Source organism: Mustela lutreola, chromosome 4, assembly GCF_030435805.1.
Source record: "Mustela lutreola isolate mMusLut2 chromosome 4, mMusLut2.pri, whole genome shotgun sequence".
Classification (NCBI taxonomy): Eukaryota; Metazoa; Chordata; class Mammalia; order Carnivora; family Mustelidae; genus Mustela; species Mustela lutreola.
The window spans coordinates 35,379,366-35,667,723 of record NC_081293.1 but is presented as its reverse complement, the minus strand read 5'-3'; the positions used below and the strand labels follow the sequence as shown (position 1 = coordinate 35,667,723).

The 288,358-nt window shown below is 41.7% G+C and overlaps 2 protein-coding genes and 1 long non-coding RNA gene across 9 annotated transcripts; 1 reads left to right on the top strand and 2 right to left on the bottom strand.

Moving 5' to 3' along the window:
* Window positions 1-81,047: 81,047 nt before the first annotated feature.
* LOC131830289 (uncharacterized) lies at window positions 81,048-93,739 on the bottom strand. Its single transcript, XR_009353100.1, has 3 exons — window positions 93,636-93,739; window positions 93,059-93,189; window positions 81,048-81,353 (listed from the first exon to the last, which is right to left on the bottom strand). It is a non-coding gene; the product is annotated as an uncharacterized LOC131830289 (long non-coding RNA).
* A 47,149-nt stretch (window positions 93,740-140,888) lies between these two features.
* LOC131828663 (ADP-ribose pyrophosphatase, mitochondrial-like) lies at window positions 140,889-151,031 on the bottom strand. Of its 5 annotated transcripts, none has more exons than XR_009352533.1 (5): window positions 148,141-149,064; window positions 143,172-143,237; window positions 142,398-142,572; window positions 141,786-142,057; window positions 140,889-141,139 (listed from the first exon to the last, which is right to left on the bottom strand). XR_009352533.1 is itself a non-coding variant. In XM_059169480.1 (5 exons), the coding sequence occupies exons 2-5, from the start codon at window positions 144,381-144,383 to the stop codon at window positions 141,977-141,979; spliced, it is 333 nt and encodes a 110-aa protein (XP_059025463.1). In that variant the 5' UTR covers window positions 144,384-144,442; window positions 148,141-149,069; the 3' UTR covers window positions 141,325-141,976. The 5 variants fall into 5 exon arrangements, 3 of the variants coding, with proteins under 3 accessions (XP_059025463.1, XP_059025464.1, XP_059025462.1); XM_059169480.1 differs by lacking the exon at window positions 140,889-141,139 and adding an exon at window positions 144,373-144,442 and having other exon boundaries at window positions 141,325-142,057; window positions 148,141-149,069; XM_059169481.1 differs by lacking the exon at window positions 140,889-141,139 and adding an exon at window positions 144,373-144,439 and having other exon boundaries at window positions 141,325-142,057; window positions 148,141-149,069.
* PCGF5 (polycomb group ring finger 5) lies at window positions 150,462-280,486 on the top strand. 3 transcript variants are annotated; one of them, XM_059169477.1, is made up of 10 exons: window positions 150,462-150,594; window positions 200,484-200,772; window positions 217,585-217,681; window positions 232,417-232,472; window positions 232,587-232,646; window positions 235,135-235,283; window positions 258,662-258,760; window positions 261,420-261,509; window positions 268,801-268,860; window positions 274,754-280,486. In XM_059169477.1, exons 2-10 carry the CDS (start codon window positions 200,661-200,663, stop codon window positions 274,799-274,801), a joined length of 771 nt encoding a protein of 256 aa, XP_059025460.1. In that variant the 5' UTR covers window positions 150,462-150,594; window positions 200,484-200,660; the 3' UTR covers window positions 274,802-280,486. The 3 variants fall into 3 exon arrangements, with proteins under 3 accessions (XP_059025460.1, XP_059025461.1, XP_059025459.1); XM_059169476.1 differs by lacking the exon at window positions 150,462-150,594 and adding an exon at window positions 198,273-198,449; XM_059169478.1 differs by lacking the exons at window positions 150,462-150,594; window positions 268,801-268,860 and adding an exon at window positions 198,272-198,449.
* The last annotated feature ends 7,872 nt before the right edge of the window (window positions 280,487-288,358 follow it).

The window sequence follows — 288,358 nt, the reverse complement described above, 5'->3', positions numbered from 1 at the left end:
TACTGTCACCAGAAGTTCAAACCTCTTACTGGGGGGGGGGGGGGGGGGAGGCAAGCAAGTCTACCTGTATAAACTGTATCTGCTCCTCCCCTGTGGAGCTACCTGCTTCTCAAGGGTTCTGGATCCTTGGCTTGATATATCAGGCACATACTAGAGAAACAGTTAGTAGTCTTGAGCCTATTTTTTCTTTGCCCACCAATCCATGACACACTGCAACCCATAAAATACTTAGTGCAAAGTCCATGAAGAGCCCTCCAGAAATGGAAGCTCCTTCCATCCCTCCTTTCCATCCAGGTAAGAATATCCTTTGATTCTATACCTTTCCATCACTTTCCATTATTCAAACACCCTCATTAGGCTGGTCCTTGAAACTTGTGCTTATTAACTTTAAGACATCCATCCATTTTCAATTTAAGACTCTCTTCCCCCAACCTGTTGCTCAGCACAGGCTACTCTGGGATCTCTGGTTGCCTGGAATGGGGCAGGGAGTGCAGTGAGGGGGTGATCGCCTTCTTACCTTCTCCGCACTTGCTTCTCTAGTTTTGGAATGTGGTACAGGGAGATAAAAGACCCTTCAATTGTGGCTGCTCTGGCAACATCTTCCCTGCATCTGGGCTCTTTCTCCATGAACTAGTGGAGTGGTGGGCACAAGGATGCCCTCAACGGGCAGTTATTCGGTCCCAAGGAGCAACCCCAGGTGTGAGCAGCCCCTTGCAAAAATCCATTTCTTCCACCAGCTAGAGACCTCAGGCCCCATTTCTCTGAGGCAAGCTCCTCTGTCCCTTTGACTGTGGTGGCCCCTGGCTATGAGCACAGCTCTGCTCTTTGTCTATGCCTAATCTTACTTGTCCTTTAGAGACTTTGGGAACAAAAACTCATTTTATGTACCTTTAGGAAAATGAGGACTCAAGGGTGATGTCCTTCCTTGCCTCCCCACCGACCTCTGTTCTCTCCCCAGGGCTCAGATCCCCTGGCATGGATCTGCAAGTCAAGAAGCTGAGCAGACATTGGGGTAGGGATCAAAATGACAACCTACCCACCAGAATTTACAAGACAGGTCTCTTGGGCATCTCTACCACAGTTCTAGGGAGGGACTAGTTAGTGGCCTTCTTCCTGAATGAAGGGCAGCTTTCTTTGAAAATGATGGATTTCCTCAAAGACAACCTCCCTCCAGATTCCTGTCCCCTCTTATATCTCTTCTCTCCAGGGCTCTCGGGTGGCCTCTCTTGCACAGATGGTAGGTGGTGGCAGGTGAGAGGGGCTATAGGATTTATAGCTAGAGTGGGGCTTTCTTTGAGTTCTAGAAGTTCTGAGGACTAATTAAGGTATCAGTAGTATATTATATCTGTGCCATAAAGCAAAGGAGCAAGAAAAAGGCCTTCATCAATTCTTTACAATTACCATTACATAAATACAGATTGAGTTGTTACCAAAGAGAGGTCACTGAGTGTCCCCAAAGACTTGTCTCACAGATGAGGGCACTGCCTAAGGCAGCTAGGGAAATTCCTACCAATAAAAGAGATGTGGAAATATCTGTTTCCCACTGATGTCAAGGCCAGAAATGGAAATTGTGGCCTGAAATAACCTTTTCTGGGCCAACCATCATAATGGGACATCTAACCTAAGACTCAGTTTCCTGACCTCTAAAGTTAACGTTGAACTAGCCTACATGTTTTTTTTTTTTTTTTTCCTAGCTCAGATTTTTAAGAGTTAAGATGATGGAATGTGCTGGTGTTGTACAAATAAAAGAGACAAGTTTTTTGTTGTTGTTGTTTGGTTTTTTTGGTTAGATATTTGGAAATCCCCTGTGCAATTTGTGACCATAGATAGAATTCAGATTTATAAACTAAAATAATCTTTTCCTATCTCAAATATCCCCAATTTACTCCCTGGCTTACTGTTATATTTCCTTGTGAGTTAAGTCAGATATATTTTGCCCTGATTAAATAAAAACAAAATCAAGTAACTACTTCAGGCCAGCCAGTAAACTCATAAAATTAGAAAGGCATGGCAAAGATGTCAACTAACATTCATAGCATATGTTAAAGGAGTTTAGTGACAAATGGATAAGGAACAAGCGAGGGTGTCTGTGTTCAGGACAATTAAAATGATCTGAAGACAAGGAGGTGGGTTTGTTGGAAGGACACATGGGGACCTACTGGAACCCAAGGGCAGGTAGGGCAGCAGGCTCCCCAGGGACCGGCTCCTCCTCACCAGCTCTCCAGGCAAGTGGTCTCTTATCTTGGCTTTTTTTCTGCATATCTACTTGCCTCTCACTGAGAAGGAGGTCTGGGCGGGGTTGCCAAATAAATAAAAAAGCCTGCTTCAAAGTGCAAATATCTCCATGAGACATTTTTCTAAGAAAACTGAGTCTTCAGTTTTAGTTATTGTGCGTTTAGTTTTAATGGCCTTCGTTGCTGGGGTGCCCAAGAAACTTAAAGTTTGGGGTGCTTTAGGATCAACTAGTAAGGGGGAAAAAAAGCAATAAAGCACTGGATAACAAGAGAGGGAGAGCTGATTGAAAACCGTCAACTCCCTGAAAGATCTAAGATGAGGCCTCCCATGTCCTTAGTTCGTGATTCTGGAGACAGTTGACCTGTTGACTTATAGATATCATTAAAAAGCCTCTGTTAGAAATAGTGACAGTGTCAGAACCTGTTCTCCACATTAAGATCTGACAAAGAATTACTTTCAATAAGAAAAACTGAACCTTTGTTTATTACTCTAACATCAGACATCTTTGCCCCCCACCCCCTTTTTGGGAAATAATTTCCAGACCTCATAATAATTTGAGCCAAAAGTTAGAGTCAAATCCAGGCTTTGACACTAATTTTTCAGAAACTGTTTTCCTGGAGCCTGAGTTTGATGAATGGCAGTGAATTCCTTCCCTGCTGCCCTCGGTGGCTGAACACTTTGACATCTTAGAAAAGGCTAGAATGGTGGTTCCATCACTTACCAGCTATGTACCCTTGGGAACGCACTTAACCTAAGTATTTCTCATAAAGACTTGAATTGTTAGCTTTCTTGTGATTTGTCATTTTCATTCTATCTTTCTCTCTTCCAAGGCAGCGTCTCTCTCCTACAATCCTTTGTGCTGTCCCCTGTGCCACTGCTGGCAGGGTGCTGAGCTGAGTGCCCACGCTCAATAAATGGTTCATGTTTATCATTTTCTTGATTTTGGCAAAATACTAATAATCATTTATTACATAAGTGGGCAAAACATTGAGTCTGGTTACTTTGGTGGGGGAGCTGCAAATTTACCTGGAAGTTCTCTCTTCTTCTCTCTCACAGCATGGGACTCTAGGAAGCTGTTTGGGAGTAGAAACTGTTGCGGGCAGAGCTGTTGTCTTGATGGACAGCCCAGGCTTTTGGTGACCCAGAGACACAGACAGGGAGCTGCTGCTCATTCGATGCCCCTCTTTCCTAAAACAAATACATAGAGGACATGAAAGAAGCAATACAATTCTTTTCTAGAAGTTTCCATTATTGGCTCAGGGAAGATTCAGTTAATTGAGGCCAGGACTTCTGTGGATTCTCCCTCCTCCTCAGCCATTTCTTCTCTGCCAGTTCTCTCTGGTCTTCCTGGATGGGAGGTGGAGGTTGGAGGAGCATGAGTTTTGTTCCTATCGCTGAAGAGAAGGGGATGCAGTGGAAAAGGGTCAGATGGAAGTGGAGAAAAGGAAAAGTGGGCTTTCTTCATGTTGCCATTAATTTCCTCCTTAATAATCTAAAATCTAAAATCACTCGCTATTTGTGGCCAAAGGACTAGCTTTCTTCTGATAATATCCAGCCTGATGTGGTGTGTGTGAGGAGTTCCTACATCTCCTCTAAATAGAACTTTGGTTCTGTTTCTGGCAAAATAACAAATCTGGCCTTACCAAGCTGAGGGAGTCCTTGTCCCGTCCATATTCTGGGTAACTGCGAAGCTTCTTGGCATTAATTGGCAATGACGAATGCCTGCTATCCCGGATTCCCCTCTTCCTGGGTGGGAGAATGAGAGGCCCAGCCAACCTCACAACAATGAAATACAAGCACTAATGTCAATTTAAGCAGAACCTTCTGAAGGAGTCCAAGGTAGTGCTTGTTCCCTGAAAAATTGCACTGCCTTCTCCATGATTTCTAGAGAAACTGCTGGAGGTACTCTTTCCTATATACTGAGAGTACTGTACACAACCCATTGTAATTTTTTTATTCATTTCTACCACTCTTCACTGTAGGCTGTGAGCCATCTGATAGCAAAGGCTACCCCCACCCCACCAACAACCAAGGGCATGGTCCCTGCCTCCTCCTCCATCACCCCTTGTGCACAACATTTTGTGAGAAGAAAAGAGGAAATCTTCTGCCTCCCATGTAAATATTTAGTAGATTCAACATCTTCCCAAGCTCTGAAAGTTGTGGTCTAATGTCAGCTCATAATTCATGTGTTGAGAAATATACAGACAGGACAAGGTGGATTGGCTTCCAGGCCTAAAGCAGGAAGGCCAGAAATTCTAGATCCATTGACTTGTCCAAAGCTGCATGGAGGGCATTGCATTGCCATACCCAAGAAGGTTCAGGATGGTTGGACAACCGCAGCTCTACGAAGGGAGACAAGGAAGAAAGCACCTGTCATGTGTCTCCAGACAGTGGCCTGTCTGTTCTTGGTTGTGCAGACAGATGATTCAGCTCTCAGAGAATGGAGCTATAAAATATTTGTATCATACATGTGATTCCCCTTGTTCTGATTTCATGCTTGCTAAGCAACTGACAAATTACAAGTTGATCACACATGTATTTATTAATACCCTACTTTGTTCTAGAAAAGACATTAGGGGGCCTACAAAGATGCACATGCTTCAATTTAAAAGATAAATTTGATATAAATGGATAGAGTGGGTTTTTGGTTGGGTCTGTTTCATATCCATTTTACCTGTATTATTTCCCATTCTCTTTGAGGGAACAAGCTGCCTGTTGGGGGGAACTGGCACCATCTCCTCACAGGTTGAAGACTGTGTGTGGCCCACCCTTAGCCAATCTGAGAATTCCATCCACTTGGTCTCAGAGGCTTGGTCAAGTCTTCCATGGAAATCCAATCTTGGGAACTTTGGCAGAATTACAGGGAAAGAGAAGCTCTTCTTCCCCTGGTACTGCTCTCTGTAGGATGCTACAAGCCTGGGGCTGCCACAAACTTGAGGTGGGGAGGCAGGGACCTGAGAAAGGAGGCCACAGACAAGAGAGCAAAGCTGAGGGACGAAGGGTTACTGAGCACGGATGGGGCAATTCCTAGACGCAGCCATGGCTGAGGTTAGACCTCTGGGCTGTGTTTTAATAGTCATAACGTTCTTTTTTCTTTAATTGAGTTTCTCGCCAATCTCAACAGAAGGTCCTAATTAAAATTCAGTCTGTAAGAAAAGTGTAGAGAGGGCAAAGTAAGCATAAAGAAGAAAAAACTGAGACTAGTAGTAAAGTGAGCACCACTCCTGTCCCCTGCCGCAAATGTTTGCTGTGAATTCAGGGCACTTGGTAGCACTAGGCCACAAACTCAACTCAAACCTCATAGCAGTCAACTCAGGGTGAAAGCAGCTCTGTTAATTAATTAGGGGACCCAGAAGATTCAAACTAAGTAAGATGCTCAGGAGAAATATTGCTATTCTTGATTATAAAAATTGAAAGGGATTTCTACCTTGAACTCCTCATTAAAAAAGAGCTGCATAGAACAGTGAATCACACACAACAGACAACAATATTCCTCAAGAAGTACAAAAATGAGTTAATGAATTTCATAGGACTGTTTCTTGTAACATCCTGCAGAGTGGGCCATGACCTCATACCGAGCACAGTTCCATGAGAGCAGCTTTAAAGTGGGGGAAATGGTGCGAGTCCCACACGCAGCCCTCTGCTGGAATGGCTTCATCAGAACCCCACCAGAATGAGCAAGCTGCAAGCTGTACCCCTCAGTGAATGGTTGGGGAGCCATAGACCAGTTAAAAATCTTTGCTTTGAGAAGTTAATCTAAGCCTTTTATTCTATGCTCGTAAGACAGATGAATGGTTGTTTATTAAAGCTGTTTTTACTGAGTCCGCGAACCCATGTCATATGTAAAGTGAGAACGTTCATCTTTCTCCTCTTTCTGAGGATGTGGGCCATGCGAGTGGAGATTCCAACCTCGATTTCCTAGAAGGAATCCCTTTCTCGATGAAAGCAGCCTTCCTACCTGCGATCTGACAAAGACATGCGTTGGGATTTTAGGGACTTGTTTTTTAATCTAATGAATTTCAGCACTGAAGGAGGCACGCTGGAGTTATAAGGCCTTCAGACAGTCCTAGCTTGCTCACAGAAGGTTGTTCTAAACACATGTGAGTTGAATGTGTGATAATTGCACACTGCAAGTATGTCTGTAAAGATTTTCTGTTCCTATTGAGATGGATACGTCCCTAAATTCCTTAATAACACTTTCTCTCTGGATGTAACCTGGGAAGCCAGATTTCTAGCATTTTGTTTGTCGAACCAACTCATTTTATTTACATGGCCATTATCCTTTTAAAAAATGTATGGGCAAGTTCATCCCTAAAAGTCACAAATTTTAATTCACGTCTTTCCTCCATGGACTTGTATTTCTATTCCATTTCTTCCATAGAATTTCATTCTAGTATAACATATTTTCATATTTGAAAGTCCTTTAAGGATGTTTATCTTGAGCAAATATACTTTTGTAAATTAAAATTAATTCTTTTTATTCTTGTGACTATAAAGTTCTTATTGTTAAAATTTTCATCTGGATTCAGAAGCTGCCTCTCTGCTGATATCCTGCCCATAGTATTATTGAAGATCAGTTAGCCTAGAAAGTAGCCTTATTAGACTATTGTATCCTCTGAAGCAACCAGAAAAAATTCTATAACAGCCGATGATGGTCAAAGTCATAGTTTGGCAATTTAATGAAAAATTGGGGGTTAAACAGGTTATGATAAATCAATCCCTTATCCCCCCTCTGAATTTGGAGCTGATAGAGATTTTGACACAGGAGTCTAAAGATGAAAATATCTGTTTTATTAATGACCAGACCACAGGCACACTGGCTCTACTAGGGCAAAGACAGGAACAGTGGCAGGTGTGTGGATCCCCACTCCCCACCTTTCTGAGGCAGAACAAAGTGATCGGTGGGGCGGAGAGCAGATTCTAGGAAATGGACCCTGACCCTTGGGCTGTGAAGTTTTAAAGCTGCATTATTAAAGAATCATCAAGCCTTCCTCTATAGCAGTTATGGTCAGGGCACAACAATGAGCAGAGCATGGCAAAACCTTGACTCCAGCCCTATGCCCTCTGCTCTTGGTTTGTGGCTGGGGAGATGGCTGGCCCCTCCCCCTTGTGTAAGCAGGAAGTAGGAGCCTTGCCTTTGCAGGTGCATAGGCAACCCCCTCCCACAACCCACACCCCCATTCATAATTGGGGAAGTACCGCCTTTCTCCTGGACTCTTTCAGAGGCTGGGTCAAGCCTAGAGGTTAACTTGGATTGGCTGCCTTCAACCTTGAGCTATAATTCACTTCCTTAGAGCTTTGCAGCCAATGTCTTTTCTAGAAGTCTGAGGATAGAGTCAGTCTTGGACAAATTAAGGCATGCCTTTCTGAGCCTCACTCAAAAGAGCTTCCTACTCCTTCTTTCCAAGTTGATCTTACTACCCTAGAGCTATAGGCCTTCCCATGCAGGGGCAGGGTCTGCCTGAATTTACCAGTTGGAGGAGCAGAATGTATGTGTGTCCTGAGGCAGAATGCTACAAAAGAGAAAACCCAGAAAAAACTCAACTTCAGACTTCCTCCCAAATCATCAATCAGCTTTGTCATTCACCTACACTTGGGGTGGAGGAGTGAAGGGTTGAGGAGCCTTCAGAAAAACCCTCCACTGATACTTTTCCCTCCTCAGGAGGGATACACCGGTTTCTTGTCCTTTATGGAAATGCATGGCACCTCTGAATCATGAATGAACTGCACCTACATTCCTGGCAAGAGATAATGATAGTTCTACAACCACATGAATGTATTTGATGCTACTTCAAAAGGGTTAAAATGATAAATTTCCTTTAGACTTATTCTACTACAACTAAAAACAGACTGGATCTAATCTTGTTTTGGGTTTTATTTTCCTTGGTTTTCAAGAGCTAATGCATGCACATGGTTTTAAATTTTACAAACTCAATGGCCTCCCCCCAGTCTATTCCCTAGCCAATCTGAATTCTTTTCTAAAGGCAAACAGTAACACCAGTGTTTTGGTAGATGTCTCATGCATACACGAACAAACACATTTTAAAAAATATGGACACAAACAGTACCAAATTTTACATGCTTTTCTGTAATATGCTTTTTTTTTTTTTTTTAGCTTAATGAAATTTCCTGGGAGGAATGTTCCATATCAGTATGTCAGAGTTCTAGCATTCCTATCTACCTATTTTTCTAGCACATGGATGGTCCACAGTTGACTTAACCAATCCCCCTTATGGTACAAATCAAGATGTTTCTAATCTTTTGCTCCTCTAAACAGTGAATAGCTTTGAGTATGTGTCATTTCTCTTATCTACCTACACAAAGGATAAATTCCCAAATGTGAACTTCTCTAACCATCGTTTCAATAGTTTTCCACACAGGCATAGTTAACCCTAATACTGTTGAGTAGACATTGGAAATGAACAAGATCACTAATCTGACAAGCTAACCAGAAAAGTGGTCATGTATCCCTCTCATAAACCATCATGTCACACTCTGGTATGTGTGCTAAAGGAGGAAAACCATTGAATGAACCCTAAGAAAACAGCGTCCATTTTCAAAGAGCGACACTTTCTGGCGGAGATCTGGCCAGCCCCTCACGCATAACTACCTGGCTAGAAGTGAATTTTCTTTACATAATTCCTTCTATTTTCCTCAGTGTAATTTTCCCATGTTTCTACCCATAATACCTTTTTTATAATGTGACAATTAAAGACCCCAGCAGGTTAGCCAGAGAAAGTGATATTATCTGCATATGACAGGTGAGGAAACAGGAACAAAGGCCATGAGAAGTTGCAGCTCATTTGACCAGTAAGTTAGTGAAAGAGTCTGGATTAAGATCCAGATCAATAACCTAATCTTGTGCTTTCCCCATTAATCTATATTGTCCTTTCTCTCCAGCTCAAAAATAAATGAACTGTTCCTAAATCTTCCAGGTCCAGGAGAGGTCACAGTTTGTGGACAGCCAATGACTGCCTTATTCCTTGGAATTTGTCCTGATGCTCGACAGATGTTGAAGATAAACACAGGGGATTCTTCAGGCACTGAAAATATCTTCAAACAAGGGAGATCCAGGAAGGCTGATGACTTCCAGGCTTGCCTACAGCCTTACGTGGCTCACATGTCAAGATGGGAAGAGGGAAGTCTGAGCTTTAAGACTGCTACTGCTCCCCGGGAAGAGCCAGAGGGCAATGGGTTTTGTACAGTGGGGAACACTTTTTCGTATTGTGGGCACCAAAGCGCTATGAACCCTTTAAAAGGTCTCCCATGAAATGCAACTCTGGGTGGCACAGAACAGGAGAGAGTGCTCCAGCGTTGCACACGGAAGCCGCAGTGGGAAGGACAAGCAACAATCATGCTGCTGAAGAGGGTGACCCTGGCTATGTGCACAGTCAACAAGAAATTTATGCAAAGCCTGGACTGGGAGCCATAGTAGAATTCAAGAATTCTTGAAAGCTAGTACTTCTAGCCTCTATCACTGGGAGAGTCAGTCCTGAGTGCTGTAGCAAAGAACCCTCGAATATCACTGGAGGAACACACTGAAGGTCTGTTTCTCACCCGTGTCACCATCAGGAGGTGGGGGTCTGGGGAAGGGGCAAGGGGTCCTGTGTTCCATGTGGTCACAGAAATGGCATCTGTCACCTCTGCCCAAAGTCCCCTGGCCTGGACTCAGAGGATTCCTATTGCTTGGGAGGCTGGGAAGTGAGTCTTCCTCCACGTTCTGGAGGAAAAAGAAGGGTCTGGGTGAATATACAGGAGTCTCTCTGCTCCATCAAAATAAATAAACAGACTCAGAACCTGAATGGTAAGGGACACAGAAGAGAGCCGCTAGTACATGATGACAGGGACAGTGAAAGGAGAAAAGATCTGAACAGGATCAGATAGAGACCTTTGCCTCTAGAAAGGTCTTTGATACAAAAGGCTGTGGGCCCGGATTCTAGAACTATAATGTCTATTACTAATGGCTTGTGGGGCATAGAAATGTATTAAGATTAACTGTGTAAGAAACTGTACATGATTCTCATTTCATACCTGGAATCAATCATTCCCAGTTGGCCTCTTTTTGCTGTATTTATAAAGCCATGGGTTAAAGAACCCTAGGGGTACTTCTAACATGAGATGTCTGGGCAGAGAGAGTCTTATTGACAGCTGAGGTCAAGATTCTTGGTCTGGGGACACAAGGCATGAAAGGGTTCACCTTGAGACTGGCCACCCTGGACAGGCATGTCCCTGACTGGTGTGCTACACATTTCTCTTACAGCCTGGAAAAAATGAGGGAAAGAGCCAATGTCGACCTCAGGGTCCCTGGCAGGGTTTTTTGGAAACCACACACCATGACAAATCTCAAGGAAGTTAAACAAACAATCCTAACCAAGGCAGCCTTGCTATTTTTAAAAGAGCTGGGGCTTCATTACTTCAAACCCAAATTCCTGTGAGCTTGGCAACCATCCTACTCTAAAATGAACATCCCTTTTCCAGCCATGGTGTTTAAAAACACAGCTAAGCTCTCTCAGTAGAAGGCTAAGCTTTTTCAACCTCAGGAATGTGAGTGTCTACTCTGGAGGGCCCAGGAGGGCTGGTTAAGAGGATGTGTCTGTGTTAGTGGATGTCTAGGTTACTGTAGGTATCTGTGTTACCCCATGTGAGTGTGTGTGTGTGTGTGTATGTGAAATTCAAAGCAAGACAGAGGAAAGCCACTCAAGTAAACCCACGTTTTACCTTCCGGTATGTGAAACTGCAGTTAATTGGCTGAGGAGAAACGGGAACCCACAAGGAACTGACACGAGGACTGTTAAGAAACTCCCAGAAGACTGAACTCTCGCTGGCTGTGTAATCACAAGCACCTGCAAAGCTCTCCCTCACTGAGGAGAGAGCAAGGTGCACCTGCCAGCCAGCATCTGCCTGGAGGAAGGAAAGACAGGGCTTCAACCCCGAGCAGGAAAGTGCCAGCCCCTCTCCTGTGCTCGGCTGTCATGCTCAGTTGCACTGCATGCAGGTCTGCCTGTCAGCGTGTGCTGAATCCTATGGCCCCATTCCAGGTCTTACTATTTGCACTGTGTTCTGGATGACTTGTTGCCCCTACCTGTGTGCACCCAGAAAGGCTCTGGTTTCTATAACAACAGACCCCATCCCCCTGGAGTCTCCACGCTTCGTGCCAATGCCACATGCGGAGCCCGGCCTTCTGCCTGGCCCCTCTAGACGGCCATGCCTGTTCCCTCCCAGACACCAGTACTGAGTGTCAGTAGTTCCCAAAAGTGGAAAGAGGAAATGGAGACTCAGTAAAGAAGTACATAGAAGCAGAGCTCTCGTCAGCCATTCTGATCTGGAAGCAGTCTGGATTCTCCTTCCCTGGGCTTCATCTAGGTTCTTTTAAGCCCGTAGCAAGAACAAGAAATCAGCTATCAGTGGGCTTACTAGGGTATTTTCTCAATAATCTTTTGGAAGAGCAGCGGATGTCAAGATTTTTTTTTAAAATCTAGGAGCTGAAGCATGCTGCATTTACGGCAATGCTACCATTCGGGCAGGAGGGCAGAGAGATGGGTCTTTGTCAAGTTTTCTTTTTTCTTAGAGACCAAATGTCTGGGAGAGAGGATGGGCGAGGCATTGCTCTTTGGGCTTGCTGCAATCTGGAAAGAATAAAGTTTGCACGGTAGAAATGAGAGAGTCTTCAGGATTGTGATTTTGTGTTGTGACTGGATTCACATTTGCAGTCATCCTTGCAACCAGAAGGATCACATGACTAGCGTGTGCTCAGAAGGAGCCAGAATAGAACTGTCTATTCTAATGCAGAAACGGGGATCTCAGGGCTCTGCAGGCTGCCTGAGCAATTGCCCTTTGCCTGTTGTAGGGCCCTGTGTGAGTGTCAATCCTCTAGGTGGCTTCTGGGCTCGTTCCTTCTCAACCAATCGTGGCTGCTAAGAGCAGGTGACCTCACAAACTGTTTAAGCAACTTTTACTGCTGCGAATCATTCTCCTGGGAGCCTCAGAAGCTGGCAAAATAAATCTTTGTGTTCACTCCGTTTGTATTCTGACAGCACAGAAAACCTCTGCTTTGAAAAGGAAAGCTTTTCCTGAGCAAATGCAATGGAGGGAACACATTCCCCGTGTGTGGCTTTGAAGGTGTTAACATAACAATAATTGTTTTCATTTTGATAAGCTCTACAGATTCCAGAGTTCTCTCAAGAGTTCCATTTCATTTGATATTTGCAGTTACCACGTGAAGTAGGCAGGGCTGACCTTGACCGGCATCTCTATCAGAAGCTCGGTGGCATTAAATGGCTTGCCAATGTCACAAGGTGAGTCGTTGACACAAATTGCAATGCAGATGTCCTGACAAGTCAGTAGGCTTTCTCTTCTACCTTCCACTAAACTTCTAAAATAACCCTATGGATTTAAAAAATATATAATCGCCACTTGTATGCAAGCCCCAGAAAATTCCCAGGCTGCTGAAAGGGGTCTATTTTGGTGATGCAAGTGAATATCGAGCTGCTGATTTTGAGCGAAAGCAGCCAATGCAAATAAGCATGATATATTCATATATTCATCCATTTGAAAGAAATCTGATGGCAAGAATTTGCTCTAACAAAGCAGATTCTCGGATGTGCCAGCATCTGTACAAATACGTGTCATTCTCTGCAACCTCCATGCGCAGGGGAGGGCCACAGATTCCCTGAACAGGAAGATGGCACAGAGTCTTAGAGGTCATTTTATCAACCCCATTTTCCAGGGGGAAGAAAGCAGATTCACAGAGCGGTGCCTTGCCCCACATCACACCGTTAAAGGTGTCATACCCCAGAGCTTCAGACACCACAGTCGGTTCAGAGAGAGGCTTCTGAGACTCTGGATGGTTCCAAGTCACGAAAGCAGCACTAAATCAGGCTCTGCGCAGTATTTAAGCAGATGAGCGCAATAAGACCTCTTAGCAGGATTTAGAGCAACAAAAGACTGGAATCAAAGTCTTGCGGCTTGTGTAAGGTTGTTCTTCTGACAGTGGGTCTCTCCAGAGTGCGGGCTCCCTTGGAAGTCACTTTCAACTCGGCTTCGCCCTTGAGCCTCAGCCTGGGAGTGTGAAGCCAGGATTGCTGGCTGCCTGGTGTGGTGTGATGGTGGGGACAAGGTTTGGCTCAGGGCTCCCCTGTGCTTTCCACATCGCCTCAGTTACCGGCCAGGGCCCAGTGTGAGGCCCAGGAAACCACGCCAAAACAAGCCCAAGTGATGGTGCGGAGGGCTATGGTATTTATTCAGGGGCTTTCTCAGAAGGCTTTCCAAATGTTCCATTGGGAGGTTTATTTTCAAACCTCAGTCCAAGACCAAACCACTTACGGTTATGTCAGCCTCTTTGCCCAAGGTGTCTCTGAGCTGCTTTCAGCAGGCCTCTAAAAGAATCCCGGAGGCCTCTAAAAGAATCTCAGAGACTTGGACCGTGCCTCTGAAAGAATGGCCTGACACCAGGGTCACTCAGAAACTTTCCCTTATGTCTTGGAGGGAAGGATGTAAACAGACAAAATTCTGGGAGGGGTTGCCGCCATCGTGGGGCAGATGCTGCGGGCGCTGCTCCGAACCCCCTTGGGTCCAAGGCCCACAGCCTCCTGGCGGCCCCCAGGGCTGTCCGCTGCCAGACCCTGGCTGAGTCCCTCCCCTGAAGTTGCCTTTTGATACAGGTGGTTGCCCCCCTTGAGATTAGAACTCCTTCCTCAGAAAAATCTGCATCTGATGATGTAGGGGCAAAAAGGAATGACCCCTAGCTTCATTCAGGACATCTTTGCAGGGGCCTCCCCAACTCCGATTAGTTGGGGTCTCTGTGCTGCTCCATCAACGTGCAGGTTCGCCCTCTGCCTGGACACCCATCCTGCTCGCCGTTACGATGGTGCCCCCAAGCACCCCCACCAGAGTGCTACATTCGTTAGCAGTGATGGACCTGCTCCAACCCGTCATCCTCATCCCGAGTCCACAGCACACCGCAGGGCTCATCCTTGGTGTTGTGCACTCTGCGAGTTTCAATCGATGTACAATGACACGTGTCCATCATTATAGTAGCATTTGGAGAAGTTTCACTGCCCTAAAGATCCTGTGTTTTGTTTGTGCTACTGCCTATACCCCCTTCCCTGCTCGCTCACTGGCCGCCACTGATCTTTCCATTGTCTCCACAGTGAGCTCCATTCTCATCTTTTTATCCCAATAAATGAGCTATCCAAGGTCATCCTGGGTGAGCTGCGGCCAGTGCGGACGGACCCTGCTACCTGCGGTCTGTAAGGTGGCTTCACGCCACATGCACAAAGATAGGTGCCACCATTGGATGACATTTTGGCAGCCAAAGGGAACTTGTGACTGCCATCGGTAAGCATGACAGCCAAGCATGTGGTCCCTGGGGAAAGCCCTTCACATGGGTCTTTCCTTGCTGCATTTATATTTAGCTCAAATGCCAAACTGCAGTTGTTTTCCTCAGCGACAGGCACCAAACAATAACCAAAAAGAATAAGGAATCGTTGTGACCTTTCTTCCCTGTGGGACGTGTAGTCTGTCCTCAAATTTGGGACTGCACCCTCAACAACCAGCTCTCCCATGCCCGCCCATGAGATGTACACCCATATTTATTGTATCAAAGGAGTTTCAAAAGGAAAGGACTTGAATTCTTGTTCTATGGCTTTTAAACAATGTTTCTATGTTCATTTTTAGTTGAGAAATATTTCAGGGGGTGCCTGGGGTGGCTCAGTCAGTTAAGCATCTGCGTTCCAATCCAGTAGTGATCCCAGAGTGCTGGGATCAAGCCCCGCTTCGGGCTCCTTGCTCAGTGGGGAGTCTGCTTCTCCTTCTCCCTCAGCCCCCCCAGCTCATGCGTGCTCTCTCTCTCAAATAAATTAAATCTTAAAAAAGAAAAGAAAAGAAATATTTCAAACCTATAGAAGGGTGCAGAAAGCAAAATACACAGCTAATCTGCCTACCATCCACATTAAATAGCTGTTAACATTTTCTCATTTTTACTTACACGCCCTCGGAACAAAAGGGAAAAAAAAAACTATAGCGGGCCCCACACCCCTGCTCTTACTCTCTTCTTCCTCCCCCTGCAGAGGCATCTCTGCCTGAAGCTGCTATGTGGGATTCCCATGCCTGCTTCTGTTCTCTCCCTACCATTTGTGTGTCCGAAACATTTACTATCATTTCTGTGCCTTCAGAATTTACTAAAATGTCATCCTATTGTGTATATGATTTTGAGATTGGCTTTTTGTCAGGTACCATCTATTTTAGGTGGTTATTTGAACACAGCGTGGGCCTCGTTCATTCATTTAACAGCAGCCCGGGACACCACGGTGTTTTTGTCTCCCTGTGGATGAAAGTTAGTGGTTTGCTTTTGTGGTTGTTGCGGCGGTGAGCGTGCTCGTGCCCGCGCCTCCATGGGGTGAGCGTGCTCGTGCCCGCGTCTCCGTGCACGTGTATGTGGTTTCTTTAGCATAGGCACTTGGAAGCGGGATTACTAAGTGGCAAGGCGTGGACCTCCTCATGCTCCCGGGTATTGGCTAATTGCTCTCCCAAGTGGCTGTACCGGCTCACATTCCTACCAGATCTGAAAGTCCTGGTTTCCTGCATCCTCACCATCCCTTGTGAAGCTTCCAAAATTTTCCAACAGGATAGGTGCGAAAGGCATTTAGTCGTCTTAATTTACGTTTCCTTGATGACTCATAAGCTTAAACCTTGGTCTCTGTTTACAAGCCAGTTTTATGTGTGTATGTGTGTGAGGGAGGGAACAGGAGGGAAAGAGGAGGAGAGAGAAGGGGAGAGCCCCATGGGAAACAGGAGAGGAGGAAGGGAAGGGGACAGGAGAGGGACCCGGTTCCAATCCTTTGTTCCTCTGAAAAACTGGCTGACCCTTCGCTTATCCATTTGTAACTATGCTGCCTTTACTCTAAAGTATTTCAACTGCAAATACCTTCTGCTAAACTGTATCTAGTTTTTAAAATCATGTTTATGTTACCCTCTGTTATAAACGAGTTTAGGACTCTGACATAGTCAAATTCATCAATCTTAAGATTTGTGGGTATTGGTTCTTTAATAAATCTGCTCATAACTGCATTTGAGATAGTCTCCCATATTGTTTTCTAAAAATTCTAAATTTCTGCTCTTCACATTTAAATTTTTGTCCATCTGGAATTTACTTTTGCTTATGTGGTGAAGTAGAAATCTAATTTTATCTTTTCCAAATAGAAAGCTAAATGTTTCAGCACCTCACAAGGATAGTCCAGCTTTTCCCAGTGTTTGAAATGCCATTTCTGTCAAATACACATTTCCATGTACAAGGAGCTCACTCCCTTGACTCTCCAAACCATCCTGCTGGCCCATTAGCCTGTCCTTGCGCCACGCTGTCCTGTGAACATTATTACAGCTAATGGCAATATTTAGCGGCTGGTGCACTGACTCACCTCATTCTTTGTCCTCACATTTATTCATTTGTTTTCTGGTTTTAATGAGATACAACAGACAAATAACACTTCTAAGTCTAAAGTGTACAATGTGATGATTTGATATATTCATATACTGTGAACAATTAACATAATAATGTTCGTTTACACACCTCAGCAGTTACCATTTGTGTGTGTGTGTTGAAGACATTTAAGATTTCCTCTTAGCAAATTCCAAGTATGCAATAAAGTATTGTTGTCTATAGATTCAAATTTATTCTGACTTTCTTTAGTTCTTACCTTTCCAAAATTTTAGGTTTAGCTAATTGATTGCCTGTGAAAAACACTATCAAATTGATAAAGGAAATGTGTCTAATGGAATAATTTGGTAACTTTTTGCCATTTGTAAAATTGAGTCTTCCCAGTGAGAAATGTGGTACATCTTTCAACCTAGGCCTTCTTGATAAATTATGCATTTATATTATTTAATATAGATTTGTACTTCTACCTGTAAAGATTTTACTTGTTTTTATTAGCTATCTTAGGAGGTTTTCATAACTCTTGCTACAACTGTAAATAGTGTCTTTTTTAAAAATTATATTTTCTAATAATTTGTTGCAGGTGTTCGGAAACCATTTTTAAAAATCAGTTTTAAATGAGGCAACTTGTGTATTTCCTTATTTCTTCTAATAGTTGCTGATTACTTCTCTTCTCTTGGATTTTTAAAAATAGATAATCACAGCATCCATAAATAATGATACTTCCATACTTCAATTTTGAATATTCATTTTATTTCTTTTTCTTGTCATTACTTCATTGGCTAAGACTTACAAAGCAATTTTGAGTAAGGGCTGTTGATATTAGTCATCCTTGCCTTGTTCCTGAACTTCAGTGAAATTAAACTTCAGTGAAATTTTAGAGATGCATTGAGTATGACTTTAACTGTAGATGGATAGTAGACAAATTTTATTGGGTTGTTCTTATTTCTGGTATGCTAAAAGAATTGGTTATAAATGGGTATCAAATTTTATCAAATGAATTTTTTGCATCTTTTAAGGTAATTACATGTTTTTTCTTTATCGTGTATGTGGCAAATTATTTGCAACCCTACTAGATGCAGTGTGCCAATGTTTGTTTCAAAACTTTATGTATTTCTTCATAAATGAAATTCATCCATAGTTTCCTTTTTTGTAATGTCTTTTCCAGTTTTTGTTGTCAAGGTTATATAATGAGTTGTAAAGTTTTCTCCCTTTTTCTTGTTTCTGGAACAGATTGCATAAGATAGGAATTGAATTTCCCTTGAAAGCTGAGAAAAACCTGCCTGTAAATCTCTCTGAGCTGTGCATTCTTTTTGTGAATAGATTTTGAGTTACTGATTAATTATTTTATTTTTAAATTTTTAAAAATATTTTTATTGTTATTTATTTATCTGACAGAGAGAGAGAGAGAGGGAGAAAGCATAAGCAGGGGGAGCGGCAGGCAGAGGGAGAGGGAGAAGCGGACTCCCGCTGAGCAGGAAGCCCAATTTTGGGCTCCATCCCAGGACCCTGGGATCATGACCAGAGCTGAAGGCAGGTACTTAACTGACTGAGCCACCCAGGCGCCCCTGATTAAGTATTTTAAAGGCCATAAATCTATTCAGCTATTTCTTTTTGAACTGCATTTTCTTGGAGTGTTTCCATTTTATCTAAAATTTCAGTATTGCAACAAAGTCATACATAGTCTCATGACTTTGTGAATGTATATTGTATCCATAATTACATCTTTTTCTTTCCCAGTGCAGCTCATTTGTACCATCTTCCTTTTTCTGCTCTTTTGCCTTTCTCTCTCTCTCTCTTTTTTAAAAGATTTATTTACTTATTTGAGAACGAGAGAGAGCAAATGGAAGGAGGAGCAGAGAGGCTTGGGAGGGAGGAAGAATCCTCAAGCAGACTCTCTGCTGAGCACAGAGCCCCTCAAGGGGCTCAATCCCAGGATATGAGATCATGACCTGAGCCAAAATCAAGAGTCAGCAACTTAACCAACTGAGCCACCCAGCTGCCCCTCTTTTGCCTTTGTTAAAATCATTTCAGTTGTCTTCTATTTCATTCATTTTGCCGTTAATCTGTATCTTTTTTCCTTCCCTTTTTCCTTTGTCTTTTCTTGGGCTCTCATTGGTATTTTTTTCTAGCTTCTTTAATTTAGATGCGTTCATTCATCCTCAAAATTTCTTCTTTTTTGGGTGTATGTGCATGTGTGTATGCCTACCCGTCATTTCCTCTCCAAAGCACTGCGTTAGTCACGTCTCACAATTGTGATATGCACTTTTTCCCTCCTCATTCAGCTCTAGATATTTTTAAATTTCCATTATCATTTCTATTTTGACTCATTAATAATTCAGAAATGTTTTTATATTTCCAAAGATATGGTTCCTTTTCTGTAGTTACATTTGTAATTTGCTTCCAATTTAATGGCCTTTTGGAAGGGGCTGTGATCTGTAGGATATTGATTCATGTGTTACTTTTAGATACTTGCTTTGTGGCCAAGTGTGTGGTCATTCAATAATAAGTACAATGCGTACTCGCTAATTGTTAGATACAGGAAATTCTTATATTCAAGTTCTTAAATGTGTTGCTTTAATCATTTGTATGTTTACTAATTATTTGGTTTGCTTAATCTCCTTAATATGGAGCATTGCGTTAAACTAGCTCCTTACGATTGTGAATTTCTTCATTTTTTTGTGATTCTGGTCATTTGTCTTTCATAAATTTTAAGACTACATTCTTAAAAGTTGGCGACTTCAGAATTTTTAAGTCCTTTTGGTGGTTAGTTTCTGGCCTAGCTGTAAGATGATTCTTTCTTTGCTCTACTTCTCCCTCTTAGAACTAAAACACAGCCAGGACTTTTGGCCATCATTGTCCATACCACATCCCTACTGCTCTTGCATTAAGATTTATAACCTTCTTTTGAGACACAGGTTTTCCTAAACTTTTCTGAGATTTGCAACCATCGCAAGATCATCTCTAACCCCTGCTCCTCCTTTCCTGATGTGGACTATGTTGGGGGAGCATTTCCCCTAATTTTATGATTCAACTTTTAGCTGTCTCCTGGTGTTGCTAAAATTGAAGACTGAATTTTATTTTCCATTCCTCTTGTTGCTTTTGGATGCTTTCCAGGCAATCCCAATTTTTACTGCCATCTTCACACTGACATTTTTACATGGTGAAGCCTAAGGTTAATCAACATCTTTACTTGTCTCCTGAACATTACCTTACCCATATCCATTTGATCATTCTTTCTCATACCATGTGCTCTCCTTGTCTACTATTTTAGGTACACCTTGGGATTCTGATCCCAAACAGATCATCATTATATCGTTCTGTGATCAGTGCTCATTTAGATTTGCCCGTGTCTTTCTTTCTCTGTCTCTCCATGAGACTTTTCTTCTTGCTTCTCATGGCTTCTCCCAGAGACGTAGAGCTTCTGGAATTCTTTCCATGGGGGGCTGCGAATTGTAGATTATTTCGATCTTTGCTTGCCTATTGATGTCTCTAGCTTACTTTCACTTTTGAATTTTACTTTAGCTGAGAATAGAATTCTAAAGTGTCCATTATTTTCTCCGAAGGTATTGTTTCATTACCAGTGTCTATTATGCTACTAAGAAATTAGCTGGCAGTTTAAGTAATAATAGCAAAAACCAAAAAATCTGGCTACTTCACAAAGACATGAGGATATAAATGAGAACAACTTGGAGGAAGGCTAAGTCACGATCTTCATTTTTCAACCCCACTTTTCAATTACACATGCTTTGTTTAAATTCGACTATTATATTTTTATTTCCCCTGATGTCAATCAATTATTCCTACAAACTCTTTGAAATCTGTTGCACGTTTACATATTTAACACATATGTTCAACCCATGAAAACTCTTCCTTTGAAAGAGCTGTAAACAGGTCTGAAATTTCTGTTTCCAAATTTTGTTTTTGTTCTTTTTCTGTACATGTGCAGCTATGAGATGTTTTTCTTTTCATAGGTGACACCCTTACATTGTTTTGGTGACAAAAAAAATCACCTAATTATGGGAAATGTCTTGACATCCCTAACAGCTGGAACCACTCTTGCTAGCTGTCTGTGTCACTTCAGGCAAAACACTTCCATTCTCTGCACCCCCCCCCATTCCCCCAGCCCCTGAGGGGCTCCAGCACATTCCTAATCCACCCTGGATGGGGCTGGTAGAAAATCCAGGCCTTTGGGTAGAGTGGTTCCTTAAGTCCAAGTGCTAATCTCCATGGATTTCCAACATAGCATTTTAAAAAAGCAAGGGGAAGAAGCATGTCTAAAATGTGATTCCTTTTGTATGATTTTTTTTAAAAAGATAGATAGTTGGTAGTATAATACAAATAATTCTGAGGCAAGGAGAATCAGTGGTTAATTGCTTACAGTGGTAAACAGTTATGGAAAGAGAAACTAGGGAGTGGAAAACCGCTCTTTCTTTAGCACTTTTTTGAAGTATTTAAATCACGTAACTCAGCAGATATTATATACATAGGTGTATTTTGTATATTTATGAGTATATGTGTATGCTTGAGTATATATACATAATACATATACTGTCTATGTGATATTGAGATCATATATGTAATATATACTATATATTATATATAACAGAAAATTATATATTATATGATAATATATATTACATATAACAGGAGTTCAGAAAACTACTGTTACATGTATAATTTATATAATTATATATAATATACAATGAAAAAATATATATTTGTGTAATTGCATGTGTTTACATACATATATATTAACAGCAGGAATATTCTGAGCAAGAAGACTATACACTACCATTCTTTTTGGCTTATTTTCTTCTTTATACTTTTCTGTTGATAAAACTTAAAGGAAAAAAATGCAGAAAATAAAAGGCCTCAAGTAATCCCTGTGCTAGCTTGCTAGGGTTGCCTTCACAAAATACCCCAAGTTAGGTGTTCAAATGACAGAAATTGAGTGTCTAACACTTCCAGAGGTTCTAAGTGTGACACGGAGGTTGGCTCTGCAGGAAGGGTCTGTTCCGGGCCCCTCTCTTTGGCTTGTGGACAGCTGCCTTCATCTTGGGTTTTTTCACATCATATTCTTTTTTTTTTTTTTTTTTTTTTTTTTTTTTTTTTTTTTGACAGACAGAGATCACAAGGAGGCAGAGAGGCAGGCAGAGAGAGAGGGAGGAGGAAGCAGGCTCCCCACTGAGCAGAGAGCCCGACAAAGGGCTCGATCCCAGGACCCTGGGATCATGACCTGAGCCGAAGGCAGAGACTTTAACCCACTGAGCCACCCAGGCGCCCCTTCACATCATCTTCTTCTAGGTGTGTCTCTGTATCCAAATTTCCCTTTTTAATAGTTCATTAATCACATTGGATTAGGGCCCACCTTAAAATACCTCACTTCACTTGATTACCTCTGTACAGACTATCTCCAGATGAGGTCTTGTTCTGAGGTACTGGAGGTTAGGATTCCAACACATCTTTTTTTGGGAGGGGGCATAATTGAACCATAACTGTACTTAATATGATAGGAATTCACAGAAGTGGAGAAAATAAAGAAAGCCAATGGAGACACTTTCTGCAGGAGGTGACATTAGACTGCATTCTTTTTTTTTTTTTTAAAGATTTTATTTAGTATTTATTGGACAGACAGAGATCACAAGTAGGCAGAGAGGCAGGCAGAGAGAGGGGAGGAAGCAGGCTCCCTGCTGAGCAGAGAGCCCGATGCGGGGCTCGATCCCAGGACCCTGAGATCATGACCTGAGCCGAAGGCAGAGGCCTTAACCCACTGAGCCAAACAGGCGCCCCTAGACCGCATTCTTTTTTTTTTTTTTTTTTTTTTAAAGATTTATTTATTTATTTGACAGAGAGAGAGAGAGAGATCACAAGTAGGCAGAGAGGCAGGCAGAGAGGCAGGCAGAGAGGCAGGCAGAGAGGCAGGCAGAGAGGCAGGCAGAGAGGCAGGCAGAGGGAGGAAGGGAAGCAGGCTCCTCCTGAGCAGAGAGCCCGATGCGGGACTCGATCCCAGGACCCTGAGATCATGACCTGAGCCGAAGGCAGCGGCTTAACCCACTGAGCCACCCAGGCGCCCCAGCCTAGACCGCATTCTTAAAGGATAAATCATCCTCTGTCCTTTGACAGGGAGAAGGAGTGGATTTCACACTCTCCTCCCCTCTTTCGCTGGAACGAGATGGGGAAATGAATGTTGGGAATGAGGATGACAAATGAGCAGGACATTCATGAGGTCCATATGCCTAGAAATAAATGTTCCATTCCATGTGGTGAACGTAAACTGGGATTGTACTGATGAGGCCAGAGTGAGGGAGGAGAGCTAAGTGGAACTCAAGGAAGAACTTGCCAATACCCAGAGTTATCCTCTAACGGAAATGGGCTACTCCACAGGTGAGGGCATGCCTGGGGGAAATTGAGGCAGAAGCTATAGAAGGGTTCTTACAGGTAGGCAGCTGGATTCAACCAATTCCAGTCTTCCTGTGAAGCCCCGCCCAGCATATGTGTGCAGGGAGAAGTTTGTGAGTGGAGTGGGAAGGGGGGAGGGTTATAAATGAGAACATTCCCACTGGGGGAGAAAGGAGACCCCAAACATGAGAAGGAAAGCTCCTTTTGAAAACCTGAATCAGAGACAACAGGGGGGACAGGGGGAGGAGAGGGAGGAGACACTTACTCCAGCGGGGAAGGTCAGACTCGCCAGAGCCACACATCACAGCCAAATTTTCTCAGAGCCACAAAGTCCAGGCCCAAAACATGGGGTCAAGAGTATGAGAATTTTGGCCCAAGATGAATGAATCTGGTTTCCCCAGCTGCCTCCACTCTGGAAATATGTATGTTGAAAGAATGTGAGCACCTGAGACTATTTCTAGTTCCAGCTGCTCTTCGTTATTAATAAAGGTCTAATTGCTAAAACCTTGTGCAGAGGACGTGGGGTTCATTTTCCTGACACATGGAAAGTGTGGTTTGGAGGCCGAGCTGTCAGACCCAAATCACCTCCAGACCCGGCCTATGGCAAGCACGTTTCATCCCCGGGCAGGACTTGGGAAGCTTGGTCGATAGCCTCTTTACAGCTATTTGTATCCAAACGGGGAGCCGCCGTGACAGGTTGGAATTCCTGTCGAAGAAGTGTGGCACCAAGCTTCCTTCCAGCCCATTTCCCAGGTAACAGGGTATGGAGAACGACCCCCACATTGTCATGCCTGCCAATGACGGAGCCCCTTGTCCAGCATTCAGATCAAGTTTATGAGGTGTCCCCCAGCTCTCACCAGGTAGCTCAAGAAAGAAGACCACCACCACATAACTCGGAGGCTCTCTGAGGGCAGGCTTCCTCTGTAAAAGGAGCGGGGGTGAGGGCGCTCGGGGCTGCAGCCCTGTTCTTGGCCTCTCTTCGGGGAGAGACACAAAGAGGCCCCGTGGGGGTGAGGGGAAGCTCCACCCTCCCTTTCCCCACCCACAAATACTGGTTGCTGTATCCCCTCCAAATCTAAACATAATTGACTCACTTTTTGCTTCATGGAAGCGCAATCTGTATTCACAAAAGCTACTCAAATGTTGTCCCAAACATCAAAGATCGAAGTCCATGCATTTGTACTTGAACGCTAGTTCCAATTTTTTAAGGGAATCCCCCTCCCTAAGTTCACTCACTTTTAATTCATCTTTCCGGCTTGTGAGCAGAGTTCCCAGATCAGTCTTCATTCCTTATTGGGCTTTTCATGCACAATATTGGAGTACATTAAATGACCCTTGTGAGAAGTTCCAGGAAACTATGCCTTGCTGACTTATGGGCCTGCCTCCCAGAAACCTGAGTTTTAAGAAACCCTTGATGCTGACAGGCAGTGCAACATAGTGACTAAGTGCCTGGACTCCACAGTCAGACTCCCTGGGCTTCAACACTGGTCCCACCATTTACACTTCATGTGACCTTGGGCAAGTGTCCTTGGTTTTCTTATATGTAAAGTAGGAAAAATGATAGTAATTCTGCAGAGGACAGTTGTGACAAGTAAGTTATCATGTGTAAAGTGCTTTACAATCGATGCCAGCCATTATTACTGCTTCCACAGAAAGAGTGCTGTTGGAGCAAGTTAAGAGTGGGGTCCCAGGAGACCCAATGAAAAAACGCAAGATTTGCACGGATGCTCCTCATAGGGTCATGCTGTGTGCTGTGTCACCCATGTGGAGTGGGCATGACATGGTTCCATAGGAAAACCAAGTACGGTTTGTATTATTGGAGGAGTGGGTGTTTGCTAATGCTCAACACCCTGAAAGAGGCCATTTAGCTTGAGGAGTCCTGGCCTACTTAGCCAGAGGCAGACCAAGGAGGCACAGTAAGCCCAGCAAAGACCCAGTGCAGATGGAGAGAGGCTGTCCCTTGGTGAAGTGGGCAGCAGGAATTTTGCACAATGTTCTTTGGGGGTTCGGCAGAGCTTAAATCTGTGCAGTAGCCAGCAGGGACAGCTAGAATAGTTAGGGATGAAGAATGTGCTTTACAAGCGAGCCTAGGGGAACGGCAGACAATTGGTGTGGTTCCCAGGTCAGGCAGGGGATTAGTTTACAGCCTGGATGATGAAAGAGGATTTAAATATGGTCTGTGCCGAGACATCTGCTTGGAAGAGGCTCTCGTGCTCACCAGAGGGGTGCAGCGCTAAGCCCCTCAGCCCTCATCTGGGCTGTGAGCATGGCTTACTCCCAACCGCCTGTCCTCTCTGGAATCACCTGGGGGGAGCTACCTCGCTCAGCATCATGGCCCTTCCCAGGACAGCCTGATCCAGTGACCAGCCAACACAGAGTTACAAAGGCCTGGGCCTTGTGCCCCAGCTCAGGACAGCCCTGAAGTTATCTTGTCTTCAGAAACTCCCCCCACCCCCCAAAGTCAGCTAAGTCTGCTCGGGATACTGCGCGGAGGCTTAACCCTTCACTCTGTCCAATCCTGCTTCTCGCCATAGATGTGGACCCCAAGAGCAGCCCCTCAGGGTTGCCTCCCATGGTAACCACCACCTCAGAATCTCCTTCCCTGCAGAGCCCTGATTTCCCCCCTCATGACCCACGGATCCCTCTCGTTTCCTAGCCTGTCATTTGGGGCCATGTGACAGGATCCTGGCCAACAGGAAGTAGGCTGAGTGGAGGGGCCCAGGGTCTCCCAGTGCCCTCAGAGGCCACACATGTGAGGGGGCACAGACACCACTTGGAGGAAACTTGCAAGTGTGGCAAATAAGACTTTGTCACATTAGAGCTCTGAGATTTTGGATTTGTTTTTGTGGGTGTATTTCCTTCCCTTTCCTTTTTTTTTTTTTTTTAAGATTTTATTTATTTATTTCACAGAGATTACAAGGAGGCAGAGAGGCAGGCAGAGAGGGGGGGGGAAGAAGGCTCCCTGCTGAGCAGAGAGCCCGATTCGGGGCTCAATCCCAGGACACCTGAGCCGAAGGCAGAGGCCTTAACCCAGGTGCCACTGTATTTGTTTTCTTAACAAATCCTATCTTACCTTGTCTTAGCTAACATATCAGCCCTACTTCTTAAAAACTTTTCTAATTCCAGAGAGAGAAGGAACTACAAGTTAATATCCGAACACACTGTGAAATATTTGTTGCTTGTTTTACGTCTACTTAAGTTAACCCTTAGAGAAGCATAACATAATTAGTCCCACATTGTAGATTTAGCTATTCTCAGTACTAATACTGCTAATGCATCCTTTTGTTGTGTTTATGAATTTTGCATATTCTCAGTGGCAGTATTTCTGGGGAATCCTTTTGTGTGTGTGTATTTCCCAGGGCCCAAGCTAAATAAACCATTTAGGCATTTTGACAAATAAATCTAACCCAAGCGCCTCCAACTGAGGATTGCGGTCAATATTCTGGCGGCCTAAATAGAAAAACCAAGTAAATGTAAATAAATATATGTGCACATACTGATTGATTCTTTTAACCAGATTCTTTTAACTAACTAAGCAGCTAGTATGTGTATCATGGGCTTGGAAGCTTGCTACCTAGTAAAGTCTTCCTAGTCTCAAGGCACTTATTGGTCAGTGGGAGAGGCAGACCTGTGCCCAACTGCCTTTGGGGTTCAGTGCAGTAAGGACGTGTCAGGGCGCACTGGGGGCCAGAGGGAAGGAAGGGATACTCAGCTCTGCCTGTGGAGGGCCAGGGAAGGCAGCAAACACACAGCTGACTCTTAAGCTACAACTTGATTGAAGAACTGGGGTTCATCTGGCCCATGAAGTGAGGTTGGGGAAGGAATTCCAGGCAGAGACCATAGAAACAGTGAGATGTATCTGGGACGCGACCCAGCTAGAGAGTTGACCTGGCAAGTGTGACAGGGCCATGGAAGGCAAGAGATGAGATCAGAAAGAAAGCACAGGCCAGATTCTGGGAGGTCGATATGCAATGCTGTGGGACTTGGCCTTTTCCATTTATTCTTTCTTTTATTGCCAAGTTTGTTTGACCCGCTTAATTGTTGCTGTTCTGGGCTCTCGTGCAGACACAATTTTATTCTGAGGGGTAGGGTTTGTGGAATCATAATCTTCAGGCATCATTAAAACTGATTTCCCATGGTTCATACCAGTAAAAATAAGATCCCAGCAGTACATCAGACAGTGGAATATTATTCAGTGCTAAAAAGAAATGAGCTATCAAACCGGGAAAAGACATGGAGGAAACTTAAATGCATATTACTAAGTGAAAGAAGCCAGTCTGAAAAGACTGCATACCATATGATTCCGACTACATGACATTCTGGAAAAGGCAAAACTATGGAGACAGCAAAAAGATCAGTGGTTGCCAGGGGCTGGATGTGGGGAGGGACAACTAGGATTTTTAGGGCAGTGAAACTACTCCATATGATACTATAATGATGGCTACATTGGTCCAAACTCACAGAAGATACACCGCCCAAAATGGTCCCTAGTGTAAACTGTGGACTTTGGCTGATTATGATGTGTCAGCATAGATTCATCAATTGTAACAAATGTTCTCTCTGGTTAGGAGGGTTAATGATGGGGGGAGACTGTGCATGCGTGGTATCAGGAGGTGTACGGGCAATTTCTGTATCTTCCTCTCAATTTTGCTGTGTACCTAAAACTGCTCTAAGAAATAAACTATATTAATAAAAGAAAAAACCCTCTTCGAAGCACATGTCACAGAGCTATTCTCACCTGGTACCTGTCCTTGGCTCCATGAGGCAGAGTCCACCTCACACCTGCCCCTAGGAAGTTCAGGCCCAGCTGCCAAGTGGCTTTGAGGGGGAAAACACTTCTCTGCCCCTCCCGGTTCAGGCCTGCTTCCCAGACAGGGGGCAGTCCTGCTGCCCTCAAGAGCTACTCTCCTGCCTCTGTAGTAATAGCATCCCCATTCGTTTAGGGTGGCAAAGTGCCCAGGCAAGAGACTTTCTCAGCCCTCAGCCAGCTTTGGAACTGTTCAGGACACTTCAGAAACACTATTTAAAAGAGAATCAGCTGGGAGGCCTTTCCCTAAAACACATATACTCACACACACACGCTTTTTCCTTCCTTTTCCATTTTTCTTCTTTTGAGGATCTGATGTAAATATGATTGCTAGAGCTCCAGCAGCCATCTTGTGACCCTAAGAACAGAAGTTGTTCACTAAGGTAAAGTAAGCAGAAAAATAGAAGGAAGCCTGAGTCCTTGGGGACCAAGGAGCTAGCCTAACAGCTCTGACTGCCAACTTCAAGATTTTATTTCAGAAAGAGAAACAACTGCATATGTGTTTAACCCATCTTCAATTGGGGGTTTAACCTAATCTTGATATAATTGGTTTTTCTTGGGATGATTGACAGGAGAGTTTCTCCTTTCTTAAGGAACGATCCCAACCCCTACCACTAGGGGGTGGCCTTGCCCTATATGCCTCAACCTAACAATTACATATTTAAGAGAATTAGGTCTTAACAATTGCATGTGACAGCTATGGCCCAGTTAGACCTGAGCTGTGCCGGGCTCTGTCCAATTCCTCTAGCATGAGATTTGGATCTCATGTTTTTCCTCTGTTTTCTCTGTCCAGATCCTCGGCTTCTAGAAACAATCCCTAGAACCAAACAGAACAGAGAAGCAAGTCTGACTCAACGGGAATGTAACAATTTTCTACTTCTAAATGGAAAAAGGAACTTCTAGTCCAAACACCATTCAGGTTGGTGATAACTTTACACTTTTCAACAAGGAGTAATGGGTAGATGCTTGCTTTACATTTGTGTAAATATTGTAAATGATTAACCAGCAGCTGGTAGTTCTAATAAGGAAGATTGTAGCCTAAAGGATTATTGAATCTCGACTTCCTGCGAGGTGGAAAACTGCCTGCAGCATTTAAGCGACTCTTTTTCAGTTTACATTCACGGAAGTTTCAAAAATCTCCAGGCAGAGCATTTTAGTCATTAATAATCTGTGAGGAGAGTAATTTATCTAACTCTCACTCTGGCTAAGGGCAAACTGCTTTCTCAAAATGAAAGTACAGTCCTCATGCTATAAAAAACCCGCTCACGACTAACCAACAAGGGACCCTGTGGTGTGAGGGGTGGTTGCAACACCAAAGCCTTCTGACAGGTTCAGATCACATGGCCTTGCTGTCTCAGCACTGTCCTGGTCTAGCTCCAGCTTCACCCCAATACTGTTGGGTGAAGATGTGGGGGATTTCACTGGAGAACTAATAATGCTAAATATCTCCTCTCAATTTCCTTACTGGGCTGCTGTGTTCGGTACAAACAAGCAAAGAAAAAAATGTGTCTGCAGCGTTGAGAAATAGTCTCTTCATTCTCTCCCATCTCCGAGAAGATGTAGAAAGTCTTCATAGGTAATAAGATCAGTGATGGTTGTGCAATCTCAAAGCGGGAAGAAGGACTGAAACTCCCTGCTTCCTCACAGGCACAGAATCAGGTGTCTGCTCCCTTCGGGGATCCCCCAGGGGTTGGGTTGTGCAAAGAAACACACAGGATGCCCTATTACATTAGCAGGCTTGGTGCCATCTTTGGGACACACTCATACTAAAACATTATTCAGGGTTTATCTGAAATTCAAAGTTAATTGAGTGTTCTGGATTTTACCTGGCAATCCTACTTGGCGGGAAAGAATCTGCCCCTGGTGGGAGGCCAGGGGAGAGCAGTAAAAAACGAGCAGATTCTAGAATCTATCAAGGGGACTGCCCCAGGGAATGTCACTGATTACAAACAAAACAGCCACAAACCACTGGGCCCGTGGGCAGGTTTCCCAGAGCAGCTGATGTCCTCTTGTGATGTATGTTTACAAAGTCTCAGATGCCCTCCTGCTCTGGGTATATTGAGAGCTCTGGGTATATTGAGTTGGGGGTGCTGAACACCTGGCGAGCCAACAACCACTGAGGAGGGGGCTTGAGATACCTACTCAAGCTCCTCGCCCCCGAGCTTACGTGTTCTGCACTTTCACATGTAGATCTATGTTGGGCTGGGATACCATGAGGTGTCTCCGTAGAGACAAAGCTGTTGGTTGTTACCAGGATGCCCAGCAACACTATTGTCTCAGAAGGTGACTTGTCCAAACCGTGAGATACGGAAAACGCTTGGTACCTGTTCCTTGAGTTTGCCCACTCTGCGGTGCTCCTTCCCCAGCTCTGTCTGGCATCTATTGTCCCAATGTCTGGCTTACTCAGAACACCCAATCAGAATCCACCTGCTGAAGAAATGTGAAGATAGGTGGGTACCTTCTCCTGTGGGCCCAGCGAGGATGTAGGTGGGCAGTGCTCCATTTTCTGCCTTTTTGGTCTCCACATCACACTTTGCAGACATAAGTACATGACCATATTGAACAGTGAGTCAGTCTCAGAAGGGAATTACAGGCAAGGATCCTTTCCTTCATTCGAATTCCCTTCTGGCATTGAGCCCTGCATCCAGTAAGGCCAAAGGTCTCACCACCTGTAAGTTTGCTGAGTTTCACAAGGAGGTACCTGAAGGCGTTGGTGTCTCTCTCTTGGGTGAGGTCCTCTGCCTGCTTCTCGCCCACTGCTGCTTAGCTATCCCTCAGGTTGTAAGCCCTCCCAAGTACTTGGTTCCTTAGCTCTGGTCTGAATCTTCACCCATCTTCCCTACAAAATCCCATCCTTATCTACAGTAAGAGGTCTCCCTCCCTAGGTTCTTCTTTCCTTCTCATGCAGAATCCCAAGTCCCTTTTTCAGTCTAAAGTTGCAGAGCTGGATGGTCAGAGAGGTCTGTGGCCACCAAATCTGGAAGGAAGGGAGAAAGGAAGGAATGGAGGGAGGAGGGAAGGAAAGAGGGAAGAAAGGGAGGAAAAGAAAAAAAAAATCCCATCATCCTGGGGAGATGTGGATCCCTCTGGTCACAATTCCATCTCATTTCCCAGTATGAGCTCCAGGCATGCCAGCACCTTTAATCATGGTCATGTTAAATTGGGCACATACACTATCTCAGGGATAATATGATCTGAATCCTCATTGAGAGAGACCTGTTTTCGCACTGGCAAGACAACCGAGCCCCATTACTGTGCAGAACAGACTTCCCACTAGGAGCCAAACAGCATGGAGAAAGGAACAAGGCCACCGGTTAACAGATGCTCCTTGAAAGGCCAGGAAGAACTCCAGACTACTGGATTAAATTATTTAGCTTCAACCTGTCTCCTTTGGGAGAAAGGGAATGGAGTGAGTTTGGCTGGCAGTTCTTCCCATTACTCAGACAGCAAATGTTTGCCAGGTCTTAACTGGGGACCTCGTTTTCTTTTTTCTTTAGAGCAGCTTCACGGACTTCAGTCTGCTTGAAATGACGAAGTCGTTGGTATAGCGAGGCTACTGTAAGATTAGAGAGAGATTAGTCACTCAGTGTTAATCTTATTATTTCTACCTCACTTCCTTTTTGATCAGAATTCACGGGGTCTAATTGTCCCACCTTCGGATTTGTCTTTGTTCTTTCTATGATTCTTCATCTCTAACCACTTGGTTTCCATGGTAGACTGGTTCTTGTCATAGATCTGGCTCTCTTGGACTTCCAGATCTTGACATGTACTGTCCTTTCCTGGAATAATCTTATCCCAGCCGCCCCCGCCCCCCATGCTTCTGACTTACTCGGCTCGACTCGGCTCGGCTCACCCTTCCCATCTCAGAGTAAATGATATTTCCCTCTCGAGGCCACCAGATGCCCTTGGCAGCACTTCTCAAACTGGTCTGCCTAAGAATCTGGAGATTTAAAAAGCCTAGAGAGCCTTTTAAAAAGAGAGGTTCCTTCTTCTGTTCTCTGCCCCCTTCACCAAATTCTAACTCAGTAGGTCTGGGATGTGGGTAATTAAACAAGTCCCCAGGTAATTTTGATTCTGCAGGCCACACAGTAGGAACCACTACCCCCAGGCTACATTAAATCTCCCAGCTCTGTGGTTCTGGAGCTTTCTCCATACACGTTATCAAAAGGCATTATCCTTAATATCACCTTAATGTCTCTCTTCCAGGATAGGCTAAAACACAAGAAGGCAGATCTCATCCATATTATTGGTTGCTGCATCCGCATCGATCAGCACCTGTGTCTTGGGGGCTGGTTGCTAGTTTACCTCAGCCCCGGGGTCAGTAGCTTCTTCCTACAATTATTAATAACTAGGTTGCCTCAACGTCCCATTTCCCTCTTCTAGACTGGCTTCCGGCATCTGTGAAACAATTCCCTGCATTAAATCTCCTCTGGTTGCAACACCTAGGATGGTTTCCATGTTCCTGATTATGCTGACCGTTACACATATTGGTTTAAAAAGCATCTCTTCAAATACATATGAGACTTAAACATTCAGAGTCGTGTGAGTTCTCTCCATCACATTATTTTCCCTTTCTCATTAATGTTTCTTGTCATCAGACACTGATTGAACTTCTCATTTGTACCAGAGCCCATGCTTCCACCGTTGGTAAAAAGTAGAAAGAGACAGTGGGAATGGCGATGGGACACTTGAAGTGACTGAGATGGCAGAATGTTAAATGCTGTGGAAACCCCAGGGCAGGGCAGGGGACGCTAACCCCATCCAAGGCTGAGGAAACCGAGGAAGCCCTCCCCAGGCTGTCCTGCATGCACAATATTGTAGAAATACAGAAGAGGTAGAGACCAAGTAGAAGAAATGGAAGGCTTCACGGAAGAAGGGATGTTGCCTTGGATCTGGAAGGATGAACAGGAGCATGTGGGAGATCAGAATCCAGTGTTTCAATGAAAGAGAGTGCTGTGTGCCTCAGCATGGGGACATGGCATTCCTGGTGTGTGCTCAGGGACCTAGGCTACCAGGGAAATGGACTGGTTGGAAATGAGGTCCTTCAGGCCAATTATAAAGGACCTCGGGAGCCTGGTTGACAAGGACACATTTAGGCAACAGAGACCGACTGAAGGGTTTGAAGATGGGTAGAGGTTGATAAAATAGATTCACACTTGAGAACATTATGTCTGGAGAATAGAATTGAAGAGTAGAGACTGGTGGCAGCAGGGAGAGCAGTGACAAAGCTGAGGCAGAGGTTCGGGTGAAAGCTGATGAGAGTGTGTGACCCATGAGAAGCAGGTAGGGGTGGAGAGGAGCGAAGCAGTCCTGGGTCACTGGGCTGCATCCTCAAAACAGTTTCCGGTGAAATGCCAGAAAGCCTCCATTTGTTCCCAAAGGAAGCCTCAGAAATCTGCCTTTATTCATCTTTCTCAAAACTTTGCTGAAGTCTGTTTAACTGCTTTCAAATTCATACCCTAGCCGAGCAGTTTTTTTTTTATCCTACCGAAGTCTTCTGAAAGGCATTCTGGGGAATAGGGAAAGGCTGTAAGGGAGAACGTGAGGACCCAAGCAGAGCGCGGGTCAACAGTCTAAGGACGTAGGGAAACCACATTCCGAAGAGGGAGAGGAAGGAAGCCTGGGGTAGAGAAGAGGAACAGACCTGAGTCTGAGAGAAGACACTGGGGGGACTTTTTTCTTCTTCTGACTGATGAGGGAGAGAGGAAAACTCTGGGAACAAACGATCAGGTGTTACAAAGGCAAACGCCTCTAGGAACCTGGCAGGTGAAATGAGTGAGGCAGGCTTGGCTGAAGAACATGGAGGCACATGGTCCATGCAAAGGGCAAATACCCACGAGCTCCAGCCAATTGTTGTCATGTGGAAATGCAGCGTTGCCAGATCTTGTGATTTGTCAGCAGAAGCCAGAAGTCTAGATATTCCTGTAAAAGTACCCACTATCTTTAATGTGGGCGACTAATTCACATTTTTTCTAAACACCATGCTGGCCAAGTAAAGCACACCATGGCTGCATTGGGCCCTTGGGTGGCCAATTTGTAACCTCTGATCTAGGGGGAATGGCAAGGTTGGTCGTTGAATAAATCCCACCAGCCAAGGCAGATATGCAGCCCATTTCTGCTAGAACATAAACAAGTCATGAGCCAACAGCATTTCAAAAAAAAAAAAAAAAAAACAACTATTAAATCTACTGGCTAATTCTGGAAAGCTGATACAGAAACTGGTCTTGCTTTGGTAAGAAGAATCTTAAGATGCTGAAGTAGAAGGAAGGAAATCCATAATCTCTGACATGGTCTCTAACACACCTTTAAAAAAATCAGAATTTAAGAGAATGACGCTTTGGAGGAGATCATGGTCTAACGTGTCTTTTAGGGCTTTAATGCTAACAATTATTGTTATTTCCATATATATCACAGACAGTATATAAAGAATTCCCATGAATCAGTAATAAGGCAATATCCCAACAGAACATGGATAAAGAATATGCACAGTTCACAGAAAAGGAAGTATTGGTCTTTCAACTGGAAAAAATGCTTTGTTTTACTTTACTTATTCATGTAAGAAATCCAAATTATGACCATGTCTTTGACCTATAGTAGTGGAAAAAGTTAAAAGGAAATTTGGATAACACTTCCATACACTGGTGGTGGAATTATATATTTCACCGTGGCTGCTAAGGAGAGCAGATCAGTGGGATCCATTGAAGTTTAAAAATATGTATACCTCTTGACCCCAACATTTCTAAATACAATAATATTAATTAATTACATGATTTTATTCACACATTTGGGAAAGATATATAAACATATAAATATTCATTATAGCATTATTTATAATAGCAAAAAGTTGAAAACAAACAAAGTGTCCATCAATATGGAAATAATGGACCATGAATGGGACACTGAAGCCCTATGCATACTGAAAGGGACACATCTGCATATTAAGGGAAAGAAGCACAGTTAAGTGTAAATTAGGGCACCTGGGTGGCTTAGTTGGTTAAGCCTCTGCCTTTAGCTCTGGTCATGATTTCAGGGTCCTGGGATCAAGCCCTGCATCGGGCTTTCTGCTGAGCCGGGACCCTGCTTCTCCCTCTGTCTGCTGCTCTGCCCACTTGTGATCTCTCTCTCTGTCAAATAAATAAAATCTTTAAGAAAAAAATTGTAAATCGTATAATAACATTTGGGATTGTGTAAATATGTACTTATATATGTATAAAATGTCTTCAGAAAGTTCAAGAAGTATTTTTTTTAAATTTAATTTTATTTTTTCAATGTCCCAAAGTTCATTTTTAATGCACCACACCCAGTGCTCAATGTAATACATGCCCTCCTTAATACCCACCGCAAGGCTCACCCACCCCCTCACCCCCACTCCCTTCCAAAACCCTTTGTTTGTTTCTCAGAGTCCACAGTCTCTCATGGTTCATCTCCCCTTCTGATTTCCCCTAATTCACTTTTCCTTTCCTTCTCCTAATGTCCCCCATGTTCCTCGTTATGCTCCACAAGTTAGTGATACCATATGATAATTGACTCTCTCTGCTTGACTTATTTTACTTAGCAGAATCTCCTCCAGTCCCGTCCATGTTGATACAAAAGTTGGGTATTCATCCTTTCTGATGGAAGTGTAATACTCCATTGTATGTATGAACCGTATCTTCTTTATCCATTTGTCATTTTAAGGGCATCTTGGCTCTTTCCACAGTTTGGCGATTATGGCCATTGCTGCTATGAACACTGGGGTACAGATGGTCCTTCTTTTCACTGCCTTTGTATCTTTGGGGTAAATACCCAGTAATGCAATAGCAGGGTCATAAGGTAGCTCTATTTTTAATTTCTTAAGGAATCTCCACACTTTTTTCCAAAGTGGCTGTACCAACTTGCATTCCCATCAACAGTATAAGAAGGTTCCCCTTTCTCCACATCCTCTCCAACACTTGAAGACATACAAGTGGCTAACAGACACATGAAAAAATATTCATCATCATTAGCCATCAGAGAAATTCAAATCAAAATCACATTGAGATACCATCCTACACTAGTTAGAATGGCCAAAATTAACAAGACAAGAAGTATCTTGTAAAAAGGGTTGCCTCTGGGGAGAGCACATTGAGTAGGAAGTAGAGATGGAGAGAATGAGCTTTGTGCTATATATTCTTTTGTATATGTTGAATTTTTGTTATATATATATGTATATATATATACACACACAAATAAATATTTAATGCATTATATACAATATAATATAATAATATGAATACTATAATGTATAAGATATATTACCTATTAAAAGCAATTTTTTTCAAAAAGTCTTACTAACTTAAAAAAAAAAATCACTAACACTGTCAATCCTCTCAAAGATTTCTTAATGCTTTTGAATCCCAAGACCAAACTTTGGCTTCAAAGTACTAGCAACCTTACCACATCTTTGGCTATCAAAATAATTGTAGTTATTTTTCTTCTGCTATCTCAGATTCAGATCCAAATCATTAGCTTTTCTATCCAGCATGCTGGTGGAAGTACATCCAAACCCACAAATGTGAAAAAAAAAAATGAGATGTGGAAGTAGGAGTCATCTCTGTAGAAGTTCTGCATAGTTCCCTCACAGGAGTCCGGATGACTCCTAAGCTTTTTTCTGAACCATTTCTCTGAGGGAAATGAAACGATAAGGCAGCCATTTAAGCCACAAGTTGAGCCTGGGTTCTGGTGGACTAGAAGGAGAAAATTCGGTGAACTCTTATGTTTCCACTATGTAGGAGCACAGACTATCTTTCTCAGGCAGACATGGGAACATACAGAGGACTCAGAAATCCCATTAAGTTTCAGAGTCCACTGCCAATAAATTTAATAAAAATGGAAGCAAGGTTATTTTTTTGTTTTACAGCATTCTCAAGAGAGTACAGAAAGAAACTCTTAGAAGAATTCAGATCAGTGAGTAAACCATTAATGATTCTCCACCAAATCCCCGAATATATTTTAAGCACCTACTAAGTGCTAGTTCAGTAGGCTGGGCACCATGGTAAGGCTATGGGGATGGGAAAGGCATTCATAATCTAATTCAGTGCTTCCCAAAGTCTCCTCTGAAAGGAATTCTGGGAAATATTAATATTGTTTCAAGACAAGAAAGATTTTCTCAACAGTTAAGCATCAGCAAATTAGCAAGGAAACAAATCGAAGATAAAATCCAAGTTTCAGCAGTACAGGATTTTTAGATCTTTTAATATATTGATATGCAATGTGAAGTTCTAGAGAGGGGCACAGTATGCAGCTTTCCCCCCAAAAAATTATTTGAATATTACGAGATTTTTGGTTTGAGCAGCTGGAGGAACTAATATTTTTGCAACTTATGTAGGAAAGCAATAGCCCAAATGCAGAGAGAAACATAAATACGTATGTGGAAAGTTAAACAGCAAAATAAAAATTTCATAGCAAAATAAAAGTTTCATAACACAAGCAGGGGTTAAGTGCCCAAAAGTTCAGCATAAATACAATAAATGGCCTCAGATCCAAAAAGGAAAAGGTAATGGTGACTCAGAGTCAGAAAGGCTGTGGGGAACTAAGGAGCTAAACCTCCAAGAAGGGAGATACTGGTCAAGAAAGAGAAGAAGCTGGAAGGGATAGAGCTGTTTGGAGAAGGGAGGAGACCAAGGTGACTAGAGCAGAGGGTTCATTACAGAGGAAAGGGAGAGATGTCCAGGTAGGACTGGACTGGAAAGGGCTTTGACTGACTGGCTAAGTCATCTGAACCTTGTCTTGACCATACGGAGCCTAGAAAAGCCTCTAAGCAGGACACTGGAATGTTCCAGATGATCTTCTAAGGCAATTACCCTGGTGCTCATTTGCAGAGAGAATTGGGGGTGGGGAGAATGGCACAGGAAGGCAAGGAAATGGGGGCCAGAAGCTGACTGTAGAATGAAGATGTGGAGCAGGGTCAGCGCACAGACTACAAAAGGCGTTTTCAACGAGGAAGTGCTAGAACATGAAAATTATATACAAGGGTATCCATGAGCGGCAAGGGGTTTGGAGTCTGGGTGGTGAGAATGGTACCGTTCATGTGGGTAGGACAATTTGGGGGATATCAAGTTACACTGTGCTCCGTGTGAGTTTTTCCTAAACCACCTCCAACCCCCATTGATTGCACAAAAGTAAGTAGGCTTTTCATACTTCTTTGCCTAAAAGACAATTGCCTGAAATGCTGTTACCCCTCCTTTTCGTTTATAAAGCCAAACCTCACAAAAGTTTGGGGATCCTAGAATGATGAGCCATAATAACAGGAACTCCTCCAAGGTCAGGGAGAAGGAGGGCAGCGGCCGTGGATCCCAAGAGTGATGGTCTGACCAATGTATATACCCTGGAAGCCGTGACTGTAATAAAATGAACATATCCCTTAAGCTGTCCTCGTGCTCCTTTGTAAGCCCTTTTACCTCCCTCCCTCCTCTGCCCCCTTTCTGAGGCAACTAACTAACTGATCTGCTTTCAGCCCCTGTTAATTCTTTCCCAGTTTATAGCAGTGTAGGTACATAAATAGAAGAATACCGTAATTTTTTTTTTCATTCGGCATGATTGTATGGCTATCCATCTATGTAGTTGTATCCGTATTCATCCTTCTGCACTGCCAGGTAGTGTTTCGTTATATGGATATACCACCATTTGTTTATCATTTACATGTCAGTGAACTTCTGGGTTAAGATCTGAAAATTCTTTACAAATCCTGCATAGAGGCTGTTTCTCAGACACGTGATTTCCAAATGTTTTCTTCCAGCCTCTGGCTTCTTTTTTCACTTGCCTTAATAATGTCATTCAAGGAACAGTTCTCCATTTTGATGAATCCAACGTATCAATCTCTTTTTTTGTGGACTGTGTTTCTAGTGATGTAAGAAATCCCAGGTCATGGAGATGTGATCCTATGTTTTTTCCTAAAATTTCTACAGTTTTAGGTTTTATATTTAGGTCTATAATCCATTTTTTTAAAAAAATATTTTATTTGAGGGAAATGGGGGGGAAGAGGAAGAGGGACAAGCAGACCACCCCACTGAGCACTGAACATGGAAGCCTGACAGAGGCACTCAATCCTGGGACCCTGAGATCATGATCTGAGCCAAAGTCAGATGCTTAACCAAAGGAGCCACCCAGGCTCCCCCAATCCATTTTTCAAAGTTTATGTTTATATATGGTATAAGCTATAGACTGAAGAGGTATTTTTTTTTAGTCTTTTTTAGTTCTTTTTTAATTTTAATTTTTTTGTATACAAATATCCAACTGTTGTAGCACCATGTGTTGTACCTCTGTCGAACATCAATTACTATATTACGGGCAGGTCTATTTGTGGATTTTCTATTCTGTTTATTATTTGCCTATCTTTATGTCGATACAGCATATCTTGATTCCTGTAACTTTAGAATAAGTTTTGAGATCAGGTGGTATAAGTCCTCCAGCTTAATTCTTTTATTTATTTATTTTTTTAAAGATTTTGTTTATTTGGGAGACAGACAGAGTTGGTGAGAGATAAGGCATAAGCAGAGGAGAGAGGGAGAAGCAGGCTCCCTACTGAGCAGGGAGCCCAACACAGGATCATCCCAGGACTCTGGGATAATGACCTGAGTGGAAGGCAGACACTGACTGAGCCATGCAGGTGTCCCTCTTTTTTTTTTTTTTTTTTTTTTCTTTTTTAAGGTAGTTTGGCAATTCTAAGTTTTTGGCATTTCCCTGTGAATTTTGGAATCAGCTTGTCAGTTTCTACAAAAATAAAAACCAACTATAAATCAACTGGACTGCCTTGAATCTATAGGTATATCTGGAGAGAACGGACAACAATGTTGATTCATCTGGCTCCACATCCAATGTGGAGCATTGTGGAGCCTATTATTTAGGCTCTCTTTAGTGATTTTCAGCAATATTTTGTAGTTTTCAGTGTACATACTTTGAACATCTTTGGTCAGATCTATCATTAAGTATCCCATATTTTTGATGCTATTGTAAATGGTTTTGTTTTGGAATTTCAAAAGTCTAATTGTTCATGTAACATTGTTAAACTCACTTATTAATTCCAGTAGCCTTTGTAATAGAAATTTCTACATACATAGTCATATCATCTATGAATATTTATTTCTTCCTTTATCTAGATGCTGTGTATTTCTTTTTCTTGCTTTACGGCTCTGTCTAGAACCCCCAGTAACAATGTATTCTGGATCTTTCATGTGATAATCAGTCAGATACAAGCACAGAAAAAACACAGGAGAGACTCAGAAAAACAGAAGTTTATTATACTCCCAAGTCCTAGTAACAGAAGGCATGGCTCACCATGCAAGGTCCCTTGAGAAGCCTCAGGTGGTCAGGAGACTGAGAGCAGGAGCAAGGAGGAAGAGGCAAGAGTCTTTATGAGGTTTTCTGTGGGAAAGACAAGGCAGAGGAGGGTGAACAGTTTAGGACTGGCTAGTTTGAACAATTCCAGGAAGTTCTGGGTTATAGGGATGGTCTCTGGTTGCCTGGCACCCGGCCCTGGGATGATTAAGGCAGAGGAAGATTTCTTTCTGGGGAGCTTGGGCCAGATAGAGGAGGTTTGGTTCTAGATTGGCTAGTTTGCATATAAATGCATGCCTTCAGCTGAGCCCTTTGTTATCTCTAAGAATCACCTAGTTCCAGAAGCAGCAGTCCCTCCCTAGCCAGACTCCTTTTTCTTTTACCTTTTAATTTTATTTATTTATTTATTTAATTTATTATTTGACAGAGAGAGCCCAATGAGAGAGGGAACACAAGCAGGGAGAGTGAGAGAGGAAGAAGCAGGCTCCGTTGAGCAGGGAGCCCAATGCAGGGCTAGATCCCAGTATCCCAGGATCCTGACCTCAGCTGAAGACAGACGCCTAACAAGTGAGCCACCCAGGCGCACCTACCTTTTAATTTTAAAGATATGGAAACATTATAGTGTACAGAATATATTATATACATTAGATATATAATGTGCAGAACATATACATTACATTTACATGTTCCATATTATGCATAATTATTATATTTGTATTATTTACATTGTGTGTATTTGTATTATATACAAATTCTGTACACAGAGTACAGGGTTGAACAGACGTGGTGAAGTGGACGTCCTTGCTTTGTTCCTGGTCTTATGGGTTGAGAGCGTCATGTGCTCAGACAGGGAAAGCAAACAGACAGAGCAGCCATTAGACCCAGTGACGGAGAGATGGCTGATGTCCTTGTAGTGCAAGTTCGTGACGGAGAGATGGCTGATGTCCTTGTAGTGCAAGTTCAGTAGAACTGTGAAAACAGAAGCCCACTTCAGATGCTTCCTGAGAAAGCGTGGATTAAGAGGTCTCTGAATATAGATCATTCTAAGGGTTCCGCTGTGAAAAGTAAAGAAATCCATGCAGTGGTTTGAGGGGGGCACCCTGAGGAATAAGTAGGTTTTACTGACAGGAAACACCTAAGGTGTATGTTTAATAGTAACCATTTCTCCATCCTCAAATATTACTATTGTGAAACATTTGTCACAATTCCAAAACTTTATTTTTGGAGAGATGAATCACTGAATTCACTCGCCTAGTGCAAAAATAAAGAAATCCTTATTTAAAATGTAAATGTTAAAAGTAATAAATGTTTTCAGATCCCAAATAGAAGTAGAAAAATTATGATTTTTTTTTCTAAAATTAGGCATTCTAGCAATTGGCTCCTTTTTACTTAACAACTGCTAATGCAAAGGAGGAAGGGAACTGGGCGTTGGGTGTGAAAGTCATGGAGACAGAAGTGTGTGAGATCAGCTCAGCAAATGGCCCAGTGCATGGGGAACTAGGCCCCTCTGAGCCCAACCTTTGGGAGCTTCTGCTGCCATGTTATCTGGTGGTTGGAGGAAGCCTGTCTGCTCGCCGCTTTCTACAGCTCACTGTCCTTCTATCTCTCTAGTATGCCTTGTGCACAAGACATTTGTAATAGAGCCCTAAGAAAATAATGCACAGAAAATGATAGAAATTTGTGTGAGGGATGCCAGTTTGGTTTGGAGCAATCTACTGGACTAAAGGCAAGAAAAATAATCCAGATTAACGGCAGATAGAGTCTTTTCCTATTCCTGTGTTTAAAGTAGAACGATGAGATGATTTAAAAACAGCAGCAACACCACCACCAACAATAAAACTGGAACAGGTGGAGTGGGACAGAGGAGAGAATTAAGAGCTACTCATTTATAAAACCTGCCACTCGGGGTATGGTCCGTGGACCAGCAGCCTCAACTGGTCCCTTGGGGACCAGAAGCAGAATCTCAGGTCCCACCCCAGACCCTCTAACTGCGAATGTGCGCTGCCAGGTAGCCTGTCTGCCCACTAAAGTCTGAGAAAGACTGCTTTCAAAAACATTCGGGAACTGTGGGTTGCTTAGTAGCTTGAGACATTCTTTGGGGTTCAGACAGTTGAGAGGCAAACAAGCCTGCTTGGAAGGAATCATCAGTAGTTTATAAACGAGACATCGGTCAGGGATTCGTCAATACAGATTTGAGAAGGAGTTTTTGAGAGAACAGGGAGCTGGAGGTTAGGGAAACTGAGTAAGAGGCTAAATGTGAGAACCACACATAAGTCCCGTCAGCTTATTCACGCAGGCAGAATCCGTGGCCTGAGGAGATCAAATTTATCTAGGGCTGAAAGACTGAACCCAGAATAAGGAGTTTGGCCTTAGCCACCGCCTGGAAGTTTTCTGGATATTTAAGCAAGGAGAGTTTGAGCAAGGCGGAAGGTTGGAAAAGGAAGCAGCAAGCAGTGGGGAGTGCTTGGCTTGAGCCCAGAGCCAAGTGGTGGACATGCTCTGTACCCAGCTCACGGGGTCTTCCCTTTCATACAAGAACCCCCGTCATAGGGTTGGCGTTACTGGACCGTCCTTAGATGGACTGCCTCTTAAAAAAAAAAAAAAAAAAAAACCAACAAAAAAAAAAACTAGACCAGGGTACAATTTTCAGGAACATAGTCTTCACTGGAAAGTCTTAATCCTCCCAGACTGCAGAAGACAGTTACTCCCTGTAAGTCCAGAGGTGTGGAGAACTTGGCTGGCAGGAGGCTCTTTGGGGACTGGCGATGGAAGCTGGTGGGAGGCACCTCCCTTTGTGACAGATGTGCATGGCAATGGCCCAGGTCATCGTCCAGCCCCTCCCTTCCTGACCCAGCCCCGGTGCCCCCGCAGCTCTAGCTGCCCCTCTAACCAGACACAGCTGGACTCTCTAGACTCCTCGTTCTCAGATGTTCGGGATCATCAGGAGCACGTGCGAACTCGAGTATAAAATGCTAACTCCCGCCCTCCCCTCGCCAAGGCTCTGAGGGCTTCTGGTAGGGGAGGTCTGAGGTAGGATCCAGAAAATGCTTTAGAAACCAATGCCAGAAAGGGGTTCTGCTGCAGATGTTCTCAGACTAGATTTTCAAGAGCATCGCTTAACACCCTCCTGCTGCTGCGCTCTGTCTGTGTTCAGGAGCTTTGCAGATCTGGGTGGGGGTGGCGGCAGGGTTCGGGGACTCAGGCGTGGGTTGGATCCTCTGCCAGGGCCATCCTGCTTCTCCCTCCCCGCTGAGGGTATGCAGGCCAAGCTCTCCTATCTGCCTCCCCCACCCCCCGCTGTCTCAATGACTGGAGGACAGGGCCCCCCACCGTCCGTACCTCTTCCGCCTTACCAGCTCTCCTCTCTAAACGCTCCCAAACACGCTCTCTTTCTGGCGGTCTCCAATTCCACTTTGGAATTCCCTCAATTCCAGCCAGCTTTGACCCTTCTCTTCTAAGGCTTCTCTAGGTCTCCAATTACTTCTTCAAGGGCATATTCAACGGCATCTTTCTACTCCCCACCCCTCCTTGGCCTCCCAGCTGCATCTGCCACTGCCAATCACCCTCTCCTCTGAACTTTCTAGTTCTGCTGGGCTGGCCATTTCAAGGCGACGCCACACTTTGCCTTTCCACCTAATCAATGAGCACCCCCCCCCCCCCCATGTGAACAGATCTCAGGATAGCGCAGGCTTTTGTACTTGTCACTGCTTCCTATGTTTCCTTTAATCTCCTGAGCATTTAGGGGGAGTCTAAAAAAGGAACCTTCTCCGTAATCGGTTGCCTTACTTGAGAATATTCAGACCAAGGCTCCCAGTTAAGACCCACTTCTAATTTTCAGCATCCAGTGCCGCATGAAAATGAAGGTCCCCTTATTTTAAAAGCACGAAGAAATCCTTCCATTCAAGCCATGCATGAGGCCCGGGGCGGGGCGGGGGGGGCTCTTCACAGCCCGGAGCACTATGTAAGAGCATAGGCCGTGCACTCAGGGCTTGGGATGCAGACCGGGCTTCCAGGTGCCCTGGCCTGTTAGCCCAGAGACTACCTGGACCAGATACGCGACTGGGAACTTGGTAATCATTCAGATAAAATCAGAGTGCGTTCCCCAGTCAGCAGCTAGTTTTCCCAGGGAAACCCCCTCCCGCACGTTCCCAGCCGTGCGGGCTGCGGGTCTTGTCACCAGGAGCCGGGAGGGGAACGTGTGAATGACACAGCCGTGTTCTTCAGCCGCAGGAGCAAGAAGCAACAGCTCGACAGTGTAGATCAGAGGCATCCTGCTTGTCACGGGTGCAGTGGCTTATGCGTGGCACTGTGGTCTATGGGAAATTCTGTCCTAAACACGGTGCTCTTGCTTTTTCCCATTTGAGTCCCTAAACCCCAGGCGAAGATAGAAATTGGAATCCCAGAGGCAGCAAGCCCCCTGCTTTCTTTGGGGCGGCGCCAAAAAGAGATAAAGAAAGTGTTGTATTAGGCAGCAGTAAACAGGCAAGGGACAAGCAGGCCTTTAATAAAACAGACCTTTATTGGGGCTAAAATGGCCCCGGGCTGACCCCACCCTAAATCCTGGCAGTGTCCGACGACAGGAATTCAGGGGAACAAAAAACGCTGGCATTGCTGGCTACATCCCGTGCATACAGAACAGAAGGCGTTGCAGAAACCCGCAAGCAGGGAATACATAAATACTATTATCCAGCATTTCAGCCAAAACTTATTTTTCAGTCCAGACGCCTATGCTATGCTGCCTTCTCTGCCTCAAATTTCTGTCCTGTGACTCACAGGGAAGGCCTTGGGGACAATGAAATATCCCAGAGACCTAAAATAGGTCCTTCTCCCTCTCTCCAGCATCAGGCTGAATTTCCTACAGCATTTGTTTTTTTGCCTTTATTAACCAGGCATGAATGATAATATTGCCGGGGCTTAAGCACTCCTCTCTGTCAGTGGTAAATATAAATAATGAGGCACATTCATAGAAAAGCATGCCAGAATTTCATTGATTAACGTCCTGTGCCACAGCCTCTCTTTGAAATTAAAAACACTTTCAATGACACGGCACAGAAAAGACATTGCACGAAAAATATTTCGACGAGGAGGCTGTCATTAAAGCATGCCCGAAATAGAACTGTTTTAACCATCCTCTCTCCTCTCCCCTGCCCCCTCCCCGCCCCGCCCTCGCAGGCTGGGAGGCTGCACGAGGTTCAGTCACCAGCATTATAGAAAGTAGTTTTGTCCATTTGAATTCTAGAAGCTTCAAAAAACATACCTACGGGTCATGCTTAGCCCATGGGTCTCTTCCCGCCACTCCCCGCCCCCGCAAGTGATAATTAAGTGATATGGCCAGATGTAGCATCCAGCTGTTCAGTCATTGATGAGGAGGATTTTTAAACGTCTTAACGATGCGTCAGAATCTGCCCCATTGCCAGTGTCTTCCTTCTGTCCCCGGTCGTCCTCCACACACAGCATTCTCGTTGGTCTCCTTGACTCCAGCTTTGCACCCCGTGTGCCCCGGGCCAGGCAGCGAAGGCAAACCCATCATTGGAAGGCCAGGCTCGCTGCAGGTTTGTTTGGCTTTGCAAGTACAGTGGCTTCTTCTGTTTGGTTTGGAGTTTTCAGTTTTGAATGCCTCTAAATGGAGCCTGTATGCTTGCAGCCTGCACCTCCGTGCCCCGTCTTACCCCTCAGCTAGGCCCTTTGGGCCCCTCCCCTGCAGGCACCCCTTCCTCTCCTCTGAGGCCTTGCTGGTAGCTGGTCCAAGGAATGCAGTCCAAACCCCAGATCTCTGACTCAGGATCCTTGGCCATGTCACCACAGGCGAGCTTCCCATGTCTCTGTCTCCCACCTCTTTGACCTCTGCCAGCCCTGGTCTCCTCTCCTGCCCTCACGGGCCTCTGCCAGAGGCCGGGGCGCACTCCTGCTAACCCCAACCCTCCCTCCACCTCTGACCCCAGACTGCCTGGAAACCTGACTCTTCCCTCAAGACCCAGTAGAAAGGTCACCTCTGTGAAGGCTTTGTTCTTCACAGTCTCCTGTAATAGAAAAGCAAAGACGGTGGCATCAGCCGAACTGAATTCGAATTCCGTTCTTTGACTTCCCATGCATGAGAACTTAGCAATTTTCTGAAGGTCTTTGAAGCTCCATCCACAGATTTGTAACATCAGAATGATTTCTACCACTTTCATAGACTTGTTTTGAGTATGAAAAGAAATCATGTATGCCAAAGGTGCACAGGAACCTGTTATTACCATGTGCTTTTCTACTTTCACAGAACACATTATAGCCTTTTCAACATTTATTTTTTTAATTTTTTTTTAAAAGATTTTATTTATTTGTCAGAGAGTACACACAAGCAGACAGAGGGGCAGGCTCCCTGCCTAGCAAGGAGCCCGATGTGGGACTCGATCCCAGGACCCTGGGATCATGACGTGAGCCAAAGGCAGCGGCTTAACCAACTGAGCCACCCAGGCATCCCCATTTTCAACATTTAATGAAGATATTTGTGCCCATGCCTTTCTCCTACTGAGTCACAGAGCCGGAAACTCATCTGTTATGTCACTGCGTTTCCCACAGTGCCCAGCACTAGACCTTCTACCTTGACGTTCAGTAGGCATGTGCTAAATGTTTGCTTGCTTGAATGATCCATTCTGTTTTCACGAAACTGACAATCATTTGTTTAGCTGATAAGTCATGGGAGAAACGGACCTGAAATATTTTGTCAACTCCTACAGCGTTGAGACTTCCTTCCTCATTTTTAGATTTTTAGCCCAGTGATTTAGGTTTTAATCCCCCAAATTATAATGGCGATTACTGATGACTTCTGTAAATGTCTTTTTAAATTTTTTTTTTTTACTATTTTTATAGTGCTTCCTATAGACCAGGAACAAGTCCAGGAGTTTCACATTTATTCCTTATGTAATTCTTGCAACAAAACTGGGAAGTAGATACAGTTTTTATCCCCATTTTGCAGATGAGGAAACCAAGGTTTGTTGAGGTTAAGGTTAAGTAACTTGACTAAAGTTTTGCAGCTAGCTCGTGGTAAGCCTGCATCCAAACCCAGGAAGCCTGGCCCCAGAGAACAAATCTTTATGACTGCCTAGCACAGCCTCTGACATACTGCCCCCAGATCAGCTGTAAAGCAGGAAGCAAATGGGATCGATCAACTGATTTCTGTTACGCAAACAATATAACCTATTTCAGCTGATGTCTTGATTGACCAGGACTAGGTACCCCTGGTGAACCTGTGTGTGATAAGAAAGGACTGACAGATGCTTTGCCTCCCCCAACCACCCCCAACCCCAAGCCAACCCTGGCAGGTAGCACTGGGTCTCCCTTCCGCCTCTCGTCCAGATCCGAGTATAACTTGTGGGGAAAAGCATTAGTTGATCAAGAGGGGTGCAGCAGCCGGGGGCTGCTCCGGCAGGACCTGCTCCAGCTAGGCAGTCCCTCAGAAGCAGGGGTGGCCGGGAGCAGAGGAAGAGGAGGTCTGCCACAGACTCTTGGCTCAATGAGTGTCAATCAAAAAAGGTGTGGCCTTGAAAATGACTCAGAACTTGGAGCTGAAATTGTCAAATCCCCGAGGATTCACGGGGTCCATGGTAGCAGCCCCAGGCCTGCATGGCTCAGGGCCAGTTTGAGGCTGTTCATTTGCTCGGGGGGCTTCAGACATGTGGCTACTTTTTGCCAGAATCTAGGATCACGGGACACCATTTTCCACACCGTGATCAGTAGCCATGCTTTTCAACAGATTTCCTGGGAATCTTGTTAGAAATGAAGATTCTAATGCAGTGGGGCCAGTGTTCCCTGCGACCCTGCCTTTGTAACAAACTCCTGGGTGGTGCTGATTCTGCAGGTCTACGGACCATGCTCTGAGTTGTAAGGGCCTATACAACACTAGCCTCTTGGGAGAAACTCTTAAGAGATTACGGTTCTTTACAGAGGACTTCTTATGATTATGACCTGTAATGTGCTAAAGCACACTGTAAGTCTTTAGGAAGGATCTATAATATACAGAATTCCCAGACTTTATTTGCCCAAAGAAACTTGTTCGGTAGAAATCTATTAATAGCTCTGTTAATTAAGATTAGTTCCAATTTCTATTAACAGAAAATCCAAAGCAGCAGTGACTTTTTCTCTCCCACATAAAAGATATCTAGATAGTCTGGGGTTGGCATGGCTGTTGGCAAAGTCAGAGACCCAGTTTCCTTCGGTCATGCCGTTCCCTCTGCACAGCTCGTGGCTTTCACATCACAGTCCAAGATGACTATTCCAGGTTCAGCCTCCACATCGCAGAAACACCACCAGGAAGAAGGAAGGGCAAGAGAGGGACACACACACTCTTCTTTCCCGTGACACTTCCAAGAAGCTGCACATACTGTCTACTCCTTCATCTCATTGGCCCGAACTTTATAACAGACAAAAATGCAAGGAAGGCTAGGAAGTGTGGTCTCTATGTTCTTAGCGGCCATATTCATAGCTAAAAATCAAGGGTACCGTTACCAACAAGGAGAGGTGGGAACTGAGGGAATACAAGGTATTTCTATCACAGTCTCTTAAAGAACTAGTAAAAAATAGTTTGGAAAATGATCTTCTGGTCTGAGCCCATCATTTCCCACATCTGGTTGGTGGTGAGTCAGGACAGGCATCTCTATCTCTTGACTCCCATGCCAGGTTCTACTCCATTACGTCCTGGTTCCTCTTCATATAGCATCCTTCCTATCCCTCCTGACAGAGAGGACACCTTAGAGAGTCCCTTTCTTGGCTGCTGGAAGCTACAGCCCTGTTAGGTGCACCTGGCTGATTGGAATGACATGCGCAGCTTCTCCTGAGCTCAGAGAATGCATTAATGTCACAGAAGAGAGGCAAGGACACTGGAGAATGAAACTGTGGGTTGTTATTTTGCCATTGGACGGATTTGCACCAGCAGGCAGAAGACAGCATCACAAGTTGTATTATTCATGCAATTTTACAGTCAACCCATCCTTTGTGAATGCTTCTCTGTGAATTTCTCAATGCTTTCCCCTTCCAGCCTTGCCCTCCTGTGTCTCGACGTTGATCTGCTATGGGAGGCAGTGAGGCTCACTCTCGAACACTGAATCCCTGAGCAAAATCAGTTCTGTTTCAGTGCTCTGATTCCTGCCTAAATGAAAAAGGAATAGAATGGGGGCTGGGGAAAGGTAGATTTCAAACCTACCGCCTGCCTACTGTGTGCCCAGATGCTTATCTAGGTGTCTATATACTTGTCTTACTTAATTAACACTCACTGCAGTTTATGACCCTGAGCAGCAAAGACCAAGCTGGGGGTTAAACCAGGTGTCTATGCCTTGAAAATCCATCTCTTTTTACCAGGACAGAAGATAGGAGCCTTCTACACGTTTACTTTCTTTGTCTCGTGTGCTCCACCCTGACACCCCCTCCCACCACATTCTTTTACACATTGACTTTGTGTTCATCTTTTCCCAGTAATTAGTAAATTACAACCCCCACATCTCAGATTCTTGACATTCATTTGCTGGTTCCCAGTAATTCATTCCATTTGGTATTTGCTTTGAAAACGGCACAGAAGTCCTCGCTAATGCGACACGCACTCCCTCGCCTGAATGAGGCTCTTCACCTCATTTATCACATCGCGTTGCTGGTCCTGAAGGCTGACAGGCAATTCAGGCTTTCTGAATGCAATTCAGGCATTGATTTTAATCTATAAAGCTTTGGCGTCTGGGTCCTGGCTGCCATGGAAATGAAATAGCTTCTTGGATACTTTTCTACATGCTGCTGCTAACTGTTCTGAAATGCGAGGCTCGGAGAAGCATTTGTGTGCTGCTTCGGATGTAAAAATGTCTGGCGTGAATAGCCACTCAACTTTAACCACCATTGTCGACACGGAAGAGGAACCCTGAGCAAGGACACGCACATGCAATGCACTTGCGTTCATGGACCCACACACTGAATTTAATTGATAATGTCGGGCGAAAAGTCCATTTAAAAATACAGACGAAGAGGTGGCCAACACAACTGCTTTTCAAACAGGAAGTCCCTAAGCCTGAGCAGGACCGTGGGTGCCAGGAAGCCAATGAGGAAGCATGGTGTTCAGTGTCTCCTGTGTGATCTGATTTTCTCTCAGGAGGTTGGTGGCAGGAAAGTTACTCTGAGGCACATGCTTTGTCAAGGTGGGGATGGGAAGTGTGGAACTTTGGTGCTTACACGAAGAGTGTGCCAGGAAGCAGTGACATCCCCCCCAATACGCACACGCACACACCCCCCCCCAAGGGGAGTATGACACCATCTCTGTTCCAGTTGGCCACAGAGGCTGGGAAAGGCTGAGGAAGATCGTAACCCACACCTGTAAGGAGGATTTAAATACTCTCCACTTGCATTCTGCTTTCTGCCTCTTCATTCGAAGTTTCTGGCTCTCTGCTTGACTGTTCTCGTGGCATTCATTTCAAAATGCACTTCCTTGCTTTCGCTTTTTAAATTCTGATGGCACTGGCATTAGCAGAGAAGGTGACAAAGCCATTGACATGTTGACATCCAGCCCTAAAGGGACGGAGTTTCATTTTTTAAATAAGAATGTGTCCAAAAGTGAGAGACTTGAGTGAAATTAGAAATGGGAAAGGATGAACCTGCGGCACTTTCTAGTAACAAATGTCAGCTGAATCCACTGTGGGGCTTTAGTTTTCATAAAGGAAGGCTGGGGGGCCATGACTCAGTGTGGAGGGCTGGCTGGAACATGGATATGATTGGGTCCCTAAAATATCCCTCCACACCAAAACTTTGGCGACACAGTAACTCTGCCAGCAGATGCCAGCCCAGCTCTGCCAGCAGATGCCAGCCCAGCTCTCAGGAACAGCTAAGGATGAGCTCAACCACAGCTTCTCAAGATCACTCACCCTTCTCCAGTTATCCAGTTCTGTTTAGAAAGTCATCATGAAAATCCCACCAGCACTAAGAACTACAAGTGTAACATGGGAAATGTTGTCTGTAGGGTTTAGCTTCAACAATGCCAGGACAAGCTGGGAGACAGAGCTGACGTCAGAGGGCATCAGTCTGGTAAATGCATGCTGACTTCTTGCAGCATGCATTCCATGGCTCTGTCTGTAAAGCATCAACACAACTGTGTGATTAAGTCAGTTCGGTCAAGAATCTCTGAGGGCAGTTGCTTAGACCATCAAGACAGACTGGCTAGTCACCACATTTTTACTTTCCCAATGTGATTTGTGAGGCCTTACGTACATGAAGAGTGAGAAGGAGGTAGGAGACATAAACTCTTTTGTTTACCAAAGCCAAGCCAGCCCTTGTAAGACCAACTGGACAGCTACAAGCCCAGGGAGGGTCCTCCACATCCTTGGGTACACCAGACACAAGCTGGGGCTCATGGTGTGTCTCCCTCATCTGCGAACAGCCCTGGCCCATGGGGATGGGGCGCCGGATGTCATGTCTGTGTCCCATGGCTCAGTGGCTTGTGTAGTTGTCAGATCTAGGAGGAATCGGAACCCAAGATGAATGGACCAGCACCACGATCCACTGCCCACAAGGGTGGGTAAAAATGGTAACAGTTTGCTAACAATTAGTTATTGTACTTTAAAAGTCATCAGAAATACAAACTGGCCTGCCTTCCATGGGTGAGCCAGGTTCATTGGAGTATTTCTACAGAATTGGAACTTAAAAGGGGGTCCTCCCTCCTCTGGAGGTAGAAGCCACAGGACTGGACCTTAGCCCAGTGAGCAATCCTATTCTCCACCAAGCCAACGAGGCTGGGCTGCAGTTCAAGGCAGGAATGAGAGACAGACACAGCCCTAGAGATGTTTGGTTCTTGGGCCCAACTGCTCCTTGCCCCTTGCTTTGACAGTTATACGAGGCACTCCCTTATCCCACCAATAAATTCTGTCTGTGCTAACTAGTGTTGGGTTTCTATCACTTGCAGTCATTGTGACACATGGGCAAATTTTCTCATCCTGACCACTGACCTGTCCCACAATTAGATGACTCTTTGTGTGTGTGTGTGTGTGTGTGTGTGTGTGTGTGTGTGTATTTGCCTCCAATCACCCAATCGTCCCCTCTTTGCTCAAGGATCCCTCTGAGTCACAGCCTGTTGTATGTGGCACTTAGGTGTTCAAGATTTCTTCAGGACACCACTCCCTGTGACCCAAAGTTCCTGACATTCCTATCCCCTGCTGCAGGCCATATCTTTGCCTTCTCTCTGTGTGGAATTCTGTGTCTCCTGGCTCAGTACCTTCCCATCCTTTTATTACATTCCCCTGCCTCTTATCCCTTGGGGTTTCTGGCAGATAACGTAGCAATATTGGCCACTCTGCCCCCTCCTTCATCCAGGACTGTGACCGTTCCCTGTCCCCAAGAACTTCAATAATCATTCTTTGTTCCTCCTTCCTCTCTCCTCTGTTAGCATTATAGCCAAACCCTCGGACAATGGGAAATTATCTCTTTTTAAAACCCGAGGAAGCTGGCTTTAAGGCTTCATTTTAGAACATTTGGCCTTGATTTCCATAGACTTTTAAGATCTTATTTCTGAAGATTATACATAGAGGCCCTTCACGTTCTCAGATTTAATACTCCCCATCTCCCCATATGGCAGACATTTTTGGGGAGGGGCAGCAGAGCACCCCAATTTCCTTCCTAATGTTTGTGAAATTAGTGGGAGACAGAAAACTCCTTCTATAGGAGCTGCAAAGGCTGATATTCACTCTTCTAGTTAGAGCCCCAGCCCCCCAAATTAGGCATGGCCCATCAGATGCACACATCTGGGACTGAGAATCAGAAAATAATTAGTCCAAGAAGGGATCATGGATTTTCCGTACTGGTGGTGGCAACCAAGACAACAACATCCAGTCTATGGGGCTGTCTTGGTGCCTCCAGTGGAGTCCAATGCCCAATAGCAGGGCAGCAGTGCCCATGTTGAACAACTTCTGTGGCATTGATCTTGGCTGTGGATGCGCTCCCCAGCTCCCCGGGCTGCCTGTTCATTTTCTCAACATGGTTCTCCAGCCTAGGATTCTGCAATGTCCCCAGTGCCCTTTTGTAGTTAAGTTTCCAAAGCTAGAAACTATTAATGATGAACTTTCAAAGTGTTCATGACAGGCAGAAATTTATTTTTTTTCCCTGCAACACATACGTGAAATATGTAATCTGGGAGACTAACACATATAGAATCTGGTTGATCCACTGATGACTTCCAGCATCCATGACTCAACTCAGCTCTGTTCTCTCATGAAATGGTAGCAGGCAGCTTGTTTCTCTTGGGGGCAGGGGGGCGGGTGGCAAAGGGGAGACGGAGCTGATCAGTTGAAGCTGTGGTAGAAGTAATAAAAGCACAAAGAAAGAAAAGAGATGGTTTCTTCTGAGAAAGTGACTTTATTCATGACATAAGTTCTGTGCGTAAAATAGAGTCCTGGCTCTAACAGGATCACTGCAGTGGTTCTTCTCCTATTGCATGGGGGAAATGATAGTCTTAGAATTCTTATTCTTATATTTGGTTTATTGACTAAACCAGGAAAGTATTGGCAGTGAAAAGAAATGTTGAGACAACAGACATACTGGTCAGCTTTAGGAATAGACAGCTGGATATTCTAGAAGGTCTTTGTCTACCAGGCGCTGAGTTATGTGCGCACAGCACTCCTTCCTTCTTCCTCAACCAGATTCTAGTTCTTTTTCTCAGGTCCAAAGCTGGGAACGGATAGGAGTCAGCAGGCTGGCCACTCGCTTGCACCCCCATATTTATGCATCTGGCGACACAGTCTACATTTCCACAGGTTCTTACAGGGGTGATTTCCATAGCAACGGTAGGAATATAAAAAAGGCACCTGAGCGATGCTTTAAAGATAAGTCCCCCTCTTTAAGAAGCCTTCCCTCTGGGGAGCGACAGCCTATTGCCTCTTAGAGTTTCTTCGCTCCCTGCCACATATGTACATATCTAACTCAGCTCACTGTCTTCTGGCTTAATTAATTACCAACATGTTAGCCTCACTTTTTAGGCCAGGAGATAAAGAAAGATCCTTGCTGGACAGCTGTGGTTTACAAGTGTTTTTTGAACCAAGAAGGAAGGAGGAGGAAAAAAAACTTGCATGATTAAATGCCTACCAGACTCCCAGCATGTTTACTTATTTTGTCTCATTTTCATATTTAACTCACGCAGAACAAGGATACTTCAGCAGTGCAGGCTGAGCCTGTGCAGAGGTGGCAAATTTTATATCCAGCATCTCATTCCTATGTCTCGTCACCAAGAAAGCCAGAGAGGAGAAAGCATGAAGTAATTAGGATCTGCGTCGGGCAGGGGACACAAGTGTCAGAGGGAGAACAGAACGCATGGGGCTCAGGCTGGCTATTCTGTTTCCAAATCCTTCATCTCATTCAATCAGAGGGGTTGGGAAGAGGAAGGACCGATATTGATTCATTTCCTGAGCTGAGAGGGGAAGCCCTTCAAGCAAAGGGTATTAACTATTTGGGGTTTGTTTCCTTGACACTTACCTGCCAGCCTCTTAAGAGTTTTTTCCTTTTTTAATTTAAAGACGTGTGCACAGCATTATCTTTCTAAGCAAAGCCCTAGTAATTTTTCACCCTCCTACAAGAATCTTCATTTTTTTTTTTTTTTGAGACCATGCTACCATTTTTTTTTTTTTTTTTAACTTTTTGCCCTTTTGAGCATGTATGGAAAAGGCTGGTCTCACCTGTATATGAAAATTCAACTCATTCCTTTGTTCATTCATTCATTCATACAGGTATCTGAGTCTCCTCCTTTGTGTCGGTCGTGGTGGCTTTGGGCTAAGGAATGCAAAGGACCATGGGCCCTACCCTCACAGAACTTGTCATCTAATTGAAAGAAAGAAGTCAGTTAATCATACAGTTATGGAATTACAAATTGGGATAAGGGCATTAAAAATAAGGGCACCCAATGGTGATGGAATGCTGGGACATGGCCCCTGTTCCCCGCATTCTACCCTGTTCCCTATATTCTACTGTTAAGGTCTTTCCATTTGGAGGATGGATGAGTTAGCACATTAAGACATCCACCATGAGTAAGTTTGGTCCCATCACTTTCTTCCAAACAGATGCATGAAATCAGTGTCCTGAGGAAATGGGAGGATTTATGGACTCAACAGAGGGTAAAGGAACAATTTGGGAGCATTAGACATTGTTCGGTGGGTGAACCTGACCAGGGAGCTCCAGAAACCCTATTTGTAGCAGAAAGGCACCAGATGTTCAAGAGGGAAGGAGAAGTCCACAAAATGAGAAGCTAAGAGCCCAGAAAACAGACCTGTCCTAAGGAGGCCTTACGCACTACTGTACGTATCTAGAGAAATGATAAATATAAGATACAGGGAATGATCTTAAATTCACTTGTCATTAGTACCTGAGCTATTCAAAGCTAATTTTCAGTGACTGCAGATTAATAATAGACACAGGTGTTTGGCATTCTCTCTGAAACCAAGTGGCATCTTTTTATTAGAGGTTTTCCAGATGGCTGCTTTCAATTCTGCCAAATACACAGATGGGAAGGGTTCCCTTACCTGGACTCAATGTGTATATCCCATCAGTTGTTACTTGTCAAGCGTGGTCTCCTAAGTGAGATAACACAGGCTATAGTTGAGTTAAATGAACATTTTTTATTCCTGGTTGTGACTTAATATCTGCTTATGATTGATTTCTGGTTATGTCCTTAATCCCTCATCTTATTGAATGAGATCAAACAACCTGTACACTCAAAGTCTCTCTCCCTTTTCCTTTTTTTAATCTGAAGCCCAAGCCAGGACTAATTATGAAAAATCAGGTCCAGGCTTTGCTTTCCCCTGGGCTTCCACCTGGCCATGTGAATCCCTCTGGATAAAAACAGCTCTTAAGACAAAAGTTCAGCCAATGCCCAGGGAGAAGTGAAAAGAGTCTCCCCAGGATTAATTCTCATTCTGTCACCCTTTCCACGAGGGTGTCCATCGCCAAGCCTTGAGAAAGGCATGTGAACCCTCAACTAAACCCATGTAAAGTCCTCCTTGAGTTTAGAGTTGGGGAAAGAGATTATGCAAACACTCTTTTTAACTTTCTCTTGGGAGAGTTCATCTAAGGGCTGTTACATTCCATAAAGAACCAATGTGAGTTTCCTCTAGTATTTCTCTTCTCTTAACTCAACAAGATCCTGAAGTTCTGTTGGAGCCTGAATTTCGGTGGGATTTTGCTTCATGTAGGTTGGAACCTTTTATAGGATTTTCAACTTCATTTTAATTTCAGATATGTCAAGGAGCCCTTCCTCTGTGCCTAACATGGAGTGTAGAACTCCATCTTACAACATTTCATCCACCATGTAGCTTGTTGGTAGCCTTTGCAAAATAGAAGTTGAATTAGTCATTGGAGTCTAAGGCAATTGCTCTGCTTTCAGGAAATTTAGAATTGGGTGAGAGATAAAGGCATGCACACATAAAAGATATATGAAATACTGTGGTAAAATGGTATGGGTTTTCAGCTGAAAATTAAGAGCCTAAGTCAAAGTTGTAGTTCTGCCATTTATAGATGGTGATTCAACATTACATCCCAGAACCCCAGTTTCTTCATCTGCAATTGGAAAAGTTGGGCTGAATGATATTAGGTGACTCCCTATAAATTCTACCCAGATGATATTTCAAATCTATCCTCTTGCTTCCATGCCCACTACTACTCCTGTCCACACTACCACCATCTTGTTCCTGTGGCATCGTAAAGGGCCCTGGTTTCCCTGCTTCCAGTCTTGTCTTCTCAGACTTTGTCAGTGCAGCTAGAGTAACTTTTTGAAAATACAAATTATATCTTAACACATGTTCCTCCCCAAAATTCTCCAATGGCTCTGACTGCGCTTAGAATAAAACACAAGCCACATAGCTGTTCTTCCATAGCCTGACCTGTGATTATCTCCCTGACCTTCTTATCTTGTTCTCTCCCCCTTATCCACTATGTGATTACTGCCCTTTTTTTTTTTTTTTTTTTTTGGCCCAAACCATGCCCATAACTACCGTGTTCTTCCATCTAGAAAATCCCCATCCCAATAAACCCATACCTTCTGAGCTTTTTGCAACCAGTCATTCCTTATTGTTTCTTTGTCCCTCCAAGTAGAACCAGGAACCAAGGGGATAAGGAGCAGAAATCAAGATCGGGTTCCAGTCCAATTGAGAAATTAAGTGGAGAGTAAAGACTTCTAGTTTTGGAGGCTAATGGAGGCAGGAGAATAGAAGGGGAAGTAGAGGTTTGGGACATGGTAAAGGAACTCTCCATGGCTTGTTTATAAATCCTTGTCTTTCTTTAGATGCTTTCCCTTATCTGGAATACATAAGCTCCCCACCCCCAACCATAACGTAAGAATGTTATGGCTAAACTGGTTGCTGTATTCAGTGTCTGATTGTATCAGACAATGCCCTATTCTGATTGGTCAGTGCCCAGCTGATCCAAGTGTTAACATTTTGTAATATCATAGCTCTAGTGGTCTTTATGGTGTCCCACTCCCCTTTCTGAACCATCTCCTGCTCAATGCTTGAATTCTACCCTTAGGCAGAGCTTGTCAAAGTTTTCCTTCCAGGGACCCATAAAGGTAGAAATTGCTAGATTAGAGGTGTAGACCAAATTTATTTGAAGACTCTTTATTTTAAGCCTCACAATTCAACAAAATTGGTATTCTGCTTCATAAAATTTGTTTAAAACCTGTTTTTCATATTAAAAGTACTATTAAGATTTGTGGCTTAAAGAACAGACTTGGAAGTCAGAACCCTAAGATTTGGGATCACTGTTCTGCCACTCAGGAGTTGTATGATCTTGAGCAAGTTACCTGACCTCTCTGAGCCTCCATATTCCTCCTATGGTTGCTGAGCACATGGTAAATATTCTATGGATTCTGAGCATCCTGGGGCCTGGAGTCTGTTTTGTCCATCTTCATATTCCCCACAGAGACAAGAAGAGTGCCCTGTCTGTAGAAGTCCCTTTATATGTGTTCATTCCTCTACATCAGACATATGTGTACCTGTGGTTATCCAGTTTTTACCACTAGATGGAGAGCACGTATCCTAGAATTTTTAATCCGTTATTAAGTGAGCGAGCAAACATTTATATGTAATATCTTAAATCAACTTATTTGTTAATGACCGTATCATTAAAACTAGCTCTCAAAAATGCAATTATAAGATAACTTTCAGAACTAATTGTTCTTAAAATAATTAAAAGGCAAAGGCAAGGGAAAAATATGAACTTCAGGATAGCAGTTAACTCTGGGGGTGGCATAAATTGGAATTGGGGTAAGTGGGAGCTCTAAATGTATCTATCTGCTGATTTCTTATTTAAAAATAGATTCCGGGGCACCTGGGTGGCTCAGTGGGTTAAGCCTCTGCCTTCGGCTCAGGTCATGATCTCAGGGTCCTGGGATTGAGCCCCGAATCAGGCTCTCTGCTCAGCAGGGAGCCTGCTTCCCCCCACCCCTCTGCCTGCCTGTCTGCATACTTGTGATCTCTGTCAAATAAATTAAAAAAAAAAAAAAACTTTAAAAATAGATTCCAAGCAAATATGTCCCAGAGCTTAACCTCTGATGAATTCTGGGTGCTGGTGGTGAATGCCTGCATGTATTTCTGTGTTTGAAATTTTTCACAATTGCACTTTTGTAAAGTGGGGGGAAAGACTCGGAGATGAAATATTTGCTTCCTGTTTTTATCTCTATACATGCTGGCTAATGAGCTTTTTAATGTTTTCCCTGGAGAGCTGCACTTTGCTACAGAAGAATACAATATAGCAAAAACCATACCATGTCTCTCCCATTGCCACCTTCCTCCTGAACCTTACATTTTGCCCTGAAGTTAAGTCCTTTAAAGGTCATCACTTCAACTCAGTTGGCTAATTAGTTCTTGTCTCCAAATTGGATTGCTTCCTACTAATTTGAAAGATGTAGAAACACTGTTCCTGTATGTCTGTTCTGGTTACTATTGCTACATAACAAACTACTCCAAACCTTCGTGGCATGAAACACCCATTTTACTAGGCTCGTAGAACTTTGTTCCATGATATCTGGGGCCTCACGTTGGAAGACTTAAACTGGGAGGGGTGACTTGTTAGTTGGAAGTAACGTGCTGGTTGGGGATGGGGTGGAGGGGGTACCTTTGCTCACGTGTCTAGTAGTTGATACTGGCTGGCACCTGACACTTTAGTGGGGCGGCTTGAATGAACCATCTTCTAGATATAAACAAGTCACTATGGTTGGCTCAGATTCCACAGGAAGTGACAGAGATACAGGACTTCAGTGAAAGGGGTATTAAAGAATTTGCAGACATGTGATAAGGCCATCACAATATCTTCTTAATTCTGCTATTACAATGAAGTGAAATTGATAAGCCTGGACCCCACTTCCTCTTTGTCCATTCGATTCATCTACACAGAGGAGCATTCGAGTGTATCCACTAAATTATCTACGGACATGTCTGGTCAAGTTCATGCAGCTCAGGTTTAAACTAAGGGTAATTCATTGCTCTTGAAAGTTGACCAGTTACTTTTTTATGACCAGTATGCATAAAGGTATACATCATAAATAACATTTATAATAAAATTTTTTACCACCAATGAAATATTCTCAAAGGAGAACTTCATTAATTATCTGTTGCTGCACAATGAATGAGTCTAAAACTCAGTAGCTTTTAAACATTTATGATCTCATGGCTTCTGTGGATGAGGAATTTGTGAATGGCTCAGTGGCCCTGGCTCACAGTCTCTCGTTGGGGCTGTAGTTAAGACGTTGGCCAGGGCTATGTCATCTGAAGTCTTAAATGAGGCTGAAGAATCTACTGCCAGCATCGTTCGCTCACATGGCTGTTGGCCAGAGGCCACAGTTGTTTATTGGTTCTTGGAAGGTGACGTCAGTTCCTCAACATATAGGCCTCTTCATAGGACTGCTTTAGTGGTCTCATGACATGACAGCTGGTATATTCAGAGCGAGTGATCCAAGAGAGAGAGCAAGGAGGAAGCCACAGTACCTTTTATGTTCAAATCTTTGTAAGTGACACAAGGTCACACCTGCCACACTCTATTCATCAGAAGTGAGTTACTGTGTCCTGCTCATGCTCAAGGGGAGGAGAGCTAAGTCGTCCCACCTTTTGAAGGGAGGCAGATGAAAGAATTTGTGATTCTATATTAAGACTGCCACAGGGAGTTGGGAGGAGAAGTTTCTCTAACTCTGTCCTGAAGGGCTTGGCCTTGGGACAGCTCCTATTTATGCAACCAACATGGGGAGACCAGTCATTTCTATATGGAAAAGCAGAAATCAACTTCCACTTTGCCATTCAGATGGGAAATAGACTTGAATACTCTCTTCTACTCTGCTCGTATCTTTATAGGACGGGAACTAGGATTCTTTTTTTTCTTTTTCATTTTATCTTATTTTATTTCTTTTCAGTGTTCCAACATTCATTGTTTACACACCACACCCAGTCCTCCATGTAATGTGTGCCCTCCTTAATACCACCACCAAGCTCACCCACCCCCTCACCTCCCTCCCTCCCTCCAAAACCCTCAGTTTGTTTCTGAGTCTACAGTCTTTCATGATTTGTCTCCCCCTCCGATTTCCCCCAACTCACTTCTCTCTATCTCCCCATGTCCTCTGTTATTCCTCATGTTCCACAAGTAAGCAAAACCATATGATAATTGACTCTCTCTGCTTGACTTATTTCACTCAGTATAATCTCTTCCAGTCCCATGCATGTTGATACAAAAGTCAGTGTTCATCCTTTCTGATGGAGGCATAATACTCCATTGTATATATGGACCATATCTTCTTTATCCATTCGTCCATTGAAGGGCATCTTGGTTCTTTCCACAGTTTGGCAACTGTGGCCATTGCTGCTATGAGCACTGAGGTACAGATGGCCATTCTTTTTACTACTTCAGTATCTTTGGGGTAAATACCCAGCTGTGCAATTGCAGGGTCACAGGGAAACTCTATTTTTAATTTCTTGAGGAAACTCCACACTGTTTTCCAAAGTGGCTGCACCAACTTGCATTCCCACCAACAGTGTAAGAGGGTTCCCCTTTCTCCACATCCTCTCCAACACACGTTGTTTATTGTCTTGTTAATTTTGGCCATTCTAACTGGTGTAATGTGGTATCTCAATGTGGTTTTGATTTGAATCTCCCTGATGCCTAATGTGATGAACATTTTTTCACGTGTCTGTTAGCCATTTGTGTCTTCTTTGGAGAAGTGTCTGTTCATGTCTTCTGCCCATTTTTTTTTTTAATATTTTACTTATTTGACACAGAGAGAGATCACAAGTAGGCAGAAAGGCAGGCAGAGGGGGAGGGGGAAGCAGGCTCCCCGCCAAGCGGAGAGCCCAATGCGGGGCTCGATCCCAGGACCCTGAGATCATGACCTGAGCCGAAGGCAGAGGCTTAACCCACTGAGCCACCCAGGCGCCCTGCATTTTTTGATGTGATTATCTGTTTTGTGTGTGTTGAGTTTGAGGAGTTCTTTATAGATCTTGGATATCAGCCTTTTGTAGTGTCATTTGTGAATACCTTCTCCCATTCCACGGGTTGCCTCTTTGTTTTTTTGACTATTTCCTTTGCTGTGCAGAAGCTTTTGATCTTGATGAAGTTCCAAAAGTTCATCTTCCCTTTGGTTTCCTTTGCCTTTGGAGACCTATCTTGAAGGAAGTTGCTGTGGCCGATGTCAAAGAGATTACTGCCCATGTTCTCCTCTAGGATTTTAATAGATTCCTGCCTCACATTGAGTTCTTTTGTCCATTTTGAATTTATCTTCGTGTATGGTGTAAGAGGATAGTCGAGTTTCATTCTTCTACATATAGCTGTCCAATTTTCCCAGCACCATTTATTGAAGAGACTGTCTTTTTTCCACTGTATATTTTTTCCTGATTTGTCGAAGATTATTTGACCATAGAGTTGAGGGTCCATATCTGGACTCTCTGCTCTGTTCCACTGGTCCATGTGTCTGTTTTTGTCCAGTACCATGCTGTCTTAGTGATCACAGCTTCGCAGTAAGCTTGAAATCAGGCGATGTAATGCCCCCGGTTTTGTTTCTCTTTTTCAACATTTCCTTAGCAATGCGGGATCTCTTCTGGTTCCATACAAATTTTAGGATTGTTCTTTTCCAGCTCTTTGAAAAATGCCAGTGGAATTTTGATCAGGATGGCATTGAAAGTATAGATTGCTCTAGGGTATAGACATTTTAACAATGTTTATTCTTCTGATCCATGAACATGGAATGCTTTTACAACTTTTTGTGTCTTTTTCAATTTCTTTCATAAGTGGGAACTAGGATTCTTGCCCATAAAAGCTCGGAGAATGCTTTCATACATGTTGCACTTCATCTTTGCTCACAGCTGTGGTACTCTCATGGAGGTGTGGGCTTTCCACTGCCAGTTCCAACCACCTAATGGACACTAGGGTTGAGCTGGCCACCCAAGTGGCCTGGATAGCTGTGTCTTTCGTTGTACTCCATTATTCTATTACTTATCTTTCAAAACTCTCAATGTGAATGGTTTGGATGATAGATGAGGCCATTCTTCAGGCCAAGGTAGATCATAAGATGCAGAAAAATTGCTGTTTTGAAAGGCAAAACCCAGTAAAATAAAGTGCATTCCTGAGCAACTGTTCCTCATTCTTTTTTTTTTTTCTAAAATTTATTTATCTGACAAATCACAAGTAGGCAGAGATGCAAGAAGAGACGCAGGAAGAGACAGAGGGGGAAGCAGGCTCCCCACCAAGCAGAGAGCCCAATGCGGGGCTCAATCCCAGGACCCTGAGATCATGACCTGAGCCGAAGGCAGAGGCTTTAACCCACTGAGCCACCCAGGCGCCCCTGTTCCTCATTCTTTAATGAGATAGAGCAGAAAAGAGGCAATTGCTCATTTATCTGAGAAAGGGAAACCTAAGTGCCCTTAATTCAGACATCTTAAAGGAAGATCTTCTATGAATCCTAACTTGGGAAATGCCAGTCCTTAGGACAGAATAGCCAGGTCCCTGACAGGAAGGTGAGGGGTAACTCCCTTCAAGGAAAAAGGGTCAAATTATATCTGGTTCTGGATCTAATTCAACTTGACTACTTAGCAGTAAAGATAAATTGAACCCACAGAGAAAACTGAAAATAGCATTTTCCTGGCAAGCCCTTCAATGGACTTAGTGTGTTTAGATTTATGGGCGGGTGAATGACCTTCTCTGCCTTGGTTATTCACATTTTCATTTTTCCAAGACTGATTTTCCATCTGGCCTACCCAAAGCCTGAAGTTGCTGAATCAAGCAGAGCCAACAGGTCTGCCTTGAGCTGGCTGGAACATGCACAGAACTGGGCAAGACAAATAGGTTCCTTTCTGAAAGGTCTATCAAGCAGAAGCCCATGTCTCTTTCCTCCCCGCCTGCCTCAGAGCACAGCCCTGAGAGAGAACGTGCCTAGCTCTTCCAATACCACTGCCCATGGAGCAGGCTTGTGGGAGTGTCTGTCCAAGAAGCTGGCTGTGTGAAGAGGATGGAAGCCATTATTAAGTGCAAGAACATTGTCACATAGACCTGGTTCTCCTCCCAGAGTCCTGGGCTGCCAGGGCAAGAGAAGGCAAGGCAGTCAACTGATTTCTAGCAGCCCAAGGAAACAGGAAAGAGTGCAAGTTACTCCACACCCAAGAAGTGCTCAGGAGCTGTGGAGCACCCACTGGGAATCAGCCTTTTAGTATAACTTCCAGGCGAGTGACAAGCTCTACACCTGACTTAGAAAGGCCACAACTCACATTCAAACTGCTGCCATGTTAATAAAAGGTATTAGCTGGGCTTTGAGCCCCAGGAAGACATGGCCTGTGTCTGCTTTCCCTGTTGCTCTACTGCTGGGGTCTAATGGAGTATCTGACACAGAGTAGGCATTAAACAAATGTTTGTTGATTGAATAACTGAGTGATTGAAAAGTCCCAGGGGCATCTGGGTGGCTCAGTGGGTTAAAGCCTCTGTCTTCAGCTCAGGTCATGATCTCAGGGTCCTGGGATTGAGCCCCACATCCGGCTCTCTGCTCAGCAGGGAACCTGCTTCTCTGGGGCGCCTGGGTGGCTCAGTGGGTTGGGCCTCTGCCTTCGGCTCGGGTCTTGATCTCAGGGTCCTGGGATCGAATCACGCGTCGGGCTCTCTGGTCGGTGGGGGACCTGCTTCCTCCTCTCTCTCTCTCTCTGTCTGTGTCTCTGCCTACTTGTGATCTCTGTCAAATAAATAAAATCTTTTAAAAAAAAGAATGATTTAAAAAAAGTCCTTTGCAATACTTTTTAAAACTGTTTCACTCCAACTTACACAAGTTACATAACTCTCACTCTAAAACTCCCTATAACCGTGATTTAGAATTCAGAAGATTCTTCATGCATAAATAGAAGATTTTCTTCAAAAATTGGACCAAAATTCCATGTCGATGTGAAACTACAAAGCCATCATGAGTTTGTACCAAGAAACTAAAGGAGAGTCATTGCAACTATCAGAGACAGTCCTGGGGTGGCACGTGCCACTTGAACCTCGCTTTTGACATTAATTATTACCTATGGGGGTGGCCTCCACCATTATATCTATGATATGAGAAAGCCACCTGGGAAATTTTTCAGAGACCCAGGATCCAGGATCCAGGAGGAGCCAATACCAAAAACCCCCGCTGCTCTGTGCTAAGTTGGCAGTTCTCTCCCCATTAAACCATACAACATCCAGGCAGAAGAGAGCAACCCCAGCGACCACACAGCTTGCAGCTACCTTAGTTCGGCATTAATAGGAATAAGCTTTTAAAGTTTTATTTCTTTAAATCCCAAGTAAATTTGCAAAGGGAATCATGAGAACGTGGGAGACTCTGGTACGGTAACTAATGCATGGTACCAAGACAAAACAAAAGAAAAAGATCAAAGATCAGTTTCTCTAAGCTGGGTGGCACCTTGGCACCAAATCCTGGGAACAGATGCTGGCTGATTTGAATGAAAAAAGAGCAGAAGTAGCCCAAGATAAGAAATAATTGGCTAAAAGATACAAAGCCACACTTTTGACTGGGGACAATAAAGTTTTCCAAGCAGATGTTAGAATAACTGCCTTTTCAAACACAACTCCAAGGAAAACTAGGAGAAGAGAAGCATTGTTAAATATTTTCTTCCAAAGTTTAAATTAAGACATGATCAGAGAAGAGGAGACCCCTTCCAAAGCCTCAGCAGGATAAATCAATCTAGTGGAGCCCTTTGTGTTCCAGGAGAATGATGTCAGAACCCATCCCAAGAAGAAGAAAGAAATGTTTGCGATAAAGGTCACTTGAGAACTATACAGATAAATGCCATTTGTAATGACTTAAAAAGGCTTCCGGGAAGGAGAGGAGTCAACTCACTGTTTCAGAATCAATGAAAAAGGAAAAACTCTCCTGGATGAAAACTTTCAGGGTCATTTAGACATTCTAGAAAGTCCATGAAACTTTGAAGGGAAAGATCCCAAGAGTAGGATTATGGAAAAATGATGTTAAATTGTTGAACTGTTTAAAGTATATCATGCATTTACATATGCATCAGTCATGAAAAAATCGAGGAAGTCTCTGACAGCGAGCAGAAGGCTGAGACTAACAATCCTTCCACCCTGTTTATTAATTATTGACCCTGAGAGTCTTAGGTTAATCAGATATTCATGGGGCATGGGGAAATCCAGAGGTACAGAAGGAAGAACGCCAGCCATGATTCAGAAGACCTGGATCACATTCCAGCCTCACAGCTGTCTGTCTCAGAACTGCTACACGTTTTAGTGCCTTATCTCCCCATTAGTTAAGGGAAGATAATAAGTGTTTCTTGAAGGGTTGGGGATAAAGGAGTCCCTACATAGAGTGGACCCATAGTAGGGGCTCAGTAGATGGATTTAAATTTGTTGCATTTGAATCAACTCAGTAGCTAATTATTCACACTGTCTTGATCTTCCCCACAGCCCCATGATGAGGGGTGGGATAGGGAGTGTTATCTTCTTAATGTTAATTAGGAAACTGAGGCTCAAGAAGGTTAGGAAACTTGCTCATGGGACAAGCTGGTGAGGAGCCAAGCCAGACAGTCTGGCTCCAACCCCCCCACCCCCACCCTCACCTGACCTAATAGAGGGGAGAGAGAAAGTGATCCAGCTTATATTATCGTCTTCCTTTTTGTTTCTGCTTTGACACAGGGAACAAGATGAGATTTTCCTCTAATGGCACAAGTAGCTACTAACTTCATTCCAATTACCAACGTTAAAGAGGGTGGCCTAACATATAAGAGATAAGATGGTAATTGACAATTTATTGTCCAGGCAGTGTTCTGGGTGCTTTATTACATGGATTCATTCATTTTTCTCAATAAGCTTATGAGGTAGGTGCCTCCATCTTGTCCACTTGATGGAGGCTGTAAGTGAACGTGTGGTAGAGTTTGGCTTCGGACCAGCCACTGGAGCTCTGGGGCCACATTTCACCCCGACAATGGGCAGCCTCTCAACTTCAGGCTTCCTGCAGCAAGCCCACAAGCAATTATCAGCATTGCCCTGGCTAGGGATTGGGGATGGGGGAGCTATTTAGCTTCAGTAAGAACAGTGAATTGAAGTTGGGAAGAAACTAATATTTATTGACAGCTTATAATTTCAGTGAATAAGGACATTTTAAGTTAATAATGTCTTACCTAGGGTTCCAAGTCCTTGGACTTCACCAAAGATAATAGCAGGGGTCTGTGAACTATTTTTATTATTTCAAAATGCCTATTAGTATGTCACCAATCATGGAAAACATAGTCTTTATATATGGTAACAAAGCACAAAAGAAGAAAACTTTGAGAGAAAAATTTCATTTCTAGACTTGAGCAAGGTTTCAAGGATTCCTAATTCCGGAAACTAGTGAATTTTCACCCTATTAGAGTTGAAATCATCCTTGTAGATATCAGGTTTGCTCTAATAGAGGAGACACCCCCATTATCAAAGAGAACTCAACAGGACTCAAAAACTTCAAGAAGTTGCCGACAGACATGAAAGGCAATTTTAGCCATTTACTTGGAATTGCCAGTCACCGTAGGAGCCGAAGAGGCATTTTTCTGCCAACTGGTTGAAGCTTGTGCCAGAATGATCCTGCTGTTTCTTAATTGTCCTAAAAGCTTGTAGCCAGCAATTTCCCTGCCAAGCCTGACCTCACTTTCATGTTTTTATAATATGCAGATCACGAAGTGTCCCATTCAGAGTGGGAAACGAGAAATTACTTCCTTGTCCTTACTTTCTTTGGAACTCACCACCTAATCTGTGTAATGTCTTCCTGTAAAATAATACTTCAGTGGTCAGCTCAAAATCTTGGGTATGATTTAAAAAAAAATTTTTTTTTAGTATCTTTTAACACATGATGAATCTTCACAGCAAACGTATAAGGTAAAGGAGAGGAAAGCAGTGTTATTCCCATTTATGAGTGATAAGTGAACAAAAATATGACTGGACATAAAAACCTATGTGTAATGTATTAAGTTGCAAATTGCAGATGAAATGTACTGTATGCTCTCATTTTTGTAAAAAAAAAAAAAAAAACCGTATAAGCTCTATGTGTGTGCGCACATGTGTATGGGGGCGGTGAGCTGAAAAGCACAGACACTCTAATGTTACCAGTAGTTTCCTCTTACGGTGAGTGTGAGGACAAGGGGCTATAAATGAGAACTGGTCACTTTATAGCTCTGTACCTTTGTGTTGTTTCAGTGTTTTACAGTAACCATCTATTTTTACAAATTCAAAATAATTTTTTAAAAAGAAAAACAGTTTGAAGTAGATAATAAACATTCCACATGATGGACAGTCGTATCTAGTTTGTTCTGTTGAATGCATATTTTCAAAGTGACTTCAACAAGATGTTGGAAAAACCTGTCCAATTTATTGTAGGAAAATAGTTGCCTGGCATCTGAAACTTACGGAAAAGTGGCTTTCTGCTCAATCCTTCTTGGGAACCTTTGCTTCAGAATGGAACGGAGACTGAGTTGGGATGACCAAAGGAGTCCTTTGACCATCTCTTTGGCTCTATGGAATCCATGTCTTCATGACTTATTTAGATTTTTGCAAAAACCTTTGCTGGGGTTCCATAATGAAGGCAATTTGGGGATGGATAGTTTACATGACAAGTCTTTCCATTCCAGTAGGAGTGTGGACTATGGGACTGTGGTTTAGGAGAAAGGGCAAAAATTTGGACTTTGACAGATGCATTCAGATCCTAACTGCTGATTAAGAGCGGTTTAGCCTCAGACAGTCTACGCAATTTCTGTGAAAATCTCCTTCCTCTAATACAAAATAGAATAATGCCAAAGGCAGGAGTTCTATGTAAAGGGCATCACATAATTCCTGGCTCATGGTAGGTGTTCAAGAAATTTTTGGCTCTCTAATAATAAGAAGACTAAGTATAGATGGCCTTTAATCTGTATTGATACTTCGAGTGAACAAATAAGGGTACTCAGAGTGTGGATGCCATTTCGACACACCCTGGGAAGATTTAGCAGGAAGTGGCAGTGATTCTGTCCATGGTCTAATTTCCTGTCTATCCATGACGTTTTCTATCTGGCCAGAGCAATCTATCACACTGTGCAAAAACTATTTGAAATCTGTGTCTTACTGAGGAAAGGCCAACAGTGTCGACTCAACATATGAATAAAAAAACAATGTGCAAAAAGTAAAAACGATCCTTTTGTAAATGTATTTGCAGTTGGGTTGTGATTGTTATTGGAGGTAACTAGCTCTGCCGTCTTCTCCAACATTCTGCATCACACCGAGATGGCAAACCCTGTGAAATTGCTCAGGGCCGTTTCTCTGATGACTAGACTTGGCCCCAGAGGGTGAAAACCAACCAAAGGAAAACCTCTTGGTACTTACCAGATAAGAGACACATGGAAGACTGAGGCATTTCAACATGAAAAATCCAGAGAAATCACCTGGGAAGAAATAAGCCAGGTTGTATCAGTAGCATAATTGGCTGTAGATTCTCCCACCCAACCTCGGAAAGGCACCTTCATATTCAATTCATGTTTGTGAGCAAGATGCCATATTAGGCCGTATGGGCGATTCAAAGATGGATAAACAGGGGCCTTGCCCTCTAAGTACTCATGATATTGTAATAGTGCAGAAGGCAATAACTCACTAGATCATCTGAGATTAAAATGTTCTGAATTTTAGCCTTACCACATAGCTTCCCCGGAGAGCATTCTCTATGATGCTTCTCTCATTAGTGGGCCTGGAGTGCTGTCATGTAGAAGAGAGTGCCAGGTCTTGTGACAAACAATCAAAAAGATACAGAAGAAGACCTTCATGACCCTCTGTGAGACCTCCATCATGGGGCTGCAGCCCTCGTTTGTTTACTTTCCATCTCCCTTCCTACAGCTTGACTGTGGGCAGCCTCCCACTCAGGCCATGGATTTGGAGAGGTGACCTTACAACAAAGTGGGAGCACTGGGACAAATCTCCAGGAAGCCTGGGTCGGGATGAATGAAGCTTTCGTGTCCAGCCCTTCCTAGCCCAGAATTTTTTTTGGTCTGGCTCTCTGAGTCTGAATTTTTCTTCCCAACTCCATTTACTGCTACTTCTCTCCAAAAGCTGAAGACTTTCTCTCAGCTGTCCTTGTTTTGAGGCAGTTATACTGTCTGATCTGCCCTTTCAGGAACCACTCCTAGATCCTAGAAAGGGGGGGATCCTGGGTCCTCCAGGAGCTACCACGTGGATGCTGATGCTTGCTGGTTGGCACACCTCAGAGGTCTCTCCTGAACTGGCTCCTCACAGGCACCTTCTTCATACCTTCTCTTGCTCTTTAGGACTCTCCTTCCTCCTATAATGGCTGCAGGCACCTAAAGCCTGTACTCTGTTTCAGAGCTTTTACCAGACAGTTTAATTGCAATTTATCCATGTAGACTGATAATCAGGTCATTTGTGTTCGAGTGCTGTTTCCATGGCCACGGACAAGTCCCTTCACCTCTCCAAACTTCAGGTGACTGGATGGGGAAAACTCCATTGGCAAAGGTGTGTTCACCAGGCACACATGCACACACACACACGCTCACATACACACGTTTTCAGAATGAGTTATGAAGGTGGTTTAACTTCCAGCTCCACTGTTGACTAGCATGTGTAATCTGGTTAGTTCTTTGAGTCTCAATGTCCTCATCTGTGAGCAGAGAAAACACCTCCCTCAAGAAGTTCCTGAACGAATAAATGGAGTCACATAGGCCAAGCACTTAGGGCTGAGAGTAGCACAGAGGAAGAACTTAGTAAATGTCAGAGCTCACCATGGCTGTTCCCTCACTCCCAGATCTTCTCGTGTTGCAAATGCTCCCCTACTTTCCTCTCCTGCCTTCTTTTCTATCATCTTACCCCAATAATTCTTCAGTCTTCCCCTCTTTTTTTTTTTTTTTTTTTCATTTGCACTGAACGTGGTAGAGGGCTGGGAAGAGGGTGGATCTGTGTCCTTTATGTGTGTCAACTTGCATTAATTAAAGAAAGACAGCGGCTCTACCTCCACTCTTCTAGCCTTGGTGGCCAAAAGTGACAGGATGATTAAGCTCTATAACTGGGTCTGAGGTTAACTGAAACTGTCTAACCATTTAAATCATAACTTCATGTAAAATGTTTTATTGCCATCACACCATACTCTTGCAAGAAAAAGCCAACAGCAACATTAGATGACTTCCTAAAAGTATTTTCTCAAAAGTTTCTTTTCTGTGAAAATGACAGTATAGGAAAAAAAATGTGAGTAGTATAATTTTAATATCCCTTTTCTTTATTTTTTTCTCTAAAATTTATTTTTATTTGGTTTTCCTGGCTATATATTTATTCTAGAAATTAGGAAATTAGAGAAAAATATATGGAGGAAATTAAAGTAATCCACAATTATACCATCCCAAAACAAATACTGTTTGTAATATTTTCCTCTTTGCAAATTCTCTTAAAGTTAAGGACATATTTGCAAATATAGTTTTGTGTCTTGTGAACATTTTATGATGCCCACAAACATGTTTTTTTGAACAAACTTTCAAGATATTCCATTGTATCCAGATTTAACCAATTGCCTATAGTGAGACATTTTGGTTGTTTGCAATTTTGTTGATTTTGTCTGCCCTACACCCCTTCTCCTCTTTCCTCTTCGATTATTAGTGATGCTAAATATTTTTTTATGTTTATTCACCATAAATATTTGGGAATTGTCAGTTCCCGCCATTTTTCTATTAATAGTACTATTCACCATCATTGTCCTCATTCTAGCATTTGGGGCCAAAAATGGCCAAGGCCAGGTTAGTTCAGACTCTTGGATAGAGAAGATAACTGCATAGGAGAACAGATTTTATTTCACTCCCAGCATTTATCTTCCTGATACTGGCATTCCCTAGGAACAGGTGGTATTGAAAAGAGTTGTTCTGTTGCCAAGAAATCTAGTTGAAAGGGAGTTTGCAAGGACATCCAGTCCTGGTGTGGGGCTGAAAGCAAATGGGAAGTTACCAAGTCATAGGCTTTCTCAACACAGCTCTAGAATCAGCTGAGGGGATGAGATCCTAGGAAGAATAATTACTGGGGGGCGGGGAGCTTAGAATCTTCATTATCTCTAAAGAGGAAAATTGATCCCCCCCGGAAGATTTTTTTTCTATATAGTTCCCTTTTTGCCTGATTCTTTACTTCTAGACTCAGCTCAAGTGTACCTGGAAATCTACAGATGGCAAAGATTGGGAAACAGATACTTGTGCTCCAAATTTAGGATTATATACCAGTCAGGACCTTTCCAGGGCCACCTGTCCACCCGGCTCACTGATCACCAGATAGGGCAAGTCAGGGAAAACAAATGTAAGTTGAAGACAAGTAGAAATGTTGGTTCCTCTTCCAAAGATTAAAAAACAAAACAAAACAAAAGAAATAAAACACAGTCATTTCATTGATCACCCAGCAAAGACTGGACTTTACTCCACCATATATCCTGGCCTTGATGCTTGATAACCTCTACAACTTTGGGGCACAAAAACACACTTAGTATCATCCTTGGGAATGTAACATTCTTGAAGTCAGAAATAAAATCTTCAACTTCTTTAGAACTCTCACCACACAGAGCCATCAGACTGGAAGTAACCCAGAAGGTGTATTGCTTTGCTAGATACCAGATTCTTGCAGGGGTGGGTATTATTGCCCAAAGGGGAGAAAGTAGGCTAGAGCAAAGTCAGAGGCTAAGGATACCATAAACATAAGTCAGCTCATACCACTGCCCACCCAACGCCCTCCTCGCATCCCATCTACTTTGAGTCGAGGCCAGCATTCTCATCATGCCCTCCAAGACTCTCCAGGATCTTAACACAATCCCTCCCTTCCCTCTTTCTTCTCTTTTTCTTACTACCATTCACTCTACCCCATGCACAGTAGCATGGAGGGGGTACGATGCTGTTTCCTTTTCCTGGAAGAGCATGGCCTCAGCTTGAAAGTTGGTGGTGTCAGATAACTGTATCCCCAGGAGCTGAACAGCAAGTTCTTTCTTCAAGGGGAATCCAAGTGCTCTATTCCATGGCTGCCATGCTCCCCAAAATAATTTTTCCAGGAGGTTTTCTCCATCACCACCCCCACAACCTGCAACAATGTCTAGCCTGGATGACCCAACCACATGCTCCCACAGCATCCTGCATATTCCCTCTCTGTGCCAGTGCTCGTCCACTTGTCTCTGTCTCCCGCCTGGACAGAGGACAGAGACCATGTTAATTTCATTCACCATTGTATCCCCAACCCTAACCAGAGCTTGGAACATAGAAGACATTCAGCAGATGGCTGTTAAATGAAAATATAAATGAATAAATGATACCAGCTGCTTCCATTCCCTTAACCTGCTACAGCATTAATAAACAAATCTTGAACCTGGTGGATATATGAAAATAAAATATTAGGACTATCCAGCCAGCCTTTCTGTATCGGTTGCTACCTTCTGCTTGCTGATTTATGCTAATGATTACTGCCACATTCACTTTGAATGTGGATGTAAAACTACAGGGTCACTTGAGGGAAATCTCCCAAACTTCCAAACATGGGGATCCTGCTGAAGACACAGAATTTCAAAGGGCTCAGAAGAAACTTGTTAAGTATGTGCACACGCACGTGTGTGTACACACACACACCCACACACTCATCTAGCAGATCACATCCAATGGAATAATTCCATAATGAAATTTTTATCTCAAACTGATTGGCCGCAGACCTCCAGACCCCACAGCTAAGCCAAAGATGATTTGGCATCCTTGTAAAGATCTAAAGGACTCAGAGTTTCCCTCTAGACCAGGGTGTTATTTCCACATTTCCACACCTTGGCTGTGCCGTGGAAATACCTGGTGAGCTTTTATTTATTTTTTAATTAATTAATTTTTTAAATTAACATATAATGTATTATTAGTTTTAGGGGTACAGGTCTGTGAATCATCAGTCTTACACAATTCACAGCAATGCCTGGGCTCAGATCACATACCTGAGACCAGTTACACCAGAATTTCTGAGGGCGAGAACCAGGGAATGATATTTTTCCAAGTGGCCACCATGCTTTCCGTGTGCCCTGGATTCTTTCTTTCCCTGAGCACTTTCTTGGAGCCCTCCTGGGTATCAGGCATCATAGGAGGCACTGTCTTTTCCCTTAATTTGTTTATATAAAATTGTATCTCATCCATTTTGCATAGACTGGCCTGCGCCCTGGAAGGAAACCAATTTTATAAGCCCTCATTATTTATTCTATGCTGTCAGAGGACAGCAAGAACAGGAAAAATTTTTTGTAAACTTGCTTAAGCTATTCCCTTAATACCAAAGAGACTTCTTTAGCTCAACCCTTTATAAGAACATTGGAACTAAAGCCATTCCGCAGATAAACTCTGTCAATTTTAACTTTCACATACAATTTACATTCAAGGGAATAAAAATTATTAATGCTTGGGGTTCCCAGCATCCATTCTCCATCTTTGTTCAGTCAGCCCCTTATGCTCCCCCACTTTCTATGAAGAAAATAGGGAAAATCTGGCTCTTGTGAGAAATGCAATTAGCACAGCTCCCAAACCTCAATCCTCCAGAATTGTGGGACTGGGACGTGACTCACTGGGAGGCACTGTAGAAAAAAGTATGCATGTGTAGAAAAGAGGGGAGACCCAGGGACCTGAGCGGCAGACACACAGCAGAAGAAAGACACTCTAAGGAATTTTGGGGTGCTAAAAATAGAAGAAATAAAGAGATTTTAATGAATTTCTAAGGTCTAAGTTCTAAGGTCCAAGGCTGGCCTGCAAGTTCTCTGAGGCATCGCCTACCCTCCCCTGCCCCTCCTCAGCTTCACTGAGATAGTGAAGTATAAAAACTGAAACTTCTGTACAAGCCATGCCACCAAAGTCCAGGATCCCCTGGGCAGGGCTGCAAAGACTACACATCTGTGTGAGTTACACAGACGCACTCTGCGCGCAGGTGCACACCCCACTCCCTGACGCCCACCGCCTCTTCCTCACTGCTTATGGGGGAGACATATCCGAGTGGCTGCCGAGAATCTCCACTCTGCATCTGAGGGAATCCTCTTCTTTATCTGTCACTCTGCTTCTCCATCTGCTCTTCTCCTTTCAGACTCTCACTGCTCATTTCTGCTTTGCACGCACACTGGCTGTGTCTTGGTATCCACGCCATGGAAACACACAGTTCTCCCAGCGTACCCTGTCGCTGTAAATGCAATCTCCTGGATTCCCATCTTTAAGATCATGGACAAAGCAGACATGTATTTATTTAACACATATTCATGAAGTGTCAGCTGCATGGGATACCTTGCAAAAACGAAACATCTCAGATAACAGTCACACATCCCTGGCTTCAGGGAGCCTACACTTTAGCAAGGAATTTTGTGTACTGCAACAAGCAATAGGTTTCTGGTTTCTTTCTTTCTTTCTTTCTTTCTTTCTTTCTTTCTTTCTTTCTTTTTTTCTTTCTTTCTCTCTTTCTTTCTTTTTTTTAGTATTGTTTTTATTTTTTAATTTTATCTATTTGAGAGAGAAATAGAGAGCACAAGCAGGGAGAGAAGGAGAGAGAATCTCAAGCAGATTCTGAGCTGAGAGCAGAACTTGATCCCACATGAGATCATGATCTGAGATCATGATCTGAGCTGAAACCAAGAGTGGCAAGCTCAACCGACTGAGCTACCCAGGCGCCCCAGAACTGTTTTTAATATAGGGGAAAAAATAAGACTTCCTGAGGAAGTGACATGGACCCTGAGGACGGAAGGAGGACAGGTGACGGGGGAAAGGGCATTCTAGCAAGGGTTAACAGCATGTTGGAGACCTGGTAAGGGCAGTGAAGAAAACTCAAGGAGCTAAAGGAAGTTCAGCATGACTTGAGGGGAGGAGAGTGCTTGAGGGGAGACATGGTGAGAGACAGTAACAGAGGTCAGGCAGCAGAGCCTGGGTCTGGATCTTAGAAGCCATATTAAGAAATCTGAACTGTATTCAGAGCAAAAGAGACCCCTACAGTAGTACTATCCAACAGACTTTTGGCGGCTGGTGGGAATGTTCCATATCGGCTCCGTTCAGCATGGTAGCCACCAGCTCATGTGGCTACTGAGCACGTAATAGGCGGCTGGTTTAACAAAGACACTGAATTTTTTGCTTTAGTGAATTTAAATGGGGCTGCACTGTCTGATACGTGTATCCTATGATGTTATGATGGGATGCTTATGTACATGTCCATTTGCTGACACATGTACGTACACAGACCTACATAAATGGTTTTGTGCTTTCACGTGATTATATGACCTCAGTAATGTGCTTGTGGATACAACCAGACACAACTGACCCTCCCCTATCCTTATAGAAGGACATGAGCAATGAAAATTGAAAATTTTGCATTGTGCGTGAGTCCATAGAGGGAGATTTGAATTGAAATCATGCATGAGTCCGTAGAGGGAGATTTGACCCAGGAAGAATTGGCACGAGAAGGAAATGGGTGGGATGTAAAACAAAGCTATACTTTTTAACTGAAAACAGGAAACAAAGAAAAGAAAATCCAATGAGACCACAGCAATTTGGGAGTCGAAGCTTTGTTTTCTTCTATCTTTTCATCTTTCTGTAAAAGATTTTCAAAAATGACACATATCTTTCGAAGGCACACTGGAACTGTCAGGGTCACCTTGAGAACCAGGAAGAACTCCAAAGAACATAAACAAAAAAGGGGATGGAATTCATCTTTAACCCGGATGACCTATTTGTCTAACTGACCTTCAACCACTAAGAAAATTTTAGGTATTCTGGTTTGCACAAGTATTTATTTTGAATTTATTAAAATTGTAGGAGATGGAATAAATGAAGTCCTAGCTATGAGAATTATTAGCGTACCTAAAAGATTGATCACCTCATGGACCATAATGACTTTTTCCTTGTGGAAAGGGTAACTCAATTCTACACATATGAACTAAACAATAACTCCACCTTCCAGTAAACAGTGTAATTGTTACCACCTAGGAATGTTATGATTTTCTTTCCAGGGCTCATCTTTCCCAGTAAATCTCTTGATGGATACTCTACCCACCCTGGCCTATCAATTCCCTTAGTACGCTGTGTTCCTGATTGCTTCCGAGTCTTTGTGCACACTGTTCCCTCTACGTGAAACATTCTTCCCAATCTCTTGCCAAGTTAGCCCACGCCCATCCTTCAGGTCTTGATTTATACACCACTTCCTTAGGAATGTGGTCGCCAACCCACTCCACCTAACCCATATCAGATCAGTCCTCCCTGTTTTACATTTCCAAAGCCCCTGTTCTTCTCTTTCATAGCACTTCTCTGAGTTTTAATAATTACTTGCATGAAAAAAAAATAATAATTACTTGCATGATTATTGTTTAACTTTATCTTGTCACCTGGATTGTTGGCTCCATGAGGTCAGATAGTGCAATCTACCTTGTTTGTCATTTATCATATCTACAAGATTTAGGACAGGTCCTGGCAGATAGTAGGTGCTCAATAAATATTAAGTGCTCCATAAGTGAATGAATGTATTTAATTTTGTTTCCCCTTTAGGTTTGTTCATCTAATCCCTTCCTTCCATCTTGCTGTATCATAAGCTACCCTATTATGGAGTTCTGTACAATGGAAAACAACTCCAAAGAAACCCTAAGCCAACCCTAGTTGATTAACTCTGGTATTCCTTGTGCAGTTCCCCTTAAGATCTCATAGAGCATCTGGTGTTAAATCATTAAGTCACAGCAGCTATAAACATGTTCAGGCCCAGCATGAACTTGGTCTGACATCCAACCAGTCTTCCGGCTGTCACAGAAATGCCTCCATCCATTTCAGAAATGTGCTTACTACAGAAATACGATGCTCTGTTCGTTATATTTATGAGTTACTGAATTTCCAGGATGCCTTCAATCAATAGAAAATAGACATTATATTCTTACCTGAAGGCAATAGTGATGTGACTCCCTGTGAATCTGGGAGGGAGGGAAATAAGATGGCTCTCAGAAAATTATTTTAATAGACATGTGCTAACCTACCTTAGGGAGAATGGCTTTCAGAACAATGAGGCTTGATTGTGATGAAAATTATGGAAAAATTTAAAATATCCGCTGGCCGAAAGGGGATTAATCAGTGCTGGAGATGTAGAAAGGAAGCAGCAGCAATGAAGGATGTCACAGACGACAGACCTTGAAGAGCTGTGGTCACGTTAGCAGAACCTTTTCTCCCTTGAGAGGGGGTTGAGTGGGCTCTCTGCTTCTATTGTGATTGTCTATTGTCCTTTCTATCCAATGCCTTGTTTTGACCCCATGCGCAGTAAGCTACCTTTGATTATAATTTAGTTTCTCATGTCTGTTTACTGGGAGGTAGGATGTTAATCTTGCCAATACGGCCGTCCCTTTGGGCCTAAAAGTCTGCTTCTCATCAGAAAGACATGCATTGGCACAGGGGTCCTGGGAAGTTGGCTAACCTCAGTCCTCTCCTGAGAGGTGTGCCCCTCCCACCCACCCCTGGGTGGTGCCTAGAAGCAGGTGACAGGGTGTGTCCAGGTGAGGCCAGCCCCAGACTAGAGCACCCACCACCAAGGCTGCCCTGCAAGATCTCTGAGGCATCGCCTAACTTCCCTACTCTCCAGGCAAAATCCCTGCTGTCCGCTATCTCCATCCAAATTTAAAAGGGAGACCCTGTGAAGTAACTTGTCAGTTAAAAGCAGCCACATCCTCCTAGAGGTCCTTTTGAAGATTCCCATGAAGAGACATGAAATTCTAGTCATACCATGGGGATGAAGACTGCTGCCCCACAAAGACAAGGACAGCTGGGAGAAAGGCCAGGAGAAGGAGAATAGAAAGAGAATAAGGGGCTAATGTCCTCATCATACCAGCAAGAGACAAAAGATACTGTATCAGAGAGTTGAATGGGAATCTGGTAGAATATAATGAAGTTAAAGATTTAGCAATAAAAGAAATAAAAATAACAATAGTAACCACATTGTAATAGATACATCGATGAAGAATAAGCTAACAGGAATAAAAGTAACTTCACTGTCCTAGTTAAACACAAAGATGAGGAAAGGAAAAGTGCAAGAGAATCAAATTCAGTTCCACCATAGCAGGGTGCCTGTAGATAATGTAAAGAAAATCATGTTATTTAGAGATCTAGGGATAAACTCACAGAAAACAGAGGTTAAAAATTTCTAAGTGGTTACCTCTGGAAATCTGACTGAGTAAAAAGCATTGTGGCCAAGGAATTTTTTTAAATAAGTCTATATTATTATTATTATTAAATTTTGATTGTGTGCATTTTGAGTCATTCATTCAATATCCCTTTATTAAGTGCTAACCATGTGCAAGGCAGAATCCAGGCCCTGGATATTCGCACTGAACATAATACACAAAAATCCTGCCTTCAGAAATGTAGTAGAGGGAACAGAATAAATAAACACTAAAATATATGGTATGTCACATGATGTTAGCTCAGTTGAGGAAAATAAAGCTCTCATATATCAGGTGAGAGACTTGAACACAGACTTGAAGGAGGTAAGGGAGGGAGCCATGTGGTTTCCTTTGAAGGAAGACTGTTCCAGGCAGAAGGAGTGGCCAGTCCAAAGGTCCTGAGGTGGGAATGCCTAATGAGGTGGGGGAAGAGCAAGAGGCCAATGCAGCTGGAGTGGAGGGAATGAGAAGACATAATTAGAAGAGGTAGAGTGCCGGGATGAAGGGGGACACAGTATAAGGCTTGGTAGCTATACACAGATTTTGGCTTTTACTGGGAGTAAGATGGGAAGCCCATGGAAGGTATTCAAGCAGAAGAGTAACATCTAACAAATTTTTTAAAAATCTGACATTTTTAATAATAAGCTTTTTTGAGATTGTCGGGGAGGACAAGAAGGGAAAAGAAACAATAAAAGTTTTTCAAGTTATAAAGAAAGATAGTAAAAAAATAGACTCCTAAATTATCGTTAAATAAAAGGATGTGTTTTCTTGTTTTAACCTGTGAATATCTGTGAGCTAAAGATCTTTCATGATACAAAGGAAGAACTTCCTATAGTTGCCCTTAGAGGTTCTTTCAACCTGCTTGCTCTCAATGAGAGTCCATCTGCCAACCAACCCCACTGGGTTTCCAGAATTTGGAGACTGGGACAGCTCCTCAGCCATACTGCCCCCGCCCCCTCCTTTGAGGTTGAAGCACAGGTATTTCTGTCTTGTTGCCATATCAGTGGCTCCCAGACCTGGTCGATCACTGGAATCTCATGGAAGAGCTTTTCACAAATATAGACTTCTGGGGTCTCCCCCCTGAAAAGATTCTGAATCTTTTGCCCTGAGGTGGGATCCAAGCAGTGATGGCAAAAGGGCAGTGCACCCTTGACCCCTCCAAGGGCAGGGTGGTGGGAGGTGTACACCCAGGTGCAGGCAATAAGTCTCTAAAAGGCAGTAATGTCTTTTAGAGAATTTAAAGAATGATAATAGAACCAACTAAGAGTCAGTCTGCTTTTTATTATCACCGTGTGCTAACCATTCTAAACATTGTCAGTGATCAAATATTTCTCCAAAATCTAGTTTGTTTGTTTATTTGGTTGGTTGGTTGGTTAGGTTTTTTTGGCCTGAGTTCTAAGCACTTGGTTTAAGATATATATATAGATAGATAGATATAGATATAGATAAATATTTTAATATTTTTAAGAAGATTTCATCTATTTATTTATTTATTTATTGCTGAAACTATGGCTTAAAGATTTCATTTATTTATTTGAGAGAGCAGAGCTAGAACGAGAGAGAGACCATGAGGTGGGGGGAAGGGCAGAGGGAGAGGAAGAAGCAGACTCCCTGCTCAGCAGGGAACACCATGAGGGGCTGGATCCCAACATTCCAGGATCATGATCTGAGCTCAGGCAAATGTTTGACTGAGCCACTCAGGTGCCCCCAGAGAAATTTTCTAATGGTTGAAGTTGGAGGCTTGCTTGGGATTCAATCTGTGTCTTCCACATCCATAGTACTAGATTTTCCAGCATTCTAAATAATTCAGACTAGCCCATGGTAATGGTCTTAGTCAAGATGAAGAAACAGAACTTGAGTTACTTCAAATTTGCCATTCTATGTAATCACCTGGAGTTTTTATTTGTGCATATGGTGTACAAATTATTATGGTGAAATAGAGTATAAATGATGAAGTACAACATATATTTTGGGATGGGCAAATTTTATTTCATACCTGAACTATTGTATTGAATATTTTTTTTTTTTTTTTAGTAGGCTCCATGTCTAATGTGGGGCTTGAACTCACAACCCTGAGATCAAGGGTGAGATGCTGTATGGTCTGAGCCATCCAGGCACCCCTTGAATAATATTTTTAAATTAAAACTTCTTCTTTCAAATTGTTAACTATTTATAAAATAAAAATGAGTCAAGACAATGTTATTTCACATACATTATTTATTATAGCTACATTATGTACAACATATGTCCTACATATATTATTCATAACATGACATCTTATATAGTCACTACTGATTATTGCATAATTACTATTAAAATAATTTTGTCACAAAATGAAGGGGGTGTTACTCTGCTCCAGTTATCAAATGGGCCAGGTCCCTTCCCTGGATCTACAGGTCTATGTTGTAAAAGTTCTCCAGGTCCTTTTGACATGCAGCCAGATGCGGGAATCTCTCTCCGTATCAAATTCGCCACTTGCTCCAACTCTTCTATCTTCTCCGACCTCCTTCCCTCGACCAGCTCTACTCCCGCTTTCCCCATTCGGTCTCCCAAGGGTCCTAGGAGGTGAAATGGTGCTGATTAAAACCTTTTTTTGCTTCTAGACAGCGGTGTGCTGGCAAATACTTAACAACCAGTTCCCTGGGTGATTTATAGCATTTATGGATTTCCATAGTATAGAATACTCCCAACACCAACATGATGTCAACCTGCTTGAGAAGTTCCTGCAAATGTAACCGTCAGTTCTCACAAGCTTGAACAAGTCAGCTGCAGCACACCCCTGCTCCCAGGGGTTCCTGAGACATTCTGCTAGAAGGATAATGGATTCTCATGCAAGAATTCGCTCACTTTTTAAAAGATTTATTTACTTACTTGAGAGAGAGAGTGAGTGAGAGGGGCTGAGGGGAGGGGGAAGAGAGACTCTCAAGCAGACTCTTTGCTGAGCCCAGAGCCCAACACAGGGCTTGATCTCACAACCCATGAGATCATGACCTGAGCCAAAGTCACGGGTCTGGCGCTTTAACTGATGGGACCACCTAGGCCCCCAAGTTCACTCGATTTTAGAAACTAAACTTCAGCTTTCTGGATCATTCCTTAAGTTTGTAAATTTGTTGTTAAAATTTAGAGTATTCTTATATACACTCTCCCACCACGGGTCAGGAATAACGAACTTCCATGTTCCTTCTTTTTTCCACTTTACGATGCACATACCAGCCCCATAGTTAGAAGTTTTTGGATGAAAATATGTCTTTCTAGCAACATGTGTGTGAACACACACCCACAAACTCTTCCTTCTCCCCTTAAGTTTATTGGCAAACATACCGAGAACATACTTGCTTCCCCTATCCAACCAACCTGTTCCCCTGTAAAACTCACCTTAAGTCTGTCTTCATTCTTTCCTCTCAAAAGGAGGTGCCAAGAGATGAGGCAGCTTCCCATCCTGACTTTGAACTGTGAGTCATAGCCAAACAGACCTGGGTTCAAGTCCTACTCATTAGCACTTACACCAGGTGAGACTATCTACCGTCTCTTGAGTCTCAGTGATAGTCACTACCTCATAGGGTCGGTGTGGGATTTAAATGAGATAATACTAGCTAAGCATGTTGCCTGGGCCTACAACATAGTTAGCCTCAGCAAGTTCTATTGTTATTCTAATTACCTCGGTAAGTATTAGTGTGATCACTCTGCTAGACTTTCCAGTTACCATGGAAATGAATAGCCAAGGTGCTGATGTTCACTGAGATACATATCCAGCCGGACTGGAAACAGTTGAAGGATTCTTCACATTACTCAGCCCTTACAGTGATAATTACTTACAGAGCACTGCTCAGAAGCAATCCTAGTATGTAATTTCTTTGCTGTGCTTTGTATAAACAAACTCTCAATACTTAATTCCTTCTTATTACTTAACTGTTCACTTGTTGCACTTTGTTTTCTTAACTATTTTGTGAAAATGCAGGAGTCATGTCTTATTCATCAGGGAGCTCCTTTAAAGCGCTTAGCAGAGTGCCTGGTATGAAGTGGCTGTTCAGTAAATATTTGATTGACTACATTGTTTATAGAAAAGGTTTGCACTGTATTTTTGTTTGTTTGATTTGCTGCTGTAAATCTGTAATATTTTCTTATTCCTGATTCCCAGGGATTAGGGACTATGGACATAGCAAAGCACCACTTCCCTCCCCTCCAAAAGAAATGTACATTATTTATAATAGTACAAAGTATATATGTATATAGATATTTTCAGTTATAAAAATGATGTAAGGAATATCGTTTTATCTTCAGAATGATAGTATTGCATTAAGGATCTTCAGACCTGTTGCAGTTCTCTGTGCCTCTGTCAGAAACTCAGTAGGGCCCTTTGGGAGCTGACCCAGGCTATGTCCATGACCATGCTATGCCCAGGTGTTCAACCCCTGCCTGCCTCGAGACAGATCTTGCCATACTGTTCTTATAGTGGACCCAGGAGGCAGAAAGCCTAAAGAAATCTGGGGACCACAGTACCACCTGTGTGGCTATGACTAGACATAAGAGACAGCACAGACTGAAGGTTTAGTTGTTGGGAACAAAGTGTATCAGTTAGGATTTTATCAGAGAAGTACTATCATGAGCGCTATAGGGGAAGGGATCTATTAAAATATTTAGACTTTATACAATGGTAGTATGTGCTGGACAATTTTATATAAGAGAGAGAAGACAGGAAATGGGGAGAGCAAGGACAGTCCAGAAGACCCAAAATGGAAGCCATGAGGGTAAACTACCTCAACTTTGATAACATGAGTGACCGATGAGCAAAGCCAGCACCCTTCCTCACAGAGCTGCACACATACCTGGCTTAAGCCTCAGAGAGGCTGAAGGAGAAAATCCAGCAGTCAGGGGAGGAGCTAGAAGCTGGGACGCTACCCCGTGCCAAAAAGGGGAACAGCAGACCAGAGGCCACATGAGGGAGCTGCCCCTGTGCCTGGTGTAGAAATGGCTGAAGCCTCGTTTGTCTTCAAATCTCGCCCAGATTTCTCTTGTGGCCAATCCCAATCTCAAATCATATGGAGAAGTAATTTTACTTCTCTAAATAAACACAATAAAAAGACACCACAGATCCCCAGATAACTCAAGGACTGTAATTTCCTTACAGAATTACTGGAAAGGATTGGAGATACTACATACATGTAAATCTCACAGAGTGACAGGCATATAAATTACAATGTTGTTAATGACACTAATAACTTGTTAAAATGTTTATTTATGGTTTCTTTTCCTTATGTTTTCCCTTTTAAGCAGATTAGTATTTTAATATTTTAAACAGCCCTAATATCCCTAATATATATTCTCTTTTTCGTGGTACTAGAATTCCCCTGAGTATAATTTTTCTTTTGCAACCACAGGTGGTCTTAAGAATTAAGTCAGTCAGTGGATTGGTAATACAAATGACGGGAGAACTTCCAGATCACCACCTAAAAGACAAGTTATAGGTCCTGGGCTTCTCTCTTTCCCTTTTCTGTGGGTTGGATTATAGACATGGAGCACACCCTGTTCTGGCCATGAGGATAAGGACCATCCTGGGAACTATTGGAAGGAGAAGATAAAAGGAGCCTACATCCCTACAAGACCATGTGGAGGCGATAAGCCCATGGAAGAGAGAAGCTGCCCAGACTTCTCACCCCATGCTACTATTCAAGTCACCATCACACATTTGTGTCTTGAGTCCATACCCTAACTAAAACACATTTTCTAGCATCTGCACCTTTTTTCCTGAAGACCGAAAGCAGAAATTGCTTGAAATCTCTACCGGTTTTAAGTGCCTAACCTCATTGAATAGATGTTTCCAGGAGATGAAGAGCGACTGAAGAGGGGCTTGAGAACAAGGGGAAAGAATGCTGTCTTTCAGAGAAGGAGACTAAGGTCTCTGGGATTTGTGCACAGTGGGAAGCCTCAGCCCCCTTCTGGACAGAGCCCCAAAGATAGCAGGTATTAGAGAGAAAGAGTGCATGCTGCCCCAGGAAGGCTGGAGCCTTGTTCGCTGGCTTTGGATCTCATCATGGATTATCATGATTGGGGCAACAGAGACTCACATGAGGGACCAGGTCTTAGTAGTAACCAGTCAATTAGCAAAAGGGCTACACTAATGCTCTGCACCAGAAGACCCAAGAACACTTCACCCAATGGCAATCCAGGGGGAACCTCAGTGTAAATGAAGATGTATTTTCCATTAACTTGGCAGGATGGGGACTCTGAGATTGATATAATATTATTTCAAAGAAAATACAGAAATGCAGATGAGTTTGTGGATTCCATTTGATACATCATAATTTTTAAATTATTATCCCAGAGTCACCCCAGATTTTGTGTTTATCCCAGGGCAGGCCCTGCCTCGGCTCAGGGATTAGCTAAGGCTGAGTGACAGAGTGAAAGACTGGGGGAGGCAGGGCAGGAGATACTGTCATGGTCTCAAAGGACTATGGCTCTAGAGCTCAGTAGTCTTTTCCTTAGTTATTGTGCCTTCAGTGCCCACCAGGTTACGAAAACCCTTCTCTTTCCCCAGGTGTCGAGCTTGTTGCAAACAAATAGGGCAGCTTGGGAACGGTGGTTACCCAGAGTGTCCTCTACTTCAAGCTCCTCTTGAAGAAGTGAGCTCCAAGGGATCCACATCACCAGACATATAGGGCTGGTCAGGACCTTCCTTAGAAACTGCATGTCAGGGCGCCTGGGTGGCTCAGTGGGTTGAGGCCTCTGCCTTCAGCTCAGGTCATGATCTCAAGGTCCTGGGATCGAGGTCATTGGGCTCTCTGCGTGGTGGGGAGCTTCTTCCTCCTCTCTCTCTGCCTGCCTCTCTGCCTGCTTGTAATCTCTTCGTCAAATTAATAAATAAATCTAAAAAAAAAAAAAAAAAGAAAGAAAGAAACTGCATGTCAGCCCCTGAAGCCTTAAGCCCATCAGCTCTCTTGTTGACATAAGCAGACACAGAGCTCCATGGGAATGTAGGAAGGAATGTGGAAGGCAAATGATACCGTCAGGTGGACCTCCAGAGAACCCAGAGGGAAGCAGACCACCAGCATCCCACTCTCTTCCTCTCTCCCTCTTCCCTTTCATAGGCATAAGAACCATCCCCAGCTAGGGCAGGGCACAAGAAGGACTCGAAGTGACAAGGATCAGAGCAGCCTGGAGGGAAGGGATCTGTCTCAAGGTAAGACACTGAAATTGCCTAGTGGTCAGTGCCACCTGGAAACCATGGAGATGCTCTGTAAATTACAAAGGGCTGGAGAGTCTCATCATAAGGGCCTGAGCTTTTACGGCCCCAAGGCAGGTGTAACAAACAGCTGGAGAAGACACATAAAGCCGATTCTTGGCAGCCAGGTGCAAAGGACCCAGGAAGCAGGGTGGCCAGCCCAGCTGTCTGTTCTTAAACCCCTCCTTCTCTCCTTTTCTCCCTCTCTCCCTTCTTCTCCTTCTTTCTTCCTTTCTTTCCCATTAATCACTCATTAACTGATCCAAAAACATGTATTTGTGCTCCATCTGTGTGCCAGGAACCCTGCTTAGATGCTCTGGTTACAAAGACAACCAACCTTTAGTCTTTGCCCTAGAAGACTTTGCACATTTTCATAGATTATCATTCATTTATTCATTCGACACACATTTATGAGTTGCTGGGTCAGGAAAAATACAGCCCCCTAGGCCTGGAGCTTACACCATTACACACCCTACACAATGAGCAACTCTTTTCTACCAAGCATGTGGAGAAAATACATGGTTCTTGTCAAGACTGACTATAGACTCATCTACCTCTCCCTTTCTCCATCCCTTTCTCAAGTCCTTTATGCCTGTGTCCACTAATTTTTCTTCCCAAAAAGGGAAGTTGTTGGTGCCTGAAATTCTAAGCTCCCTGATTTCAGACAAGGCCTGGGAGAGTATAAATAAGCATATGAATATTTAGCAAAAATGACTGCTATGTGAAGCTCGAAGCAGTGTTTTCATAATGCAGAGCCTGCTTTAATCACAGCCACAGGGAAAGCATTTGTTGCTGTCTTATCACACAGGAACGATTTTCCCATTGGCGATGGCAGCCCGCCAGCTGGCTGTGGAGCCAGAGCCTTCTTGGTCCTTTGGGTCACAATATCAGTTGGCATGCTCTACCGCCAGGCGCTGACATTTCTATTTTTGTAGGAGGTGCCAGGTCAGGAAGCAAAACTGCAGAATCACAGACTAATTCTTATTTACATTGAACATGAATCTCATTTTGGCTCAGAAGTGTATGAATTTCCAACCCTTAGAGTTGAATACATCAGAGATGGCTTAGAGCTTTGCTGATTGAAGTCGGCTGATAGTCTTTGGATCTTATCATTCCCTTTAAATTCCCAAGGTGGGTGGTAGAATGTCTCTATAAATCTACAGTAACTTGCCATTTCTAAATAAAGCCGCAGCTCAGCTGAGGCACCACTTTCATCCAAGCCCAGCACAGAATGAGCACAACAGAGCAATGGCTTGTATAGAGGAATTGAGTCTTCTGAAAGAAGGCTTTGGAGCCATCCTTAGTTGCCTTCCCAAAGAATGCTGCCAAAGGCTCCTTCTGACCTTTACCTGAGACAATTCATAGCCACTTAAACTCCATGATAACTGTGTCTTGGAAATATTTTAACATCAGACTGGAACATCTGACTCCAGCCAAGACAGAGTAACAGAGAGAATAAGATTTATTCTCCCACATAAAATACACAAAGGACAAAAATATATGAAGTAAGTTTTCAGGACACTGAACATCAGGCAATGAAGGAAGGATTCCTGAGAGCCAGGAAACAGCCAAAATAAGCACCATGATCGGCAACTTCCAGAGACTTCACAGGTTGCAATTTAGGGGCAAGGAAAACACAGGTAGAGGGCGATAGACTCCCTGGATTGAAGGAGGGGGCTGAGAATCTGAGAGACAAGCGCAGCTAGGGTTTGCAGGACAGAATACTGGGGAGACTGGTAGCGGGGGTAGAAAACAACATGCAGAGAGCACTCTGAAAATCTTTAGCAAGAAACCACGAAGTATTCAGCTAATAATCAGTGCGTGCATGTGAAAAAAACTAGATGAGGCTGAGAAAAGAAACACCTCAACAATCACATACACATAGGCATAATACCTGTTCCCACAAGCCAGACTGGAAACTTCATGATTCATGAAATGCTGGGCAAAGTACACAGAAGATTCTTACTTCTGTAGTGGGGAAAAATTAGCCCCTGAGTACTGCTCCAGTCTTGCCCAATAAGTCTTAAAGGCAAGCCAAAAGGACCAAAGTACTTCCAATTGAATCCGAGGCACAAACTATTTCTTAACTGGATTCTAGGAAGGACAAAAAAAAAAAAAACAAAAAAAAAAAAAACAAAAAAAACTTAAGAGTATTTATAGGAATACAAAAATATCACCTAACAAAGTAAATTTTACAGTGTCTGGTATCCAATAAAAAATTACCAAGCATAAAAAGAATCGGGAAAATATAACTCGTAATGAGAATAAACAATCAATTAAAATCAACCTAGAGCTCACACAGGTGTTAGAATTAGCAGAGAAGGACACTAAAATGGCTATTATAACTATAGTCCATATGTTCGAAAAGTTAACTAGAGAAATAGAAGATTTTTTAAAAAGGACTCCAAATTCAAGAGATAAAAACTGCAATGTGAGAGATGGAAAATACCTTGGAAGTGATTAATGGCAGATTAGACATTGCAAAAGAAAAGATTAGTGAATTTGAAGACAGGACAATAGAAACTATTCATTCCCTGCATATTTTCAGACCACAATGCTCTAAAGCTAGAACTCAACCACAAAAGGAAGTTTGAAAAGAACCCAAATACATGGAGACTAAACAGCATCCTTCTAAAGAATGAATGGGTCAACCGGGAAATTAAAGAAGAATTGAAAAAAATCATGGAAATAAATGATAATGAAAATACAACGGTTCAAAATCTGTGGGACACAACAAAGGCAGTCCTAAGAGGAAAATATATAGCGGTACAAGCCTTTCTCAAGAAACAAGAAAGGTCTCAGGTACACAACCTAACCCTACACCTAAAGGAACTGGAGAAAGAACAAGAAACTATTCAAAATGAAGTATAAGACAAAAAAAAAAAGAATCTTAAAAATGAACAGAACTGTGGTCCAATTCAAATAGGTAATATAAATATAATTGGAATCTCCAATAGAGGAGAGGGACAGAAAAAATTTGAAGAAATAATAACCAAAATATTTCAAACTTGATGAAAATTATAAATCCACAAATCCAAGAAGGTCAACAAAGTGTAATCACAAGAAATTTTCTTTTAAAATATACCAAGGATCATCAAAATCAAATTGCTCAGAACCAGTGCAGAGAAAAATCAGTGGAACAAAGAAAGGATGACATCAGATTTCTCAACTGAAACAATGTGTGTGAGAAGATGAGGGAGCGAGGTCTTTAAAATATTGAAAAAACTTTTGATTTAGAATTCTATACCTAGAAAAAAATGTCATAAACAAAGGTAAAATAAAACCTTTTTCAGAAATAGAAAAGCTGAATGAATTCATCACCAGCACACCCACATAACAAGAAAACTTAGGGAAAATTATACCAGATGGAAATATGGATGTACAAAAAGGAGAGCTTCAGAATGAATAATTGTTTAAGTAAAATAATTCATAATGAAGATTTGTTTAAACAAAAAGCATAACAATTTGTGTGTGTGTGTGTGTGTGTGTGTGTACACATGTGTGTAAAATGTATGACGGCTCTACCATAATGTCTGGAAAAGGAGAAATGAAAGTATATTGCTGTAAGGGTCTTATAGAGAAGTGAGGTATGGAAATCTATTGATCTACATGAACTCATAGAACCATCACAGTGATCTTGTGAGAAGGTTCAAGACACTGTTTATGTATGTGTGTGTGTGTGTACACATGCATGTATATATGTTTCACTTGAACTAAGATGCAATTCACATATTTCATAAAAAATAAAAATAATAAAGCAAGTTGGAAGACTTACACTATCAAATATCAAGACATATTCTTAAGTTAAAATAATCAAAGCAGGGGCGCCTGGGTGGCTCAGTGGGTTAAAGCCTCTGCCTTCAGCTCAGGTCATGATCCCAGGGTCCTGGGATCGAGCCCCTCATCGGGCTCTCTGCTCAGCAGGGAGCCTGCTTCCTCCTCTCTCTCTGCATGCCTCTCTGCCTACTTGTGATCTCTGTCTGTTAAGTAAATAAATAAAATCTTTAAAAAATAAAAAAAAAAATAATCAAAGCAGCATGGCACTAACACAAGATTGGGTAAAGCAAAGCAAAACAAAACAAAACAAAACAAAACAAAACAAAAAAACCCATAGTCACATGGTGTAAGATTCTATTTAAGCTCTGATAACAGAAAGCATACAGTCATTTTTCTTCCTACCACATATAATATAAAACAATATGAAGGCCCTAATTTCTAACATATCAGTCATATCAATAATTATGAGTTAAAATCACCCATTAAAAGGAAGGAATATATTCAATCTTGAAACATATTATAAATATTCAAAACTATGGAGATGGGCACACTCTACCCTTCTGACCTAAGTACTTCCCAGAGGCCCACTTCCTAACACCATCGTATCAGGCATTGGGATTTCAACCTATGAACTGGGGCAGGGGGAGGGTGCAAACATTCAGACCACATTTTTTTTTTTTTTAAGTAGGCTCCATACCCCACATGGAGCCCAGTGTGGGGCTTGAACTCATGACCCTGAGATCAAGACCTCAGCTGAGATCAGGAGTCAGACATTTAACTGACTGAGCCACAGGTGCCCCCAGACCATAGTACAATTTAAGGACAAGTCTAGAGTTGAGCAGCAAATTCAAGCCAGCTCCCTGCTACCTTTACAGGATGCCCAAAGACAACATTGGGCTTGAGCCCAGGTCTGTTGAACACCTCAGCCTCCATTCCCTCTCCCAGCCACTGGGTCCATTGGACATATCACAAATACACGCCACACATCCTGATGTTATTCCTCGGTAGACATGACTACTTGGTCATACTACCTTTTCATGGGGGGCCCACACAGATTAACTGCTTCAAGAAAGAGGCAGACTCTTCAAAGAGGTGACCATCCTCATAGTCCTGCCCAGGGTGGACCTCAGTCTGCTTCCACCCTGGGCGCTATTTACCATGGAGCTCAGGGCCTTCATTCAGCAACCCTGCCCCCGAATGTTCCATTTGCACTCAAAATGCCAGGGCTCCAACTGGTGCTCTTCTAAGTTCACTGCCCTTCCAATGTTGTTGGAAAATAGCCAGTGATATGTCTCTATTTTACTTTTTTCCATCCCAGAGAAGTCCCTAAACTTTCCTGCATATAGGAGGAGCCTTCCCCCCACCCCCAAACCCTCCATTAGGTTTCTAGGCTGGTAGGTATTTGTCCTGATCCAAAATCAGCCGGATTTATATTTGAAATTTCCTAAAATGTAGAGAAGAGGAAGAGGAAGGAAAAGGATATTATTGTTGTCGAATGCGTATCCACTGAGAACAGCAGAAGGACCCTTTTTGGTTTTGCCAGAATTAGCATCGCTAGATAAAATGGGAGACTTATATCCTGCCGGTTGCCAGGAGAGCGTGCCAGCTAATTTTAGCCCACTGTGTAAATATAACCAGCACTGGTATGCACTGGCCTTTTGCATCCACAAGGGTCAGGGACGTCCCGCAGCAGCCAGAGAGGGACAGTGCTGCCCCAGGATCGACTGAACTTCCTGGGCCCTGGGGCCCCTGCTCCCCAAGGAGAGGGGGTACTGATTTTCCACTTGGAAACAAGCTCAGTGTCATCCTGACACCCCCTAGGCACAAGGAAAAACCTTACCTGATAGGTTTGCTGTTGGGATCAAATGAATTGAAAGACATCAAGATCATGGCCCCTGCCTGGCACCTGTGTGTGTCCGGGGTGCGGGGGTCGCTCTCCTCATTTCTGCAAGAACTCAAGGGTCTCTCTGTCAGCAGTCACAATGACAAACCCTTCAACTTAGATGTTTCCAGAAACAGTTTCAGGGTGGCTAAAGTAGTGTAAGAGGGATGTATATGTGTTCACTTTCACTATTTTTTTTCTACATGGCCACCGAGATTAAGACAACAACAAAGACAAAATGGTTCTAAAATAGGTAAGATGTGTAAAAATAATCCGAGGGCTGCTTTCAGGGTTCAAGAAAGGAAACACTTCTGGGTTGGTTGTTTTTTTCTTCTTTATCTTGTTTCTGGGTGGGTTTAGTTTGGTTTGACTTGGTTTCATCTGAAAGTCAGTTACAAGAATAAGCCGAGGATGGAGTTATTAGCTGGAGCGGACTGTCCTCCTCCAAAGGGAAGTGAGGGAAGGAAGAATGGCGTGCTCCTTGCCCACAGACCATGTGAACCTGAACGTGAAGAACACCCTGACGGAGCTCATGTAAATGGATGGATGATCACCCAAGTTTTCCTCATTTGTTTAAGAGTGCATCACGTAATTTCTTTTTAGCAACCAGATAATCCTGCTGGCTATGTTTCTGCTCTGGCTAATATTAGTTTGCATTTCCTGAGCCAGCCAAGCCAGTGGGATCAGATAGTGACATGGGGAGGGAGTTGGCTCAGGGTTTTAAAACTGGCAACACAACTGCAGGGCAAGTCATTCTGTATTTAAATGTGGAGCATGGCTACATTGTTTCCTTTTTATACAGAAGAATTTCTTTCAGGTAAACTAATTCTAGTATTTAAAAAAATATACTCCCAGGAATAACCCCTCATTTGTAGTTTCTTTTAAGGGCAAAGATCTCAATGTGCTGGTAGAATCAGTGTGTATGGTTCTTGGCAAACACCTTTCCCAGTATCTTCCTCCTCCCTCCCAGTGACTCTTAGGCATGTTGTGGTCACACTGTGCTCCTGTGTGATAACAGGCTGTGGCAGACAGGGACACAGTTCTACCTGGAACCCCAGGGATTTGTCTTTATGGCTCTCATGGGGAAAGCACAGAAATCAGACCGACTTTGTTTAAAATCCTACTCTAGGACTGGCAAGCTGTGTGACCTAAGGCTAGTGACTTCACCTCTCTGAACCTCCAGGCAGGAACATGGTCCTCGCTTTGCATGCTTGCTTTTAGCTTAATAAATGTTGAACCTCACAACACCTCTGGGAGGTGGGTATTATTATTAGTCATACTTTATGAATGAGAAAACCAAAGCTAGTAAGTAATTCAAAAGTAGCAAGGATAGAAAGTAAGAGAAGACTGTGAGAGAGGAAAGAGGTGGGATCTGTAGAACTTACCCAGTGGCTGGACACTGCCTGCTGGAATCGGGTAGCGCAAGGATTCCTGGCTCATTTGACAGCAGAGTCATGGTGCAAGTCAGCCCCAGAGCGATACTTAAATTCTGTCCTGGGTCTGTTGGGTTGGGGCCCTGTGTGGGATGTATACATGGAGAGACACAGCATGACCCATTCACACCAAATACCTGCCTTCATGTATGAGGCCTCTCTTGAAATTCCTCAATTAGAACCTTCTTTACTTACTTAGAAAGCATTTAATTAATTCCATAAATAATTAGCTCTGCTATAGGGTTCAGGGGCTGCGAACTCAGACTCGACAGCCCAGAGCCGAACTTCTACCTATTACCTCTGCTGACTACACACACGGCGTGGGAGGTCATCAAAGGGCGAGCCCAACTCACAATGTGATCCTGGGAAGGAACAAGAGGACTGCTTTCTGTGCTCCCTAAATACTCCCAGATCACTGAAGTCTTAAGTACAATTCAATTTAGCAACCAATAATTGAACATCTACCATGAGCCAAGCCGTGTGTTAAGCATGGAGACACAGCAATAAACAAGAGACACAATTTTCCCACCTTCACTGGGGTTACTTCTAGCCCGGGAGGCAACAGTTAAACTGAAAATAAGTGTGTCAGGTGCACAGATTTTCTGCTCTGTTCTCTCTTCGAGAAAGGACTTGCTGCCCAGCTACCGGCAGTATGGTTAGCTGAGAGCCTCTAGCACTTAGAACCTCCAGGTCCTCCTCAGGTTTCAAGCTAAGGTCACACTATTCTCATGGTGGCTTCCAGACCATGGCCAACTGGAGCAGTGGTAGCTGAGAGTGTATATTCTCAGGGGTGACCCCCAGCAAGGGTTGCTAGAGTTACCAAATAAAAGCACAGAACACCCTATTAAATTCGTATTTCAGATAAACAGTGACTATTTTTAAAGATAAGTATTCCCCAAATATTGCATGGGATGTGCTAAAGAAAAAATTCCTCACTTATCTGAAATGTAAATTTAACTGAACCCCTGATTACCTTACTCCCTGCCAATCACTGAGCAAGACACTGGTACAAAGGTCTTCCCATTTTCCTGCAGCCTCAGACTGTATTAATAGGTGGTCTTGGCTCCAGAATTCTTGCTGGGTTAGTGAGGTCTTGACATGCCTTGATCCTGGTCCAATGGTTTTCTCTACACAGTCCTGAGCTGGCCCCTTTTCTTTTCATAGGTATTACTCCCAGGTAAATATTTTGCATTTCTAACCCCATTTCGGCATCTAGTTCTCAGAGAACTTACAACTGTTGGTACCAAGAATGATCTGAGAAAGCCAATGGTAAGATCAAGGTTTGGGGACCGTACTGTTCACACCTAGCTGGTTATGAGGGCCCCCCTATTCCTGGTGGCAGATGATTTGAAGGTAGCCTTTGGCATGAGATGGGAATCTACTTGTTAAACGTTTCATCCTGGGTCAGCTGGGAGGGCATGTAGGCAGAGGAGAGTGCACTGATTCAAGCATTTGAAATGTCCTTTGAGGCTCATTGGTATAAAGATCATGGAATTGGGTGATTATCACTAAACTGCAGGACAGGAGGATAGTGAGAAGTTGAGAACAGTTAGCAACTAAAACTAAGTTAAAAGGGAGCCCCTTTTCAGCAGAAAAGCTGAAAGTGAAGCCCAGGATTTAATAGCTACTGAACTTCGAAGACCATTCAGTGCTGCTCAATCAAGGCAGGACTGTTATGTCAAAGTCAGGCCCCAGCTGGTGAAAACTGAGATCATGACACAACACTTGGGATGCTTCAGAACCTTCTGAGCCAATAGGGGTCACTTGCCTCGATCAGTCAAGAGCTAGCACATTGTTTATGCAGGAAAGTGATACAGAGGGCTTTCCCCCAAAAGACAGCAGATGACTTCTCTCTTCCTCTCCTGGACAGCAGGCTACCATTAGGGTTAAGTCATAACTCCACCCAGCCACGGATAGGCTAGGTCGAATAAGGGAAGAAGCCACCATAACCCCGAAGACACAGGAACATGAGATTAGGTGCTTGATCAAGAGGTCTAAAACAGAAGTCTGAATAAGGGAGAGTACTTGGGTCACTCTCTTGAGATACAAGAAACACTCCAAGAAGCAATATGAACTTGCTTTTAGGGTTGCTTCTAGAAGCCTGGAGAAATTGATGACCCATGCTGAAAGTCTGGAATGCCTGTGTGTCATGCCATGGCAGGCATAGGGGAAGAAAGTAAAAGGCTCAGGGAAGTGGGCTTGCAGGAATGGGTGTATTATGTGAGGCCAGAGGGCCCATCAGAAGACACACCATTTACCAAGGCCACTGAAAATGTCATGGTGAGAAGGACATGACTAGCATCGCTAAGTGGTTCAGTGGTGGCTCTCTTCTGGGGCTGACAATAGGAGAGTCTGTCACAGAACTTGGCTCACTGAAGGACCTGGCGATGTTGGGCTCCTCCAAAACAATTAAGGCCAGGTGGTGGTTTTTAAGCACCAGAAGCCAGGTGGTTGTAATTATCATGACAACTGACAAGAACAGAGTGGTGGCCTGGAGGGCTTAACCTATGGAGAGAGCATCCTGGAGATGGTGAATAGAACTCACCATTCCTAGGAACAAAATACTAGGCAGCCAACTAGAGTGCCCATTAACTGTATATATCAAAGGGAAGGAGAATGAATGCAGAAGGCTGAGGATGATTTCACCAATACAAAGTCAGGATAACCTTGTAAAGGGGCCACACCTGAGCCAGTTTTCAGATTCAAAACCTGTTGGCTGACAAGTAGCTAAATCTCTCTAGGAAGAAGGACTCCACACTGCTAGGGCAAGTATACACTAATAATACCCAAGTCCTTCCCCAAGAGGTCTTATTACCATTTACTTGATTGACTATCCATTGGAGAAAGAAATGGTCAGACCTTCCAAAATCTATTGGACACAGGATCTGAATTGTCATTGAAGCCTAAAGACTGAAACACCATCATGGGTCCCTCCCTGTCTGCAGTGGGAAAGCATGAGTATAAGGCAATATATGGACTCCTGGCCAAAATATGGTTTAGAGTGAGTCCACTGGTCCATGCATCCACAGAGTGGTCACTTCTCCTATTCCTAAAAGGTATTATTGGGATTATTATAGTTGACAGTTGATGTAATCCTTACATTGAGTCCTTGGTTTCTGGGAAGCATGGTCATAATGGAGAATGTCAAGTGGAAGTCTCAGAAATTTCTGGTTATGATAAGCAAATCAAAAATGGTATTTCATCTTGAGATTAAAGATTTTGGGATGCAGCAGGGATGGTGGTCTGTATCACATCTCCATTTGATTCCCCAGTCTGCACCCTACAGATGCGAAATGAATCTTAGTCAATGACTATAGACTACTGCAAGTGCAACCAATACTAACCCCGATCACATCTGCTACACCAGATATAGCACCACTGCTGGAGCAGATAAATATGGCCTCAGGTATGTGGTATGTAACCACTGACTTGGAAAATGTGTGTTTTTCATTCTCAGTTTAAAAAGGCCATTAGAAACAGTTCACATTCAAATGGAATGGGCAACATTATACATTTACAGTTTTGCTCCAAGGCAATGTTAACTCTCCTGACTTCTGTAATAATACAGTCCAAAGAGATCTAGACCATCTGTATAATATGAAGAATATCACATTGATATTGATATAATATCATAACCACATTGACCCATTAAGTTGATGACATGATAAGCAAGAGGTGAATATTGCATTGGTAGCCTTGGTAAGACAGATGTGCTTCAGAGGGTGACAGATAAATCCTAGAAGATTCAGGAACCGGACACTTCGGGAAAGCTTTTAGGGATCCCGGATTCACACTATGGTAGACATTCTCTCCAAAGTAAAAGACAAATTTCTGTGTCTTGCATCCCTACTAAAAAACAAGAAAACACAATGCCTGGTAGGCTTCTTCAGAGTCTGGGGCAGCATATTCCATACCTAGAAATCCTGCTCCAGCCCATAGATTGGGCCATCACTGAGTAGGGTCTGGAGCAGAAAAGGGCTCCATAGCAGGTCCAGACTACCTCTGGGTCCAAGCTCAGGTTAGCTGTACCAACAAGCTTAAACAGGTATCTCAGAACTCATGCCACCTGTTATAGCTGAACAGATGCTCCTACCTCAGCTTATAACTATGGCTGTGTAGGTGATCCCATAAGGCCAGCTGAAGGAGGAAGAAAAAGCCTGACTTTTCTGTGTGGATGAGTTGGCTCAGTAAGTGGGTACAAACCAAAAATGGATGGCAACTGCACTACAACCTCACTCGGCAGTAGCCTTGAATGACAATGGAAAGAAAACAGCAAGGCACAAGCTCATCTGCTTTAGGAGAATGAGCCCAAGGTAAGAAGACATATGGATTCATGGGCAGTGGCAAATGACTTGGCTTGGTCACAGAACTGGAAGAAAGAAGGTCAGTAAACTGAACCCAGATGTCTAGAGTAAAGGCAGGTGCACACTCGCTCTGGGGAATGAGTACAAACTCTGAACATCTTCTCATTACAGGTAAATACCCACCAAAGAACATCTACCATAGAAGAGACACTAAACAACCAAACAGACAAAATGACTCAGTCTGTTTCTCTTAGTCAGTTATGCCCTGCTAGCAACCATCCCTGCCCTAGCACGATGGGCACACTAAAAATGTAACCTAAAGCTTAGTGGTTTGAAATATTGAATATTTGAAATATTGAAATATTTGAAATATTGAAATATTTGAAATATTGAAATATTGAAACAACAATATTTATTATCTCATAGTTTCTGTAGATCCAGAATCCAGGCATTGCTTAGTTGGGTCCTCTCGTGGGCTATAATTAAGGTGTCTGTTAGTCAGCAATATGGTTTCATGTCAAGGTTCAACTGGGGAAGGACCTGTTTCTAAGCTTACTCATATGGCTATTGGAAGGATTGAGTCTCTCATAAATTGTGTGACTTCAGGCCTTAGTTCTTTATCACATCGAACTCCCTGTACAGAAGCTAGATTCATCAGAGTGAACCAGGTGGAGGCCAGAGAGAGAATGCCATCAGGATAGAAGTGACAATCATTTATAATCTAATCTCTGAAGGGATGTCCTATCATTTTTGCTGTGTTCTCTTTGTTAGAAGTGATTCAGTAGGTCCAGCTCAAAGACAAGGGCAGGGATTTATACAAGAGTATGAACACCAGAAGACAGGGATCATTCGTAGTCTTCTTAGAAGTATGCCTCTCAAGCTGCCCATGGGGCCAACAGCATAGACCCCCACTTACCAAGGCTCATCTAGGAACTACTGCCTATAAATGTTCAATCTGCCAACAACCAGAAACAAAAGCTGAGCTCCAAGTACACTGTTCCTAGAGGAGACCAGCAAGCTACTTGTTGGCAAGTTGACTACATTGGCCTCTTTTTTCCTGGAAGTGCAAGTGGTTCCATTCCACAGAAATAGATAGGTATTCTAAATGTGGATTTGCCTTTCCTACTCACAGAGCCTCAGCCAGTAGCACTATCCAGGGGCTTACAGAATGCCTGGCCCACTGCATAGACTCCCATACAACATAGTATCCAACCAGGAAACTTACTTTACCCCACAGAAGGTGTGGGAATGGGCCCATGACTGTAGGATTCACTGGTTGTATCACATACCCCACCAGCCAGAAGTTGCCATTCTAATAAGGTATTGGAATTGCCTCCTGAGGGTGCAACTGAAGCACCAGTCAGAGACAACAAGCCCAGGAGAATGGAGTGTCATCCTTCTGAATAGAGTAAAGCACAGATCTTGATATGATACAGCGTTCCAGTTAGGAAGAATACATGACCTGAGGAGCCTGGGAGTAGCTGCAAGAGTGGCCTCACTTAACCATCACTCCTACTGACCCATTGGGAGACTTTATGTTCCACATCCCTGCATCTTGGGCTCTGCAGGATTAAAAATGCTGGTACCCCAGGGGGATACACTCTCACCTAGGGACACCACAAGGGCCCTGTTGAACTATAAGCTATGCCTGCTACATGGGCACTGAGGGCTTGTGTTCAGAGATCATAAGCAGGCAAGAAGAGGAACTCTCCTCTTGTCAGGGGTATGGACTCTGCCCATCCAGAAGGTGGAAGTCCTGCTTTTACCCAGTGGGGGCAGGAGAAACCCAGCTGATAGACCCAGGACATCTCAGGACTCCCTAGACCAATTGTGACCATGAATGGACAAGAGCTGCAGTGCTGGCTTGAGCCAAGGGCTCAAAGTTGAAGTTTCAGTGCTGGGTAGGCTACCTAGACCAGGGAGGATGGCCACTGAGGGCAAGGAGAATCCAGGATGGATCTTGAAAGAAGGAATGGTGAATACCAGGTATAGCCCAAAGACCAGCTGTCACGATGAGGAGCTAGTCTGTCCCACTAACTTCCCTCTTTTAAGTTTCCTCTCAGGAAGAAAGGCCCACCAGAGCCTTGAAAGCTGCCCCTGTTACAGCGTAAGAGATGGGTTGAGGCAGATATGTCTATGTGCCTTTCAGAGCCCTTTTCAAGACAGGACTCCTTGTGTGACTGTGAGGACTGTGGTTAGCTGGCCTCTCTCAGCTGGTAACTTCTTTAGTCTACCTCAGCTTTCCAGTCAAGACCATTCTTTTCTCAAGGCAGCCCTTAGCCAAGAACCAAGCAGACGGCCTAGCCATTTCCATCCAACATAGAACTCCTTTGATGGGGAGTCTTCCCTCCAGAGATCCCTGATGGCTGGCAGAGACTTTGTGAGGTCTGAATCATGATCTGAAAGCCCTTCCTATCCAATCCTCTTTCCTCCCTACAGTCCATATATGTCCCCCCAAAAATATATGTTTGTATCCTGATTCCTGGAATCTGTGAAAATTACCTTATTTGGTGAAAATTACCTTATTTGGAAAAAAAAGGTTTTGCTAATGTGAATAAATTGAGGAATTTTAAGACAAAGAGGAAACCGTTCTGGATGATCCAGATGGAACTTTGGGGGAGCAAAATTTACCACCACCCCAAAATGTATCTCTTCGGCATGTGGATTATTTTAGGCTGGTTTATTTTTAAGAAACAGTAGGCTCCAAAAGACCTTTTGACCTCCCCCCACCCACCCCCAGTTGCCTGAAAGAATGTAGACTGAGGACCTGCTCCAGGAAGGGAGCTGTCACCGTGGACAACTGCAGTATAATACGAACTAGGTGTGGTAGACAGGGAGGAACTTAGCAAAGTCTGTTTGTTAAAATTCCTCTCTGTGTCCTATTGTTTCTGTATGGCTCAGCAAACATTTGTTTACCAAACATTTCCTCTTTTTCATCTTCCTGTGAATGTCTTCCTTCTCTTTGAAGTCTCAGGCCCCTACCCCCTTCTCTTAGCTCTGGATGGCAGATATGCCTCCATTGCCTGACTGCCTGTGGGGCTCAGTTCTCATGGAACTCCCATATGTACAAAATCAGATTTGATTTTTTTCCTGTTCATCTGCCTCATGCCAATTTCTTGGAGCCACCAAGAGAAACTTGAAGGATATAGGAAAATTCACCTTTCCCAACAGCCCCTAAATGTAATCACAGGTATCCTTTTAAGAGTGACACACAGAGGAGAGAGACAGAGATTGCAGAGAACTTAAAGGCAGAGATTGGACTAAGGCAGCTGCAAGCCAAGGATGTCTAGGGCTCCTAGAAGCTAGAAGAAGAAGAAAGAAACAGATTCTCCCCTAGAGCCTTCAGAAGGGAAACCACCCTGCTGACACCTTGATTTTGAATTTCTGGACTCTAAAACCATGAAAGAATACATTTCTGTTGTTCTAAGCCATGAAGTGTGTGGCGATTTGCTATGGCAGCCACAGGAACTCATACACTCCCCTTCTCTGTTCATGGGTGTCACTCCCAGCCTTTTCCTCGCCTGACTGCCATGGAGCTTCTGCTTCCTGGAGAACTTGACCTGCAACAGCATGATAGGACACAGCTGAACTGTGTGATTAGGAAGAGTACACAGGAAGGGTCCTTAGCCCAGTCCTGGGGAAGTGGGAGGCGATGTGAACAGCCAGGGCTTTAGGGAGCAAGTGACAACTCAAGTGGCCTGCAGAATGGGTAGAAGACAGCCAAATAAAGACATGCTAGAGAGAGTGTCACACACCCAAGGAACTAAAAAAATATTCTGCTTGAAAGAAAGGACCAGCGGTATGAGGGAAGAGCAGTGAGGCAAGCAGAGGCCACACCAAACTGGTTGAGAGTGCTTTTAGGTCTTTGTACTTAATTCTAGAAAGATTTTAAAAGACCGTGCCATGATCAACACTTCACTAATAAAGATTAATTCCTTCAGCTTAAAAAGAATTTCCAGAAGGCAACTATTCCTGAGAAAGATACCACAATAAAACCTTCTCATGTATTAATTTCTTTGTGTGAACAGTTGTACTGATCCGATCCTAAGAACATTTCCACTGGGGACATGGGGACATTCTGATGGCCTCAGGCAGCCCTCTCTTCAAAGTCTGATAAGAACAGTCTTTTCTATTCTTTTTCTTTTCACATCCTTTTCTCAATCTTGATATAAAGTGCTATGCAAAGGGAGTTTCAGGCCCCACCTTCCATCCAACCACATGAGCAACCCCCTAATCCCTTGCCAATAAACATTCTAGAGCTGTTTTTGGCCATGGCATTCAGGACAAGAAGGATTTTCCACCCAAAGTCAAAGTGATGCAAAAAAACGGCACAACCATCTGCAGTCTGGGAATCCTCCCCAGGGACTGCCAGCCCTGGGACTGACCGCACTGGACGGTTATCTCACAAGAACAGCTGTGGGATATGACCAGCCCCCTTGAGGGAGAGACATCGGCACCCACTCCAGGAAGGCACAGCCTACACAGGAAATTGTTATCTTACCTCCCTGGGGGAACAAAGAGGAAGCTTCGTTTGATGCAGACATCAAAAACGAGTGGCCTTAGGGCCACATCTGGTGTATTTTCTCGGGTCCTCCACTCCTGTTGCTACCGGTTTGTAACTGAACCAACATTTAACTATTAGAGGGGTTCACGTAATAGCCCAGACTTCTGGGCACCCTGGTTAAAGCAGGATCCAGGCTTCAAACCACTTTCATTCCTGTAGCAGCCAGAATCCAGAGGCGAGGTCGACGGTCACCACCTCCACAAGGGACAAGCCTGCTTCCATTTATATGGTTCCTGCATTCTCCTGAGTCCTGCATTGTCCTGATTTTCTTCTCAACCAGAAGCCAAGTGTTTTTGTTTTTCTAACACAAGTAGAAGAAATACTTCCCTGTAGCCATTGACCCACCAAAAGCAGGAAAATGAATGCTACCTTGAGAGGGCCAGAACTTCTAGACAAGTAGGAAAGACCATACTGTATTTTTCTTCTGACACAAGCCAGTCTCATTCATTTAATTTTTTTTTTTAAAGATTTTATTTATTTATTTGACAGAGAGAAATCACAAGTAGGCAGAGAGGCAGGCAGAGAGAGAGAGAAGAGGAAGCAGAGAGCCCGATGCGGGACTCGATCCCAGAACCCTGAGACCATGACCTGAGCCGGAAGGCAGAGGCTTAACCCACTGAGCCACCCAGGCACCCTCATTCATTTAATTTATATGTCCTGACTTAAATGGGGTTTTTTAATTGAAGTATAGTTAGCATACAATACTAGTTTCAGGTATACAACACACTGATTCCACAATTCTACACATGACTCAAAGCTCACCACAATAAGTATATTTTGATCTATCACCATACAAAGTTGGTACAATATTAGTACTATGTGCCCTAGGCTGTAGCTTTCATCCCGGTGACTTGTTTATTTCACAACTGCAAGTTTGCATCTCTTAATCCCCTTCACCTATTTCCCCTACCCCCACCCACACCACTAGGAGTTTGTTCTCTGTATTTATCAGTCTGTGTCTGTTTTGTCTGTTCTTTTGTTTTGTGAGTTAGATGTGTTTTCAGGGCTCAGCCCCTCACTCTCTGGTCCAGTTCCTCTGTTCCGCCTGCCCCATCCTCTCTCACGCTCCGGAGCTGAGCCTCCTGGCCTTGCTTCCCCCAGTGGCCGAGCTTCTCCGCAGAGCGTGACTGTGACCATGGCCCCCGAAACCACAAGGAAGACAGTTCCTGGGAACCTGGGGAATCCCAAACTTCGGGGAAGAAGCCCCAGGCAGAAATACTGGGGGAACTACAAGGAGAACGTGGCAGAAAGTTTCTGGCTAAAAAAGAGATGGTTTTGTCTCACTCACCCTGTCCCTCTCTTTCCCTAACACGCCCACACACCCAGTGGAAACCAAGCCTCACTGCTGAAGAAGGTACCAAGATCTGAACTGGAGTCTGCATGTAACTACTCTTCTCTTTAGCTGGTCACAGGGGAAATGCCAATCCTTGGGGGAGTTCTGCACTGATGACCTCCTAGGGGGGTGAGGTGTGGTTTCCTCCTCCTCTCTCCAAGAGCCAGCCAGTGGCAGCTGGTTGGGGTGGTGAGGAGCCCCCGGGGCAGCTTCTTTTGCTAATACTCCTGGACAGAGTGTAGGACAGGCTAGAGTCGGGGTAGAACAGGGTGTGGAGGGGGAGCAGATCTCCCTAGATGGGAGGAATATTTTATCACTGAGATGGTTTAGAATTGCCACCATGATCTGATATTTGCTAATTCGGTTTGGTAACAATGCTTTCTGTTCCACTGGATTATTGTAGTTGAAATTCCCTACAGAAAGGCTGCCCCCTTACTGCCCATGGCCCCCTTGAAGTGCCACTGCTGCCTTTAAGCTCCAAGGTCAGCCTCCAGTCACACAGCTAACTTGCTTGTCTTCTCTGACTGAATCCTCCCAACAGCCCTGAAGGGTCTGGTAACCTCCATGCTCCTTTGGGGAATGAGTAACTGGGGTTTAGGGAGGGGAGGTCACTTTCCCAAAATCACATGGAGGAAATGGGGAAGGGCAGATGAATTCAGGTTCACGGACTTCAGTTCCTAGTGCTGCACGGACCTTCCATACCCACTTAGCTTCTTTCTGGTCCGGCTCCCATTCTCCAGAAGCAGGCGTGCTTCTGGGACCGCCAGATACGGTTTCTGTTTCAGCCTCAGCTCACTCACTGGCAGAATACCAGGGCACCTCTTCTCCGACTCAGACTTCTGTTTTCCTTCTCAGTCTCGGAATTCTCCTTCTTTCCATGGGACACTAGAGTGCCCCCGAAAGATTCTCCACTTAATCCAACCTGGCCAGGAGGAAGTTCTCAGATCTTGGGGGTTTGCCCGTCTTCTATGACTAGGATTTAAACAACATGGAAATGCCCGTGTGTGTGTGTGTGTGTGTGTGTGTACATGTGGAGGTGTGGAGTGTCGTGTGTGTGTGTCTGTGTGTACATGTGGAGGTGTGGAGTGTCGTGTGTGTGTGTCTGTGTGTACCTGTGGTGTTATAGAGTGCCGTGTGTGTGTGTGTGTGTGTACATGTGGAGGTGTGGAGCATTGTGGAAATGCATCCTCTTGGGACAGAGCAAGCAGGTAGAGATGCAGGGAGAAACCTAGGAGATACAGACCTGACTTGCCGGCTTTATAAACATTTCTTCCACATAGATTCCTGCCTGGAAAACCATTTCTCAAGTTAGCCTCTGCTTTTCCTGCCTGATACTATTCAAGAACAGTTCCTTTGTTTTGCTACATGAATATTCTGTCAGTGCTCCATCCCGGGATGGTCCCCTCTCCCTTCGCAGGATAAAGAAGCACTCTTCCTCGGTTCTTCACTAGATCCTCTCTCCCTTGCCCCAGACCCATGACCTCGGGACACAGGCCTGGGCACCTCCACTCCATATAGGGAGGATGTCTCCTTGGGCTCCAAGAGTGACAATGTTCTCATGTGAAAGAAGGAGCTGTGATAAAGGTATAAATGAAATGAACGATGCCATTTAAGTACTACAAAATGGTTTTAGAAATGGATTTTAATTTCGTAAGTAATGCATATTCATTGAAGAAGAATTAGAAAATCTATTTATGCAAAAAGATAAAATCTCACCACACATACAAGGAACCTTTGATAATCTCTGATTGCATGTTCTCCAAGGTTTCTCCCATTAATATGATTATTTATGTTACATATGTGTTTTTATAACAAGCACAAAAAGCACCTAGTTTGGGGGCACCTGGGTGGCTCAGTTGGATAAGTGTCTGCCTTTGGCTCAGGTCATGATCTCAGAGTCTTGGGATTGAGTCCCATATCAGGCTCTCTGCTCAGCAGAGAGTCTGCTTCTCCCTCTCACTCTTCCTCTCTCAAATAAACAAATAAAATCTTTAAAAAAAGAAGTACATAGTTTAATAACCTGCTTCTCTAAGGAACTGTCTATTATGGCTTTAGTATAGTTCAGTCATTTTCTAAAATTACAGGTTTCCCTATTATTCTCTCTAACCTTTTATAATCTGATGCATCATTTACCAAACAAGTAACCATCAGGGGCAAGGACTAATTTTTAAAATTATGTTTCTTTGCTGAGGGTGGCTTGTTATGTTCTGGGGGCTGTAAGTGCATTTATTCCTTCCATTAAATTGATTTCATCACTCTCATACAGCTGAGGACACCTGGGCATACAGAGATTCACTTGTTCTCCCAAGGTCACGCAGCTGGGAACCAGCATGTCCGCTGACATCAAAAGCAAGCTCTTTCCAAACTACCCATCCATCAGTAAAACATGACCTGCCTTGGTCCTGGTAGAAGATCATGTAGCAGCACCGATCCCATGATGTAGACTAGAAAAGAAAGCACCCACCGTCACCATGGGGCCCATCCCCAGCATCTGGTTTGAATGTAAGGGAAGCTCCCTTGGAGGGTCAACTGGAATCTTTGGAGATAAGCCTTCTCCAAAGCATAGCAGGGAAACTGAAGCAGCTTCTTCTTTGGAGATAAGTGTTCTCCAAAGCATAGCAGGGAAACTGAGGCAGGCTTATTAAGGGGCAGAACCAGCTTTGTGCTGTTGGTATAGAGATAAGTAGGCTGTTGTTGTCATTAATTGGAACTCTACTGACTGAAGTTGACTATACCAGCCCTAAAACAGGCTCTAGGAGATTCTAGGCAAGCACACTCAGGGTCTAGTTCAACTTCTCCTTTGGAAAAGGATCCCTTCTATTTCTTGCAAAAATTCACGATAAAGCAGGTGAATTTCCCAGTGGTCGCCTGTGAACACTGACTACATTCTGAAAGAGCAGGACAGACAGTTACTCCATATTAGGAATCCTTTTTCCTCAATGAATGAAACCCAAGAACGTATGTGCCCACTTGCGGGTTTTGGTATTTCTGTCATAAAAGTTAGAGGATTAGCACTCTATAACGTTACCCTCTCTTTGCAGGGGAGTCATTACTTGCTAGAACGACAGTCATTCACTTCCTTCAGTGTTACAGTCATAACTCTAAACTATTTTAACATCTTTGAAGAGAATTAATTAGCTCTTCTGTTGATACTTCTAAAGCACTTTAATGCAGGTCTGGTTTTAACTCAGCCTTTAAAAGGATTTCTATGGCAGCCATTTAACAGATAACAGACTTTTCAGGAAATGCCCACTGTTTTGTAGCATTTGAAAGGAATCATGTTTGATGGACATTTGTGCAATTAAGAAATATAATTACTCATTGATAAAAGTGTGCTGTTGATGAGAAATCCTTTAAAAAATGAAAGGTATGTCTTATAATTGATTTTTTTTTCTCAGTCAGAAAATAATGTCATGGCCAATTTCTTTAATTATAAGGAAACTTTAAAGTAAAGGACAGCACTGAGTGCCAGGAAAATCACAAATTATTTCAAATCTCCTGAGTGAAATTCATCATTTCTCCTGATGGCATATTCCTATGTCCAGCAGACATTTTCATTCCAAATCTTCTTCTTAGTTTATCCTTTAATCGGATTTACTGAAAGCCATTGAGTGCCTGCTGGACGCCAGGGTAATTTGGCAATCGTTAATTTTAAATCTTCAAAACCAATTCCATGCAAACGGTAGTAGTAAAGTAGCAAAACACCCCTCACTTTCTAATTGATAAAGTTTAAGGGGAAAAAAAAATAAATGGACATGGTTAAAATCACACAGCTCTAAGGGGCAGAGCTAGAGTTTGAACCCAAGTCTTCAGCCTACAGTCAAGCTGCACCTGCTTCACCGAATGAGGCAGCCATGGGAATGTAACTCGAAGCAGTCACACACACACCTGCCTCTTCTCTCATCCTTGACCCGCAAGGAGAGAATTGCCCGCTTCTGGCCTGCTGCTGGAAGTTGGGTCTGCCATACATATTACTCAATGAGAGCAATTCTGATATCAAGAGCAAGTTTACTGAGCCACCACTGTGTCTTATTTGATTGGAATGAATAATATATGGATATCTGTATTTTTAAAGTTTTCCAAGCCATTTTCGGGTAGGAAGGAAGAGCTGAGAAACAAGCTTAAAATCTAGGAACCCAATTCCATTGGCCTCTCCTCACAAATCTCATTTTCTGCAAACCATCTTCACTTTGCCTTTGCTGCCTTGGGACTCATCCCTCATAATTAACGTGGAGTAGCCCTGCAAGAGACTGCCAGGTCCGGGATAGGACTGTGGCCTGTTTCCTTCCTGTCAAATCCCCTCAATGTCTTCTCACTCATTCAATATTTAGGTAAAAAAAAAAAATCCAATGGCTTTTTCTAAGGCTAAGAGAAGTCTGTAGGAATAGCTGTGGAGACAAAACACGTCAGAGTAATTGAAAGAACATGAGAAGCCAACAGACTTTCTTTAAATCCTTGTGACTTGATTTGGGCTAAGTAATTCACTTTCACAGAATCTATAAGGTAGGGCTAAGCACAGATTCCTCTTAGAGCTGTTGGGAGATCATGTATGGGCCTCAGAGGAAACCGGACCTTCTTTCCACCCTGCCCAGCTGCCATTTCAATTTAAACGAGTGTCACACTCCAAGGAAACAGAACTCAACTCCGAATACCTTGAAAGGCAATTCTGTCTGAATGGAGTTCTCTGTAGAGATGACCAACAGGGCCAGCAAAGTCCGGGCACATCTGCCTCAGCCATGGGCTGGAAAGTCGGACAGTCTGCTTTCAAATCCTGGCTCCCTCATCTCTTAGTTTTGTGTCCTTGGACCAGTTTTTCAAGGTCCTGTCTATGCCTCAGTCTGTTCCTCTGTGAAATGGAAGTAATAGTAGTATTTACCTCACAGGACCAGAAGCTGCAAGAAGTGGAACAGCTGGGGTAGGACAGATCTTTTTGAGACCAGTTGCCTTGCTTCTTAGAAAACTATCTTGAGTGTAGGTAGGCCAGATAGAGCTTCTGGAATTTAGACACAAGTTCCTGGGTCAGTCTCCTTTCTCTTTCCTAACGTCCCGATAACTGCCCTCACCTCAGTCCTAACATCCAGTTCCAATGGTCTTGAACTTCTGGGGGCTCACCTTCTTCCATGGCTGAGGCACTGAATCTCAGGATTAAATGTGTTACTAGATGTGAAGAACAGTGCCCAATGGGGTTCCTGGGTGCCTTAGTCGATTAAGCATCTGATTCTCGGTTTAGATTCAGGTCATAATCTCAGAGCTGTGAGATAGAGCCCTGTATCAGGCTCTGTGTTCAGAGCGGAGTCTGCTGGTCCCTCCCACTCTGCCCCTCCCCCTGCTCACACTTGCATGCTCTCTGTCTCACACACACACATAAATGAAGAAGAAGAAGAAGAAGAAGAAGAAGAAGAAGAAGAAGAAGCCGCCGCATGAGCTTATTTCAAGTTAAATGATTAAAATTAAATAGTTAAGAATTCAGTTCCTCAGGCACATTAGCCATAGTTCAGATATGACTGCATTGCCCAGCACTTCCAAGGAACCTTTCTGACCCAGCAGGAAGTTCTACTGGTTGGCATTGACTCTAGAGAAACAAGCAGGATGTACCTTGGGTCCTCAGAGAACCTCATCTCAACCTTCTGAGTCTCTAGGCCTCCACTGGAGGAGAAGCTGAGCCTTCAAAGCTTCAACACCATTGCAACCGCATGTCAGGACAGAGGTGGGGCTGTTCTCAGGATGGTAGGGAGGAGAAAAAAGACAGATGCAGGCTCGGCATCCAAATTCTACAAGCTCTTAGTCTGCTTAAGATCAAGATCGATTTCCAAGAAACAAGGCAGCACGCCTTGAAAAGACTCATTCTACCTCAGGCAGCCTACCTCTTGGGGCTGAACCTCTTGGGACAGGAACTCTGAGATTATTTCTTGCCCTTTAAAGTGAAGCAGAAATTGGGAGCAATGAACAGGACATTTCAAAGAGGAAAATGTCTGAAATAAGTTATCAGCAAGGTCAAGACAAAAATCAGCTTTCCTCCCTGAATTATCCAGATTGTTGCTTTGATTCTCATGCCAGTGCAGTCTGGGAACGCGGTGCCCACCCTGGCTTGTGACTTCTTCCTGCTGTGGGCTGAGAACCACAGGAGATGGGAAGCGCACAGCCGGCAAGGAAGACGTGGCCACAGATGTGGGTCTAGCAGGTGGCAGGGTCTGCTGAAGGGGATCTCGGTGATCAACGGGCTCTGGAGAGGTACACGAGGCTGCAGAGACCAATTCTCAAAGGCATCTTGCCTTTCCAGGGCCCCCTGCCTCTGGACTTTTCTTTACTACTGCCTCTGGAAGCTTTCCATGTATAAGGCTGACTGAATGAGATTTCTAGCCTTTTTTTATTTTAATTAAAGTCCTCGACTCAAGGAGGATCAAGTCCATGCTCAGTGGGCATAGATGACATGTCTGGGTCCATCTAAGTTGGGATATCAGCTCTCCGAAGTAGTCATGTGTCTGAGGAAGGATGAGGAGGGTATGGACCACCACAACCTCCAAGCAGAGCTGTGAGTGTACAAAGCCCGCCAGCAGCCTCACTGGCAGCTGGCATCTTGGCAAGACTTCTGAAGCCCCCTGCCTCATTTTCCCTCCTCTTTCTGATGCTTTTCTTACTGTCCCACAGTGCCAACCCACATAGACATGTCCTGACACTTGTACAATATGTGAGGCCTCCTTTAGGGGAAAAGGGTAAAAAATTGTGAACACAAATTAGGTAGAAAAGCAAATATTTATTTAGACTTCAAATTCCTAGAATGGTAGAAATTCAGGGCCCTTCCTCTGGGATCTCTTCCGGCAATTTGCCAGAAATGCTTACATACAAATGCTTCCTAATGGCGGCCTGGCTTTTCCTCTTTATCTAGAACATTCTATAATGTCTGCAACAATCAGCACTCACAGGAGCCATACAGGTGAGGGTTTCTGAAGGTCAAGCTTTATTAGCGTCCCAGTAAGTCCACCTCTGAGCATAGTTCACAGGATTGAGGATAGGGTTGTAGGGTGAGGCCAAGTATTACAGTGCTCTACTTTTTCTTTTACAATAAGAAAATGACTCCAGAAAAGTAAAGTTGTTGCCCCACTCTCCCATAGCTTTTAACATTAGGAATAAGAACCAGGTCTCCAACTTCCCAGCCTGTGTTCTGGCCATAAACTGCTTTGTTTGATAAGAGGTAGTGTTGTGAAGTACACAGAGCCTGAGATCCGAGTCAAAGATTTGAGTTACAAATCCCTGACCTGCGTCTTCCCAGCAAGGATACCTTGGGCAGATCACGCAGCTTCTCTGAACCATCGTTTCTTTGTCTCTTGGGCCCGTTGTGTGCAGTAAGTGAAACAATATATTGCAAGTATATAAAACCTGGTAGGTGCTTAATAAATACTGATTGTCACTAGGGCCGTTTCTTGGATGCCGCCTTTCTCCAGGGGCGTGTGTGTTTACAGCAAGAGAATGTGAACTTAGATGATGTAACTGAAATTTCTTAAATTGTCTTTTGCCAAGCCTAAATGAAATGGAGCCTTATATCCTTTTTGCAATTCAAACAACCCAGGTTTGGGTTCCCTGAGTAAAAGCTGGCTATAAAACTAGCTCTAGCCATCTAGGAAAATAAAGTACAGAAGTAATTTACAATTAATATGTTCTCCATTCTGCTCATGATATCTTCATGGCTAGTTTAAGACACTTAAAAATATGAATTCAGACCAATATTTAAAATATGGGGTACTGATTCTATTTCCTATTTTTCCTCATGACAAAAGAGATTTCATGCTGTCATATACACATTCAAGCAGAAAGCCATTTTGCTTTTTCCATTTGTTTTCATTACTTTTTTTCTATATTTGTTCTTTGACACTGTTTGTATTGAAGCCAGGGTTTGCCTTCTTTTCACTTTATCTCTCCATGGCAACAGATAGATTGCAATGCCACACACAAAAATGCAGAATTACAACCTCCCTGCCAGATCAAGCAGAAAGAACTGTATACAGTGTAACCAGTGATGGAAACTCGGGATAGTTAATGAATAAGCCAAATCTTTCTTTTTCAGATAGACTATAAATCACAATTCCTTCTTATATCTTCTCCTTTTCCCTAGAGAAGATCCCAGTAGGCCCTCAGTAAATATTTGTAGGATGAATGACTGATTGACTATCACTAATTCCTTTTCCAAGCATTTGACAGTCATCTGATTAAGGATGTATTTGAGAAATTGTAACCGTAATGATTATAATTTATTGAACGCTTTCCATCTACTGTGCACTACAGAAAATACTTTACGTTCAGGAGCTCATTACGTCATCACCACAGCCCCATGAAGTGGTCATTATCATCTCCTGTTTGCAGATGAAGAACCAGAGGCTCAAAGAGATTAAGTGCCAAGTTCACAGCTAGGAAGTGGAGGAACTGAGATTTACTCCTTTAAATTCTGCCTGACGCTAGAGCTTGGGAGCTTAGCCTCTCTGCTGGCGTGTGTACCCAGAATTTTGCTAAGAGATCAGTGTCAGTTCTATAGATCTATTTTTTCCAAGAGCTACTGCTCCTACCAATATTTTAAAGGGGGTACCTTTATTCATCTTTAATGTGTTCCTTGTGCTTTCTCAGAGATTTCTGACAGTGACTCTATATTATAATTCCAATTTCCTTTAGTGTCTAAGATTTGCTCAATATCAACCTGAACTCATCTGAAAATAGATGCATGTACTCTTTCTTTATAATGTTTGCTACAGACCTTCCAATATCAATCTCACGTTCTTTGCCTAAGATCATTCTCTTCGATGATTCATTCTCCTTAGGAGCCGTATTTGTTCTTCCTTCAGTATTTACTCCAAAGTCCTGTGGGTTTTTCTCTTCCCTCTCATTCAGACCTGCTCTTTCTTTTCCAGTTCTGCAGCTTCTATCAGGTCAAAGCACTTGCACAACATCCCTAAATTACTGCAGCAGTTTCTGAACACTCTCTAAGATCTTCATCCCACCCAGTTCTCTTACTAAGGCATTTGGGATTCTTCTTCTTCTTTTGGAGGAGGGGAGGGTAGAGGGGGGTTCTTCTATTTAAGAACTTACTGCAGCTTTTTGTCTCTTCCAGGACAAGTTCCAAATCCCTTTGCTGTCCTTGAACTAGCGCATTTTCTCATTCTTCCTAAGATCAGACCTAGACTGGCAAATCTGTAGGTCTCTAACACAGGGTTTACGGATTTGTCTCTAAACATTCCCTGCACCACTGTTCCAAATGAAATTTCCTCTCTGCTCCTTTCTGTCAAAAGTTATTTTTTCCTTCCATGATTAGAGACCTAGCTTTTCTCTCACTTCTACCAGTAAGTAGTTTGGGACTGTGGATAAGCCTCTTACAGTTCTCTCTTTTTAGGAAGCTAACCAGAAATGCTCCCCCAAAAGACTGGCTGTCCTGGGCTTCATGCTGCCCTCCCCAGTTAAGGTTTCCTTTTGGCTTAGTGCCGGGGACATTTTCTATCTTAGAGCAAGGCAGCCAAGTGAAATTGTAGGTGAACAAGGACCATGTCCTCCTTTTGCAAGGTGGAAAAATAAGCCACTTCTCAGGCAGACCAAACTTAATAAAAAGTTCAAGTTTAGTAATAATAATAATTAGAAGTTATGGATCTGAAAATAGGTTCTCTTCAAATACCCATATGTAAGTACCCCTTGAAAAATCTTCCCCTTCCCCTATAAATATTGAAGATCACTGGGGCTAGAAGATACTTGAAGTTTTTTCTAATGATGAGTTTCCTTATGATTTGCATCTAAGCTTCTCTCTGGGCATCCTGTGAAGTGCAGATCTCAGAGCCAAATGGTCGATGTTCAGATTCCAGTATGTTCTATCACTTACTACCTGTGTGAGTAACATTACTTATCCATTCCTTGGCTAAACAGAAATAATAGCAGTGTTATTACTCTCTCAGAATAATGTTGTGAATTACTCTCTCAGAGATGTCGTGAAGAACATATGAGGTCGTGCAAGGAAAGCACTTAGAACAATGTCTGGCATGTATATTAAATACTTAATGATATTAACTACTGCTATGCTTGGAGAGACGCCCTAGCAAGAGTTTGAGGAGTCGGTCGGTTGTATCTGTAAGTTGAGGAGGCATCTGCACATAGGGTGGTAATGTAGCTTGTGTGCAATGATGCTTCTAAGGCAATCCTTTCATTCAACAAATGTCACTGTCTTTGCTGGTGGTCCCTTGCCCTACCAGAGCTAACAGCTTGGGAGGGACCGTTAAGTCAATGCATTTTATCATGCAGTTAAGGGGCAAAATGACTGGTCCTCCATATTTGCTCCAGAACGTCAGAAAGAGAGGAGGCCTAAGGAACTGGTGATCCTCCTAACTAGGATTTGATCTGAACAAACGTGAAGGCAGCTGAGCATTTTACCCGTGGCCAGAGCGTCATCGGGGGAAGAAGAGTTATTAAAGGGGGCGAGGCTGGTGAGACACAGTCAAGGCGCCCAGTGAGCCAACATTGAAACTTAATGAGAAGGAGAGAATAGGCTCGAGCCCACATGATGGAAATTGATAGCGATAAATGCAAAGTCCTGTGTTCTTGCCCCAAATGTCAGCTGCACGAGTCGAGGAGTAAGTAATTCTAAACTGACGGTCACTCATAGAAAAATTCAAGAAAAGGGAAAGTAGGGACCAACTGACTGTAAGCTTAATATGGGTAGGAATTTTTCATCTGGACTGAAATTCCTAACCCAGGCTGGGAGGCTATGACAAGATCAGGGAGAGCATTGTTCAGTGTGAGGCTTTTTTGTTGTCCTTGAAGTGATTTTTGAAAAGACTATTAGGAAGTTGACTTTGGTTTTAAAACAATACCATACCTTAAGGTATGTATTTTTAAAAATCTAGTTCTTAAGCTTTTAAGTTAACTTAAAAAACCTATTATTCAATTCTCTTAAATTTAAGTATCATTTTTAAAGGACTTTGAATAATACTTGGCCGTAATTACAAACTTAAAGATCTTAAAACATTTAAACTATGTTTATAAATGTAATATAGGCTGTGATTTTTTTAAAAAAATCTCTTTACTGTCTTAATTAATAGAAGACAAAACTTCCCAAGTACTTAAGTAATTATTGTAAAAATAAATTGTATTTATAAATATGACTCAAATTTTCTTAATTGTTCTGATATTACATATATACCTAGTAAAATTTGCACTTAAAATCATAAGTCTAAGTCATGTCCTCACTTTCGTATTTTAAATTGGTGTAGTGGAGATGCAACATGGGGGATTAAGGGGGTAGGAGAAGAATAAATGAAACAAGATGGGATCAGGAGGGAAACAAACCGTAAGTGACTCTTAATCTCACAAAACAAACTGAGGGTTGCTGGGGGGAGGGGGGTGGGGTTATGGACATTGGGGAGGGTATGTGCTATGGTGAGTGCTGTGAGGTGTGTAAACCTGGCAATTCACAGACTTGTACCCCTGGGGAAAAATATATGTTTATAAAATTTTTTTTTAATTATTAAAAAATAAATGTGTCAATTTATTGATATGAAAATATTCATATCTTGGGTTTTAGTTTCTTAAACATGTTACACAATTGTAAATCTTTCCAAGGTTGGAAGGGGTTTAACCCTTAAGTAAATGTTTTATTATACTACAGAATTTGGGGGATGACCTTCTAATATAATGAGGGAATGGCCTTTTCTGCATGAAATGACAAAAAGGCCAGAGATTTCAGTGGGACACAATCTGAACTTTCTTCCTTGGAAAACTTGATAGAATGTTTTGAGTCCAATTAGTTTTTATGGAAATTACTCCATAACTTCAAAGTGTTTATAGAGTAGAAGAAGGGGAAGAAGAGAGGACAAATAAACTACTTTCCTGGGCTCAAGTTTTATATATTACCTAGTTTTTATTCTTGTCACAGATGCAATTCCTACTCAAACTGATCATTGGCCTGGGTTTTGCATTTCTTTAGTTCTCAAGGGAAGTGGTTTTTTTCCTTCTAACTTTAAAAGCCCTTGTACTTAATGGGAGAGTCCAATTTTTTCCACATATTTGTGACTGATTTCGGATCACACACAACTCTTGTAATTGGTAATAAGATACACAATTAGTTCTGGATATTTCTCCAGGTTTTGCCTTAATTTTTATCCCAAACTGCAAGGCCATGCTGATAGTCCAAATCTACCATATTAGGTGCTAGACAGACTGTGTCAGGTGTCTTCTGTCCAGTGCTGCTCCAGGTGATGTGAAAAATCATGACAACACAATGAACACCTACCAAGGGCAGCCATGTGGACTGGGGACTAGAAACCCAACATGGGGTTAGGGGACTGGACACCCAACATTCATGCAGAAGGAGACACAATGACTATCTGCAAAGGTATGAACAACTCTCTCATGGAAGAAGAAAACTTCTTTCATTTGACCCCTGACATCTCTGGAGAGATGTAACAGAGTGGCAAAGTCAGTTCAGCATAAGGAAGAACTTTCTAACAATGGGGTTTCTCCCAAGGGAATTGATTACCTTGGGAGATAGTTATCCCTTACTTACTCCAAGCATCCAAGTGAACCGGGGTACCCATCTGTCAAAGATGTACTAGAAGAGATTCTAACAATAGTCAAGAGGTTGACTTAAATGATTCATAAACTCTCCTCCACCTTTAAGAATCTCTGATTACAAAAAAAAAAAAAAAAAAAAACCAGAGTCACAAAGCTAGATGGCTCATAAAAGGCATCTAAATGTCAAAAACGTAATGGTGTCATTATATTGCCCACTTACAGCCGCATGGGCATGTCAAACCTCCTGATGCGGAAAGCCTTCCTTTTTCCTGGGACGGAAAACCTTTTGAGTTTTACAGAGATTAGAAATGAGAGGGATCAGGGAAGTGGTGGAGGGAGGAGGTGGGGGGAGGAGTTGCAGCAACAGCTGGAAGAAATTAGAGCCACAATAGAAATCAAAAGGAACAGATACCCTGAGAGAACAGAGAAAACAGTACCACTTTGCAGTTTGGGAGGGGGGAAGTGGTGGAAAGAGCTTTACCTCTAGAGAAAGCCTTTGAAGACATAGGGACACATGTATATGCTCGTGTGTTTGAATGTATGTGTGCATGCAACAGGCAAAAGGAATTTGACCTAAGGCTAAGGTAACTAATTACAGTTTATCAGATATGGGACAAAATAAGGCATTTAGCTACTTCATTATTAGTCATTATACTTTGATAATAACGTTAGCTAACATTTTTGAATGCCTGCTCAGGGACAGGGGTTATACCAGACATTTCCAGTGTTCTTTCCTGTCCCATAGGGGCAACAGGTTTGACATGATAAAGTGATCAGAGAAGACAGGAAAGCCCAAAGGACATTGTACGACGATGTCCCTTGCCCGCTCTTTAGATCATACAATGAAACTTCCAGATTCACTGGTCAGATACCTGGCTTTGAAACTCAACCCCACCATTCTACCAGTTATGAAAAACTTAACTTCTTAATAAACCTCAACGTTCCTAGATGTTAAATGAGGGTAAATGCTATATCCACTATTTCACAGTGTTAAGAACAAGGAAGTGTGTCCAAAATGGAGTCACATATGTAAGCCCCGTGTCACCAAGTCAAGATTTAACTCAGTTTCAGTTTCAGCTCTCCCAGAAATGGAAACCTACACCAGTCAGTCAGGAATCACCTGATCAGCACACGTTAGGTTATCTGCCTCTTAGACCCGGGCCATCCCATAAGGGAAAGTCAACTTACAATCACCTACCTGCTTTTTTTTTTTGCCTGGAATAACTGTTCCATCTCCCTTTCATTTTATACAGCAATTTAGAGCTCCTTTCTAGCTGCTAGATTGGATGCTGCCAGATTCAAATTGATTTGTGCTCAAATAAACTCTTAAAATTTTTAAATATGGCTCAGTTTATCTTTTAACAATGTGAAGAGTTGTCAAAATTAAATGAGGAAATGCATGCAAAGTGATTTCTATAGTACTTGGCACACAGTAAGTACTCAAGAAATGGAAGCTATTCTTCTCTCACAGGGGTAGGCAAACTTTTCCTCTAACGGGCCACACAGCAACTATTTCAGGTTTTGTGGGCCGCGTGGTTTCTGTCACAAGTACTCAACTGTCCAGTGACTTTATGTACAGATGCAGAGATTTGAATAGAATGAAACGTGCCGATATCCCATAACATCCTCTTCTTTTAGTTTCTCAACTATTAAAAATTACAAAAACCATTTTTTGCTCACAGCTTGTGGGCCATCGTTTATGAGCCCCATCCCAGCAATCAGAAAACCTTTGCCTCTATTCCACATTAGCCACGAGCCAGGCCGCTCGGGTCTCAGACTGTGTCCCCAGGAGAGTACCCTTCCCTCTTGAACATCTCATCACTTCTCCTCAACTACGACATGAAAAATATCTTTACTAAGTGCCCCCACTGTGCTAAATGTGGCAAGGGAAGCAGGCTTCCCTTTGGTGCTTTCAACTCCGGTAGAGAGGCAAAGAGTAAACTCTGGGAAGGCTGAGGGCCACTGGCTCCTTGCTTTCCCAACATATCCATCAAACTCTGTCTGCCTCCCTACCAGGGCAACTTCACACTCCATTTCCTTTTTCCTAGTGTCACAGATTCCCTCCCCAACCTGGATCCCATGGCAACTACTCGAAACTGACCTTTCAAGGAAGTGGGACTCATGAAAGGTTTTGTTTTTTTGTTTTTTTGTTTTTTAATATACACAAATCAATATAGGGAAACCCACTGTGTGACTAAGCCCCTTTTGTGAGCTTTTCATTACCACCTTTTTATCAGAACTCTGTTCACCTAGGACCTCTCGAATTATATTTCTGTCCCACTGCAAATTGACAAGAGGACATCAGCAAGTCTTTTTACAATGCACGGAGATGTGCATACAACTTTCCTGGAGAGTCACTTGGCAACATCTATCAAGATATTTAATGTTGCCAATGCTTTTGACTTGGTAATTGACCTTCTAGGAATGTGCCCCAAGGAAATAATCATAGTCATACACGAAAAATTTATGAGCAAGATATTCATTACAGCCTGTGTCCCTCGGACCAAATTCTTGAGAAGAACCAATTACTTGCCATAGTTGGACTTAATAAATAGTAAAACTTCCCCCCACCCTCCCCACCCTTCCTACCCTCCAGGCTCTGCCCTTATGTCAGATGTCTTCCTCTGGTCCAATCAGCTATGACTGAAAGGGTTGAGAGGGGAGCAGGGTCATTTGATAATCAGGGCTGTCCCCTTCAGGGATTATGGATGGGGAGACAATACTTTATTTAAATACGGGAAAATAGCCCCAATATAAAGGCAAGTGAAAAGAATAGACTATAAACTACATACAGTAGATCTTAATTTTTAAAATACAAAATTATTCAAAAAGAAATAGATCCTTACAAAAATGAATTATTCAGGAACCAAGCTATATATATGCATGTAATCAAAACCAATTTGTGAAGAAACTCTTCAAGCTCTTTCTCTTCCCTACCAATGTTCGATATGTGCCCCCTGTGCCACGTGGGACCCATCAGCTTTACAACTGACCCACCAGAGTCTATCACAGAGAGCTCAAGGGACAGTCAGGATTTGTGCCTTCATGTCCTTAAAGCCATGAAGAAAAGTGGTAGCATCGTCAAATTTTTGACATAAGGCTACAAGTAGAAAGTGCAAGGCATAATGCATATTATAATTCCTTCAATTATTTTTTAATCCATCTGTAGATGTATAACACAAACACACATATATACAATTTTGCACACAAACACAGAAAAAAACACTGGAAGGGTGTACACCAGAATGCAAATAGTCATGTATCTCTCCGTGATAGGATTACTACTACTACGGTTCGCTTCCTTCTTCATCTCTTTCGGTGTTCCGTAGATTTTCTGCACTAAAAAGTATCTTTCTTTTATAGTCATAAATAGTAAAATTTTTTTTTAAAGATTCAAAAAACTCTCAAAGGGTAGCAGAATAAGCCGCACCAAAATGTGACTGAAGGAGTTCAGGACCCAAAATATGTCGCTTTGGCACGTTGATTATTTTGAGCTATAGGCACTTGAAAAAAAGCAAAGGTGGGGAGAGGCTTTCTCTGATCTCCCCTTATCTGCCTGAAGACAGATCCTCCAGAAGCAGCTCCCTGGTCATAGGTCCCCCCCTCCGGCTTCATCAATGAACAAAGACTGACTCTTACCATAGGAGAGGAGACTTGTAGTCGATAACCACACCCAGACAAACTGGGTCCCAAACTGTCATCCTGTTCTTCTATCCTTCCAAGAACTTATTCATCTCTCCTTAAAAATCAGCTACTTGGGGCGCCTGGGTGGCTCAGTGGGTTAAGCCTCTGGCTTAACCTTTGGCTCAGGTTGTAATCCCAGGGTCCTTGGATCAAGCCCGGAATCAGGCTCTCTGCTCAGCAGGGAGCCTGCTTCCCCCTCTCTCTGCCTGCCTCTCTGCCTACTGGTGATCTCTGTCTGTCAAATAAATAAATAAAATCTTAAAAAAAAAAAAAAATCAGCTACTCTCTCCTAAGAGGCCTACATATTCCTTTCCATTTCCCTATTAGAGGGTATTTAAGCCTGACTTTAAGCCACCTCCCGGAACGACTTATTTTTGTCTAAGAATCTTCTGTGTTTACATGAGGGATGCATGTTGACAAGCATCTTTGCCTCTTGCTAATCTTTCTTTTATTATAGGAACCTCAGCTAAGAATTCAAAAGGGTGGAGGGAAGATGATTTTTCCTCTGCTATGGTATTCTTTTATGAAAAACAAAAAACAAATTATGACCATGGCAGATACCATTCTGAGCACACCCCTCGCTCCCCCACCCCAGTCTTCTCTCTGTTCTATGTAGGAGTCTCCCTTCAGGGGGTGGATAAAGCCATGATGATTAGTCTAGAGATGTTCTCTGTGCTCATAACTTCCATTTGCTTCTCCAGATCTACCTCCTTCTTTGCTCTGCTCTCTGCTGTGGTAGACGGATCTGTGTGGATCTGTGTGACCCTTTGTCCTCTGGGATCAGTTTGATTTGGAAAATTTCAAGGCAGGCGTTGGTCAGCAAGGAAACCGAAGACTGCAGGGTCTGCCGAAAGCCACGGCTCCGCGGCAGCTGTCAGGCTACCCTCTCTGTTACCCTTCTCTCTGTTAAGTCCTGGTAATTGGTTTATGCCTTTGTCTCTTCAAACCTGGTAGGGATAAGGCTCCCCATTATTACTGCCCCAGAACCTTGCACCCTTCAGTCACATTTCCTAAGGGGTTAAAACCAACCTTTATTGAACTCTCTTTAATTACCCGACTTGAGTGTGCCCTCTGTTTCCTGCTGAGCTGCTAATAAATCCATGCTCCACACATCCTGGACCATAATGCTCACCACCTGTCTGCATTCTTCCCAGTGATTCTCCTGGGTTCTCCCACAGGGAGGTCCTCACCACACTGAGAACTGGATCCTGGAATCGCTCAGGCCTCACTGACTTACTTCCCAATCAGATCCTCTGGGAGGATAAGGCCTCTTGTGGGCTCATGGAAACCATCCTCCTGGACAATCTCTGTTCCTTAGGACTGTCCCAGTATAGGTCCCTGCCCAAGCTGTGGGAACACCCCAGATATCCTACCACTGCCCCTCTTGCCTTTCCGTATCATGCTATATTGTCCATTTTTATTTTTAATCCTCAAATCTAACCTTTGCCAACACATGCACACAGACACACACAAAGAGGCTTTGTATATGGTATTCAGCTATTAGTGAAACTGAAAAGAAATAAAAGAATTATTTATATACTCAGGATACTGCCCTTTGTTAGTTATATGCATTGAAAATGTCTTCTGAAAGTTAGTGACTCATCTTTCTGTGCTTGCCCCCTTAATTTTCCCCCAAATCACCCTGTACACCTCCAATTATATTCAAAATGAATATAAATTTGACCCCAATTTCTTATTCTTGAACCACATTTGTACACCTCCACTCTCTTTCTTGGGAAGAAGTCCTTCCCATCATGCTAGAGACATCCATGTGACCCCACAGACTCCCTGCAGCTCCCCCCAACACGCCCCCCACGATTGACGTTCCTGAACATGCCCAGGAATGTGTATGAATCCTAGTTTTGCTGAGAGGACCCTTAGTTCTCCAAGTTGTGCCACCAGGCATGGGCCAAATAAGCCCCTAGTGGGGCTAGTGAATGGCTCCATGGCAAGGGGATCAGCAGACATTCAAAGGGCAGAGAGCTGCAATGATGGTATAAAAAAGACTGCGGATTAGGTGTCCAAACAAGAATTTGAGGAAGTCACAACCAGTTGGTAGCATCACCCATGCTACTTTGCATTATCCACTCAATTTAAGTGGTCTGGCTTCCCTAAATCACAGAAGAGGGTCACCTCAAGCTGTTTCTTAAGAACAACCCCACAAACACCTTAGAAGCCAGGAACACCAAGGCAAACAGTGGCAACCAACAAAGGCTCCATCAATTATCCTGCCATACCAGTATCCTACTGGACTGAGATATCTCCCTGGTGGCAACGGTGGAAGAGTGGGGTACTGGGAGGCCCTTGGCTGTACGCCAGTGAAATCTAGCTCACCAAGACTGGAGGATGGGGGCCATTGGTACCAATGGTACTCTTTCAACTTTGGATCACTTGTTGCCTTGCGGTGATTCTAATATTATTGTCTTCTATCTCCATTTAGTTCTTGATTCCTAGTTCCCTTGTTGAAGTCATGTGTCCTGTCTGCCAACAACACTCTAGTTCTTACAAGCGCAGGGACCTGGATGTGTATCTCTTTCTATGACCCATGGAACTCAACAGTGCTTGATAAATACCCATCAAATTAAATAATGACTTTTAAACTTTAAACAAGTCCCCTTCTTTCCAAAGGAAGATTCTAATTATATCAGTCTTTCTCCTCCAATAGGTGGTTCCTCCAACCCTGAATATTATTGTTACTAATCTCCAAGTAACCTTCCTTATGTGCCAAGAAAGGTATTTCAGCTATGGAAGTCATGTTTTTAGAGAAGCGGATATTTAATTTTTTATGAAATACTTTGTATCTAATTTCCAGTACTAGGCTGATGAAACAGAGCATTTTCTTGACCTAAGGTGAGACAATGTCTTCAGGGATCAGCCTCTAAGAATGTGGTTCTCAGATGCCATCCACAGATTCTGGTGTCCCTGAGACCCTTGCAGAGGGTCAGCCAAATAAAAACGAATTCCATGATAATACTGAGAAATTGTTTGCCTTTGTTACTGTGCTGGGTGAACGCTGATGGTGCAAAAGTGACAGCAGGTAGAACTGCAGGCACTTTAGCTCTTGAGTGCTGGGTGCCTTCTCCACCACCATGCACTGGCAGTTTAAAAAAAAAACAAAAAAACAAAATCATTTCACTTAAGAATGTCCTTCATGATGTAGTAAAAATTATCAACTTTATTAAGTTTTGACCCTTGGGAACAAATGTTTTTAATATCCTGTGTGACAAAATGAGAACTACTTAAATAATTTCTGCATTGTAAATATGAAAGTTGTCTTGAGGGAAAAAAGCACTCATGCAACCGAATTATGAGCTACACTCATTGTCTTCATGGAACATGTTATTTGAAAGAATGTCTGACAGAAAATGGTCATAGTTTTTGACAAATATTTTCTCCAAAATGAAGAAGTGAGTCCATCACTTTAATGAAATAAAACTGACAGTATTTGTTGCCAATGATAAAATTTTCATCTTCAAACAAAAATTAAGATTTTGGAAAATCTGTATCCCTCCCTGTGAACTGGACAGCTTCTCTCAATGCCTAAAGGCTTTGATGAGTTCCATGGTGATATTAACAAGAGCATTGTTTTATATTGTAAAATGAGACATCAACATTTGGGAGATCTAGGGAATTCAGACAATCGATAATTTCTGATTGAATAATTCATTGTTATACAAATTATGCATGGGTTTAAATTTTTTAAAAAATCAAAGTACAAGGTAAATCAATGGATTTTAGTACAATGGAACGTGAAAAGATAATACAGTTTCAGGTTCCACAATGCAACCAGCCTCTAAGAAACCACCACTGGGTGAGTGTTAGTGTAGTATTAAAAAAGAATATCCACAATTATCTTCAAAAATCTATGGAAATATATTCCTTTTCCAACTCTTTAACTGTGTGAGGCCAGATTTTCCTCATCTACTGCAATTAAAACAGTAATACAGGAGCTTAAATGCAGAAGTAATTATACATTTAAGAGATTTGCAAAAATATAAACACAATTCCATTCTTCTCAATCTTTTAATTTGGAAAATACAGTTACTTAAAACTGTTTTATTTATATTAACATGTAATGGGCTTATTGTAATTTTAAAATGAACTAATAAGTAGTTCTTTGGAATCCTCAGTAAATTTCAATTCTTGTGTCTTGGGACCAAAAGATTTGAGAATTGTTGGTCTAGGATAACTCAACCTAACTAGCATAACTAATAGGGAGGCACATCTTTAAAGTATGAACTGGATTATTTTTTTAAATATTTTATCTATTTGACAGAGAGAGATCACAAGTAGGCAGAAAGACAGGCAGAGAGAGGAGGGGAAGCAGGCTCCCTGCTGAGCAGAGAGCCCGATGTGGGGCTCGATCCCAGAACCCTGAAATCATGACTGGAGCTGAAGGCAGAGGCTTTAAACCACTGAGCCACCCAGGTGCCCCTGAACTGGATTATTTTTTAACCATGTGTCTTACCTGACCCTTGCCTACACTGAGGCTCCTGGCTGGTGTTTATGGTGATGTTTATGGTGCTCACTTGGCATGATTGAAGAAAATCTGTATTTCACTTCTCAGAGGAACTTAGCACTATTTGCAAATTTGGAAGCTTTGCCTTCCCAGGTCATCCATAACAGTGTTGAGTAGGAGAACCTGTTCATCTTTGTTTTCTTTCTCAAAGACAGCTCTCTGCCCTTGACTAAACACTGCCCTCAGTTTCAGAAGATTTCAGCAATATGACTGACCTTGGTGTAGGGTTGATAATAGTCAATATCAACCACATCCATATGTTTTCCTTCTCTGTAGATGTTTGTAACCCCTTAGCAATTCCTAGGGCATCTTTCAGGCATGATTTCTCTTTACAGGACAATTTCCCCAAATAGTTTATGCTTGATTCCGTATTCCTTGATCTTGTAGCTTGGGTGACTTATTCCATGCAGTCCTAGCCGCTCAGAGATGGTTCATATTAAAATGGCATTCCCCAGTCTATGTGATCCTTGAATTTCTGCCTAATTTCTGATATGAATTTGATCTGACAGAAGTTATATGCTTTCCTGTTTCTGTCATTTGTGGAAAGTTTCCCTTCTCCCAAGAAACTCTTTTACCCCCAGGGATTTCGTTTACTGCTCTAGTGAACAACATATGATTTTTCCTCCAACCTCTAATTTGCAAAGTTGGTGACTTTCATTTCTCAAGAAGGTATTTTTAAAGTCTTTGTATTATTTTTTTTAATGAACTACATGTATTTATTTCAACATGGTAATTTAGTTGTATTTCCCTTTTAAAATTAAGCATCTTGATGGATTTTTTCCTTACTTTTCCTCTCCCTCCGGATTCTGAATTCAATCATGTTGTCACCATTATATAACAGTTCACCCACAGCTATTTTCTGTAGCTATTCCTGACCACCACTCAGGATAAAATGCAACATGTTTCTTTCCTTGTGGATTTAAAGGCTAACTTTTTTTTTTTTAATGATTTTATTTATTTATTTGACAGAGAGAAATCACAAACAGGCATAGAGGCAGGCAGAGAGAGAGGAGGAAGCAGGCTCCCCGCTGAGCAGAGAGCCCGATGCGGGGCTCGATCCCAGGACCCTGGGATCATGACCCGAGCCGAAGGCAGCGGCTTAACCCACTGAGCCACCCAGGCGCCCTAAAGGCTAACTTTTTAAAGAAACAATTTGTATTGTCTCAGATTATTTCTATATCTGGTCCTGGTTCAGGAAAACCAGGTCCTGGTACTAAAAAGTACTGCTACAATTTATATAAATGGTTCTTGGGAGGAGGAGGGTAAGTCTGTGGCTATTATCATTTGGTCTAATTTTGTAGCTCTCCTTCTTATTACAAAATGTCAGCTCAGGCTCATCATTCAATTCAATAAACATGAGTTGAGCGCACAATGTAATAAGTGCCTTGGGCATACAAATATGAAAGTCAATATAAAATACTCAATGCACCATGGTTTCTAAGCTCCCAGGAGTCCAGTCTAATGGGGGCGACAGAGGCTGACATGAATAACTCCAAATGTACGAACAAAGAGCTTTGCGAGGGCAGCAGGAACTCCTATGACCATAGCTGCTTTATTGGAGGCAACTGTGCCTTAAGGTTCTCCATCGTCCTCATTGTGTGGTCCTTGTATCTCTGAGCTACACCAGTCTTGGCATCTAGGAGACTTGGGCAATAAGTGAAAGGGCATTTGTACCAACCCACCACAAGAGGTCAAAGCTGACATCTTGTACTTTCCAGTGTATGCAATTCTGGTGGGATCTTCAACTGTGGTCATTCTGCACTGTTTCTTCTAACACGTGCCTGGATCCCCACTCCACCCCAATGTGGGCATGCCTTCCAGTGCCTTTGGTGCTGGGGTCTACTGCCCTTACTACCATCACTGAAGAAAGTTCTAGAAGCTGGGACAATATTTTTACCCATTGTTTGAGGTCTCAGAAAGGCTGATTACAATTATTTTTTTTGGCTCTTAGGATGACCTGTCCCTTTTGCTTGGTCCCCTCGGGATTTGGTGAAAACTCTGCCAAGTGGGGATGGAGGAAGGAGACATGACTTCAGAGTAGCACCATCCATGTATTGAACACTCATATTTTTTTTTCCTCATAGTAAATACTTCACCTTCTGGGGGCATACCAATCTCAAAGGTTGGGAAGCTCTTCAACTCCTCTCTGTTGAGCCAAATGACCCACATACCCTAAAATCTGACTGTCACCTTCAAAGTCCTTTCACCATTTATCCCAGGAATAGAGTCCCCCATACAAATGGGGATCTTGAAGGACTGCCTGGCTATCCCAGCATTTCTGAGCTGAGCATTCAGGTTCACTCCCCCCACCCCCAGCCAATCCTCAATCCTCCTACTAGTGCTTTTCTAGCAACTCTTTTTAATTATCAAAGTAATACATGCTCTTTTTCAAAAATTAAAATAGTACACAAAATATATATAAAGTAAAAAAGGTCCCTGTTGTATCCTTCCCACTAATCGCACTTCTCAGAGATAGGTATCATTCCAAATTTGGTGTCTTTTCTGTTTACACACACACACACACACACACACACACACACACACTTTATTGTTCACATATAGATTTTTTAACAAAATAATATTATGCTATGCATATTGTTTTAAAATTGAATTTTTACCAATAATAATATATTACTCTCTTGCCACATCAATTCATATAATTCTATGTTTTTCTTTTCATGGTATTCATGGTATTCCATAATATGAATATATCATAACTTATATAATCATTTATACCCATGTGTATCAATATTGTTTCCAGTGTTTTGTTTTTCAAACAATACCACAACACCTTGTATGACAATTGTGTGTATGCTCATTTCTTATAGTAATGCCAAAATAATAAAATTTTTAAATTCTTACCCATCATGCTACCCCTCACACAGATGCTTCTCCCTCCTTTATATGTCAACCCTGTCCTGCATCAAGAATTGTTTGTAGCCTTGTAATTCTCTGTCCCTTTGTTTGCTGAAATCTTAACTACAGGGTTTCATTCTATCCCAATTCCTAGCATAAAGCCTAGCATATACTAAGTACCCTATAAGCACTTGAAAAGAAGGAAGGAAGGAAGAAAGGACAAATGCTAAGCACTATAGTATATTCCTTGTTTTATTAGCTGATAGCTACATATCTTCAATATGACTTTTCTGGCGCTCTCCATGTCAGTAGCTGCTTAAAGAGATCTTAGTTTTGAGGTACCTGGGTGGCTGAGTCACTTAAGCATCTGCCTTAGCTCAGGTCATGATCTCAGGGTCCTGGGATTGAGCCCCTCATTGGGCCCAATGCTCAGCAGGGGGCCTGCTTCTCCCTCTCCCTCTGCCTGTTGTTCCTTGTGTTTTCTCCTCTCTCTCTCTCTCTGTCAAAATAAACAAATAAACAAATAAAATCTTAAAAAAAAAAAAAAGAGGACTTCGTTTAGTCTATTTGCCAGACTATGGGTGATAAAAAGTGATTGTAGGAAATTCTTGGTCCTTGACCTTGAAAGTCCTAAAACTGTCCCAGAATCAGAAGACTCAGGATGTGGTAGATTATTTGTGAAGAGGGCCACCAGAATTCCCATCCTTTGCGTTATCCTCTCATGTGTCTTTAGACAGGGCTGTGTAATTTGCTTTGGCCAATGGGATGGGAGCAAATGTGACACAAAGACTTGAAAAGTATTTGCGTATTTGGGTTTATTTTTGCTGTGGCTCTTGAGAACCCTGAAACTAGCATGTGAAAAAGTTACAGTTTGAGGCAGACTTTTAGAGAGTCCAAGACCGTAGGGAGCCAGGACAAGGCTTCTCAACCTGGGCTTCCTAAATCAACCATCCTGCCAAGCACCAGACATGCCTGTTGCTATCTCAGACCATCCAGGCCCAGCCGAGCTGCCATTTGATTGACCTTGGATCAGAAAAACCACCCACAGTTGACATAGAATCGTATAAATAATAAGTGTTTGTGTTTTAAACAACTAAGTGTTGAAGTGGTTTTTATTTTTTTCTTTTATGCAGCAAAAACTAATTGACACAGGAATTTACCAGAAAACAACAGTGTGAGAAACAATAATCTAAATTAATATTATACCTTACCAAAATGCAAAAACTTACATAAAATGCTAGCAAATTATGTACCACATGTGAACATGGTACCATGAACAACATGAGTTCTCTTATAAATATATGGGATTTGCCACTTAAATCATTCTATCAACAGAATAAAGGGAAAATGCTTCTAATTGCCTTAATAGATGTAGAGAAAATGTTCAGTGAAATTCAATAGTGATTTCTAATAAAGCTTTTAACAATTCCTTGATTTCTCTTTCTTCTGCCTCATTGTTAGTGTACAGAAATGCAACTGACTTCTGTGCATTAAGTTTATATCCTGTGACTTTGCTGAATCCCTGTATCAGTTCTAGCAATTTTGGAGTGGAGGTTTTTGGGTTTTCTACATAGAGTATTCTATCATCTGTGAAGAGTGAAAGTTTGACTTCTTTGCCAATTTGGATGCCTTTTATTTCTTTTTGTTGTCTGATTGCTGGTACTAGGACTTTTAGTACTATGTTGAATGGCAGTGATGAGAGTGGGCATCCTTGTCGTGTTCCTGACCTTAGGGGAAAAGCTCTGTTTTTCCCCAGTGAGTATGGTATTTGCTGTGGGTTTCTTGCATATGCTTTTATGATATTGAGGTATGTTCCTTCTATCCCTACATTGCACAGAGTTTAGTGTGTTTTTTTTTTTTTTCACGAAAAGATGCTGTATTTTGTCAAATTCTTTTTCTGCATCTATTGAGAGGATCATATGATGCTAAACTCTAAGAAACAAACTGAGGGTTGCTTGAGGGGAGCAGGGTAGGAGGAAGTATAACTGGGTGATAGGCACTTGATGTGATTTGCACTGGTTGTTTCATGCACCTGATGAATTACTGGATTCTACCTCTGAAACCAGTGAAAAAATACTTCTAGCAAATAGTAATAGAAGGAAACTTGAAGCTTATAATGATTATCTTCTTTTTTAAAAATAATGATTATCTTAAAAACACATCTAAGGGGCACCTAGGTTTCTCAATCAGTTAAACCACTGATTATTTATTTCAACTCAGGTCATGATTGTGAAATCCAGGGACCTGTCTCGGGTTCTGTGCTAAGCATGGAGCCTGCTTAAGTTTCTCTCTCTTCCCTCTGCCCTCCACTCTGTCTTGCATATGCACTCTCTCTCTCTCAAAACAAACAAAAATTTCAAAAACAAAGCAAAAACAAAAAACAAACAAACAAAAAAAACCCCCAACTATACACATCTAATATAGTTAATGACAAAATGTAGAATTTTCCCTTTAAAATGAGGAACAAGATTATGATGTCTGCTATCACTGTTTCTATTTAATAACATTCTGGAAGTCCTCATCAGTGCAATAAAATAAGAAAATAAGATATGAAAGAATTAGAAAAAAAGAAAACAAGTTTTCATTCACAGAAAATATGATTCTATAATACAAAAAATCCAAGAGCATCAAATATAGTACAAGTTTAAGAGATTTAAGCATACTGGCAGGATACAAAACCATTTTATAGAAATTGAGAGGACTTTCCTGCATCACAGTGGTAACTGATTAGAAAATAAAATTTTAAAATACACCCAACAGCATGGTCAAAGCCCAGTCTCCCCCTGCCTGCTTACTCATCCTGGTTGTATTTCCAGGTGATATGGATGGACTAGCTGAAGTTTTCTAAGTTGCAGGAAGGCAGGGACAGTGTGTGTTTTGCCCAACACTGTAACTCTAAAGCCTGGCACATATTAGGTCCTCAATAAACATTTTTGCCTGACCAACCTGATAGAGCAACCAACTATCCTGGTTTGCCCAAGGCTGAAGTTCTCCTGAGGATGTGGAACTCTCAGTGATAAAATCACAACAGTCCTGAGCAACCTGGGACAGCTGGTCACCTTACCCATCAACAAACCCAAAGGGAAAAGAGAATTTGCATGTCCATATATACCGGAAAATTCAGTTTATTCTACCTCTGTTACAGGGGAAAACACCATTCTTCCCTACTGTGTGTCTCTTCCTTATGACTATTCACACAAAGCAATTCACTTTTGGTCACCGAATATGTGATTTTTTTTCCCACACCAACCAAGTCTCTCTCCAATACCAGGTGGATGTCCTACAGTTTAACTCGATTTTGACACATCTACCAGCAGACAACTCAGATCCCACAGATTAAGGGCTCAGTCCCACAGACTGCCCCACCTCCCACCCCCACCCCCACCCCCATCCCCCACTTCAGACTCCAGGCACCAGCCCAGGTGATCACCTTGCTTCTGACCAACTGGCTATAGATTGGGGATTCCAACAACCTCCTCCTTGGGTTTGGTTAATATGCCAGAGTGAATCACAGAACTCAGGAAAAACACTTATGTTTACCAGTTTATTAAAGGATATGATAAAGGATATAGATGGACAGTCAGATGAAGAGATAGTCTAGGAGTGGATTGAGCACAGGAGCTTTGGGGCCCCTGGAGTTAAGGTATGTCGCCCTCCTGTGTATGCATATTCACCCCCCTGGAAGCCTGGAAGCTTCCCAAACCCCATACTATGAGGATCTTATGGAGGCTTCCTCACATAGTCATGGCCAATCATTAACTCCATTTCCAGCCCTTCTCTCCCATTGGGAGGATGAGGGGATGGAGTTGAAAATTCTAGGCTTCTAATCATGGTTTTGTCTTTCTCATGACCAGTCCCCATTCAGGACCCAACCAGCCCACCCAGAGTCACTTCATTGAAAGGAAAGATACTCCTAGTGCTCTTTTCACTTAAGGAATTACACAGGTTTTAGGAGTTCTGTGCCAGAGAGAAATATATATCTTCTATTACTGCACACCATGGTTAACCAAGGAATAAGCTATTGGCTTCAGGGTTAAAAAAGGAAGTGAAAGAATTTTCATTGAGTTTGTTTTGGTAGGTTATTAACCAAATCAAGCTACATTAATGAAACAGTACCTCTCCATGCTAAAAATTATACACCAATATTTTAGAATCTAAGACCAAGTTAAAACAACCAAGAGTTTATAGAACTTATAAGATTCTCCCTACACCATGCCAACACAATCTAACAGCATCCCAAAGTGAGAAGCCATAAAAGAATTTTCTCCATTAAATTGCAAGTAACTGCAATATCTTTTTTCCCAAAAGTAATCTGAAAAATTCAAAAGGCCCTGTTGCTCTGGAAAGGAGATAATAATGAAATAATACTCATCTGATAAAACAACTACTTCTGGTGAGAAATATAATGAGTAATGAATTTGCCTTACATTCAATACTTGACAATTTTTCTAAAATACCCTAAACAACCACACAGATTTCCTATTTCAAATTAATATTCATCACATTCAAAATACAGGGAAGGGGTACAGTGGCACAGATTATTCAATAAGTAAAAAATATCATTTACCAAAATGTTCTGTCATGGTCCATGATTTACCTATCCATAAATAAAAGCTGATTCCCTCAGCACGCCTGTGTAATTTATCACATCCAGTTGAAATCATGGATTCCTGTGTGGCTTCTGTCTTATTCTTTCTCTGTGCCAGAGAGGTCTTCATGATTCTGCCTTTATGACACTTTTTTTTTCCATTTAATTTTTTTATTAATTTATTTATTTTCAGCATAACAGTATTCATTATTTTTGCACCACACCCAGTGCTCTATGCAATCTGTGCCCTCTATAATACCCACCACCTGGTACCCCTCCCACCCACCCCGCCACTTCAAACCCCTCAGATTGTTTTTCAGAGTCCATAGTCTCTCATGATTCACCTCCCCTTCCAATTTCCCCCAACTCCCTTCTCCTCTCTAACTCCCCATGTCCTCCATGCTATTTGTTATGCTCCACAAATAAGTGAAACTATATGATAATTGACTCTCTCTGCTTGACTTATTTCACTCAGCATAATCTCTTCCATTCCCATCCATGTTGCTACTGAAAGACCCGCGGATCCCCTTACCCAAGAATCCAACACTGCCACTGGATGCAATCAGCAAGAGGTTCTTTATTGTTACGCAGGCGCCTGCGGGTGGTCAGCGCGCGCCTGTGGGTGGTCAGCAGCTCCTGCTAGCTGAGCACACCCGGCTGGGGTGGTGCCGGGTTTTTATAGACAGGTACGAACAAGTTTTGGGTGGGGCGCAACTGATTGGTTGACAGTTAGAACTTTTGAAAAAGGCATACGTGGAGTTTGCTGATTGGCTTTGGGGACCCGCAGGCGCGAAGAGAGAGGCGGGAAGGGGGAACAAGCTGATTGGTTCTGAGGGCCCGCGCGTGGGAGGAGAGAGGCAGGGAGGGGGGAACAAGAAGGGGGAAGGTAGGAATGCCATCATGGCGTCTCTATTATTTCTATAAGCCAAGCGGTTACAGAAGGGCAAAAGAGCGATTAATAAGCAATTAATAACCTAATTAATAACCTGGTCTATACCTAAAAGCCAGCGGTTTACAGAAAAGCAAACAAGCGGTTAGTTATCCTATCTATCTTCTAGGGGAGGGGTCTTTCACTACAAACGTTGGGTATTCATCCTTTCTGATGGAGGCATAATACTCCATAGTGTATATGAACCACATTTTCCTTATCCATTCGTCCGTTGAAGGACATCTTTGTTCTTTCCATAGTTTGGCGATCGTGGCCATTGCTGCTATAAACATTGGGGTACAGATGGCCCTTCTTTACACGACATCTATATCTTTGGGGTAAATACCCAGGAGTGCAATTGCAGGGTCATAGGGAAGTTCTATTTTTAATTTCTTGAGGAATCTCCACACTGCTCTCCAAAGAGGCTGCACCAACTTGCATTCCCACCAACAGCGTAGGGTTCCCCTTTCTCCACATCCCCTCCAACACATGTTGTTTCCTGTCTTGTTAATTTTGGCCATTCTAACTGGTGTAAGGTGATATCTCAATGTGGTTTTAATTTGAATCTCCCTGAGGGCTAGTGATGATGAACATTTTTTCATGTGTATGACACTTTTCTAATTCTGTCCAAATTGATCCTAGGTCTAACATAAGGGGAATAGAAATAGAAAAGAGATCAAGCTATGGTACTATCAGATTGATTAGCCAAGCAGTGAGAAAAAAGAGAGGACATACAGAGTACGTACAGTGAAGTCCCAATAAGTTAAGATGCTAATTTTATCCTTAAATAACTCAAGAGGTAGATATTATGAATCCTGTTTGCTTATGAGCAAACTGAGGCTCAGGAAGTTTGAATATACTGAGCAGGTTCATTCAGCTACTGAGCTGCAGGATTCAGATTTAATTCAGATTTAATTCATCTGGGTGGACATACCCGGGTGGCTTGGGTAGTCTATGATAAATGAATCATTTGGACCACATAATTAGAAAGTGAAAATTCCTGGCTTTAACTAATAAGAAATGTAAGAAAACTAACTTTTATGCGTGCGTAATTCTACTTTTAGAATTTATTGTGGACATGATTTTATAATTCCAATTTTGATTAAGCTGAACTAATAAACCACAGAAATAATAAATTTTTCCTGTCCCCCTCCCAAAATAATAAACATCCACTTTGTGGATAAACATGTTCTCTTATTTTAGTTTCAATGTATGCTAGTAGTTTAAGTTGGAATTTTATACTATTTCAAAAGTGCATCTAATTTAAAATATCTCATTTTGGATCAAATTATCTGATACATGAAGCAATGGGTCACCCAGAAAGCCATTATTTCTAAATAATGTTTCTTTCATTAAAGATTTGCTTAGTCTCAAATGCTTAGCTTTATTAAAACTTAACTTTATTCTGTTCAAGTGATATTGTATTCTAGGTTAGATTTAATAATGCTAATCTTATTTATTTTTGGATTATGAGATCTAAAATATGTCATTATAACAAATTAACAATGCAGTTGTATATAGAGAGAAATATAATAGAACAGAAGAGTTTAGAGAAATAGGCAGATATCAGTTTATTTAGGGTCCTATACATCAGATAAAGGAGTTTGGACTTTATTTTCATTCAATAGGAAGCTAATGAAAGATTTTAAGCAGGAGAACAACATGGTTTGATTTATGTGTTAAGAAAAGCACTCTGGCTGTTGTATGAAATTGGATCATAAGAAAGGGCAAGAGTGCAATCTGGAAGGTCACTTGAGAAGTGTGGCCAAACTGTGTTTAGGGGAAAAGACATTGGTAAGTGAGTGGTGGGGAAGCAGAGGAAATAGAAGGGTGATGTTTGGTATCTTATTGGTGGATTGGGTTGGGAATAGGATCCCTAGAGAGAGGAAAGAGCCAAGTGTATCCCCCAGGTTTGAAGACTAAGCTATAGAGGGCAGCATTTTCTGAAACAGAGGATAAGAGAGAAGCAGAGTGCTTCCCTTGTTGCAAGGTCTATATGTGTGCTTGTTTGGGGATAATGTCACTTTTAGAATTTCACCTTCCTTTACTGTTCATATACATTTTGTAATTTTCCAACTGTGGCACATAGACTCCACAGTGGTCCCCTTGATCCCAGTGTCTTGGTGTTCATGCTTTGTGTCACCCCTTCCCCTTGAATACCGATGGGACCTGTGACTTCCTTCTCACTAGGGGAATACAACAAATGTGACAGAATATGCATGAATGCACATATGTGACAACATTATGCAAAACTGTTGCTCCTTTTGCTAGGAAACTCTCCTGTTGGCTGATGGAGAAAAAAGCTATCATGTTGTGGACAGATCAAGAGAGGAGCTAAGAGCCAAGCAACTGAGGGCAGTCTCTGGTTAACAGGCCAGCAACATACTGGGTCCCTTAGTGTGACAACCTGGAACACCTTGAATACTTCCAACAACTACGTAAGCTTAAAAGCAGGTCCTTCCCCAGTCAGGCCTCGGAGAAGACAGCAAGCCCAATCAGTTCATTGATTGTAGCCTTTGAATGCCCTAAAACAGCTAAGCTGTTCTCAGATTCCTGGCCCATAGATACCATGACATAAGAAATGTGTGTTGTTTTAAGCCATGTACTTGAGATAATATAGCTAAGTTAAAAAGATAACTAATAAAGCAATGTTCTTAAACTGTTTTTAAAAGAAATTATAATCATAACAGGATTCAGGTTTCTTCCAGGGAAAACTCTTATTACTGTTTTAGAAAAGTTGTTTTTTATAAATGTATAATATTTATAAATGTGTAAGTCCATATATTCCCTCCAACAACATACATATAAAAGTATTACATCTATCTGTCAATTTAGCACTTATAGAATTTATAAGCTACAAGGAAATTTGGAGAAGTGAGACAACTCACCCAAGTTCCTACAGTCAGTTAGTGACAAATCCGGGAGCAAAATTTGCCACATTGAAATGTGATTTTAGCATTCACAGTACATGCAACCAGGAGGAAAGTCTTGACAATCTTCCATTTTTAAAGTGTATACTATCAAAATCTTACAAGAACTCCCAAAAGACAAAAATTTTCTCACCTAGAAAGTATACTGCCATATGCAAGCTTAGCTTTAAGAAAGTCATCAGAGCTGAATAAAATGGCTTTTATTTGTATTTGACTCCCTATTTCACTCTGAAGCATTTCATGATACATGTTTTTTAGCTTTTATATTTCATTCAGGATCTTATTAAATACGTATGAGCCATAGTAGATGCTGAGAAGGAAAGACAGCCTAGACTCTGCTCTCACAAAGCTGCTGGTTTGAAGTGCCATAGATAAATCTGTCTTGGTTTCATCAAAGACTGTCTTAAAATGTTTTGCTAGATCCCCCGATAAGAAAGCCTTAATGCTGATGCACGCACAGACCCCAGCACTGAGTAAATGTACCTGCTGTTGCTAGACAGAAAGGAAACAGGAGGTACACAGGGACAGTGTGTTCCAAACTTCTAGCAGATGATGGAGCAAACCTCCCCACCCTATTACTGTGCAATTCCCCATAATTTCACTTTAAATAGTTTTTCATCTTATTTGATAATGACCCTGATAAGAAGAAAACCGAAATACTCAGCAATAGGCTGAGAGCAATTGGAATGATTCATCAGAGTGAACAATTGCGCAACCATTGCCAGGGGTAGAAAGTGGCTGAAAGTTGCACCAGTATAAACACGTACTTTTGGACTTCTGCCAGAGGCCCAAGAAATGGCAATAGGTAAACTGCTGGGATGAGCTGGCAAAACCTTGCATCTCTTCTTTTTGGTGGATATTTATTGAGCATCTACTATCAATCAGATACTGTGCCAGATACTGGGAATGTAAAAACTGAATCAAGTACCAGGTTGGACTTCAATAAAAATAAATTGCACTTGAGTTCTGTGACAGAACAATATATACAAGACCACACAGGAACATAAAGGATTAATTCTAGTGTGGGAGTCAGAGGAAGCATCTTGGAGAAGGTACAGTGTTTCTTTACAGGGTGATGAAAATGTTCTAAAAGTGATTGAGATGATGCTTGGACACCTTCTTGAATATAGTAAGAAGCATCAAATTGTATACTTTAAATGGGTGAGCTATATGATATGTAAATTATATCTCAATAAAACCAATACAAGAAAAAAAACACAATAGAGGTAGAATCATGGAGTGCTCAAATGACCTCAATTTTCACATGTCTCAGTGCCCATGCCCTTTGACTTTCCACTTTCCTCAATAAAGAGATAGAGTCATTTCTCCACACATCAAAACTCAGTGGACCTATGACTTACTTTTTCTAATAAACTGCAGGGAAATGGCTCAGGGCCCGTTCTGAGCCAGGGACTCAAGAACTCTTCCATGTTTCCATTTGACATTTGTTCCTCCTCTGCCATTGCCATCAAACATACCTGAATTATCCTGATAGGAGATGAGAGACATTTGGTGTCCAAAAGATTTTCTTTAGTCATCCTGCCTGAGGTCTTCCTAGCTTAACCAAAAGCCAGTCAATTCCCAGACATGAATCCCAGTCATGACCAGAAACAAACAAACAAACAAAAATAGAACCCATTAAGTTTTGGGAGGGAAAGAGGTAACTGATGGAATCGTGTAACATATCATTCAAGAGTCATCTCATGAACTTCAAGAAAGAGGATAAAGAGTGTAGTGAATGAAATTCAATTTCCTGGACACCCTCTCTTACAGAGAAGAAGGAGCGGGAGAGTTAGAATACATACATTCAATTGTGTGTGTGTGTGCATGTGTGTGTGTGTGTGTATAAAAATATAAAAATGCTGGTTAAAAGTAGTACAAAGTGGTTGGAAATTCCACAGTGACATTTTAAAATATACCATGTACTGGGGTACCTAGCTGGCTTACTCAGAGAGCAGGCAACTCTTGATCTCAGGGTCATGAGTTCAAGCCCCACGCTGGGAGTGGAGCCTTCTTTAAAAAAAATATGTCGATAAAATATAGTATATACTATTTTGTATCTAATGGTGGTTAAATTGTAAAACATACCTTAATTTTTTCAGTATAAAAATTTAGCCAAACAACATCACATCCGTGGTATTTGAGCCAAAGATGTATTACTTGACCTATTCACAAGAAAATGTTAGAATAATCCAAATTGTGGGACATTCTAGCGAAACAACTGACCAGCACCTTGAAAAGTATCGAGGTCATAAGGGACAAAAAGAAGGATTTTCTCAGATTTGGAGGAAATAAAGGAGACATGGCAACTAGATGAAATGTGGAATCATTGGATTCTAGAACAGAAAAAGGACATTAGTGGTATGATTAGCAAATTTTGAACAATATCTATAGATTAGTGAATAGTAAAAAAAAAACTATTAAATCAAATGTTTATTTTCAGGTTTCAATAATTGTATAAATAAGTTCTCAACATTTGTTAGATACTGGGTGAAGAACTCTGTGTACTACTTTAGCAACCTTTTTGCAAGTTTAAAATTATTTCAAGATAAAATGCTTTTTAAATAAGAAAGTTAGGTGAAGAATAATGTGATCATAACCCTAACCTTTAAAAAAGTGTGCAATTTGTGTATGATTTGTGGACACGCCAAACACTATTCTAGATGCTGATGGTATAGCAGACAATAAGACAGAAAAAAATCCCTAGACTCACTTGTAAGCAGACAGAAATTTACAAGATAATTTCAGCTGGTGCTGAATACTATGTAGAAAATCAAACAAGGGGCACCTGGGTGGTTCAGTGGGTTAAAGCCTCTGCCTTTGGCTCAGGTCATGATCTCAGGGTCCTGGGATTGAGCCCCACATCGGGCTCTCTGCTCAGCAGGGAGCCTGCTTCCTCCTCTCTCTCTGTGATCTCTGTCTGTCAAATAAATAAATTTTTTTTAAAAAGAAAAGAAAAGAAAGTCAGAGATTGATTGGAAAGGCTACTTGAGATTAAGTGGTGAGGAAAACTCTCTCTGAGGAAATGTTATTTTAATATGATCTGACTGACCTCAGGGGCCCACTTTGTGAAGTTATGGAAGGGACTTTCTAGGCCTGGAAAAGCAAAGCAAAGGCTCTGAGGCAGAAGCAAATAGGAAGTATGACAGGAAAAGAAAGTCTAGACTAGCCCAGGGCAGAATGGAACCAGGTCAGACTGGAGCATAGGGACTATTCAGAATAGGTAGCCCTGGGTAAGCGTTCAGGTACAAAAAGAAACCATTGCATGGTTTTAAGAGAGGTGGAACACACTGTGGCTGACATTCTTTGAAGTGTCTGGTTTTTTGTTGTTGTTGTTTGTTTGTTTGTTTTTTGTTTTCTGGTCAAAATTAACCTATGAGAGGACAAGAGTGGAAGGAGGAGGTCCTGTGAGGATTGTGATTGCGGTAGGTCTAGAGAAGGAGGCATGGTGGCTTGACGAGGGTGGTCAGTGAGGGCAGAAAGCAGGGAGTGGTTTGGGATATATTTGTTGGAAGTGGAGCAAAACTTTGCAGATGGATTGGATGTGGGAAGTGAGGGAAAGCAATGTAGGATAATTCCTTGTTTTCTTGTGCAACTTGTGTAGATTTGGGTACCAGATGACAGGGGATATTGATGGAGGAACAGTTTTCTTGGGAGAAAAAATCAGGAGTTCTTGGGGGGGGAAAATCAAGAATTCCATTCTAGCTATATTTTAATTGAGACATTAGACCTTCATTATTTCAGGGTTTTTTGCAATGATTAATATGTGTGTACATATGTGTGCGTGTGTGTGTATGTGTAAGCAAAAGTATATTGCCTTTTAGGAGCTTACATTTTGAAAAAAAAAGAAAAGTAGGTTGAAGAACATTCAAAATTTGGCCAACCAGGTGCCTCAATTATTCAAATAGACAGGGAGCGTATCTCAACCTGGAGGAGTTACTGAAATGAGACTAATACTTAGGAGAAATGGCTCCATCCTGAAACAAGCGGTTATAGAAGTCACAAAGAAAAGCAATGTATTAAATTTGTTCCTGAGCATGAACAATGCTGGGCATCCACAGGCAAACCTTTTTATAATCATCATCACCCATGTAAATACATCTTTCAAGAGAAGAACAATAGAGACCAGGCATATGGCCTTCAGGTTTAGAAAAGGGAACTTTGACCAAATGTGCATGTGGGAAGCGATATAATAGTAATTTTTTTCTTTATTAAAGGAACACCGCACAGGGAACCTGGGGACTACAGGAGTATAACTGCAGGAGAGACTAGGGTTCAGTGGTCAAGGAGGTAAGCCATGGCACCCCACAGGCCATGCTCTATTCCCACCAACATTGACTGGTTGTACAACTTAGTTCAAGTTCTCTAACTTCTCTGTGCCTCTATTGTTATCTGTAAAGCTGGGATAAGAATATGTGGTATGGGTAGTATGTGTAATGCCCGAGCTCTCCCCTTTCCCAGATTCCCCTTAATGGGTGCTAGGAGTGTTACCAGAAGATGGCCTTCAGCTGTCAGCCCTCTGTGGGGATTGCCCTGGCTGAGGAAATTGTCTCTCCCAAGGTCGCAACTCCTTTCAGGGGCAGCCCACATCGAGTGACTGGTCAACAAGGGGTTTAAAGGCCTGAACTCCCAATTCAGAGCAGCCAGAAGGGCCTTCCAGCTCCAGAGCTCTACGTGGGGTGGCCGATGCCTTCGCTGGGTTTTAACTTCAATGTCTCGTTCTATCCTGTCCGGCTTCCTTCTCCTCCCTTCCCCAGGAGTTCGTCCCAAGACCTGTCCCTAAGAAACATCTTGCAGTGTTAATCTCCCCCTCAGAGACTGCTCCTGAGGGAGCCCAACCTGTGACATAAAAGTACCCTCCTCAAAGTTGGGGGGCTCAGGGGTAGGGAAGGAACAAATGAAACAAGATGGGATCAGGAGGGAGACAAACCAAAGGAGACTCTTAATCTCACAAAACAAACTGAGGGTTGCCGGGGGAGGGGGGTTAGGGAGAGGGTGGTGGGGTTATGGACATTGGGGAGGGTATGGGCTGGGTGAGTGCTGTGAAATGTGTAAGCCTGATGATTCACAGACCTGTACCCCTGGGGCTAATAATACATTATATGTTAATTTTTTTAAAAAATTTTTTTAAAAAGTACCCTCCTCAGAGGGTATCCCTTAGAAATAAATGTCATTACACATAAAGCACTTCACAGAGTATGTGTACATAGAAAGTGAATAGAGCCATTTGCTACTGTTACTGAGGTGTTTTCTTACAAAGTTATCAGCATCTGCAATACTCTTCTCCCCCCAGCCATAAAAGGCACATTGCAGTGGCTTGAGTTTATCTTCCATACATTGTAATAAATACCAATGAAGTTAACAGGTTTGTCTTAGGTGACAAGAAAAGAAAGAAATGTATTTCTGATCTATTTGATTCTTCTGGAATCCCTCATTCTTTATTGTCAGAGGAGCATTTTTGTGTTTGCAAACTGACTTTTAAAACCTTCTCTATTTATATACATATATATTTTATTTTTTAATTGAGAAAAGGCAGAAATGTACTGTATTTTTATTAGGTTGAGATTTACATACATCTTCTGACAAAGACTTCTTTATGACAGAAATTCACATTTATTGAGTCTTCTGAGATGAGAGGAAACACATATCCTGAGCTTAGTCCATTCTGTTCAGAAATAGTTCTTGTAACCAGAGGGCTGGATATTAAGCTCATTTTGTTGCTGCGTCTTATTTTTCTAGCTCATTCATAAGTAAAATAGAGATGAAACTTTTCCCATAAAACTAAAGATCCTAAAAACAAGAATAACCAGAGTGCTTTCATTCTTGAAGGCAATAAATAGAAGTCCACCTGAAGCTCAACTTGAAAAACAAATGTTATCCCAAAAAATCAGGTTCAACATTAGATTAGACCACACTCGAACACATCAGTGGCGGGGCGGGGGGGTGGGGAGTGAAAAAAAAAAAAAAAAAACTATGACTCTTCAAAGAGCAGTAGTTGCATAATGTGATTACCAGCCAAGTATACAACGTATACAACAAATGACTATATTCCTCTTCCAATTGGAAAACCAAAATGGTTTTGATCCTGAATGCCTGTATTTTTCAAATATTATTCCCTGACACAAAGCCTTCACAGGGCGAACAGTTTTGCAAATAATCATCAAAAGAAGTTCCCTCTATCCCCTGTTCAGCACAGGTTCCGGGCTGTTTGTTTCATATAGACCCATGTCCATTTGAAGGCTTTTGGGAGACTCCAAGTCACTATTCATGGCATTGGGGTCCATGCCTTCCCTCCAATGGGCACCTCATTTCTCAACCATGTATTGAATAAATTGGGACTGCCTGGCGTAAAGTTTGAGTTGATCATTGATGTCTACCCATTTCACTTTCTGGGTATCATCACCAGCTTCCAGATGAAGACAGTCAGTTATCTCACCTGTATCATCGTGGTAGTTCACAGCCTCTGTCTCCATTCACGAGTTATCTGTGTTGCGGGGATCATCCATGTAACCTTTATAGACACCAAGTGTTACTGATCGAATAGTTTGTGCAGCTGTTTCTCCAGCTCCGAAGTCTTTGCTCTAGATTTCTATAAGGAGTTCATGGCTTCCTCCCCAAATTCTGTCTTCAGTATGGTACTAATTTTCTCTCCTGGCTCCACCATTTCCCCTGGGATGGTCCATTCTCCACAGTCCTTCCTTTTGATGGCTACAAATTGCAGGACAATCCTCTTAGAAGCAGGATGGATAATTTTCTTCCCCTTGCTATCATTTTTCCACTTAGTTAAGATGGGATCTGCAGCCTAATTGGGACCCCACCACCCTCTGCCCACCAGCACTGGCCAACCTGCGGGATTTCTATGCCTGCCATTCTCCACCTCATACAAACCATTTTGGCTCCTTCTTTCAACATGCCCACCCTCCTCATTGAATTTAGAAGAGAAGTTCCTGTCACCCACCAGAGGGTCTGCCCACATGGACCAGGTCAAGACAGAACTGGCTGTGTACTGGACAGGCTTGTACTCCAGCCACTCAGCCTGCCAGCTTACTTTCTTGTCCGGGACCTGGCTTCCCTCCACTTTGGAACCAGGGTATGGAGAGGTCCTGGTCTTCTTGTGGGGGTTCTCAGCAGCGGCCTTTGAATCTGACATGATGAAGCTTGGAGGAAACCCACCTGAGGAAGGCGGGTTCCAACCAGCGGAGATGTTGGGGCAGCTGCTGGGCCTGCAGGCCACAGAGGCCAAGGTCACGGACAGAGACACCATGGCTAACCACTTTGCCAGGCGTTCCCTGTTGCGCAGCCGGTGGGGGTTTCGGTGGAGCTCAGGGATACAGAACCACGTGTGGAACCAACTGCAAATGGGGGTCACGTGGACGGGGGGGCGTACCCCACCACCCCAGCCATGCAAGCCTTTTCATTTTACACTGAAAGGTTTTGACATATGGAAGGGCTTCCAGATGCCAAGTGCTAGGGTTGAGAACATCGCCCAAACACCTCCAACAAAATTAGCATCCAACGACAGCAAAAGTGCTTTCATGCTTACCGAGGTATTAGCCATTAGGGATAGATTTAGTTCCCTAGGTCCAGAACCACAGTTTTGGAGAGGGAAGAATGAATGTACTGGGGGTGGCAGATGAGGTGGTTGGCAGATGGGTAGAGGGGGAACACAAAATGCCTTGTCTGGGATGATCAAAACCCTAGTGAGTGCAACCTCAGGGGAGGAAGAGAGCTCACTTGGTACACAGAACATGGTCCTTGTGGGAAATCCATGATGCACAAGATATGGGAGATGGTTCAAATCTTGGGTCCACCATCTACTCACCAAATGGCGTGGGCAAATTGCTTCATCTTTCTCTTCAAAGAAGAATTGGCTACAGCATGCCAGGAGCTGTGTTAAGCACAGAAGATTCTATTGAGGTCTGGACCTCATGACCTCTGCTCTTAAAGGATTCCAGTGGTAGAACTAACACTGGAAGGGCAGGGCCCTGGACTCCTTAAGAGCAGAACACAATCCAGTTCAATCCCAGCATCCCCTCCTTCCCTGGGACCTTCTTGGGCTAAGTTACTTAAACTCACTTCAGAATCCTCATGTGTAACATGAAATAATAATATCCATCTCATAGGGTTGTGCTGACAATTAAGTGGGATATTACACGTGAGTCTGTTTGACAGAATTTAGCCCACTGTATGCACTCAGACATGCTACTTGTCATTACTCTAATTATCATTACCTTTTTGACCCTGCACCTTGAAAATAGCAGGACAGTTGCAATAATTATGGGAATTGAGCAGCTCAGATATGAGGTCAGAATTAAACAACCTACGATTTCTCTGTGTAGAGAAATTCAGGCCGAGAAATAATGGCATCTCTATCCTAAAATGATAAATAATGAGCAGAAGAGGCACTAGCTAAGTCATTATATCCAAGAAAACAAACCCTAGGGAAGGATATCTTAACATGAAACAGATAGTTTTAGAACAAATGGAATACTGTATATACTCTAATTGAAACCCAAAGGATATTTAGCATTTCCTACAGGTTGTTCTATGTTACACCAGTCCCATAAGTGATTTGATGGTCAAACATGTTTGGGAAATTCTACATATTTCACCACCCTCCCTTAGAAATTCAGGGTTCACATTACTGTTTGACAGATCCTATGAATTCCGGTAAAAACAAACCGACCAAGCCTAAACTATTTGATTCTGTTTCACTTAGTAATTTTCAGATTACATGACCAGAGAATGCTTTGTTTATGCAATCATTGGTATTATTTTAGGAACACATCTCCTTAACTTCAGAAAAGTTTCAAAATGTGTACATGTGTGTTTGAGGGTAGGTCGCTAACCATTTGAAGTTATCACCCTCACAATGCAAGGCAGCTGTTGAAAAGTCATTCATCACCCTCTTAAAGAAACCTAAGCTAAATGTGCCAGGACTCCAGAAGGCTTGAAACCCAGAAATAACTGGAATTATTGGGAACAAAAAGTAGAAAAGGACTAACAGCATAGAAATGTGATACCTGGCCATCATCAACCATTGTCATCATTATCATTGTCGAAAATTTGCTGTGTGCACTGTGCAAAGAACTGCTAGGAAAGAAAGATGATTATTAAGAGATATAGTCCCAGGTCTATAAGTTGTGTCTTTCTATGCTTGCATTGATTTTCAATTGTGGGATTCTTATTCCTCTGAGTCTCCTGGAGATGTAGTAGGAAAACCACTGATGTGAGAATGTAAACATGTTGGAAGAAGACACTTATAAATTCCTCATATAATTATTTCCAGTCATCATAATATAACTCATAAGAAACAAATGAAGCAGGAGTCTTTCGGCTGGTTCTAGCTTTCCACCACCATGGGCTATGTAACTTTGTACCTGACACTCGGCTTCTCTGAGTCTTAGTATATCATGATGAAAAGAATCAGTTGGCCTCTGTTAGCTGCTAAAGTCCTTCCAGCTTTAACATTTTATGATTCTAGGATCTTTGAAAATCTCATTATTGGAAGGCCAAGATCGATTTTTGCTCTGAATCAAAAAAAAAACAACAACAACAACCAAATAAACAAACAAAAAAAACAAACCAAAACCCCTGCAGATGTTCAAATATAAACAACAAGATGCTCGGGGTGGGGGTTGGGGGCAAGAGACACTTGAGGAAAGCAAGGGAGCAGGGAAGGCCTGGTATGTCCAGTACAACGCAGAAATACAGTGAGCCAAAGATGATTTCACAGAACACCTACCCAGAAAGGGACATTAAAACTAGTAATGAAAGGTTTTGCTTGTTTTTACTATCATCAAAGAGAAGAAAGTTAAATCAGACCATTAGATGATCAAGGTGCAAAAGGTACCCAAAGGGAAAGAAATGAAGTATGATAGTTGAGACCAAAAGAATGATTTGCTGGGAAGCCACTGGGGAAACTCTCTTTTCTAAATTGTCATCCAAAGCAGAAAAACAAACAGCTCTCGACAGAGAATGTTCTGGTCCATGCAGGAGAAAGCCCTGAAGGAATTTTAAGCACAATCAGAGAACAAATCTTTGGTCTACCGCTATGAACTCTTTTTGGGCCAGAGATGGCCTGCGTGATTCCCGTTTTATCAAGAATATTATGGAAGGCAGAGTGGGGATGGAGAGGACCAGGCTGATTACAGGACCCCAGGAGTGCAATAACCCCTAATCATCCTTCTAGCCTCTCTTTGGGAAGCAGAAACAAGTGGTATCCGCAAAATTGGATTACTATAAATTATCCATCTCTTCCTAAAGTGATGTTAAAGCTCAACTTGTTGGTGCCTGGGTGGCTCAGAGGGTTAAAGCCTCTGCTTTTGGTTCAGGTCATGATCTCAGGGTCCTGGGATTGAGTCCCACATCGGGCTCTCTGCTCAACAGGAAGCCTGCTTCCCTTCCTCTCCCTCTGCCTGCCTCTCTGCCTACTTGTGATCTCTGTCTGTCAAATAAATAAATAAAATCTTAAAAAAAAAAAAAAAGCTCAACTTCTGAAAAAAATCAGGAAGGAAAGCAATGAAGAGCTTTTCTCTTCGCTTTAAGGTGATAATACTGATAAATAATAATAATAATAATAAAATAATTACCATTTACTAAGTGCTCTCTGTGTACTGGTCTGTGGCACACTGGTCAATGAGTGATCAAGGTATTGGGTCATTAGTCTGGTTTTGAAGTCAAAGAGAAAAATGGGACAGTGATTAACTTTTTTTAAGATTAAAGAAAACTGCCTTTTAAGAAGTGACTTAGGCAGGATAATTAATGCAGCCATATATAGAATGGGGGCCATCTACAATTTAGCCTAAGAAATCTGAAGTAAAATGTGTAACAATGAGAGTCAAATAAGCTTTATTTATAGGAGAGGTAAGTTTCCGTGTGTGTGGTGTGATGTGAAGGTGTTAGGAAAGTCCAGCTGGCCCCCCAAAAATGGCTTCCTGACCCTCTTAAAATACTTCCTGGATTTACACCATTAAAATAACCCCCTTTGAATGCAGTTTGTATTGTAAAATACACATTTATTTCACATTCAGCTGTTGTAATGCTTTCTGGAGAATTAATGGAGCAGGCCAACAACTAGCTAAGGATGTCAACCGAGGAGACAAAGATTTGGAGAGGAGGAGGAACCCTTTCAAGGACGTGTGTGTGTGTGTGTGTGTGTGTGTGTGTGTGTGTGGCATCGCTCCAGTCAGTTCAGTAGCCGTGGGAGCCTGCTCGACCCCAGATCCTGAGCTAGGTCCCAGAGATGAAAGGGTAAGTCAAGGGGGAGTTCATTGCCTCAAGAAGCTTACAGTCCAGAAAGTGAACTACATGAAACTCATGGGGAGTTCTGAAATGTGGAAACAGAGACTCAGGAAGGAAAGGTGGAGGGGCAAAGAAGAGTCTCTTCCATCACAAGATATTGAAGGCTTGGGCAATGGGTTAAAGGAAGACATCTTTTTGGTCCCAGGGAACTCCCCCAAGGAACCATCCAAACTGAAGCTGGTAGGTTTCCCACTCAGTAGACTACAGGATTTGATTCAATGATTCTTTTTCATTCTTTGAAATTTAGATTAGTCAAATTTGACTATCTCAGAGCTCTTAAGCTAGATTGCTGCCTCCTTCTGCCAGAACTCCACTATCCGCAGTCCATCCTGATTGTACAGTGGGATCGCTGAGGCCGGCGTTAGAGCGGGCAGCAGGGGAGGGAGAGGAACAGCAAGTGGGAGCCTAATGGAGAACTTCTTTAAATGGCAAACCGGAGGAGCACCATGTTTTCAGATGACATTCAACGAGCCCCCTAAGACATAGCTTCTAGGAATGGAGAGAACACTCAATTATAGCCAAAAAGATTTGGGAACAAGTTCTGACTCTGGTAAATACCGGCTAGCAGGATAGCCATGGGAAATCCTAATAATATACACCTCTATTTATGGGAGACTGACTACATGCCAGGCACTGTGCTTTGTGTTTTACCCGTAAAAACACTGAATTCTCATGACGACCCACTGGGGTAGATTCTCTCATTTCCTATTTTATAGAGGAGAAATCTTAAACACAGATAAGTTCAAGGTCATATAATCTCACATGTGTCAAAGCAGGCATTTGAACACAGGTAGTCAAACTCGAATGTCTGCATTTAGCTACTGTCATATTCCAGTTACCTAAGTCTGTTAGGCCTCAAGTCATTCACTTTAAAAATGGACGTGTTGGGCCAGACAATGTCTTGACTTCTTTCTGGCTTTAGAACATTACAATTCTAATTACATGAATTATACTCACACTCAGTATTCTTAAGGTTAATCTGTGTTTCTGAGTAGTCTGTCTTAGAGAACTGAAATGTAAAGGCAAATATCTGAAACCCAGTCTTAGATCCCAGCTGTACCTTTTGTTCAGTCAAACTGGACCATATTAGTCACTGTTCCACCAAAAAGGCCTTTCCTCAATCTCTATTTATTGAATTCTACCCACCTTTTCAAAAGCCAGATAAAATGCCAAGTTAGAGCGCAGATCTATTAGGCTGTTGGGGGTTGAGATTTGGGAGGAATATTTGAGCTAGTGGAAGGAAAAGACGTAGGGTTAGGAAGAGGAAAGGGTGGAGGGAGACACTCACAGATGCAGAAAGCTAAGAGCAGTGATGTTGGTGACCTGCACCAGCAAAGCCTTCCTTCCGACGGGCAATAGTGAAGCCACCAAAGTTATATTCACCGTCGCCCAGCTAGTGGGTAAGGTGAAGATGAAATGACATCCCACATGTTAAATATCTAGCACGATGTCTGGAGGGGACCATAGTTCCAAATTCCATGGCTTACCATAGGAATCTGCTCCTCTCCTTCATGCTGAAGAAGGCTTCATCCTGCCCAGGAAGGAGTAGGACAAACCGAGGTGAGCAGAGACTCCAGGGAGAAAAGAGAAGTTAGGAGGATGTCTACTAGAACAGGAAGAAAAAAATGAGAACTAGAGAATAAGAGAGAAAAAAAAGAAATATAAGGGAATTATAGTAGAAAAGAGGACAGAAGAATAGAAGCAAAAAGTGCAAAAGGGGAACAGAGGGAGGAAGGGAGTTCTGGGGCTTAGAAAGAAAGTTTGTTCTGCTCCTGCAGAATCCCAGAGTCCCAGAGGTAAGCAGATGCCTCGCCCAAGCTTGGAACGCCAGTGGCTTGCCACTGTGCTCTCTATTCCACCTCCTTTTCCTACTCTGCTCTGACCCCTGCCTGCTCTCTGTCGTCTTGTCCACTGGCTTCTGCTTTCTACCACTGGGTGGCCCTGGAGGGTGGGAGGAAGAAACCAGGGGATTCCTCTGATTTGGGAGGGACCTCCGGCAGTCATTGTTACTTCCTTCACGGCTCCAGCTCTCACTGGGCAAGACCTTCTTGGTTCTGGCAGCTTCTTCCCTTTGTCCCCTGAGCCCTAGGGGAGGAGGTGCATCCAGCAGTTGCTAATCTCAGGATTGCCTCACCTTCCTCTGGTGGCACTTCCAGTTCTCTCAGCACCTTTGTACCTAATTCGTAGCAATAAATCATCACTATTGAACTGCCTGGGAATGAAAACGTTCACTTGGATTTACCCTTAGAGTTTAAAGACAGCCTTCCCAGTGGGACTGGAAGCAGTGAATCTAAAGAGAGAAAGAAATCTAGCCATCCCAAGAGTCAGGAAGGGTCTGGGTCTACTTCCACAGGGTTTGACTCAGAGTTGAGGGACTCTTAGCCTAGGAATTATCTGTAAAATGAATGAGTTCATGGCCATTCGTGTCTATTCCTCCATGATTGACCATACTCACTTTAATCACCTTGAGCCTGAGCTTAAGGAACATCTCAGTTTTATTCCCCCAAGGGTTATCAAGTGCCCATTATGAGTAGAGATGGCACATAGCTAAGTGTGGTGGGGAAGAACACAAAGACACAGGCAGAAATGGAGGGCAGTTTCAGTTTTTGGAAGTGTCTGCTTTTTTCTGAGTTTGCAGACTATCAGGAGACCCTCTTGATAGAGACTCTCTTGAGTTTTTTTCAGTACAGACAGAGCTGCAGACACTCAGTGACGGTTTTATTCTTACAGTGTTCATCTCTCCCATCCCCAGGGCCATGTTGAAACCAGGCTCTTGTTTTTAAAGAATCCGCAGACTAGTAGGGGCACAGAGTGGGCACCTGACTGAGCCAGACTGATGCCAACCGCAAGAGGTGGATTCTGCACGGGGTTCGGGGAGACGGCACAGAGATGGTAGGAGACGCTAGACAAGCTGAGCCTACGAGGGTTTGACAAGCTGAGGGACCTTCGGGGTTTTCTGGGGTTTGGGCAGAGAACAGAACAGGATCAAAATCAGTCTTGAAAGAACAGAGGCATCTAAGGTGTTGTCTACAGGTAAGGGTTTTGGGGGTGAGGGTTGGGCAGTGAATGGGAGACAGTGAAGGGGAGACAGCCATGGATCCGAGACTAAGGAATTGGGGTTTGAGGCCAGGGGAGTCATCTGGGATCTTAGGCATCATGCGGCAAGGTCACTTCTGGTATGGCAACCTGAATCCTGCGTGAGGACAGAATACAAGCAGAGAAGCTGGAGGCCGGGAAGAAACCGAGCCCCCAGAGAGAGAGAGCTTGTAGAGGAAGGTTCGGCTTGACCATCGCCGAAGGGGCACATTGAGCTGCGGCTTTCTGTCCATTCAAGGGCAAGCTTCCTCCGTCTGTTGGGGGGTGGGGGGGAGTGCCCCTTTTACGGCTGAATGAGACGAAGTCTCCAGCCTCCGAAGTTTCGAATTTCTCCTTGCCAAGGTCGCGCCACTACAGGTGGGCGATCGCGAGCCTTGGGCCCACGAGTGGCTCTACGGCCGCCCCCGGTGGCCGCTGCTGCTCGTCCCCTCCAGGCCCGGGCGCCGCCGCGGGCCGTGCCGGGCAGGGCGCTCCGGGAGCTGCGCGGCGGCTGCTCGAGGAGGCCTGGCGGGCGGCGGCGAGAGGCTGTGCCCCAGTTTGTGTCCAATCAGGGAGTGCGGGCTGTGCCCCGAGCCGGGCAGCAATGCGTAAACAAACCCACGGCAACTCCTCCGCCCCCTCGGCGCGCTCGCCCCGCGCCCGCCGCCGCCGCCGCCGCCGCCGGCTCCGTCTCCTCGCGCCCGCCCGCCGGGCCGGCCCCCCCCACCCGCCCGCGCCGCTCGCACCCCCGCTGCCCCGCCCCGCCCCCGCCGGCGCGGGCTCCCTCACCTACCGCCCCACGCGCGCGCGCTCGCGCACCACGCGCCCCGCGCGGCCCACCCGGATCGTGGCCTCCGGAGAGCTAGGTAAGGGCGATGCGCGGGGACCCGGGCGCCTCTCCCGCCCGGCGCGGCCCGGGGAAGTTTCTGGCGTCGCCGCTTTCCGCCGGGCCAGGGGTGGGGGCGGAGGGGGAAGGCCCCCGGCGCCGGGAGAGCCTGGCGGGCGGGAGGGGGCCGCCCGGCGCCCGGGGGGTCACAAGTTGCCCACGCTGACATTGGCGCGGGCTGGCGGGCTGCGCGGCGGGGCGGGCGTCGCGCGGAGAGGGGCTGGAGGCGCGGCGGGGCCGGGCGCGGTGCGGGCGAGGGGAGGGCCCCGAGGAACTTTCTCCTCCCCAGAGGGGCTCCTTTCAGCCCCGGCCGCGGCCCCGCCTCGGGAGCAGCCGGCTCCGGGCTGGAGGGAGACCATGAAATGTGTTTGAAGAAGCTGACGCAGTTTGTGACGCTCGCGGCTTCCTGACGGGGACCGGCAGGAGCAGCGCCTTCTGCGAGGAGGGACGAGCCGGGGCGGCGCTCGGGCCCTTCCCCCGCCCTGGAGCCGCGCGCCCCGGCGCCTAGTTCGGGGGCCGCGGGCTTTGGGCGCGAGCATCCAGCCCGGGCCGGGAGACTGGCCCCGGCAGCGCGCGTCGCTTCCGTTTTGATTAGCTCGGGTTATTATATAAGATGTCACGGAGAGGGAAGGGGCGAGCGGGAGGCGCGTTGGCGAGGGTGCGTCGGCCTTCGTCGGGTGGCGGGGAGGGGCGAGAGGCAGGGCCGGGCGGGGACCCACCTGTGCGCCCTCCGCGCCCCCTGCGGGCGCCGCTGGCGCGCGTGCTGGGGGCCGGGGGGCCGGGGGCCGGGAGGGACGGGCGGACGTGTCCGCCGCTCCCCTCCCGGCCCCAGAAACACTTGGGCAGCGGCCGAAGCATGTTGCTGTTTCCTCTCCGCCGCCTGGCCTGGGTCTACACGTTTCTGGCTCCAGGCATTCGTACTTTGAAACATTTGTTTAATATTAAGGAAGCTGCGTGTGCGGCGGTCATAGTACGCCCGGAACGTGTGGCCGTGAGCTCCAGGGCGGTGAATGAATCATCGCCCGCGGACCGGGCGCCGATGATTCATGCGGGGTACACACGCGCGCGTACTCGCGGTGTGCCTCTGACCCAGGGACAGCCGCCCTTCTGCAGCGATGACGCCTGGAGGGGCGGGGGAGAGTTCATGCAAAAGAACGGCGGCTTGTTTTTCCCCTTCTTACACAATTTGGGGGAACTTTGGGGTGTCAGGTACCCCAGATTTCCCGAATCTTGCTTCCCGTTCTTGGAAGGGTTGCAGGATTACACCTGGCTGCATTAATGAGTCGGTGGAGGAGCGCTGATTCGCAGCGATGCTGGGTCTTGTCTCATTCAGAATTTGGTTGGTGTCAAGTGAGGTATTGGGTTCTGAAGCAGTCCTTCTAGTAATCGCCTGTGGTTAAGTACCGCTAAAGTAATTAGCAAAAACTTTAAAAGTTAGTGGATCTTAAAATAAAAACAAGTGGCTCCTAAGCAGGAGACTTAAAGATTTAGGCTTTGGGGTGTGTGTGTGTGTGTGTGTGTGTGTGTGTTTTACGCCAAATCCAAAAAGGAACTTAGTTTGCCATTAATACAGAACTTTTAACCACTGTGACCACACTTAAAGACTAACTTGACTCATTCCCACCTCACTCCACATTTGTAGGATTAAGAGTACAGTTTTCTTATCATTCAGTACTCGGGTCCAATGGCATCTACTCAGAAAAGGCCCTCTTGATCACCTTAAATATCTTTTCACCCCTTACCCCAGGAAGCACACCCAATCCTATTTTATTTTCTCCATGGCCCTTAATCACTATCTGAAATGATTTTATTTTGTCTCAAGTCCTGTCTCTTTGTACTAGAACATAAGCTCCACTGTGGCAAGGATTTTGGCTTGTTTCGCTCCCGTCTTTAACTCTAGCACCTAGAACAGTTCGGGGCTTATATTAGGCATTGAGTATTTGTTAACTCCTGAATGAAGGAATTCTTTTTCCTAATTTCTTGTTAGGGCTATCTTTGACCGTTGAAAGTCAATGCCTTTTGTGAGCAAGGCACTAAGATGGTACAGTTTTGGTATTTTTTTTTCTTCCAGTTTTCTTTTGATTGATTCATTTCCTCCTCTGTGCTCTTTCACAGACAGCACAAGCTGGGTTTGAGCATCACCTCCTAAGATGCTGAGTGTGAGGAAAGCTAAGGCATATAGAGCTTTGTCAAGAGAAAATGTATTACTGTAGAAGACTGTGGGTGATTAAATGGTGCTACTTGCAAAAGAAGTACAGGATATTGAAATGGAATCAACAAAGTCAAGTTCCCACAGTGCTGTATGTTCTCACTCATATTTGAAATACTTATAGTTCTCTGTTCCTCCCTCCCCACTGTTTTCACCAACCTCAACTTTAGCTGACGCTTGGGAAGGTCCATAGTAAGTAGCACTTAATATGAAGTATTAATATAACTAAGTGAGTGCAAGAGACCTTACCTCTGCTTTATTGTTGTTGTTAATGTCAGTAACTCCACAGCAGAGTGGATAGAAGGAGTTACTTAAAAGTATGTTTTAAACATCTTAGAATTAAAGGTATAATCATTCAGTGATATAAGGGAGGAAGATTTCAAATGTAGTGCTGGATGCTACCTGCCTAGAGGGTAAACTTCAGTATATTCTTTTTTTTTTTTTTTAGATTTTATTTATTTATTTGACGCAGAGAGAGATCACAAGTAGGTAGAGAGGCAGCCAGAGAGAGAGAGGAGTTCCCCGCTGAGCAGAGAGCCTGATGCGGGGCTTGATCCCAGGACCCTGCAATCATGAACTGAGCCTAAAGCAGAGGCTTTAACCCACTGAGCCATCCAGGCACCCCTACTTTTTATTATTGTAAAAAATAAACTGTGGAAAGATATTGGTCAGCTTTACTCCTATAGCAATATTTTTAGAACTCAGTACTTCCAAAGTTGAAGAAGGGCGGGCATGCAGCAGTGCCGTTTCCCCCACAGTTGTTGTGATCTATTTTAAAAACATAATCTGATTTCAAGAGTAATCTCAGCAATAATGGAAATTTAAAGCTAACAAGGACCTTGAAACTACTTAGCACGATTCATTCTTTTGTACCCGTCTCTTTGCTGAGAAAACTGAGACACAGTGAGATGACTCGCCAAGGCTGCAGACAGAGCAGGGATTAGGACTGAGTGTCTTGACATCTTGTTGGAAGTCCCTAAATCAGCCAGAGCTCCCATAAGTGGGGGCCGTGTGTTTCCTACTATTAGCCCATTGACTGCCTCTTGCTTGTGAATTCTCAGAGTAAAAATATGTTTTATTCAACTTTGTGCCCACTCATGTACCTTGGACATTAAGGAGCTCAACAAATACTTGCTAAATGTGGTTGGGCAAATTTTGTTTTAAGGACTTTATTTATTTGACAGAGATCACAAGTAGGCAGAGAAGCCGGCAGAAAGAGGAAGCAGGCTCTCTGCTGAGCAGAGAGCCCAATGCAGGGCTCAATCCCAGGGCCCTGAGATCATGACCTGAGCCAAAGGCAGAGGCTTAACCCACTGAGCCACCCAGGTGCCCTTGGGTAAAGGTATTTTAAGTTGAGGAATATACTTAAGAATTGAAAGGGAAAACACACACACACAACAAAAAAAACAGGAAAGGAGCACCTGGGTGGCTCAGTGGGTTAAGCCGCTGCCTTCGTCTCAGGTCATGAACTCGGGGGCCATGGGATCGAGTCCCGCATCGGGCTCTCTGCTCAGCAGGGAGCCTGTTTCCCTCCCTCTCTCTGCCTGCCTCTCTGTCTACTTGTGATCTCTCTCTGTCAAATAAATAAATAAAATCTTTAAAAATAAAAAAGGAAAACATATCTATTTTCCAGGTTGAAGTTTTCTGAAAAGAGTCAGAATGTTGGCAGTAATTAACCTTAGAACATTCGTAGTAATGAAACTACTGTTTAGTTTTCATGCCTCTGGTTTCAAACAAAATGGCTCACAACTATATGTATGTGTGCTTGCTTAGTTGGCATATTTATTCACTGGAGAAGTAGTAGTAGATAGGAGTCAAGACAGCTGGTAGGTCTTGCCTCTGCCACAGTGTCCAATTAGTAAAACCTAGACATGACAGCCAAATAGAATTGGGGCTGGTCTCGGCTCTGCCCCTAACAGTCAGGGCTCTCTGTAGCAAGTTACTTTGCTTATTTGAGCATTCTCTCATCTCTTAGGTGATCCCTTGAAGGATTGTCATGGGGCTGGGATAACATTTGTCCAGTGTCTGGTATAACTGGGCCCATAATGAATGGTAATGGCTACAATTATGACTTCTGATTTATGTGATCCTGGGAGCAGCTTCATCTCTCAAAGCTTTGGTTTTCTCGACTGGAGCATTGGTGGTTGGGATAGGACAAGGGGTTGGGGGAGAATTAAAGGATCTCTAAGATCTGGTCTATCTCTAAACATCTCTGTAGTTTAAGGAATCAGTAAAAAATGCACAATTCTCCTGCAGTGTTAGTCAAAGCAAAATGGTTCATAGATCCATGATCTAATATTCATATATCCTTGAACTAACAGCAGAAGTGGTTTGTTTCTGGGCTTTCCTAACAATTTAGCATAATTAACTTTGATGATATTAAGTACTTTTTCATTCTTTTATGACATATGATGGGTACCGAGTTAACTTGAATACTTCAGCCTCTCATTCATCTTACTATATATAAAGCAGTAGTATAAGGAGTCTACAGGTTAATCAGACATTGACACACTTCAAGAGGCTTGAGAGTCATGTAAAGAGCATAAAACAGGTAACCAAAGGTTGTATTACATGGAAGAACTGTGAGAGATGCACAAAGAAAATGCTTTGTGATTTCAGAGAGGGAAAGCTTAATTAAGACAATTAAGACATCTTGAGCAAGGCCTTAAATGATTAGTAGGACTTCAGCTGGCAGAGCTATGGGAACTAGCCTATACTAAGACTTGAATGAAAGGATGCATGAGTATATCCAGGAATAGAGAGGAATGTGGTTAAGCTGGAGGGTGAGGAACCTGGGGGCAGGATAGTGGGGCAGAAGGCTGCATGGCAAGCTGAGGACCGTACTGTGACGATCCTAAGGAGCCTGGTTCGTAGGCAGTAGATCACCATCAAAGGTATTTTAAGACATGTGTATTGGTGTGTGTGGGGGGGTGGGTAGTGATGTGACGAGAGCTGTGCTTTAAGAAGATTAATCTGAGTCAGAGGAGCCATGGGCAGTCCCAGTTAGGAAGCTATTAAGATGCTCCAGAAGAGACGCAACGGAGAATACAAATTAGGGTGGGAGCTGGTGGGTTGGGTGTGACACCATAGAAGTAAATGGGACAGGGATTGATGACTAATTAGATGAAGGAGTTGAGGGAGAAGTCAAAGATGGAAGCTGAGTGACTTTGGACAGCAATGGCAGGAATTCAACTAGTTAAGAAGAACCATTAGTAAAGGCGCTTGCTAGTAGTGTGTCGTCAGTGTTTGTCTTTAATGGAAGTGATGAGAAGTTTGGATTTGGATGCTTACATTTGTGTGCCTGTGAACCATCCAGATGTATGGGAGCCACTGCAAATAGAGGAAATTTGGGGCATCCTTACGAAGGGATTAAGTTGTGAGAAAGGTTCACAGTGTGGGTGAAAAGATTAAAAGGCTGGGGCAGAGCCTTGGAAAAACCAGTATTTGTGGGCTTGTTAGGATGCTGAGAAGAAAGCAGCAGGAGAAGAAGGAGAAGGCCGGGTAAGGGAAGGTGAGAGAGGAGGGTTGGTGGAGGCTGATAGGGTGGCAGGGCAGACATCAATGACTGGGAAGAGATCAGTAGACATGTCAGAGAGACCATTGTCAGCAGCCTTTGAGGACAGGGTCAGTTGGGCAGTGAAGACAAGTCAGAGACAAGTCAGAGACAAGTGCCTAAGGGGTACCTGAATGGGAAGAAAATGGAGAGAGTATAAACTGTGATTGCACTGTGAAAATCTGAGAGGCCAGTGGCTAAAAACAAAAGCATAAGAAGGGCCTGTGAGTGTTGTGGCTGTCCATGGAAAGGAAGGGCCTAGAAATCAGGAGAGGGTGTGGGAAGGTAACTACTGCACCAGGCCCTCCATGAGTGAGGAGGGTTAGGAACAAGAGAGAGTGGCCATATGTCCTGATGGCCCAGGGCACTCTTGGTTCATACCTGTTACCCCAGTTTATTTATGGGCTAATGTTTGGACAAATATCACAAATATCTGGAAAAAATGATGCCTACTTTTATTCGAAAAGAGGTCCCTTTTTGAGTAACAAATGTTTTGATCACCCAGGTCATGGCACAGGTATTTTATTCATGGAAAAACAGATGTGACACAGAGACAAAAAGACACAGCTCTAGAAAGAGAAGTTGGGAGCTGGGAGGGAGGTGGCTGCATCTGAAATGGATCTATTCCCTTGGGAAACAGGAATAATAATGAAGGAGGCTGGTTGATTGGCTTAAAGAAAGTTGGGGGGTAAGGGGTCAAGTTGGGAAGGGGAAGAGTTTGGAGTAGCTTCACATTGGAGTGCCACAGGGAGCCAGAGGTGGCCAGGCCTGACCAGTGGTGGAAGGAATCTTCCCTTTTTTCCTGACTCTCTTCAGCAGTGCTCAGAAAGTGGGAAGTGGAGGTGGTGTGTGTATCATTGGCACGACCGTTTCCATCTGGGTGGAGTAGGGAGAAGGTGAGATAGTGCTGCTGGGCTGGGAGAGGAGGCAGTAGGCAGGAGAGTGGAATGTGTAGCAGCTGGTTCAGCAGGGAGAGCAGAAAGGGAGAAGTAGGAGAGGATGCTCAGGGGCTGGTGGCAGAGGGCCCAGGGAAGTTTTAGAGTAGCTTGGCATTCTGGAGAGGTCAATTATGAGTGATGATGGAAACTCAAAATGTCGCTGAGCTTGAGAATGGTGAGGTGTCACAGCCATGAGGCAGAAGGGCATTGATCTTCAGGAACTATGAGACCAAGGTATACATTATTATACATTATGTATTCATATATTTGACTAATATATACATATGTATCAAAGTCTGTTTTTTAAAATTCTGGAATACATTTATTAAAGCCTTTCTGAACTTTAGAGTTGGAAAGTACCTTAAAAAATAGGGAAGTTATTCCTTCAATTAAAAGATGGGGAAGCTAAAGTCTTTTAAAGACTTTCTACAAGGATTATGACTTGTGACAGAGTGTGACGTGTGACAGAGCCAGCTCTGGAAGGGGCCAGAATCTCTCAATCTCAGTTTAGTATTTTCCTCTAGAGCCATAGAAGTAATTAAAATATACATGGAACAAGAGTTTAGAAAGCTTCCACTCAGCTTGCCTACTTCCTGATGTTAGAACACTGGTGTTTGTGGGCACAGAAACTCATTGAGGAGAACTGTGGGATCAGGTCTATGTCCTCTGTCTTCTAACCCAAAGGCCGGTGATAGTATCTTTGAAGAGGACCCATGAAAAGCAGTAGCTCTTCCTCATGAATTAAAAAACATGAAATAAAAAACATTCCCCATTGATGCTTATCAACAGATGGCCCAAAACTAGCTTCTTTATTGATGAAGGCTAGATTGGAGGACATAGCTTGGTGTGAAGTTCAAAATGGCCTTTGCACCTCTACCCTCATGTAGACTTTGGAATAACATGGGGGATGGAAGGTTTGAGGTGAAGAGGAAAAATACCCAGGTCTCTGCCTTTCGCAGCCTAGCAAGAGAAAAAGAGAAAGACGCCAAAACTCTCATGTTTAGTGTCTTTCACAGAAAAACTCCATCCATTTGAGAACTGAGAAACTGTTGCCACACACTAACCAAATAAATCGTTTTGCCACTGTAGGGAAGAGTATGGTGTGGGGCAAGAAGACAGGAGTGGACAGGGAATATCCCTCCTTTGGAAGCTTTGTGAGTGGGAACAAGATGTTTTTCTCTTTGAACATATGGTTATTGATCACTCATAGGTTCCTTGTTTGCACTTGAGTTAAAGTAACTTCTGAGGCAGCAGGTGCATTTTTACATTAAGTCGAGGTGTAAGTGAAATGACTAAGAACCGTCCTTCATTAATCAGTTTCACAGCCAGACCTAGTGCATCTCTGCTTCCTTCCTGGAGATCTCAGGAAACTCACAGACATCAGAGCAGGAACCATCAGCATTGATACCCTGTTTGTGAATTCAAACTTTGGAAAAGTGGGAATGTTATTTCTCCTCGTAAAATGTTTAAGGAAGGATGCCTGGGTGGCTTAGTCATTAAGCGTGTGCCTTAAGCTTGAGTCATGATCCTAGAGTCCTGGGATCAAGTCCCACATCAGGCCACCTGCTCAGCGGGGAACCTGCTTCTCCCTCTCCCTCTGTCTGCCTCTCCCCCTGCTTGTGTGCATGTTCTCTCATTCTCTCTCTGACAAATGAATAAATAAAAATCTTTTTAAAAAATCTTCCCTAAAATAATGTTTAAGGAGGGCGCCTGGGTGGCTCAGTGGGTTAAGCCGCTGCCTTCGGCTCAGGTCATGATCTCAGGGTCCTGGGATCGAGTCCTGCATCGGGCTCTCTGCTCAGCAGGGAGCCTGCTTCCTCCTCCTCTGCCTGCCTCTCTTCCTACTTGTGATCTCTCTCTGTCAAATAAGTAAATAAAAATCTTAAAAAAAATGTTTAAGGAGCTTTTATTTGGACATACAGCACTTGGAATTAGTGCTGATTCCATCACTATTAGTAACCTTACTAATTATTAAATTCCTCAGTTTCCTCATCTGACGATGACTGTGAAAACTTGATGAGACTCTGGTTTAGGCAATTAAGATAAATCATGATGACTTTTTCCTCTTTATCTGTATCAATATAATAATTTTAGACAAGTAAGATATTATAACTGTGTTTCATGAAAATGAAATTTTTGACTTTCTATCCACTTTTCTTTTAACTGTTAAAAAGTAATTTTTATTATAAAATATAGCACATATATAACTTTTGAAATGCAAAATATATAGTTCAATGAATTATTAAAAAGTGAACATACTTGTAACTACCAACCAGCTTGAGACGTAGAACAACATAATTTTTTCTCCCTATAGAAATCTTTTTCGTTAGATTCTTGGTTTTCTTTTCAGGGAAGTCATGAGTAGTAACAGGAGGCAATTATAAGTGTTGACACGTCCAAAATATGTGTTCCTTTTGAGTGGAATTAGATTTAAAAATGTAATATTAGTATTTTGCTCTGTTGTTATTTTTTATTTCTGTAACTGAATTTAGTGTTTAGGACAAGTCCTGGGTTTTCAGTCTTAAAGATCAAAGTCTTCAGGTTAAGAGTCTTCAGATTTGTGTCCTTTGGATGGGAGTGAAAAATTGTGATCATTTGGATATGAGAAAAATCCTCATACTTAATTATTTTTAAAACTTTCTGATTAACCCCCTTTGCCTGCCTTTAGAAGCAAAACAGCTAAGATTCCAGTATTGATGATGACTGTGTGTAGGAGTCGTATTATATAGCAGCATGTTATTGAGGCAAATACCTTTCAGTTCAGGCCACCACCTTAGACTAGATTTGGATGGCAAGAAGGAATCAATGATAATAGCTTTATTGCATGAAACACCTATATTTTCTTCATTTAATCATAATCTAATATTCTGAATTCTACTGTCTTCTAAGGCTCAATTAAAGAGTCAATACCAAATGTGGTATCCAGAAAAGGGTTCTCTTGGATACAGTTTTTTTATGATTAAAAAAAGGAAATGATGATAAATATTAAAATAATTGGAGAAGTATCTTAGCTGATCTGGTGTAACTGTGAAAACAGAAAAGCTTTGAGTGTTTTAAAAATTGATAAAGGCTCATCTTTGGGGGCAGTTTCTGTGTTTATAAGATTTGGTTCTGGGGACTCTAGGTTAGACTTTGGTGGGCTGAACGTGTGTTTACAGTCAGTTCCTGCCGAAACCCCCCTGTAGTGATGGTGTGAATGTGAGAAGCGGCAACAGCAGATGGGAGACACTGACACATTTTCAGAGGACGAAAAGCAAACACACGATGGCAGTGGACTTAGTATAGTGGGGAAAGTTGGCTCTTAAGTGCCCTGAAAGGAAGTTGGGAGTAGATCCTGGGAAGAAACAGCTAATTTATCTCCCAGATGGTTCCGGAATGAGAGGCTCTGGAGTGGGGCTGAAAGTAAGGGAGTGATTGCAAGTCTGTGAAAACGACCAGCCCTCAGTTCACTTTCCCCATCTCATACAGCAGGATGAAGCCCTTGCTGGACACTGGATATTTTTTTCTGATGAAGCTGAAGTAAATTAATTAATAGTTTGGATTTAGAGCTACCAGGCAAAAATAAATAAATAAATAAATAATTTTTTAAAAAGGTGAAATGCTCAGTGAAAACAGAGGAATTTAATGAGACCCTGCATACTATACAGTGAGACCCCGTGCTTTTTTTCCTCTGTCTAGTCCTAGGAGAGAGAGGTAATTAACCACCAGGCAGGGTATTGAAGGATTCTTGTTTGCCTATAAAGAACAGTCCTAGAGGGGAAACCTACAGATACTGACCTTGAACGCCCACACTGAAGAAACTGACTTACTACCCATTCTTCTTAAAGTGAATCCACCAGGCAACAACCCTCTTCCCTCGATTCCATGAGTATACAGCTTGCAGTCAGCATTTTAGCACCTTACTCTTGAATACAGATAGACATGAACACTCTTTCTAGTATGACGGAACATAAGGCCAATAGCATGGAATGCCTGCTGGACTAATCCTCTAATCGTGTTTCCTCTCTTCTATCTTTTTGCTTTTATTTCTGCTTTATCATCTGCTCTTTCTTTTTTGGCCATCTTATTTTTAAACTTCTAATATCTGTTTCTTCTTGTTTGTATAGGCTCCTTCTTATTTTATGATTTATAGGTGGGTTTAGGAATATGAAATTTAATATCAAAAGAGATAGCTAGAATTTTTAAAAGTAGTTTGCCTTTAGGAAGTGGGTTTGAGGGGGGACGTTGAGGTAGGACAGACTGCTGCCGTGTTTCCATTTTAAGCATGGTAGTAGTATATGAATTTTAAAGTAATCTGTATGAGTTAGGTTGACAAATAAAATCAGTAAGAAGGAAAAGTCAGGCAGTGCTAGTAAAGTGTATTAGGGAATGATTTACATGTATCCAGAACGTTAAAAATATACATTAAAAATTAAGAAGTGATGTTTTGATGTTAGAATCCTTCCTCACAACTGGGATTCCAGCCCTCCGTCTGTCTCAGAATCACTGGAGGGAGGTTTTTGAAAATGCAAATGACTGCTTCTATCCTAAGATTCTTATTTATTTGGCTTTGGGTGGGCCCCTGGGAATTGGTAATTTTTAAAAGAACCCCATCAGCTTCTGATATATGGCTCAGGGCTAACTCCTAGCTAAATAGTTTGAACACCTTTGCTCCCTCTTAATTGTTTCTTGTATTGTTCCTGTTCTCTCTCTCTTCCCCTCTTTGTCTGTCTCTCTGGGTTTCAGTCTATCTGCTTCTCTGTCTCTCTGTTTCTGCTGCAAATCAGATCTTTACTCTCTAGTCAGTTCAGAACTGATACAGTCTGTATCAGGTCAGAAGAGTAGAAGGGAAGAAAAGGAGACATGGGAGAGGCCATTTGAATGACCATGAATGAGAGTGGCTACACAGGGAGCTAATACTGGTTTCCTTTTGTTTTGTAGAAACTACTTAAATTAATGACCTTATCTTGAATTTCCTTGGGGTAATTTTGGAGCTCAACGTCAAGTAAATTTGAACTAAATTTGTTATTTCTTTACCTGCAGTTATGCCTCTTAGGGCTAAATCCGCTGCACTCTGAGGGTACCCTCAAGTTCTTTTACCTCCCTTAGGTTTTGCCCCTGCTTCTCCCAGCTGTGGTCTACCACATGTTCACCAATAGCAGCATTTCCATTTTGCACTTGAGAGCATGAGCTATTTTCATGGCTTTCTAGTTTTCTGTGAGGGAATTCTTAGAAGGGTGGTTAGCAAGCAAGAAATGGAGGAATGTAAGAATTACATAATTTCCCAAGGGTGGAGGTCTTGTTGCAATGGACCTTTGACTACAGAGAATTTATACATCTAAAAAAAGAAATGTTTGTTATATGGAGGAGAGAAACATTTTAGACTCCGTGGACAGACTTCTTTAAAAAAAAAAAAAATCTGACAAACTTTAGGTTTATAAAAATATCAGTTACAGAGAGTAAATGTTTCCTTTGAACCTTTCCCCAGTCCCATCTCCTGCCTCCGTAGATCCAATGACTTGGGAATCTGGTGCATCTGTGACTTACTTGTAGGCACTTCACATCAAGACATCATGCCCTGTTGTGATGTCATGCCCTGCTGCATACAATGGTAGAACTGACCGCTCACTTTCCATCCGGTGCAGGGAGTGGTTTCTGCTGGTGTCTGAGGGATTACTGCACATTTAGTGCATTTACACAGCTAGCTGAAGTACGATCCCTAAGGTGCGGGGTTGGTTCATCTCATCAGTGAGTCTTACTTGGAGCCTGCCCCCATAGTGCAAGACTCCTCTAGGCCGGGGTTTCTCATGGTTTACTGTGCCCACAGGTCACTGTGGATGGTATTGCACTGCACATTCCAATTCAGTCCATCTCAAGAGGGACCTGAGATTCTGCATTTCTAATAAGCAACCAGGGGTTGCTGCTGGTCTACAGACCACACTTAGAGAAGCAAGGTTCTGGCTAGTGGTTCTCGGCCCTCGTTGCTCATTAGAATCATGTGGGTGCTTCTTGGAGCTATCCTTAGTGATTCTAATTCCACTGGTCTAGGGTAGAGCTCTGACATAATACATACCTGTGTGTGTGTGTGTGTGTACCCCCAGGTGACACTAATGTGCAAATATGGTTGAGAACCACTGTTAGAAGTTCTGCCCACTTTTGCTGTGACTCATGGGTAAAGATCTTCACGGGTGGACTTTGCAGCAATCTGGGAAGCACCTTATATAGCATTTCTGATGTAGATATACTTATTTATGGGTATGGTCCATGGAGAAGAGATTCCTCTTGGATTGCTGGGTTCCTAAAGATGCGATGGGAGTGGCAATTGGTGGGGAACATACCTAGGAAGAGAAAAAGGGTGGCCTTTTCATTAAAATTGTCACCTGAAACCAGAATGAGGTTTGAAGTGACGAACAAATGCAAAATTGGTGTCTCTTCATTCAGGGGAGCCTTCTGTTTTCAATGTCCTTTCAGTAAGAGATTATGGGAAAAGTATGTTATAAACTTTGATGCTTTATATTTTCTCCAGAGAAGTCTATAAATTTGCTTCTTACTATTTCTATGTATATGTTTGTCTATAAATATATGTACTTGCAAAGTTTCTGCATAACCAGAGTTCTAGTATGTATTTATATTTTTCCTTTGCCAATTATTTAGAAAAATTTAGAGTATTTTCTTTGCATTTACTTTTGGGTCTTAACTTGTCCTAAAAAATTTAGTGATAGCATTCTGATGAAGGGACTGTTATTCTTAGGAGCTTCCCATGCTAATGGCAGACTGGTGATTCAGTTTGCTCAAAAATCACAGGTCTTAGCCCAGTTCAGATGTTAATTGCTTTATTGTTATTATAAGGATGATCCTAGTAGCAAATAATGCAATTTTATGTATATTAAAATTATGTGATTACAATTTCTTGGAAACAATAAGGTTTAAAATCAATGGTTTGAAGACAAATATAATCATGCTGCTAAGACATTGGAATTCTCTCCTCCACCTCCCCACCATTCAGTCATAAAATAGGCCTTTGATTTTATTTCCTTAACATTACCTTGTCTACTTCATGACTACTGACTTCAGTCAGATACTCGTTACTTCCCATCCACTTTAACTTTCTCCCTGGACCTCGCTCCCTCCAGACTTGCCCCTTTCAGTTCTTCTGCCAGAATCCTCTCTTATGGAGAGAAATCTGTGGTTCTCCTTTGTCTGAGGATAAAAATCCCAATGTCCAGACTGTCATGTAGAGCCTCCAGCCTGGCCCTCCCCTTCCTCTGCCCTCATCCCCTGTCACTTCTCTGGACGGCAGTGTATTCATTCCTTAGCTGAGCTTGAGAATGGGGGAGTCAATACTGGAGGTGTGAACGAGTGGTCTAGGAGAAGGGGACAGGAGGTGGCATGAGGGCTCCTAGGTGTGGCTGCTGGCGGGGGAGGCTGGATGTAGGGTGAGACCAGGTAGCATATGGCCACAGAATTACAGAAGCAGAGGTGCCCGACTTGCACCTGCATCTGCCGGGTGCCCGACTAAGCCATTCCACTTCTTGTCTCGACCTTTGTACGTGCTGGGTCCTCTGTGGAAAGCACTTCCTCTATCTTCTTTGCCCAGAAAAATCTTTCTCCTCCTTTGAGAAATGCCAGTTGGTCCTTTTCTCCTTTTTCCAGACATTTCTCCCTTCGTTCCCATGATATCTGACCGTCTCCCTCCGTTCTGCCCCCGTTGTTCCATTAACCAGCTGCTGTTACTGCACTTACCACGCCACCTGTTCATCCCTGGGTCTGCTAGATTGTGGATTCAGCAATGGCAGGAACTCGGTCTTTTGGTATTCCAGTTCGCAATACAGAGCCTGACATGTCGTAGACGTATGTAATAAATGCTGGATACATTGACACAGGCTTTCTCTGTGAACTGTTGAGAACCTGCCCCTACTGGACTGGGGGTCATTTTTTTTTAAGTTTATTTATTTATTTCAGAGAGAGAGAGATTGAACACAAGTTGAGGGGAGAGCAGAGGGAGAGGGAGAAGCAAACTCCCTGCTGAACAGTGAGCCTGACGTGGGGCTCAATCCCAGGACCCCGAGATCATGGCTTGAGCTGCAGTCAGATGCTTAGCCGACTGAGCCACCCATCCAGGGGCCCCGGGGCATCATTTTAAGAATGAATTCCACTTAGCAGTATATGACATGAAAAATTTTATTGCTTTAAGTTTTAACTGATCCACCTCTAACAAATATCTGAGTTAATAAGATCTGTCCAAATATACACATATAGGTACATTATGTATATATGTGTGTATACATACTTATCTACATAAAAATGGAAGAAATTAGAGGCCAAAGAGTGTGAATAAATATTAAATAAGACTTCATAGAGGCCTGAACAATACACATGACTGATCTGGTCTCTTTTAGCTGGGCTCCCTTGGCTAGTAGGGAACAGGTTAAAACCACAAGGAACTTATGAATCAGTATTGAACATGTTTGTATTTTCAAGTTATGTTGAAGTTATGAGTATAGAAATATAGTTTTGAAAAGGTTTTTTCAAACCATGTAGAAACATGGAGATTTTAACTGCCAAAATAATTTTGTATAGTTTGCAAATGAATAAAACCACAGAGAAATTAAGGGGTACCTTCTTCCTGACGTAATGGCTTCCCATTTTTCCTTATGAGTTGGGGGAGGAAGTTGAGTTCTGTTGCAATGTTTCATTAAAGGGCTGTGTTGTCAGATGATCTTCCCCACCTCTCTAAGCTTCAGTTTCTCCATGGATAAAATATGAGATTTGGTCTAAATTATTACCAAGGTCATTTTGAATCATCTGTGATTCTGTAAAGTTATGAAACATGGCCTGTAACCATGGTGAGGAAAGTTGATTGGTGATTCCAAAAATAGACTTATTTTCTCCTTCTGCATAACATTGATGCTCTCCCATTGAAAAGTCACTCTGTACATTGCTGTAATAAACAGGTTTCTTGATTTTTTTTTCTTAATGCTGAGTGTTCAAAAGTGAATGAGAGATTATCTAAAGAAATACCAAAGAAGCTCTTGTCTTTTGTTTTAAACATAGATCTGAATTATTGTGCTCTTTTGCATTCCTGTTGTAGGTATTCAGAAAGCAGAAGGTAGTGATTTGGTAAATTAGAAACTATTTCGCATCAGTTCCTGCTGTCTTTTGTGTTTGTATGAGAATCCCATTCAAAATATGTCTTATTTATTCCCTTTAAAATATACTTTCCTTCGTTTTTATGTGTTCTGCTGGCAACAAGTCCTTATCTGTACATACTTACACGTTTTCTCAAGATCCTTAGAAAAGTTATTTTTCTCTATTTATAGATAGATAATCTTGTCAGACATCATTACATTTTCTCCCTGAAGCCTTTTGATTTCTTGATGTTTTGCACGATAAGCCTGTCCTCCAAGCAGGTATGTCCAAAGGGGCCCTCCTGGAATCAGTCTGAAGTTGCAAGGTCTATGGCCATGCCTTGCCCCTTGGGGACTGTCCCCAGTCTGCAGCACTCCACCTGAACCGAGATATCTTGACCTAGTTGGGCCAAATACAATGCTGGTAGGCAGAATCTCCCTGTCTGTGAAAATCTGTGCTGGATCCAGCCCTTTGAAGCAGAGCATCAGCTCATTAAATGAACATTTCAATGCCTAGAGAGATAATAGAAATTGAATTTTCACTCTGTTCTGTAATAATACGTATCCAAAGTATCATATCACTGTCCAGCTGTGTGCGATCAGACAAGTCACTGACCCTCTCTGAGCCTCAGTTTCCTCCTCTGTAAGATTTGGATTTGATTTCTAAAATACCTTTGGCTCCAAAATTCTCTCTTTTTTTTCTTTATAGCATTGTCATCTCTCTAGCTCTAGACTGACTGATGATAATCTGTAGTCTTAAACCCCAGCAAGACTTATTCCTTTCCATAGTGCTTCCTCAAACCAGTAATGTTCATTTTTCTACCCACAGGCATTCGTAGAGATTTTTTAAAGGCATCTATGATTATTTTAGTCCAATTTTTTGGTACAGTTTGAGACCACATGACCTCAACAACTCAGTTGTTTTGCTTGTGTGCCTGGATAATGACATAAAAATAAAGCATGCTTCTTTTTGTAGAAATAACCAACTTTTTTTTTTTTTCCCAGCAAGCATTGCTGTGAGAACTGAGCTGGTTAGGGAGAACTGAGCTAGTTATTGAGAACTAAGCTGGTTAGTGAGAACTAAGCTGGTTAGATACTGTTGACCTCAGCTATGAGGCAACATTAAAAGAGTAGTTATTTGGTATTTACCCATATTCCTTATAATCAATCAAGAATCTTTGTTCTAGAGTATTAAAACCATTAAAACTAAAAACAGTCTGTGGAAGTAGGGTTAGAGAATGTTTTAGGATAGGATAAGTCTATTTATTTATTCAAAAAATAGGGACACCTCAGTGGCTCAGTAAGTTAAAGCCTCTGCTTTCGGCTCAGGTCATGATCCCAGGATCCTGGGATCGAGCCCCATGTCAGGCTTTCTGCTCGGTGGGGGGACCTGCTTCCCATCCCCCTCTCTCTGCCTGCCTCTCTGCCTACTTGTGATCTTTGTCTGTCAAATAAATAAATAAAATCTTAAAAAAAAAAAAAAGCCACCGAGTGCCTACGAGGTAGTCTTTGGATTATCATTGAAGAAAACAAAGATCCTTGACCTTATGGAGTTTATTTTCTAACAAAGGAAGACAGACAATAAGACAATAATCAAAAAGCATACGAAATATTTGTTATATGGTTTGTTATAAAGTGATAAGAGCTATGGAAAACCAAAAGCTGAGCAGGAAAATGGGAATGAAAAGTGGGTGGGGAGTGGAGAGCTGGGTTGTAGTATAAATACCATGGTCAGGAAAGGAGGTGTGGAGGGCAGAATAGCCCCCAAAGGTGTCATGCTATAATTCCTAGAATCTGGAGATGGGTTAAGTTGTATGGCAAAAAGAACTTTTGACCTTTAATTGAAGTTACAGACCTTAAACTATGGAGACTGGACTCTCTTGGCTAAACCAACCTAATCAGAGAGCCCTTGAAAGTAGGGTTATAGTTAGAATCAGAGAGATGTGGCTGAGGTTAAAATCTGAGAGAGACTCAGCCCAGAGTGCTGGAGGGTGGAAGCGTGGAAAGCGTGGGGAGGAAGGAGGGCACCTCCAGGAGCAAAGAGTAGCCTCTGAGGGATAGTCAGTGAGGAAACGGACCTCAGTACTACAGCTGCAAGAAGCGGGATCTGGCCAATAACCTGAATAAGCCTAAGAGTAGATTCATCCTCAGAGCCTTTGTAAAGTAGTGCAGCCCCGCTGACACCTTGATTTTGGCTTTGTGAGACTCTGGGCAGTGGACCCAGCTGAGCCAGGCTCTACCAGAACTTCTTACCTACAGAACTATCAGGTGACAAATAGGTGTTGTTTTAAGCCACTGAATCTGTAGTAATTGCTCATGGCAGCAATAGAAAATTAATACCGGGAATAAGAAAGTTGGCCAGGCTGATAGTTGGGGAAAGAATCTTTCAGGCAGAGAGAACAATGACAGCCAAGTTCTAACATGAGTTCCGCTTGGTATAGTAGAGACCGAGCAGGTGGCAAGTGTAGCTGGAATGAAGAGAGCAAGGCAATAAGTAGTTGGAGCTGAGGTCGGAAAGACAACTGGAGTGGAGGGCGGAGACCATAAAGGGCTTTGGCTATCATTCCAAGTGAGCCACGGAATCATTGCACCATCTTGATCAGAAAAGTGATATGATTTGACTTAATTATTAAGATCATTCTAGCTCCTCTGACGGTAGACTGTAGGGAAGAAGCCAGGAGACCCGCCAAGAAGGCAGTATTAGAAAATTCTGACACAAGATGGTGGTGGCTTAGACCAGTGGTAGTGGAGATGATGAAAAATGGTCAGATTCTAGATATAGATAAAGTCTATTGCTTTGTGACTTAGATGTGAGATCTGAGGGAGAGAAAGTAATCAAAGAGGACTCTGTAATCTGGAACCTGTCAATAGGGAAAGATGAAGATGCTGTCAACTGAGAACTGGAAAGCTGAGGGTGAAGGAGATCTGGGGTGGAGGGAGGAATTAGTGTTCAGTGGTCACAGGACCAAGGATAGGTTGTCTGTTAAACATCCAGTAGAAGATGCATAGTTTGGTAGCAGAATAATGACTTCCAAAGATGTCCACAGCCTAACCCCCAGAATTTATGAATATGTCTCTTTAGGTATCAAGAGGGACTTTGCAAGTGTGATTAAGTTAGGATCTTGAGATGGAGAGACTTTTCTGGATTATCTGGGTAGGTCTTTTTTTCTCTCTGACCTCTTGGTGTTGCAGTAGCAAAGCACACCGACAGTGACCACCAAGAAGGCAAAGGGCAAATGAAGAGAAGTCAGTGTCGTGGAAAGCAAGTGAAGAAAGCATATCAAGGAGGAGATAGTGGTTGCTTATGACAAGTGCCACCGATGGGTTAGTGAGATGAAGAGTGTGGCAGTGCTCACGAAAAGCTGAGCTGCCAAGGAGAGGAGCTGATAAGGATGGTCTGAGGGCATGGGTTGGGTGACTGCTTCAGTCGGAGAATGGTGAGTTCTTTGTGGTGCCTGGGGAGAAGGCACAGAGTGCAGGGTGGGGGAAATGTGGCAGGAATGCGTGGGCATTCTCTTCAGATGCGTCCATTTTCTCAGAGGAATAGGAAGTTGATGAGAATGAGGATCGGGAGGGTGGTTTGGGTGACTTAACAGAAGTGTTATTAATATTCCTAAATCATTGAATATGTCATGTTTTACTAAGTCAAATTTACGTGCTATCCTAGCCTGGGTTCCTCTGAATATCAGAATGTGGATAAGTTTATGGATAATTCATTTATTCTGAGGAGTAATCCCAAAGAACCCAATTTGAGCCTGGGAAGAGTTAACAGGGAAAGAAGGAAACCCAGTTTAAGGTTCATTCAGCAACTTGATCACCACTGTGGGGAGCTGGGACGTGATCTCACAGGGGACTGGCAGCCCAAGAATGTACCTCAGAATTGTCCAGCGGAGAGACAGGGAGAGGGAGGGGTAATTCATTTTCCTGTGCTTGCTCCTGTCCCCTGCGGGTCCGGTGCTTGCCCACCGGGTGTGGAGCCCATCACAGGACCATGCCCGTGTCAGAATGCTCAGCAGGTCCCTATGGATGAGATGAGGGTGCAGCTCAAGTTCCATGAGGGTGGCTTGACGGCATTATCCCCAGGACCACATGGAAGGAGCTAAGACTCTATTCCTTGGGTATATGGTTTCCATCATTCATCTTCTTGTCCACTTTTTCCATGCTGTGTGGCTCATCTTGCCCGGTGAAGCCATCACCTAGATGAGGAGCTGCTGGGGCTTTGGGGTTCACTGGTGGACAAGCTGCAGTCCCTGCCTTCAAGTCTCACAGTTTGTTGAGGAGCTTCCAGGTTCTTTTTATTCAGGTTCTTTTACCCTGTGTGGGAGCCCCACGGAATCCTTTTTAAACAGAAAAATCTCATGATATGATTTCTGTATTAGAAGTGGACAAGGGAGTTGATAGGTAGAATTCAGGCTATCTAATGCTGAGTGACAAGCCACCCTCAAACTTAATGATCTAAAACAACAATCATCTATAATTCTCACGGTTTCTTTGTGGTGGGAACTTAGAATCTGGTTAGCTGTATGGTCTCTCTTCATTCTATTTGGCATCAGGAGGGAAGGCTCAAGGGCTGGGGGCTTGGGGCTGGGGTCGTCTTAAGATTTGCTCTCTTATGTGGTGCCTGGTCTGGGACACTTGGGCTCCTCGAACATGCTCTTCACTCCGTGAGACCTCCCCTTGTGGTCTCTCCAGCAGAGGTGTCAAGGGAGCTAGATTTGTTACTGGCCACTGGGGGCTCTCAAGATGCACGTCCCCAAAGAGAAAGAACCAGAGGAAAGTTTTATCACCTTTTATGACCTAGTCTTATGAGTCCCACTGGATCACATCTGCCTAGTCACAGGCCTGCCCGGATTCAAGAAGAAAGGCCACAGACCCACCTCCGGCTGGAGCAGCACCGTCCTGTAAATAGAGCATGTGGGAGCATGTAAATGAACATGGATGTTGGTGCTGCATTTTAGGAAGTAAAGTCTCACAGGCACTATTATCACCATGACAGCTGGCATTTTGTGGGAGCTAAGGTCTGGGCACTGTGCTAAGTGCTGGAGGTATTCTATTCTTTAACTCCGGATTTGTAAGGTAGCCCCCTTTGTGCAATGAAATAGTGAGACTCAGTGAGGTTAAATGACTGGTATAAGCTCACAAAGAATTTCTAAATTTAGTGATAAAAGGGAAAATAGTTGTAAGGAGTATGTAGGAACCTCACTTCCAGAGGGAAACTTGAACCATGGATCCCTTGAGGGACTCCTCCTTCAGCAGCTCCTGCACGGTTTTCCACCACCCCCAACCCCTCCCCCCGGTATCAGCCTCTTTTCAGTTTGTTCATTAAATTCCAGTGATGTTTTCCTGCACATTTTTTGTGCATGCAAATCATTTCAGTTTTGTTTTGAGTCTACAGATTGATCCCAAAACATAAGTACTATGAAAAGGCACACAAACCGATTTAAAAAAAAAAACATTCTTGGGTCATAAATTACTGGTATGTTGAAAACTTATATATGTAAAAAGGACACATTTTCTTAAACCAGTGAATCTCAAACATTTTTGCAATCCTGACAGGTTGGGAACTCTAATATAACTTGGAAATACTACCCTCCCCACCCAATCTCCCCCCGCCCCTCCCCCCAGCCACTTCTTCTCTCCTGCCTTGAGACAGGCCAACCTGTAGCACCCAGAAAGCCAGTAGCTCTGAAATCCTATTCACTTTAAACCTCATCATTGAACATCTCATAAATACTATGTGTTTAATGAAGGAGTTCCATAAATGTAAAACTTCCCAAACTGCTAATGCTTCTGTCATCTCCTGCACCTAGGCATCCAGTTTTGAGAAATTAGAAACATATTTGGTTTTAGAGCCTTACCTAGGTGCTTAAAAGAGCTAATAAATAATCATTTGTCATTTCGGCCTTACAGGACTAATTTAAACCCACACCTTCCAAGGAAGCAGAAACATTATTCTTTTTGTCTAGATTCACATTGCCATTTAGAAAAGAGTTCTTCACAGACACCTGGGTGGCTTAGCCAGTTAAGTGTCTGACTCTTGATTTTTGGCTCAGGTCTCTGAGTTGTGGGGTTGAGCCCCGCATTGGGCTTTACACTCAGTGGGGAATCTGCTTCAACTTCTCTCTCTCCCTCTCCCCCTCCTCATGCTTGCATTCTCTCTCTCTCTCTCTCTCTCTCTCAAATAAATAAATAAATCTTGAAAGAAAGGAAGAAAGGGAAGAATTTCTCAAGTTCTTCTCAAGATGATCCATTCATTCATCCAGTAAATATTGATTATTAAGCGCCAGACACTGGGTGTGGCCATGGGTAGGCGAGTCTACAACAGTGAATCACAGAGACAAAACTTTTCTGTCCTCATGGAGCTCACATTCTAGTGGGTTGAGACAGCCAATAAATACACAACACATAATCTGTCAGAGAGTGAGAAATGCTGTGGGGAAAAATCAGTCCACAGAAGTGTCAGAGTATATCCCTGTACCTAGTCATGTTTCCATGGTTCCCATCTTCCCCAAGTAGAAGGACTTACAGCAGCCCAGAAAGCCCTGTGTGATGTGGCCTCTCTTCTCCTGACCGCAGCACCTTCTTCGTTCCTGGTCACCTTGGCCTCCTTGCTGCTCTTGGGCATCGCATCATTTCTGTTGGTGGCCTTTCCATGTCTCTGTTCACCACCGCTCTTCCTTCAGAAAACCATAAGACAAACTCATCTCTTTTTGGTCTTTGCTTAGATGTCACCTTCTTGTTAATTTCTTTCCTCGTTTTAAATGTTAGTCACTCTCCAGATACACTGCTTGCAGTGCTGCCTCTCCAGGAGGTCACAGCCCAGCAGAGGAGGTGATGCCACCAGCCAGGCACCATCAGAAGCAGAGCAACATCATGGGCTTCCTCTCCAGAGGCAGGTCTTCCTGTGGTTGGAGAGCTCTCAGACTTTCAGTGTCGTTGGGAGGGCCTTTCAGTAAAGGCCCTGCCTGGGGTCAGCACTGCTGGCTTTCCCGGGCTTCTCCAGTAGCAGCGATCCAACCCTGAGCTTAATTAGCAGGAATTCCCAGGGTGGCACTTGCCTTTGTCATGCGATGGCATCGTACTTCTTAGGGACTGGATGTAGTCTCTTGCAATAGAGGGCCCTCTTGTAGATGGATTCTTTCTCCCCCGTGATTTTTGCCTGGGTGTGTTTGGTATGTTTAGTCTGCTTCTCCTCCTTGGCAAGGCCATTCTTGTTTTGCTTCTCCCTCTCATTACCCACTGTGACTGCCTCTTCGGAGTCCTCTGCTTCGAGTTTCACTGACTTTTATATATTTGTTGTTTCTCTTCAGAAACCAAAACTGCATCTCGTACATGGCTGGCTTATATCTGCCTCGTTCCCATTTTATTAAAAAAAAAAAAAAAAGACAAAAAACCCATTTTTACACCTTGTCTCTACCGCATCTTTACAGCATTAACAAGAACATTCCTGATTCCACAGGCCGTTCAAGAATTTATGACTAAACACCATTTGAAATGTGATTTTTGTCATGGGTTGGGTTTCCTGGGAAGCCAACCCTGAGGTGTAGTTTAGCGTTCAGCATGTTTGTTAGGGGGTGGAAAGGAAGTAGGGGGAAAAAGAAGTTGAATTTTGGTACAGGCCCAGCAATTACCTTGGTCAGACCCCCCCCCCCCCCCCCCGCCAGGTATCTCTGCAGTTATAATGGCTCTTCAGAGTTGTCTTGACTTGTGCTGGAATAGTCAGGCCTTTACCCTCCAGCAGCCCTCAGTCATTGTCTGTTGGCCACCTTGGGAAAGTGTGTGACCTTGAGCAAAAAGAGCCTCTGCATCAGAGGTCATCCCTGTAGAAAACCAACAACAGCCCCAGCAAGTGTGGCAAGAGGGGGGATCTGGGCAGTGCCTCTCAGCGTCTTCCACGTTAACATAGGTGCCGGGCAGCGACAGCTCCAAGCGATGATGCAGTGCTTACGGTACAAAGTAACCTCCATTGTCACTTTTAGTTTGTGATCGAAATTTGTTTTATTTCACTGAAAGCATAGGCTGTTGGATCCTGAAGAGGCCGTAGAGAACCTCTACCCAGCCCTCTTATTCAGTGGATGGAGAAATGGGGTAATAAGGAGAGGAAATTGCAGTTTGGTTTCCCCAGAAACAGACCTTAAGACAAGGATTTGAAGAGTAAATGGTTCATATGAGAGCTTCTCCCACAGAAATATTAGCCAAGAAGTAGGCAAGTGGGACAGGGAAGAGAAGGAAGCCAGCAGAGTTGCATTTGCAAAAGGATTACTTCTGTGGGTTCCTGGAGCTCAGTCCCTGGGGGTACTCAGGAAAACAGTGTACATACTGCAAAGTTGCCCTCTCCAAAGGGCAGAGTAGCTGGCATATTTGCCCAGTGGCTTTCCCCATCCATCCTTGGCTGAGGGCAATTTCTTGGAGGAACTAACTTCTCTGCATTCCCAGCTCACTCAGGGAGGGGCCCAGCCCATTCCCAGAGCCAGAGTAGAAGCCGCAGGTGGTCCAAGAAGGCTGCCTGCCCCATGGAGAGGTGAGCCCAGAAGGACATAGGAGGGAGTGGGAGGCAGAAAGAGCAGGGATCTAGTCCCTCCTTCTGAGAAACAGTCTGATTGGCGGGCCAAGCACACATGCAGGCCTGAAAGAGCACAGAAGTTCACAAGCATATGTAGCAGTTTGTGGGGACGATCCTGTATTCAGACGAGATCGGGCGCATTCAGGGTGGTATGGCCGTAGACCTGTATTCAAAGCTGTGCATTGCACATTGTTAGTGCCCAGGCACTGCTAAAGGGCTGCCTCAGAAGAGGTTTTTTGTTTTGTTTTTCATTTTTAAGAACAATTCTCAATCAAAATTTTTGTTTTGTTTTGTTTTTTAATTTATTTTTTATTTTCAGCATAACAGAATTCATTATTTTTGCACCACACCCAGTGCTCCATGCAATCTGTGCCCTCTATAATACCCACCACCTGGTACCCCGACCTCCCACCCCCCGCCCCTTCAAAACCCTCAGATTGTTTTTCAGAGTCCATAGTCTCTCATGGTTCACCTCCCCTTCCAATTTCCCCCAACTCCCTTCTCAGTCAAAATTTTGAACATGGATTGATGTGGCCTGAGGGGTAGGGTAGCATACCGGTGATGAGTTGGGTGACTTTGGAGAGGGCCATCTGGTTTTTCATCCTGCTTCCATCACTCAGTGGTCATTGGATGGTGGGCACGTGAAGCCTCAGTCTCCTCCTCCTCTTAAAAACGGGGACAGTCATGGAACACATAAGAGTATTGAGAGCACTCATGAAGTACCTGATGTAAAAACACTGAACTGAGAACCTGCCACGTGGAAGGAGTTTGATAAACGTTAGCAGTGGTCGTGATTCTTGTTGCCAGAGAATGGTAAGGTAAAGTCAAGTGGGAAAATGATTAGGGCATGAGATTCCAGAATCTAGAAGAGGAATGCTGTGAACTACAACCTCTGGGATGCTGGGGGATGTGAAGGGGAAGGCTTGATAAAGCCGAAAAGGGCTGCCCACTCAGACCAAGTTCTCGTGGGAGCCTGGGTCCAATCAGAATGAAAGTTTTTGGGGAAACCCAATATGTAAAAAATATAAACAGAGCTGCTCGTTTGAAGGTGGAGTGGGGAAGCAGGGTTCTGTGTTCTCCCCTCCTCCCTCAGCCACCCACAACCCCTGAGGGAATTCTGAGAAACCCCAAAGCTGTGAGAACCAAAAACAATTTCTAAAGAAGGATTTTAAAAAGCTACTGTAACACCTCATTTGTTCTGTATTGAGTTAGTTTTCCAGAAAAAACATTTTTTTAGAAACTCATCTTGGTTGAAATTTTGTTTCAGTGTGTTACTTTTCTGCCTTCTTAACAAGGCTGAATGAAAACCTTTTAATTTGTTCTTGATTATTTTTGATTATAGTAATGAACATTTAGTTACGGTTCTGTGCTTTAATGTGGTGATTTCCAACCTCAGAGGTTCTGAAGAGTTAGGACTGTTGACTTACTTATATTGTGCTTTTTAAATTGTTAGAAGCAGCATGGCTTCAGGGAGGATCTTGGAATTAGGAGCCAGACTATCCAGGTTTGTCCTTCAGTCTGGCATCTTATTAGCATAATGGCCTTGGGCAAGTACTTAACCTCTCTTTGCCTCAGTTTCTTCTTCTATAAATTGGGAACAATCATCCTACTTACCCGATAGGGTTATTGTGAGAATGGATAAATTTTGTTCTTTCGATGCTTTGAATAGTGGCTGCATATAAAAAAGTGTCATATAAGTGCTGTTGTGATAATAACGATGATGATGATTTTATCTGTTTTTATAATTCTTCCATCATCGTCTTTGACGTGGCTTAGTGGTTAAGCCTATGGGCTCTCAAGCTAACCAACATGGACTCCTACCACCACTGTGATCTGGGGAAACTTCACTAGTGCTCTGTGATTCAGTTTATTCATCTGAAGAGTGGGACTAATAATACAAACTAGTTACAGGATTGTTGTGAGGATTAAATAGGATAAAATTTGTAAAGCCCTCCGCACAGTATTTGGAACATTGTGTCATAGTCATCATTATTATTAACTATTAAGGTTCTAGATGAAGGATACCATAACAGTAATGTAATATAGAGCCAGAAGTTTTTACTATATTACTCCTTCAAAGCCTTAGAAGAAGGTTCCTTCTTGCTACTTCATTGGTTTTCAGTGAGTAGAAATTTTTTTATTTTTAAGATTTTACTTATTTGACACAGAGAGAGAGAGAGAGAGAGAGAGCACAAGGAGGGGAACAGCAGAGGGAGAGGAAGTAGCGGGCTCCCTGCTGAGCAAGGAGCCCGATGCGGGGCTCGATTCTGGGACCTCGATATCATGACTGAGCTGAAGGCAGATGCCTAACTGACTGAGCCACCCAAGAGCCCCTAAAGATTGTTAATCTTACTTAAACAATAAACATTTTCAATGTGCTTCTTAACATTGGAGTAAGGAGTGGATGGGCAGAGGGATTAACTGTTGATGCTATGTAATACAGTGTTTATTAACAAATGCTGACTCAGAACTTTTAGATATATTTGTGTGGAAGGAATTAGATATTTTTTTTATTAAAAGGTTGACATGATTAGCATTCATACAAAGGGATACTGTCAAAGGAAGAAAAACAGTAAAGAACTGTGTTGGTAGACATGACTAGAAGCAACACAGGGTAGGCAGCAGATTTTCTGATATATAAGAGAGACCAAACATTTGATAAAAAGCAGGCAAATAGTGATTTTGCAGTCTTGGTTGGGGGAGTGGGGAGCCACCAGTGTACCCCTTGATACTCAACATTTTAAGAGCTAAATTAGATCTGCAGATCATGCCACTATTAAGACTAACCCATTGCACGAGGATTTTGTATAGCCAAAGTTTTACTGCATAAATGTTAAGAAAAGTTAGCCAGTGCTGGAGAATAAGGCACAAGGATGATTGCATGTCCTTGCAGTGTTATGCTGGAGCATGGTCAGACATACCCAGCCAAGGACCACATAATTCTCTAGGGAAATGTTCCTTTCTTTAGCTTACTAGTTGCTATTGATCAAGACCCAGATTTTATAAAGTTAGATGTTAATTGTAGATAAATTGCAAATTACTTGGCTCTGGTGGAAAGATAACCCCAAAGTTTAGAGTTTCAGTGACCTATAGGACACGTTTTATATCTGAACTATTTTTAAGTTTAATGTGTTCTTTCATAGACTATACATACTTCAGTCTTTCCTATTCTCACTGAACCAGATGTATCCTCCTGCTCGTTTTCTCCTTAATGATTTAAATAAATATTGGATATGTGCTTAATTTTTATTTATGTAAGAGTCACATCTTTAACTTCTTCAAAACTATATCCCAAAAAACAACCTACCTGTTAATGGAAATTTCCTTTCTTACTGTTTGCTACTTCCCCTAACATTTTTATTTTTCATTGTAATTTCAAAATTGGGATATATTTTATAGGTCTTTTATTTATTTTTTAAATTAAAGGCATTCTGTGAAAAAACAGAAGCAAGTGTAGGTAGTTAAAATTTTTAAACCTGATTGTTTTAGGCTAAGGCAAATTGTGAACCTAATGGTTGCAGTAAGATCCACATCTCCAAAATGTTTGTAAGCTGACATAACACTTTTACACAGCTTTTGTGTGATTGTACCGCTAGCTGGTCTCTGTGGGAATTGATTGAATTTGTGGGCCATGACATCAAGGATTGTAAAAGTGTTCCCTTTTATGTAATCAGAACTACAAATGAGATAGTGATGAAATTTAGAGAATGTGTTCTTTAATAGTTACTTGGTTTACAAAGAAATGTTTTAGAATTATGAATATGTGTTTAATTTGAATACAGTCCTGCCCACTCTTTACTCCTCATACAATATTCTGACAAGACATATGGTAGGGAAGAGAGGTATTTGTTAGGGATGTCCAATGATCCCAGCATTGGATCATAAATTTAACTTGTCACTTTCAAGGTTGTCGCTTGGATTGTTAAAATTAGGTAATCCTAAGGTTTTCATGAAAAACTGCTTATATTTGTTGTTCCTCCTTTTGTTAGAAGTTTGCTTTCAACTATCTTCGATGCCTTAACTAATATTTGTGTGATAGATATTTAATATTTAATTCTTTTGGAATGGAAGCTCCATGAGGACAGGTTGTGTCTGCTTAATTCATAATTGTGTTCGGGCACCTGTCACAGTACCTGGTATGCAGTAGGCCCTCATCGAAATAATCCAGGGCAAGTGACTATGTGCTTGCCTTCACTCTGTTATAAAACAAGGAACAAAAAAAAAACAAGACAAAACAAAACAAGGAACACATTTAGAACTCGATCACAGATGGATGACTTCAAATGCTGGATGTTGCTAGAGGTTTAGTTCAGGCCTTTCCTCACCAGTAAGAATCGTGGACATCGTGGACACACAGCATATCCTTCAAGTTCTCTTGTCGTCTTCTGTCTCAAACTCATCCATTCTCTGCAGTGGTTGGTTGTTGTTGTTGTGTAATTAGCCAGTTTGGAAATTACCAAAATAGGGAATAAATTGACAGGAAATGATAGAGCCATTTCTATCCAGACAAACCTTTGGTTCTCAGAAGTCTTGGAAGATGATAGACCTGAGAACCCCCCAAATGCTAAGAGAATAAAAGCAATTAGTTGTACATAGCAAAAGATCCCCCACTCCCAATTCATCATTGTTCTGTCCTTTTTCTCTCTCCTCCATCTCTGATTCCTTCCCCCTTTAACTACCTTGGTTCCTTTTTCTGAAAATGAGTACATTGGGTATTGATTTGGTGCTGTGTAGGCCACCAAGTTGAAGAAATATAATGAACTGCCTTTAGTTGGGCACAGTGTCAGAAGTTTTCTAAGTGTTCTAAGTTTTAGCTTTTTTCTCATGAAATGCCAAAAATAGAGATTTTTGTAAAATTCAGAGCATGCATTCAGTGTGTTTAAATTGAATATATATGTAATTGAATATATTATGTATTAAATTTGTAATTTTTTATATAAACACCTCCTTAAAAATTTGTGGGAAAACCAAAGTCTAGGTAATACAGGTTTAGTATTCTCATCCTTCCAGTCCAGTGAGATTAGAACTGTAAATACACTCTTTTTTATTTTTTTTAAGATTTTATTTATTTATTTGTCAGAGAGAGAGAGTATAAGCAGGGAGAATAGCAGGCAGAGGGAGAAGCAGTCTCCCTGCTGAGCAAGGATCCCAATGTGGGACTCCATTCCAGGACCCTGGGATCATGACCTGAGCCAAAGGCAGATGCTTAACTGACTGAGCCACCCAGGCATTCCTATATACTCATTTTTAAGGCAGCAAATCTATTTCTCACTAGAATCACTAAATTGGGCAAAACCTTCATCTCCTTGATTCTCCATGTCCTCCATTCTTGAGCGCAGTTGCTCCCAAATAGTTTGAAAGGATATTTTTAATTTTCTTTTTTCTGAATTTCCAAATTACAAAGAGCACATATCCACCATCCCTCCCCAAATCAGCCCTCACCAACAGTATGTGAATAAAAACATTACCTGTAGTCCCAGATAGCAATATCCCAAGTGACAGTATTATAGCCAAAGTTCATTTACAAACTAATTGTCATGAACCAAACCTAACATACATTTTTTCTTCTAAAATTTTTGTTATAAGTATTGGAAATGATGGGTTTCACGTCTTCTATTTGATGTGCACCCTCTGCCTGCTATGCTCTTTCCTGATTTTCTCCCACAGTTTAGTCCCCCACCTCATTCAGATGTAAGCTCTATGAGAACGGGGTCTTCATCTGCTTCACCTTTCTATTTCCTGTGACAGGAACAGGCTACAGCACATTGTAGAAGAATTATGAGGTGCATTTTCAGAGAATGGGCTTTTAGCCCCAAAAGCACTTTTTTCCTAAAAATCTTTTAAAGAGGAATTTTTTTTCAACCTTCCATTCAATTATATTCAATTTCAGGACCATTTTGGGTGGGGAGAGGCTGCAGTTGATGGTATTCTGTCTTCTTCTAGTAGAAGGCCATGGTATGAGGGCCATTTGCGATAGCATCATTTTTCTATCTTTCACCTTTTTCCCCCTATTTCTAACTTTTTATTTTGACCAATTTGAAATCTACAGATAAGTTGCTGCAAGAGTTCAATGAACATCCGTATACTTTTCACTTAGACTTACCATTTGCTAACATTTTACCATATTTGTTTTATATCTCTATATACGTATATTATTACAGTTCCTCACAGAACTACTTAATGTTTAAGAATAAGTTGCAGGTGTGACTTTTCACCTCTGAATGCTTCAGTTTGTATCACCTAAAAAGGAGATACAGTTGCCATATTCAGGACAGAAACATGGATACAGTAGTACATTTAGTGTACAGACCTGTCTCGGTGATTTTCTTTAGAACAATATACATTTAACAACAGCAAAGAAGTCTTAATCCAGGAAAGAGTCCCCAATCACAGATTACATTTAGTTATGGAGCTTCTCCAACCTTTCTCAGTGTTCTGTGTCTTTCGTGACATTAACATTTTTGAAAAGGACAAGCCATTTGTTTTATAAAATGTCCTTCAATGTGGACTTATTTATAGCTCCTCATAGTTAGAGTCAGGTTGTGCATTTTTGGCAGAAGTGGTATCGTCTCCTCCTAAGTCTATCACCTCAGCAGGTCCATGATGTCAGGTGGTCCCATTACTAATGGCATTAAATTTGATCACATGATTTGGTTAATGTCCAACAGATTTCTCCACTGTAAAGATACCTTTTTCCCTTTGTAATTCAGAAGTAATCTGGGGAGAGATACTGTAAAACTATGTAAAGATCCTACTCCTCAACAAACTTTCACCTAATGGTTTTAGGAACTCTGGAAATTCTTGCCTGAATCCATGACAGCAATGGTGGTTGCAAATTGGTCATCTTCTGACTCTTTCATTTCTCATATATTTGTAAATTGTAAATACCATTGTATATGCCATTGTAAAGAAGGGCTTCCACTTGACCCATTTGTTTATTGCCTTATTACAAATATGGATTCAGGGAGGGGCGTCTGAGTGGCTCAGTCGTTAAGCAGCTGCCTTCCGTTCAGGTCATGATCCTGGGATCCTGGGATCAAGCCCTGCATTGGGCTCTCTGCTTGGTGGGGAGCCTGCTTCTTCCTCTCCCACACCCCCTGCTTGTGTTCCCTCTCTTGCTGTGTCTCTCTCTCCCTCTGTGTGTCAAATAAATAAATAAAATATTTTTTTAAAAAAGAATATCTTCAAAAAAAATCAAATGTGGATTCAGGGTTTCATGGATTCTTTTCTTAAATTCAATGCGTTATATAGTACATTACCATAATTTATTTCAATGTTCAGATTGTCCTAGAATTGGCCTGACTACACTGAGCCCTAGCATCTGGGGAGAAAAATACTTAATCCCAAGAGTAGGAAATATTTTTAGTACATTCACAGTGCTTCTGAAATTTTAATTGCATGCAAATCACCTGGGGCCCCAGATCCTGCATTCCTAACAAGCTCCTGCGTGGTGCTGATGCTGATGGTCTGTGGACAGCAGGTGAAGTAGCAAAGGTGTAGGAGTCTGTAGGCCGATCTGGAAGACTTAAAATACATCTTGCTCTACCTCTATTAGTAGGAAAATTCCCCTTATTAACATGGAAGAGACTACTCATTTAAGAGTGTGTGAGGTCTGCTAGGCATGGGCAGAGAAGAGCTACACCCCAGCTACCCGATTCCCAGAAATCATGATGATGTGGAGCACTGTGTTCCCCTCCTTCATGCTTACTTTTGAATTTCCCTAGAAATCCTGACCTTTCAGGGAGCTGTATTCAGCTCCAACAGGGATCAGGAAAAATTGTGCCACCTGATTGGAGGATGTGTTTCTGTGTTCTCCCTTAGACCCAACTTTATTGATACCGAGGGAAGTTAGGCAGTTTGAGCTCTCCTCCTCAAAAAAGAAATATTGATTGACTGATTGATTGGCTCCACAAAAGTTATGAGTTTCCTGTCATTGGCTTTTGGCCAGTGGATTTGGATTTGGATTTCAGTGGCTTTTGGCCAAATAATTTCCTTTTTCCCTTTTAACATTATTTTTTGACAAATAGTTGTTGGCAATCCGGCCCTCTGCAGTTTGCGACCACTACATTTATAAAAATTCCAGATGTCCATGGAATTTTGTATTGCTTCGTCATCTTGTCCAATCTGTTCACATTTTTATCGGTAATCCTTTTTCCCCTTGTCATGATTTCATTTACCCGTCTTTCATCTGACTTTTCTATTTCCCCTTCCTTCACCCTATTAAGAATGGATACGGGGCGCCTGGGTGGCTCATGATCCCAGGGTCCTGGGATCAAGCAGCACATAGGGCTCTCTGCTTGTCAGGGAACTTGCTTCCCCCTCTTTCTCTGCCTGTCTCTCTGCCTACTTGTGATCTCTCTGTGTCAAATAAATAAATAAAATCTTTTAAAAAAGAATGGATAGGATCTTCCCTATAGACGAAGAGAGCTTTACATCTGAGGGACTCCCTCCGTGGAGGTTGTGGAGGGAGCATCAGAAATCAGAGGACAGCTAGTGTGATGGACTGAGTATTTGGGCTACTCATCAGCATTGAGAAATAAGTGAGTGTGGAACCATGGGCACATACCAACTCATTTAACAAAATCCAAAGGATTTCTAAAATGAAGGTTTTGTTTCTGTTTGTTTTTATGTTTGTTTTAATCTCTGCCATTTGTATCTTCTGCTGTTTCTGGCATTTAAATAGATAACTGATAATAATATTAGACTAAAGTAAAGCTTGGGCAATTTCTGACTTATGAATGATTCACAAGTTCATATGCCCCCATCAGTGCTCTCTGTTAACTCCCAATTCCCTTCAGAAGACCAGCTCCCACTTCTCTGCTAAGGGATGCTGTCTTGCTGTTATTACAAAGAATCTCCCTGCTCCTAGAGCCTCCATCTCTAACAGAAGGTACTGTAGCCCTTGTGATCTTTTTCTTGGTCATGGCACATAATAACATGTTCATTGAATTATGTGGGGTTAGAAGGGATTTTGTTCCCCCCTCTCTGAGTAACGTATGTCACAGAGGGTGTTTAATATGACCACACAATGAAAATATTATGTCTGAAAGCTAACCTGGAAATCTAGTAAGATACATAAGCAAGTAAATACCTTTTATGCTTTGTGTGTTGGAGGATGCAACCTGAAGATTTCTAGTATCAAACTGTATAATTGGCTTAGCCTGGTGATAGATGATTGTCCCTTAGAGGTTCAATGGTTGCTATAGAAGCTCAGGGCCAGAAGAACTGTGCTCTGTGCAGGCCACTACTAGGGTATTTGGGGACTAGGTCATGGCTGGGTGCCAAGGCCCTGTGGAAAGCAAAAAGGCTGTTTCAGTCCCTCAAGTGCTAGACACCTTGTGCCAATTAGACCACACCCGCTTTCTACTGTTTGGCCTCTCTCTTTCCCCACCTGTGAGCTACTCTTAAAAAAAAAAAAAAAAAAAAAAAAAAAAATCACTGAAAATGAGAAACTGTTCAGGTTCTGACACAGATCTCTGTGTATCTTTACAACCTTTTGAAACTGTGTGAATTCTAGTGATGGTAGGAAGTAGGAGAACATTTGCACCTATTCTCTCATTCATTTTAAGATTGAAAAATTCTCAGACAGGTGAGCTGCTTCACACACATACCAAAAAACAAAAACAAAACAAAACAAAAAACAACTCAGCAGGACTGGGGCAGCACCCTCCACAGTGCGCAAAACAGAGTTTAACATATAGGTCCTAGAAGTCCTTATTAAATGATCCAAAGCAAAAAGCAAAATGGCAACGGAGTGCTTTTATTTTCATTTCCCATCTTATCAGCTTTTCAAAACATCATTTTAATTCCAACGAACTTGGATCCCTCGTTATATTTCCAATGCTGTATTTAAACATTGCTTGAATGTCTGTCCCTAGCTGTTTATACACACACATAAGCGTACACCGATTTGCTGTATCTAAACGCAGGAATGCCTGCTCAGTTGATGTGATTAGCTGGAGGAATTGGTTGTTAGGATGAAGAATACCCTGGAGGTTATTATAAATTCTGCCAACATTTACTAAGCATCTGCTAAGACCTGAGCTGGGCCCTATCTGTCCCTGCCTTTAGGTTATCTACCATCTTTCCTGATAGATTACAAAACATAAAGCATGAACACTAATACGAAACCAGCTAAATACCAGGTGCATGGGGCTCCAGCAGTTCTCAGGAAAGAGAGAATCCAGTGAGGTGGAAGGGTTGGAAGAATGGACACTTTGGAAAGATGTGTCATTGCAATTGGCCTTAATGGATGGTGAAAGGAGGGGAAAGAGGAGAACATTCCATTTAGTGGTGAACAATATAAGCAAAGGCAGGTGGTTGGCATTCATAGCATTTTTTGTGGGTCAGTGATAGCTGGGTCCAGTTGTGGTGTTCTAGGTTGGAAAGAGTGGAGTTAAGATGTTAAGCTTGCTTGGTACCAAGTCCCGGAGGCTGTGCTACCACAGAACAAAGTGATCCAGAATGTGCTTGAGCAGCACCTGGACAGTCCTGGAGCCACTCTGCTACATCCCACTCTTGCCTCCATCTGTCCTGAGCTTTGTGCTCCTGGTTGTCCCACAAACTTCGTGCCACTGTTTCCTTACATGTAAAATGAGAATGGTGATTTTATTTATCTCGCAGGGTTGCTGTTGGAGCAAAAGAAATAATAATCACACCAATTGTTTAGCACATTCTGGGTACTTGGTAAGGCTCGTCGCATCATTAATTATTAGCAAGGGAAAGAAAGAGTGGAAACTATACCTTAGAAAGATGACTTTGATTCAAGATAAGCTGATTGAAGCTCCAGGAGGCTTTCTGGAGTTGCCTTTTGCCTGGATGGAGTTGAAGACAGAATTTTAGAGGTGTCTCCACAATCTCCAGCCTCTGTAGGCAGGCATGGGAAAGGGTCCGGGGTGACATGTTGCACAAAGCCATTTTGTTTCCACTACATCTCCCTTTCACAGATTTTAGAAATGATTGTGCTTGATAGTCATTCAGAAATGATCTGGTAGGTGTAATCAGCAGTGTTCCTTAATGGCCACAGAGAACTCAATGTTGGTCAATTAGGGGAAGTGAATTGTTGAGCCAGAAGTAACTGGAAGTTTATTTGCATCTTCTTCTTCTTCTTCTTCTTCTTCTTCTTCTTTTTTGCTTAATATTTTATATTGTGTGCCCAGAGGCTGCTGTGCTGACAGGGATAAGATAGAGAATTGAATCTGAATAAATCAAAATGGAAAATAGCTCTAAATATCCCTACAAGAATTGCAGTGCCTAACTTCGATAACTCATGCATGCTAATTCTGCTTGTTGTACTTACTCTTTGGGTGGACAAGAAAATGGAAAGCAGTTCTCTCCATAAAAACAGGAATTCCATTTCATACCTTTCCTTGAAGTCATTCTTTCTCTTAGCTGTAAGATTTTTAACTGGAAGTAAGTTTAATTCATCTAGTAAGAAGTTTGAATTTTTACTATGCTTCTTTTTATAAAAATGTGAATAAGCTGGACTTCAGTCCTATCTTCATGGTGGAAAGTTGTATGAAAAAAAATTTACAGCATAAGCATTATGCTTCCTGAAGAAACCACATCCTCAAAGGATAATGTTACAAAACATTTACATTTTTGTTTATCATGATAAGTTTTACTTCCTAAGTGTTACTTGTCTATATTTTGACTCTGAATATTATAGATGTTTTCATATATGGTAAGGAGTGTTCTTATATGCAGTTTAAAAAGGGTTTCAAAGGTCAAAGTTTATAAATAGTTCTGGTGTAGCGCTCCAAGTATAATGCCATCATGTACTGAGAGCAATAGTTGTTAATTCTTGGTGATATTTATGCCTTATAAAACATAATAGAAATAATCAGTTTAAAATGAGTGTGACTGGAGTGCCTGGGTATCTCAGTGGGTTAAGTCTCTTCCTTCCGCTTGGGTCATGGTTCGGGGTCCTGGGATTGAGCCCCGCATTGGGTTCAGCAGGGAGCCTGCTTCCCCCTCTCCCTCTGCCTGCCTCTATGCCTACTTGTGATCTCTCTGTCAAATTAAAAAAAAAAAAATCTAAAAAAAAATGAGTGTGACTGTTATGTTTGAAGAAGCACATCTCTCTAGTTCTTCATCTGTGCAGTCTTTAATATATACTGTGCATATGTGTGTGTGTATGTATACGTTTATGTGTGTATGTATCAAGGAGTCCCTGTAACTGTTTGGCCATGTGTAGCACGGAGTAGTTCTATGCCAGGTATTCTAAGTATTACCTTGAATCAGATTCCTTTGAATGGATCCAAAAGAATGTCTAGAATTAAATACATGATAAATTGATTTTAAAATAAATATGTTCTGGCTTATATACTTGGCAATTATATTAATATAAATGGGGATTCACTACCCCTCCCTTTCTATGTAGTTCAGTCAACCCCTGTCTGGCTTTCTTCTTTCCCTAGTTACCCCAGTGTCATCATCCTGACTTTTCTCTTAACTCCTTTCTTCTACCCACTGTATCTACAATTCTCTACCCTTTAGGTCAGTCCATTTAATCCTTTGTGCTGCTTCTCTACCAGCGTGGCTGGTTGCAAATCAGTACCACTAGAAAGATGTTAGCCAATTCCAATACTGCTGGGTTTTTTGGTTTCAGTTTTGGGTTCTTGTGGGAGGGGTTATTTGTTTTTATTATTCTTATGTATGTGCCTGGACAAATTCTCTCTCATTTCCCAGCCATGATCCTAAATTTGATCATTCTCCATAAATTCTTTAACACAGAGGTAGCTGAGCTGTGATTCCCTCTTCTGACAGGAACCTCCCAGGTGGGAATTTCCACTCCCCTACCACAGAGAGTTCTGGTGCTGCTGCTCCAGTCTCTGCCTGGGTCACCATATGGCCATCTTCCCTCTGCATCTGTATCTGCACATGGTAATCTCCCTGCCTTTCTCCTGTTCTTATAAGGACACTAGTCCTATTGGAGTAAGAGCCCAGCTACTCTAGCATGACCTATTGTAACTTCATTATACCTTCAAAGACTTTATTTCTGAATAAAGTCACACGCACAGGTACGGGTTAGAACTTCAACATGTCTTTTTGAGGGACATAGTTTAATCCATAACAGGTATTTGGAATACATCTGTGTAATAATTAACATGTAATACTTAACATGTGTGTTGAGGGTTTGTGTTTCATGTGGCATACATATTATGATGAAGTTAATGACCCAAGGATAGAAGTGTGAAACATTCACGTGGTTGCTGAGTATGGGTATTGTACCACACATGTCAACTTTTAAAAGTTGAATTCTCTTTATTCAGTTTTATTGATGACTAGTTTATTGTTAGATACTTCTAAAGTGATTTAATTTACATAACATAAAGTCTTCATGTAAGCACTCATGCCTGTGCTTATAAATTCGGTTCCTAATTACAGAAATTCTTTCCTTTTCCAGCAGAAATGAGTACTCCACTTAAAACTTCAGACTTTATTGGTAAAAAAATGATTAATTGTTCAGGAAATACTATAAAGGAAACTGATATACTAATTTATAATTATCAAGTTCCAATTAACTTCCTTGTCAGTATTTGTGATAAGCATCATTCTTCTAAAATTTTTAGGAAGTGAAGTACCACTGTAAGTTGTTCAAATCAAGAACAACAATTCTTGACAAAACTTACCTTTTAAAAGCACAAATGAGTACATGTAATTGCCTCTCTTCCTTGGATTTTTCTGCAGTTTTCTTAATTTAGTCAATTAAAATGCCAATATTCAAATGATCTAATATTAAAGCCTCCTCCTTTGTAATTTAGAAGTATAGTAGTGAATGGACCTCAGTTATGATAACTTATGTGAAAAGTACTTCGAAACTCTTTTACCCTTTCCACAGATTCTTCTTGATTTGCCTAGAACAGTCCATCCAGAAAGCTGGAAGGGAAGCATATCATTACAGCCTATCAGCTTCATCATAAGAATAGAAGCATCCCTCCCTCTCCTCAGACTGTCAGGCCAGATCTACTTCCCACAGCTCCAGTATCCTCCTTTTAAATATGTCTTCTCTTGTTGGAGCTGCTGTTCTTTAAAGGAAGCAGGATGGTGAACACTTACCACCTTGCCTTTATGGCCTCTTTCTCAGACCAGGACCAGGCTGCTGAAGCTGACCATGGGGAGACTGGCAGTGACATAGGCACACATTCTAGCAGGACTTCCCAGGTCAGGCCAGCTTGTAGTGCTATCTCAAAGTCTATAAGCAGATAGCTTACCCCTCGAAGCCCTGTTTTTTTCTCTTAGATTAGCACTCTAGAATCCCAGGTAGAATGGGGAAATACTTTCTCTTTAAATGCCACTGGGACTATACAGTGTCTTGAAGTTGGAGGTGAGAGACTAAGTCTGCTCTTCAGCGAACACGAGAGAATGTTTTTATTTAATATTCCTTTCCTCTGTGTTGCCAGACTTTCTCCATTGTGATGTAGGAGAAAGATCAGATTATATTTAGCTTCTAAATAGTGAAAGTTCGTTTCTGTCTGAGTTATTCAATGATGATGATAGTAATGATGATGGTGGTGATGATGACGGTAGTTAAGCCATTCTATCTATTTTATTCATTGCCTGGAAAATAGAAATCATAAAGTTAAGGTGTTACACTAAGACAAGAGCTTATTGGGATTGTAGAAGTTTTCAACATTGGGACACAGGAAAGTTTTTATTGGATATCATCTGTACGTGTTCACAGAGATATGCTCTTGATCAGGAATTGGCAAATAATACCCCAAAGGCCAATCTAGTTTGCCACCTGTTTCTTAAATAAAGTTTTATTGGAACACAGCTATACCCATTTGTTTGTTTATGTGTTGTTTTGGGCAGATTTACCCTATATGGGTAGAATGGAGTTACAACAGAAACCATGTAATCCACAAAGCCTGAGATATTTACCATCTAACCCTTACAGATAAAATTTGCCAGCCCCTGCTCTGGGTAATGCTTCCAAATTGTAAAACCCATAATTGAAGAACTTTAAGGGTCATTAGAGATCATGTATCCCAAGTCTAAAGCAATGTCATAGATGGGTAGACCAAGGCTCATGAATGGTCATGAGCCAATTTGCCAATGGTCTTAATTGTTTGCTGTGATCTTCTTTTCCTTTTTAGAAAAGGAAGCTTTTTCTTCCTTTTTATCATGGCAAAATATACATAAAATAAATTTTACCATGTTAACCATGTTTCAGGTGTGTAGTTCAATGGCATTAAATACATTCATATTGTTGTACAACCATGTCCACCATCTATCTTCAGAACTTTTTCACCAACCTAAACTGAAACTCTATACCCAGTAACCTAACTCTCCACTCCCCCTACCCCTAGTTCTGGCAACTACCATTGTATTTTTTGTCTCTATGAATTTGACTACTGTAGATACTTCATTTGAATAGAATCATACAATGCTTGTCCTTTTGTAACTAGCTTATCCAAAACTTTTTCTTAATTGAAGGAAATGTGTTTTACAGAACCAAGAAAATTCTAGCCTTATCCCTGACTTATTTACCACTTGACTTGGCCCAAAGAAACTGATCAACTTAATATTCTCAGCTCTTAAAATAGCACATTTTATTATCTTTCTCAAAGGAATTCAGTAGTGTCATAGTATTAGTCAGCTATAGTTTTAAAAAAATCTTAAAATTTATAGTAGAATAGTTGCAAATATTAATTTCGCACTTCAGGTATTTGCTTCCAGAATTTTGGTATAAGGGAACACAAATGAATACTCAGAAAGTAACTTTGTGGTCATTGGAATCAGAGTCAAAGATGAGGCATGATCATTCAAGTCTCATGAACCAATGATGGGTAGGCTCAGAGCATACTTCGCTGGTGACTAGTTCAAAATTTGCCAAATTCAGTGTCTCCCTATCCTAGACAATGCTGCCTATGCACAACTCACATCTTGCCCTTTGCTCATCATTCTTTTTCTGTTTGCATAAAGCTACCCAGATGGGATAAAATATAATTGATTATATTTTAGTTTACTATCACATTTCAGTTCTGCCTCCCTAAGACTATCCCTAGGTCACTCATTTGGAATTTTGAGTGTTCATAAAATTCTTTAGATTTCTGTGCATCCTATTTCTTGATTTCACCTTGAGTAATTTAAGTTGTGATTTTCATATTTTACTCATTTGCCTCTTAGAAGTAACCTTACTTTAAAATTCTTATAGGGCAAGAAAGGGCAACTGTCAGGAAAGTTAGGTGACTCAGTGTTGCCTGTACATACATCCTCAAAGCAAGTAGATCATACTAATGCATTTGTTCTAAGTATTTGTTTGTCATTGGGCCTTAAATTATGTCTTTTGTTTTATTGCTGTTTTGTCCAAATAGTGGGGAAGGATATGGATATGAAATTCTCAAGATGAATTCAGTGTTGTTTGCTTACTAAGTGTACTAAGTGCATTGCTGGTATTATCTCCTTAAAATCCCCTTAAGCCCCCCTGAAATACGTACTTTTATTATATCCATTTAGGTTATGAGGAAACTGAGAGACAGAATAGTTCTTTGCCCTATGACATATAGCCAGTAAGAGACTGTGCCCACGGCATTTGGATGGCTCAGTCAGTTAAGTGTCTGCCTTTGGCTCAGGTCATGATCCCAGGGCCTGGGATCAAGTTCCACATGGGGGGTGGGGATGGGAAGGTCCCTGCTTAGTGGGTAGTCTGCTTCTCCCTCTGCCCCTCCCCCTGCTCTTGATCTCTCTCTCTCTCTCATTCTGTCTTTCTCTCTCAAATAAATAAAATCTTAAAAAGAGAGATTGTACCAGAACTTGAACGTTGGCAGTCTTGACTGCAAAGTCAGATTTCATTTATTTGCTTGTTTATCTGTTCATTCATTTATTCCAACAAATATTTAATGAGATCCTGTTATTTTTTTTTTATTTTTTAAAAGATTTTATTTATTTATTTGACAGAGAGGTAGAGAGCATAAGTAAGCAGAGCAGCAGGCAGAGGGAGAGAGAGAAACAGGCTCTCTGCTGAGCAGGGAGCTTGATGAGGGGCTCGATCCCAGGACCCTGGAATCGTGACCTGAGCTGAAGGCAGCCGCTTAACCAACTGAGCCACCTGGGCACCCCAGAGATCCTGTTATGTTTTAGAATTGATTCAAGGGATACAACAGTAATGATAAAAGCCCTGTCTTCATGGAGCTTATGCTGCTAACCACTTTTGTTTTTTAATATATCAAAGATATTATTTTATTATTATAACCACTTTCTATGAACCATTTTGTATTCTCCTTCATCATGTGTTCTAAGATGCTTGGATGCTAGTGCTTTTTTCAGCTTCTCATCAAGAATCTATTAGGAGGTTTTGGTAAGTGGTAGGATCTTTTCCAGTCAGCAAGGATAACCCCTTACAACAGACAGAAGTGAAGAAACCATTGAAGACAAATACTGTTTCTTTCTTCTTGAACTATCACAGACAAGCTATTACACAGCTTCTGAAACTTCTGTGGGGTTTATCACCCTGAAGCCCAAGAATTAAGACTATCTACCTCATAAGTCATGTTGCCCTGCTTTAATTTAGGCCTGTGTTCTCTTAGTTTTCCTGCAAACCTGAACACAAAGTAATCAGTATCTTAGTCATTAAGTGTGAATAGTTGAAGACCATATGAACACACACTAATTTGCTTTTTGTGTTCAAGAGTGTTTTCTTGGTTTGGTTTGGTTTGGTTTTGATCCAAGACAGAATTGTGAAGTTCAAGAGAGAAGGTTGTCTTTGGTGCTTTGCTCTTCTCTTTCAGTTACACTTGCCTTCCTCCTGCTGGTTCCCGGACCTCCCAGCCAGCAAAGTGTTACAGTTAATATCCTGCTAAAGTGTTAAGTCATAACTAAAGCCTCCTGCCCTTCCCTGGCCTCTCTCCCTTCCTTTAGACTAAGAAGTCTACTAATCCTGGTGAGCAAGGAGCTCCTAGCTCCAGAGATGGTTCGTGAGGACTTGACTGTGACCATGCCTAGAGATTTTGCATTTTAATGGAAAACATTACATTTCTGCTACCCCTTCATCTGAGAGGAGTAAATAAAGATTTAACACACACTAATGCAATGTTGAACTAACCCAGTTTATTACACATTTGGGGGGAATTAGTTTTCTTTGTGTGTCTTTGAATTGCTTAGTATGAAATACTTGGGTTTTCCCATCTTTTTAAAAATTGGGTGTGATAAATACTGAGTCCAGAGGAAGGAATACTTGGTGACCATTGCATGCCTTACTTTATGCTGTGTCCTACATTCATGGCCTTGCCTGGAGTGTCTCATTCATCCTGTAAACTCTCTCAGCATCCAGGACCTCTGCTGGGTGGTACAGGATTACCAGGTACTATTCGACTGCTGGGGGTCTACAGGATTGACACTTAAACCTTATATTTTTACAGTCCTTTACAGCTGATAATTTTTTTAAAAACTTACCTCATTTAATCTTCTATATGCTCATTATAATAACACCCAAATATAGAAAGAAAAGACTAGTGATTAAGCTAACATTAATCTCAGTTTTCATAAAAAGAAAATGAAGCCAAGGGAGCTTAAGTGACTTGCCCTGACAGAAAACCAGGTTCTCTTTCTAGGTCCAGTGTCCCTTCCTCTGAACCACAGCTACCTCTAAAATGACGACTTTTTCAAATCATGTGCCTAGTCTCCTCTGGTATTTGAATGTTTATGTCACTAAATTTTTATCTTGCACTTGCCCCATTTGAATTTCATATCTTTTTTTGGTAGGGCTTTTTTCCCTAACTTTTCTATAATCACTCCTAAGTTAGAATCATCTACATTCAAATTTGATGGAATATTCTTAGTTTCTGCATGTCAGTCATTTGTCCACTGGTGATCCTGAAGGATTTAATCTGACCTCCCAAAATAACAGTTGTGGTTTTGTCATGATGTTTTAAAGTATCCACAGCCCTGATGATGGGAGTGATGGGAGTAAATGCAGTGTTTCCTTATAGTCTGTACCTATTTTAGTTACATTCTCTGTTCTTCCAGTATAAATGGAACTTGCTCCGGCCAACTGTTGAAATTGCAGTAAAGAAAATACAGCTAGTTTTTTCTGCCTCTCAAAAGAGGGGGGAAAAAAACAAGTTTTGTTAGTCTGTCTTTTTAGCATAATGTACTTAAGGCACTTTAAAATATTTATTTAGCTAGTTGCACAGTCTTTCATAGACTAATCTTGTCCCTCTACCTAACGCTATTTATCTGTACTTCCTTTTAGGTGTATTGACTTAATTTCTCTCTTTTTTTCTGACATTCCCATTTATTTTTCATATCTGTAGCTTTTAGTATTTTCCCTTGCAGTCTTTATTACTGGCAGAGTCTTGAGCATGTAGGGCTAATTTTTTGACCATCAGTAGCACTCCTTCCTTCAGCTGGAGTTTTTGTCATTTAATACTTTATTAATAAATTTGGTGTATTGCTCTATAATTGTTTCCTGTGGATAAGTCTCTATTCCCTGTTGTGATTTTAATTAGTAGTCCTAGATTGCAGGGATTATGCCTAACATATCTTTGGAAAGATCCCTCCAAGAAGAAGCCAGACAAAGAATACACAGAATACGTCTTAGAGTGCGTGCAAATATTCAGCTTTTCAGCCAGTATTTATTTAAACGCTTACCATTTTGTCATCTGTTCTGCTAGTGAAGCACAATCAAGCCATGGGTCACCTGGGCTTATGCACTAGTAGGAGGTTAACCAGTCAGTTCAAGACAGTGTGATGTGGGACTTGAGAGAGTAAGTTGAGTTGTTATGTATGTATGTGGTATATGTATATCAAAGAAGCTCTTCAAAAACATCAAGGTGTCTGGGAAGGTAGCCTTTGATATTGTCAGATAACTGAAGGATAAACAAGGGTTGACCAGATTTAGCAAGGGAGGGGAGGGGTAAGGAAGTTGGGACAGGATGCGCTTTTGAAAGGAAGAAGACCCATCTTTCTAGCTAGAGGGTAAAAATGTTCTTTAGGGCGAAAGAATAAGTTCAGGGGAAATGCTATAGACATGATGGGGATCTGGAAAGGGCTTATTAAGTGTTTGAGCATCAACCTAAGAACAGAGGTTTTTAAGCTGGGGAACAGCATGATCCAATTTGTAGTTAGAGAGTCCTCTGGTTGTGCTATGAGGAATGGTTGTACAGATAAGAGCTATAGCTAAGAATTCATTGAAGTAATGGAGGGTAGAGATAATAATAATCTCAACCTGGTCAGGTTAAGTGGAAGGATTCAAGAGACATTTAGTAGAGAGAGTCCTTGAGAATTATTGATTACAGGGGAGAGGTGCATTACGAGAAAAAGAGACATGGCTGAGGGTGATTGGAGGAACTTCGGTTCTGTTCCCTTCTCATACCTCCATCACTGATTTTAGGTAGTCATAGATTTTGAGCTGTCATATCCATGGCTATAAAATAAATACATTTGGACCCAGGGGAATGCTTTAAATTTTACTATTTTCTAAAATCTCTGTAAGAAGACTTTTATAGAAGATAATTTTATGTTAGAGATATTCTATATAAAAAGATTAACTAGCATACTGAGGTACATAAAATAATTTACAAAAATGAAGAAGCCATCTCATTTAATATCCCAGGGGAAATGTAAAGTTCTAACCCCATTTTTATACATTATGCTATTAAACATCAGTTCATGGATAATATATTAGCCAAAGACAGAATGCAAACTTTTCAGTATAGAATTATCCCTTCCCAGCCTTAACTGAAATAAAAATCTAGACATAAAATATAAGTAATGAAAATGTTTGTTAAGTATACGGGTAGATCCAAGTAGTTGCTAGAGTTACCAAGAGCCATTTGTGGTTCCCTGGAAGAGTCTGGATCAATGATCAAATGAAACAAGTTTCTGCTTTGGGATTAGGCTTCTTTGGTAGGAACTCACCAGTGGCAGCTTCCTCCTTGAGACCATATAGACAGTTATTTGTCTCTCTCCCTTCACCCACTCTTCTCTCCCTTTGTTCCTTATTTTCTTTCAAGTTAACACGTTTCTTACCCAACCTCTCTTGAAATCCTGGACTTAAGAAGTTCCCTTGAGAAATGTAAATGCTATGGAACTGGTACCTTTGTTTTGGTCTTGGTTTTACCAAAAGCAGGTCTGTGATTATGAACTTGCCACTTTTCAGGATCTTGGTTTCTACATTTGTAAAATGAGAAGGCTGAAGTAGATTCATGATAAGGGGAATCCCAGCTATGATTCTTTTATCTGCCTCCCCACCCCCAGTCCTGCATATCCAATTGCTTCCAGGTCTTTGTTTATTTGAGGGCCCCACTGGTACTCGAGATTTGTTATCAGAGCTGCCCTCTCACATTGAGGCTTCTATGGTTTGTTCCAGCCCCACCGCCAGAACCAGAGGACTGAGAAGTGAGTTACTGGAAAGCATTCCCAGGTGGGGTGGTTGCTGAAGAGGGAAAAGGAGAAACCACTGAACATTTTACTACAGATCCTCCAGGGACACAAGGCACAGATTTCCTTACAAAGGCTGTGTTTCTCTCTCCCACCCCTAAGTCCACTGTCTGCAGTCTGGGTTATGGCAATGCACCCTCTACACCTGTCTTCCGGTCCTACTCTAGCATATTCCTCACTCCTTCCATTTCTAAGGAAAGCCTTCCTAATATCCATCCTCGAACTCATTTCCTCAGGGAATGTTGATTAATCCCACTTACTATCAATCACCAATCACATTTAAGCCCCCCGCCTTGGACCTCTATTAAGTGTTATTCTTTAAAAACATTTTTTTAATGGGTTCAGATGCAAAATAGGAAAATACCAATATATAATAGTATATACAGTAGTGTATTCCATTGCTTGAAACAGGGTGACTTTTCACATATTGATCTGTTTTTTCTCTGAGATGAAAGATCTGAAAGTACCCTTCACCTATAAAGTCATTTAACCAAACTTGTTTTCTGTGCTCATTGTGAGTGCTTGACTTATTGAAGCTGATCCTAGCTTAGAAATTGGCATGTATGCTTTTGCAAAATGGTTCTTACAGGGACTATAAAAATGTGGTCCTTGAAAGCTGTTTGAGAAAATGTATTGCTCCCACTGTGATATTAGCAATGGTATTTTTTAAATGTTATGTTCCCTCTACATAAGATTAACTATAAATTAGATATGTTTTAAAAGATGTCTTTCTCTACTGTTTTGATGTATTCAAATTTGAAATAGATCTTGGAACACCTGTTTGGTTGCTGGACCAATGGTTGTTGGGTTTGTTGGTTTACCACTAGAACCATCTCCACAGTCTATCCCTCTGATAATAAGGATAGTGACTACTTTCAATAGGAGATAAAACAAATACTTTGCATTAATCCTCCACCCCAACCCCAGTACTGTCAGTTCCCCAGCCCCCACCACTCTCACTTATACAGAAGCAGAATGATGTAATTACAACACCTTTTCCTCTAATACATAAATTGAAACCACCCTTTACTGATTTCCTTTGGGATGTTTGTTTTAACTTTTGTTTTACTGGTGGAGACCACACTGATTTGCCTGACACCCTAGGATTACTTGATTGCAGTCTTCTAAGAAGCAAAGAACCAGGTCTAATTTAATGTTTAGCAAAATAGAGGTTGCGGTAGAAATTTGTAAGTTTTTGGAATGCAGTAGAATAGGATTGAATGACGTTAAGGAATCCTTTAATGCATGCCTTTGAATAAATCTTTAGCAGTGAATGGTCTCTTGTAGATCTCAAAGCCACTAGAAAGAGACCTGGGGTGTTTGTTTTTAACCTTGCAAATAGTAATAACTCTTTACCTTTCTTCTGATACTCCCACCCACGAACCCCCCATGCCCCCACCACAACGCTCCTGCTTGCTTACGGTCATCAACAGCCCCCACCCCACAGTAGCAAGTTCATTAGTGATTTTTGCATAAGGTGCAAATCAAGGAATGTCTTCGTCCCCGCTGCGCGCAGGTGGGACTGGCTTGGGGAAGACGCAGCTGAGTAGACACTTTCGCAGGGTGACTCATTGTCAGCACTGACCACTGCTTTTAAACCCACCAGGGAAAATGTACCAGACATTGTTATGATGAAAACAACCGAGAGGGATGGTGAGGAGAAGAACCGAGATAAAATTTGGCCAAGGCCACGTGTCGCACTGAAGCCACGGCAGCAGGGCGAGCGGAGAGGCTAAGGCACCTGCTAGGAGCGCGGGCAGGCGGGCGTGGCCTGCGGGCGTGGCGCCGGGGGCGTGGCCGGGGGCGTGGCCGGCCGGCGGCCCCGGCGGTTGAAAGGGGGTGGAGTTGCCCTTGGAGGCGGCACCGGCCCTGGGCCCCGAGGCCCGCCGCGCCCTATCGGGCCCGAGCCGAGTGGCCCCGCGGAGCCGGCGCGCTCCCGCCTGCAGGGGGAGGGCGGACGGGGCGCGGAGACCGGCCAGGCCGCGGCGGGCGCTGTTTCTCTTTCACTTTCCTTCCCTCTGAGGCCGGCGCGCTGGCGGGCGAGGAGCGGTGGTGGCGGCGGCGGCGGCGGCCGCGGGGTAGGTACCGGGCGGGCTGGAGAGGCGGCCGAGGGGCCCAGGCCGCCCCCGCGCTCCCAGCGCAAGTTTGCGCCCGGGGCGGGAGCGGCATCTCCAGGCACCTGCCGCGGCCGGCCTTGCCTGAAGCCGGGAGAGCCCCTCGGGGCCGGGGATAGGGGTGGCTAGCGGGGCTCCGGGGGCTTCGGAACCGCGTCCTGCCCTCGGGCGCGGAGAGGGCGGCGGGCTGCCGGCGCTCGGCCCCGGGGGAGGCGGCGCGTCCTCCCACGCGTAGCCCCGGCCGGGCCGGAGCAGCGCGTCCTCCCGGCCCGGGCCCGCGCACCTGCCGGGCGGGCGGGTCGGACTAGTGCTCGGACCGCCCAGGGCCGTGGCGCCGGGTCCCGCCGGAGGACGCGGAAAAGTTCCGTGTCGCCCCGTCACTGCAAGTACTTGCTTCCTTTAACTGTCTTGGTGACAGGGCTCTGTGGCTTACTCTCTTCATACCTCCCGAGGTCGGGACTGTTCATTTCCTCTTTCAGAAGACTCTCAGCTCTGGAGCTTCCTGGCAAACCTGTGGAAAAGGCAGGGCCGTTAGTCCTTATGTATAGCGGAGAAGCTGAGACCCGGGCACCGGTATTAAATGCCTTACTGAAGGTCATACAGGGCAAAGGACCAGAACCCAGACCCCCTTGGCTGTTATTTATGCTCCCTTTATGTTACACCCTGGGCATAACTTTCCTGAGCGAGTGGGATGGGACCACGCAGAACCTATTCCATGCACATTCTTAATGGCGATGTGTCCGTGGAATGATGCCTTTTGCCTCCCCGCTTGCTTTATAACTGTGAATTAACAGCTAAGATAGAAGAAAGGTTCCTGTTTATAGGATTAACTTGGGAAATCAATACCTTGTTTTCTCAGAGAACACATTTGTTTGTGAGAAACCTTTTAAACTTTATTTTTTCTTTAACAATCCCATCTACCAGCCAACAAGGCTAAATATTTCTGGGGGGAAAATAATGACTTTTAGCTTTTACTGTGTGCTAGCTTTATGTATATGGTCTCATTTAATCCTCACTACTCTTAGGGAACTGGCACTCTTATTTTTATTTTACAGTTTAAACAAACGGATTTAGAGAGAATAAGTAACGTTGCCTAGGTTATACATTTACTAAATGTGAGTAGTTGCTATCAGAGATTGTGTAGTCTAATAGAGGACCTAAAGAATGAATGTAACTATGAATCAAAAGGAAAATGTTACAAAAAAAGAAGGATTAAACTTGAGAGTACACTGAGGGTAAATTTGGAGAAGGGTTTCAAAGGATGTAGGTAGGATTTAGACAAAATAAGGGAGGGCTTGTTGGGCACAGAGTATATTGCCCATGCAGAATGGACTGTGAGAGAGTGATCCTTTCAGTTTGCCTAAAGAAAAGTGTTGAAGGGTATGCTAACGTCAGCCTGTGGAAGGTCTTATATGGAAAGCTAAGGAATTTAAATGTCTTTCTGTTTGTAAAAAGGAGACATTGGCAGTCTCTGAGAAGAAGACCCAAATGTGATAGAATAAAATAAAGCTGGCAGAATGAAGATGGACTGCAGGTGGAGAAGTAAGCTTAAGTAGGGTGGCTATGGATGGAATAGAAAAGGACATCAACTTGATTTCGCTGACCAGATGTACAAAATGGAAATAGGAAGCATATTGGTAGGGAGGACAGTGACTTCAGTTTTGAATCTTATAACCTGTATTGGTAAGAACTCCTAACAAAGCAGTCAAGCAGATAGTTAAAATGCATTACTGTAGAGGTAAAGATACCAAAACTGGAGTTAACCACCTTGGGTGTCATTTTTTAGAGTTCATAGTGAAGGCTCCAGGATTTGATGTATCTGTTATCCTGAATTAAATCATAGCAGGTTTACAAATTAATGTGATAGTAAGAGACATGTTCTGTTCACCCATTCACCTAATTGGGAGCATGTAACACTTGCCGCTAATATGTTATTAATATAATATGAGGAATTTGACACTTTTTTCTCTTATCTTTTTAAAATTACTGTGGAAACAGATATGGGAAAGCCAGATCACCAAAAGGAGTGATGACCAGCGATCTCATGATAAATCTGGATGTTAGTTCTCATGCCTCAGGACATCCAGTTGGGAACTCCACACCAGCTCCTGGGATCAAACTTCATCCACTTACTACCCCTCTTTGCCTGAACTACTAAAGCCTAGTTAACCACGAATGGCTACCCAAAGGAAACACTTGGTGAAAGATTTCAATCCTTACATCACCTGCTACATCTGTAAAGGGTACCTGATCAAGCCAACTACAGTGACGGAATGCCTCCATACCTGTGAGTAGTCTTTTATGTCCTTTACCCATCAGAAGTTATGGGTTACATTTGTTTTTAATATCTAGATTTTCACTTTCAAAACGATGAGTATTCCAAGAATCATTAACTTTTGAGTTTATTTTCAGGATTAAATTTGTCATTGGGATACCAGTGGCATGAAATTTTTCTTGTATTTTTTTCTTATTATGTAATAGTTGACTTTTATCTAATCTTAATGTTCTAAAAATCATAAACATGTTGTTATTGGTTATAGTTTTTTAAAAATTGAACTATTTTAGGTTTTTGGTTTTTAAAAAAAGTATATCACAGACACTCACTCTGTCTCTCTGAAATAATAAAATCTTTAAGAAAAAATAAACCAAGCCTAAATAGATTTTGGGAAAAAAATATTAAAGTTTATTGAAGGACTTGTTCTGCTCCCAGGTTTTGTTTGGGTATGCGTACTTCAGTTCATTGGCTTTTTTATGTCCCTTTACTGAGGTATGGTTGACATACAAAAAAAAAAAGGTACATATTTAATGTATACAACTTGATGAGTTTAGGGATAAGTATAGACCCATGAAAACATCACCACATCTGTGCCATAAACCTGTCCATTACCCCCAAAAGTTTTCTCCCAGCTCTTATTATTATTATTTTTGTGATATGAACACTTAAAATTTACCCTTTTAGCAAATTTTAAGCATACAACACAGTAATGTTAACTATAGGCTATTCTGTGCAGTGGATCTCTAGGACTTACTCATCTGTTTAACTGACATTCTGTACCCTTTGACCAAAAACCCTGCAACCTCTGCATCACCTGAGATCTTGTTAGAAATGCACATTATCAGGCCCCACTCCAGAATTACTGAATCAGAAACTCTGGGAGTAGGCCCAGCAATCTATGTTCAGTAAGCCCTCTAGGTGATTCTGAAGCATGATCAACTTTGAAAATCTCTGTTCTAATATGATCATATCTGTGGAACTCTTACCAAATTTCTTTGTCACCTAGCCTATCAGTAGAAGACGGTTTGGTGGATCAGTGGTGGTGAGGTCCATGTGTGTGTACTTTGGAAAACCTTTCCAAGTGATGAGGATATATATGGCCTTTGGTTATTACCAGCCTATGCTATTCAATTAACAATTAACTATGAATGGTCTTGAAATACTAATTTACTATTACCCTGTATCATTATTTAACCTGAATATTTGCCAGTTCAATATCATCAAGCAAATATTTATCGAATATGTACTGTGTGCCAGGCACCATCCATTCCAGAACGGATGCAACTGTGAACAAAATAGAGTAAAAAATCTATGCTCTTGTGAAGTTTAATATTCTAGTGGAATTTAACATTCTAGTGTTTATTATGAAACCGATAATAAACATGTGCCATGTTAGATAGTGATGAATGCTATAAAGGGAACAAAGAAGGGCTGTAGGTAGGACAGATGGGGTTATTTTACATAGAGTGTCAGGGCTGACATCTTTGATAAGATGACATTTGAATGCAAACCTGAAGGAACTGACCTCTGTGGATATGTGGGAAGAGCATTCTAGACAAGAGGGAAAAGCCAGTATAAATAAGGCTTTGAGGCAGGGAGGTTTATACAACAGCAGTCACTGCAGGTCCCCTGAAAGATTATAGAGTCTTCAACCAGAGTAAAGAGGTGTGAGACTGGAGCCTGGGAAGAGTGACTGGATCGTGGATGTATTTTGGAGGAGGACCCAGTGGATGTGGCTACTCTAGGACAAGGACTTTCTGTTACACTTCCATGTTTCCTGCTATTCCAAGCATGGTACCAAGACATGGTCCCAGTCTGTTTTGTTTTGTTCCTTCTAATATTTGTGCATTATTTTCGCATTTGGATTTCTCTAGCAAAAACCATCAACTCTGGAAAATGAGAATAAAGCCCAGATTCTCCCAATTTCTGCCTTTCTTACACAGATTTTATATCTGTTTTTCTGAAAGAAAATTTTCTCTGGGGCATAATGAAATCTCAATTTAAATGTCACTTTTGGGGAGGAAAACAAAAGATTTCAGAAGTATAAACAGGTTATAAGCAAGGGCAATGTTTATGTTTACAATAGCAGTTTAAAGTCTAAAGGGGTAAATGAAAGTTTAATTGCACAAGTCATTCTAGCCTGAAAAACTCCTTGGCTGTCATCAAGCCCCTTTACTGAGAGAAAACGTACATAGCTGAAGTGGAATTAAAAAACAGTGGTGAATCATAAATGTGACCTTTATCATCAGCAGGAATACAGAATAGCAGAGTAAATGATGAAGTAAGGTACTCAACCCAGTGTCTGTGGAGACCTGACAATCCTGTAGTACTCATCTTAATGCACTTTCTGGTCCCTCGATTTCTGGGTATTATTTTTGTATTTATGTTGGGGCTTGTAAGCAAAAACTATCCTGTTTGCAAAGTATCCTCTTATTTGTAATGATAAAGAGTACTGCAAAGCAGTGTTCCTCAGTCATTTGTTGGGTCTTTGATTTTACCCAGTTTTCTTATGTATAATGTGGGTCCTATTTAATGATACTGCGATTTGAGAGAGTAGGAAATAGAAAAGTCAGATGGCCAAATGGGAGAGGAGGAAAGTGAGAAATGTTAAGTGATATTATAGTACACCATAATATTTTTAATCTTGATTTAGGCAAATAAAAAGAGTATCTTACTAAAATAACTTTGTACAAATACTATGATTTTGTGAGTCTTTCTCCCATTGAGAAATTCTGGAGCTAACCTTGCCTGGCTTCCCCCTCGATGTAGAAATAAGGGCCAACAGGACCAGCAGGATGACTGACTACAGTAGCCCTTGAAGATGTTAGCTCCACAGCTGCATGGGAAGAAAGAGGAAGGGCCAGTTAGAAGGCTGGGAGAGGCAGAGATGGCAGGGTAGACTGTGTCCCAGGTTCTTGGCAAAGAGTTGCAAAAAAACAAAACAAAACAAAGAACTCTTATAAAAGCCCCAGTATAAGTATGCTCATATCTCACCTGTTAACAACACTTCTCTTCAGCAGGCCAAGGACACTTGATAAAAAGATGAAATTTTAAAACAAGATAGAAATTAAAACAGAAATGAGTCATAGCTTTGAATGGTCACTTGATGCTAGATGAATTAAAATCCACATTAACTATGGTTATAGATCTATTAGATAACTTTAACCCAAATAAAAAAATACCTTAAGGAAATAAACATGTCTACCCAAATAATAGATAATTATTGAATTACTCAAAATAATTAGTTATCAGGCACTTTGCTAGCCACTGGGGCAGAGTGGTAAAAAAGACAAATTCAGAACTTAAAATCTATCAAGAAAAACTCATAAGCCAAGAAGAAATTTCTACATGTGTATTTGGATCTTTTTCTTTTCTGCGTGAGCTCATCTACTGTGGGACTTAAGCTGCATGTGCTGATGTCTCCCAGATCTTTTTTTCTGGCATAGACCTTCCTTCTGAGTTTCAGAATCCTACTCGATATGCACTTGGGTGTCCACCTGGGACTCCTCATTGTCAAAAAATGAATGAATGGGATGCCGACACTGAGTTATCCACCAGGAAAATAAGCTCCACACTTGACTCTGTTTATCCTCCCTAACAAAATGGGGACTGAGTCCTGTCTGGCTTCTTTAATATCTCTCAAATCTGTCCCTTCACTTAAGCCCTCCTGTTACTGTTCTCTCAGACCCTCATTACTTCTCACCAGTCACCACAGCCCACTTCTAACCTGTGTCAATGCCTGACCATTTGAAGTAGCTCCTGTCTTCATCACTCACTCTTCAACCACCCCAGAATTTCCTAGAGATATCCTAGTGCTCTCAGGAGAAATTAAAGCTACTTAGCTATGCCCACCTCTTCCTCCCTTACCACCTACTTCACACACATGTACATACTTGGCTCAGCTGTGTGTTCTCTTGGAATGCACTTAGCCCATATGCCCGGCTGGCTGTTACCCATCCTTTAAAACTCCTCTCCTCCAAGATATGCCACCTACCTGGAACCACAGGCAGATTTGGTATATTCTTGGTACCTGGTACTTGAGTGCTTAATAATGATTAAATGAATAAATAGGTGGCCAATTTGTTGATTATTTTACTGTTTTTCCTTTTAAAGATTCACATGCAGTAATAAGTAGCTTGAAAGGCATGTAGGCAGTGTCAGTTAGGATTTACGAATTTTGAAAAACTGTCTCCTACAGTATAGGTGGAAGCCATGTAGGTCTTTGGGAGAGATGCTGGACTGGAGACCAGAGATTGGCAGTTCTAGAGTAAGGGATGCTCTGTCTCTTGTACCAGGATCCTCAGAAAGTTTTTGAGGTTACTTAGAGTATATTTGCTTGTGGTTGTATAGATTGTTGGCTTAAAATGAAAGACTTTTCACTTAACTTAGAAACAAAGGAGCTTTGTTCCAGGAGCAAAAATGTGAAGAATACAGTGTATTGGTTCTTAACTCTTTTGTGGTTAGAGGACTTCTTAAGAGTTTGATGATTCTTTCCTCGGGGGGGTGGGGGTCATACACATAGAAATCTGTGGTTCGGGAAAGGAAAGCTTTCTTCTTTGTGCCTTTTCAGAGATTATGGTGGTAATCCCTTCACTAGGTACAAATTCTTTGGAAAAACATTGTTGTACTTAGTTTTTAATTTATGCATAGAAGACAGGTTAATTGATAATTAAGCTAGTTGATGTGACAGTTAAGGGACTTGGTGATTTTATGTGATAATTACTAAACATGAAGGAACAATTAATCAGAAGATGATAAAATTTAAGTATGACCAGCCATTTATTGTTTTGGAAAACGTGTTATAAATACGTAAGTATTTTAAGGTATAGAGATCTCTTGATTGTGTAGATATTCAATGTTTAAAACCCTGGGCTACATACACTTGCTATTCAAAGTGCGGGCTCCAGGCTAGTGGCTTCCACCAGCAGAAACATTATCTGGGAACTTGTAAAAAGTGCAAATTCTTGAGCCTTGCCGTATACCTGCTGAATCAAAGTCTCTGCGGGCAAGGCTAGAAATCTGTGTAATAAGAAGCTCTTCAGGTGATTCTGTGGTGTACGAGTTTGAAAAGCACAGCTCATGACCAGACATTTATAATACTAGCATACTTCAGTCAGGCAGTTTATAATCAGACAGTAATTAAATCATACCATAATGAAAATAAATGCTAATAAAAGGTAAACTAATAGCTATTATTTATTGAATATTTGTTGTGTTTGTGGTCATGAGCTTTACATTTATTATCTTATTTAATCTTCCCAAGAACCTTCTAGCTAGGTGGGATTATTTAATCATTCAACACCTACATTGTCCCAGTCATTCTTCTAGCCCGTGGAAACAGGGCAATAAACAAGATCTGCCTAATCTTTGCCCTCCTGGCACTTGTGGTCTAATAGGAGAGGCAGACAATAAGCTGGTAAACAGTGTCATTTCGGATGTTATGTGTATCAAATGCTGAGAAAAAAATAAAACAGAGGAAGGTCTTTCTTGGGAGTTACCATTTGAGCAGAGACCAAAATAAAAGAAAATAGCAAGTTGTGAGAAGGCTTGAAGGAAGAGCATTTCAGATTTTATTCCAGTATTTTTCATAGAGACAGGACACAGAAAGTTTAAGTAACAAAGCTAGTAAATGCTGGAGCTGGATTCTGAATCCTGAACATCTGACTCTGGCATATCTTTATAATTAATTATGACATTTTCCTAATTTTATTTTTTCTTCTTTCTGCTTGGTTTTGTCTTTTGAAATTTCGTCAAGTAAACAAGTGAATTTAAGTATATGTATATATATACATATATATGTGTGTGTGTATATATATATATATATATATATATATATATATAAGCTTTATATGTATATAAAAAGCCTCTTCCTGCTATGTTTGCATGACAGGATACTTGTCTAATGTACCCAATCATGATATGAATTTATTAATTCTGAATGAATAGCCATTATAATGAAGTTACAAATTGAACTTTCCAATAATGTATTCTTTATAAAATTCAATTTTTAGGGCCAAGACTTGTTTTTAGAATAAAAACCAAAGGCCTAATTAGAAATTACATTTAAATTCTCAATAGGTAGCAAATATAATGTTTCAGGAATGTATTAGAAATGAGGTCATTGGTACATTGTTAGATCTTTCAAACAATATTTTGGCAGAAACTAGTCACTCATTCATGAAAGTGATTATAGCATTCATTTTGATGATTCTTTTTAAGTAAGAGTAATTATAGGTCTTAAACAGTCTAGGTGTCATCTGTTATTAACAATAATGCTAAAGAAAAAATTGTATTAAATTTATGGTTCTTTTAGCTTTTGAAACTGCATTAGATAGTAAAGAATGTTGAAACAGTTGAGCAAAATATCATAGTGGACACTCAAAGCCAAAACTAGGGGCTAACAAATTAAAAAATGAAATTGTCTTATATTGGCTTCTGATAATAAATTATATTTAGGTCATAATCATTTGGAACCAATACCACTGATAAGAGTGAGAAAAAATATCTACCCTAAAATATGTAATTATTAAGAGTTAGAAGTCACGGTTAGTGCACAAGTATGTTTAAGAGTCTAGGCACAGGGGCTTCTGGGTGACTCAGTTGATTAAAGCATCCAACTCTTGATTTTGGCTCAGGTCACTATCTCAGGGTCATAAGATCAAGCTATGCACATTGGGCTCCATGCTGAGTGTGGTGTCCACTTAAGATTCTCTCTCCCTCTCCCTTTGCCCCACAAACCGCTGACAGCATTCTCTCTCTATGCCTATATAAATAGTTTGTTAAAAAAAAAAAAAGTCTGACACATGTTTGAATGTAAACAATATGAATAAGTACAATTCAAACATGTAGAAAAGACAAAAGATAATTTCTCTTTGGATACTTTGAAGACTTTTTTATAACTGCTGATGTTTTATAACACTGGTTTTTACCAGACTACTATATTATATCAAAAATTTAAAAACCGATGGACAAATCTTTGTTCTCTCAGAATGCTCAACTACTGAATTTCTTTATTCAGCAGAAAATTATTGTATTTTGGAAAACTAAAAGTTTCAAATTTGTGTTGAATTAACTTTTTTAAATTGTCAGAAAGATTGCTAGTAAACTCAGAGAAAATCTTTTCCCTTACCTAAATTGAAAACGTAGGCTGATCTCTGACTTGACTATAATAGGACACTATAGGCCCTAGAATCCTGCCTCCCTCTATGATTCCTAACCCCATGTCCTTGTTTATTCCATAAATATTTACTGAGCATCTTCTCCTCCAGGTACTATACTAGGCACCCAGGACACATGAGGCAGCACAGAAGGCAATAGTGAAATCATAGTGTATTGTGGAAGGTGCTAAATGCTGTTTAAAAAAAAAAAAAAAAAAAAAAAAAGGAGAGTCAAGCTAGGTAAAGGGAATTGGGCTGTCAGTGAGATGTTACAATTTAAAATAAGCCTATGTTCAGGGTAGACTTCATTTAATGACATTTGAACAGACTGAAGGAGGCGAAGGAGTTAGCTAATCACAGGTCTGAGGGGAGCATATTTCAGGTAGAGAAACAGCAAGAGCAAAGGCTTTAAGGAGGCACGTGCCTGTCAGGCTGCAAAGTGGCCGGGAGTCCACTATGGCTGGACGGCAGGGAACGAAGCAGAATTGGGAAAGCTAATGGGGTGATGTGGGCCCCAGGCCCAGTGCACAGTTCTTGGTGGCCATCTTAAGGATTTTGGCTTTTACTCTGAGAGAAATGAAGACCCAATTCAGCAGGGTTTTGAGTGGAGGAATGACATGATCTGACTTAAATTTAAAAGGATCATTCAGATGACCATTGAAAATGGACCTGTTAGGAATAATTACAATAAGCCAAGCAGGAGGTAGTGATGGCTTATGCAACGTGGTGGTGGTGGTGGGCAAAGTGGTCAGATTCTGGTTCTATTTTGTAGGTAGAGTTGTATTTGCCAATGAACTCATTAAGAAAAAGGAATCAGGGGCCTGGGTGATTCAGTGGGTTAAGCAAGCCTCTGCCTTCAGCTCAGGTTATGATCTCAGGGTTCTGGGATCGAGTCCCACATCGGGCTCTCTGCTCAGCAGGGAGTTTGCTTCCCTTCCTCTCTCTCTGTCTGTCTCTCTGCCTACTTGTGATCTCTCTCTGTCAAATAAATTTTTTAAAAAAAGGAATCAAGGATATCTTCCAAGGTTTTTGGCCTCAGGAATTTGAAGGATAAAAATATCATCAAATCATACAGGAAAAACTGAGGGTGGTAGATCAGGTGGCTATTTTTTGGCAATTGAATGTCAACTATGAGACATCCAGAGATACTGAGTTGGGAGGTGGACACATGCATCTGGAGTTTATGAGCATATGGTTTGTCAACAATGGAAGCACCAAGGGAATGAGTGTAGATTGAGAAGTTGAAAGGCTGACCCTGGGGCTTTAAGAAGGAGAGGAAGAGGCATGAGTTAGGAAGAAAACCGCTTATCCTGTTGAGGAGGAGTCAACTAGATCGGCTGTTGAGTAGGGGGGCACTGAGACTAGACCTCTAGGTTTAACTATATGGGGGTCACAGATAATCAATGGAGTGGTCAGGAGCGAAAGTCTGAATAGGTATGAGAGGATAGAAATTTCTTAATTTCCTGGTTTTGATAATTGTACTATGATTATACAAGTATTTAACCTTAAGGTAAAGAAGGTGAGAAAATTGGAAAGAGCGGTGCTGGGGAATGAGTGAATGAGTGTATTTCACTCTGAAATGGAGTGATAGCTCACAAGGGAAGTAGGGTCAACAGAAGTTTTTTTAGTTTTTGGTTTTTAAGATGGAAACGTATGTTTGAATATTGTTCGGAATCTCAGCAAAAGACTAATGTAAGTGAAAGGGGAGAAGCACTGGAGCAATGTTCTTGGGTCACTGGGAGGGGTCTAGTGCAAAGGCCGAGACTGATAGGCACAGGAATGTTTTAGAGATAGGCAAGAGCAGAGAGCATAGATGCTAGTAAGTAAATAGATGTGGTGGTATGAATTCTCTTTGTTTCAATTTTTTTTTTTCCTTTCACTTTCAGTAAAAAGGAAGTGAGGTGATCAGTGGAAAGTGAGGATGGGGAGGAAATGTTGGGGATTTGAGGAGAGGAGAAGGTATGCAGTATTAGCAAAGAGCCAAATGGACTTGGGAGTTGAGTGTGACTGCCTGGCAGATGCAGCACCCAGTAGTGTCCATGGTCAAGAATTAAGGTGAGAGACCAATCAACATGCTGCTTGTGTTTCTCCCAGTGTTCTGCTGTAATCCTGTAGAAGCAGAGTATGTAGAGAGTTGGATTTGGCCAGGGTGTAATATTTTAAATGAGCCAGGTCTGCTGAACTAAGAGAGAGGCAAAGAGGTGAAGTAGAAAACAGCAGAACTATTCAAGAACATGTGTAAGGAAGTGATTATTTTGATTGATCATGAAATTTCTATTAATAAGGAAGGGGGATGAGGGCAGCCCTGGACTGACGGAGCTACCACCAGACTGTATCTTGACCTTGGAGTCGTACTTGACTCCTTAAACCTGTCTGTGGAAGTGGGATAAGCTTTTCAGCCTTTCTGAACCTTTTGGTCTCCTGGTCTATTTGGTCTCAGATCCCGCTACTATGCTTAAATCCCAAGATTGTATCCTGACCCTGTTCAAAAAATGCTGCTGCCTGTTCCTCTGTCCTGTAGAGACAATAATAAAGCATTCTACTCAATAGAAAGGAATGCTGTTCTTAACGTTCTCCATGAAATTGCAACCCATGTAAGCTTTTAAAAGAAATGTGCCATGTATAACATAAGAGAAAAATGTTCGTTAGTTCCTTATGTAAGTAAAATCAGAAGATACTGTCTCATGGAAGCAAATTACAGCTATTCTGGAAAACTTTTATAAAAATGTCAGTTTCACACATTAAGGATATGTATCAAAAGCAGGAAACTGATGCTTCTTCTCTTTGCAGATGACCACGATTTACTTACAGACTGTTAGCAGATGATAGATAAATATTTCGAAGGCAAACTTTATCAAGTGAGTGCTATCAAGAAGGGTATATAAAGATAGTGATGTGCTCAAGGAACGAAGGAAAAGTATGCTTCTATGTTAACAGATAAAACTAACACATTCAGATGATTTTAACAAAGGAAGTCAGCATTTGATCATTTTCAATAAACAAGGCAAAACGGGGCATGACTAATGAATGACTACACCAAGGACACGAAAGAAAAGAATATTATTATTTTACTATCAGTGATAGCAGAATTAGTGCTCATGAAGAGAAATTTGTGTAGATTACTTTGTGTCATCAAAGCCAGGAAGCTAGCTCTCTGATACAGAAGAGACGTGGGTGGACCATACATCCAAGATAGCAACAACAAATGGTCGTACCTATTGTGAAGAACCCCCTCCACCAAGAATCTGAAAATAAGGGTGTCTGGGTGGCTCAGTCAGTTAAGTATCTGACTCTTGATTTTGGTTCAGGTCATGATCTCAGGGTCATGACATCACACCCCACCCTCTGGACTCCACCTTGAGGAGCCTGCTTAAAATTCTCTCTCTCCCTCTCCCCTACCCCAACTCTCTCTCTCTCTATCTCTCTTCCCTCCCTCTTTTTCTCTGTCCTTCTTTCTCTCTCTCCCCCTCTCTAAAAAAAAAAAAAAGAAGAAAAGAATTCAAAAATAAGGAAGTAGGATAGATAGCCCTTGAATAGTTAAACTATGAAATCAGTAGATGATCAGTCTTCAGAGCAGATATGTGCAAAGTGATCAGGAAAAGACAGAACATGGTAAGGCCTAGACCAGTGGGACTGTGCTGAAATTATATTAAACATAGAAGTCAAGGAAGGAATGTATAATGGAGAAATATTGGTCAATCTTGGGCCCTCCACCCCAGAAAAAAAGTAATATCACATATGTAGAGACCAGCAGTTTCCATTCTGGTGAAGCAGTGTGTCATAAATATCATACTTGAATCGCAAGACTATCTCTAGGGTACACATGGCTGCAGAGGATTAGTACCAATACATGATAGACATTTCAAGTTCCGTTAGGAAGCTCATCTGTTATTTAAGATGGACACATGAAACTAATCATAGTCTGATGCCATTCAGTATATTCAGTTCCTCGGAATCTCCTCCTCCTTATTTTATGCTCATCCAGTGATCTAATATGTAGTGATAGCTCACATGAACTGAATATTTACAAGTTCTCCAACACTCGTTTACACACTTTACATATATTATCTCATTTAATCTTCACAAGAACGCTGTGAGATAGGAGCCTTTGCTATCTCCCTTATACATAGAAAAACACAAGGTAATTTGCCTAATGAGAGAACTGGGATTCAGATCCAGGTAGTCTGCTGCAAGATTATTTTTATCTAGAACAATTTTGTTGTACTACCTCGCTTCTCATGTAAATCTGCATTATGAGGAAAGAGTACATTAATCCCATTTTTTTTTATTACATCTTGTCCCTTGACAGTGATTTCCTAATGATGAATAATAAAGTGACTTCTGACTGAATTCTTGGTCAGGTTTCCGCATTCTTCTTTGGCTGCCTCAGTGAGAGAGCTTTGCAAAGTTAGAATCCTGGTGCTAATCTCCCAGAGATTCAGATTTAACTGGTCTTGGGTGTGGTTCACAAATCCATTTCTTTTTTTTAATCTCACTGGTGATTGCAGTGATTTGAGAATCACTGCTTTTTTAAAAAAAAATTTTTATTGAAGAATAATTGACCTACAATATTGTTTTAGTTTTGGGTATACAACATAGTGATTTAGTGTTCATATATATTACAAAATGGTCACCACAATAAGCCTCGTTACCATCTGTCACCATATAAAGTTGTTACAGTAATATTGACTGTATTCCTTATGCTATACATTACGTCCCATGTCTTATGTATTTTATAACTGGAAGATTGTACCCCTTAATCACCTTCACCTATTTCATTCATTCCCCACCCCCACCCTCTTCCCCTTTGGCAACTATCAGTTCTCTATCTATGAATCTATTTCTGTCTTGTTTGTTCCTTTTTTTTTTTTTCTTTTTAGAGTCCACATATAAATGAAATCATATGGTATTTGTTTTTCTCCAGCTTATTTCACTTATCCTGTAGGGCCATCCATGTTACTGTAAAGGGCAAGATTTCATTCTTATTTTTTATAACTAATACTCTATATATATACCCCAGAAAAAGAACCGCTGCTATAGATGATACAAGGACTCTTTTTGTATTAATTTGTACAACAACCTAGTTCAAATATGAGAAATGGTCAAAGGAAAGATTTGGTCTTAGTAGGCTTTAGGCAGAAGTTGAATGCTGTTTGTGATGGGCTCAATATAAGCATCAGTTAAAAATATGAAATCTTGGGGCGCCTGGGTGGCTCAGTGGGTTAAGCCTTTGCCTTCAGCTCAGGTCATGGTCTCAGGTCCTGTGATCAAGCCCCGCATCAGGCTTTCTGCTCCGCAGGGAGACTGCTTACCCCCTCTCTGCCTGCCTCTCTGCCTACTTGTGATCTCTGTCAAATAAATAAAATCTTAAAAAAAAAAATGAAATCTTAATGAAGGGACCAAGTGTTATGGACATTAAGATGTGTTGCATCAAGGTGTAGATTTTAGGCCTGGAGCTGCACAGCCTGAGGGTGGATATGGTCTGTGGTACACAGCTGGCCAGTTGTGGGCAGCCTGCTCAGGCACTCCAATACTGCATTTCTCATTTGTCAAAGGGGGTGGTCAAAGTCCATCCTAGAATCCATTCAAAGCCTTGAGCGGAGAGCCTGACCCTTGTTAGTGCTCAGTAAATGTTAGCACTTGTTTCTATTCAAGTGTTTTTCCCACCTAGAGAGATCCTTGGCAAGCCCAGATCTCTTGCCGACTCAGGTGTTTTCTGTGGCTACAGCATCTGTTTGTAGAGTAGCTGGTGAGAGTGAAAAACTCTAGTTGGTCTCCATACACAGTCTTAACCACAGGGGGGACTTTCTCAACATCTTTCTTGGACCAAGGGAATTACCCAGCACAGCAGCTGAGCAGTTAGAAAGCTTGGTATTAAATCTTGAAGATATTTTAAAAAATTATTTTCCAGCTAACATGAACAAAATTATAAACTAAGAATCAAAGGTCAGTTTTGTAATGATGGGTTTTTTAAGCCTCTAAGGGAAAGCAAATCCTCCTTTTACTTTTTTCAGTTTCACTGAAATTCTGGCCTGAATTTTCTCAGGTTCTAATTCTTATGAGGTTGTGCTTTACTTAACAGCTTTTAAAAGCATGTAATGTATTTTCTACAGTTATTTTTTTTAAAGAATAAATAAGCTGCTTAAAGGGGCTATTCTGTGCAAAATACTTAGCATAAAAGGAGATCTTATTCTACAAACAGACATTTTTAAGGTTCCCAAATTAAGGGGTAAGGCATTCTTTTTCTATGTATATATAGGCCTATAGAAATAAAATTAGAAAAAAATGTGTCACACAGGCTGTGTTAGTTAAGAAAATGGGCTCTTGATTCAAACCCTGGCTTTTCTCACTTACTCAGTGATTTTTGGCAAATTACTTAAGTTCTGCTCAGTTTCTTCAGCTGTAAGAGGCCTAATATTACCTAATAGGGCTGTAATAAGGATTAAATTATTAAATAGTGTTGAATTAAATAAATGAAGCATTTAGAATGCTATCTGATATAGCTGGTATTTTTATGTAAAATTCTTTTCCTTTGGGAATTTAAAAAAGCTTTAAAATTTGACATAAAATTTGTGATTTCATATCAGAAAACTTAGATTCAAGTCTCTGTGCTACCATTCATCAGAGTAGGCAGGTAACCTAGCCTGTGGAAACCTCTTCTTCATATTCAAAAGTAGAAAAAATTACTGTATCTCAAGTGTTGGTGTGAAAAATAAACTCACCTCCTGATGGGGCTTTCTGCATCCCTCTAAAATAGCAGTCATTCAGTAGAAATAAAATATGAGCCACTAATGTAGTTTTAAATGTTTTGGTAGCCACATTGTAAAAACAAGAAACAAATGAAATTAATTTTAACATATTTTATTTAATTCAGTATATCTGAAATATCTTTTAAACATGTTACATGTTAAGTAACATTTTAACATTTATTAATATAACATTGATGAGATTATCTTTTCATGCTGAGTCTTTGAATGCTGATGTACATTTTATACTGAAAGCACATCTCAACTTGAACTAGCAATATTTCAAGTGCTCAGCCACATGTGGCTAGGGGCTGCCATATTGGACAGTCCACATCTAGATCCCGATGAATATTCCCCATCAGCATCCTTGGGCACTGGTGCTGTCTTCGCCTTAAGCAGTGAACACAGCCTTGTTCTTGAAACTGATGCATGTCTGGATGGATGAACCTTACATTTCTTCCTGCAGCAACCTAGATTAGTATGTTAGGCCCCGGGAAGACTGGCTCCTACCCTTAATCTTTTGGCTGACCTGGAGGAGGACTTGCTCTGGGCATGTCACGTGCCTCTATTTGGGCCAAGGCTGGTAGACAGCCAAGAATTCCTAAACTCTTTGAGTGTGATAAACATTTTGAACCACAAGGATCAGAGCTTAAGGGTCAGATCAGAGATTCAGGATGGGATCAGGCTTTGTAATACTCTTCATTCTTCTTATCTGTCCTTTTTTGCCTTCTTTCCCAAATTTCAGAGACTTATCTAGTGTCCTGGGAAAAGAGCAAATACCAGCAATCTTTTGAAAGAATTCAGCTTCTCTGTTCTCCACTTTAGTATAGCTTACCAAGAAAGTTCTCCCTTCCTAAACACTGACCTTTTTTAAAAGAGAACATTTTTGTGGCCAAGAATTGTGGAAGACAGAGGAAGTACTCATATCTAAGCCCTTTAATTTTTAAGGTTTTCTGATATTGTCTTAAATCCAAATTTGAGAAGAATTTTAATGAAGGGGTATTATCCTTAAAGCTGTATGTAATGGTAAAAAGAAGTGGAGAAAATGGGATTCAGGTCTACTTATCCAACAAAACAAATCTCGTATGTCATCTCAGAAAGTCTTCCCCTGGCCAGCTTAAAATAGCTGCCAGGGCTCAACACTCTGTCTACCTTGTGTGTGTGTGTGTGTGTGTGTGTGTGTGTGTGTGAATATCACGTGTTACTAACTAAAATTCTTTGTTTGGGGGCACCTGGGTGGCTCAGTGGGTTAAGCCGCTGCCTTCGGCTCGGGTCATGATCTCAGGGTCCTGGGATCGAGTCCCACATCGGGCTCTCTGCTCAGCAGGGAGCCTGCTTCCCTTCCTCTCTCTGTGATCTCTTCCCTTCCTCTCTCCTACTGTGATCTCTCTCTGTCAAATAAATAAATAAAATCTTTTAAAAAAATAAATAAATAAATAAATAAAATTCTTTGTTTGCCTTTCCAAATAGAATATAAGCTCCATAAAGGTATGGGCTTTGTTTTGTTTGCCTCTACATCCCCAACTCCTGGTACAGTATACGGCCTTCAGTGAACGGATGAGCAAGTGAAAGGAAATACCAAGATACCTTCTGTATACCTTCTGTATACCTTCTTTAAAATTAGGTAGCTAATAGAATTCTTCCTTGACCATTGGTTGCTTGGACCAGTGTATGTGAGATGCTTGAATTTTCAGACCTAATCTCAGAAGAATCTTAGTGTTTACTTTTGATCAATTATTTAGATAAACTTTTACTTCTTTTAGGTAACATGGGGCATGAGGAGAGGGAAAGAAGTAGTTTGTAGTGGAGTTGAAAAAGGGAGTTGGGGGGCCCCTGGGTGGCTCAATTGGTTAAGCGTCTGCCTTCAGCTCAGGTCATGATCCCAGGGTCCTGGGACCAAGTCCTGCATCAGGCTTCTTGCTCAACAGGAAGCCTGCTTCTCCCTCTGCGTCTGCTGCTCCTCTTGCTCATGCACACCCTCTCTATCAAATACATAAATTAAAAAAAAAAAAAAAGAGTTGGGGTAGCTGATCCATAGTGGGTAAAAATTTCAGATTATACAGCATAATAAATTAGAGGAGGGGGTATTGGGATAGGGAATTAGATAAAAAAAATTTTATAGTTCAGGTGCTGTAAATATGTTTAAGGTTTTTGGGCAAGACAGTTGACATAGTAGGTAATAAAAATATAAGGAAAAGGTGAGAAAGATAGTCAGAAAGATTTGTACTATTAAGGGAAGCATAGACTATATGGGCTAGTAGCCAAAAATCCACAAATCATATTTCTATTGTCTTTGTTTAGAATCTTTATTTAAAATCTTACTTATCCCTGTCAGTTTCTTAGTTGTTGTTCTACTTTTCCTCTCATGCCTTTGTACCAAGTTGATGCCACTACCCTTACTTCATGCTCCATGGAATTACAGTGCTTGCAAGCACAGACTCAGCATGCTCTGCAAAGGCTAGAAGTTTCATTGTAACTCCCCACTTGTCCTGGGAGCACCCTGCCAAAAGAAAGTAATCCAAACACATTGAAAACTCTCAAATTTTATTAAGAACTGTTTATGTTGCATTCAAAAGAAGTCCTTGCAGACTTACAGGTTATACCTCTCTTTGTCCTTCTTTAAATGAGAACTATTGTTTTATGTAAATATACCAGCTTTTCCATGGTAATATGAATAAATTACTTGGGTTGTGAATATATTTAAGAAAGCAAGCAGCAGCGTAGTATATACTTTTTATATAGTTAACTGTAAGCTTTGTTTCAGTTGGTTTTGTTTGTTTTTTACAATGTTAGAATGTTAAGTCTTATAAAGTTTGGTTAAAGAATAGCATTCTGCCTGTAATATGCAATTCTTACAGACTGTTTCTAATTACATTAAGTTCAAATGATGCATTTTAATCTAACGTCTTCTTTCTTCTTAGTTTGCAAGACTTGTATTGTCCAACACTTTGAAGATAGCAATGACTGTCCGAGGTGTGGCAACCAAGTGCATGAGACAAATCCATTAGAAATGTTGAGGTAAGTAAAGGTACTCCATAGTTCATCGAAGTTATGTGAACTCTTACTATATTGTATTATGCATCATAATATTTGTTAGCACCTTGACTCAGTTAATACAGGTTTTACAAATTTTTTAATTTTCATCTTAAAGCATTTGGTTTCATTTTAAAGAATTTTATTAAGAGGAATTTAAAAATAAGTCTGTACATATTAGACATTAAATATTTAAGAAATATATTTCCAAATTTAAAATTATAACTTTATCTCAGAGCTACTTTAGTTGTAGTTATTTTCAGGATTTTAATATTCCACACATAACTTTGCTTTCATTGGGCAACACGGTAGTGCTGGCAGACATAACAGTGAGAGAGGCTGACCTTAGTACTATTAATTTTTTAGTTATATCAAAAAAGTATACAAACATTAGTGTAAAACTTAAAGAATTTTTTTAAATGACTACCATTCACTTAAGAAGTATAATTGTAGTTTTAAAGCTGAAAGTAGTCTATAAGATCCTAATCTAAACGCTTTTTTTCCAGATTAGGAACCTGAAATTTAGAGAAGTGACACAGCTTTTCCTAGGGCTTCAGCAAGCACACATGTCATTTCACAGCTACATGCCAGATATTCTTACCACTAAACCCATTTACTTTCTTCCTGCTTTTCCTACCATAGCTCCACCACAGATTAACTGTGATTTTAGGGAAGTACACATCTAAAAACAGACATTCTCTATTTAGCCCCTCTGCAACCCTCATAATCTGTGTGATGTTGCCTTCATTCTATAGATCTGGATTTGCAAGTCTTTTATTTTTAAAGATTGAACTTATTTATTTGAGAGAGAGACAGTGAAAGAGGGAACACAGCAAGGCAAGTGGAGAGGGAGAAGTAGTCTCCCCGCTGAGCAGGGAGCCTCACCTGGGGCTCCATCTCAGGACCCTGGGATCATGACCTGAGCCGAAGGCAGGTGGTTAAGCGACTGAGCCAACCAGGCGCCCCTGGATTTGCAAGTCTTACATTTCAGACTTTTTTTTTTTTTTTTTTTAATTTTAGTGCGTGTCACTGGAGTAATTTTTCTATAGGTAAATGTCAAGCACAGTGGTTTTCAAAGTTGGTCCCCAAACCACTAGTAGCTTGTTAGAAATGACAATTCGTGACCCCACCTGGGACTTGCTGATTCATCAACTTGAGGGTGGAGCCCATTTTAGTTAATAGCAATCCTCCCAGGTGTTTCTGATATAAGCGAGCATTGGAGAACCACTGTTCTACTGTAGTCTGTCGTCCTGATCTGTGCTTCTCCACCACTGGTGATTTTGCTTCTCCCTTTCACTCCCCCTACTTACAGCAACATGTACTTATAGCAACATCTGGAGACATTTTTGATTGTCAGGTCTGGGTGGCACTGCTGGCATCTAGTAGGTAAAGGCTAGGGATGCTGGTCCCCACTGAGGATCCTGTGATTCCCAGGACAGCCTCCTCCCACACCAGAGAGCCAGACCCAACTGTCAACAGTACAGCGGTCAAGAAACCCTGATTTAAGTCACTCAGAGAAGAACAGGGCAAACTCTTCCTCTAAAATTTTTTTCTGACGCTGTATCAAAAACTATACCAAACAGTTAATAATAATTACGGGCTCCATTTGAAAGTGCTATGTTGGAAGAAAAATTAACTTTTGGTTTTGAGTGTTAGCTATCTGGAGGGATCCAATCACCATTTAATCAAATGTAATCCCTTGCCTAAGTATATCACATTTTTTTAACTTTTTCTTTGGAAATAATTTAAAACCCATAAAAGTTCCCAAAATATAAGAAATGCTTATATTCTCTTTACCCAGATTAGTTTACTGTTAACGTTTTATCCCATTTGCTTTATTATGCACATGCCTGCCTGCTCTGTTTTTTCTGAACCATTTGAGAGTAAGTTACATGCCTCCTGGCTCCTTATCCCTGATGACTTTAGTGTGTATTTCCTACAACTAGAGATACTATCTTACATAACTACAGTGTGATTACATTGGTATAATATTTTAATCTATAGTCCATATTTCAGTTTCATCAATTTATCTAATGATATCCTTTATAGAGTTTTTTTTCCTCCTATTCCACTAAAATTATTCTACAAAGGATGAATTTTAAAAGACAAACTCACGGGCGCCTGGGTGGCTCAGTGGGTTAAGCCACTGCCTTCGGCTCAGGTCATGATCTCAGGGTCCTGGGATCGAGTCCCGCATCGGGCTCTCTGCTCAGCAGGGAGCCCGCTTCCCTCTCTCTCTCTGCCTGCCTCTCCATCTACTTGTGATTTCTCTCTGTCAAATAAATAAATAAAATCTTTAAAAAAAAAAAAAAAAAGTCAAACTCACAGAGATGATAAGAACAAGAACTCAGTATTGGCATGGGGATAACTCCTGGAATACAATGGGAACCAGTGAAGCCTTGGGGTAAAGATGAGAAGGGATAGGAGCAAGAATGGGAATTGGAAAGCAGACTGATGTAGTAAGCAGACCCAGGAGACCCAGTTGAGCAGACCCAGGAGAGCAAGTCGGCTGGGAGGTGGCAGGTGGAAGAGCTTCACCAACAGGTCCCCCAGCAGGCTTTCTCTCACATGAAAACTTAGGTAAAAGGGTGCTGTGGGGGTCTAGAGGGGCCTTGGAAAATTCTGATTTATGCCTAGGGCCTGGACATACTGCTGCCAGAACATAAACAGATTTTGTTAGCGAAACATAAGGGGAACCAAGACTTCTTCAGTAGGTAACATTGTGTCTGCTACACAGCTATCAACAGATTTTCCTCCTACATACTTTCTCAGGAGCTATTGGAGGGTGTGCTGGAACCTAAACTGAGGAGGAAGGGAGTATAACATGGGAGCGAGATGCCAGAGGATGGCAGTTATGCGGGAGGGCGGGCGAACAGTCTGTGCTGTTCAGTCTCCTCCTAGCCATTAGCCACATGCGGCTCTTGAGCACTTATGATGTTGCTAGTACACCCGAGGAATGGAATCTTAAATTTTATTTAATTTAAATGAAACCCTGAAACAATAGGAAGACCTTTACATTAAATAGAACCTTACTGTTACGTAAATTAAAATTACTAAACAAATGCATTAATATTTTAATGCATAAACAAAACATTAGAATTTTACACAAAACCTGTAAAATACTTTTGTTAATGTGCCACTAGAAAATTTAAAATTACGTATTTGACTTCTGTTTCTACTGGACATCGCTGATACAGATGGTAGAAGGAAGATGGAAAATGCTCTGAGGAATCATTCATTCACATATTTACTAAATGCCTGCTATGTTCAGGCATCATACTACGCGCTGTAATGGGCAAAATAGATAAAGATTTTTGCGCTTGTAGGATTAATATTTTTGTGGGGAGAGATAAACAACAGTGTGTAATGAATGATGTATATGGCACATTAGAAAGTACAAAAGGGGAAAAAAGGAGAAGGTGCTGGTGAAGGCGATCAGGAGTGTGAAGGGAGGGGCTGAATGCAATTTTAAATGAAATGGTGAGGATAGGCCTCATTGGGAAATAAATTTTGAGCAAAGAATTAATGGCCATGAAGGAGTTAGCCATATATAAATCTATGAAACATGCCTGTTCCACATAAAGGGAGCAGCCAGTGCAAAGCAACTAAGTCAGGAGCATGTGACACTTGTCTGAAGAACAGCATGGAGACCAGTGAGGGAGGGAGAGAACAGTAGGAGCGGAGGGCAGAGAGAGAACGGGAGTCATGTATGCCACTGTTAAGAAAGTCATCTTTTACGCTGAGTGAAATGGAGAACCACTGCCAGGTTTTGGTTAGAGGATGGACATGACCTGGCGTAAGAGGATCATCTTGATGACCCTGTTGAGAATACACAGTACCTCACAAGGCAAAGGCAGAAGCAGGGAGAACAGTTAGAAGCTAATGGTGGTGATCCAGGTAAGAGATGGTAGCTGCAGAGGGCGCTGGAGATGGTTGTATCCTAGATAGAGTTTGGAGGAGGATCCAGCAGGATTTGCTGGTGGGTTGGATATAGTAGAGTATGAGAGAAAAGTGCAGACCCTGACCTGAGATGCCTGACTGGGCATCTGGAATAATGAAGTTGTCATTAACTGAAACAGGGAAGACTAAGGATTGAGCAGCTTTGGGGGAGGGGTAAATTGGGAGTTTGGCTCTGGACATAATGAGTCTGTTAAACATTTCAGAGAAGAGAGCAAGGTGGCAGGAAGATATCCAAGTCTGTGGTTCAGGGAGAGATCTGGCTGGAGAGAAACACTTGATGGTATTCAGCATATAGAAGGTATTTAGACAGGTGAGACACGGGATGAGTTCACTTGAAGGTGTACAGAGAAAGAGGAGAGGACAAAGGGTCGAGCCTTGGAGCATTCCCACATTTAGATATCAGAGTGGGGAGAAGGAACAAGCAAAGGAAGCTGAAAAGGTCCAGCCAGTGAAGTAGAAGGAAAATCAGGAGTGAGGTTTAGAAGCCAAGGGAAGAATGTGTATCAAGAAGAGAGAGTGATCAGCTGTGTCAGATGTTCCTGGAGTCTGGTAAAGAGAAGACAGAATTGATGGTTGGCTTTAACAACAGGAAGTTCATCAGCCTCGATAAGAGCACTTCCAGTAGAGTCGTGAAGCAAAAACTTAATAGGTTTCAAGGAGGAAAGGGACAAGGAATCATCAGAAACAGTGACTATAGGCAAATCTTACACAAAGTTTTGCCACAAATGGAAGCAAAGAAATGGGATAGTAGCTGTTAGGAGAATACAGTCAAGAAGGTTTCTGTTGAATTTAATACAGGCCAAAAACAAAAGGGAATAGTCCAGTGGAGAACAGAAGGTTAATGGTAGAGTGGAGTGGAGGGAGATTTGGTGAAACAATGTTCTTGGGTAGATAAGAGGGAATGGAATCTCCCAGAATAAGAGAGAAGAGTGGTTTTCTATAGGTGCACTGACCAATCCTCTGTGTAGCAGCAGGCTAGAGGGCAGAGTACATGGGGTGCATGCGCTGTAGGCACGTACGGTGGTCAGAGTCTGTCCAAGTTTTTCAATGAGGAGAAAGTGTTTATCTACCAAGAGATAGGATTGAAAGATGGGATGTAGTGGTTTGAAGGAATTCAAAGGATAAGGATATCATCAAATCATACAGAAAAAACTGAGGGTGGAAGATCAGGTGGCTGATGGAGAGGAAAAAATGGTGTTACCCAGGAATGTGAGAGAATAAATTGACTGGGAAAGAATTCCTAGCAACTCAGAGGCACCTTGGAGTTGTAGTTACAAATTTGTAGAGGTGCGGTGGTGTTTTTTCTAGCCATGTATAGAGGTTAATGGAGAATTGGATTTAGCCAGTGTTGTAGTTGTACCAAATAATTTCGAGCAAGTGTGAGAGGGACAAACAAGGGAATTGAAGGTACATGCAAAGGTGTTGTTTTAATGACTGACCTTGGAGTAAATCAGTCCTAAACTGGGATAGAAGGCGTCAGTTTGGTGTGAGGGATGGCTCAGAGGAACAGAAATGAAACTCATCAATTCCTGATCTGTTGAAGAACAGTGAGACCAAATTCTTTTAAAGAATTTGGAAATAGGTACATAGGAAATGAAGAAAGCAATGACTAACACTAGAGAAAGAAAAAAGTTGAATGAGCGGATGTCTATAATCAGAGTACACTGTAAATATATAATTATAACCACGTAAACACTGGTTATTAAACCAAAAAATGGTAATAAAAGTATAGCAGGAAGATGAGAGTAGTATATGTTGGGAAGAAAGAGGGCTGGCAAGATGATATCCAAGAATCAAATCCTTACTTTCTATAAAAGGAAGTCAAAAGAATCTAGACAGCAGAAAAGGCATGGCTACCAGAAGAAACAAGTTGGATTTGAAAGTGGCTGCCTCTAGGGTTGTAAGGAATGAGGAGGGTGGGTCATGAAAATGTTGTATTTTAATATAAGTTTTGTGGGGAAGTTTGATCTGTAAATTGTGTGTGTGTGTGTTTGTGTGTGTATTACTCTGATAAAAAACAAAAATATTTCTCTTATGTTTACTACTATTAAATAGTCTGGGGGAAAACTTTATGAATGAGTTAGTATTTGAATTGAGTCTTGAAGAATAAGGTAACATTGGTTGCATTGGAGAGCAAGAAAAGAGTGGAGAAGCCAGAATGAAGAACATGAGAGGGAAAAACAGATTGGAAGTGACAAGGCATTCTTAAGGATAATTGAATAAGGCAGGTGGCTAGAGAAGAGAAACCATAGTACCAGTTAAGTTTTAGGTTGGACTCAAGTTCTATAAACACTCAAAGCCAGGTGGTGGGAAGAAATTAGTTCCTGAACAGGCATATAATGATCAAATTAGTGCTTAAGGAAGAGTCACTATGAGCATGTCAACTTAAAGGGAAGGAGCTCTGTGCTGTCCTATTAACATGGCAGCAGTTGGCAGAGTGGAAGCATGGAAGGTACGGGAAGACAAGGTGGGAAAAACATGGAGAAAGCATGGTCATTGGGGCTGGGTGAGGAAATGTGAGAACTGAGGGGAGGAGTCAAGATGGCGGAGAAGTAGCTGGCTGAGACTACTTCAGCTAGCCGGAGATCAGCTAGATAGCTTATCTAAAGATTGCAAACACCTGAAAATCCATCGGCAGATCGAAGAGAAGAAGAACAGCAATTCTGGAAACAGAAAAACAACCACTTTCTGACAGGTAGGACCAGCGGAGAAGTGAATCCAAAGCTCTGGGAAGATAGACCCCGGGGGGAGGGGCCGGCTCCCGGCAAGCGGCGGAGCAACCGCGCACAAAATCAGGACTTTTAAAAGTCTGTTCCGCTGAGGGACATCGCTCCAGAGGCTACCCGGGGCGAAGCCCACGCAGGGTCGGCGTGGCCTCAGGTCCCGCAGGGTCACAGAAGGATCAGGGGTGTCTGAGTGTCGCAGAGCTTGCGGGTATTGGAATGGGAAAGCCGGCTACAGAGACAGAGCGGACAGTAAGCTCACAGCTCGGTGTTACCTTGAACCGGTCGCAGGCTCGGTGAGCTCGGAGCCCAGCCGGAGGTCAGGCAGACGGGAGTGACTGAGCGCTGTTCTCTGAGGGCGCACTGAGGACTGGGGCCCTGGGCTCTCGGCGCCTCCGGGCCGGAGACCAGGAGGCCGCCATTTGTATTCCCGTCCTCCGGAACTCTACGGAAAGCGCTCAGGGAACAAAAGCTCCTGAAAGCAAACCGGAGTGGATTACTCACCCCGGCCCCTGCTAAGGGTGGTGTAATTCCGCCTGGGGCAAAGACACTTGAGAATCACTACAACAGGCCCCTCCCCCAGAAGATCAACAAGAAATCCAGCCGAGACCAAGTTCACCTACCAAGGAGTGCGGTTTCAATACCAAGGAGAGCAGCAGAATTCCGGAGGAGGAGAAAGCAAAGCACGGAACTCATGGCTTTTTCCCTGTGATTGTTTTAAGTCTTGCAGTTAATTTAATTTTTTTCTTTTTCACTTTTTGTTTTTTTTCTCGCCTTCTGGTAAAATTTTTTTTAACTTTTACCTTTTTCTTTTTTAACGTTTTTTAACTAGTTTATCTAATATACATATTTTTTCTTTTTTATATTTTTCTTATTTGTTTTCTTTTTTTTAATTCTTTTCTTTTTTTTCCTTTTTTCTTTTTTTTCTTTCTTCCTTTTTGAACCTCTTTTTATCCCCTTTCTCCCCCCTAACGATTTGGGATCTCTACTAATTTTGTTAAAGCATATTTTCCTGGGGTTGTTGCCACCCTTTTAGTATTTTACTTGCTCCTTCATATACGCTTATTTGGACAAAATGACAAGACGGAAAAATTCAACACAAAAAAAAGAACAAGAGGCAGTACCGAAGGCTAGGGACCTAATCAATACAGACATTGGTAATATGTCAGATCTAGAGTTCAGAATGACAATTCTCAAGGTTCTAGCCGGGCTCGAAAAAGGCATGGAAGATATTAGAGAAACCCTCTCGAGAGATATAAAAGCCCTTTCTGGAGAAATAAAAGAACTAAAATCTAACCAAGTTGAAATCAAAAAAGCTATTAATGAGGTGCAATCAAAAATGGAGGCTCTCACTGCTAGGATAAATGAGGCAGAAGAAAGAATTAGTGATATAGAAGACCAAATGACAGAGAATAAAGAAGCTGAGCAAAAGAGGGACAAACAGCTACTGGACCACGAGGGGAGAATTCGAGAAATAAGTGACACCATAAGACCATTAGAATAATTGGGATTCCAGAAGAAGAAGAAAGAGAGAGGGGAGCAGAAGGTATACTGGAGAGAATTATTGGGGAGAATTTCCCCAATATGGCAAAGGGAACGAGCATCAAAATTCAGGAGGTTCAGAGAATGCCCCTCAAAATCAATAAGAATAGGCCCACACCCCGTCACCTAATAGTAAAATTTACAAGTCCCAGTGACAAAGAGAAAATCCTGAAAGCAGCCCGGGAAAAGAAGTCTGTAACATACAATGGTAAAAATATAGATTGGCAGCTGACTTATCCACAGAGACCTGGCAGGCCAGAAAGAGCTGGCATGATATTTTCAGAGCACTAAACGAGAAAAACATGCAGCCAAGAATACTATATCCAGCTAGGCTATCATTGAAAAAAGCTTCCAGGACAAACAACAACTGAAAGAATTTGCAAACACCAAACCAGCTCTACAGGAAATCTTAAAAGGAGTCCTCTAAGCAAAGAGAGAGCCTACAAGTGGTAGATCAGAAAGGAACAGAGACCATATACAGTAACAGTCACCTTACAGGCAATCCAATGGCACGATTTTAAGCCAAAGACTATAATACGAGATGAGGAAGGACACTATATCATACTCAAAGGGTCTGTCCAACAAGAAGATCTAACAATTTTAAATATCTATGCCCCCAACGTGGGAGCAGCCAACTATATAAACCAATTAATAACAAAATCAAAGAAACACATGAATAATAATACAATAATAGTAGGGGACTTTAACACTCCCCTCACTGAAATGGACAGATCATCCAAGCAAAAGATCAGCAAGGAAATAAAGGCCTTAAACGACACACTGGACCAGATGGACATCACAGATATATTCAGAACATTTCATCCCAAAGCAACAGAATACACATTCTTCTCTAGTGCACATGGAACATTCTCCAGAATAGATCACATCCTCGGTCCTAAATCAGGACTCAAGCGGTATCAAAAGATTGGGATCATTCCCTGCATATTTTCAGACCACAATGCTCTAAAGCTAGAACTCAACCACAAAAGGAAGTTTGGAAAGAACCCAAATACATGGAGACTAAACAGTATCCTTCTAAAGAACGAATGGGTCAACCGGGAAATTAAAGAAGAATTGAAAAAAATCATGGAAACAAATGATAATGAAAATACAACGGTTCAAAATCTGTGGGACACAACAAAGGCACTCCTGAGAGGAAAATATATAGCAGTACAAGCCTTTCTCAAGAAACAAGAAAGGTCTCAGGTACACAACCTAACCCTACACCTAAAGGAGCTGGAGAAAGAACAAGAAAGAAACCCCAAACCCAGCAGGAGAAGAGAAATCTTAAAGATCAGAGCAGAAATCAATGAAATAGAAACCAAAAAAACAATAGAACAAATCAACGAAACTAGGAGCTGGTTCTTTGAAAGAATTAATAAAATTGATAAACCCCTGGCCCGACTTATCAAAAAGAAAAGAGAAAGGACCCAAATAAATAAAATCATGAATGAAAGAGGAGAGATCACAACTAACACCAAAGAAATACAAACTATTATAAGAACATACTATGAGCAACTCTACGCCAATAAACTTGACAATCTGGAAGAAATGGATGCATTCCTAGAAACATACAAACTACCACAACTGAACCAGGAAGAAATAGAAAGCCTCAACAGACCCATAACCAGTAAGGAGATTGAAACAGTCATTAAAAATCTCCAAACAAACAAAAGCCCAGGGCCAGACGGCTTCCCGGGGGAATTCTGCCAAACATTTAAAGAAGAACTAATTCCTATTCTCCTGAAACTGTTCCAAAAAATAGCAATGGAAGGAAAACTTCCAAACTCATTTTATGAGGCCAGCATCACCTTGATCCCCAAACCAGACAAGGATCCCATCAAAAAAGAGAGCTATAGACCAATATCCTTGATGAACACAGATGCGAAAATACTCAACAAAATACTAGCCAATAGGATTCAACAGTACATTAAAAGGATTATTCACCACGACCAAGTGGGATTTATTCCAGGGCTGCAAGGTTGGTTCAACATCCGCAAATCAGTCAATGTGATACAACACATCAATAAAAGAAAGAACAAGAACCATATGATACTCTCAATAGATGCTGAAAAAGCATTTGACAAAGTACAACATCCCTTCCTGATCAAAACTCTTCAAAGTGTAGGGATAGAGGGCACATACTTCAATATCATCAAAGCCATCTATGAAAAACCCACCACAAATATCATTCTCAATGGAGAAAAACTGAAAGCTTTTCCGCTAAGGTCAGGAACATGGCAGGGATGTCCATTATCACCACTGCTATTCAACATAGTACTAGAAGTCCTAGCCTCAGCAATCAGACAACAAAAGGAAATTAAAGGCATCCAAATCGGCAAAGAAGAAGTCAAATTATCACTCTTCGCAGATGATATGATACTATATGTGGAAAACCCAAAAGACTCCACTCCAAAACTACTAGAACTTATACAGGAATTCAGTAAAGTGTCAGGATATAAAATCAATGCACAGAAATCAGTTGCATTTCTCTACACCAACAGCAAGACAGAAGAAAGAGAAATTAAGGAGTCAATCCCATTTACAATTGCACCCAAAACCATAAGATACCTAGGAATAAACCTAACCAAAGAGGCACAGAATCTATACTCAGAAAACTATAAAGTACTCATGAAAGAAATTGAGGAAGACACAAAGAAATGGAAAAATATTCCATGCTCCTGGATTGGAAGAATAAATATTGTGAAAATGTCTATGCTACCTAAAGCAATCTACACATTTAATGCAATTCCTATCAAAGTACCATCCATCTTTTTCAAAGAAATGGAACAAATAATTCTAAAATTTATATGGAACGAGAAAAGACCTCGAATAGCCAAATGGATATTGAAAAAGAAAGCCAACGTTGGTGGCATCACAATTCTGGACTTCAAGCTCTATTACAAAGCTGTCATCATCAAGACAGCATGGTACTGGCACAAAAACAGGCACATAGATCAATGGAACAGAATAGAGAGCCCAGAAATAGACCCTCAACTCTACGGTCAACTCATCTTCGACAAAGCAGGAAAGAATGTCCAATGGAAAAAAGACAGCCTCTTCAATAAATGGTGCTGGGAAAATTGGACAGCCACATGCAGAAAAATGAAATTGGACCATTTCCTTACACCACACACAAAAATAGACTCAAAATGGATGAAGGACCTCAATGTGCGAAAGGAATCCATCAAAATCCTTGAGGAGAACACAGGCAGCAACCTCTTCGACCTCAGCCACAGCAACATCTTCCTAGGAACAACGCCAAAGGCAAGAGAAGCAAGGGCAAAAATGAACTATTGGGATTTCATCAAGATCAAAAGCTTTTGCACAGCAAAGGAAACAGTTAACAAAATCAAAAGACAACTGACAGAATGGGAGAAGATATTTGCAAATGACATATCAGATAAAGGACTAGTGTCCAGAATCTATAAAGAACTTAGCAAACTCAACACCCAAAGAACAAATAATCCAATCAAGAAATGGGCAGAGGACATGAACAGACATTTCTGCAAAGAAGACATCCAGATGGCCAACAGACACATGAAAAAGTGCTCCATATCACTCGGCATCAGGGAAATACAAATCAAAACCACAATGAGATATCACCTCACACCAGTCAGAATGGCTAAAATCAACAAGTCAGGAAATGACAGATGCTGGCGAGGATGCAGAGAAAGGGGAACCCTCCTACACTGTTGGTGGGAATGCAAGCTGGTGCAACCACTCTGGAAAACAGCATGGAGGTTCCTCAAAATGTTGAAAATAGAACTGCCCTATGACCCAGCAATTGCACTACTGGGTATTTACCCTAAAGATACAAACATAGTGATCCGAAGGGGCACGTGCACCCGAATGTTTATAGCAGCAATGTCCACAATAGCCAAACTATGGAAAGAACCTAGATGTCCATCAACAGATGAATGGATCAAGAAGATGTGGTATATATACACAATGGAATACTATGCAGCCATCAAAAGAAATGAAATCTTGCCATTTGCGACAACATGGATGGAACTAGAGCATATCATGCTTAGCGAAATAAGTCAAGCAGAGAAAGACAACTATCATATGATCTCCCTGATATGAGGAAGTGGTGATGCAACATGGGGGCTTAAGTGGGTAGGAGAAGAATAAATGAAACAAGATGGGATGGTCGGGAGACAAACCATAAGTGACTCTTAATCTCACAAAACAAACTGAGGGTTCCTGGGGGGAGGGGGATTGGGAGAAAGGGGGTGGGATTATGGACATTGGGGAGGGTATGTGCTTTGGTGAGTGCTGTGAAGTGTGTAAACCTGGTGATTCACAGACCTGTACCTCTGGGGATAAAAATATATGTTTATTAAAAAAAAATAAAAAAAGAAGGGAATCTTTCTGCCCTTCAACAGACAAATGGATAAGGAAAATGTGGTCCATATACACTATGGAGTATTATGCCTCCATCAGAAAGGATGAATATCCAACTTTTGTAGCAACATGGACGGGACTGGAAGAGATTATGCTGAGTGAAATAAGTCAAGCAGAGAGAGTCAATTATCATATGGTTTCACTTACTTGTGGAGCATAACAAATATCATGGAGGACATGGGGAGTTGGAGAGGAGAAGGGATTTGGGGGAAATTGGAAGGGGAGGTGAACCATGAGAGACTATGGACTCTGAAAAACAATCTGAGGGGAATGAAGTGGTGGGGGGGTGGGAGGTTGGGGTACCAGGTGGTGGGTATTATAGAGGGCACAGATTGCATGGAGCACTGGGTGTGGTGCAAAAATAATGAATACTGTTATGCTGAAAATAAATAAATTTAAAAGTGAGAACTGAGAGGGGGTTGAGAGAACGCTCAGATAATTCTTGCATTTTGAGTCTATTTGGGGGAGATATGTTATCATTTCTAAATTTAATTTTTAAAAAGTAAGACATAGGTATTCAGTATTTTGTTGAAGGATAGATGAGACTGTCTTGAACAGTGATGAGCAAAAGGAGGTGCTTGAGATCTTCAGCATTGGTTAGAAACACAGAACTTGAGCTCAGCAGAGAGATGTAATGTGTATGTGTGAGTGGACACATGTAATCTGCCTGTATGCTAGTTTTCATGCCATGAATTTGGATGCAGTCATCAAGGCAGGCAGTCTAGAAGAGGTCGAAGAGTGCAGAGTGCACAGCAATTTTGAGGTAGTTGGAGGAAGAAAAATACTTAGGGACAAAGAAAAGTAGACAGAAAAAAGAACCAGGAAGGGGAATTTTCAAGGGGCAGTATTAGGTAACACTATCAAACTGCTATAGAGAAAAATGACTTTTAAAAATCATCTACAATTTTTAAACTGTAATTCTAAAACAAGGATTTAAAACTATTCAGTGTGTAAGTTATGATTTCAGTAGGTAAAAGAAGCAAAGCCCAGGTTGTGTGGCAGAAATAATGTCGATCATGCTTTCAGAGTCTTCTAGTTGGAAGAAAAAATTGAGAAACTGCTAACAGCTTGAAAAGACAATAAGTTCAGCAAAAGTTTTAGGGTTTTTTTTTTTTTTAAGATACGAGAAAGTGGTCCGTGTTTGTATTCTAGAGGAGTAATGCTGCTGAGCCCCATGTTGGGGATGGGGAGAGAAGAGGGCTGTGGGAGAGGAGGAGACTGAAGGACCAGCCATGGAAAGGAGGCATTTTACTCCTCCATGGCAGGAAAAGGAAATAGGGAAAAGGCCAAGATAAATATCTCCATTCCTTATCTAGAAGATAGAATGACAGAAAGGTCTAGATTGCTTCAAAGGAAAGAATGGACATTATTTCCTTTCCAGGAACTAGCCAGAGTGGTGGGAGAGAGTTTGAGAGCAGGTGTACCAGCTGTATCAGCTGTTGTTGCATAACAGACCAGCCCAAATTTCATGTTTAAGACAGTAGGAAAAGCATTTATTATTCCTCACAGTTCTCTGTGGTTCACAGATGCAGGTGATTCTTCTCGTGTTGGCTGGCCTCACTCAGGAGACCACAGTGAATGAATGAGTCTAAGGTGGCCTCAGCAGGGCAGCCTGGTGCATGCATGGTACCCATCCTCCAGACTCATTCTTGCAGTGGCGGGATTCCTAGAGTGTGAGTGCACAGAATTATGGGAGGCCTTGTAAAGCTTTGGTTCAGAGTAAGCACAGTGTCACCTGTGCCACATTCTGTTGGCCTAATAACCATATTTCAGAATTAGCCCATGTATATCCTCAAGGTGAGGAAGTAGATGCCATCCTTTAATAGAGGGAGGAATTTCAAAGCCCTGTTCAGAGTGTAGAGCCATAGAGAGCTGGAGACTGGAACCATTTTTGTAATCGACCAGCCCCTGCAGGAAAGGCTAGAAATGGGTGTGCTCTGTGCGCAGAAGAGTTTGGGATAGTGGATGGGCTAAAACTGTCTATGTCTTGTATTTTGTAATACCTGTAAGATACAGTCTCTAATTGTTTAAATAGTGGATTGCCGTATCTTCACTGTTAGTATATTCTCTTTTTTTCCCCTTTGGAAGGTTGGATAATACATTAGAGGAAATTATATTTAAGCTGGTCCCTGGACTACGAGAACGTAAGTTGCTTTTTGGCTTCTTGCAGATTTTTATGTTCTGTAAAGTCACCATTTCTATTAAAGATTTCATGATTGTTTCCATTATTTTCACACTTCTTTTTTCTTTTAAATTAGAGGAACTTGAGCGTGAATCTGAATTCTGGAAGAAAAATAAGCCTCAAGAAAATGGACAAGGTGACTTTTTCTTTTATCTGAATCTGATACACTCCCTCAAAGTGGCTAGGTTTTTGTAGCTTTGGTGAACTAGTATCTCTTCAAGCTCACATTTCTCCTGTACAAAATTTATGTAGCCCTTCATTTACATTATGATCCTTTTGTATAAAACCATGAGATTCTATATACATGCGTGTAAATCTGGAGTCACACCAATGAAAGCAATTGGAAGTAGAGAAAATTGGGCTTTGGGAAGAGAAAAGGAAGATAAAACTAAAAACTCCCTACTGATTATAGTAGTATTTGCTGGGGAGCTAAAGGAAATTGAAGAAATAGCCATAGTCTACAACTAAACCCTGAGGAGTTTTCTATTTTATTTATTTTATTCTGTATGTTTGTTTTCTTGGAGAAAGAACCAAGATGTGGCTGAGTGCCATATCAGGTCTGTCTATGCTCTGATAATCCAGAATTATGTGTTGGTAGGTGGAACTCAGATGATACAAATTTATATATCCTGAGATATGCAAAATACTTCTCCGTGCTTATGGGAATTCTCTCCACTACTTACCCTGAGTGTCCACGTGTCTCTTCTGGGTCCCAGGAGACTCTGCCTTCAGTAGTTTTTAATAATAATCTCGGCAAAGTGGCAAACCTTCCTGGGCAGAGAAAAGGCTTTTAGTATGTATAATTCACACAAGGGGGAAAAAAAGCATAACATACCTGAAATGAAAAGAAATAGTATGCTTTCCCACTGTTATTTAATACTAGATTTATTTCGGGATAGTATAAATACCATTGAAATCTTTTAAGGATGTATTCGTGTTTTTATAGGCTCCTTGTGAGCTTAGTCTTCCACCTCTCTTTTTCCCTTAAGATCATAAGATTATCAGTTATATATCATTAAGATAGGTTGAGGAAATCCTGTCTTTCTCTTTTTATCTGTAAACTGAGATTCATAGTTTTATTAGTTCAACTTAACTGTACAAGGCTGGCTTCCAGTAAGGGGAGAGATGGGGACTTGAGAATAGTTTTCAATTACTGGAATAAGGTAGTTAGGGATTATTTTTTATCTGTAACAACAAAATGGGCAAAGAAGCCCATGACAAAACATGACTTCACTAAAGACTTGTTTTACCCAAGTGTAAATTGCAGTTTAGATAGTAGTGCTATAATGAAAGTATAATATAAAGTTGACTAAATGTTCCAATTTTTGACTGTCTTTTCAAGAGAACAGGAAACCAAGGGATTGTCATAAGGTATATTAGCAGGTTTAGTCCACTCAGCATATCATATGGATAGACTCATGAAGGACTACAGCCTACTTTGTGTGTATCTCCCTTTACCCACATTTCTCCCTTTTTAAAATATTTTCTAATGTTTTGTCTTGAGTTTGGGTAGAGAATGTCAATCTTTTTTTGGTGCTGGGAGTTTGGTTCATAAAAGGTTAGCTCCTGTCTTTGTGGGTTCAACATAACTATATAGAAGAATGAATGCAGAAGAGAACCCATTTGCCATTTAGGATACAATTGTAAATGCTTTTATTAGGCGTTGAAGAGGAGCTAACCCCTCCCCCCCGGGATTTTCTGTACCATAACGCTTGGCTAGTTCTTTTAAGTTTCAGCTTGGGTATATTTTATCTGGAAATCTTCCCTGAATTTCTGCTTCACCCCAAGTTTGGATACCTCTCTTGTAGGTGCCCACATAGTCTATTTTTACCTCTTCCATCAGAGTCCTTATCATACTTCTCCATCTGTCTGTTTTCTTTACTTGCTTCTACCCCGACCACTGTGATGGTAAGGATGAGAATACTCTAATTTCAGTAGTACCCCAAGCCTAGCACAATGCATCTCAAATACAGAATGAAAGGGACTCTCTTAATAAATGAATTGGCACATGAGTTGTATTATATGTAGGCTGCAGGTATTTCATAGGTTCAATACATTTGTATATAACAGAGTATGTGATTCAGATTTCTTTCATGGATTTTTTTAATGTTACATAGCTACATACATGTTTTAAAAAGCTAATTCATTCTAATATCTCACTAGCTGGTTTTTTGAGTCTCTAATAATTTGAAATTTTGAGAACTCAGAACTTTATACGTTGAAAAGAATACTTGGTTTCAAATTTGGATATATATGTATAAAATTTGGAGTATTTTTATATCCTGTCTACTTTCTAAGTGGTCTAATCATTAACTGCAATAATTTTTGTGGCCAGATATAGCTAGCTCTGAATCTTTCATTTGGATTTCCCAGTGAGCCTAAAAACCTGAGGTTATATTAATAAGTCAGTGATGGATTTTTAAAAATGTTTCCATTGTTGAATCGGTCGGAACATTTTAGAGATATTAAAATTTTCAAGTATTCTTCATCAAAACAAAATGTCTAAAAAGCATTTCTTAGTTTTTTAAAACTTTTTTGCTTTGATGATTTTTTTGTCTTAACATAGTTTAACTTTAAAATCAACTTTGAGTTATATCTAACTTAGATTTGTTTAAAATATGCAGATGATACTTCAAAAGTTGACAAACCTAAAGTAGATGAAGAAGGTGATGAAAATCAAGATGATAAAGACTATCACAGAAGTGACCCACAAATTGCTATATGTCTAGATTGTTTACGAAATAATGGACAGTCAGGGGACAATGTAGTAAAGGTGAGTGGACAAGCACAGTTATATTTTTATAATCATTTTATAGTAAATCTTTGATAATTTGTTGAAGAATTTGACTAGTGTTTGCTTTCTAAATTTTTATCAACAAAATACATTGCCATTCCCTGACAGCCCCATAGCTACAAATGACCAAACAAGTGCTTACTATTCCCAGCACCCGCTTTCCAGCCACCACAACTGAACAGTCCTGGGCCAATGCCACCACCTAGTGGCTAAGTCCAAGAATCACACCTCCAGTTCTCTGTCACCTCCTTTTATACCTTTGTTGGGAGTTCATATACATTGTTTCTCCCTTTTTATGTGTGGTAAGCAATTCAGACTGACATCATTCCATCGCATGATGGGCAGGGTCTCCAACTCTTTCATTCATCCTCTCCTCATTTGCTCTTTTATTTGTATGTTCTTATTTACAACTCAAAAGCCATCCATGTCATGGCTAATACATTTTATAAGTAATATAACTGGTTTTGAAGTAAAATTGGGTGTCCTAAAGTGCCTGTGAATTTTGAAAGTTCTTAAAGGTTCCCAGATATTCCCTGTAGGGATCTCCATCTTTAATCCAGTTTCCCCCTGTATCTACCTGCGAATTCGACCTTTTTGTGAAGGATCTATGTACGAGAGAGAGTTTAACACACCCTATTTACTTTTTGTTTTATTTCTACTTATTTTATTCTTCATTTTTTAAATTTTTTTTTAATTTTTAAATTTTTTTTTATAAACATATAATGTATTTTTATCCCCAGGGGTACAGGTCTGTGAATCGCCAGGTTTACACACTTCACAGCACTCACCATAGCACATATCATATGCTCTCCCTGATATGAGGAAGTGGAGATGCAACACACCCTATTTACTTTTATTTTCTTTGGTCTGTAAATGCTGTTATTTAAGTAATGTTTTCTGCTTTTTTATTGAAAGCAACTTCCCTTTTAATTATAAATGTTCACTGCTTTAGCTCTTAAATAGTTTTTTATCAATGATTGAGAGTATTGTTTTTCTCTTTATACTCCACATGTTTTATGCAAATACCTATATTCAGTGTCTCTTATTTTCTTCCTCTGTATAAATCTGTGAATGGGTTTTTCACTAATACATTAAATGATATTTTCCTATTAGGAAATTAAAAGCAAATAATTTCCAACTCAGATTAAGTTTTCCTAGCTTCTTACAACAAAGAAGATATAGGAGCATAGTGATTCAGTGAAGGAACGAGTAATAAAAAAAAATTCTTCACTCAAGGAACTGAAGTTAGGACTTTCACATACAAACAAACAGTTATAGGGGGGAGGAGTCAAGATGGTGGAGAAGTAGCAAGCTGAGACTGCTTCAGCTAGCCGGAGATCAGCTAGATAGCTTATCTAAAGATTGCAAACACCTGAAAATCCATCGGCAGATCGAAGAGAAGAAGAACAGCAATTCTGGAAACAGAAAAACAACCACTTTCTGAAAGGTAGGACCGGCGGAGAAGTGAATCCAAAGCGACGGGAAGATAGACCCCGGGGGGAGGGGCCGGCTCCCGGCAAGCGGCGGAGCAACCGCGCACAAAATCAGGACTTTTAAAAGTCTGTTCCGCTGAGGGACATCGCTCCAGAGGCTAAACCGGGGTGAAGCCCACGCGGGGTCAGCGTGGCCTCAGGTCCCGCAGGGTCACAGAAGGATCGGGGGTGTCTGAGTGTCGCAGAGCTTGCGGGTATTGGAACGGGAAAGCCGGCTACAGAGACAGAGCCGACAGTAAGCTCGCAGCTCCGTGTTACCTTGAACCGGTCGCAGGCTCGGTGAGCTCAGAGCGCGGCCGGAGGTCAGGCAGACGGGAGTAACTGGGCGCTGTTCTCTGAGGGCGCACTGAGGAGTGGGGCCCTGGGCTCTCGGCTCCTCCGGGCCGGAGACCAGGAGGCCGCCATTTGTATTCCCGTCCTCCGGAACTCTACGGAAAGCGCTCAGGGAACAAAAGCTCCTGAAAGCAAACCCGAGCGGATTACTCACCCCGGCCCCGGGTAAGGGCGGTGTAATTCCGCCTGGGGCAAAGACACTTGAGAATCACTACAACAGGCCCCTCCCCCAGAAGATCAACAAGAAATCCAGCCGAGACCAAGTTCACCTACCAAGGAGTGCGGTTTCAATACCAAGGAGAGCAGCAGAATTCCAGAGGAGGAGAAAGCCAAGCACGGAACTCATGGCTTTTTTCCTGTGATTTTTTTTAGTCTTGCAGTTAATTTAATTTTTTCTTTTTCATTTTTTTTTTTTTTCTCGCCTTCGGGTAAAATTTTTTTTAACTGTTACCTTTTTCTTTTTTAACGATTTTTTACTAGTTTATCTAATATATATATATTTTTTTTTTTTACATTTTTCTTAGGTGTTTTCTTTCTTTAAAAATATTCTTTTCTTTTCTTTTTTTTTTTTTTTCTTTTTTCTTTCTTCCTTTTTGAACCTCTTTTTATCCCCTTTCTCCCCACTCACGATTTTGGATCTCTTCTAATTTGGTTAAAGCATATTTTCCTGGGGTTGTTGCCACCCTTTTAGTATTTTACTTGCCCCTTCATTTACTCTTATCTGGACAAAATGACAAGACGGAAAAATTCAACACAAAAAAAAGAACAAGAGGCAGTACCGAAGGCTAGGGACCTAATCAATACAGACATCGGTAATATGTCAGATCTAGAGTTCAGAATGACAATTCTCAAGGTTCTAGCCGGGCTCGAAAAAGGCATGGAAGATATGAGAGAAACCCTCTCGAGAGATATAAAAGCCCTTTCTGGAGAAATAAAAGAACTAAAATCTAACCAAGGTGAAATCAAAAAAGCTATTAATGAGGTGCAATCAAAAATGGAGGCTCTAACTGCTAGGATAAATGAGGCAGAAGAAAGAATTAGTGATATAGAAGACCAAATGACAGAGAATAAAGAAGCTGAGCAAAAGAGGGACAAACAGCTACTGGACCACGAGGGGAGAATTCGAGAGATAAGTGACACCATAAGACGAAACAACATTAGAATAATTGGGATTCCAGAAGAAGAAGAAAGTGAGAGGGGAGCAGAAGGTATACTGGAGAGAATTATTGGGGAGAATTTCCCCAATATGGCAAAGGGAACGAGCATCAAAATTCAGGAGGTTCAGAGAATGCCCCTCAAAATCAATAAGAATAGGCCCACACCCCGTCACCTAATAGTAAAATTTACAAGTCTCAATGACAAAGAGAAAATCCTGAAAGCAGCCCGGGAAAAGAAGTGTGTAACATACAATGGTAAAAATATTAGATTGGCAGCTGACTTATCCACAGAGACCTGGCAGGCCAGAAAGAGCTGGCATGATATTTTCAGAGCACTAAACGAGAAAAACATGCAGCCAAGAATACTATATCCAGCTAGGCTATCATTGAAAATAGAAGGAGAGATTAAAAGCTTCCAGGACAAACAACAACTGAAAGAATTTGCAAATACCAAACCAGCTCTACAGGAAATATTGAAAGGGGTCCTCTAAGCAAAGAGAGAGCCTACAAGTGGTAGATCAGAAAGGAACAGAGACCTATACAGTAACAGTCACCTTACAGGCAATACAATGGCACTAAATTCATATCTCTCAATAGTTACCCTGAATGTGAATGGGCTAAATGCCCCTGTCAAAAGACACAGGGTATCAGAATGGATAAAAAAACAAAACCCATCTATATGTTGCCTCCAAGAAACACATTTTAAGCCCGAAGACACCTCCAGATTTAAAGTGAGGGGGTGGAAAAGAATTTACCATGCTAATGGACATCAGAAGAAAGCAGGAGTGGCAATCCTTATATCAGATCAATTAGATTTTAAGCCAAAGACTATAATAAGAGATGAGGAAGGACACTATATCATACTCAAAGGGTCTGTCCAACAAGAAGATTTAACAATTTTAAATATCTATGCCCCCAATGTGGGAGCAGCCAACTATATAAACCAATTAATAACAAAATCAAAGAAACACATCAACAACAATACAATAATAGTAGGGGACTTTAACACTCCCCTCACTGAAATGGACAGGTCATCCAAGCAAAAGATCAGCAAGGAAATAAAGGCCTTAAACGACACACTGGACCAGATGGACATCACAGATATATTCAGAATATTTCATCCCAAAGCAACAGAATACACATTCTTCTCTAGTGCACATGGAACATTCTCCAGAATAGATCACATCCTCGGTCCTAAATCAGGACTCAAGCGGTATCAAAAGATTGGGATCATTCCCTGCATATTTTCAGACCACAATGCTCTAAAGCTAGAACTCAACCACAAAAGGAAGTTTGGAAAGAACCCAAATACATGGAGACTAAACAGTATCCTTCTAAAGAATGAATGGGTCAACCGGGAAATTAAAGAAGAATTGAAAAAAATCATGGAAACAAATGATAATGAAAATACAACGGTTCAAAATCTGTGGGACACAACAAAGGCAGTCCTGAGAGGAAAATATATAGCGGTACAAGCCTTTCTCAAGAAACAAGAAAGGTCTCAGGTACACAACCTAACCCTACACCTAAAGGAGCTGGAGAAAGAACAAGAAAGAAACCCTAAGCCCAGCAGGAGAAGAGAAATCATAAAGATCAGAGCAGAAATCAATGAAATAGAAACCAAAAAAACAATAGAACAAATCAACGAAACTAGGAGCTGGTTCTTTGAAAGAATTAATAAAATTGATAAACCCCTGGCCCGACTTATCAAAAAGAAAAGAGAAAGGACCCAAATAAATAAAATCATGAATGAAAGAGGAGAGATCACAACTAACACCAAAGAAATACAAACTATTATAAGAACATACTATGAGCAACTCTACGGCAATAAATTTGACAATCTGGAAGAAATGGATGCATTCCTAGAAACATATAAACTACCACAACTGAACCAGGAAGAAATAGAAAGCCTGAACAGACCCATAACCAGTAAGGAGATTGAAACAGTCATTAAAAATCTCCAAACAAACAAAAGCCCAGGGCCAGACGGCTTCCCGGGGGAATTCTACCAAACATTTAAAGAAGAACTAATTCCTATTCTCCTGAAACTGTTCCAAAAAATAGCAATGGAAGGAAAACTTCCAAACTCATTTTATGAGGCCAGCATCACCTTGATCCCAAAACCAGACAAGGATCCCACCAAAAAAGAGAGCTATAGACCGATATCCTTGATGAACACAGATGCGAAAATACTCAACAAAATACTAGCCAATAGGATTCAACAGTACATTAAAAAGATTATTCACCACGACCAAGTGGGATTTATTCCAGGGCTGCAAGGTTGGTTCAACATCCGCAAATCAGTCAATGTGATACAACACATCAATAAAAGAAAGAACAAGAACCATATGATACTCTCAATAGATGCTGAAAAAGCATTTGACAAAGTACAACATCCCTTCCTGATCAAAACTCTTCAAAGTGTAGGGATAGAGGGCACATACCTCAATATCATCAAAGCCATCTATGAAAAACCCACCGCAAATATCATTCTCAATGGAGAAAAACTGAAAGCTTTTCCGCTAAGGTCAGGAACACGGCAGGGATGTCCATTATCACCACTGCTATTCAACATCGTACTAGAGGTCCTAGCCTCAGCAATCAGACAACAAAAGGAAATTAAAGGCATCCAAATCGGCAAAGAAGAAGTCAAATTATCACTCTTCGCAGATGATATGATACTATATGTGGAAAACCCAAAAGACTCCACTCCAAAACTGCTAGAACTTATACAGGAATTCAGTAAAGTGTCAGGATATAAAATCAATGCACAGAAATCAGTTGCATTTCTCTACACCAACAGCAAGACAGAAGAAAGAGATATTAAGGAGTCAATCCCATTTACAATTGCATCCAAAACCATAAGATACCTAGGAATAAACCTAACCAAAGAGACACAGAATCTATACTCAGAAAACTATAAAGTACTCATGAAAGAAATTGAGGAAGACACAAAGAAATGGAAAAATGTTCCATGCTCCTGGATTGGAAGAATAAATATTGTGAAAATGTCTATGCTACCTAAAGCAATCTACACATTTAATGCAATTCCTATCAAAGTACCATCCATCTTTTTCAAAGAAATGGAACAAATAATTCTAAAATTTATATGGAACCAGAAAAGACCTCGAATAGCCAAAGGGATATTGAAAAAGAAAGCCAACGTTGGTGGCATCACAATTCCGGACTTCAAGCTCTATTACAAAGCTGTCATCATCAAGACAGCATGGTACTGGCACAAAAACAGACACATAGATCAATGGAACAGAATAGAGAGCCCAGAAATAGACCCTCAACTCTATGGTCAACTAATCTTCGACAAAGCAGGAAAGAATGTCCAATGGAAAAAAGACAGCCTTTTCAATAAATGGTGCTGGGAAAATTGGACAGCCACATGCAGAAAAATGAAATTGGACCATTTCCTTACACCACACACAAAAATAGACTCAAAATGGATGAAGGATCTCAATGTACGAAAGGAATCCATCAAAATCCTTGAGGAGAACACGGGCAGCAACCTCTTCGACCTCTGCCGCAGCAACATCTCCCTAGGAACAACGCAAAAGGCAAGGGAAGCAAGGGAAAAAATGAACTACTGGGATTTCATCAAGATCAAAAGCTTTTGCACAGCAAAGGAAACAGTTAACAAAATCAAAAGACAACTGACAGAATGGGAGAAGATATTTGCAAACGACATATCAGATAAAGGACTAGTGTCCAGAATCTATAAAGAACTTAGCAAACTCAACACCCAAAGAACAAATAATCCAATCAAGAAATGGGCAGAAGACATGAACAGACATTTCTGCAAAGAAGACATCCAGATGGCGAACAGACACATGAAAAAGTGCTCCATATCACTCGGCATCAGGGAAATACAAATCAAAACCACAATGAGATATCACCTCACACCAGTCAGAATGGCTAAAATCAACAAATCAGGAAATGACAGATGCTGGCGAGGATGCGGAGAAAGGGGAACCCTCCTACACTGTTGGTGGGAATGCAAGCTGGTGCAGCCACTCTGGAAAACAGCATGGAGGTTCCTCAAAATGTTGAAAATAGAACTGCCCTATGACCCAGCAATTGCACTATTGGGTATTTACCCTAAAGATACAAACATAGTGATCCAAAGGGGCACATGCACCCGAATGTTTATAGCAGCAATGTCCACAATAGCCAAACTATGGAAAGAACCTAGATGTCCATCAACAGATGAATGGATCAAGAAGATGTGGTATATATACACAATGGAATACTATGCAGCCATCAAAAGAAATGAAATCTTGCCATTTGCAACAACATGGATGGAACTAGAGCGTATCATGCTTAGCGAAATAAGTCAAGCAGAGAAAGACAACTATCATATGATCTCCCTGATATGAGGAAGTGGTGATACAACATGGAGGCTTAAGTGGGTAGAAGAAGAATAAATGAAACAAGATGGAATTGGGAGGGAGACAAACCATAAGTGACTCTTAATCTCACGAAACAAACTGAGGGTTGCCGGGGGGAGGGGGTTTGGGAGAAGGGGGTGGGATTATGGACATTGGGGAGGGTATGTGATTTGGTGAGTGCTGTGAAGTGTGTAAACCTGGTGATTCACAGACCTGTACCCCTGGGGATAAAAATATATGTTTATAAAAAATAAAAAATAAAAAAAAAAAATAAAAAAAAAATAAAGTATAACTTTTTATAAAAAAAAAAAACAGTTATAATAAAATAATCGATTTAGTTAAGAGGGGAAAGAGAATGAGCTGCAGTAATCTTTAGAGAAGTAGCCATGGGACCTATTTATCCTTCCAGGCTTCTCTTGGATTTTATGCCATGGTGCAGCACCCTTTCCTTTTTGTAAGTCTTTTTTCAGGGTTTTTAAAAACCTTACATTTATCTCATTGCCAATCATTTCTATAATTCTCTTTTTAAGAAATTCTTCTTGGGGTGCCTGGGTGGCTCAGTGGGTTAAAGCCTCTGCCTTTGGCTCAGGTCATGGTCCCAGGGTCCTGGGATCGAGCCCCGCGTCAGACTCTCTGCTCGGCAGAGAGCATACTTCCCTTCCTCTCTTTCTGCCTACTTGTGATCTCTGTCTGTCAAATAAATTTTTTAAAAAATCTTAAAAATCTTTTAAAATCTTAAAAAGTCTTTTAAAAATCTTTAAAAAGAATTCTTAATGGAGATTTTGATCATCTTTAGCTCTCTGATACATGAGTTACTAGCTTGTAAATTGTGTCATGTATCTTGAAATGTCAGTAGAAAAGCTGAATATCTTTTCATAAATAAATGTGAGGTCTACTTCCTATAAGATTTCTAGTATGAAACCTATAAAGCATTGAATTTTAGAGATTCATCTGAAAAGTTACCCCTTGCCTTGATATTCTCTTGACATTTTGACACTTCACCATCCCACTTGACCTTTTAATTCATTCACTCTTTTCTTTTGTAGACTCTTCTTTATCCTTGTGCCTTCTATTCATATAACAACTTTCATAGCTTATGTGACTTCTGCTTTGCTACCCTGATTCCCACCTTTTCTCTCTGGCCATTCCTACACTGTCTCTACTTCTTCCTGGCTTCTACTCGATACATGTGAGTATCTCCTAATACCTTTTCTTCCACTCAATTACTCTTTCTCTGGATTTATCCAGGAGGTCAGTTCTACTTTCTGTGACTTCAACTCTGCAAAGAACTTTTAAACCTCTATTTCCAACCCTGCCACCTCTCCCAAGTTGAAGAATGAAGTCTCTAACTACTTTCAAATATTTCAATTGGAAGTTTTACTAACATCTGAAACTTAACACGTTTAAAGACAAATTCATTATGCTTTAACCTAACTTTACTCCAAACTTGCTATTTCGGTTATCACTGCAACTTTCTACTAATCATACATGTTCAGAACTTTGGAGTCATCTTTGACCTTTCACTGTTTTCCTTCAACCAGCCGTAAGTCCTGAAAACTTTCCCTCAGTCTAGTGCTGCTCACCTTGGATAGATTTTTTAAAGCAGTCTCTTAAGTGTTTTCTATACCCTTAATTTCTCTTTTATTATCCAGGGTTGAGGCTACAGCCTAAAGGTATTGGGCCAGAGTCATAGCCAACATCAGGGGCAGATAGTAAATATTTGGAGCCCTATGGAACTCCCAACAAAGGTATAAAAGGAAAGATGAAATATGCTTTCTGTAGCAACTACTCAGCTTACTCATTATAGTGCTAAAGTGGCCTTAGACGATAGTGAATGAACTGGCTTGTGTTCCCATAAAACTTTACTTACCAAAACAGGGTAATTTTGTCTTGAGGGCTCTGGCCATATTTTGCCACTTTATGGCCTGCAGAGTCAAGTCTTACCTCCTTAAGTTAGCATTCATAGCCTTTCACTAGCCCCTATCTTGACAAGTTTATCTTCCTTTATAGTTATCAGTATAAAGACCAATGATTATTGCCTTATATCTGACAAAGGATTATATTAAGAATATTTAGAACCTCTAAAACAGTAATGCTTTTTTTTGGCAGGTTCTTGCCTTTTCTCACCACTTCACTATGCTTCTGTCGAGACCCAAGCAGAGCCCTCTAGTCTTTGTGACGCTTTTTCAACCCTAGCGAATCCCTTCTCTGAAATTCTGTAGAATTTGCATTTATAACTCAGTTGGGCGATTATTTATTAAGTCAGCATGCATTGTGTTCCTGAAGGTGGCAGGTTACTTTTACTGTCTTTTGGGGATATGTCTTATCCTTAAAACTAGATTGTAAAGCCGTTCAAGGCAAAGAAACTGTGTCTGTGTTTCTTTATAGTCTTCTCAGGTATCTCATTTCTCTGCAGTAAGGTGTGATTCTCAAACGTGGTGTAGCTGCATGTACAGTTTATACAGCATACTTGCTACTTTTGTAATTCCAAAAGTCAAAGTCAGGAGCAGGAAGGCAGTGAAAATAGTAGCATAAGGACCTTCAAAATGTCATTCTTCCATAACAGCAATGAAAAAACTGCCCCCCCCCCCCACACACACACACAAAAAAAAACCCTCAGAATCAACTTTCTTAGGAATTTGATAATTAATTAAAGGCTTGGAGAACCTGGGTGGCTCAGTCATTAGGTGTCTGCCTTAGGCTCAGGTCCTGATCCCAGGGTCCTGGGATGGAGCACCACATTGGGCTCCCTGCTCAGTAGGGAGCCTGCCTCTCCCTCACCCACTCCCCCTGCTTGTGCTATCAAATAGATAAAATCTTTAAAAAAAAAAGAAAAAAAAAAAGGCTTGCAGAAACTCCTAGAGCGTTTGGTCAAGAAAATAGTGTGATCATTGAGGTTTGTGGCATTTTAATTTGCCTTAGTTCAGTCCCCCAACTCTCCAGCTCTGGAGTAGAGTAATAGCCCACTAACTCTCCCACTGTAACATTTCAGGCACCAAAGGGCAGAAGAAGTGGAACTCTTTCAAAGCCTAATTGCCAAATAATTGTCATTATTTGACCTGTCCAGTGGTTCCTGGAACACCCCACTTATAGGCCTTTCTGTATTAGGCCTGACATGGAGCTTGTCCAGTAGAAAAAAACATCTGTGAGCTGGGAAGGGTGGAACATTTTTCAGAACCAATTACAGACAAATATTTGAACTTCATGGCTCTCTTAGGTATAGATGACATTTGGAGAAAACAACAGACAACCAAAAATCTTAAAAGGAAAACCTGGTGAATAAGATGCCTATAGATACAGGCTTTGGGCCTGTAGGAGCTTTGAAAAACTCTAACATACTCCTGGGAATCTCCAAGGCCAAGCATATACTTAGGACTATATACATGCTCGGGAAAGATCTAAGTAGTCTTAAACTCTCACCTCTGGCTGACCTTGAGGCTCTGCACAAGCAGGATGTGAGGATTAAGGCAGAGTTGTCAACAACCAGGTTGACTATTGGAGGTGTGCCCCAAAACACATGGTGTCCTAGCAAAGACTGGGAGATTTATTAGTTCCAAGCGTATAAGGAATTCTCTGTTCAGTCACTAGCCAACAGGTAGGTGGAAACTTCAGTGGCCACATATTATAAAGAATACAAGCATCACAGAATTAGTTTAGGAAAGTCACTAAACAAAGAGAAACAGCAAGACCTAGCCACAATAACAAAGCCTCTGAAGCAGGTGGGACCGATTTCCACTGTTGCCACATTCTATTATTTTAAACGTTAAGTTTTAAACAACAAAAAAAAATACTACACAAATAGATTAAGGTGTAGCTCACATACAGGAAAAAAGTAGTCAATTAAAACTTCCCCTGAAGAAGTCCAGACATTGGACTTATGAGGTACAGATTTTAAGTCATCCATTTTAAACGTGTGAGGAGAACAAAGAAATCATATGTCAACATTTAAATGAAAGTGTAAGAACAGAGCAGAACTGAGGGCCAGATAGGCTCCTGAGCTCACCATGTCCCACAGACACACCAAAGCAGCAGCTGCATCTGTTGCAACTAATTTTAAAAATGACCTCAAGACTGGCAGAACAGATCATCCACAGCTAATCCTCGAAAGGCAGCTACATCAAAAGGACAAAAGGAGTGAAGATATGATTGGGAACCATACTAACCACAAACAGGAGGGACATCACAAGCACAGAGGAGAAAGGAGATCAGACCCCACCCCTGTCAGGCTCAGCCCTGGGGACCCACTCTGGGAACATGCGTCCCTATAAAGTCTGGCTTTGAAAACCAGTGGGGCTTAACCCCAGGAGAGCTAGTGGGTGATAGCATAGCAGCCACAGATTGAAAAGAATTTGCGATATACATGAAGGGTATTTATCAACTAATCTTAGGACGTATACCAGTGGGGCAGGGATCTGCAGATTTCTCCAGGAACAAAACTGTTTGCAGGTGCCATTTTTCTTGCCCTCCCCAGGCTAGATGGCTGGATGCTTACAGAAGCCAGTTCTGACACTCTCCATCTACCTTGCTAGCACCACATACCCGACCCCAGGGTTCCCCTGCAGATTTGTCCCACTGAACACATTCAGTTCTGCAGACATCCCTCCAAAGTGGCTCCTGCCCTGCCTTGCCCAATAGGCAGTCCCAGCCAGGACTGGCACCACTCCAAAGTGACTCATGCCCTGGAGAGGAGAACATTTAGCCCCACACACCCTTAGTTCCTGTAGCCAGGCCTTTTAGCTGGCTACATGGGGAGGGAGCCCTGCCCTTCAGTGTGCCTGCAGCTCTTGCAGAGGCTAACTGCAGACAGCTAAGCTGAGTACCAGCCCCAATCACCAGTGAGCCCATGGCAGCTGCAGCCAAGCCTCTCAGTTGGCCATACAGGAAGCAAGCCCTACCCATCACCGCACCCACACCTTTCCCAGCAGCTAAGGGAAGACAGGTGAGCTGTGTGCTGGCCACCACCCACAAGCAAGCCATGGAAGCTTCAGCCAGACCTCTTAACAGTATGGGGAACAAATCCTGCCCAGTCTGCTCACAGCAGATACAGCAGGTCATTGCGGCCACCTGGGCTAAAAACCAGCTTCACTCACCAGCATGTCCACAGCAATCACAGTTCAGCCACACCAGGAAGGTGTATGCAGCCCACATGGGGAGCACACCTGGAGTACCTTGTTCTGGTGACCAAAATGTATTGTGCTACAGGGACCTCTTCTACACAAGGCTACTTATTTCAAAGCCAGGAGATGTAGCTGACTTTCCTATGACATAGAAACAGAGACAAAATGAGCAGACAAACGAAGATGTCCCAAATGAAAGAACAAAATATAAAATTACAGAAGAGGTAAATGAAATGGTCATAAAGATACTTACCAGACTTAGGGTGCCTGGATAGCTCAGTCGGTTAAACATTTCCTAGGATCAAGCCCTACGTTGGGCTCCCCACTAGGTGGGGAGTCTCCCTCTGCCCCTCTCCCTGATTGTGCATGCAGGCATGCTCTCAGATAAATAAAAATCTTAAAAAAAGAAAAAAAGTTACTCATCAGACTTGAGAAAAGAGTGGATGAACTCACTGAGAACTTTTCAACAAAGAGATAAAAAAAGAACTAGTCAGAACTGAAGTGTACAAAAACTGAAATGAAGAATACACTAGAGGGAATCAACAAGAGATTAGGGGATGAAGAAGAATGGATTAACAGTCTGGAAGGCAGGGTAATGGAAAGCAATGAAGCTGAATCACAAAAAGAAAAAATAATAAAAATGAAAATAAAGCTTAAGAGAATTTTAAAAAATCACAAGCCTAAAAACATCCTCATATAGAGATTCCAGAATCAGGAGAGAGGAGGAGGCAGAAAACTTATTTGAAGACCTAACAGCTGGAAACTCTTCTAATCTGGAAAAATAGACATCCAGGTCCAGGAATCACAGAGAGCCCCTCATAAGGTGAACCCAAGGAAGTCCATACCAAGACACAATAATTAAAATGGCAAAAAGTGATGACAAAGAATCTTAAAAGCAGTGAAAAAACTTATTTACATATAGGGGAAACCCTTAAGAATATCAGCTGATTTCTCAGCAGAAATTTTGCAGGCCAGAAGTGCTGAAAGGAAAACACGCAAAATCTATAACCAAGAATAAGTCAAGCTATCGTTCAGAAATGAGTGAGAGATAAGAGATTCCCAAAGAAGTTAAGAGTTCATCACCACTAAACTGGCCTTATAAGAAATATGAATGGAAACTCTTTAAGTAGAAAGAAAAGACCGTAATTAGTAATAAGAAAATTATGAAAAGAAAAAAATTTCACAGGTAAAAGTAAACACAGTAAAGATAGATCACTTATAAAGCCAGTATGGAGGTTAAAACACAAATTAGTAAAATCAGTTATATCTACAAAAGTTAGGGGGATATACACAGAAAGATATAAAATACATCAAATGTGGAGGGAGTAAAAATTTAATGCTTTTAGAATGTGTTTAAATTTAAGAGATCAAGTTAATGCAGACTGCTGCTGTAGACGTAGCATGTTATATATGAACCCAATGGTTACCACAAATTGAAAACCTACAAAAGATATACAAAAAATAAAGAGAAAAGAATCCAAGCATAGCACTAAAGAAAGCCATCAAACCACAAGGGAAGAGCAGAAGAAGAAAGGAACAGAGAAGAAATACAAAACAACCAGAAAACAATTAACAAAATGGCAATAAGTACATACCTATCAAAGATTGCTTTACATGTAGATGGGCTAAATGCTTCAATCAAAAGACTTAGGGTAACTGATGGATTTAAAAAAAAAAAGACCCATGTACATGATACCTCTGAGAGACTCACTTCAGACCTAAAGACACATACAGACTGAAAGTGAAGGGGTAGAAAGAAAATTTCCATGCAGATGGAAGCAAGGAAAAGAAAAGGGCAGGTAGTATTACTTATATCAGACAAAACAGACTTTGTAAAACAAAGACTGTAACAAGAGACAAAGAAGGGCCCTACAAAATAATAAAGGGATCTAGCCAACAAAAGTATTTAACAATTGTAAATATCTATGCACCCAACATAGAAAAACCTAAATACATAAAGCAATTTATAACAGACATAAAGAGAGAAATTTACAGTAATAGTTGGCCACTTTAACACCACACTTTAACATTGACAGATCATCCAGACAGAAAATCAGCAAGGAAACTGTGGCTTTGAACAACACAGTAGACCAGATATATACAGAACTTAATAGATTTAAGTCTGGACTTAACAAATACGTACAGAATATTCCATCCCCAAACAGAATACACATTCTGTTCAAGTGCACATGGAACATTCTTTAGGATAGACCACATACTAGGTCACAAAACAAGTCTCAGTAAATTCAAAAAGACTGAAATCCTATCAGGCATCTTTCCCAATCATAATGGTATGAAACCAGAAATAAGTTACAAGAAAAATACTGGGGGGAAAAAACACACACACAAACACCTGGAGGCTAAACAACTTGCTACTAAACAACAAATGGGTCAATGAAGGAATCAAAGAGGAAATTTAAAAGTACATGAAGACAAATGAAAATGGAAACACAGCCATCCAAAATTTTGGGGATGCAGAAAAAGCTGTTCTAAGAGGGAAGTTTACAGGCACCTAAACTTGGTTAAGATTCTAACTCTTGATTTCAGCTCAGGTTATGATCTCAGGGTTGTGAGACTGAGCTCTGTGTCTGTCTCAGCACTAGGCATGGAACCTGCTTGAGATTCTTTCTTTCTCCTTCTGGAGAACCTGCTTGAGATTCTTTCTTTCTCCTCCTTCCCATCCTCCCACTTGCACACAGTCTCTCAAAATTAAAAAATAAATAAGAGGGAAGTTTAGAGCAATACAGGACTACCTCAAGAAACAAAAATCTCAAACAATCAAACCTTATACTTAAAGGAACTAGAAAGAGAACAAAGCCTAAAGTTAGCAAAAGGAAGGAAGTAATAAAGATTAGAGGGAAATAAAAGAAATAGAGACTAAAAAAATAAATAGAAAACATCAGTGAAACCAACAGCTGAGGGGCACCTCGGTGGCACATTTGTTTAAGGAACCAACCCTTGTTTTCAGCTCAAGTCATGACCTCAGGATTGAGACTGAACCCTACATTGGAGCTCTGCACTTAGTACAGAGTTTGCTTCAGATTCTCTCTCCCTCTCCTTCTGCCATTCCCCCTTAGTCCTTCTCCCCACTCACACACATGCTGTCTTTCAAATAAATAAAATCTTAAGAAAAAGAAGAAACCAAGAGCTGGTTCTTTGAAAAGACAAGGAAAATTGATAAACCTTTAGCTTGACTCATCAAGAAAAAAAAGAGAAGCCTCAAATAATATCAGAAATGAAAGAAGAGAAATAACAATTACACCAAAGACATACAAAGAATTATAAGAGAATAGTATGAAAAATCCTATACAAACAAATTGGGACAGCCTGGAAGAAGTGGATTTCTAGAAACATATACTCTTCCAAAACTGAATCAGGAAAAAATAGAAAATTGGAATAGACTGGTTACTAGTGACAAAATTGATTCAGTAATCAAAAATTCCCAACAAGTAAAAGTCTAGGGTCACATGGCTTCAGAGGTGATTTCTACCAGTATTTAAAGAAGTTAATACCTATTCTTCTCAAACTATTACAAAAAATAGAAGTGGAAGGAAATTCATTCTACAAGGCCAGCATTACCCTGATACCAAGCCAGAAAAAAGACATGACAAAAAAGAAAACTACAAGCAAATATCCCTGATGAACACAGAGGCAGAATTCCTCAATAAAATATTAGCAAGTTGAATTCAAAGATACATTAAAGAATCATTTACCACGATCAAGTGGTATTTATTTCAGGGATAAGGTGGATCAGTATTGGCAAATCAGTGTGTTATATCATATTAACAACAGGTATGATAAAAACCATATGATTTTGACAAAATACAGCATCTGTTTATGATGAAAACTCTCAACAAAGTAGATTTAGAAAGAACATACTTCAAAATCTTTTTTAAAAAGGCCATAGATGAAAGACCCACAGCTAACATCATACTCAGTGGTGAAAAACAGCTTTTCCTCTGAGATCAAGAACAAGACAATACTGTCCATTCTTGCCACTTTTATTCAACATAGTACTGAAAGTCCTAGCTGAGGAGACAAGAAAAAATAAATTCTCAGACAAGAAAAAGTCATCCAAATGGGTAAGGAAGGAGATGATCTCATTATTTGCAGATGATATGATTCTATATATAAAATACCCTAAAGACAACCAAAAATTTTAGAACTGATACATGAAGTCAGGGAAGTTGCAGGATATAAAATTAATATAAAGAAATCTGTTACATTCTACATATCAATAACAAAGTAGCAGAATGAGAAATTAGGAAAACAATCTCGTTTACAATGGCACCAAAAATAATAAATTATCTAGGAAATTTAAAGAGGGAAAGGTACATGCTCTGAAAACTAGAAGAAATTATAGACGAAATTGAAGATAACACAAATGGAAAGATATGTTCATGAATTGGGAGAATGTTGCTAAAATGTTCATACTACTCAGAACAGTCTACAGATTAAATGAAATTCCCTTCAAAATACAAATAACATTTTTCAGAGAACTGAAACAAATAATCCTAAAATTTGTATGAAACCACAAATTTTGAATATCCAAAGCAATCTCAATCTTAAGAATTGTGAATATCACCACAGTCCCAGATTTGGGATATACTGCAAAGCTATAGTAATCAAAACAGTGAGATATTGGCAAAAAACAGATACATACATTAGTGGAATAGAATGGAAAATCCAGAAATAAACCCTTAATTATATGGTTAACCTACAAAAAAGGGGCAAGAAAATACAATCAGGAAAATATGGTCTTTTCAATAAATAGTCCTGAGAAAACTGTACAGCTGCATGCAAAAGAATGAAACTGGACCACTTCATTATATCATATACAAAAATAAACTCAAAATGGATTATAGACTTAAATATAAGATATGAAACCATGAAACTCCTGAAAAGAAAACATAGGCAGTAATCTCTTGGACATCAGTCACCCTTGCAACATATTTATGGCTATGTCTCCTTGAGCAAGGGAAACAAAACCAAAAATAAACTACACCAAAATTTGGGACTACACCAAAATAAAAAGCTTTGGCACAGCAAAGGATACTACCAACAAAACAAAAAGGCAACCTACTGAATAAGAAGATATTTCCAAATGATCTGTCTGATAAGGGGTTAATATCCAAAATATATAAGCAATTTAACATCAAACTATCCAATAAAAATGTATAGAGGATCCGAATAGACATTTTTCCAAAGAAGACAGACATGGCCAACAGACACATGGAAAGACTGTCAACATCACTAATCATCAAAAAAATGCAAATCAAAACCACAATCACATAATCACCTCACACTCCTTAGGATGGCTATTATCAAAAAACAGAAAACAGGGGTGCCTGGGTAGCTCAGTGGGTTAAGCCTTTGCCTTCAGCTCAGGTCATGGTCTGAGAGTCCTAGGATCAAGCTCCGCATTGGGCCCTCTGCTCAGCAGGGAACCTGCTTCCCTTCCTCTCTCTCTCTCTGCCTGCCTCTCTGTCTACTTGTGATCTCTGTCAAATAAATTTTAAAAATCTTTTAAAAAAAGAAAACAGCAGATGTTGGTGAGGATGTAGAGACATTAGAACCTCTGTGCACTAATTGCATTAAAACAAAAGAGTAAAATACTTAGGAATATACCAAGAAAGTATAAGATTTGTATATTGAAAACTACAGGAGTGCCCTGGTGGCTCAGTGGGTTAAAGCCTCTGCCTTCTGCTCAGGTCATGATCCCAGGGTCCTGGGATCAAACCCCGCATCTCTGCTTAGCAGGGAGCCTGCTTTCCTCCTCCTCCTCCTCTCTCTCTCTCTCTCTCTCTCTCTCTCTCCCTCCCTCCCTCCCTCTCTGCCTACTTGTGATCTCTGTCAAATCAATAAAATCTTAAAAAAAAAAAAAAAAGAAAGAAAAGAAAACTACAAAACATTAAAAGAAATTAAGAAGGCCTAAAGAGTAGTGGGCACCTGGGTGGCTTAATTAAATGTCTGACTTCCAGCTCAGGGCATGATCTCAGAATCCTGGGATCAAGCCCCTGCCACTACGCAGGCACGCTGCTTAGTGGGGAGTCTGCTTGTTCTCTCTCTGCCCTTCCCCTCTGCTTGTACTCCCGCCCCTCCCCAAATAAATAAATAAAATCTTAAAAAAAAAAAAAAAAAAGGCCTAAGTAAATGGAAAGACATCCCGTGTTTGTGGGTTAGAAGACTTAATATTGTGAAGATGGCAGGCCTACCCAAATTGTTCTTCAGATTCAGTGATCACCTTAACCAAAATTCCAATTGCTACTTCTGCAGAAATTGACAAGCTCCTCCTAAAAGTCATAGAAATCTAAGGGACCTGAAATAGTCAAAACAGTCTTGAAAAAAAAACAACAATGTTGGAGGACTCAAAGTCCCCATTTCAAAACTTGCTTCAAAGCTACAGCAATCAAGACAGTATGATACTGATAAAAGCGTAGACTTATAGATTAATGAAAAGAATTGAGGATCAGAAATAAACCCATATATTGATAAGGAATTTCTTTTTGGCATGGTAGCCATGATAATTCAGGGGGGAAAATGATCTTTTCAATAGATGTTGCTGAAACAACTGAATATCCACATGCAAGAAATGAAGTTGGATCCCTAGTTCATGCTATATATGAAAATTAACTCATTAATTATTATTAAAATGGACCCATAGCTAAATGTAACAACTAAAACTCTAATATTCTTATAAGAAGCATAGGGATAAAATTTCAAGACCTCAGATTTAGAAGTAGATTCTTAAAAATGATACCATCAACGCAGGCATCAAAAAAATATAAGTTAGATTTTATCAAAATTGAAATTAAAGGGGTGCCTGGGTGGCTCAGTGGGTTAAAGCCTCTGCCTTCGGCTCAGGTCATGATCCCAGGGTCCTAGGATCGAACCCCGCATTGGGCTCTCTGCTCAGCGGGGAGCCTGCTTCCCTTCCTCTCTTTGCCTGCCTCTCTATTTGTGATTTCTGTCAAATAAATAAATAAAATCTTTTAAAAAAATTAAAATTAAAAACTTTTTTATACATCAAAGAATACTACCAAGAAAGTGAAAAGACAATACACACAATGGGAGAAAAGATTTGCAAATCACACATCTGTAAACCTTTAGTATTTAGATTACATAAAGAACTCTTACCAATTAACAAAAAGATAATTAATTTTTTTAAATGGGCAAAAAAAAAGAACAGACATTTCTCCAAAGAAGATTTAAAAAAATGGCTGGGGTGCCTGGATGGCTCAGTCAGTTAAGCATCTGCCTTTGGCTCAGGTCATAATCCCAGGGTCCTGGGATTAAGTCCTGAATTGGGCTCTCTGCTCAGCAGGGAGTCTGCTTCTCCCTCTCCCTCTGTTCTCTTGTGCTTGCTCATTCTAATAAATTAAAATCTTTTTTTAAAAAAGATTTAAAAATTGGCCAATCAACACATGAAAAAATTCTAAACATCATTAGTCATTAGGACCTATGCAAATCAAAATCACATGACATACCACTTCACACCAAGTAGGATGCCTTTAAATTTTTTTTTCAAAAAGGAAAATAAGTTAGGATAGTGTATAATAAACTATAAGCTAGAGTCAAATACTAATACATGCTACAGCATGAATGAACCTTGAAAACATTATGCTAAGAGAAAGAAGTCAGACACAAAATTCACATATTGTATGATTCCTTTTCTATGAAATGTCCAGACTAAGTCCATAGACACAGAAAGTAGATTGGCTTTTGTCAGGTCAAGGGAGAAGGAAGTAGTAGTGACTGTTAATGCGTAAGTTTCTTAGTGGGATAATGAAATGCCCTGGAATTAGGTAATGGTACTGGTCACACAACCTCATGAACATATTAAACATTACTGAACTATACACTTTAAATGGTGACTTTTATGGTATTTGAATTATATTTCAATTAAAAAAAAAAAAAGTCTGGCGGCGCCTGGGTGGCTCAGTGGGTTAAGCCGCTGCCTTCGGCTCAGGTCATGATCTCAGAGTCCTGGGATCGAGCCCCGCATCAGGCTCTCTGCTCGGCAGGGAGCCTGCTTCCTCCTGCCTGCCTCTCTGCCTGCTTGTGATCTCTCTCTGTCAAATAAATAAATAAAATCTTTAAAAAAAAAAAAAAAAAAAAGTCAAAGTCAAGCTTGACAATTGCTTTAGCTGGGAAGGTACTACCCATACCATTCCAAAGATGAAAGAAAAAACACTGTTAGAGATTTGGATTTTAAAAAACAGAGGTGCCAGAGTGGCTTAGTTGGTTAAGTGTCTACCTTTGGCTTAAGTCATATCAGGGTCCAGGACTGGAGCCCGCATTGGGCTCCCTACTCAGCGGGGAGCCACCTTTTCCCCCCTCCTTCTGCCCCTTCCCCCCACTCCTGCTCTTTCTCTCTCTCTCACTCAAAATCTTTCAGAAAAAAATAAAAAAAAAAACTCAAATAATCATAAGAATTAGGATTTGTTGAATTGTGTCCTACAAGTGGAAAACTGTAACCCATGACATTGACCACTAGCTGATTTCAGATCTAGTCTCCTAACTCTTCTAAAAAAGGGAGGTGGGTGGGGGATAAAGGGTAAAAATACTTCTAGGGTAACCACCTTAGAAGCAGAAAGAGCCTTTTTTGAATTGTTCCTCTTCTGGCCTGAGGAACAGGTTTGAAGCCAAGGGCATTGTAACAAAGGTAACAGCTCTTTTTCCATACAATATTTCTTCAGATATGCAGGGGAGGGAACCTAGAATGTTGATCCCACCAGAGCAAATGGCAGGGCCTGGGCTATACAGCTACTTTCTCGGGCCACAGTCTCCCCTTAACCCCTGTGTGCAGTACAAATGTTTCCATTTTCTGTGTTAGGAAATGAAATGGCAGGAAAGAAGCACTGCTCTTAAGATCACCTAAGTTTCTCCCCACCGTCCCATCATCTCTGCTAACACTCTTAACTGTCATTGCCCCTGTTAAAATGTGTTGATTACTTTTTAGAGACCTGTATAGCAAGTCTACGGTATACCTAGCTGGGAAGCAACAGGATTACTTTGGTATAATTGTAGAATGTTTCTATAGAGAGAAAATGCATACTTGTTATATTGTCATTTTCTAAGTACTTACAAATCAAATATTAAGTAATTCTTGGGATGCCTGGGTGGCTCAGTTGGTTAAGCACTAGGTCATGATCCTAGTGTCCTGGGATCAAGTCCCACGTCTGGCTCCTTTCTCAGCAGGGAGCCTGCTTCTCCCTCTGTCTGCCTCTCCCCCTGCTTGTGCTCTCTCTCTCTGAAAAGCAAATAAAAATATTAAGTAAATAAACAAATAAATAATGCAGGCCAGAATTTTCTTAGAGATTACTGTCAAATCTTACTGAATTATAAACTCCTGAAACAAGCTTTTGCCTAGTTTTTAAAAGCTTCCCTTAAATCTCTGACACCTCTATACTTGTTAATAATCTCTGAGACCTTAGGAGTGGTGATGCCATGGTCATTTCTATAGGCTCTTTAAACACCTGAGATTTCTCTGCAGATAATACATTTAGAGTGTCTTTCAGTAACCACACGTTACACTCTTACATACTCTTATATGCACACGTTAGCACACATTAACGAGGACCCAGAAAATGTGCAAAGCATTCTCTATAAGCTGTTTGGAACAAGAAAATAGACAGGAAACCTTAGGGTAGTTGAAATGTTGTGAATAGATATAGGGAAGATCTGTTTGATTATTTATCCCTTTGCTTCCATGCCATCTAGAGTACCAGTCTTCCCATTTGAAATGGCTAGAATATGTTTTGCTTTAGATGTAACTTTTGACTTCTGTTTTCTTTTAATGGATACTTTACCATCTGAATAGTGACCAAGCACCATTTGTAAATTTGTTTCTGTTGGTTTTTGCTAGGAACACATTTGCTAAGAACAGATAATAACTGGATGGCTTGTTTTTTTTCTTTTCTTTTCTTTTCTTTTTAGAGAGCAGGCATGTGTTGGTGGGAAGGGGTGAGGGGGATGGAGGGGGAGAGCAAGAATCTTAAGCAGACTCCATGCCCAGTGTGGAGCCCAAGGTGTGGCTCAGTCTCACAACTCTGAGATCATGCCTGAGCCTAAATAAAGATCGGACACTTAACTGACCTAGCCACCCAGGCACCCCATGGAAGGCTCTACTTTTGGCTTAATGAATTTAAGAACAATTCTGCTTGCTGACCTAATACCTTATACATATACGTAGAAGTAATACTTTATATTTTTAAAAGATTGAATCACTGGTGTTTGTTTTACTATTGGTTTGGAGATGTAATTTTGTTTTACAAATTGGTTCATGTTTATCATTTTGACTCATTCTCAGTTTGAGTGTTCATTCTGGATTGCTTCTTATATTTTAGTGATGTTCATGCTTAAAGAGGAAATTAGTACTGCTAATAAAATGGGGAAAATCAAGACACATAGAACATTGTTTTTTCAGTAAAGTATTACCACAGTCCATCAGACATCTGACTCCTTAGAGCCCCATTTGAAATCACTGCTCTTTTAAAAAATAAAGTTATGAGACTTTTAAAAAAATCCCTAATACTTTTAGAAGTGACATTATATAATAAAATATTCTATATGCTTTTTGTGATCTTTTTTATTAAACTTATAATGTGTTGTTAACCAAATTGTTTAGAGGTATGGAGATTGTCAGATATCCAGGATTTTCCTTATACATTCTTGAAGAATATCATGTAAGTACCCAAGAATTAGGAACATTTTTACTCACTAGTACTAAGGAGTTATACTTTGAAATGTTTTCAGAGAATATTTTGAAAAATCCTTAAAATGACAGTGGAAGTGACACCTGTGGTTCCATTAAAAATAAAGTAGAATATTTTAATTAGTAATCTTTATTTCCTTTAGGGTTTAATGAAGAAATTCATTCGGTGTTCTACGCGTGTAACTGTGGGAACTATTAAAAAATTTTTAAGTTTGAAACTAAAACTTCCAAGTTCTTATGAGGTAAGTTGTTAATCTAATCTTGATCATTTTGATAATTCTGATCTGAACAAAATTCTAACAAAATAAGTAAAAATTAATGGAAAATACATTTAACTTTTGTGGAAACTTGGGTTATTTTCATGTTAAAAATGTAATTTTGAGAGTATAGTATTCTATTTATAATGTGTATTTTTTAATTTAACATATAACTAAAATAGGCTACTAATGCATTTAGTGGTTTACAATTAGAAGAGATACTTAAATAGCTTAAATGTTCCCTGAATAATACCACAGCTAGATTTTTTTTAATGCCAATATGCTTTAGGTTCTTTTTTTTTTTTTTTTTTTTTAATGAGACCTTCAGGATCCATTTCTACTTTATAGACTTCTTTGTCAGAATTTAAAACATTGTGTTTTTAAAAAGGATTTTGTAACTAATGTTCCTTTAATTGTGTCATATGCAAAAATGATATTGTGTAGCAGTAGGTAAAACCAGCATAACTGCATCTGCATAAATGCCATTTACCAGTTTCCTTATGGAGAGATAAATTGCCCTCATGGTGATCACAGCACAGCTTGTAATGTGTTCAATGTTTAGAGAATGTTTATGATCCTAGGAGTAAAGAGGAGACATGGCTACCATTTCTCACCTGTCCAAATGGCAGTGTTAACTACTTGAATTAATTTCTCTTCCTCCTCTTTGGGTTCTGAAAGTAGCTTCTGAAGAAACGAAAGACTGAGACTAGTTTCCTATATAATAAACAAGGACATCAAAGGCAACATTAGTTCTTTATTATGTATACCAATACTAATATGAACTTTTTATCATAGCAGAAATAAAATAAGATTTGAACATAGGCATTGACATGTATTATGTATTTTGAGGAAGCTTCTGATCCTAAATTTATTTAAAAACTCTTAGAAAACTAATAAGCCATGGGTTAAAAATTCTTACTGTGGTTTGATCCTACGAAGATTAAAACATTTCCAGAGACATCAGCTTTTACATTAGGGAAAAAATTGTGAAAGTTAATCAAAGCCCTATGTACTTGGTAAAGTAAAAGATGACAACTTAGATACAACAGTGAAAACAGAAAATGAGATTGTTTTTATGATTCGGTTTTGTACTTTATTCTCTTCTTAAAAATACCACACGCAGTTTTATTTCCTTACTTCTAAGGGTGACCCACTGAGTCATTTTCTAGGTTCCAGGAAGTTGTTAGAGCTGAGAGTACTCTCTCTTTCGTACAGTCTCGCTGCTGGCCCACAGTATCTCTCTCCCCACTACAAGCCAACAGGGCTGGAAACTGTCCACTGACAGCTCCCTATCTATCCCAGTGTAAAGGACTGTTCCTGTGATTTTTAGTAACGTTTACTGGTCCCCCCCACAAACCCTTATTTTGCTGTCTAACACATAGGGTGATGTTTTAATGAAGTACCTACAACTGAAGCTTTTGCAACAACATTGCTAATTGGGGCAAGATAGTTTGGTTTTTAAATGACAACAGAAGCAGTGTATCTAACTAGGAATTGCATCCTAAATCTCTTTACTACTTTGCTTGTGAATTTATTTTACAGGCAAGGTTAAAAAAATAAAATTATCTATTTTGTCCTTTTAAAATGTCTGAGAAACATTTTGAGGTCCATGCAAGTCAACATAAATCATCAAAATATCAATATAATTCAGCTAAAAATTTGTCTAATACAATTAGAATGCTACTCATTTTAGACTTAAAGTTCAAAACTCTCTAGTGTCTAACCAGACATAGAATTATTTAAAACCCATTTTTCTTCCCCTTCCCATACTTCAAACTCTTTATCAGTTTGCTTTTAATAGCTAGAGAACTGAAATTTTTTATTTATAGGGACCTATGATAAATGTTTAACTATGCTTTGTTGAATTGGTAAATCATAGCCACAGTTCCTGGGGCCTTAAGGATTTGGGGTGTTGTTTTGTTCCTGCAGCTCTAGAGCAAAAGTGAGCTTTGGGAAGCTCATCCCTTTTTGAAGTTCGATGCAAGGTGAGAAGAGGGTCCTGTAAGTATTATGCAAGTTACCAACCAAGCAAAACAGGCCAGAGAGCCCAAGAAGATAGCAGCCTGTGGCATTGCTGGCCCTAACTGTTATATCAACTTAGCTACAGGCAATTACCAGGAATTCTCAAATGCCTTGAAGTACCCACAAATCTTGCATCCAAACACTCATTCCTTTACCCTCTTTGGCTACAAATTAATGAGGGGAAAGCAAGTCCTCTAAATCTTGAGAAGATGGAAACATTCTGAAAGGTGAATTCATAAGCCAAAGATGCTGTGAAGCCTCCACAATTCCTTCCCATTCTGTAAGAGACAATCACAGAAATATGTCTAAACCTTTAAGGGTGCACAGAGACATGGACTGAGAAACCTTACACTGCATTTCAGAATCATGTGGATAGACTTCAGTGACAGGCACGTGGGACAAGACAAGCACCGCTTCATGTTACTTATATCTGAATCATTAATAATTATGAGATGGACCAGTGCTTTTAATAAAAATATTCAGTGTTCTTTTTAAATAACAGTTAACACTTTTATTTTGTTATATCTACTTGAATCTTTTTTGAAATTTGGGGAAAAGGTGTTAGACACTAATGAATTAAAAATTACTTATGTTAATGGATCTGTAACTGTTCTTTTTAAAGTTGGATGTGCTGTGCAATGGTGAAATTATGGGGAAGGATCACACTATGGAATTCATCTACATGACAAGATGGCGACTAAGAGGCGAAAACGTAAATTGCTTTTATATTTACCTATGTGTATATTTAGTTATATTGCCATTTTGCTACTCCTAATAAGCAGTATAATGTAGAAACAAACAAAAAAAAACCTAGTCTGCAAAGAGAAGAAACTGATTCCTTTTACTGTTTATCTCAGCTACTCCATGATAATTGGTCCTAAATACAAAGCCAAAATCTGTGTTAAATGTGGTTTTGTTATATTTATGGTGAGTTAAAAAACTCCATCTAAATATGTTCAGCACTCTACTTACCTCAATACAGAAAAGATGACACTTAAATTTTTTTAAACCCCAATAAAATATGGGAACGTCTAACTATATGGAGTCAAGGGAGAAGTTTTGCCCTGATTAGTACGTTGTTTAATCGTTGATATTATTTTTTGGTTGTGCCAGAGGGAACAGATAGGGTAGAATCTAGGTAATCTTTTTTTCAGGTACCTCGTTTATGTGAAAGTATAAAATTGGACCAAAGGGTAAGTGAGTTTGCTGTGGTTTCTGATGTCAGAATTAGATTGTTGTGGCTTAGGCCCAAGGCAATATGAGAGAAATGATGTAAAAGGAGAAGACCTGAGAAAAATCCAAAACACCCAAAAGGAGACTTGTCTATTTTGAATTGTACCTTTGTTTAGGGTTAATTAGAAGGTTCAAGCATATCTTATCTGAGTTATGTAGAACATTAATAGTAGAGAAATCCAAGGGACTAGGGATTATAAGGCTAATGTATATCAGTGAGGAATGTGGTCCTAATGTTACCAAATTCTCTTCATAATCTGATTACATGAATACACATTAATTGAGATTGACTAGAAGGTTGAACTAGATGACTTCCAAGGTCCTCTAAGACATTAAGAGTCTGTGGTGTTTATGGTACAATATGTCCTACTTCTAAACTGTGCATAATTTTAATCTCTCTAATAAGCTGGGTTTTATTACATTTTCTTATGAAAATGTAAATTAACTATAAAAAATACAAAATTAAGGAATATAACCCCTCTCAAAGACAATACAGAATCTGAATATAATTAGGATTGTTCAAAAACCTATTTCTGTGGAATGTAAGCATCTATGGAATAGTTATAAAACCTCAAAAATCATTTTTGGGTGTTGTATTCAATGGGTAGGAAAATTGGCTATGTTTTTCAGAAATATCTTGATATAACAATAAATAAAGCACCTAACTTCTAAGGTCAGTTTTTTTTTTTTTTTTCTGAATCCCACTTTGGTGAAGACTTCCTTGTGAGGCTGAATTCTCATGACCAGGAAGAAAAGATTCTGTTTTAGTACCAGTCACCAGCTAGTCATGTGCCAGGAAGAACTCATTAGACCCTCTAAGCCTCATTAAAAAAAAAAAATCTAATATTTGTACTTGGTAAATTATTACCACCCTCTAGGATATTTTATAGTTTTTTAAAATGGTTCTACATACATCACCCTCATTGAATCCTTCCAGCCAAAATGTTTCAGGTACCAGGTGCAGATTACAGAGGTAGTCAGTTATCCCTTACCCAGCACTGTGGGGGCTTAGATATTGTGATATCGCATATAATATCATAATGTAATTTTAGTTTTCTTTGATAAGTCTTTGAGCATTTTATTATGTGTTAATGATTTTCAAGTGCTATGAATAGGTTTGCCTTAAGGTTGAAGAGATAGCGCTCACTTGTCCTTCTCACAGTCCCTTCCCAGAGGTCGTCCACACTGCCAGATATTTTAAAGTCAAAGCAGTAAGAGCTAATTTGAAGAAATTGTCATTAATTGACTATCAGCTAAATCAGTCTTTACTACAGTTGTGTTTCTGATTACACATATCTGATAGTTTAAATTCCTATGTTGTTTAAAGCATATCTTAATATAGGTTGGTTGGGAAAATGGTTCAGTACCTTATGATTTTTCATTCATGTAAAAACTAAACCAATAAATAGGAAAACTAGATATTATCTTTAGCACAGCGGTAATATATTAGTCCATTTTATTTTTTCAGTATGACAGAACTGTTTCTAACCTCAGTCTTTACAATCTCAGTATTTCTAAGATTTGTAGTTCCATTTTTTCCAGTTTCTCAGACCAGAGTCCCTGAAGTCAGTCCTGATTGGTTTCTTTTTCTGTCATCTATCCTTAGCAAATTCTGTGACCTCTCCTATCAGAGTACCACGATCAGAGTCCAGTTATGTCCCCCCCACCACCATGTCTGCCACTCTGGGCCATGCAGCTGTCACCATTCTCCAGAAGTTCTGTAAAAATCTCCCTGAGCTCCATGCTTCCTCTCCTGCCTCCACCCAGGGTCCCACTAGTGTCCTGGCCCAGCACAGCAGCCAGAGGGATCCCCTGAGAACAAATTAGAACATGTCACTTCTCTGCTCTCAACTCTCCAGGGACATCTCATACCATTCAGATAAAAACTGAAGTCCTTCCAGGACTTATAGATACGGACCCCCCCAATTTTCCCCAGACACCTCTGTGATCTTACTCTTTATTCTCCTTTGACTCAACACAGCCTAGCCCCACTCACTTCTGTTTCCTCTGACATGCTGGGCTTTCTCCTACCTCCCGAAGTTACCCATGTGAATCATTTTCTTTACCTTCTTCGCCCAAGGAATTTGGCTTCTACATCTCCTTCTCAGTGAGGCCTCCGACTTTCCTTATAATAGTACAACCCCCACTCCCAATATGGCATTCTCCCAATCCATTTTATGTTTGATTGTTTTCTAGAGTATTTTTTTTTCATAGCATCTGGCACACTATGCCACTTATTTATGTTCATTGTTTGTTCCCCAACTCAAATGTAGTCTGAGGATAGGGATAGTGATTTGTTCACTGCGGAGTCTCCAGTACCCAGAGCAGGGCCTAGTACCAATACTCAGTATCTGTTCAAAGAGTAAATTGAATGAAAAGTTTCTTTTATAATGTCATAGTTAATGCAAAATATATCCTAAAGATCATCTCATTTATTTGAATCTCCATTTCCCATTTGACTTCTGCTAATTTTAAATGTTTGCTAATGTTCCAACTAATTATGAATTATTATTATAATAATTAGTGAATTCTAACAGTTGGAATGAATGGACAAATTAGCAATAAAACAGTCATTTCGTGATCAAGCCCCTTCTAGTGTATTTGATGCAGTCACGTCCCTCCCATCTCTACCCTCCACTTCCAACAGGATGCCAGGATGTCTGACAAGCTCACATGACTCTGCCTGCGGTTCTTGGTACCTGGCTGTGGGTTGGCCTGGGGTCAGCTGATTACCAAAACTCATGACCACCATGGGGGCTTCTTTTGCTTCTTTCCAGTACTTTTTTACATTAAACATTGGGACCCACTTAAGATTTACTTACTTACATGCACATACCTACGATGAGGCTAAGACTCTAGGAAAAATTATTCTAAGATGCTTATGCCAAAAACGTAATTTATTAAGTAAGCCATACTTTATATATCTCAGTGTTTTGATTTGTCACCATTATCTGTACATATGTATCCATACATGTATATGGACACACAGGTATGTACACACATGTACACATACACAGAAATAGGTACACACAGATATGTACACACATGTTCCTGGACATTATATTTTGTTCTTCTGCACAAGTCTTATCCCAGCATATTACACAGTATGTATAGTTTTTATAAAAATCTGATCATACCCCGCTCCTAATTTAAAGCCCCTCAGTTGTCCATTTTCTTTGGGATAATTTTGAATAAAGTTCAAACTAATTAATAAGGCAAACAGGCCTTCTAATTTTCTTTACGATGTATATTCATATTTGTTATAGCTAAGCTCGTTCTTTCAAAAATGGTGCTAATTTTACCCATTTATTTTTTCAAATGAACTTGAGAGTGGGATTATGATTGGCATTGGAATAAATTTTTAGGTTGATATGGCTGAAATTGGCATCTTTGCGGGGTTTTTTAAGTCTACTCAGTGCTGTGGGTGTTGGGGCAGGGGTGTTCTCCTCATGTGTTCTAGGCTCTCCTAGGTTTCTGAGTCAACCCTGTACTCTCTTCCCTCTTCACATGGGATGCTGCCTCTGCCCCCAGGGTCTTCTGTCTCAGGCAAGGCCACTCTGTTCCATCACCTCCTTACCTTGTCTGAGGTCTGGACTCCTAGAAAGAATCTTGGAGAAGTCCACTTGGCCTCGGTTTCTTCAGAGCAACATCTCCCTGAGCCACACAGCATCTCCACCTCTTTTCTCTTCTTTATCCTGGGGCAGTTCCACTGAAGGCTCAGCCTGTTCTCTGATAAAATCCCCTTTTGGGATTTTATCTTTAGGAATCAAACATCTGGTTAAACTTAGCTAACTCTTAGAGATTTTTCAGTTCATAATAACATTGATACCTGAAGGTATTATACTCAAGATTGGTGTTCATCTTTCACTTATTAGTGGAAGAAAATGTACCTTTTCTTAAAACCAGTGCTTCTCAAACTTCAATGTGAATAGAAATCCTCTGGGGATCTTGCTAAAACTCATATTTGACTCAGTAGGTCTGGGGTGGGGCCCAAGATTCTGCATTTCTAACAAGTTTCCAGGGAATGCCAGTACATCTAATCTTTGGACCGTCTTTTGAGTAATAGGGGTTTAGGAAACGTGATCCACGACTACTGACTTACCCTGTAGCTTCCACATCTGTAAATTGAGGGTGTAGAGTTACAGAATTAGATCTCAGTCTGGAAGGAACTTATCTAGACCAGTCATCAAGAATATATGAATGATCCTGTTCATAAGTATGTGCAGTATTCACATTTTTGAAACATGAATGGACTCACATGTACTGTTCTGCAACTTTTTTTTTCGACTTTTTTTTCCTCATTTGTTGATGTGTCATATGGAGAATCAACAAACTTGATACAATTCTTTCTAACAAGTTGATAGTATTCCATTTGTGCAGCTGCAGCATAATCTGATTAACATGCTCCTTTGGTGGAAATTTGGTGGAAATTCAGACTTTTTCAAGTTTCTTAAACATTACAAGCAGTGCTAGATTCCAGCACATATATATATTCTCGCACATGTACAAGCATATTTATTGGCTAGATTCCAGATATGGATTTACAATGGAGTGTGCATGTTTTAAATTTTGATACAGATTTCCTTCTTAAAAGATTTTAGCAGTGTATAATTCTACCGGTAATATATGAAAGTTCCCGTTTTCTGAAATCTTCACCAACATTGCACATGAATTTTGCATCAATTTTGTATTTCTTCTGTGAAGTTTCTTTTTCCTATCCATTGCCTTGCTGCTGTTTTTCCATTGTGTGATTGTCTTTTTCTAACTTCTAGGAGCTCTTTATACATTCTGGATTCTATAATCTTTGGTTATATATATTGTAACTGTTTCCTCCCAGTTGTGTTCTGCTTCTGCTTCCTAGTTCTTGTTTTTTTTTTTTTTTTCTTTAAGATTCTTTATTTGTTTGCTTGAGAGAGAGAGCATGAGTGAGGGGAGGGGCAGAGCAGACTCCCCTCTGAGCAGGGAGCTCCACGCAGGGCCTGATCCCAGAACCCCAGGATCATAACCTGAGCTGAAGGCAGATGCTTAACCAACTGAGCTATTCTCGTTCCTAGTTTCCACTCTTGTTTTTTTTGTTTGTTTTGTTTTGTTTTTTTTAATCCTTAAAATTTGGGTGTAATAATACCTGTCTTGAAATTTTTTAGTAAGAATGAAATATTATAAAGTACCTGACACAGTAAATGCTAGTGAGTTTATGAATAGCTTATATATGTTGCATTTTGTTATTGTAATTCTCACTTAACTTCCTCTCATCCCTGGGAGCTTACTATTCATATTTTTCCATTTGGCCTCAGTTTTCATCACGAACTCATGTTCTTCCTGCTCTCCTTTATCTTGGGTAGGTTGAGTACTAACTCTCAGTACAGCCCCTCCTTCCCAGCTGATCCTGGTTGGTTTTGTCGCTTCTCACAACTTCCTGCCAGGACATACCCCAAGTTACCTCGCCACATTTGTCTTGCTTTGCTTTATCTGCATTATTAAGCACTTCTAGAAAAAAAACAAACATTCTCCTTGACTTGTAATCACTTAGTGAAATAGCCTCCTTCACCTTAACTCTTCACTCTTAAATGCTGTTCAGGACTTGCAAAGTCTGATAGGCCAGAGTTTGGGGACTCTTCAGAGAGAAAAGGGACGATTGCTAAGGATAGCAGTGCTGGGCCTGGCTTCCAACATGTTGATGAGCCCTGTACAGAAAGTCCAGGACTCACTCCTGGAAAAAATGGCTAGTCTTTTGGGTAAATGGAAAATTTCTAAAATTTTATTTAAAAGGCTACCAGTACATTTGTTTTAATCATTTCTTACGTTAACATTATTTCAAAGTCTACCTTTAAAAAGCTGCTTGCTTTAGGATGTTAGATTTTTCCTGGTTAATTTATACCTATTTTTATGCATATTTTCCTATTTTGAAGCGGCATGCAATGTTAAATTCATATACACATAATTTTAAAGTATATATTTCATTGTTTATAATTGTGTTACAATTAAAGTTCATGCTTAATAAGTATTTAGCTCAACATTGAAAAATCAAGATTTGGGAATGATTTTTTTTCTTTACTGTGAATGGTTAAACTGTTAAAAGTTAGTGGGTTTATAACTGAATCTACTCAGTAGTTTAAAATGTGTTCATTCATTGATTTACTCATGAAACAGTTTTTTGAGAAGCTGCTGTATGCCATTTCTGGGCCTTAGTTATGAAGACAGTGCATATGAATAAGATAAAGACTCAAGGAGTTCATATTCTCCACTCTTAAAATAGATATGGAGACTAAAAATCTAATCTGAGCAATATAAAGAACCTAATCTAAAACAGACAACAGACCCCTTACATGTTGGGGCAAACTACATACTCCTTTCAGAGCTCTGAACTCTAAACAGTGTTGCTTTCACGGGTAGTAGAAGAGCGAGCTAAGAGAGATTAGTCACTGAAAGGGGTAGAAGAATGAGGGTACCTCTCCTGGATTGAAGAGATGAGGATTTTCCCAGGAATTATTATCTGAAGAGGAGATGGAAACAATAGGCACCATTTTCATAAATACTTGCAGAATATTAACAAAACTGATATTTAGATACTCAAGTTGTCTCAGGCTACATTTACCAGTCACTAAGTTATTAAAAATCTTAAAAAAAAAAAAACTACCATAGTTTGGAAAGTGTTTACTTAAAATTATCATGTTGACTCATGTTTGACGTTAAAATAGTTTAAATAATCAGTTTTAAATATGTATCCAGTTGTGGATGCCTCTTATCTGATGAGTTCATCTCCTCCGCAGTTTCGGTGTCTGAACTGCTCAGCTTCGCAAGTCTGCTCTCAGGATGGCCCTTTGTATCAGGTAAGAGGCACTCACGACTGTACATATGCCCACCTGACGCCTGCCAAGGTGGTGATTGCTTTCTTCCCAAACCCGAGTTTCTAAGACCTGCAGCTTGGAAAAACCAGTATTTATCTGAGCTACAAAACTTCATTTTTCAATTTATGTCCCCAGAGTGTCCCATTATTTTAGTTCTCTTGCATTCATCTAATTAATTTCACTGAACTGAAGATGAAATTGTAAGTGTTAAGGCCATTATTTATGAGAGTTTTAACAATTTATTAAATTATTTTTTATTTAAATTATTTCTTAATTTAAAAATCAGAAATTTTTAATAATTACTAGTTTTACCCCTTGAGAAATCTACTCCATGTTGGATCTCTGCTCCATACCCAATACTTCTTTGCATAAATTTTCATGTTTTTTTTTTTTTTAATCAGTCATTCACCCACAAGTGAAAGATAAAATGCCAGATTAGGGAATCACCCTAAGGACAACAGCGCTGTGGAACTGTGAGTTTGCTTACGAGGCCCCGCCCTGTGTGCTCTCCCTGGATTACTTCTTTTAATGAAGAAACGAAAGAGGACTAATTTTAAAATGCACTAAGAAAAACTTTCCTCCTATCCATTTTCCAGTTACCTAATAAAAGTACATTTTAACTGGGATGATAAATTTTAGTGATGCTTATGCCTTGAACTAGAACTGATACATACCTGGTTTTTTGCTTTCACTCTTGGCACTGATGTCTATTTCCTTAAAGATGTTCATAAAATCTGACCTAAAATATTAGAGAACTGGAGTAAGATCAGATTTTTTTAAATCCTCACAAATTGCCTTTTCTTTCTTGAATACTTCATTGTGGATTTTAGTCCTGTCATGGAGTTGAACTTACAATTAACAGGATATACCTTTAGTCAAAGTTCAATTAGAAATTTTCAGAGAAAAAGTTATCACTTATTTCAAGAAAACTTAATGTATATAGCTTTATACTATTTTAAAATTTTAAAAACTTTTAAGTTCCACAAAATGGACAGTTTTCTAGGAAACTACCAGTGGACCAAAATTTATCCATGAAGAAAGAAAATGAAAATTACTAAATCATAAAAGAAAATAATAATCCTTCCTCAAAGGATGTCTGAGTAGTTTTATGGTCATGTTCTCTCAAATTTTCAAGCAATAATTTATTCCAATTCTAAATTGTTTTAAATTGTTGAAAGAGGGGCACCTGGGTGGCTCAGCGGGTTAAGCCTCTGCCTTCTGCTCAGGTCCTAATCCCAGGGTCCTGGGATCAAGCCCCTCATCAGGCTCTCTGCTCAGCAGGGAGCCTGCTTCCCCCCGAAACCCGCCCGCCTGCCTCTCTGCCTATTTGTGATCTCTGTCTTCAAATAAATAAATAAATCTTTTAAAAAATTGTTGAAAGAGGTAGAATTCTTCCAAATTCATTTTACAAAAGTAACATAATCATGATACCAAAAACTGACGGAGAACCTCCAACTAGAAAACGAGTATCAATCTCATTTTGAATACAAATACAAAGATAATAAATAATACACTAAAATCATATACTAAAAGAATAACAAGACCAAATAGTATTATTATCAGAAATAAAAGAATGGCTTAATATTGGGGGAGGGAAGTAATGTATGTTATATAGTAGAAACATATTTTATGCAGACAAACACACAGTCAAATCAAAACCATCAAGAGATACAAAAAAGGCATTTGATAAAATTCATTATTAAGTCCCAGTTTCTCCTACCAACTTATTTTGAAAATTTTCCAAAAAACAAAAGTTGAAATAATACAAAGGAATATCCTTTACTTTTGCTTAGATTTCTACTAATCAACATTTTGCTACATTTTCTGTCCCTTTTTTCCTTCTCTTCCTTTCTCATCTTATTAATCTCTTTATAATTCTGTTGTTTCTTTGTGAAGCCGTCTGAAAGTAAATTCCAAGTATCATGACAGTAACCACTAAATATTTCAGCATGGATTTTCTAAGGTCAAAAACTTCCTCATCAATAACCAAAATACCACTTCACACACAAGAAATTTAAATCATATATGAGATACTATAGAGAGGTCTTTTCTCCCCCATAATTAAATTATGGAGTTAGATGTAGTTCCAAGCACACTTTTACCAGATTCTTGTTTAACTTAACACAATCAGTGTTCATCAGGAAGTATGATGTTCATCAGGAAGTATCAACTAGTGCTTCAGTGAGTAATCAGGGGGCACGTGCATTGCCACATGCTAAAATGTGTCTTAAAGCTGAAGTCACTAAAATAGGTACTGACTTAAACACAGACATACAAATCAAAAGAATGGCTCAGGAACAGACTGTCTGATATGTATGAGTCTATAAAGAGTATTTCAAGTTAGCGGAATTAAAAATGATTCATTTAGCAAATACCAATTGAGCACTTAAATGCACTGGGCAGTCTTTTAGGTCCTGGGGACACAGATGTAAAAAATGAGCAAAATTCTTCTTCCTCATAGAGCTTATGCTCTAATGATGGTAACAGATGAAAAATAAATGAATACAGTTTGTAGTGTGAAAACATAAATAGAATATTTTAGATAAAGGGAAGACCTCTTTGAAGTGGTGATTCTTAATCAAAAGGAAGTGAGAGAACTAGCCCATGTGTGTATCTGGGGTAGGGTGCTTCAGAAGAAGGGAACACAGTGGGAAGACCTGTAGGAGTGGTTATATCTGGTTGCTTGAGGGTTGCAAGGAGGCCAGTGAGGCAGGAGCAGAGACAGCAGTTGGCTGTTGGCAGGAGTAATCAGTGAACTCAAAGTATAGATGGTGGAGGGGGGGGGGGGATGGGGGGAGTGTGATCTAGGTTTGTTTCCAATAAATTTTACTGCGACCTTTGGTGACAGGGATGGAGATGTAGTCCATACCTCATGTTACAGGAGATTCTCATGACTTAAAGTGGTAAATATTAAAACTGATACCATCAAAGATCAGGAAGAAGTATAGTTTGAGTAATGTCAGAGTAGAGACAGCCTTTCTCATTGTACATGTAAGGGGAAACAAAGACAAACCAAGTTGACTGTTAATATTGAAAAGTACACGGCAAAAATAACCATAACTGAGGAAACATTTGCAATGTATGACAGAAAGTTTTAATGTCTTTAATACATGAAGAATTCATATAAATCTATAAGACAAAGTTTACCTTTCCTTAGAAAAATGAATAAAAAAAAAAACAAAATGAACAAAAGACATGCTTAGGAAAGTCACAAAAGAAACAAAACTGACTAATCAGCATACTAAAATGGTTAATTTCTTTAGAAGAAATAAAATAATATTTTATGCTTAAATTGCCGTATTAGAAGGGAAGAAAATATAGTACTCATTATTGGTGAGGCCATTGAAGAAAGCACTCATATATCTTTTGGAAATGTAAAGATAGTATAACTTTCTTGAAGCCTAGTGTGACAGTATTTATCAAAAAGCCTAAAAAATGTGAGTGCTGTTTGAACTAGCAGCAGTGGAACTAGCAGTTCCACTTCTAGGAACCAGTCCTGATCATTGGGTCAAGATTAATTTATAATCACACACACAAAAGAATAAACTAAAACATATAACAAAAGATTCATTGATAACTTTTAATTCTTTTATAGAAAAGCATTATAGTCATCCTTTAGAAATATCATGGGATATTAAATATATGGGATATTAAATAGTGTAGAAGTCATGGAATTTTTTAATGGAAATTATAATTTTACATGGACAAAATTATTTTCCAAACAATATGTGTGGCATGGTTACAGTCTTGAAAAAAAAATGTATATAGACAAAAAGACTAGAAGGATATACACTAAAATAATTATGGTAGTTATCTTTGAATGTTGGTATGGTTAAATGATCTTGCTTTTTTCTTGGTGCTTTTCTGTATTTTCCAAATCTGTCACATTTACTTTTATGATAAAGATTTTTTAAGAAAAGCAGCACATCAGTGAAGGTCAGCATTATTTTTTAAAGTTATCACATTTGAAATATATACTGTGGAAGTATCTATTTTTTATTTTAGGACATGATGAGACTGAGGACTAGCAACTCTACAAGTGGGTCTGTTCAGGACACTCACTGAACACTAGGGGTTGACGTGCCATACTTCATGATAGTATGTGCAGTGCCATTTTACTACAGAAAGCAAACTGAAATACAAATAGAACTTCAAGTATGTCTTAACAGTTCCCAGCATTTTAGAACTTTTCAGTAAGATTAAACTTCATGTGTCTTCATAGAACCAAACACAAATGGTTACTTGGAGAACAAAACCAGCTGGTTTTCGCTCCAGAAGATTCTGACCACAGACAGATGAGCCATTTCACTTCCCTCTCTACCTTTATCCCAGTAGAATCAGTGATGGATTCTTCTATATATTATGAAGGGATTCTAGAACGAGTGGCTTAATTATTTGCCAAAAGTATGCGATTCAACAGTCCATATTGGAGAGCACAGCCAGGAAGATAGTTGTGACAGGGGGCAAGCTGCCTCTTGGGCCAGAGAGAATGGGAAGTATCCAAGTTAGGGTAGGATGCCTGTGCAGCAGTCTCCACATCTGGCTGAGCTTCAGAAAACCCAGGGAGGTTTTTTATAAAATGCAGATTCCTGTGCCTCTCCCAGACACTCTCATTTAGAAGGAACAAATTTTAAGTAAAAACAAGTAAACAAAATTTAAATCAAAATAAATTTAGACCATGGAAATCTTGAGAGACTGTGACTTTTATGCCAGCCCTTAGGACTGGTGTTGGCATCACCTAATGTCCTCAGCTGGAAAGGGCAAGATCTAGAAATTTTCATTCCCATCCTGAGCTGAATGGGAAAAGACTCCAATGACGAGTCTTCTCAGTATATAACATAGCTAAGATCAGTACAGAAATTGTCATTTTTCAGGATTATAGAACCTCGGTCCATCTTTCTCACATGTATGAAAAAGTACACAATTTTCTTTCCTAGAGATTTATGTTCACCTACACGGAGATGAAGGGGAACCATCAGTGACAGTCTCCACACTGTCTCTTGGTTTCATAGAAGTTGCACCTCAAAATTGCATTTTTAAAAGGGACTCTGCAGCTTTCAGAAAAAGGAAATCCATTGGTTCTCCAGACCTTTCTGACTCTGATGTTTAGGTTCTAAATGATAGTCAAATCGCGGGACAAATACAGAGGTGGCTGTGTGGCACGTGCCTCTCACATGCAGGAGGCACTTCCATCTCTAGTGTGGTGATGTAGGACACCTTCTCCAGAGTCAGAACAACCAAGGACCACCTGAACCTTTCTTTCAATTATAGAAGAGTCCACAGTGAATATAGTTGTATCAACTAACTGTTGAGAGGACACCTACTTGTTTTTCAGCATTTTTTAAAGGACCATTAAAGTTTAAATGTTAAAAAGAAAAAGGTGTCAGACTTAACTTTTAAAAAATGTGATTCATGAAAACTGTCCCAGGTTCACTGATTCATAGCAAGAGGTCTGTTACCTTGTGACTCAGTGGGCTGCCACAGACAGCAGCTCTGGGTGGAATCCAGCCCCACCTGGTTAACGATCGATGGAACGAATGCCTTTATGCAGAGCCCAGAACCTTCAGTCCTCCCCTGGCCCTTGCTAAGTGTTACATTAGTAATGGTCACATACCCAGCTGGTGTGACATCAGTGAGACTTTGAACTTGACCTTTGTTACATAGAGTACAGAAAACTTCACTGATTCTGGGGAAAAAAAAAAAAGACAACTTAAAAATAATTTTAAAGGTAACTAGTCTTCATTTAATTGTCATAATCACTAGTACCAGGAAATATTGCAAAGTAGAATGCTGTATTCTAAAAATCTTTTATATATAATCTTTATTGCTTTCATGTAAACACCGTCTCATTCATCATCCTGTTTTTATTTTGTAGTCCTACCCCATGGTATTGCAGTATCGACCAAGAATTGATTTCGGTTAGACCAAGGGGCCTCGATCCCCCCAAGATGAATCCTGCACTTTGTTTACTCATCAACAGATCGCACAGTGAATGGTGTGTGGACAAGAGGGACACAACCAGATTTTCAGCATGCAAATAAGGCCATTTGTCTGTCTCTAAATTGTCAGTTACATTTATGTTGTTTCTATTAAGAGTGAACCAAGTGCCATTCTGCTACTGAACCACTTGCATAAGGTATCTTTGCCGTCTCACGGTGTCCAGTACGGCCAGGGTTAGCATCAGCTAGTTGTACAGCCACGGTCCAGCCTCCCACGTAGCTTGCTTGCCTGTTCCCAGACTGTCCTGATGTTTGATTACACTAGTACTATGACTCTGTGTGGTGTTGCAGTGTTCACATACTTAATATTTTATTAACTTTTGTTTAGAGTACTGTACAAGAAATAATTACTGTCTCTTGAAGTTTTTTTGTATGGAAAAGTATTTAGAAGAATGGTTTTTGAGCCACTGTCCTGTTCTCAGTAAGCTTTTTGTGTGTGAAATAGTTCACTCTTGAGTATGCAAGTCTTTGGGGAAGAATGCCAATCATTCTTATCATTAGAGCACATGATAGCGGTAGACTTTTTCAGTCCTCCAGCTGTGTAGTCTGCCAGTTGCACAAAGAGAGCAGCTTAGCCCTCAGGATGGAAAATGGGAGGGACTTCGTGGAGACCTGAGGTTGGATTCACAACCATTCAAGACGTTGACAACTGGTCACATTTACTCTAACAAAATTAATGCATCAGTAAGGTCAAACTTTCATAATGCCTTATGAAATGCAGGTGCTGCTTCATGAAACGTCACTGTGTATAGCCTGTTTTCTGTGTGCATCATTATATTGTGGCTCCCATTTAATGAGTGTGGTATCTCTCTTTTTAAGTTGGCCTTAGGTGTGTGTCATTGTGGCATGCAGAGGGTTAGGATGATTTTAAATATTAGGACTTTTAGAGCAGATAACATTAGCTATTTTATGGATTTCAGAAGTCTCAAGGCAATTACCAATCAAAACTGTTAGTTACCTATCACATTTCCAAACCATATGCGTAAAATAGAATAAATGCTGTGTAGTAGGTAAATATGCTAACCGAAATTAATGGTTTGAGGATATTTCATTTTAGATCCTGTAGTAATCAGGGGGAAACGGGATTCTGGTTTTTTACGTAAATTCATTAAGTTCAGAGCTGTGATAATGTCCTTGATTTTGCAGTTTTGTTAAGTCTTCCATTCATTTTGAGATTAGTCTGCAAGTCAAAGAAAGTCTTGTTACCTTAAATTATATGAAGAACTTCATTTTAAACCTTTTAAAATTTACAGTTGTTTTCAAAAAACTTCTTTGGAAATCAAGTTTTATTAATTGCTTCAAAATAAACAAGTTAACCTCTAAAACTTAGGAAAAATCTTGAAAGTTAGGAAAACTCTTTTAGAAATCTGACATGAGCACAATCTGTGTGTTACACACATAGTTTTTATACTGTATACATTATAGATGTGCTACATTTTCCAGTAAAATGTATCACGGATTAATGCCTTCTGAATCTCAAAATGCTTCTTGTAACATTGTACAACTCTAAAAAACATACAAAATACAGCTAAATCTTGATATATTTCACAACATAAAAGGCTGAAACTTCATAATTATCTCTTCCATGTGTCTTTGTTTCAAGTTAGTCTGTATTAAAGTCTTCTATTGTTTTTGTTTTGACTTTTGTGACAAAGGTTATGGTAATGCTCTCTGAATTTCATTTTGTTAGATTGTGTTTGTGCCTGGAAGGACTCACAAGCAGAATTTAAAAGGCAGATTTTTGTTAACGCTGTAAAAATGGTTAGGTTACACTCAACCAAGAACAGAATTTACTCTCTGCTACAGAAATTATTTTGCTGTGCTATGAAATCCAGTTCCCTGACATCTCTAAGAAATTTTAAAATCGCAGTCAGTGTTTAAAATGGTGTTTTACATATGGAAGTTAATAACTCAAATGGATTGAGAGTGCATTTTAAAAACCACAAATGAGACCTGCATGTGATTGGGTCTCCAGCCAAACTTACAGCCTTAAATCAGTTTTGTATACCTGAAATCTTTCAATCTGGCCTGTTGCTGCCTCATCTCATGTAATTTCACTCTTTTCCAAGGAAATACATAGGAAGCAATTATGGGATTGAGAATAGTTTTATATAAAACTCCATTATTCCATGTTAACCTGTTAACATTTTTACTGAAATGCAATGGAATATGTGCCAAAACATGTGAAAGAAAACCTTAAGTAAAGGAAGGTATCAGTTACGAGTTAGGGAAAGGTACTCATTTTGTGATGGTCCTGAGTAATACAATGTTACTATTAAGAACCATAGACTTCTTCAACCGACTTCTTTTGGTATATTCAACTATGATTTTCTAAGTATGGGACTACTATCATGTCTAGCAATACACTAATTATCCCCTAAGTCAGATTGTGGAATTTGTAAGAAACTAGGTACAGAAAAAAATATATAGGCAACTTTTGTGGTTAGTTTTATCAGCTTAGGGTACTAATAAAAGTCTTTATATAAATAACCTGTAGAAATAATCATTTGAATCCACAAAATTGGGGAATCAAGTTAAAATTTTTTAATCTATTGTTTCTTAAGCAAAGAACTGAAAGAACTTTACTTCCATAAAAGATTTTACCATCTGTTTTCTCTGCCTTAGATATCAGAGATGTAAGAGGGTCAAGGAACCCAGGGTATAAAGAAGGACTGTGACCTATAGATCCCACGTTAGCTGGGGTCATCACATCCATTAATAAGAGAATCAGAATATAGCCTTTTCTCTAGATTAACTAAACACTTTAAGAAGTATAAAAAATGAACTAAAAGGCTTATTGATGAGGTAATATAAGGTCTTTCAGTCTGGGGTGCAGGTACCTTGGGTAATATCTTTTAATTACTTTTCTAAAAGTATATTATTTCTTTATTCATTGGAAATATGTCCCATACGAATATGCCACGTTTTATAAATGTAATGAGTTTGCTCAACTACATTATACACTCCAATTTAATCTAAATTTAAATGACTCTCTAAGGTGGGGGGAAGTGTGTTATATAATTTTGTGAGCTGTTTAGCTTTACTGAAATCTTTAAGAGAAAGTGCCTCATTGCTAAAGTGCATTTCTGTTTAGATTTGTTGCATAAACTTTGAGTTATCTGTACCTGTCTCTTATGAATGGTTTTGTATCTAACTAGGCACTAAAGTTAAAGTAATCTCTTTTTGAAAGATTTTCATAAGAAATAGAGATCACCAAAGACATTCTACTTTTGATTAATAACCATGGTAAGAGAGACAGTTTTAACAGTTTGGAGGTTGGAACTTTTTAGGTTGCAGTTTAATTTTATATAGTTAGTAACTCAATAACCTTGAGTAACTACTAAAATATCACCAAAGAAAGGCTTTAAACTGAATTTTTGTGATGAGATCAATCAAATGTGGGTTTTTCTTGCAATAATCAGAGCACACTTCCTTTCAAATATGTCTCTCGTTTTTCCAGCATCACTCGATAGGTCTTGGGAAATCCTCAAAGGTGAGAAAGAGATGAAACACCACAATTGGCTCCCCCTGGATGCAAGGGGGAGAAATGCATCCTTTGAAAAGAAAACTAAAATGGAAAATTTAAACTCTTAATTTGAGAAGCTCTTTAATCCATTTCATGGAGGCCATATAAACTAAAACTAGGTTCATTTAGTTCCTGGGGTCTTAATAACAGAAGAAATTTTACTAAAGGCAAACTTTAGTAGAAGTGCTGACCATGCTGCTTACATGTATAGAAAAATAGTACATTCTATTAGACTTCCATAAGTAAATGCTTTTTTTGTATCCAAAAGCAAATTTTTCATAAAAGCCTATTATTTTTTAAAGTAACTCTTTGTCCTGTTTCTCAGTGATTACTTTATTGTGATTAGAATTTAGCCGCACAGCCCAGCTTGGCACAGTGGGTCCCAGATCGAGAGCGTATATGCATCAAGGAAGCATTGCCACCCCACCCCCATCCCCCACCCCCATTTTCCTTGTGAGCGGACACCGGGGCCACCTTGAAGGTACAGCTCACACGGTTCAGTCTCTCTGATCAGCCACTAGACAGACCTCCTTGGAGACACTCTGTTACATACTCTGGCTTATCATAAGGAATCTTCCAACAGGCTAAGCCTTAGGACCAGTAAGACTTTGGTTATAGGAATTGCAAAAAATGAAGGAGTTCATCATAACTTTAATGTTTGGGATGAGAAAACATGAAAATGCTCTTAATACTTTAAGATTTATATCCCTGCCCTAAGGAACGTAACATGTCTGCCAGATCTGGTCTGTGAAAACCTGAAAAATATTAAATATTCTAGAGACTCAGAAACCCTTTTGAAAGCACAAAATAACCAGCCAATTCTGGATTTACTTGATATACCTAGTATTGTGTATAGTATTTTGATGGAAAAATGTCAGATTGAAAGTTCATTAAAATGCACTTAAATACAAGATGTTTATGGTTTTTTCTTAAAGCAAAGACATTTTCCCAGTAATTTGAAATTATTCTCTTCCCCATGTAATGTAATCTTCACAAATAGTATGTTTACTCACTATCCTTACTGTATTTGCAAATAGAATTAAAATGCTTAAGCACTTCCTTTTCAGAAAGTTATGAAATTAAACTTAAATATAATTTATTTTAAATGCTCATTCAAATATGTATACTCATTATGCCCCTTTTTCTAGGATTCAATACTGAGACATTCAGAAATCCCTTTAGTTTTAATTCTCTTCAAATAGAGAATCAAATGAAACAGAGGTGTTAAAATACTGGGTCTAGTTTTCTTTCACCTTTCAGAGCTTTGTGGAGTAAGAAACTAATCTAGAACAAATAAAGATTAAATATTTCTGGGCAATGTAGAGCTAGGAAACAGATCATCTATCCCTAGACTTCCCCTCAGTCCACTGGAACAGGCAGAAGTTCTACATATTAGAAATGTCATGGGATCAGCCTACCATTTTGGGGGGGTCGGTTTTCTTTTGCTGTATTTTTTAGAATGGGGATGGGGGTCTAAGTGTCCTTACGAAGCTGTGGCCCACGATAAGAGCTTGTGGGAGAGCGCCAGTGTCTGCGGCCTTCCCACATCTGGCAACACAACAGCAAGCACCAGTTTTTAATAGAGTAGCCCTCATGTGACAGAACCATCCTAGAATATATTGTACAGTTATGTTGCTAATTTTCCTTTGAAATATAAGATATTTTAAGCTTTTTTTGTCAAAAGTGGTAACATCTTAATACAGATAAAAACCTTTTTGTGGTTGTAAGATTTAGCTTATAAATCATTCAAATTGAAGTGAAAGATTACCAGGTCATTGTTAATGACTTAGTCTATTAAGAATATATGTATTTTTGTAAAGGAAAAGCACTTGTAGATATTTAATCAGTACAAGATATATGTCTGTTTTGCAGAAATAAAATGCTGCTTAGAGATTCTCTTTAAATATTTTTTATTTTTGTGCTCAAATGTATTTTCTGTTGATCTATGGAATGTTCTGTATAAAAAAGGTGTATGGTTGTACTGTTGGGCTAGATTCTTTTGTTTTTTAAAATCTGGACTTAGCCAAGTATATTTGACCATGTTAAAAATAGTATCTTTGTTATTAAATTTTTGATTGCATAATTTATTGTTGTCTGTCATCCTTAATGTTAGTTGTAGATTGCAGCCTCTATTAATTTCTACCATAGCAAATTTCATTAAAATCTGATGAATATGTGAGAGCATAGATATGCTCTCAAGATTCTTGAGCTGTTTAGTTTTTGTTCTGTTTTTTTTTTTTGTTTTCTGGTTTTTTTGTTTGTTTTCGTTTTTTTTTTTTTTTAAAGATTTTATTTATTCCTGAGCTGTTTAGTTTTAAGACAATGGGTATACTTGAGGTCTGCACACACACACTTTAGAACAATTTATTTTGTTAGTTCAATCAAATCTAAATAACCCTTTGAAAGTGACAGAGTATCAAAGAAGGGCCCAAGTGAACTGAAAGACAGACTGCTTGCTTCAGCCAGTTAGGGACTAGTTCAGTTTCATTAAAAGCCCCCGCCTGTTCTTGCCCTGGGAGGGGAAGGCAGGCATCCCAGCCAGGAAGGCTGCGGTGACTCAGCTCTTCCCCTCTCACTGCCCCTCTGGTGCCGAGCGCTGGCTGATGTTAGCGGCTAGAAACCTCAGGCCTTGGAGTGAGATGTGGAAAGTAGCATCCTCTGAGCACAGTTTGACTCCTCCCTCCTTTCAGCTTCACCCCCTTCAAGGCCAAGTTGCAGAAGGGGAAGTGACACAAGGAGAGGACGGTGCAGGGAAAGTGCGGGGAAAGGCAGCACACTGTACCTCGGTTCCATGGCGCTTGCTGGCTGGCCAGGGACTCTGTCACAGGGCCTCCCTTACGGAGGTGCGGGCCTCAGGGAAAGCTCTGTTGCCCCGAGGAGAAGAGAAAACAGATTTGTGACCTGCTGAGCAGTTTCTGCCCAACCGCCACTTGAGAAAAGGGGTTACAGTGTCTCGGTTCTTCGAAGCATTTTGTCAACACAGGCTCAGGTGCAGATCTTTTCACTAGAGAGGACTAGGGGGATCTTGGGCGCGGAGGCTGAGAAGTGGGAGCGGCTTCGGCTTTCTGTGCGGGCAGGGGGTTTGCAGGCAGTATTCTGCAGGAAGCCACAGAGAACCCTGCCAGACACCTAAGCCCCTGCTGTGGAGTTTGGGGTGCCAGTCATCTCCACACAGTCAAGTGGAGAACCATGTCCAGAAGGGACCGTCCACACACAGCACCAGCTCCTACAGCCCAAAGCCCTACTCGGACCGCTCAGATCCTAGCAACCCAAGCAGGCACATCCAGACTCTCCCTTCTCATTATTCCTCATGGCAAGTGCGGGAACGTAGGTTTGTCCTCCCATGGAGAGCCTGAGCTTGGGGAGGGATGCGGAGAGCCGTCCTGTGATATCCACACCCTCACACAAGCCATCTGCATCTTAACTGGCACCCAGCAAACCACAGGCCGGGGATCCAGATTGCAGGGAGAAGGGGATGCTGACAACAGTCGCCAGGTGTCCCTCCCCTGCGCGTGAGGACAGTCTTACTGGATTTAGGCCCCACCCTCACAACCTCATCCAACTTCATCGCCTCCTTAAGGCCCTAGCTCAAGTCAGGGTCTAAGGTACTGGGGTCTAGGGCTTCAACCTAACGAATTTGGGGAGACACCCTTCAGTTCATAATAGCCACGGGGTGCCCGTAAACCAGGGTTTAAATTCAAGGTCGTTCTGTTGTGTGACTCCCAGCAGTTTACTTAACCCGGCTGAGTCTCCGTGTCCTCGTGGTAAAGATGGTAAAGCAGGACAGTAACAACTCACCCCATGGGCTCGAGAGGGAATGAGATGCCCCAGGACACGCTCAGAGCAGGGCTGGGGGAAACAGGAAGGCGTAGCACCATGTTTCTTCTCCAACTGCTGGTCACAGGTGGACCCAGTGTTGCACAACTGTTCTCCCCGACTTGCTGGGAGCTAAAAGGTGGTCAGAGAACTCAAACCTTGCTCACCCTGCACTGTTCCCATCACAGCGGCTCACAGAACTCACTCCCAACCAACACGCTCATGCAGAGAGGGCCCAGCCCGGGGTCAGCACGTGGCAGGCACTGGATAGGGTCTTCCCTCTCTTTCACCCCCATTTAATCAGCAGGATAAACTTATTTTAGCCCCCATTTTAGTGATGTGGATGTAAGTCTAAGTAATCCCCAGAATATACCTGGGTGTCCAACACAGGCCTTTCTTGGTCCAAAGGTGATCCTGTGGGTCTGAGAGTTCAGGCATCTAAAGATCATGCTCAGGCCCTCCGGGCCCCTCCTGGACAACTCACTAGCCAGCATGTGCCTGAGAGGACAGCATGCCTGCTAGTCCTGGGGTCTGCACACTGTTTGGAGCACCGGCTGTATTCTGAGCCAGCACTGTGCTGGGCTCGGGATGTCGGCAGTCAAACAGATGGCCACCCCAATCTCTAGGAAGCTCAGGTCATCCTATCTCTAGGAAGAGATAGACGTTGAACAAACACAGTAAATACATAATAAAAAGAGTGGTAAGGAAGCATATAAGAATGGGAGGTCCAGAACTTTCTGAGATGATGATGCTTAAGCCACGACCTGAAAGAGAAGCCAGAGCAAGCCAGACGAAGGACAAGGGGAAGCATATTCCTGAGGGCAAGAATGAGCATGGAGACCTCCATGCAGCCCAGCCGTCTGCAGGGAGCTGGTGTGGCCAGTGAGGAGTGACAAGGCAGAGAGCAACGGGAGCGCATTCTGGAGAAGGCGGCAGAGGTCAGGTCCTATAGATAGTTTTCGGTCCTATGAGAATCTTGTATTTTACTCAGAGCATGATAGGAAGATTTTAAACAGGGGACTGATATCTCTTTTATATTTTAAAATTGTCACTCTGGGAGCTTTGCAGAGACTAGACTTTGCATTAGAGGGCTAGGGCCTAGAACAAACGGAAACTGGTTAAAGCCTAGAGCAGGTAAGAAAAACCCAAGAGACCCAGGCCAGTGTCAGTGCCCCTCAAGGTGAACTTAAGCTGCTGTGGAGAAAAGGTTCCCCATACACATCAGCCGCAGCCCAGCCCCAGCGGGCCCAAGTTCCGTGTAGCCCAAATTTCATGGGTGAAGCTGTAGATGGGGGTGGGGAATGCAGACCAAGAGGGTGGGAAGAAGCTGTGAACCAGAGAGCAGCAGCCACACGCGAGCTCCCACTCCGCCTTAGGGAACCCTCAGTGGGCAGGTGACGGGAGCGGGGGCAGGGAGGGGAGCCTGTTTGGAGCAAGTAGGAGCAAGGATCCTGAAAAGCCTTAACCACCAGTCCAGTCCAGGGCCGTCACCAGAGCTCCCATGGGACCCGCCCCTGCCAAGGCCCCAGCCTTGCCCAGTGAGGCCCCTCCTCCATCCTGGAGGCCCAGCCCCCCATACCTGCTCAGAGGCCTTGTTCAGGAGCCCCCCCATCCTCCCTCTCCAGGGCTGGTTCTGCATGCCCTCTCCCCCAGGCCTTACACAGCCCTGTCCTGTCCCAGGTGTCAGGGGGTTGGGGGGAGGAAACACACAGCCCAATGCCAGCGCGGGTTCCCCTGGTTACCTCAGGGATCAGTGAGACCCTGAAGCAAATGCAACGTTCAAGGAGAACTCACAAGATGTCATTAAAACACCTACTTCTTTGTGTTGTTCCCAGTCCCCTTCCACTGGGCGAAAACGTCAGCCATCCCCACAACTTTCTCCGTGCACTTTAAGTCATAAGACACGCTTTCAATTCAGAAGTCAGAAGGACCACCAGTCCGTTCACCAACACATTGCAGGAGGACACTTCTTCCCTACTCCTCAGCGGGGCCTGGTAAAGGTTTACCTTCCTTCCAAAAACAGAGGGTGGGGGGTTTCCCTCCTTCCCTCCTCCTCTGGGGTTTTGGTGCCCAGTCTGGAAGCAGAAACCCATCAGAGCCAAGCAGGTTGGAAGCGGGCTCCCAGCAGTCCAGACCTAGCATTTCAAGCTTCCTCTCCCGGTCTGTCATGCCTGGATTTCAGTCGGTTGTTGGCAGCCACGTTCACCTTCTCTTCCAGCCAGCTCTCACCTTCCACAGGAGCTGGTCTTGGGCAGGATCCCTTGTTAGTGGCTCCTCGCAGAGGCTCCTAGCTCAGGTCCCTCAGAGAGTCCCAAACAGACAGGTGACACTGCCCCGTTGCCGAACAGGAGTCCGTGTTTCTTAGCCTGGCAGTAACTCACTCACTCTCTCTCTCTCTCTCTCTCTCGCCCATCCTGATGCCTTAGGACCTAGAGAGATGCACCTTCTGGGCTTCAGTTCCCTCTCTCTGTGTTGACGCCGGACACCATGCCCCCACAGCCACAGTAACACACAGTGAGCCTTCTGGGGTGCTGGGACACCTCACCCTCACTGGACCTGGGTGGATGGGACAGTGCCCTCCACCTCTCCATCTTGAATGCGGTTCACAGCCCAGCTTACTCCCTAGGAAACCGCTCTGTAAATCCTCCCTCCTTAACTCCTGCAGCATATGAAGGACGGCCCACCAGGCAACTAGAAACCTCAGACCATTTATGATCGCTAGTTATGAGCAGAGTCTTCCCTCTACCTTCCTTCCACTTCATGCCCTTCATGTCCAATGGAACAGAGGCTCTCCAGGCTCCCAGGAGAAGACGGTTCTCTCCATGGTCACTGTGTCCAGAGGCGAGATGACACACAGCCCATCAGCCACGATTCAGCTCCTGATGGCACCAGCAGATGAAAAGAGAGCCATCTGCACCACGCCTTGCAGTCCCAGGCTCAGCCCAGACTGAGGGACTAAACCCTGGCACCAGCCCAGGCCAGACCCTTCAAGACCTGCCCCCTGAGAGCAGAGTACAAATGAAGGAAGAGAAAGCCAAATCCTGTCTGACCCACCAGAATCCAAGATGGCGGACTCGGGTGCTCTGAGAGCAGAGTGAGCCACCCAGGGACCTACGCAGAAGAAGCAAGGCCTGCACAAGCTTGTGTGTGACATGGAGGGCTCTTCTCCCTGACTGTGGACTTGTGCCAGCTGTCTGGGCTGGTCAGCACAACCCACTGGCATCAAACCGCCTTTATTTCTCAACTCTTTCTCCAGAAGCAGTTGGGTATAAAGCCAGGGTGTTCTGGGAAGTTTTCCCACTGGCGCTGACCAATACGTGAGTTGGAAACAGCCCAAGGATAGTATCTCCTTCGGGTTCTTACAAATGTGCTCACTGAACAGTGTCTCAGAGCTGCTGCTGGGGGTTTCCATCAGAGGCAGCCCCAGAGCTCTGGGGTTGAGTGGAGTGGTAACAAGGAAATGAGCAGCAATCCGGGAGGAAAACCAAGAAGACTTCATTCCCAGTTCAGCACTCACTAGCTGTGTGTCCTCAGGCACACTTGCCCTCTCTGGTCCCTGCCCTGGCGACTTTACCCTGTACTTCCCTTTCCGTAACATTCAACTCAGCTCCAGTGACTTTTGCGGCATCTGTCTTCCCAGCCAGGCTGCAAGTGCCCTGAGCTGTCGGGGCAGTCTGTGTCACCTGGCCCGGGGCTCAGCCCCAGCACAGGCGAACAAAGGTGCTGACTCTCTTATACCATGAACTTATAGATACAGAGGGGTAGCTGGGGGGGGGGGGGGGGGTCCAAGGTTTGTATGTTTTTTTGTTTTTTAGGATTTTATGTTTTTATTTGACAGAGAGCATGAGAGCATAAGCAGGGGGACAGGCAGAGGCAGAGGCAGAAGCAGGCTCCCCACTGAGCAGGGAGCCCAATGTGGGACTCAATCCCATGACCCTGGGATCCTGACTTGAAGGCAGTCACCCCACTGTCTGAGCCACCCAGGTGACCATAAGATTTTAAATAATCTCTATATCCAACATGGGGCTCGAACTCACAATGCTAAGATCAAGAGTCACATGCTCTCCCAACTGAGCCAGCCAGGCGCCCCTACAGACGCTGTTTTTCATGGAAATCCAGTTGTACCTCCATCAGCACCCCTAGACTGGGGCCAGAGGGTCCTGCCCAGCACCAGCGTTCTAGCAGGCCCCCTCTTGTGCATATTGCAAGCTCCACAACATGGTTTTTGTTGTCCTCATTTTTGGTCTTTGAGGAGACTGTTGAAAGTTCAATAACCCACTGAGTGAGCAGGAATTAGGGGAGAGGAACATGCCATCTAATAGGATCCACTGGACCACGGGATGGTGCCAGAGCGGGGGTGGGGTCATGGTCTCCGTCTTGAGAACCACAGAAGGGGGCGCCACTTGGTCAAAACGTGTGCCCAGATCAACCCTCAACTGAATGTCTAGGCAGAAGGCTGCACCCTCTCCACCCCCTCTGCTTGGCTCGAATAATTTGGGGAGGCCCTGACTCTCTGGGGATCCTGACAAGTCAGTTTCCCCCCTTGGGTTCAGGTGGGTTCCGGGAGCCCAGACCACATGGGAGCCTGGGCCAGTATCCAGATCCCCCCTTCACCACAGGGGGCCCATGAAACCCCTCGGGCTCCCAGGCAGCAGAAATGCATGGGGGAACTAGGCCTCCTCTAGCCTTTGCGGGTCAGTCTGCAGAGTCCCGAGTGAGAACAGAGGCTTGGGGGATAAGGCTTTATAAACAATTAAAATCTTTCAGGCACTGGCTGCATGGCCTCCATCTGCATTCTTGCTTCAAACCTTGCACACTTAGGGGTGCATCTATGTGGCTGCTCAGCGCTCAGGGTTAATTAATCCTGAGCCATCATTCCTTCTGTGGTAGATACTGTGCTAGGATGGGTCCTACAAAAATTTCCATGTGCAGTGAGGCTGACAGACGCATAGGTCAGTTGGTCAAAATGCGGCGTGCTCAGACCAATGCGAGGCAGGCAGGTAGGCTGTATTTGGGGAGCACAGAGAAAAGGGTCTCCTGCAGGAAGGGAGTAGGTTATTTTAGACTTCAGTGCCTCCCTCCCCAACAGACTGAGGGCAAATCACACTGCCAATCTGGAATCCAAGGGCCTTCTGGGGAAGCCAGGAGAATCCAACAACAACAACAAAAAATCAAAGACGGGTAGGGACAGCAGCAGCAGCAGCAGCAGCAGAAAGCGCCCTGTGATTCTCAAGTGTGGACTGCGGCCCAGCTCCAAGCCCACAGAATCTGCCTCGTGACTTTCCTAGGTTCGGTTATGGTCCTCATTCCCCAGAGAAGAAAACTGTGGCTCAGCTCAGAGAGGTTAATTCATTTGCCTCACATCACAAAGCTAGTAACAGAGCTGGGATTTGAACACACGTTGGTCAGATTCCAGAGCCTAGGCCTTTAACCCTGAGCCTTTGAAGAAGCAACAATTATGCACCTTGTCCGAGTTGGTCCCGCGCGGAGCAGGATCCTCCTGGCACGCGTTATTCCCAAAAGGAGAACCCTACACCTGCCACAGGCTTCTCTGCTACGGAGTGGATTTAACAATCAGGCAAGTTCAACAACAGGAGGAGGGTCATTTATGACGAATTAAATGAAGAACCCCTCTCATGAAAAGAATGGTGAAATGACGACCATGGTGTGAGGTTGGGTGGGGGCTGCCCCAGGAGGAGGGAAATGGACAAGGACGGCTGGGTCTGGCTGAGTGAAGACAGACAGGGGCACTCAGAGAATCTATTAAAGAGTGGAAAGCCAAAATGAGGGGATCTTCAACACGTTCGTCTATCCATCTCACACAGCACATGGTGCCTAGGCACACAAAGAAAGCCAAACTCCTTTTTCAGTGTCTAGATGATCTGTCCCCATAGCAGAATTCAACAATGGTGACCACTGCTTCTTCTTGAAAAAAAGTCTCTTTCCCCAGCTTTCACTGCCAACTCTCCACATTCTCCTTCCTCCTCTCTGGCCAACAACAAAGGGGCAGGCGAGGTAGAGGCAAGTGTGATGTCTGGGTTGGGATTTTTAAGGAGGTGCTTACTCTGAGGCCTACAAATGCCTTCCTCTCCAACTGGGTCTTTAATGATGGGCAGTCCTCCAGGTGGGACCTGGCTTC

What these genes read in the sequence shown, in the direction of transcription:
- LOC131828663 (XM_059169479.1), bottom strand. Translation starts at nt 148,166, where the DNA reads ATGAAGGAGAGGAGCAGATTCCTATG. An exon ending in CAATTTGCCCACGCCATTTG is followed by an intron (nt 142,573 to 143,171) that starts GTGAGTAGATGG and finishes TGTGGCCTGCAG; the next exon opens with GCCCAGCAGCTGCCCCAACA. An exon ending in GCCAGGTCCCGGACAAGAAA is followed by an intron (nt 142,058 to 142,397) that starts GTAAGCTGGCAG and finishes TGCAATTTGTAG; the next exon opens with CCATCAAAAGGAAGGACTGT.
- PCGF5 (XM_059169477.1), top strand. Translation starts at nt 200,661, where the DNA reads ATGGCTACCCAAAGGAAACACTTGGTGAAAGATTTCAATCCTTACATC. An exon ending in AATCCATTAGAAATGTTGAG is followed by an intron (nt 217,682 to 232,416) that starts GTAAGTAAAGGT and finishes CCCCTTTGGAAG; the next exon opens with GTTGGATAATACATTAGAGG. An exon ending in GGTCCCTGGACTACGAGAAC is followed by an intron (nt 232,473 to 232,586) that starts GTAAGTTGCTTT and finishes CTTTTAAATTAG; the next exon opens with AGGAACTTGAGCGTGAATCT.